Here is a 288,358-nt window from a genome sequence, read left to right on the forward strand (position 1 = left end):
TCCCTTCCTCCCCCACAACAAACACTCTGTGAGGTGAGTGGGGCTGAGAGACTTCAAAGAAGTGTGCCTAGCCCAAGGTCACCCAGCAGCTGCATGTGGCGGAGCGGGGACACGAACCCAGTTCACTAGATTATGAGTGTACCGCTCTTAACCACTACACCACACTGGCTCTCTCTCACATCTTCATCCATTACACCTGGTGGACCACCTCTAAGATTCTTGAAGCAAACGCTTAAAAATGTGGCTGAATGAGACAAAAACTTGTGGGGGAAAACATGCATCATGCAGGGACAACTCAGGAGGCAGCCAAGGATTGAACGTATGGTTTCACACTCAGGGTTGTTGCACGTAATGGCTGCCAACCCCCTGAACACATAAAAGCTCTGGTGAGCAGAAGAAAATAACTGCAGACACCTGTTTCTCCTGCATCCCGCCCCCCGTCCCTACTGGCTAGTTGGAGATTGACCAAATTAAGAGGTGCCCTTGGTTAAATTGTTTGCAAGGGTTTCCAAAAGGGTGGCCTTGTTTGTCCATCTCAGCAAAAAGAACCGACATTCTTGTGGCACATTAGGGAATAACAAAACCCCTTTTGTGCTGGGCTGGTGTGTGTATGTATGTGTGTTCCACTGCCCAGCCCTGCTGGTCTCCTGGCAGCCTCCACCTGCAGAGTGACAACGGTGTGACTCTACAGGTGTGAAGGTCTTGCTCAGGATTCCTGCTGGTGTTGTCGAATTCATCTTAGAATTCCTTTACAGAGCTTTCCAGAGGCAGGGAGGAAGTGGAACTGAGCTGGCCCAGGCTCTGTTTTTGTTTTGTTGTTTACAACAATGTTTTCCACACTAACCTGTTGTCAGGGACATCTGCCCCACTCGCTTGCGCTCTGCAATTAGCTTAAATTAATCCCACCAATTAAGGTTTTCCACAGTCATTTATTGCAACTCTTCGAAAGCAGTTAATTGGCAAAAATGCTGCAATTGGCTGACAGCTCTACTAGAGAGTTCAGTCTGTCTGTCTGTCTGTCTGTCTGTCTGTCTGTCTGTCCGCCCCCCCCGACTAATTCAGCTGTTTGTGGGCATCTGAGATAGTGGGTGAGAACCAGCAGAAACTTATTTTGCCATAACAACATTATAGCATACTAACTCAAAGGTGGGTTATGTCTGCTCACCCAGAACATGCTAGATCAAGTGGGTTTCATATGACTGAGTGGGAATTTGAGCCAGGGTCTGCCAAGTCCAACGTTCAAGAGTGGGGAAAGTGTGATTCTCTGGATGCCACTGAACTACAACTCCCATCAGCCCCTGCAAGCCTGTGTCGAGGGTTGATGGAAGTTGTAGTTCAGCAACATCTGGAAGGCAAAAGGTTCCTCACACCTTTTCTAACTGCTGCACCACATGGCAACCTTTAGGTCCCTGAACCAGCACCCTGCCATTTTGGAAAATGCTTTGGGTGTCTCCCTGGGGACTTTCCAACTTCCTCCCCTACCCTTTGTGATAGCTTTGATGAGGTGGCTCCTGGTCAAGGAGCCTGTCACAGCGCCAAGGGGGACTCTAAACGTTATGTTTAGGCTCCCAGCAGCTCCTCCAATGTACATCTCTGCCATTAAGAAGCCTGCTCAGTGCGAAAACGTTCCATCATTGCCCAGAATGCACCCATTGGCCCCGGGCCACTCAGTATCGTTCCAGCAGGGCTGCTGTTCTTTAAAAAATAATTTCCATGTTTTTATTTCTGTGATGTACCACCATACACGAAGCCCTATTAAATTCTTGGCCCACAGCACAGAACAGCCATCTGGGTTTCATTGAGCAGCGAAATAATATGGTAATTAAGAAACCGTGGTGGAGCCAGGGCTTGGGAGGCTAAAAATAAAACCAATTTCTGCATGAGACATTGTACCTCCGAGCTTCATTCACTTCTCTCCCCCAGCCCCCAATTTGCCAGCCATGTGCCCCCTCCAGCATCTCCCCCACCCACAACAGCCTGCTTTATGCCCTTCCCACAATAATTAATCTCTGCCAAATTAAACAGTTTATTTTTTTTCCATTTCACAGTGTATGGGGAGTAAAATCCGGAGACTGCCCTGGGTCAGAAAGCAGGTACGCTTTTAAAAAGACACAATGGCCACATTCACGCCATGCATTGGAAGTGCTACGCTACCACTTTAACCAGTCATGACTTTTCCCCCAAAGAATGCTGGGAGCTGTAGTTTGTTAAGGCTGCTGGGAGTTGATAGGAGACCTCCCTCCCCCCCACTTCCCCTCACGGATTAACAATTCCCAGGGTTCCCTGGGAAGAGAGGTTGGATGTTCAACCACAGTGGGAAACTTCACCAGTGGTTAGTTAAACCCAGGAGTCCTTGCACTGACTCTCACTTTGCCCCTGAAACCTGGAACCCACCCTGAAAACTTCAGTGTTTTCTGGCCCAGAGTATTCGAGTTTTTCATGGATGCCAAAAGCGGAGAGCTCCTTTCTTGCATCATGCAGATAACATCACATGCAAGCCGAGGGATTTGCATAGGCAGCCTTATCCAGAGGGGTACGATGTGCTTGATTCTCCTCCCTGAAAATGAAAAAGAAAAAGTGGGACAGCTGAAGAAATTTGCCTCCTGCACAGATGAGCCTCTGCATGGAAAAGCAGACACTCTTGAGATGTTATCTGCTCACCAGACCCAGGGAGTGCGGGAACACCACTTAGCTGAAAAAGATGACGGTCTGTTTCTGTCTAAGGCGCTTAGCGTTTGCAGTCTCCTCCTGGAGTCGTGGCCTCTCCTGCAATAGAAAATGAAGAGATGCAATGGCTGGGAGAATAAAGATGTTAATGTTTGGCCTTGCCAAAAGGGAGCCCTGGGGTAGATGCAAGAGCTTCCGCCCTTATCCGGCATGGCTGATCAATGAATGGAATGAAGACCCCCTCAGATTGCCCCCTGGATTAGCTTTTAGACACACAGCTCACAAGAATTTAAGAAATCCAACAGCCACTGCCTGGGCTGTGCTGGATCAGGTATGGGGGGCAACACACAGCTTTTAACACGGCTGGGGTACCTTTTTTGGCTACCCTGTGGATTGACTTTGACAGGAGGGCAGGGCAACCCACCTGTCAATCACATGGCATCACACCCGTCAAAATCCTGTGCATGGAGTTCCCAAGCGCCTGAAAACCAGCTGGCTGGAACTTGGGAACCACAGCACAAGTGGGCGTTGCCAGATCTATGCCCAGTCCTTTAGGAAGAACTGCACACAGAGTTGGCAAAGCGCTTCTTTCTCACCTTCCCATCAGTTGATGGTGCTGATCATCTTGGGGAGGAGGGGTGCAGGGCCCTGGTTTTCCCGTTCTCCCAGTGTGCAATTAGTGCTATCCAAGCTAATAGTGTGACCCTCAGTTCTGGATGAATACATGCTGAGATTTGCTCAAGGATCTGTGGGCTGAAGGAACCGTCTCTTGCAGAAGTTCCTCCAAAGTTTGCCTGTGAATGAATAATGATGATTTCTAATGAGGTATCCACACAATGGTAGTGATACGGATGGATATTTGGCAGCAGACATAGGCTGGAGTTGAATGAGAGGGCTAGTGAGAGGCTCTCCTCTGCATGCCCATATTCATACCCGAATTCTGAATTCTGCTTCTGAATCTGTCAGGCACAGTAGTCTTGGTTGCTACACATGCAAATAGGTGTGAGATGAGAGGGAGGATTGGTACAATGGCTGCAGCTACCACATAGGTTCCGATGGCTTCTTGGAGCAGTAATTTGTACCCACAAGGTGAGGGCTGTTTCATAGATGGAGGGTTGCATGATCTGTAACCGCAGTCTATTACCTTCCTCTTATTCTGTGATAACTGCTGGGTTCCTCTTCTGCTCATGCTGACAAAGCAGTTTGCAAGGAGGGAACAGGCAGGCAGATGTGGGGCATTGATAATCATCTTTGTTATGACTATGGTGATTTTGATATCATAGTGTGTGAAGGCTTGTGATCAAACAATACGGTCAAAATAATCTCCACCTTCCCAAATATGACATATTTCTCTAGTGATCTCATGGCCATTTTAAGTCATGTTTCTCTGTCAACAGTTTTCTGAAAGTCAATGTGTCTACTATGCAGTTAAATATCTTCCCAGACCTAGATCCTAAATGGATAGAAGAAAGCCTTGCACAAGCCGGCAGGAGCCATGCTAAGCTGCTCTCAGCTCTCAGCTTAGTCACCCCTCTGTGCACTGCATCCCTCTCTGATAAGCAATAACCACAAGAAGGGAAAACAGCAATCTGCAAATACGCCATTAGGTTTTGCGGGGGGTTGGTGGTGGTGGTGGGAGACGTCTATGTCTGGACCGATCTTTGTTTTTTAACCACAATGTGCTCACACTCCCCCCCCCCGCAAACTTCTGAGTCATCTCAAACTCTGGAGGCTGGAGTCAGCTCAACCACCAAAAAGGCTTTCGCATGCCAATGTCTGTTTTATTTTCATATCTCAGGAAAGATGCGGAGTCCTGACAACCTAATGAGCTAACCAAAAGGCTTGACAAGCAAACGGAGGAAATTTATGTTAGTGCCCCAACATCTGCAATTCACAGAGCCCTCAATCATTTCTTCACTGAGAGAGAGAGAGAGAGAGAGAGAGAGAGAGAGAGAGAGTGAGTGAGTTTCAGTGATGGATGTTTTCAGATGATATCTCTATCCCATAGTGGTTTTGAGCAACACAAGGTTTCTACAACATCTAGGCAGTACCCCAAGCATTTTTTAAAAAGCAGATTACCATGCATTCAAGGAAGGAAAAATATGAGTGTATCCGGGCCCTGCCCAGTGAAAGAACTCATCTACTTCAGTAAACAGCGCAGCAGCCATGAGAGGCCAAAATGGAGGACAAGAATGGGAGGACAACTCTGAGCTACTTTGTGGAAGCTTCTTTACAGGAAGGGTCATAGCTCAGTGGAAGAGCAAACAATCTGGCTCAATTCCTGGCCTCTCTGGTTAGGGCTAGGAGAGACTCCTTGTCCAACATCCTTGAGAGCAGCTGCCTGCCAGTGTCTACAGTATTGAGCTAGATGGGCCAAGGGGCTGAGTCAGTAGGAGGCTGTATAATGAAGGGGACAGACACGCCTACCTCTGTGGAAAGTTTCACAACTTAGGGGGTGACACCGAGAATGACCTCTCTTGCCCACTCCTGCCTGAGCTTCTGAGGGTGGTGGAACAACCAGGTAGGCACCCTCCACCAATCATAGCACCTGAGAGGGTCTGTAGGAGAGGGCAAGGCCTTTCCCGGATTTGAGACCCGAGTTGTTTGGGGCTTTAAACCTTGAACTAGGCCGGGAAACGAACTGGCAACCAGTACAGCTGCTTTAAAACAGGAGTTCCATGAGATCTGAAAAGAACCCCAGCCAGTAATCTAGCTGCTGCATTTTGAACCAAGTGAGTCATCTTCAAGGACAGCCTCCTGTAGAACACATTATAAAAACCTAATCTGGAAGTTGCCAGAGCATGGAGCACAGGGGCCAAGTCACCTCCGTCCAACAGGGGCTGTAGCTGGAGAACCAGCTGTAACTGGAAAAAAGGCATTGCAAGTCACTTGAACCTCCAGTCAGTGATAGAAGCACTCCAACACTGCAGACCTGCTGCTTCCAGGGGATAGTAATCCTATCCATTGCAGGCCATCTCCCCACCTCTCAGACATGAGGACCTGGGACACATAAAACCTCTGTATTTTATGAGGATCCCGCCCCCCCAGTTTACTGGCCCATATCCAGCCCATCACCACCTAGGCAGCACAGCAAAGATGCAAGAGGGAACTCCCTCTCCTTGGGGTAGCAGCTTGGTCATCTGTTTGGCGCTGTGCTTTCCTATTTGGCAGGACGAAGCTGAAGTGACCTAATGACCTTGGGGTGTTTGCTCTCTCTCTGGGGCCCTGAGTCATCTCTCTCATCCTGCCAAGTGGTAAAGAAGATTTCGCCACATCAGCAGATGGTTATATGCACATGGTAAGTTTGTTGTCAAATGGAAGATGTCGATGGCCATCTGTACCCAGAACATTTTTTTGGAGGTATTCAAATAGATGCGGGAAAGCACTGCTGGAGTCTCATAATGAGGCCTGTTTTGAGGCCACCATTTTGATAAATCAAGGAATTCCCTGCAATTATCGTTATAATTGTTACAAATTGATTGTAGGCTGCTGTGGGCTTCTCCAGACAACCTGTTGAGTGAGATTTGTCTTGAACTGCTTGCTCGAAGCTTAGACTATGCCTGGTCCTTATTTGTTCTGATTTATTTGTGGAATCTTCATAGATCTGTCGAGTTGGAAAGGACCCTGGAGGAAGCTCCTGCAGGAATCTTTTGCCCAACATGGGGCTCAAACACATCACTCTGAGATTAAGAGTCTCCTGTTCTACTGACTGAGCTACCCAATTTAGTGGTCATCACTGCCTCCTACCTGAGTAACTTCCATGGCTTAACTATGTGCTGCATGATAGAAGTGATTTGTGAATGGGTAGCGGGTGGCGCTGTGGGTTAAACCACAGAGCCTAGGGCTTGCCGATCAGAAGGTCGGCGGTTTGAATCCCCATGACGGGGTGAGCTCTTGTTGCTTGGTCCCTGCTCCTGCCAACCTAGCAGTTGGAAAGCACATCAAAGTGCAAGTAGATAAATAGGTACTGCTCCGGCGGGAAGGTAAACGGCGTTTCTGTATGCTGCTCTGGCCACATGAGCCGGAAGCTGTACGCCGGCTCCCTCGGCCAGTAAAGCGAGATGAGCCCCGCAACCCCAGAGTTGGCCACGACTGGACCTAATGGTCAGGGGTACCTTTACTTTACCTTTAGTAACAGCTCCATATTGCTCCCATGTTAGCTGCTACAGGCACATTCCTTACTTCTCCCCTAAGAAATACAGACTTGAATAGGGCTGGTATATAGCACAAAATCCCCAGCTGTTGAAATGTACCAAACACTCTGCTCAACTTTGCAGTGCTGTTAAGTCTTTGTCCCTCGGTTGACCTATGGTTTTAGGAGCTGATGACTCAAGGATGACTCAGCATCCCCATTGCTGCTTTGCTCCTGCTCCTCAGCAACCAACAGCAAAGCGAGCCCAGCTGGAGGTTGGTTCCTGCACCAGGTTTCCACAGAAGTTCATTTACTGGTCCGCTGCTGTTCAATATCCTTATTCATTAGTGTCAAGGAATGTAGACTGGAGATTGGGCTGATCAAATTTGTGGCTGGTACAAACCTAAGAGGGATCTTGGATTCTTGAGAAGATAACAGCAGGATTAAAACCCCTAGCATAAATACCTTTTCATAAATGAGAAAAAGTGGGTCAATATAAATAAATCACGACTCATGTAAGAGGTTCGCATGGGGGCTGAACTGCAAGCAACGGGCACAAATACTGGATTGGTGAGGGGAGCACAGCAGTGGGGCAGGAGAGTCAAAGAGAGAAGGGCAACAGAATAATTTTAGCTCATGATGGGGGATGCATTGGACATGAATCCGTGCTATGAGGCCACAGTCAAAATGCTCCCTGGTCAGGCATAACGCTGGATTTACAAAAAACAAACAAACCAAGGCATGCAATCAGTGAAATCATTATTCTGCCCTGCTTAGTTCTGGTTAATGGTATTACAAATACAGGAAGAAAGAGCACAACCAGAATAGTTCTCCTCCTTCTTTTACAGTAAGGTAAATTGGTTTCAAGCATTCACACTCCTCAGATGACATCGTCAATTGAAATCAAGAACCAGGAGGTCACCGAAGCAGAAAAGCAAAATGGACTCAAAACCACAAACGCAGGTGCCATGATCCAGGAAATGAATTTGTGGAGCTGCGACTCCAAATTGGAATTTTGCTGCCAAGTCAAGTTGCTTACAATCCTAACGCTCTTACTTGGAAGTTTCATTATTTCAGTGTATGCATGCATGGGTTCAGAGGGATTTCACAATGGGCATCGCCATTCTGTATTATATCTGCAATGTTTGGCCTGGAAATGCCTTTTGAGCTTGTAATTCAGGGAGTCAACTCGCCCTTCTCCGAGCTCTGTTGAGATAAGCTATATATCCTTCATCTTGAGACTACCTAAGAATCTTTCAATCCATATTGTCGGGAAAATGGTTTGCTTGACTGTTTAAAAAGGTAGTTGGAATTTCTTACCAAAAGTAGGAGGGGAAATTAATGCAATAACCCTTAAGCAATTGGACCATCACTTATTTCTCAGCAAAAGAAAAGAGCCACAGGATGAGCAAAGTTATTTCTGTAGCAGCAGAATCCTAAGCACGTTTACTTAGTCATAAGTCCCATATTTAATAAGTCTTCTAGATCTTTTCAGCGACATTCAATGCACACTTATTTAGGAGTATGCTCCATTGAACTTAATGAAGTTTACTTCTGAATAAATATGCCTAGCCTCAAGTGATGAGACTGAAAACTAGATAAATCTGTCATGGCTCCATTCCTTTTTCTCTTTGTAATTTGAAATGCTCACCTACCATTGCTGGTTTGTTTAACACAACATGAATTAAAACTTAGAATAAAACCTCTCTGAATTTATTAGTCAGCCTGAGGTTGCCTTGCACGTCGTAATTTAATGGTGTCCTTCCTTCATTTTGAGCTAACTAGAGAGTTGAGGCTTGGTTCGTTTTGTTGTCATCGTTGCTGCTTTTAATTTCCAGCCAAGCCCCACTCCCCAACTCCCACCCTAACTCATTCCCAGTTTTGTTCCCTCTATAATGGGCATGCAACTAGGAGCTCACAGCAAAGTGCGGCCTTTTGCAGATGCTTGCCTTGGTGAATGTTGCGAAGGGTCCTGAGCAAACAAATATAACCAGCAAACTACATGCACGTAGCAGGTAAGAATCAGGGCCTTGCTCAGGTGGACTTTAGCAGCCAAACTCCCTAACAATTCAGAGAGGTTAACGATTCTGAATCCACTTATCTCTGTGAGGTAGCCCTTGATCAACAGGTAACCATGACTTCAATTTGCCTTTCCAGGTTCAAGGGACATAGCCATGAACAAAAACACTTGAAGAGGGACTGGAGCACAAAAGACAGGAGGTCTTCTTGGTGATGTGAGGCATGGGGCATGTAATGCAAGGAAGTGTGGAAACAAACCCTAACTAATCAGAAACTTGGTTGCAGAGGGAGGCATCCTGAAATGAGGTCACTGGGAATTAGACTGATAAGATGGGACGTTTTCCAGGCTCTACTGTAAACAGCTAATGAGAGAGCCTAGGAGTTGTGCAGAGAAGAGGGAGACTTACTTTCCTTCTAGGAACAGATTCACTGGGAAGAAATACAGTGGTACCTCGCAAGATGAATGCCTCGCAAGGCGAAAAACGCACAAGACGAAAGAGTTTTCCATTTTTTTAGTCGTTCCGCAAGACGAATTTCCCTATGGGCTTGCTTCGCAAGACAAAACGTCTTGCGAGTTCTTGTGAGTTTGTTTCCTTTTTCCTAAAGCCGCTAAGCCGTTAATAGCCGCTAAGCCACTGAGCCGCTAATAGCCGTGCTTCGCAAGACGAAAAAACTGCAAGACGAAGAGACTCGCGGAATGGATTAATTTCGTCTTGCGAGGCACCACTGTAGCAAGCTCTTCAGGAAATGCTGACCAGCAAACAAGCCAAATGTTATTTTAGGCGTCACCGTAGCTTCTGAGTCCTCTGAGGAACAATGGAAGGAGCAGGGCTTGCTTAGTCTGCAGGAGAGATGACTGAAGAGGGGCATGAAAGGACTCTTCAAGTCCCCAGAGGGTTGCCACACAGAAGAAGGCAAATATTTGTTTTCCACTTCCCTGGAGGGGAACTATCTCTAATAGGACTTTCTCTAATAGGCTTAAGTTACAAGAGGCCAGAGTTTGGCTGAAGATTCAGAGAAACTTCTTGATGAGAAGAGGAACCTGGTAATGGAATCAGACACTCAGAGAGGTGATGAGTTCTCCCTTGCTGGAGATCTTGAAGCAGAAGCTTTAAAAAGTGCACCGTGCATGCATATAACATTTCCCTAATTTCCATTCCCCCATAGAACCATAGAATAGTCAGAAGAAACCACAAGGACCACCTAGTCCAATATTTCATCCCACATGGTGCTTGAATCCCTGACCCTGAGATTAAGAGTCTCATACTCTACCAACTGAGCTATAACTCAAACTATAAGGCACAGGATTTTTTAAATTCACACCTGCACCTTTGACATGTGAGATAATCGAGTATAGCAATTTTAATCAAAATCTGAGATGCAGTAGCTAATTTTTAAAAAATAATAATTATGGTGATCTGTCATGGAACAAACCCACTGAAGAAGACAACAGTGGTTGCCCAGACCTCATTGCTGGTTGCAAAGGGGGCCCCATATCAGTTCAAGCTTCAGGTTCACCACTGGCCCAAGGTCACCTTCAGCTTCATGGCTGAAGGGGGGATTTGAACCCTGGTCTCCTAGGTCCCTAGTCCAGCACTCTAACTGCTACACCATACTGGCTTTCTGATGTTCCTGATTCTGAACCTCAGGCTGGTGGTTCAGGAACTTGTGGGACCCGAGCCAGGACCTTTGTGGACACCTTCCTCCCAGACCTGATTCCCTTCAGGGGTCAGGTATCTCTTGCACTACTATGCCTGCCCAAACATTGCAAGGAACATGTCAGGTGGGAGGCCGCAGGTAGGAAAGTGCTTGCTTCAGGCCAGATGGATGGTCCATTAAGAATTCATATTCTCCAGCCAGGAAGGAGGAGGTTGGTAAGAGTAGAGGGGGTCATAAGGCCCCAGTCCACCCTGGAGTAAGTGGCTCACTGGGAGCTCTCCATGGTGCTGCCTTGCTGGTATCTTTTATGGACTGATCAGAACAGTCAACCCATTGCCTCATCACAACTTCCCAGGCCTCCCACTGTGGTCACAGTCCCCACCTCCTGCCCATCAGCTGCCCCAGCATAACATCCAACATTGGTGGAAAAAAGTAAAGCCCACAGACACGTAAACTTTATTTAGGTGCACTTTTTTAGGTCCAGGTGACAACTTGTGGATAAAACCGTGTTGCTGTTGCTAAATAGTGGATAAGGTGATGTAACTTTCCCCTTTTTTATAGATGCAGCATTGTGTTTTAGATTATGTTTCTGTCATCTTATATGTCACAGATTGTTTCAATATGTTGAGAACAGCAACCCTGAATACAGAAAATATATAAATGAAGACCTACAATATTTATCGGATGCTTTTCTGGAGTAAAACCCTTCACAAGGCAGCTTTTGTAAGACACTAAAATACAACTGTGAATCAAGTGACATGCAAAATATATTGCAAAAAAAATCCTCATTACATAATAAAGCATATCAACCATAACACGAAAATATATCAACCACAGCGGTACATTATCAACTCAACCCAATGCCATTTAAAACAAGGGAACAGCTTAATCCCTGCTGAATGCCAGTTAAAACCCATATGAACACAGTATTATTATTTTTTATAAAATAGCTTTATGAAATAAAGAAGTATTTGGTGTCTTTTCGGGTCAGCAGCATTTCAGCAACTTGGTTGATGGTCATAACTGGATGAGGCAAGCCAAAAAAGTGTTTTAGCACAGCACTAATTAAAAGTTTGATCAAAAGAAAACAACCTGGATCATAAAACTGTGCCCACTGCTAAGGTTATAAAGATCTGTGATAGGTTCATCTGCTCATTATGCCGCTGACTGCAACTGCTTTTTGATGAAGTGGATATTGAGCAATCATCCTGGCTTATTTTCACAGAATTTGTGTAAAAGTTGTTGTCTTGTGATATCCTCTTTAGTTTTCGGCCACTTTTTTATAGTAAAAGGCCTTACTTTTTTAAAAAAAATTAAGTTATTTTGTTGCCCAAGAGTGCTATGGCGCCATTGCTATTTATCACATTCTTTGCGGTGGGTTAGGAAGGTAAACAGTCATACGCTGACTTGACTGGGCAAGAGATCCGTGCAAAAGTTTGGCAGTCTGGAAGTCCAAACCCTGCCCTTTTTAAAAAACATGGAAGTATAATATCTACACCTGCGGAGATTGTGCTAGGAGGAAAGTCAGACTTTTTTTTTGCCATCTCCAGACTGTCAGTATTTTGCTGGAGGGATTCAATTGCATCCGGAAATTTAGGTTCGTGCAATTAAAGCAGATTAGAGCCTTCTGTTGCTTTGCTGTAACAAATCAACTTTTAAAGGGGAAAAAACCCAGACCTTTTGTGGGACGTGATGGGGAAATGCAGCAAAAATGTGTGGGATAAATGGCCAGTGAAGAGGAGGATATATACAATTTATATATGATTTGTCATTGTCGTATAACCTGCCTGCAAGCAAATCAGAATGAATGAATGAATGAATGAATGAATGAATGAATGAATGCTCAATAAACAAGGAATCTACAGGAGCCCATGGAAAGACTGCAGGGAAAATAATAGGATGACAATGGTTGGTTGATGTGTGGGATCCCTAAAAGGTGAGTGATCAATGCATGGAAATTCCACCCTAAATGACTAGCATGCACTTAATTCCCCCTCCTTTTTTTTTTTTTTTTGCACACATACATTTTTTTATATGGGACCCAGTTGGTGCAGCAGTAAATATTTTCTGTTCTCATATAATCCTAGCTCTGCACGTCTGGGAGATGAGATCATCCCCATTCACGGGGATACTGCTGGCAGCTTCGCTTTAGTCCCTTCGGGAGGGACACGGCACTAGGCTTCAAGGGACCACAAGCACCGGAGAGAGAAATCAGTAAGAGGCAGGGAAGTTGAACGTAACCCCAACAAGCTGGTGCTACCACGCGGATAATTTCCACAAGAGAATTCGACAAGCAAAGATAATCTCCTTACCCATTAGTGTTAAAGCCTCGCCTATTTGCTTTGCACTCATTTTATGGGGTCCAGTTCACTGAGAGGAGGGAATCTGTAATGTGTCTGTAATGGCTGTTGACAAACATACAGGCTGAGCTGGTGGAAGCAAGCATGCAAGCACCTGGATAAGTGATACACAAGTCTTGCAGTTATCAGTTCCTGCCAAAGAAACAGGCACACACTTGCGGCTCCCCAGGGCTGCTTCTTGCTAGCAACCTCCAAAATATCATGCTCTCCTCTTAGCATCATAGAACTGTGGATTTGGAAGGGTCCCCCCTGAGGGCCATCGAGTCCAACCCCCTGAAATGCAAGAAACTCAACTAAAGCACCCGTGACAGATGGCCATCCAAGAATCCACAACCTCCGGAGGGAGACTGTTCCACTGCTGAACACCTCCTACTGCCAGAAAGTTCTTCCTGATGTTTAGTAGGAATCTCCTTTCTTGTAGCTTGAATCCATTGGTTCAAGTGCTACCCTCTGGAGCAGGAGAAAACAAGCTTGCTCCACCTTCCCCATGACAGCCCTTGAGATATTTGAAGATGGCTATTATACCTCCTCTCAGTCTCCTCTGTACCAGACTAAACTTACCCAACTCCTTCAACCGTTCCTCATAAGGATGTAGAAGAGTATGGTCCTTGTCTGCTGGATCTTTTTTGGAACATGTTCCTCTGTCTTAGATTCAATAGTTGTGTTACCTTCAGCAACCATAGCCTCCAAACCTTTTTCATTGCAGATGGGCTGGGACACTTCCTTTGGTACTGTACTGTGGATACCCCACCCTAAATCTTCAGCCAGCCTTAAGATAGCCGCACACACTCCAGCTTTTCAATATCCTTCTTTAATTGTGTTGCCCAGAACTGGACACCATAGGTGTGGTCTAACCAAGGCAGAATAAAGCAGTACTATTACTTCCGTTGATCAGGACAATACACATACCTCTGTTGATGCAGCCTAGAATAGCATTAGCTTTTTGTGCTGCTGCATCACACTGCTGACTCGTGTGCAGCTTGTGGTCTACTAAAACCACTAGATCCTTTTCACATGTGCTACTGGCAATCCATCTTATACTGGTGCAGCTGGTTCTTCTTGCCTAAATGTAGAATCTTACATTTGTCCCTGTTGAAATTCATTTTGCTAGTTTTGGCCCAGTTCTCCAATCTTTTAAGATCATATTGAATCCTGAATATGTTTTCAGCTGCATTGGCTACCCCTCCCAGTTTGGTGTCATCTGCAAATTTGATGAGCATCCCCCCAATTCATTCATCCAAGTCATTTATAACGACATTGAACAACAATGGGACAGAACCCTGTGGCACCTCATTTGCCCCTTTCCCCCCAGGATGTTGAGGAACCACTAGTGAGCACTCTTTGGATTGGAGAGTGTCCCAGGACACCACCTACTTTTTCTAGATGCCCTATCGGCTTCCCTATGCCACTTTGCTTTCTGCCTAAACCCCACACTTCTTAACTGCTCTGTGGCTGCCCCTCTTGTCTTACATCTCTCCCTTTTCCCCAAGCCCTCCATGGACCCTTCAGATTCCTCTTTCTCAGACCATTGGCTGTTATACCTATTTTCAGCTTCCTTGCCACTGGAATTCCTGCCTCGTATCTTCCCTATGTCCCAGAACATTTCCCAACCATCAACCTGCCACTGTATGAGATTTTGATCCCAGCCAAACTGATGTTTCCCCTCCCTCTCAGAAGCTGGACTCCAGTTTACTTCCCTCAACAACTGAGCTTCCTTTGCTGCCACTCCAGCTTCACTAAACAGTATCAGATGCTTGGCTGCCACAAGCTCAATATATAAATTGGACCAAACAGCTAACTAGAGAGGGTTCAGTGTAGAAAAGACGCTGTCAAGGCAAAAGGGAGAAGAGTGTCTGCCATTTTCCACTTCTGTTGGGGCCAATGTAGAGAAATGGGCACAATCTGACATAATTAGGTAGGCTTAAGTGCACTTAAAACCAATGAACTTAAAGCTTGCCTGAGTCTGTGTTGATTGTGACATATCAGTTAGCAGAATTTGATCAACTACAATTAACCCATTTTGTAGTACACAGATAACTTTGTGAGACACACAGCTGTGCTTCAGCAGTTGGGCACCATTATTTTATCATGTTCACCAATGAGAGATTCACAGGTCACACCAGATGGAAGCATGACTTTCCATTTCTCACCTTGGAGGTCTCAATATATTGGCTCATATTCATGAGATGATTCCGGGTCAGAAATCTATTTTTGTCCTTGCTAGAAAGGCTTCTGTAATTCGCTCTTTCAGGCGTGCACAGCCGGTCTTGCAGAGCTTCAAGCTCATGGATTTTACAGATGAGGGTGCTGAAAAAAGCACCAATTAAAATTATTTTAGAACTCTCGCCAACATTTCTGAAATAGGTCTTAGGTTTTTTTGGGTTTTTTAAATGTGGCATGTGCAGAATGCATTACAGCAGACATTTGGGATATGCATTTGTTCAGATGTCCCAATTTCAAGACCTTCCTGCAATGCCGTAACATGTGATCTGTAGAAATTTCGGCGAGAAAGGGCTTAATATTTATAGAACAATATTTCTATAAACAGAGTCAAGGGCTGAGGACAAAAGGCATATGTAAGCCTGGAGAATGGCAGCAGTGCTTAAAACGGGCGTGTACCAAAATATGTGTGGGGAAGTCTGTGTTCTGCAGACAAAGATTCACATTCCGGGACACGCCTGGAAATTCTCTCCAGACTGATCCAAGTGTGTGGAAGGCAACAAGACTTCCACAGCCCCTGTGTGTTTCTGTTTCCTCTCTGCTGGCACAAGAGGAAACAATCTCAGGCTTGCCAGGAACGGCATCTTTCAGCCACCTAATGCCTGGCTGAACAGGAACGTTTAAAAATTTCATCCTCAACATTAGTACTGAGAAAGACACACACACCTCACCATGGAGGGCATTCTGTAAACAGGGAAACACCACCAAGAAGGCCCTGCTGCAGGTCAAAGCCAACTGGGCAGCATTCAGTTGTTACCATGTTGGTTAGTAACACTGTTGTTCTGTAGCTTTCTAGGTGGTCTGGAACAAGATGTGTACAGAATTTCATCTCTCCAGGCCTTGTGGAGCTACCTCAGCCACTTAAAAGTCTTCAGTTTTGAAGGACAGATGCCCTCTGGGTGGGTCAGATATTTCGAGTGCTCAATGAGCCTTATATCAGATCATCCGGGTTCCATATCACTCTCCACCCCCCCTTTTTAGTGTTTCAGTAATCGCTGTGAGATTCCTGCTGTGATTTCAGGGACCCCCCTGGAGATTCCTGTGCAGACAGCTGTTTGCACTTAAGATCATATGGCGGTTGTGCTTTACTGCTCGTGATTCTTATCATGCAGAACAGATGCTGTAAAGTCTCATCACGGTATTGTACATGAAAATGAAGATCTCTGTCATACTGAGGCAGAGGGGAGGGGATTTCCCTTCCTTGCAACTATCCAAACACACAGGGAGAGGGCAAAATGCAGGAAGCCAAGATGCAGCCCAACCGAACATGCATGTGCACTACAGCACAATGCTAAGCTGACTTCAGATTCTCAGACCTTTATTGGCATATGCAAAAGATTCCAGCAGGATTCAATACAAAAAAATTCCTGCATGTAACACTTAAGTTGCCTGTTGAGTTTTGTGGGGTTCTTCCCCTAGTAAGTATGCTTAGGACCCCACCCTCTTGAAATTCCCAGGTTCATGTGCTTGCAGAGGATTGCAACCTTAACTACCATAGTTTTGCAAGCCTGGTTAGCACCTTGAGATACGTTGTAACTTACAAGTACAACAAAGTGCCTCATTCCATATTGGATACAGAATTTTGTGTGGGCATGCATTTGTTTATTTGTTTATCGGCAGCAGATTGATTTCAGCATATAAAAGAAAAAGGATGTTTAAAAGCAATTTTGAGGAAGTTTCTTTTTTAAAAATAAATAAATCCGGGGTTCATTGTGGAAGCCAATGTTGCTCCAGGGCAAGTTTAGAGAAGTGTTTTGATTCCTCTTTCCCAAGTCATAGGAAGTTCAGTGCAGCCTTCAGAAGGGTGAGTTTCCTGCAAACGAAAAGCCACTGGTCTTTTTTTGGTGCTGTCACTCCCTTTGTTCTTATATGTTTCAAACTGAAAATAAATGGCAGGGAAGCAGAAGTCGGCATACATTTTCAGAATCTCAATCTGGACCAGAAGCTGCTGAAAATGGCAACTCTGTGCTTTTAAGCTTCCCTTCTGCAATGTCCAGTAGTAATTCTATCTGTTCTGATGTCGTTGTTAGTTTCAGCTCTCTTCACTGTGCAGCAAAGTGCTTGTCACAAGACAATGTTTACATTCCACAGTCAGAGTACTGTTGGGTTTTCCCACGGGAATGGGAAGCTGGATGTGACGTACACTAGTTTCCTGTTTCTCTCTGTTCTCTTGTTCGTTAGTCCGAGGAGAAGGACGGTTGCTTCTCTGCTCCCGCAGAGGCAAGATGCATGATTGTAATTTCTCTACAATGAACTGTAAATAAAGCAACTTAAAGCATGTGGCACGTACTATTCATCATTCCGTTGTGCAAATGGACTCTGCTATATCAACATTTTGGTTATGGGCCCAGAAAGACGTAAATCAAACTGAGGAATGCCGGCAGAGGAACAGAGGAACGGATCGGCGTTATCTGCTCTGCGCGTCAAGTTTGATTGATGAAGGTATGTGCTCATGCTCCCGGAGCAGCCTGCCAGCTCCTTGTTTATGCTTTATGGCTGGACTTTGAACTTTTAAAGCCGTTTTGCCGCGTAACAGGCAAAGGCTCCAAAAGGCACAAGCTCACAGGCTTGGATGGCTGGGAAAACGAAAGTACTTTTAAAAGTGCTTTTGGCTAAAGCTGCAGGACTGTGACGCAGCTCGTTTTAAGCAGCAGAAATGATGGATAATGCAAAGCTGGTTGATGCTTTTGGGATTCCTAAGCTCAATAAGAATAACTACACAGAGTGGGTGCTATATGCAGAGGCAGTTCTGCGGAAAGAAGGTCTGTTTAATGTTATTACAGACAACCCCCCAGCTCCAATTACAGCTGATTGGAATGCTAAGGATTCCAAAGCACGGGGAACGCTTACGTTGATAGTATCCCCAGAAGAGCTCTGTCTGTTGCGTGGAAAGACCACAGCCAGAGAAATTTGGGACTCTTTAAGACAAGCTCACTTGAGGACAGAGGCTGGTTCCTCAATGTACTATTATGCCAAGCTGCATGATATGGCTCTTGCTGAAGGTGGAGATGTGCGTAAACACCTGATGGAGATGCAGAATCTGAGACATGAGTTGCAACAGAGAGGACTCAACTTTCCAGAGGCTGTGTATTCCTTCATGATACTACATTCTTTGGGACCAAGTTGGGAGTCCGTTGCCACTCAGATTGCTGTTCAACCAACTGCTCAGCTCACAGTAGCCTATGTTACTGCCGTGATCCAGAATGAAGCAGATCGCCGAGGTGCTAGCTGCATGGATAAGGGGGAGTCTTCACAGACGTCATCCCAGAGTGCAGTGGAACCACCAGAGGGCGCCAAAGCTTTGAAGGCAGTGAAATGCTACTCGTGTGGACGTCTAGGCCATATGAAGAGGGAATGCAGATATCCCAGGGCCAAGACAGAGCAGCGCAGCGAAAGTTCATCGCGTGGAAAAGGCCAAAGCAAAGGCAAAGGTCCGGTGTCCAGGACAACGCAGCACAAGGCAATGGTCTCACGCTTCACTCCAAAGGTTGCAAAGGTCCAGAAGACATCTAGATCTTTCTTCGTTGTTGATTCAGCAGCTACACACCACATGTGCAACGATAAGAGACTGTTCGTGTCTTTTACACCGCAGGAAGGTGCGATTCACCAGGCGGATGACCACACGATCCCCAGTCAAGGCTACGGAACTGTTGTTCTTCACAGTTTGGACTTAGAGATACATGATGTACTTTACGTTCCAGATGCCACACACAATCTTCTCAGTGTGATGCAGCTGAATGAACGGAACATTGATGTTTCCTTCAAGAACAAGAAATGCACCATCACAAAGAAAGACGATTATGTATTGCATGCTGAATGTGTTGATCGTTTGTTTGTTTTGTATTATGATGATGTTGTGCAGAATGAGACTTGTTGCATTGCAGGTTCTAACAAAAGTTTGCATGCAGGATGTATTCATGATTTTCACAGGAAATTTGGTCATTTGCATTTTGAGGCAGTATCTAAAATGCCTACCTTGGTTGAAGGTATGACAATTAAACCCTGCAGGTACCACATGAAGTGCAAGGCATGCGCAGCAAACAAGGTGAAAATGGCTGCGAAAGGTAAGGTGTCTAGTAGGCAAGCTACAGAACCATACCAGATTGTTCATGCTGATTTAGTTGGTCCACTATCGCCCTCTTTGGGTGGAAATAGGTTCTTCATGGTTCTCATTGATGCATTTTCCAGGTATATTTACGTATACAATCTCAAACAGAAATCAGAGGCTTTTTCAAGGTTCAAGGAATTCTGTGCTTGGTTGGAAAATGTGCATGGTAAGAAGATAAAAATTCTTTTCACAGATCGCGGGGGAGAATTCACTTCTCAGCAGTTTGAAGCTTTTCTGACTGAGAAAGGAATTCAACACGATTTGTCCAGTCCTCGCTCGCCATGGCAGAATGGGCTTTGCGAAAGGGCAAATCAAACATTGCTTCAAGGGTTAAAAACCTTGCTGCATGATGCCAATCTTCCAGAGAGTTATTGGGCCGAAGCTCTCTCATGTTTTCTTTACAGTTACAATCGCAGGTTATCTTCAGCGATTGGTTGTACCCCCTATGAGAAGATGTTTGGCAAGAAACCATACATCAAACACATGAAAATATTTGGTTCTGATATGTGGATTCATTCACCACAAAGCTCCAAATTAGGCAAACGTGGTTTGCATGGTATCTTTCTAGGTTATCAGAAAGGTTCTTACAGAATAATGATGTCTGACTCTAAGACAATTAGGCTCACAAGAAGTGTTGAGTACAATGCCAAGTGGGGGGAGAACGTGGGAATTTTCCAATGTTATCCTGATGACAGTGATGAAACTGAGGATAAGCAACAGCAACCCACACCCACTGATGAAGGTTCTGATTCTGAGTCTGAAACTGAATCGGATAATTCAGAGGATTTCAAGAGTGCGAAAGCCTCTATGCGACCCTCTGAAAGCTCTGATCAGGAATTGGAAGAACCATTGTTCACAATAGGTCAATTTTCTCCTAAGAAGGAAGAGGAGAGTGTTGAAGACCAAAGGCTGATTCGCAGGTCACAAAGAGCCACAAAAGGCAGACCTCCAAAGAGATTTGCTGATGAATTTGCTAAGACAGCAGTAGCAGCTGTTAAAAGCTCCAAGAAGGTATTTGAACCTTCAAGTTTCCAAGAAATCCAGGATTTGGATTCTAAGGAAGCTGAGCCTTGGTTAAATGCAATGAAGGCTGAGCTTGATTCCTTAGAAAAGAACAAAACTTGGGAGCTAGTTCCAGTAGTTCCAGGAATGAAACTGCTTGGAAGCAAATGGGTCTTCAAAGCGAAGACTGACCAAAATGGCAAGATAGTCAGACACAAAGCCAGATTGGTAGCCAGAGGTTTTGCACAGGTACCAGGTGAAGACTATCACGAGACCTACTCACCCACGGTGAGGTATGAGAGCATAAGGCTTATGCTCAAGCTAGCTGCAGAGGAGAATCTACAGATTAGTCACCACGATGTAAATACAGCGTTTTTGTACGGATCTCTAGGTGAATCACTTTATATGCTTCCACCTGATGGCGTACAAATAAAACAGGGATTTGTTTGTGCTCTGAAGAAGTCCCTTTATGGTCTCAAACAAAGTGCACGGTGTTGGCACACAAAACTCACTGAAGCATTGTTTTCTCTAGGTTTTCAGCAAGGGAAAGCTGATCCATGTGTGTTTGTCAAAGAGGAAGGGCAAAAGAAGCTGTATTGTTTGTTTTATGTTGATGATATTTTATTCTTTTGGAAAGATGTCACAATGTACAATAATGCCCTAGCTCAACTGAAAGAGCACTTTGACATGAAAGATCTTGGTGAGGTAAACAATTACCTATCTCTGGAAATAGAGAAAGATCAAAGTGGTAACATTCTAGTACACCAGTCACGGAAAATTGCTGATGTGTTAAGCAAACTAAACCTGATGGATGCTAACCCTGTAGACACACCGATGACAACAGGTTATCAGGTAGAGGACACTGAAGAAGCATTTTCTGACACTACACTGTACAGAAGTGTGCTAGGTAAGCTAAACTTCATTGCCAGATGTTCAAGACCTGACATTGCTGTTAGCTGTAATTTGCTAAGCAGACAAGTTAACAATCCTACTGTTAAGGATTGGAAAGCTCTGAAACGCATAGCACGCTATTTGAAAGGCACTATGCATTACAGACTAAGATTTAACAATCAGAAGTCTGGTGGTCTTGAAATTTTTGCAGATGCAAGTTTTGGAAGTGACACTACAGACAGGAAAAGTACGTCTGGAGTTTGCTACATGTACAATCAGGGTCTATTTGATTGGTCATGCAAGAAGCAAACAACAATTAGCTTAAGTACTTGTGAAGCTGAACTGAATGCACTGTCTTATTCACTTAAGGATTGTGAATGGTTATTACAATTGTGCAAAGACATGAAAATTCCTGTCAAATGTCCAATCCAGGTTTACCAGGACAACAAAGCATGTTTGGCTTTGCTGAATTCGGAAGGTTGTAAGCAAAGCACGAAACACTTGCAATTGAAGGTGCAACATGCTAGGGAACATATTCAGAAGGGACTCGTAACGGTGTCCTATATGCCAGGTAATGAAATTCCTGCTGATGTATTGTCCAAGATTGTGTCAAGGGATCAACACTGTACCTATGTACAGAAGTTGGGTTTGTACTGATATTGTACGAACACGCTGCCCAGTGATGTTCACAGAAAGGGGGAGGATGTTAGTTTCAGCTCTCTTCACTGTGCAGCAAAGTGCTTGTCACAAGACAATGTTTACATTCCACAGTCAGAGTACTGTTGGGTTTTCCCACGGGAATGGGAAGCTGGATGTGACGTACACTAGTTTCCTGTTTCTCTCTGTTCTCTTGTTCGTTAGTCCGAGGAGAAGGACGGTTGCTTCTCTGCTCCCGCAGAGGCAAGATGCATGATTGTAATTTCTCTACAATGAACTGTAAATAAAGCAACTTAAAGCATGTGGCACGTACTATTCATCATTCCGTTGTGCAAATGGACTCTGCTATATCAACAGTCGTAAGGGTATGCGTTTTCCTGCCTGTGCACACCATTGGCAGTGGCTGCTGCAGGCTGCTGTGTGTGCAATGCCGAGTGCCTGATATCACAGCACAGACCTATCAGAAGGGTTAGAGCTAGAGGCATGGCTGCTGTTTTCAGCAGGAGGCATGCAAGACTGGATGTTAGGGATGCTTTAGCGCTGGGTTTTCTTTTTTCTAATTTTTTTTAATTCAAAGTTATAACAAAACATATTTTCCAAAAAAATATCCTTATTCCCCATTTTTTCCTCCCCCCACCCCACCCCCGACTTCCCTCAGTTCCAGTCTTTGGTTTCTCCAATAAAGCTATTTTATGTGTGTTACTTCTGACGCTACCTTATGTGGACTCATACTAGCTTTTTTTTTAAAAAAAAACAACAACACCAAAGGTTTGTTATATTTTAAGCCACCTGATGGATTTTTTACAAGCAGAAACTGCCATAAACAAATCTTTTCCTGGGGCTCAACGGTGCTTATTTCTGAGTAGCACATGTACAGAAACGCACTGAAGGAACTCAGAGACGGAGATGACTGCAACACCCCTCCCTCTTGAATGGGCTTCGGTAACTTTTGCAGGAAGTCCGAGCATCCCCAGGCTGGTAGAAACTTTGGAACGCCCCGCCCGTTTATGAAAACGGTGACCGATCCCATTTCTGAGGGGCTGCAACCAGCTTGGCTCGGACCAAGGCAGCAGCTTCAAACCTCCCAGGCGGGCAGGTGGGGACCTCGCCCCGCCAGTCTGCCAGGAGACGGGCAAGCGCGTCTCGCGCCCAGGCTGCGTGGCGACGTGCACGCGTGCTGCGCCTCTCTCGGGTGCCATCGGCAAAAGCCCTTGAAGCGGGGATGGGACGACCCTCGCCGAAAGTGGGGGGCGGGGCTTGGCTCCGGGGCCGGCCAATGGCAAGTGGCGCAGCGCTGGAAGCGCCACGTGCAATGGAAAGTCCTCTCTCTCTCTCTTTTTCCCCACTCTGCGAGTGCCTCCCGCGGGAGAGGAGGCGGCGGCGGCGAGCGGGCTGTGTGCAGCCCCCTCCCCTTCGTATCCCATTCCAGCCGGCGGCCCGCCTGTCACTCAGAGGCGTCGCCGTCGTCACGGCCCTCCCCGCCCCCGCCCCCCCCCCGCGGGGTCGGCTCTCCTCAGCTGGCAGCCGCCTCGAGAGCGGGAAGCGCCTCCTCCGCTCCGCCGGCCGCTCGCTGCGGCGCGCCTTGCCCCGTCGCAGTGCATGGAGGGCACTCGTCCCGGGCCGGGCGCAGCGCTGCTGGAGGAGGAGGAGGAGCGGCGCCTGCCCTCGCCCGCTGATAGAGCGCCCTTCTCGGGCCAGCAGGAGGCGGCGGCGGCGGGCAGGTAGGAGAAGGGAGAGCGCGCCAGGCTGGGAGCGCGCGGCTTCCCCGGCAGCAGCCCCTCCGGCGACCCGAAGGAGCCACTTCCCGCCCTCCTCGTCCTCCGCACCACCTCCCGGCTGTGTGGGGCTGGCCGGGCGCTGGAGTCCCCGGGTGGCGCGCCGGGCGAGCGTCCGCAAATGGATTACCCGCCTCTCTATGCGATGCTGTCTTGCTTGGTGCCGCTCAGCTGCTGGCTCGCCGCGGGCAGGGGAGCGAGAGCCCAAGGTAGGAAGGAGCGCGCGGCGCGGGGAAGGGCGCGCCTTTGCATCTCTCCGGGCTCCTTGCTCGCGTCCCGCTGCCTGCGGGCTTCCTGGGTGGGCGAGAAGCAGGAGGCAGGCTCCGGGAGGCGCGCTCTCGGTCCGCGATCCAGCAGCGCTGCCCGCTCCCGGAGAGCAAGGCTCGCTGAATTCAGGGCTTTCTGACTGGCAAAACGTGGAAGGATTCCGCGCCCCCCCCCCCGCCGCCCAGTCTCTGTTATCCTCACCGGCAAGCAAGTTCCACTGGGCGCCGGTGGTTCTTGCTGCCGCGTGAAACGGCGACCAGGAAGGAATGCAAATGCGTCTTCTCGCCAGCCTGACCCAGTGGCCCGAGAGAGATGGAAATGCTGGTTTGGTTATCGCGCGGAAGTGCAGTTCGGCGTTTTGTTTTGTTTTTGGCCGGTCATCTGTCGTCCATCTGATCAAGTACCAAAGTGTTGCACCAAATGCTGCGAAACAGCCAGGTTTCACATTTCCAGGCACCCGCTGCCCTGTACCCTGCCCCTGACTGTACCTTAGAGGTGGGCGGGGGGGGGGGAAATCCAAACAAAAACTACTCTTTGATGTTGACTTTTAGACATTCGAGATCTCTTTCGGCTAATCCTGCTTAGGACAGGATAAGAAAGGCAGATTTTGGGAGCCATTTTCAGGTGCCTCTGATTTCCCCACTCCTGGCTTTTAAAGATTTTGTTTCTTACAACAAAACAAAGCCAACAACCCCCAAAACTCTTTAATAAAAACAATTTTTTTAAAAAAATGGAAGGGGAGATCCAGCATTTCCCATATTACCAGTGACATGTTTTCTTTTCAGGACAGGGAGAATACCAATTAAAAACTCACAGCCCCACCCCTGTTCCTTATTAAGTTGGGATGGAGCCCTGAAACAAATGGCAAGCCCTAAACACAGAATTAAACTTATCACTGTGTTTTGGCTCTATGAGTCAGGTTTTCCAAATCAGCTTTATACCTCTGAACCTAAGCATGTTTCCTCCAAAGGCAGGTTCATGGATTTCAGCTGGATTGATGACATTTGACGGGTAGGCTGAGAGGTCTTTCCATTTACCTTGCTGCTCAAGTATTTTTAAACAGGTTCCATTTTAAAACCTTTGCTGCATTTGAAGGGTGCAGAGATGGGCAGTCAGTAAGGCAAAACAGTTTGCAGGAATAGGAGTGCATCACTCCAGAGATTCTTGTTTTTTTAAGATGGCAATGCTGTTCACCTCCATAGTGCATTTTTTAAAAAAGCTTCATTTTGACAATTGATGCAGTAGCTAAAACAGTGCTGTTTAAGCTCTGATGAGGAATTGGAATACAGAGCTAACACATGGGATTCTTTTGCAAGCCTTGCCAAAGTATGTTACAATGCTGACACACTTTTTTTTTAAGTTCGGTGGGATTCTCTACTTTAGAGGAACAGTGTGACATGGAAACTGCACAATGAATACTTTGGATGCTTGGTGTTAGCTGGGCATGCAAGAAGCATAAGGGCGTGTCAGTGTGAATTTCTTCTGCTGTGTTGAACATGCCCAGTTGACACTTTGTGAGCTACAGTTTATGAGGGGGAAATCATAAAGGTTTTGCAGGTGGAGGAAGAAGAGCAATAGCTTCCCACTTAACAGAACTGCCCCTCTCCAGAAATATCAATGTTTGCAGCCATCATTCTTTTGGCTTACTCTGAAACAAAAGTTTGAAGGTTTGTAGTTAAATTTAAGAACCACTATAAAAAAAAACTGGGTGAAGGATGGATAGAGGTAAAAAGTAAAGTGTCTCTACAAACCTTTGCAGGCCAACACAATTATGTAGTAGCCCACCCAGATATGTAGCCCTCGGCCCATGTGTCTATTCTGTTTGTGTTCCGCAGTTCCACATGAGCACGGGGGAGAGTGCATAAAGCACTTATGAGGAACAGACCTGAATTTCCTGAGATTCTCAGCTTTAATTTATAAAATGAGTTTCTTATAGGGGAGTGTAGTCAGACTTTGAGTAGGCGCACTGAAATTAATGGACGTGACAAACGTTGGCCCCTGAATTTCAGTGGGGCTACTCTTGAGCAAACTTCGTTGGCTACAGCCCCTTTGTGTGTGTGTTATAAACAAATCTCTAACCCTTTGGATTGGTGAGAACACACTTGTAAGTTTAGATTTTAAAAAAGCATGCCTCCTGGAACTTGTGTCTGGTGTGATGGTGGAACTGGGCAGGAGAAGACTTCAGTGCCCTGCATAGTTCCTTGATCCACCCACATGGTTAGCAAAACCAGCATAAGTTATGCAAAACACTTGAAATTGCAGAATAAATTTAAAACAATGAAATAGGTTTTGCAAATGTGTCTTATGTGCATTAATATATTCGGGTGCCAGAATTCGTCTTTTTGGTTGTAGAATTTTTATGTATATATTTGTCCAGACTTCATACAGCTCTGCCTTTGTGTTGCTACTGGATGCCTTGTGTGATAGTTCCTTCAGGTGGCTCACTTGGAAAGTAGTGTGACTTGCCATGGGCCAATGAATGGCTAACTGCAGGACTAAGCCCGTGAGGCTGGAGGTGTGCATATCTTGAGAGGAGCAAAGGCTTTTCAAACACACGCTTACGAAAAAGGGGTTTCCCCGCCCCGCTCTGCTTTGAATGTATTGAAGTATGTCTATCTGTATTTATTTCCACTAGAGCTGCTCCTGTCTGGAAAGCTAAGTGAATATGGTGTGATTGTGCCCTTCAGTGCAGATTGCCAGGGACGGTTCCTCTCGCACGTGGTGTCTGGCTCAGTGGCAGCAAGGAGGGGCAAAGCCACCCACCCTCCCGCTCCTCCACCTCACCCAGGCCGGCGCAGGGTTGCCCGCAGCACCTCCTTTCTGAACCAAGACGTGCCTGGGAATCGCTTGTACTACTTCAATGTTACTGTTTTTGGAAAGGAGCTGCATCTTCGCCTGAAGCCCAACCGGCGGCTGGTGTCACCTGGCGCATTGACTGAGTGGCAAGAGGACTTCCGGGAAGTCTTTCGGGAACCGCTGCAACAGGACTGTGCTTTTACAGGAGGAGTCTCGGGCATGCCAGGTGCCGCAGTGGCCATCAGTAATTGTGATGGACTGGTAAGCAAAAGCGGATTGAGTCTTCTTCTTCTTCTTCTTCTTCTTCTTCTTCTTCTTCTCCGCAGAAGAGATGAATCCCTTTCTCTCTCCTGTTTTCCCAGCCGTAGGACTGTCTTTGCCTTGTTACTTAAGCCCATCTGAGCCTTGCAAATAATTTTTTGCTATGAGTGTGTATTCTGGAATTCACCTTATATTTGTTACGGGTATTGGGGGATAAAGTTGCCAACTTCAGATTTCAAAAATTTCTGTTTCCTGGTTGAAGGTCTGGCAGATCAGGGTAGGGGAGTACCAGCAGGTAAGTGGGTGTGAAGGAAATTCCCATTGTTCTGCTGACATCACGACGTTTTCCTTTTTAAATTCAGCAGCCCTGCTTTTCATCAGCCCCTGTGCTGGCAGGATACAAAGTAAGAACACAACAGTCAGTTTCTCATGCAGCAGTGGGTGAAATAGAGCACGATGGGGCTATCTCACTAGTCTTGTGCCTTAGTGGGGCTCAGGGGAAACACTGCTTTTCACAAAAGAGCTTTACTCAAGAACTGTTGTTCATTTTATCAGACTTCTGGCTCTTACGCAGCACAAAATATTTGCTACTAGACAGGCTGGACTTTATTTTTGGTTGACAGGTAACTTCTCCAACTAGAGTGTCTTGCAGAATGGATAGGATAGGTTCACCTGCAACTATTGGTCTTGATAGATAAATCTCAGGGAACCACATGCTGCCAGCTTTAGGTTATTCCTCTGAGCATCAGCCTAGCTGCTGTTTTAAAGAGAATGGTAGCCTGCATGAACCACTGCTGGACCAGTTGAGGCACCTGCAGGCAATGATGACTTCAAAGATTCTGTGTTGATTTTCAGACTTTGGAAAATGCTTCCAAGTCACCTGCAGAATCCTAAAAATTTAAGTCTGGCAAGGTTTCAAAGACCTGCTTGGCCTCATGGCTTGTGGGACCTTCTTCATTCAACTTCTGATCCTGGGTACCATATCACAAACAGTTCTTGAATCTACTCTCAGTTTCCAGCTTAGTTTGCCATGGGGCAGGGGCTGCTGCTGTTGGGAGTAAAACAGGCTTCCTCAACCTCGGCCCTCCAGATGTTTTTGGCCTACAACTCCCATGATCCCTAGCTAGCAGGACCAGTGGTCAGGGATGATGGGAATTGTAGTCTCATAAAACATCTGGAGGGCCGAGGTTGAGGAAGCCTGGAGTAAAACAACTCTAAAGTTCACTTGCACTCTCAGAGCTAGTTTCAAATGTATTCTGGAGCTTTGTAAATGCATCACACAAGTGCAGAATTCTATATTTGGTACATAATTCAGCATCCTGAAAGTTTCAGCTTTTACGTTAAACAAAGTTTTTTTTAGAGAATATATTCAAGTGTTTAATGGTCTGTTGCCATCTATGCCATTTCCTTCTGTACTGAAACACACAACACACACAGAGTGAATATTAGGGTTCTGAAGGCTTGCCCTGTCCCCTTCTTGGGCTACTACTATCAGATCCACCCAGTGCCTGTACACTGAGTGTCACAGATGAGACCAGTAGGCGTACAGCCCATGAAGCCCTAGTTTGAAGTGTCTGTATACCGCAAAATTGGCAGGTCTCTGTGCAATTTTGATGCTGAACAAACAGATGCAGGGTTGGTTGAGTCAGTGCCATCCTAACATTGCATGTTTGACTGAACATCTGTGGAGGTCTTAAAGTGTACCAAGCGCACTGTGCAATGTACCAAGTCCTGTGGTTTTAGTAACAATATCCTATGTTAATTGAAATCTTTGTCAATAGCAAACCTATTTATGAACATTTACAAATATATGAGAATTTTGAAGGTATTTATTTGTTAGCTGCTTCTTCGTCATCACTGATTTCAAGTTAGACTGTATGGCCTTATGTGCCATACTTACTGGCAATTCAAAGGAGTGGGTACAGAGGCTCGGTTTTGCATGCCAAATACCATCTTGGATTTGAATTGGAAATTGGTATATATATATATATATATATTGTTCCGCTTCTTGTAGTAAGGCTCTTCCCTGTAGGTCCTCTCTACAGCCCAGTACTCCTTACATTTAACCATTTATTGTTATTATTTTTGTTTTCAGAGAAGGGGGGAAATGAGACATCCCCCCTCAATATTCTGCTAGTCCCAATATGAGTTTTGTTGCATCAGAATATAACAAGCAATACAGATAAAGTGGAGTATTAAGGTTATTCCTATGTGTACTAAGTGTTAGGCTATACTTAGGGATCTGATAATATTGCCCCTCCGAAAGCTGAGATGGCATAGTTGAATAGCTCGGTGATAGAAACGCCTGTCCAAGATTGCTATGGGAGAATTGATGAAGTTATATCCCAATGCATGGGTCAGTTTACAATGAAGAGGGTTGTGAGTTCTGGTATATACAGGTGGTGACCATTTTGCATGGGGTTCCGTTCCTGGCCTCAGTGCATGTCAGCAGACCACACATAAATCTGCCCTGCCCTCCTTATACCCCACCCCATTCTGCCCCCCCAGTTACAACCCCATTCTGCCCTCTTGTCAGTCCAAAAGGACCCAAATGCCAGCAGTCATGCACAAAAAAATAGTTGCCCCCTGTGTAATATTTCTGCAGGTCATTTCTGTTTCTGCAGAATAATCCCAAGAATTAAGCCCAAATTCAAAGGCCTTGAAGTTGACACATCTTTACCACAGCCCTGCCCCTTGTTTATCACACTGCAGTAGCCAAGTGTTTTAGTTACAGTTTTCACCCACACAAGAGGGCAGAAGACAAGACAGGTTGAAGGTAAGACTGGAGCAATGAGAAACGTAAGAGAAACTGACGTTGGTGGACTCATCCATGCCTAGCAAGGATCTAGATACAGACTTGGTCTGCTGTGGACTTTCCTAAACCTGCCAATTAGTTTTACTCACCCTGAGCCTGCAGGGGCACGGCGTGTTTAATAAGTAAAAAGACAGAGCAGTGTCCCTTTGAAGATAAAAGATCAGGTGAAAAACCAACAATAATTGCAGGATATGTAGGAATGAACACCTCCAGATGCTTTTAGTCCCTTACATCAGAATGCTTTTGTCCTTCTCAACTGTGTAATTATGAACATGGGATCCGATTTTCCAAAGTGGTTTAGGAAATTAGAAGTTCTAATTACCATGGAGTTGAAAAGCTAAGTCTTGTATCATTTTGCAAACAGCACTACAGCTGTAGCTCATATGCCCCTCAGCCAGCTGCTTGTCATTTTCTAGGCAAGTGAGTAAGCAAACTAAGGAGATGCCCAGGAGTCTTCATCTGGCCAGAGCCCTAAATTTCCCTTGCGGCCCCTATATTTCATTTCAGTGTCCAGATGTCTGCTGAGTTTTCTCCCCCCTGCCCCATGATTTGCAGAAAGGAAAGATGGTGATTTCCTATAGCCTAAGCAAGTGGTATTTGGGGGACGGCGTGGGGAATAGCATTCTTGTTAAATGTTTAGAATTGTAGCCATATTTTAAAGGGGGGACCAAGTCAGACAATTGAGCTCAGTACAAGAATTCTCCAGGGTTTGACTTCCCCATTTGTACCTTGAGATGCCTGTGACTGACATTAAACAGGCTCCCGCATTCTATATATTTTGTCAGATGCAGGAAAAGGTTTTTTTTGTTTTGTTTTCCCAGACATTTCCAGAAGGAGGAGTTTATTTGTGGGCAGTAACTGATATCCTTCGAGAACTGTTTTACCTGTTTTTACTTGCTTAAAACTTTTTTGTTTTGTTTTTTGTATACCTCTGTGGTGGTATTACGAAGCTTAGAGTTCATAAATATTTCTGATGAATAACAATGTTGTATCTAAACTAACTGGAAGGAGTGTAGTGACATTTAAAGTGGGGGAAGCATAACTTGTGAGCAGTAATAATATGCATTATCTGAATTGGGTACATTAACTAAATCAAGTGATTTCAGCCCCAGGTTCTTAATCACCACACTACCCTAGCAATTTCATCCAGGAAGGTTTGATTGCCCTCCCATCTGCTGGTGGGAGGGAAGCTCATCAGTCCCTCACCACTGGGACATAGAAACGTATTATGGTGACCTCACTTATTGGGGCTGTATCCAATTTGTGAGGGAGGCGGGTGGCGCTGTGGTCTAAACCACTGAGCCTCTTGGGCTTGCCGATCAGAAGGTCGGCGGTTCGAATCCCCACGATGGGGTGAGCTCCCGTTGCTCGGTCCCTGCTCCTGCCAACCTAGCAGTTCAAAAGCACGCCAAAAAGTGCAAGTAGATAAATAGGTACCGCTCTGGTGGGAAGGTAAACGGTGTTTCCGTGTGCTGCTCTGGTTTTGCCAGAAGCGGCTTAGTCATGCTGGCCACATGACCTGGAAAAACTCTGTGGAGGAATGCTGGCTCCTCAGCCTGTAAAGCAAATGAGCGCTGCAACCCCAGAGTTGTTCGTGACTGGACTTATGGTAACTGTCAGGGGTCGTTTACCTTTTTTTAGCCAATTTGTGGCCAGCTTTGCCTTCTGTCAGCATGTAGGGCTGGTGCTGAGGGAACTATTGCCAGTTCCCAATATGCCAGCCAGCCAGATTTAAGGTTTTTCTGTTAAGCATATAAAGCCCTAAAAAACTGGGGACCAGGATATCCCTATGTATCTATCTGTCCACTGTAGTTGTCTATGGGGACTGTCTTTGCTGCGCCACTTATACCAGAGATTCATTCTGTAGTGATTTGGACTAGGCCCTTCACTGAAGTGCCCCCTGCTCAGTGGATCATGCTGCCCAATGCAGTTAGACAGGCTCCAACATTGTATGCATTTTGTCTGATGCTGAAAACTTTTATTTTTACAGGCTTTCCCAGATGGGTGGGTTTATTTGCAGGCAGAGTTTGCTGCCATTTGATATTTTTTGTTGCAAACTGCTATGGTTGTTTTTTTTTTTTTTTTGCAGTGCTTAATATAAATTATCTCTCTCTACCTGAAATTGCCTCTCTTCTTGGCTGGTGCCCTTCCAGATCTTTTTAAATCTTAGTGAAATATTAGTTGCAGCGGACTGTTCTTTTGCAGCTGAGATTCCTTGCCTTATGATCTCCAAGTAGCAGTTTTTATCAGTTTTCTCGTATTTCACTGTCAGCATTTCCTGCCCTGTTTGGCGTGTCGTCCTCTTTACCTCCCCTCCTATTGATTTATTGAGGAAACACTAGAGAGGGCAGTAATTTTATCCATGGCACAATGTGTAATGTCTGTGCCAAACTGTCTGACTTTTCATTAAACGACGGGCACGTTTCCAGCTTGGTGGATTCCACTGTCTTGTATCGAAACAGACTATCAATGGAGGTTTGAAACACCCCCATCCACCCATTCAGTTATTTCATTCCATAAAACCTCTCCGTTTTGTTTGGATAAGTTTATTTTAACGTTTTCCAAATGAAGCAGCCGTGTGTGCTGCCTCTTTCTGTTACAAAATTGAGTTCATTCTGGCAGTGCCTGTCTTGTTGAGCGTCTCAGATAGCTGCTTCAAATTATACGAATCACTGAGTTGTATTCCCAAAGTATCCTCAGTCACAGCAACTTTTCTGTGTCACACATTGGCTTAAAAAAACTTCTAAATGAGAGCCATGTTGTTCAAATGAGAAAGATGAAAGAACTGGGCTCTCAAGTGATAGTATCTACAGTATTTGAAGGACTAAACCTCCCGTTCCCTAGGCATGGACAAGGGAAACGTTGGTGTCGATAAGACTACAAACATAAAGGCTTTTGGTTTATTTCCTTCCCTAAGGATAGGAGGGGGGAACAAAAGAAAAATATTGCAGTATTGGCTTTTTAATGGCCCACATGCAAATTATATTAGAAGGGCAAGTGAAAAGTGAGCACAGACAGCCTGGAGAGCATCACAGGCTGCACTGGTCCTTGTTGTCACCTTCTATTTTGGGATTGCATCCAAAGCACACTGGCAATTGAGAACCTCCAGAAACAGACATAATCACTTCAGTGGCATAATAGTTGGCCGTGTGGAAAGTTGTGCCCTGAGATCCACTGGAATAGTGCAAGTGCTTGTGAGGAGAGCACTTTTCAGATTGCACATGGCTTCTGTTAAGTTGTGGGTAGACATAGCAGACGACACAGCGATTCTTCCAAGGCAGCTCTTTATTTGTAAGCTGGAACAGAACTGGCTGAGGGGCTCAGTCAGCCTGCTTATATAGAGCTCCAGAACAATGTAACTGTTGCCATTTTCTAAAGCTACCCAATCACTGAACGTCACTTTCGATCCTTCATTTGCATACAAACTATCCAATCACTGAACGTCACTTTCGATCCTTCATTTGCATAACTATCTACAGTATCCCCCTGCTGGGCCAGGGTGAGAACTTCAGTACATAACAGCTTCATCAGCACCTCTAAAGGGATTTCTGACCCTAAGTGACTGCATGCTTTGCTTCTGGTGTTGGTTCCATTGTAGACGATGTTGGCACAGAAGAGGGCTTTTGCTTCCCACCCCACCCCCTTGTGGGCAAAGTCTCCTCAGCTTCAATTAGAAATGATCTGGCAATTTATGATCAGCATTGGCAAACACTTGGATCTTTTCTTTTTTCAACCCCCCCCCCCCAATTATACATGCACAACTTTTTTCTGATCTATGCATGCTCTCTCAGTGTTGGTGGGGAATGGCAAAACATTGCCTAGGCAAAGGCTGGGATTTTAAAATCCACCAGGCTGCTATATACTGGTGACTTTCCCCCTCTGCATGATTGGTTATTGTAGGTCACCTGCACCAGCAGACCAAACTGGAAGGCACATGCCAATATTTTTACATTGATTGCCTTGTTAGGTTAAGTTTTAAATCGGTTCATTGGTCTGCTGTTCATGATGCAAGGGTTTTGTTTTGTGTTTTTCAAATAGTCAGACTTAGACTTTAATTTAAAAAAAATTTTTTTTTTTGGGTAACAGCCAATTTGGCTTTTGTGAGAGATTGCATGTGTGTGCCTGCACTATATTATTATTTTTTCCTAACAAGGAAATTCCAAGCCAAACTGATAGCTCAAATCACAAATTAGGAGACAGGGTATTATTATTTTTAACTGCATACTCAAAGTCGAACTCTTTGTTTCAGAAATCAACAAATGCTGGGGATGCTTCTGAATATCTCATCCAAATATCCTCTGGAATTTTCTGAGTCACCCAGTCTTGCTTCTAAGGAAAAACCAGCACACTTGGAATTCCCACTTTTTCCTTGAATGAATGAATGAATGAATGTGTATTTTGAACATGGTAGGGTGCTTGTGCAGTATGTGGCGGCTTTTAGTTCCTTGAGTTTCTTTTTCTTCCCCTTGCAATACTTAACTGATGCACAGTGCTTTTTATCAGTCTTTATGTGATGGTATGTGTAATTGCTCCAAGATACTTTTTGTGTGGAGTTTTTATCATTGCTCAGAAGTTCATTGATGTACCAGTGGAAAACCACACGATAATATTTTTTTCAGACAATCATACGATTTCTTGTTTTGCAATGTTTCATCGAAGTATATGTGCACTGTGGTGACAGGGGACTGTGCAAACAAGGTGAAGCAAGTGAAACTGACATCCCTGGTGACGGAAGGATGGAAATAAGAGCTGGGAGGGGACTATGGCTTGGTGCCAAAATGCATGTTTTGTACACAAAAGATCCTGAGTTCAATCCCTAGTATTTCCAGGTGGAGTTGAGAAAGATTCCCGTCTGAGACCCAGACAGTGTAGAGACGAACCATTAGTCTTAGTCTATATGGCAACTTCCTACGTACCTAACTTGCTGAATTCCTGGTGTTGGATCGAGCTTGGAGAAACACTCTGAAGGAATACTGTTGAGTCTCCCGGCCTCGTTTCTTCTTGTTTTCATTTGTGCACAAGCTGGCAAAACATGCAAATAAAGCTAGCGTTCTTTAAAATGGGCATACTTACAAAATGTTAAGTGCCCAACTTCCCTGGCAGGAATTGAATGGGCTGCTCTGAGGTCTTTTTGTTTTTTTAGAATACTCTCATTGTAAGTGAAAAGTGCACACCAGTCATTATTCCATTTACAGTGTAATGGGAACTAGCTGGAGTTTGATTAATGGATGGGGATAGGAGGTTGCAGTTAACTTCCACACGGCCCTTTACAAACATTGCTGTGTCTGCAGCTGGTACAGATGTTGCTTAATAACTGCCTTACACAATGTTCAGTATGTGTGGCTGTTTTAACTCAATCCTATTCGCTCTTGGGATGTGCCAAAATGGGACTCTGGCTTTCAGGAACGCTTTCTGCAATAGGGAGTGACAATGAAGAGCGTAGAAATGTTCACCAATTTTGCAAGACTCCTCTATCAGGAATGGAAGGACAGTGGCAGGTGGAAAAGCATTGGCCTCATTTCCTTGTTCGGTTTCCTAGCCCTGTGACATCTCACGTGCCACGTGAGTCCTGATCGGTTGGAATTGGTTAAGAAGGAAATGTCCCACGTTTTGCTGCTGCTGTGGTGTCAAAGAGGGAGAATGCAATGTGCTGGAGGAGGCTGGGGAATATTTCCATAATATGAAACATACCGAAGCTGCTGAAAGATCATTCAATGAACACATAGGAAAAGCAGTGATATGTACATTGTACATTGTCTTTTGTTGGCCCTGGGGGTGCCAATTCTTGAAATAAATTGTTGGTTCCCGAGGAGGGTCAGGGCCAGTGTGTGTGTGTGTGTGTGTGTGTGTGTGTGGATAGGAATGCTTACCACAAAAGCTGTTTCCACCTAAAGTTGACCTGCCCACATTCTGATGTTTCCTTGGCAGGGTCACACTGACCTGTGATTCAGTATGTACTTATCTAGAGCTGGATCCAATTTGAAAATGAATGCCAGCATTAAAATTAAGTTCTGCTTAGTTGTTGGGGTGGATTAATGAGGCATACAGTGCGAAAGTTATGTAAAGTAGGGTAGTAATGGAAGCTGTCTAAGATGCAAACTTCAGGAAGTAGAGTTTCCTTCCCTTATGCCTATGGACTAATAAAGACACTTGTAATAGAGTGGGTGAAACCGGGGAGGGGGAGGGAGGGCGGATTATCAAGCATGTAATCCAAAATAACAAAGACTAACTGTGCTTAATTTTTGGTCGTACTGGGTGGAATTCAGTGTGGTGCTAAGGAGGTTGTTCCTACAGTGCAAGCATTTCGCCTCCCTCCACACATTGTTCTGGGGGGGGGGCATTCTCACAAGCCCCTAGAGTGGATTTTTTTGGGGGGTGCACAAGGGGGGAAAGCCCTGTTGTGTTAGCAGGGGAGCCCTCATGCTGGCTTCTGCTAGCAGAACAGGGTAGTTTAATACAGCTCAGTGTATTCAAAATAAGACCTACCCTGTCTTGAATGAGTGGGGGAAGATATTTACTTCCATCTGCTGGCCATGCAGATGCTGGATATTTGGTAAGCCAGAGAATAAGGTATGGTTGCCCTGGGCGCAAAATTGCTAGGGGCACAAAATTTCAACATCTGGTGCTTCCTCAATTCAGCTGCATGCTTCCGTCGTTGGGGTCCATTGAAAACGGCTCTCCATGCGAACCAGGAAGTGACCTCTCCATACAACAGAACAACTCTTCATTGCTTATCTCTGCAGCTGCGATCTCCTGGATGACGTGGACGTTATTAGGCAGTTGAATGCACATGTGTAGCTCCCTCCTACCCACTTTGCGCAGCCCTAGGCACTAGCAACCCATGCTAGGCCACTGCCCCCACCCCCTGACCCATCAGACATGCAGTTCTGCACCACATGCTGCTTCTGAACATTTAGACTGGCTTTGTGTGTACAGTGGTCCCTCGGGTTACATATGCTTCAGGTTACATACGCTTCAGGTTACAGACTCCGCTAACCCAGAAATAGTACCTCAGGTTAAGAACTTTGCTTCAGGATGAGAACAGAAATCGTGCACGGCGGCAGGAGGCCCCATTAGCTAAAGTGGTGCTTCAGGTTAATAACAGTTTCAGGTTAAGAACGGACCTCCGGAATGAATTAAGTACCACTATACACAGAACGCTTCAGGGTTTTTATCTTACTGTGTACTGTTGAGAAAACCCGCGTCAGCCTAGAGGCTGGAGTCCAGTCATATGCTCATCCCCTCCAAGCCAACTAAAATGTTTGAGACCCAACTTTACCAAGAAGGCTGGCAGGGAGGTGCTGAGTTTGGCAGGGTCTACTGAAGCATTGCCTACTAGCCTCCCGTGCTGGGGGCTGCCAGGAGCTTCTGCCAAGCCAGTCTCTCTTTGGCTTGGGGCTGGCTCCCAACTCCAGAGCTGCTCAGCTGATGAGATTCCAGCGGAGAAACGTGCTTGGCTGAAAAGGCTGGTGCCAGGCCCATTGGGAGAAGAGAAAATAAGGGGGATTAGGCTCCTGTATGGGATCATTTTGGGACATTTCGTAGCCATGTCTGCACCTTTATCCCTCCTCCGAAAAGGAGGGAGAAATAAGGCAATAGAACAACTTTTAACACCCCCCCCCCAATTTGCTGTTGTTGCTTGTCTTCTGAACAAGCTCTGTTATGTTGACAGTGTGGTGACTTCTTAGGCTTTCTCCCTTTGCCATTGACATATGCAGTAGAAGAAGCTATAGACCAGGGTTTCCCAAACTTGGGTCCCCAGCTGTTGTTGGGCTACAATTCCCATCATCCCAGACCACTGGTCCTGCTAGCTAGGGATGATGGGCGTTGTAGTCCAACAGCAGCTGGAGACCAAGTTTGGGACACTTCACTATAGACACTATAGACCTTGTGATGTGGGAGTAGGCCTCATTGAACTGTGTGATGCTTGTTCCTGAGAAGGCTGCACAGGCAATCACACTGTTAGTGCATCGTCCTGTTTGTTTTAAAATTGCTCTTTTTCTGCCACAACAGCAAAAAAAGAACCTGTGATATACAATTAAAAATGCTAGAACTAAAACCAAACTAACTGAAATGAACATTTGACTAATAAGATAATTGAAAGCACACCAGAATTTCACTATATCCAGTTAAAAATGCTTAACCCCCCTCCCTTTTTAAAAAAGAACTACTGCAAGATGTGTCATTTAAATATGATTTTTGGGAGCCTAATGACATAGGAAGAGCCGCTGCTGCTGCAGACCAAAGGCCCAGCATCCTATTGTCACAGTGAAGAAACTCACAAGCAGAACTGGAGTTCAATAACAATTCTCACTCCTTGCGATTCCCATAAACTAATGTAGAGGCAGGTTGCCTGCTCCAATAGTGGAGGTAAAATAGACTAGAGGCCAATGATTGTCAGTGAATTTTGCCAATCCTCTTTTAAAGCCATGCATGTTCATAGCTCTGTACTGAATTTTCTTTCCTGGACAGCACAGCAGAAAGTGTACACAAGCCCATGACCTCAACACTCCCATTCATTCTTGCAGATACATAATTTTAAAAAGGTTTTGTTTCTCAGGCTGGCTTGAACAGTGGGGTCAGTGTGAGCCCTTTCCCTGGAAGTAATTATTATTCCTAGCCCAGGAGAGGGGAGTGCAAATGAGGCAGGTCTTCACAAGAACACTTTGGTGATTGCAAAGGTTAGAGGTTGTGTCTCTGTGTGTGCTGTTTTCTAAAAGTATGATTCTAGGTTCAGGACCAACATTGCGTTGGTCCACTCATTAGCAGAGGCCCTGTGCCACCTGCAGTTCGGTGACCTTAATCTGTTCAAAGGCAGCGTTATAACATGGAAAAATAGATTGCCCAGTAGGGAGCAGATCATTAGAATCAATTGTCTAGACTGTTTTTTCAGTCATCCCAGGAAGCTGACAAGTGTGTAACATGCAACCTGCGCTTTGCATTCCATGTAAAGGTCATAAGAAAGGGTTGCTTGATGCTTTCTTGCAGAAATGCAAAGGAGCAGGCAATGTCGAGGCAACAAATCATATAAACACTTACTTGGGCTTAAACCCCATTGAGATCAGTAAGGAACTTACTTCCATGTAAGCATGTGTGGGATCAAACTTCATCAGGTCCCAGAAAGTGTTCAACCAGATCAGTACACTGCTCACTATCCTTATGCACTTTTACTTAGAAGTCATTTGTACTGGGACGCGGGTGGGCCTGTGGGTTAAACCACAGAGCCTAGGACTTGCCGATCAGAAGGTCGGCGGTTCGAATCCCCGTGACGTGGTGAGCTCTTGTTGCTCGGTCCCTGCTCCTGCCAACCTAGCAGTTCGAAAGCACGTCAAAGTGCAAGTAGATAAATAGGTACCGCTCCGGCGGGAAGGTAAACGGCGTTTCCATGCGCTGCTCTGGTTCGCCATTAGTTATGCTGGCCACATGACCCGGAAGCTGTACGCCGGCTCCCTCGGCCAATAAAGCGAGATGAGCGCCGCAACTCCAGAGTCGGTCACAACTGGACCTAATGGTCAGGGGTCCCTTTACCTTTTACATTTGTACTAGTCAATGGAGACAGTGTCCAGATGTAGTAAGGAAAACCCAGAAAGAGCCATGTTGAGGCCAAGGCCCATCTGGTCCATCATTCTGTTCTCACAGTGGCCAACCAGATGCCTCTGGAAAGTCTGCAAACAGGGCGTGAGGGTAATGGCAACTCTCTCTATTTGTGATATCCAGCAGCCAGTGTCCGGGGGTGTGCTGCCTTGGAAAGTGGAGGTGGAACACAACCACCGTGGTTAGTAGCCATTGATAGTCTTATCTGATTTGTCTATTCCTCTTTTGTGGCCATCTTGTGAAAGCAGCTTCTGTAGTTTAAGCATGTGATGTGTGAAAGTGAAGCTTTCTTTTGTCTCCTGAATCTTCCCGCATTCATGGGTGTGGAGGTCCTAAAAGAGATCAAGGGAGATCTGGTCTCTCTCTCCCTCCACTCTAGGGTGCACTCCTTTTTGATTTGCAAACAGTGAAGGGAGGGGGAGATCTAGGGTTGCCATATTTTGAAGAGCAAAAAAGAGGATGCTATGATGACTCTTATTTTAAATACCCCTACTATATGTAGGCTATAGAAGCTTTGATATATTGTTGAGAGGGGTCTGGCAGGAGAAGAGAAGAGGAAAGTAAGTCTTCAACCACCAGTTGTGCCTATGTCTCATCCAGAAAGTATAGCCAGAGATATTTTGGCAAGTTTAAAAAATCCACCCAGACAGAAATTTCACCCCTGAAAAAGAGGACATGTCATGGAAAAAGAGGAGACATGGCAACCCTTGGGAGCTATTCCTTGTTCCCACTTACTGCAGTTTGGAGCTCTAGTGCTGCTTTGGATGGGTAAACTATTGAAAGGCGGGGAGGTTTTGGAGGTGGTGGTAGGTGATAGGCCTATATTGAGCTCTCTTCATTGATGCTAGCACAGTATAGAAACGAATTTGCACACGTGTATAACTGTAAAAAATAGAAGAAGGGAAACTGATGGTCATATAAGGTATTCTGAGCTCACCCTAGCTGCGGTACATTTATGGTACCAATATTCCTTCTTGTGTGTATAGTCTAGACTGACTTTTGCCAACCTGTTACCGTGCTGGCTGGGGCTGGTGCAAGCTGCAGCCAAAACATCTGGAAGGTGGCAGATGGGTGAAGGCTGGTTTAATATAATTACATTCCACCTGTACTACATAAACCTCCACTGCCCAGCTGTTTACCCCAGGCAAAGCTCGCTGAGCATTTAATATTCACGTAAGTGATTTTACAGTGCATTCCTATGAACTGCCGCCTGCTTGACGTGCAAAATTAGTTTATTACTGCACAGTCAATGTGAGAGCACTACAGTGACTCTTCCAACTCTCTGGCAGTGCAGGCAAATCACCCATTGTTCTCAGGCCTTATTTCCCAGTGTGGACAGACTGGCACGTATTGGCAGCTCTGCGGCAATGAATTAACCCAGGACTAGAGGCCACCAAATATGGTAACATGGCCAGTGTTAGTTTCGAATTCCCAAAGCGTTTGTTGGCTTAATAGGGACAAAAATGTTTCTTGAAAAAATAGTCTGGATTGTTGCAGAGCTTCAAAGGATACCGCTGATGTGTGTTACAAAAGAGCTTTTTCATAGCCAACAGATGAAGAAAAAAGTGGGTGGTGATTAGGGAAAGTCAGTGACCGCTAAGTCAATATTAACATCCTTGCCAAAATCTTGTCAGTCTGCAGTGTGTGATTTGATTTCCTTTTGATTGTCCAAAGCCTTAATCAGGTGGAGTTTCAGAATAAAACTGATGGGCAGCCTCAATGCTGATTTACTGGAAGCGCAAGGCTTATTTCAGAGTAAAGACATCTGGTATCGCAAGGATTTCGTGCAGCAACTCCTTGGGCTGGGGGTATTCACCAGTGTGATGCTCTGCATTTCTAAGGCAGATTCTTCCTGAAGCATTCAAAATGTAGCATGTGAACTGAAATCAGAACTGTGATTAACCAAAACCCAGGGAGGCATTTGAAAATGGAGGGGTTGACATGGGTTCTCTGCCAAGTTGCACGTTAAGAAGACTAGTTGGAAAGAGTATAGAGGATCCAGCAAAACTTGTAATGGCACAAATGAGGAAAGTTCACACAATCACCAGGAGTTATTAATAGCACCAGAACTACTGTTGTTATGAATGTCACTCTAAAGTGCATAATAGCACCTTTGATGGCACATATTGGTGTCTTGAAACGATGTTTATGTTACCAGCTACGCCCCACATGCCATTTCTACTATTCTGGATATTTGCTTGCATTTACGGACCCCTGATGTCTGGGCTTGTGATTTGTTGTGTTTTGTCTCTAATGGAAATATGCACAAATTCCCAGTGCTATAGTGTTTAATACAGCAAGAAAATCACAACACTGCTACTCCTTTATCAGCAAGAGAAACTATTTGTGGTGTCCAGCCTTGCAAATAGTATAAATTGCATGATCACTGAAGTTCTGCATTTTCACTCCAGAAGTTGGGAGGTTCCAGGATATGTCAATAGTACTGCTGAATACATAGGGGCCAAACATGGCTTTCAAACTGACATCACCAGTACACACTTCCTTATTTTTCTTTTGCCGTTTTCTTCCATGGCTCTCCAGGCAGGCCTGATTCGTACAGACAGCGGCGAGTTTTTTATTGAGCCCTTGGAGCGAGGGCAGTGGGAGAAAGAAAAGAACGGGAGAGCTCATGTGGTCTACCGTAGGTCTACTGTCAAACAGAGAGCAGAAGCATACAAGGACCACCATAATGAAGGTAAGTCTTCCTGTTGAGATGGATGCACATTTCCAGCACCGTGTCCATGGCTCCCACACATCCATTTCCAGATAGATTTGACACGGAGGCACTATCTGCTTCCGTAACAGTTCCAGGACAGAAAAAACATGATGCCTGAAGAGGGACTCTTGCCAAGGTGGTGTTTGAAATGTTGTCCATTTCCCCCCACCATTTCTCCACAGGAAGCAGAGCTGGAATCCTGCTTGCTTGCAAATAAAAACCTAGTGCTCATTAGCTTGCTTTTGTCCCTTACTGGGAAAACACACATTTTCTCTTTCTTATATGGAGACTCTGTTTCTCCCTCTTAAACCTTCCAGATGCTTTGGTAGAACCAGAAAGGCAACCACTAACTCTATGTTCATATTATCTGCTCTTTGCTTTGCATAGTTTCTGTTTTTGTGGGTTGTGAATCGTAGCTCATATACAGTGGAACCTCGGTTTTTGAACGTAATCCATTCCGGAAGTCCGGTTGACTTAGGAAACATTTGAAAACCAAGGATCGAAGGGCGGTCTGCAAATTTACAGAGAAAATTGAGAAAAATACAGTGGTAGCTCAGTGGAAGCCGGTCCATTAAAAACGGAAGCATTTACTTCAGGGTTTCTGGCGTTCGGCTTCCAAAATGTTTGGCAGCTGAGATGTTTGAAAGCCGATGTTTGACTGTTCTGCTGTTGGATTTTTTTAATGATTATAGTCTTGTTTATTGATTGAGGATTTCTATTTTTAACTTTTTTATTGTATGCTATTTCTGTATTGGGGGATGAATCAATCAATCAATCAATCAATCAATCTATATGCTTACATATAGAAAGCAAAAAGGCATAGCTTCTTCTCCTTTTAAGAGCTTCAGGGCCTGGCATCTTTGAGCAGATACAGTTTTCCCCAGGACTGACACACTGTGATGGGAGAAGCTTCCTTCTTTCCTGGAGGACAAAGAGAAACACAGATTGCCTTTGTCAGTCACCAAGAAGTTGTTGCACATACACAGAAGAGATTTATTTGTGTGTGTGACAAAAGTGCTCCAGAATTCTGAAACCATAAAATCTCAACATATGCAACTCGTATTCTTAAGCACTCCCTCTGGGTGGAGAGAGGTCTAGGGAAAGTACTGGTCTAGCGTTCTTTTGCATGAGAGAGTACTGGAGATTTACTTTGTCTAACAACTGGTTTTTATTTACAAATATGCAAGCAGAGCATAGTAAAAGCTGACAGCACAACTGCTAATCCTGCCCCAGGTTTCCCAGCCATCAGCATGGACCTCTGTGCCCCTTCCACCTGCTATACCCAAGCTCAAAGCTCTCAGGTCTTTCCACTTCTTTCTGTGTCCAGATTCAGAATGCAAAACTGCTGTTAGCTGTTTCTCTGCCCTTTCAAAACTGACAATGGTGGAATTCTGTAAGCTAAGGCCATCAAGGAATGTAAATTCCAGTATACATGGCAGGGCAATACCTATTCTTAGGCCAACCAAAAAGGTCACAAAATAGTGTTCAAGATTTGACATTTTGGTTGACCTAATAAATAGTCTGGCCTTACTATGTATTTTGGATTTTTTTTCTTATGGGCCAGCATGGCTACCTTTTCCCTGTTTAAGGCGCATTCAGGCTTTCTGATCCAATTCTTGGTCCCCAGCAGGCAGTACTTTAGACACAGATTATAGTGATAGCTTGACTCACAGCAATTAAGATCGTCCGAACACTACAGTATATATGTTTCAGTGTGAACATAACTTGCATGCTTTGGCTTGTGGTGTATGTGTTTCGAGGTTGTTTTGTTTTTTTGCAGAATAATAAATTTTAGAGACCAGAATAACTACTGAAATTTCACAATTGTACCAGCAATAGTTTTTTAACCCCTTTATCTTTGCTCTCAATTTTCCTAGTTCCAGGCTTTAGCCTAGGTCAGCTCCCAAACACACTGAACCTAATTGAAGAGCAGGTTGGCGAAGCAGATCGGAAGAGGCGCCACGCCAAGAAAGATGACTACAACATAGAGATTCTGCTGGCCGTGGATGATTCCGTTGTGCGATTCCATGGGAAAGAACACGTCCAGAATTACGTCCTCACCCTTATGAACATAGTGAGGCTCTCTGTTGTTTTATTTTAACTGTTACAGATGGGGACTGGAAGGGAGGGCTGCATATCCACTAGTCACATGAGTGTGGATATCTGCTGTTTGCATCGGATGACGTAGTTTCACTGTGTGAGCGCACATATGTATCCTAGAAGTCTGTGAGGCCGTAATGGTGCATATTGTGAAACCTTCATGTCTTATAATGGCATTTGATGTTGTGTTCGAAGGTGAGGGGCCTACCCAAGCGAAGGATAGTTGGATTGGCTCAATGGCCATTTCCCTGTCGGATTCCATGGGCTGGGTGGGTGGGAAAGTGGTTGTCGGAGCAGGGAGTTGCTCAGATTCTCTACAAAGGAAATCATGACTCTTGATCAAAAGGTCTGATCAACAGTTAGTAGTAACCAACTGTCAGATCCTTCTGGCACCTCAGTTACTGTTTTCGTGGGTGAAATCTTTCAGATGATGTGAATCCCCATTTAAAACTCTGGCTATATATAATGAAATTTGTCGGAAGTGACCAGCTAAAAGATGTTTTGCTTGCAGTTTTACCAGAGGTCAGACTTCAGCAAATACCAGAGCAGCTTTGGAGTGATTTCAAAAGAAGTGGTTCCCTTTTTGGAGCAGAGGTTCTATCCTAGCATCAACAATGACAACAGATGTCATCGTGATGCTAGGATGGATGCTTTTAATTAATGTTTGCCAGAGAGATGAACTCCCTGCCATATTAGGGACCCGAGCATTCACCTTGGCTTGCCCCTCAGATTTATACGCCATTTTATACGCCAGCTGTGTTTTAGAACTACTCTGCATAAACGATGTGCTTCTACATGTGCAGAATGGTTTGTTTGCTATTGGTTCATCTATTATTATTATTAGTCAATTTATTAGTTGCTTGCCCTATAAAGGATCCTCCAAGTGACTTACAACCATTTTAAGGGCACAAAGTGCAGCATAAAAAGAACAATACATTGCGTTAAAAATCATTCAGGAACTCGTAAAACAGACCCAGTAAAACAATAGCAAAAAAACAAACAAACAGGAAAAACCATCAAAATATTAAAATCGTAACTTTGTCACATGGCAAAACGTAAATGCAAAGACGTCTCGTCTCCCTATAAACTTGATGTTTTAAATGAGGTGCTTTGGAAACCCTCCCCTTTCAAGTGCACCAATTTGCTCCTTAAACGAACCCAAGTTGTAGAGAAGCGAAGGGGTTTCCGCCACTCCCTGAGCCTGCGCTTGCCCCTCCTGTGCAACTGGGTGTCATGCATGATGTCATTTTCCCCAGCTTCTAGAGGACGGCATGAGAAGCTTGAAATTGTCAGGTTTAATCAAAAGCTTCATTTCCAACCCCATTTCATGGTTTATACTCAGCAGGGAACGCTTTTCACTCTGTGAAATGTTCAGGATGCTGGGTTGCGGGGGGGGGGCGGCGGGGGGCGGGGAGGAGTGGAAGAGAGGCAGCTGCCTTTTCAGATGGAAAAAGGGCCCATTGGAGAGCTTAATGAGATAGAAGAAAAGATCGGTAAAAAAGGAGAAAACATGACCTCTGTGGGTAAGATGCAAAACGAATAGCTTGCTAAAGCATTATTTCCTTCACCAGCCTCCAGGCAGACCTTTTTCTCTCCTTCCTCTTTGTCCCTTCTTTTAGTTCTGACACTTTCTTTTCGCACCCTTGTCAAGTCTCCCGGCACTTGGTGAGCAACACCCACCATTTAAGGGCCTCGTCTGCTAGTTATCCATCATTGCTGCTGACCTTTCAGAGGCTTCTCTTTAGACTGGACTCCCACCGCGCCACTCGGGGGGCCTCTCACTTCAAAAGGTGTTTTGGCCTAGACCGCTTCCCAAGCAGTAGTCCCCCCACCCCACCCCACACGCAATTTGACAAGTCTCGCTCTCTTCTCAGTACTGTTACAATAGTCCCCAAATGTGGCTGAGGTGGAATAAAATTAAATGGATGCAAGCGAACTCCCCAGGGAGTAAGAGAACTATTTGTTTTCAATAAGTCTTGTGGGTTTTTAGCTGCCTTTTGCCTGCAACCTTATGTACATCGCTGGGAGATATTTGTGGTTAAGCAGTCTATAAATCTTTCTGAATAAGTGGGACGCCAACTTCCTTCTATTTTTTAAATGCCACACAACTGAGAACCAGATTCTTTTAGTACGCTAACAGCCAACAACCATCTTAACCTCAAGGGGTTGCTTCTTCCCCCACTTCTCTAGGAGGTCTCCCTGCTCCAAATATTCTCTCAACTCATTCACGGCACAGGAACATAGGAAGATCAGCTGCCTTATACTGAGGCAGGCCATTGGCCCATTTAGCTCAGTATCGTGCATATTGATTGGTAGAAGGGTTCTCATAATAATCTACCCCAGCTCTACTTGGAGATTTTGGGAATAGAACCTAGAATGTTTTGCATGCCCAGCATGTGCTCTTATCTCTGAGCGAAGGCCCTTCCCCAATAATACTTCTGTGTATTCTTTCCCACAGCTTCAAGTTTCTTCCTTTGTTTGATAGGGTTAGATCAGCTGGCAGAGGGGCAGGTTGCTGAGTGGCAACCAGGGTGTGAACCTCCTTATCTGGAGGAGGTAGTCTTTGCTGTGAAAAGAATGCAGGAAACTTATGTTTTAATGGGTGTTTGGAACAGTGAGCCCAAATTAATGGGGTGTTAAACTTCTTACCAACTGCTGACGGTTTGTGACTTGTTTTATTACTGCTTTTAGCTGCTGTGTTGCTGGATATTTTGCATTTTTAGTTGCCAGCAGGGAAGGGGCCTTATCATTTGGTCTTTTACGAGGCATCCCGTTTGTGGGATGGGAAAATTTCGTGTGCTTTGGATACTTTAAATTGTCCTGCAAATGCTGAAGTCTTGTGTGCAGAGGAAGAAACCATTGCAGGAAGGAGACTTCGACATGTGGGAGTGGAAGATGGGAGGACGCCGCAGGTTAGCTCTCCTCAGAAGCAGCTTGTTTCCTTCTTAAATCGGAAATAGGTTAGAGGAATGCACAGCTGAGCAGAATGCCCTTGTGCTTTTGTGGGGTGGGTGACCCGGGGGGAGCAAGGCGGTGTTCAGAGTTCATCAGAAAGGAATACAAAAGGGAGCCATGCCAGCAGCTATAAATCACAGCCTGACCAAGACCACACAAATGAACACTAATCCTGTTAGTTCAAGGCAAGGCTGAAGAGGGAGAGCCTTGGCGAAGCTCTTGTCAGATTGTAAGAAGAAAGGATTTGATGAACTGGTTTCTTGGGTGAGTAGAGAGACCACAGTGTTAATGGAGAGAGAGAGCAAGGCAGGGCTTAAGGGAGAACCAAGTCTGTCTCAAGAAGTCTTTTGACAGGTTTGAGATACAATACACTGTGTATTATTTTAGCCCTCAAGGGCTAAATCCTGCATGGGATATACTCTCATATAGGGCTGCCTTGAATGGAATTGAGCTGTTTTCCTCAACTATAAACGCCCTGAGATTTTAAAGGGCTGAGCTTATTTCAGTTGTTTGTAAGATGTATCCTAATTGCGTTTTCTTAATGGAAAACGGAAGTTCCCTATATTGAAACAGTTCTATCAACATAGGGATGAAGTGTGTCTTTTGCCCATGAGCTGTTTATGTGGAAATGAAGTCTATATTTAGGACAGGATGATGACTGAATACTCGTGTACATCTGTGTTGCCATGGATTCATTTTCCTCTTATTATTGTAAACAATATTTGTTTCTTTAGCAGCTTAGGCTGTCAATGAATCATATAAGTTCAAGCTGTTGTGATGATATAATATAAAAAGCTGGCTTTAAAAATAAAGTGTATTCCTGTTAGCGCAGTTTTAAGACTGCAATACTGTACACACCTACTGTTGAACATAGTAGAGCTTGCTCCTGAGTAAACAAGCGCAGGACTGCACTGTAAGAAATGTAAACCAAGTAAACGTTCAGATATATTGAACTTTATGAAAACCATTTAAAGTGCCTTATGCTGTTTGCAACATAAACATTACACTGGTTGCACAGATTTCCCCAAAAAACATTTTGTTCAGTTTTTGGGATCTCCCTAGAATTCTATCTCTGGTCTGTGACTGCAATAAATTGATCCATTCATTCATCTTTCTAGAATTCTGAAGATCCAAGCGTTCTTTTATAAAGAATAACGACACAAAGGAAGTTTCTAGCCTTCATGAATGCAATGATACACAACAAGACTGAGCACACAAAATATCAAATGGCCAAATATGTGAGACCATGGACAGTATGTGCATATGTGTTAATTGCTTTTAAAAGCCAGCCTTATAAAAAAGTGTGGAGTCTCAAAATTGTATTCATGGGCACCCTATATGGGACATGAATTTGGTGAATGTGCATAGAAGGTAAGGAAAGCCAGAAGACGAGTGAGATTCTCTAGCCACGTGAACATTCAGGTTCTTTTAGATTCTAACTCAAACCTGAAAGCAACTCATATGCACAGCCTTAGCATGTGTTGGAACAGAGTGGGTAGAAATTTGTGGGAGCTCTGCATTCTTTGGCTACAAAGCCCAAGGGGTGGAGTAAGAGCACTTTAGCAGTGCATGCAGAAGACCTACCATATTCTTCAGGTAGCGTTGAGATTGTCCCTTGTCTGAAATCCCGGAAAATCGCTGCCCATTGGTGTAGACAGTACTGAGCTGGCTGGACCCAATGGTCTTACTTGGTGTAAGGTAGATTCCCCATGTTCCCTGGACATTTTTGTTCAGCTATTGTGTTAATGGAGTGGTTCTCAAAGAGAGTGGTGGCAAGTGTGGCAGGAAGATTCAAGGACAACCAAAGAAACATTTAAACATTCTAGTGTAATGTAGTATGGTATAGTGCCAAAGTATTTTTTTATTTTATTTGCAGAATATGGATAGATATCTTCTCAAAATGAGAGCAAGAGGGAATGATTCATGTTCTTATTTGGCTCTGCATTGTTTTACAGTATACTTTCTGGATGTCCCATGACCATATTATAAAGTAGTTGTGTTCATGTGTTAGCAAATGAAGCACTGACAGGAGTTGTTTCTTTTTGTTTTCGAATTTTGTACTCCTTATCGATAAAAGATTAGGTGTGGCACAAGCAAATTTTTATTCTGAAAGTGTGGCCCAGGGGGAAAAGTTTGAGAACCACTGCGTTCATAGAAAGTGCAAAAGATTCCTAATCTGCAATCTTGCAGTGCTGCTTTTGTCATTGATGGTTGCTTCCATGTCCCAATGGTTACTCTTCTCCTTGCTGGTATTAATAATAATAATAATAATAATAATAATAATAATAATAATAATATATTTATACCCCACCCATCTGACTGGGTTTCCCCAGCCACTCTGGGCAGCTCCCAACAGAATATTAAAAACACGATAAAACACAAAACATTAAAAACTTCCCTAAACAGGACTGCCTTCTGATGTCTTCTAAAAGTCAGATAGTTGTTTATTTCCTTGACATCTGATGGGAGGGCGTTCCATTGGGCGGGGCACCACTACCGAGAAGGCCCTCTGCCTGGTTCCCTGTATCCTCACTTCTCGCAGTGAGGGAACTGCCAGAATGGTTAAGAAATATTAAGCTCACAGCACTTAAAAAGAACAAAGCTCTTTCCCCCCAGTGATCCTCTACGTGGGGCTGGAAGGTGGGGGAGGCCCTTGAGGCAGCTGTCTGTGAGCCTGCCGGGTTTTCATGAGGAGGACTCACTAGTTCCTGCCACCTTAATCTGATTAGAGGGAGAAAATCCTTCCCACCACATTCTAACAATGAGCTGGGTTCAGAACTGTAACAGTTACCATTTGGCACTAATGAGGTGGCCTGATTATCTACTGTGGCCCAAACATTGGCTTTGGGGATGCTTGGAGACCTATCCAAGTGCAATGGGAAGAATGTTACACGCAGGCACTTAGAATATATTACGCTGATGTTGGCTTGGTTCTGCTGACATTAGTTAAAATGGCAGTCGCTGTTGGTTTTAAAAAATAAATATGAGAAACATTAAAAACAGCAACCTTGTACTGTAGAGGTGTTCGATCTTTTTGGGTCCACAGCTCCCTTGACCAACTACATTCTTTCTGCGGCACCCCTGTGGGGCTCAGGAGCCCAGTTATGTCACCCCTTGCCTGCAGAGCTGGCAGCTCCTCACCCCTTTTCAAACACTCTCCCTTGTGGAGTGTTCCCTCAGCCTCCTCTCTTCTCTCCCCCTCGTTGAGAGTCCTTTGGGCAGCTGTAGCTGCTGCCTCTGTTTTCTGAGCTGCCCCACCCCTGCCCCAAAGACAGGTTCCTTCTCCCACTGCTCCACAGGGGTCTGGGAAGCAACTTCTGCCCAGGCCCAGACGCACCATTCTCCTGGGGAGCTTGTAGCCAGGGCTGCTGCAACAAACAGCTGTGCAAGCCTTTGGAAGGCAGAGATGCAAGAGGGCATCCAAGAAGGGATGGAAGGAAAGAGGGATCGAGGCCAGTGTTGCCTGCAGCACCCCTGACCATCATTCAAGGCACCCCAGGGTGCCACGATGGACTGGTTGAAAACTATTGCTGCACTGTAAACTTTGTGATACTGGATCTTTGGAGACATCCATTTGTTCCTCTGTTATCATTAATTCTGTGCCCCAGATTAGTGGGTTTATTTTAGCATGCCCAGCTCAGATTCTCTGCAAAGGATGTTTCCCCACTGCAGAGAAGCAATCATGTTCAGGCTCTAGAACAGTGTTCCCCAACCTTGGCCCTCCAGCTGTTTTTGGACTACAATTCCCATCATCCTTGACCACTGGTCTTGCTAGCAAGGGATGATGGGAGTTGTAGTCCAAAAACAGCTGGAGGCCCAAGGTTGGGAAACACTGCTCTAGAACATACACGTAGCCCCACACTTCTGCACATACACCAAGATATCCCTTTCAGTCCATTGTATGGACTGGATATCTTCCTGTGGGGTCTCAAGGGAGCAATGTATGTAAAGCAAGCATAGGCAAACTCCAGCCCTCCAGATGTTTGGGACTACAATTCCCATCATCCCTGACCACTGGTCCTGTTAGCTAGGGATCATGGGAATTGTAGTCCCAAACACCTGGAGGGCCAGAGTTTGCCTATGCCTGTCAAATGCAGTTGTGGCCCGCTTTCCATAAAAACAAGACTTTGACTTTTTCTTGAACCATATGTGAAGAAAAGAGATATCAAACCAGAGTTGGATTTTCCTTCTTCTAAACAGCTGGGTGCACAATTACGTTTTCTGTTCATCAGTTACAGCTGACTCCTTGTTCTTGGGCCTTCATATCAAACAATATCACATCACTTATCACAGAATCCCCTGCAAACATTTGTTGCACTGTTCCTTGTTCTCTGTCCTCATTCTGTAAAATATATGTGCTTCTGTCTTGCGTTATCTCCGCCCCGCTCTGCTATTCATTCTTCTCAGAGATGGATCTTCCTTCCACCACAACCCTTGCTAAAATTCTGGATTGTGTAGGAAAGAGAACCATGATGTGCAGATTGATGGCATCATTTTTCCTCCTAGAAGGCAATGGCTGCTATGTTTTGATATAGATGTTCCTCTGTTATCATTAATTCTGTGCCCCAGATTAGTGGGTTTATTTTAGCATGCCCAGCTCAGATTCTCTGCAAAGGATGTTTCCCCACTGCAGAGAAGCAATCATGTTCAGGCTCTAGAACAGTGTTCCCCAACCTTGGCCCTCCAGCTGTTTTTGGACTACAATTCCCATCATCCTTGACCACTGGTCTTGCTAGCAAGGGATGATGGGAGTTGTAGTCCAAAAACAGCTGGAGGCCCAAGGTTGGGGAACACTGCTCTAGAACATACACGTAGCCCCACACTTCTGCACATACACCAAGATATCCCTTTCAGTCCATTGTATGGACTGGATATCTTCCTGTGGGGTCTCAAGGGAGCAATGTATGTAAAGCAAGCATAGGCAAACTCCAGCCCTCCAGATGTTTGGGACTACAATTCCCATCATCCCTGACCACTGGTCCTGTTAGCTAGGGATCATGGGAATTGTAGTCCCAAACACCTGGAGGGCCAGAGTTTGCCTATGCCTGTCAAATGCAGTTGTGGCCCGCTTTCCATAAAAACAAGACTTTGACTTTTTCTTGAACCATATGTGAAGAAAAGAGATATCAAACCAGAGTTGGATTTTCCTTCTTCTAAACAGCTGGGTGCACAATTACGTTTTCTGTTCATCAGTTACAGCTGACTCCTTGTTCTTGGGCCTTCATATCAAACAATATCACATCACTTATCACAGAATCCCCTGCAAACATTTGTTGCACTGTTCCTTGTTCTCTGTCCTCATTCTGTAAAATATATGTGCTTCTGTCTTGCGTTATCTCCGCCCCGCTCTGCTATTCATTCTTCTCAGAGATGGATCTTCCTTCCACCACAACCCTTGCTAAAATTCTGGATTGTGTAGGAAAGAGAACCATGATGTGCAGATTGATGGCATCATTTTTCCTCCTAGAAGGCAATGGCTGCTATGTTTTGATATAGATGTGCTGACTGCTGGATTGTGGGAGACGGAATGGTAGCTGGCCATCCTGGAAGGACTGTTCTCCCCCACCAAAACAAGTTGAATATATGTTTTTAAAGGCACAGCAGGCAGCAAAAAGAGGCAAACTTTTTGGGGTGTTTCCCACCTCCCCCCCAATTCTGACACCAAATGTGCATTTTTTAGGCAACAAAATGCCTTTACCCGAACCATTTTCGCCCACCGCAAGTGCTGGTAGTTGGGAAGCAGCAAAGAGCTGAATTTAGAACTGGTTTAAGAGGAGACGGGTTAGGTAAAATAAGAAGCTCCTGGATTAAAAGCATACCGCATTATGTTAAAATGCAACTTAATCCCAAAGCTAGCGATATTTTCCAGACGGGGAATGCTCTGCGTGATGTGTGGCACAAGACCTTGTTTGGCAAGGAACAGATATTGGCTGCTACAGTGGAGATGAAATTGCTGCTGCCAAAGGAAGAGGGAGGGGGGAAAAGCCAGAATTGGATTTTTTTTTGGGGGGGGGTTGGTTGGTGCGTGTGTCTTTTATGTAGCAAGCAGAGGGACATTAGAACGATGGATTTAGCAGCTGGGTGGTAAGTTTTGTTTATTTAGCAAATTGTTTCATTGAAACAATTTGCAAGACTCTCCCAAAATTATCTTCATTCTTCCCCAAGGCACATAAGTTTATTGCCTATACAAGAGTGGAATAGAGAGAAGGAAATGGGTCACTGCATGTCAATTGGAGATGAAGAGGTCACTTACTGTAAGTAGGAGCCTCACTTCATCAGGGACACATCACAATGTGCTTCATGAGAACCCCCATAATAGCATCTTGGGGTCAGGAAATGTGCCATGAAGTAAGCTAAGTAGCTTGTATGCCAGGCAACCTTCCTTTTATTAAATCAGCTTAAGGTTGCATAATATTCCAGTACTCTGGCCAATCCAAGTGGCTTTGCTTCCAGGGCTAATTGACAACTGAATGTTTCATTCTGGTTGCATGGAAGCCATCTTTGAAAGTGACCCAGCAGCACAGGGCTACAAGTATCTTCAGGAAAATGGGAAGTACTGTTTTCAATAAGGGAGTAATATCTTGTTAGCATTTCCCAGTCAGTCACTGTTCAGTCATAAGATCTATTGTTTTTTATTATTCCTGTGGCATAAGGTAAGTTCTTCCTCCCCCCCCATCATTCTACCGTGTTCTAGCAAAATGATTTGCCTTTAATTTATTACAGTGGCACCTCGGGTTAAGAATTTAATTCGTTCTGGAGGCCCGTTCTTAACCTGAAACTGAGAGCCAGTGTGGTGTAGTGGTTAAGAGCGGTGGACTTGTAATCTGGTGAACTGGGTTTGATTCCCTGCTCCTCCACATGCAGCTGCTGGGTGACCTTGGGCCAGTCACACTTCTCTGAAGTCTCTCAGCCCCACTCACCTCACAGAGTGTTTGTTGTGGGGGAGGAAGGGAAAGGAGAATGTTAGCTGCTTTGAGACTCCTTAGGGTAGTGATAAAGTGGGATATCAAATCCAAACTCTTCTTCTTAACCTGAGGTACCACTTTAGCTAATGGGGCCTCTCGCCGCTGCGCGATTTCTGTTCTCATCCTGAAACAAAGTTCTTAACCCGAGGTACTATTTCTTAGTTAGTGGAGACTGTAACCTGAAGCGTCTGTAATCTGAAGCGTCTGTAACCTGAAGTACCACTGTAATTTTAAAAAAATTACATCTCATTTTCCCCCCTCCATTTGAAAGAAAATTCTCCTGGTTAGCTATCGAGTGTTGTTGGAGATCTTGATGGCTTTGTGACATTTTTGTTGGTTGGATTCTGCTATTAAAGCTTAAATATCTTTTCTCTCTGTGTGTGAGCTTAATCTGTTCGTTAGAAGGATTTGTGCCAAGTAGATTCATTAGTCAAATCTTTCTCAACTTACTGCAAGTGGGGATTAACGGTTTTGCTGGCTCTGGAGTGCAACTTCCCCTCCAACCTTACTTGTGTGTGACCTCCACTTTACCCCCTTTGTGTAGTGCAAAGTTTTCCCTTACCTTGGAGTGATGAATTGCCCCCGTGAAACAACACGTGAAGCTTTTCACAGGTCTGAATATCTTTGCACAGATGTAATTTGCTCAGGACTAAGCTACACATTACATAAATTGTGTGGCTCATAGCCATACTGTGGGATTTTTTTTTAAAAAAAACATTAACCTAGGTGCAACCCCCTCCAATTTTCATTGGGACCACAGCAAGAGGGCAGCTTTATCTCCTACTCCTCCGGGCACACCCCACCCCACCCCCAGAATCACAGTTCGGAAGGAAAGGGGTAAAGCTCACCTCCACATATGCTACTGTTTCTAGGAAAATTGGGCCCTAAACCGAGCAGCTAGACTGGTGACTGGGAGTGGCTGCCGAGACCATATAACACCGATCCTGAAAGACCTACATTGGCTCCCAGTACGTTTCCAAGCACAATTCAAAGTGTTGGTACTGACCTTTAAAGCCCTAAATGGTCTTGGCCCAGTATACTTGAAGGAGCATCTCCACCCCCATCGTTCAGCCCGGACACTGAGGTCCAGCTCTGAGGGCCTTCTGGTGATTCCCTCACTGCGAGAAGCAAAGTTACAGGGAACCAGGCAGACGGCCTTCTTGGTGGTGGTGCCCACCCTGTGGAATGCCCTCCCACCAGGTGTCAAGGAAAGAAACAACTATCTGGCTTTTAGAAGACATCTGAAGGCAGTCCTGTTCAGGAAGGTTTTTAATGTTTGATGTTTTATCCTCTTTTTAATATTCTGTTGGAAGCCACCCAGGTTGGCTGGGGAAACCCAGCCAGATGGGCGGGGTATAAATAATAAATTATTCTTATTATTTTTACTTGTACCTGGGATTAAATTTCCAAACCTCCTGATGTGGTTGCTAGCCACACAGTTAACGTAATTTGCATTTTGATGCTTGGTTGCACTCTTTTCAGAGGTACTGTTTTCTCCCTTGTTTCAGTTGCTCAATGCTCAGCCCAGACCTGGTGGGACCTGGTGCAGAGGGGGACTTGATGGGACCCACTGCAGCTTCCAGACAGTCCTTGTCAAAATCAAGACCCCAAAGGGCCAGAAACCCCCAGATAATGCTAGATCACATCTGGGGTAGAATTTGGCAGTATCCTCAACCATTTTTTTAAAAAACAAAAAATAACCCTCCATATTTATTCTATGCCATTGCTTTAACCATTTGCCCTTGTCATGGTTCCAAGCAATATCTGGCTTCCAAGTTGCTGTTTTGCAAGAGGAAACTTAAACATGGTTAATAAGAAAGACAGTTCAAACCAAGCTTGTCTTGCTTTGAAGGCAATCTGTAATCATGATTTAATCTATATGTTAAGCGTTGTTTCTTAGTGGAACCTGATTAGAAACATATTTTCAGAACAGATGGACGGTGCCCATGATGATGGTGGAGTTAATAACATTGGTGTGCCCTTCTGATGAATGTCTCTTGGAGACCTTCTAAATTTCCCTCCTTCCGTGTGTCCATTGCACTGATCCTGCTTACCCAACACCTACATGCCACGTGAGGATTTTGACTAATGAAGAGACCCATCAGTGGTATGTCTTCATTCCTTGAGGCCCACCTGCAAGTTCCAGTCCTTGCCTCCGAAACGAAACTTCCTTTTGGTCCTTGGCAGACTACTGTCTTAGGAGACTCGCTGGTGGTTCTCCATCCACCTCTTTGTGTGTAGATCAATTTGTTTCTGTCTCATGTTGTTGAAACCGTGACTCAGAATTAGAATGAGAAAGGGCTTTCCCTTGCTTTTGAGAAACCGCACTTCCGTTCTCAGGAGCTTGGAAGCGTTAGATGCTCAAACGTGTCTCAAAAGCCCCGCGAGTGATGTTTCCACGCCATCTGTTTTCTGCTGTCTGGCCCTTTTAAAAATAAAAGGAGCAGTTCTTTGTTACACACAGATGTTGCCTTGCTACCTGCGTCTACATATAGCAGCAGATATATAAAATCTCCCCTCCTAGCAGTAAAAAAATCTCATCTGGGTGGAATAGGAACAAGTGTACAACTTGCTGCTGCCAGCACAAACAGCTCTGCTCTTCCACTTAGAGCTGGCTTGACCACACTCCAGAACACTTTGCGATCTCTCTCTCTGTGCGTAACTATCTCTCCCATTAACTGGGAGAAGAGTGGGCATAGATTGGTTTCACCCACCCAACTCCGCTTCAGACCGAATTCAGATTGTGTGCATGTACAACAAGTGACTTAACTCCTTGGAGAGGTGAGGAAAGGAATTTGCTTAACAATTCTGAGCAAGACAAAGTTCTTCCACTTGGCAGTTGACTTGTGTTTGCTTTGCTTAATGTTTAAAGGCACATAGTTTTGCGCTCTCTCTCTCCTGTCTTCCCTCTCATTCAGTCCTCATTCTTTCCCCCCTTTCCTTGACTTGGGCTGAGGCCAACCCATTTTCTTGAGGTTTTGTTTGTGAGCTGCCAAAGTCATGCTGAAGGCACTTCAGGTCAGCTCTGCCTGGTTCAGAGACGAGCTGGCATGCTCACTGCTAGTGAAATATTTGGTAGTGACATTCCCTCTCCACATACAGACAGTAAATTTGTATCTCCAAGGCAAGGTTGCTCGTATGCTTTTTATGCTAATAGTTATTACTGATTGTAGCCAGACTCGTTGTGCTAACGCTTTATATTGCTAAGTATCCGATTTTATTCAGCAGCATTCTTAACTCTCTCTATATAACTATGTGCAAGGGGTAGGCAATGCGATGCCCTTCTGATGTTGCTAGACTACCACTCTTCTCTTCCTTGACAATTTGCCATATGGCTGGGGCTGATGGGAACTGAAGTTCGACAACATCTGCTGCAGGGTAGCTACTGAAGGATTCACATGCCTTAGGAACTGCTTCCAGCCTATCTTCTGTTGTAGCCTCCAACCCTAACCCAGAGAGATGTCAGCAGAGCTGTCAACTACCCGCATGCTGCTTTAAGGCGCACCTGTTAGCATCTAGGTACAGAAACAGCAGTTGGCTGCTTAATGCCAGCTTTGCCAGTGCTAGTCCTTTGGAGGAAGAAGAGATGGAGAGTCTAAATTCCGTCCCTGCCTCCAAATCACAATTGGTCCTGTCTCAGCCGATACAGCTGGCCATCTGCTCGGAGTTGCACACACAGTTCCCAATCCAGTGCCAGGAACAGTTTTTGCAGGAACAGTGTGTGCAGTCCCAGTTTCTGATGCAGTGATCCAGCAGTGGGACTCATGCACCTTTTTTGTCCATGCATTTTCCATTCTAGGAAGCAAGGAGTGCATATGCATCATCTTCTCTGGATCTGTGCATCTGTATTATTATTTGTGCATCTGTATCATCATTATTATTATTATTATTATTATTATTATTATTATTATATTTCCCCAGCCACTCTGGACAGCTTACAGAATTGTACTGAGGTAGTGGTTGTTACACCATTTATGTACTCAGAGGCACTTCCTTTGATATGGATGAGTTTGGCTAAGGTAGCATAGGAAATGGAGCCCTTCCTAGGTCTGGAAGACCTTTCAGCAAGAGGACTGCTAGAGCCTGAACTTTATTCTAGATTTTCTTATATTGATACGTACTGAGGGGGTGTGGAAGATTGTGGTTCTGGGTTTCCGCTTTGTGCAAACTTTTTCAACCATCAAAATGCGTCCAGTTCACATATTTATTCATAGTTTGGGAAATTATGATAGTGTACAGGGAAAATATCTCTGTCTCAGATACTTGGAAAATATTTAAATTGTCTTGTTTGCTTGCTGGTTATTAAGCGTGACTCCTTTCCCAAAAATGGAAAACCCCATTTCTGTTTTACATATGATATGGTAGTAAATAATGATATCATGTAGTCTTGGAAGAAAAAACCCCCTACTAAATTGGGCCGGTTTAGAACTCTCTGTTGTCTGTTTGCATTTAGACAGCTAAGGGAACAGACTGGGAGGAGGTCCTACAGGGGATGTGTATCGCCTCAGTGTTGTCTAAGGAGGGCCTGTTCTGTGCTCAGCAACTGGCTTCATTTGCCCAGTGTGTGTTGCTTGCCCCTCAGCCATGGCTATAGACCCCAGAACATTTTTTAAGGCCAGTTGTGGGAAAGGGGGATGGGGGCTTGAGGAGTTCACATGGAAACATTTTATGGGGTGGGTGGGTTAGCCACCATTACCGTAGGAACAACTGATCTGTGCCCCTCCGTGTGGCAAAGAGTAGAGCAATAGGGTAATAATTGATGTAGGGAAATAATTTATATACATGTGTGTGAGAAGAGAGGGAAAGATTTCTCCCCTTTCTCATCCACTCCACCAGTGATGGGGTTGAGGGGTGGTTCGGGAACCTGATTCATGTTCCTTTGGACTTTTCCCTCCAAAATGACTAGTAGACATCCAGTTTCTCTGTGAGGTGCAACTGTGTTCGGATGTAAATATTTTCCTTTTAGCTGGATGAATTCCACCCACTCTTTGGCCATTCGTTGAATCTGCTGAATGTTTGCAGGATGTTTCATGGCTGATGAACTCCTAGTGGGAAATCCAGCTGTTCTCAGTTCCACTTGGTGATATCATCACCACCATCTAGCTTTCTGTCTTTATTTGAACATTTTGTTTATTCAAGATTGGTCTTTTATGGTAAAAGAAGATGTTCCTTCAGCACCTGGCACTGTAGCAGAGGGGCAGAACAGGAAAAGAGGGGAAATTATTAGCCAAGTTTACACATTGCTACTGAGAATATTTCCCCCCCAATGTATTTGTTTATTAAATATTTATCTCCTGCTACATCTCGACTTCCTTTTCTGTAGAAGACAGCAATCCCTCCTGTAATCTTTCAGAAACATTTTCATGGGTGTTTTGAGAGAGGGAAGAAGGGAATGAAGTCTAGCACAGGGAGGGCTAATCTTTATTGCACAAATTCTTAATGCAAGGGTAGTTGGGGCAAGTTCTCTTTCAACTTGGGAGTAGCCAATGTGTTGTCCTCCAGAGAGTGTTGAACTACAACTCCCATCAGCCCTGACCATTGACCATGCTGGATGGGTCTGGTCAGATCTGGAATCCAACAATCTTTGGGGAGGGCACAGCCTTGACTATCTCTGCTCTAATATAACAGGTTTTCCCTCCTCCAGTGATGCTAATGGAAGTTTATTCTCACCTTTCTCCCTTTGCAATTCCCACAGCGCATGCTAGGTTCCTGCATACAAATGGAGGACTCCTATAGAGACATACTAAATGTGTATCAGGTCAGGGAAGAAGAGGCAGGGAGGGCAGTGAAAGAAGCAGAAAGAGGAAAGAGCTTTGGTGAGACGGCATACAAGTCATTCTGTGTTTATTCAGCATTTGATCCAGGATCGATGGCAGGAATTTGTTTGCGTGTGTGTTAGTGTGAAAAGTGGAAATATGTAAACCACCACAGAAATTTCTTTTGGAAGGTGATACAAAAATTTGTGTTTGTGTAAGTAAGTGAATAAAGACTGGGCCCTATTTGTATCTCATATGCATAAAATGTTTCTTGGATAATATTTTCACAATGCGCCCTTTATTTGCATCAGTGTGTCCCAAGCTTGAGTCTCCAGCTGTTTTTGGACTACAATTCCCATCATCCTCAATCACTGGTCTTGCTAGCTAGGGATGATGGGAGCTGTAGGCCAAAAACAGCTGGAAACCCAAGCTTGGGAAACACTGGTCTACATTACCCTTTCTGCTGTGCAAGATGCCACTTTGCGTGACACCATTGGTGGATAAGCCATTATTGTTATTAATAGTAGTAGAAATAAATTTATAACCTGCCCTTCTTCCCACACGAGCCCATTATAGGGTGATTTCTTTATTGGTATTTATGTGCCAAAGCAGCCTTATGTGTCTTTGCGTAGCAAGATCCCAAGTTACCATGTCCTGAGGGGGAAAACCACTTAATATATTTTCAGCCTAGGGGGGCCTCTTTGCTGCTGCTTCATTTGTCCTATTAGTTTCTCTCACAAAGGCCCCAGTCACCCTCCTTACAACTAGATTCAGACCAAGGGAAACCAGGTCAAAACCGCAGCTCCTCTTGAAGTCCTCAGGTAGAAATGGGGGTTGCTTTCTACAAAAGTGGAGCTGAGTTTGTAGGTAATAATCACTGTGCTGCTTTGATGATGAACAAGGTGAGGGTGGAAGCATGATTCATACTCAGAACGTGATGCATACTTTTTAACCTGTGGCTTTTTTTGTATTCCCTCCCCTTCCCCCTGGCTCCCTAGGTAGATGAAATTTACCACGATGAATCATTGGGGGTCCACATCAACATTGTGCTGGTTAGAATGATCATGGTGGGATATAGACAGGTAAGATATTAGTAGCTTTTCTTTCTAATGTGATATATGTGCAGGCTTTAGGCAGAGGAAGTAAGAAGTTTGCAAACCAGTTTGCATGGTTTTTCTGTACTAGCTGTTCTCTAATTGGCCAAGCGTTAACATCCCTCATGCCAGAAATAATGGGGTAAACAGTGGTGCAGAACCTTTGGCCATACAGGTGTTATTGGACTGCAGTACCCATCAGCTTCATCCAGCATGGCCAGTGGTCAAGGATGATGGGAGATGTAGTCCAACAACTTCTGGAGGGCCAAAGTTTCCCTAGTCCTGCTCTGCTGGGTGGATTATAAGAGATTGTGGGCATTGGGGAGGTGGTAGAGAGAGGGCAGTAGAGAGGACAACAACAGATTTAACGGAAATCTGTACTTTCAGAGAACTGGCATGTTGTAGCCTTGGAGGAACAGGCCACATGTAGGGGATCTAATGTGTTGGCTGTTATCCATATTCTTAAAAATAGAAAGTAGAGGAGAGGACTGAGCAAACGTAGGGCTCAGATGCTAGGGAAAGACTTGATAAATGTGGAGATTGCTTGTCAGTCTTTTAACTGATCTCCTTCATTTTCTGTTCATCCATCTAAGTCAAGGTTGGCTAGTCCTTTTTAGGCCAAGGGCTGCATAGATGGCCAGCCCCCTCTTTGAGAATCATATGGGTGTGGTCAATGCATACTTGTATGTGAGTTCATGCATGTGCACATGCGCACTCGTTTACACGCACACACATCTGCTCACTTGTTCACTCATCACACCTACAGGCCACCTACAGCACACGCATCACACATGAAGAACTCAAAACACGCACACACATCATATTTGCAGCTGAGGGCTTTCCTGAGTAAAAAGCAGTTACTGCCCCTCTGCACTGCAGCCCTGGAATGACGATGGTCAGTTGCTTTTTGCTTGTCACAGGCTGAGAGTTTTTATCTCCCCATCTCAGCTTCGAGAGCTATAGCACTGCCGTTGAGAGATAATGCTGTGGCTTCCAGGATTCGGCCCACAGGATAGCTGCCTAAATGTTATAGGGAGTTGTCTCCATGGAACAGCATGTTTTGAGTTGCTTTACGGGGTTTTGTCACTCATGGAAGAATGCCTTTTTAGGTTTCCATTTATTTTTGAGCTGCTGACTCATTATGAGAAGGCAAATTTCCAATCAGCTGCAAGCCTCACGCCGTATTTCTGACACAAGAGTATGATTTTTGAACTAGAGTTTCTGAAACAGACTTTATGAAGCCCCACTTTAAATTCTGGCCAGGCTCACTCATCCTGAATGAATTTCTCATTTCCTCGTTTCCTGTAGTCGATCAGTTTAATAGAGCGAGGGAACCCGTCTCGGAGCCTGGAGCAGGTCTGCCGCTGGGCCCATTCTCAGCAGCGCTCGGACCCAGAACACGCAGAATACCATGACCATGCTGTGTTCCTCACCAGGCAAGACTTTGGTCCCGCAGGTATGCAAGGTACTGTATTTATCTCGATCAGGTATGTGCAGTTTGGTGGACACAGGAGAGAGCCTTCCAGTTCACAAGCATTGTCTGATGACCTTCTGAAGAGCTTTTCCTTTACTGATTGCCCTTAAAGTTTTAAAAAGGCTTATGAAAGTTGGGATTTTAAGAGGAAAGATGGAAGACAGACATAAGTATAGTTTAGCCTTTTGAATTGTTTGTGCATGCTTCCATGCATGTGTAGAGGTGGCGCTAATTCACACTTGCGCCATTCTCTAACCAACCAGGCTAAATACAACCCCTTAGTTATGCAGTGTGACCTCCTGGGTGCTTGATTAACCCCTTGCCACCCAATTTTTGTATTCTTGGTCAGGGATCAAAAGTGGGTTTATTGAGCCTCTATTGCTGCCTTTCTCAACCTGTGGGTCCCCAGATGTTGTTGAACTACAACTCCCATCACCCCTCGCTAGCAAGGCCAGAGCTCAGGGATGATGGGAGTTGTAGTCTAACAACATCTGGGGACCCACAGGTTGAGAACCGCTGCTCTATTGGCTATGGGATTTTACATGACTTGGCTGGTGTCAAGCTGCGCCTGTCTGCACTACATTCAAGAATTTAGAACAACAAGCTCAAACTGCAGTCTTAAGAGAGCACTTAAAGGAAGGGCAGTGCAGCAAACTATATTTGCAAAGAGGTTTCCAAAATCACGTGAATGTAGAGCCTGGAATGGGGGGGGGGCTTGCAGAGGAGGAGCCCCAGAGGGGATGCTTAATCCCTTCCAGAGTTCTTCTCTGGAAGTGCCACTCCCACCAGTTGATCTCCTCTGCATTCTGGTCCTGGAGTCTGTCTTACAGGTGTGGGAGAGGAAATAGTGTTTTTTTAATGGGGGATTTGAAGGAGAAAACTGGTGGTTGAGGAAGAGGATTACTTCCCTTGCAGTTTCTCCTCTACAAATTCAATCTGCCCTGCATTGGCAGGATGAGAGGTTGGTGTATTGGGAAACTCATTTGCCCCCTTCTATCACGTGGCTTTGCCCTAGAGCAGGCCTAGGCAAACTCGGTCATCCAGGTGTTTTTGGCCTACAACTCCCTTGATCCCTAGCTAGCAGGACCAGTGGTCAGGGATGATGGGAATTGTAGTCCCAAAACATCTAGAGGGCCGAGTTTGTCTATGCCTGCCCTGGACAGTGGAGGGAAAGGGGGAAGGATTTTGCACACAAAACACATAATTGGGTTTGATAAGAGTTCAGCGTGTGATTTCCAAATTCTAGGTTCCTGTAAGGCAAGGTAAAACTATAGGCTGCTTTAACTCTATGCCTTTGTATTTGTGATTGTGCAGTCTGAGATATTTTTTTTGTAGAAGAAAAGTCATTTGGAATAGCAAAGCGACTGAAACTTGGCCTAAAAATATGTGTTCATATTTGGCTGGTGTTTTTGCTGTAAGCAAAAGAAGTGAGGTATTTGAAAAGAATCTTAAGTATTAGCCTATGTTGCTGCCTTCCCCGCCCCAAGAACAAAGTTTCTGCAACTGTGACAAGTCAACATTTGTTCCTTGTCTGCAATGCGTTTGAGTCCAGTAAACAACACCTAACTTGGACTTCTAACTCTCCTGTCTTCGGAGGAACTTCTTCTTCCACAGAAGTTCTTACTCATTGAAGGGTTCATTTCAGTTATTCCAGGAAGACTATTAAATTCAGATGGCTCCAATTCTGATGGTTGTTTGAGAAATAGACTTTAAGAAATAGAGCAAATTGCAATTAATTCACTGTGTCCGTTGCAGTCTTTATCTTCATGTTCATTAACATTTAGCATGAGTGAACTCCAAAATATTAGAATGATGAAATTAATGAATCGAGTTATGCTCAGATCGTAAAAAACATTCCGACAAAATAATTTCCAACAACCAACGGTTGCCTTTCAAGTGTTATAAGTGGAATTCACGAATGCGAACGTTTTTTAAAAAAATTCTACAGTGTTACATCTTCTCCTCCAAATTTATATGAAAGCAGGTCTATGTTTCGTCATCATGAAATATAACTGAATAGTGATTAGAAAATGATCCTTTAGATGCACTGCGTTTCAAATCCTTATTTGCAGTGGAAGTGACCTTGGAGTTCTGTGTCCAGGTTGTTGTGATGTCAAACCTGTGCAATTGAAGCTACTGTTCCATGTCAGAAGTACCCAACTGGCAACCAGTACCATCCACATAGAATTATAGGGCTGAAAGGGACCTTAAAAGTCACAAAGTGCAACCCCGTGTTCAGTGCAGGATAGCCAAAGCTGAAGCATTCCTCCTTACTCCTCCTGTACATCTCCCACACAGGATTTTGGGATATTTTGCAAGTTGCTTTCCTAGGGCTACTTCTGCTTTCATAATAAAATAGTTGCCTGCCAAATTGCAGAGAGGGTAGTAACCCCGTTTAGTTCTCCCTCGCCAATCAGCTTAAAAGGCAAATAGTAAAGGTAAAGGGACCCCTGACCATTAGGTCCAGTCGTGACCAACTCTGGGGTTGTGGCGCTCATCTCTCTTTATTGGCCGAGGGAGCTGGCATACAGCTTCTGGGTCATGTGGCCAGCATGATTAAGCCACTTCTGGCAAACCAGAGTAGCGCATGGAAATGCTGTTTACCTTCCCACTGGAGCGGTACCTATTTATCTACTTGCACTTTGATGTGCTTTCAAACTGCTAGGTTGGCAGGAGCTGGGACCGAGCAACGGGAGCTCACCCCATCGCGGGGATAAGAACTGCCGACCTTCTGATCGGCAAGCCCTAGGCACTGTGGTTTAACCCACAGCACCACTTGCGTCCCTTAAAAAGGCAAATAAACCTAGACTAATTGGTCTGTAATCTGACAGGCTTCATTCACTTCTGTCTAACGGGGGGAGGGGAGTTAGAGCTATTTGGGGCTATATGGTAGGACATGCTTTTCGGTGAGAAAGCCCAGGGGATATACGTGGTTTTCAATAAAACGCTTTCCTAAGCATGACAGCTATTGTTGTGATGGAGAGTGTGAGGGATTCTTAAATGAGAGTGTGACTTATATTTTCCTCTTATATTTTCCTCTCGTTTTATTACCCTTAGTACAGTTCCACCCAACCATTTAGTTTATAAATACATTTCAACACGGTCACATTTGCGCTTATAAAGCCCAATGCCTCATTCATTCATTTTAATTCTTCTGCTTTCGCTGGGTGTCTCTGGAATGAACACCATGGGAAGATCTCGCCCAGTGTCCTGAGGTCAGGGCAAGTCTCAAAGCTCCATGGGGGTGGGGTGGACGGGTGGACGCAGCAGCTCCATAATATTTCGGCTCAGCACAGGGATACAAGCCAAGAGAGGTAGTCAGCAAAACTGAAACGGTAATTAAAGTGCGCACGCTGGTGGCCCGCCTTCTCAAAAGGGGTCTAACGTTGATCCTGCTAAAACCATTTGCTTTAATGGAAGCTGCTCTGGGCCTTTAAACCCAATAGCTATGCAGTGCATTGTAAACGAAAGATCAAAGTTACAAAGGTGGCCATTCATGACTTTGGCAGGGGTCCCTGACTTTCCAGTTCCATTTGGCAAGCGTGCCTGCTTTAAAATGCTGAGGCCTCTGTTTGTGCAGAAAGTAGTGCTCGGGGTTGTGTGTGGTAGTTTTTTTTAAAAAAAAATTCATGGGAAAGAGACATTTCTGCCCCCACCCCTCCATAGCTGTTTATGTGAAGTTTCTATGGCAAAAGTAGTTCGATAACAGCCACCCTGTGGAAGCGTTTTGTGCTGGTTTTGTGTTGTTGTTTTTTGCATGCCCCAGTGGAAATCATAGACTCATAGAATATTATAACTGTAGCATTGGAAGGAAACCCAAGGGTCATCTAGTCCAGCCCCCTGCAATGCAGGAAACTTTTTGCCCAACTTGAGGATCAACCCCACAACCCTGAGATTTAAGAGTCTCATGCTTGACCAGCGTTGCTAAATGTTATAATTGGATCATATCAATGGTCTGCATTGCGCCATTTCTATTCCTTTTGTCTCCATTCTGTGTTGAATCCATTTATGGGGATAATAGCCCACTTGACACAGGGTTGGGCAGGAAAAAGGTATAAATTCTCCTCCTGTCTCCAGAAGGAAACAGGACAAAAGTGAATGGCGGTGCTACCTGAAAGCACAATCTGATTGGTCAAGGGGCATTGCCATTAAACCATGGAAAGAGTGAGGAATGTAAAGTGTCACACACACAGAGAGAGATATGTTAAATTCAGTCCTTGGCAATAGAAGCCGAGATGACTTCACTGGAAATGAAGTCTGTACCCTGCTGGCTGCTCTCCAAACACTTGGCCAGCTGAGGTATGTGGCAAAGTCTTTTTGGTTTCTGCTTCTTCCTTGGTAGTGTTTATTTCACCCTCTTTCTGCTGTAGAACAGCCGGCATTTCTGTTGAGTTTTTCCTGTCTCTTGACTATGTGATCCAGTGCAGAATAAGAGGATAATGGCTTGTCACTGATAAGTTTTTTTTTTTAAAAAAGCACAGATTCTGTGAATGTAGCTGTTGCCTCTTGAGAGAAGCTGTAATGTCACTAAATGAGGGTCGAACCATTTTTCTCAGGGCCCAGTAAATTTCAGGATTGTGGGATCTATTCTAAAACAAAACAAAACAAAACAAAACAAAACAAAACAAAACAAAACACCAGAGCCCCCAAATCTACCTGTCCGAGGCATTTGCAAGATTGTTGTTTGGGATGGAGCCAGTCACATAATGGGAAAGAGAATTAAATGCCTGTATTCAACATCTCAAAAGTATCTAAATGGAGAAAAATCTGTATCGAGGGAATAATTTTTATAGCTTTTTTTTTTTTAAAAAATGAACAAATAAACTTAGCAGACCACTGCATGCCATGCCATATACAAATAATGCACAATAAACATCTAAGCCAGAGACAGAGAACCTGTGGCTCTCCATCTGCTGCTGGCCTGATCATTGGGCATGTTGACTAGGGCTGTGAGAGGAGTTTGAAGCCCAGCAACAGCCAGGAGGAGAATCGCAGCCCTCACCACTCCGATCTAACCAGTCACTAGGTGCTAAATGCCAGGAACTGGACCTTATGGCATTTGATGACAGATCTATTGAGAGTTTGACCCTATTTCCCACTAGCCTATTTCCGGGATGGCTGGTGTACAAGCCTAAAGATCCACAGAATCGTCGTACGGCTATGAGGTGCATATCACTTTACCTCCGACTCTGTTCCTTGCTAACAGTCCCCATTGCAAGCCTGCACAACCTGTGGCTCGTCAAACCAAAGGCAGCTCATGGTCATACATTTAAAGTGGCCCACCAGAGAGTCAACCAACGTCCTGCTTTTGCTGCCTGCCTCAGGCTGCAGAAACAGAGGCCTTGTCAAGCACAGGGAAGGCCCCCACAGTATCCTTAGTGGGCTGCATTTGCCTTGGCATTTAGTTTCTGTTAGTTTGTCTGAATGCTTTCCCTGCTGGGTCATTGCCACAATGCCGATCGGGAATGTATGTGGTGGTGGGTAAATTACTGTATGTGTGCTGTATGTGTGCTGAGATTTAAAACCATTTTTGCATTAGTTAATGAATTTTGGAAACAGATTGGTATAGAAATATCGGGAATTGTGGGTAGGAAGGTGGGAATATCTAAATTAATGGTTCTTATTAGTCTAAGTAGCACCGAGTTAAAAACAAAAGAGGAATGTAAACGGGTAAAATTGATGGTAACTGCAGCCAGACAGGTTATAGCGAGTAATTGGAAAAATTCAGAAGAGCTAGGGGTGAACCAATGGAGGAAAAAACTGAATAATATTTTAATTTTAGAAAATCTAACTGTGAAGATACACAGAATGAAAGGGTTTAAGGTTAGTGAGAAAGAGGAGGGTTGGTTTGAGAAGATACTGGATTATTTGTGTGTGTTTGAACAATTTAGGGCGATTAAAATGTTAAAAGTTAAATAAACCTTGTGGATGGAGGAGTGTCAACGTAAATAAAATTGTACATATGGTCGATTTGAATATGTTATTAATGATTATGTACACCCAATGTATCAGCCGCCTGGGGGGTTTCACTGTTTGTGTTTTGGTTGTTGGTAAAAAATAAATTTTTAAAACATTTAAAAACAACAACAATTTTTGATTTTAGGACCTTCCAAGCATATATGCTTTCATAAGGTCTGAGTGGCAGAACATCCTAAAACGATTCATTTGCATTCCCAGTGAAGCTCACCTCCCTCCAGAGAGAGCTGGGTGTGAAATTTGATGGAAACAGCTCTAGTACTTGATCCCCCCCCTGTCCTACATGCCCCCCATCCCTGCCGTGGTTCGTTTTCTCTCCCTTATTCCTCTGCTTTGTTCCAGGATATGCTCCTGTCACAGGCATGTGTCACCCTCTGCGCAGTTGCACCCTCAATCACGAAGATGGCTTCTCGTCGGCATTCGTGGTCGCTCATGAGACTGGACATGTGTAAGTCGTCAGGGCAGGTTTCTCACTGGTATCTCTGCAGTGATTGATGCCTGGGTGCCCTTTGTTTCAGCTGCTCTTAAAAGTTTGCTGGCTTAATGAGAAATTTTAATGCCATGCTCTGGGCAGAAACATCCCCCGCATCTTTTGGTGTTGATTCTCCGACGAGTCTTTCAACCTTCCCTTTTTGGGTAAGGTTGTGGAAGTGCTCGTCATCTTGCAGCCTTGTTAGAGGACATTAGATAGCCTGGGCCTGGGCCAGCCAATTGCTGGCAAGGTAAGGGAAATGGTACACTCCTGATCCCCGGAGACCATTCAGTAGCTTCTAATGCCACTGACACTGATGGCTGATGACTCAGCTATGGAACGTGATAGGCCCTTGTGGAACTCATTCCTGTAAAGGTAATCACAGAGAGAACTCATGAGATGTCATCCACCATATGGTCAGAAGGTCTCTCTATGGACTTCTGCAAATTCTGGTCACAAGTCCAGTTCAGCGCATATATTTGTGCTACTGCAAACATGGTGTTGAGTGAGGTGCTCCCATGTTGTTATTTAATTTCTGTGACCTAGAAAGGTGTGGGTCACTTTGATGAGGGACACTGGCTCCCACCAGGTCTGTTTCTAGCCATGGGAGCAAGGGGGGTGGGTGGGTTGGAAGTGGTAAGTAAGTCGGAGCAGTTTTAACATAGTTAGGATTGCTTTAACGTCAGTTTTGTACATGTGGCAAATAAACAAATAGGAACTGAAGCAGTGGCACTCAAACTTCTGCTGTTCCATTATTCACTATTTCATATACCTTAGTGCTTGGGAACACCACTTACAGACTTTTTAAACAGGTTAGGTATGGAACACGACGGCCAAGGTAACCGATGTGCCGATGAAACCAGCATGGGAAGCATTATGGCGCCACTGGTGCAAGCTGCCTTCCACCGTTACCACTGGTCGCGATGCAGCAAGCAAGAGCTGAACCGATACATACAGTAGGTCTACGTTGTTGTTGTTGTTGTCGTCGTCATGGGCTCTTAAGCTATTCTGAAATTTTGTTTTTGTCTTCTATGGAGAGAATGAATGGGTGAGGAGGGATGCACACTGAATGAATAGATATTGATAATTCCGTGTTGAATTAAGACGGTGAAATCCAATCTAGAATGCCCAGCTGTTTAGGAGAACAAGGACCTGTGGGGTATCTGAAGAAAAATGCTAAAGTGGCAAGGAACCTAATAACTTTGAGCTTTCTTTATTGTCTTGCGTTGCAGTTCTTACGACTGCCTCTTGGACGACCCTTTTGAGCACAACTGGCCTAAGTTGCCTGAGCTGCCAGGAATCAATTACTCCATGGATGAGCAATGCCGCTTCGACTTTGGTGTGGGCTACAAAACATGCACAGCTGTGAGTATAGGAACCCTGTTGGTAGGCGGTCTGCTGCTACTTTCCCCATCCTGCTCTTGTGTAAATGAAAGGGACGTCCCACATACCTGCTTTTGGGCTGCCGTGTGGCCCCTGGAAAGTTGGCCTTGGGTGAATAAAGGGTTAGGCCACCCCTGTGATAAATAAATCATAGTTCATGGTTTACCATGTTTTGCCCCAGCTTCACTTCTCCCCTAACAAGTGAAGAAGCAACACTCTGCAACCTCTGGCTTAGTAGCATTAGCCTCCAAACAAACCACGATTGGTAAGCCAAGAACAAAACCTTGGATTCTCATTGAAAGTTGTTTGGACATAAAGCTAAGCCAGAGATTGTCATTTGTTGCTCCTTCTGCTAGGAAGGAGTGAAGCAGGAGCAGTCTCTGCACTGATGGTAATGGTGTCAGCACAGCTGGTGCTGTTGAAAACTGTCCTGAAATCTAGCAGGGTGGCATAAAAATATTTGAAATAAGATAAAATAAAGGGTGTGTGTGTCTTAGACCCATGTAAGCTTGGATTCCTTCAAAAACGGAGAAAACGCAGCCTTTTTAACGTGGTTTTGAAAGTACTTTGACATACATAATTTAGCAGGTGAAGCTTTTCCTTGTGTAAAAGAATAATGTGATGAGGGGGAAAAAACTTCACTTACCTTAAGTTCTGTATTTTCAGTAGGGGCAGTGCAAAAAGCGGCATGCTAACCTCAACATTTCCTCATTTAAATAGATGGTTCTCTGGGTGTTATAATACAATAATACACGATCTTCACTAGAACATAAGCTGAAGTATTGGTGGGAACAAGCTACTTGTACTTCCTGTTGGATTAAATGTACAAAGTGAGTCCTTTCTTTGTCTGCATTGTATTTTCCTTCTTCACAGTTCAGAACCTTTGACCCGTGCAAACAACTGTGGTGCAGCCATCCTGACAACCCCTATTTCTGTAAGACAAAGAAAGGACCTCCCTTAGATGGAACTGAGTGTGCATCAGGCAAGGTACCCATGCTGTTGAATCTGATATTGGGCGGTTTCATCCTTGGCAGAAGGCTGGTGTGTTCCACCCCTGCCCTAACCCTTTTGCACAATGCATGCGGGCACCCAGACCATGCCTTGTTATAGGAATATGTAGGGACTGTGTGTATCTCTTTGGGCAGCATTACGCAGGCACCTTTTATTCATCTAGAACATTAAAATGCTTTGTGTATGTCCACACCTTTCCCCAAAATTGGCAGTGGTTGAAAACAACAACCAGGCCTAAGATGTCGGTAACATTCTGCACCTTGGAGAATAGCTTCCTAAGATTAGTATAAAAGTACCATATACTTGAAGGGATGTGAGTGGTGCTGTGGTCTAAACCACTGAGCCTAGGGCTTGGCGATCGGAAGGTCGGCGGTACAAATCCCCGCGACGGGGTGAGCGCCCATTGTTTGGTCCCAGCTCCTGCCAACCTAGCAGTTCGAAAGCAGGTCAAAGTGCAAGTAGATAAATAGGTACTACTCTCGCGGGAAGGTAAATGGCATTTCCATGCGCTGCTCTGGTTTCGCCAGAAGCGGCTTAGTCATGCTGGCTACATGACCTGGAAGCTGTACGCCGGCTCCCTCGGTCAGTAAAGTGAGACCCCAGAGTTGTTCGTGACTGGACTTAACTGTCAGGGGTCCTTTACCTTTACCTTTTTACCATGGACTTACAGAAAAAGGTGAATGGAGGCACTGATCAGGAATCTTTCACCTCTCCATCCTCCACTGTGAAAACCATTATGTTTGTACCTACATGATGCTCATTTATTCCCCTGTTAACTTAGCAGAAAAGTACTTCACTTCTGTTATGCTGACGTGGTTGTTTCCATGCAGACTGTGTTGCTGCTCTTTCCACCCGAGAAAAAGACAGCCCAGAACACAGCAGCAAGACTTGCATCCGGAGCTAGCTCCTGGAAGCAGCAGCAACTGTTGTTGCTAGTTTATTTACAGGCTAAATTCTTGGTGCTGCCAAAGCCCTATTTTGACCAGCTTAGAAATAATCTAGAGCAGGGGGAGCCAATGTTGCGCACTCCAGATGTTGCTGGACTGCAGTTCCCATAATCCCAGACCATTGGGCATACTGGCTGTGGCTGATGAGAGCTGCAGTCTTACAGTGTCTGGAGGGCACCATATTGGTTACTGCTGTCTCAGGGAATACCCCACCCTCTGCAACACAGAGACTAGTTGAGATCTCTAAAAGAGATGATGCTCTTGAGTCCACCAACATTGGGCATGAAGTTAAATGCCACCAGAAAGCAATCTATTAACAGTGATGGCTCTTGGATCATGAAACTCCCTCCCCAGGTGATCCCACCCAGACACGTCCCATTGCAGTCATTTGACACCTAGTGCGAAGAAGCATTTGTTCTGCCTGCCCATATGTTTCTAAATCTGGTTCTGTTATCTTCCAGTGCTGTCAACTGCTGGCTTTAAAACGAGACTGTTAAAAATCAAGCAATTTTATAAGTTTCATGATTCTTGCTTTAATTCTGTTGTAAGCTGCTTTGAGCATCTTTTGGTGGAAAAGCAAACTCCTAAATTTAAATAAAGAATAAATGCATACGTCTAAGGGTACTGGTACTAGGTCCAGCGCCGACTGTTACTTAGGTCTGCATTGCTCCACTTGGTAACTTGTGTTTGCAAAGGCTGTGCTGGCCTTACTCTGGTGGTCTCCACAGTAGAGTATGATGGTTAGCTGTGCATCCTTAAATACTCAGAGCCGCACATCAGGAAATCCTCACTACCAGCCGCGCTCTGGTGTATGCCCACTGCATTTTTAGCAACAAGCATTGGGTGTTTGCGCTTTGTGTTCAAGTGCAGTCATGGAAAACAGGAGGTTCGTTCCACCCCTTCCCATTCCGGTCTTTTGAACTGTTCCAGTGTAAATACTGCGAAGTTCTGATGTGGAAAAATCAAGGGCAAGGACAGGACCGCTGACCTCAGTGTGGTTTCAAGTTTTCAATCTGTGCCAGGGGATTAGCTTGGTGCTGCAGAGGTGACAGGCTTTTTTTCGTGAATACACTGTGCCACCCAGGCCCCCTGAGACCTTTCTTTATTACTTTAAGGTTTCGTGACTTCACAGCTGTCACTGTCCGCCTGACCAATGAGAGTGGGAGAAACAGATTCCGAACCCTATTGTAAAGCCGGGTGCTTCCGTGGCTGTAGAACTGATCTCCTCACTAACACTGGACAGTAATGAAGAGGCAGGTGTTCAGGTAACCCCTGTTTCTTCTCCTGTTCCAGTGGTGTTTCAAGGGTCACTGCATCTGGAAGACTTCAGAGCAACCATACAGCCAGGATGGCAGCTGGAGTTCCTGGTCCAAATTTGGTTCCTGCTCCAGGACTTGTGGGGGTGGGGTACGCTCCCGCAGCAGGAACTGCAACAACCCACCGTAAGTTTGGCCCTTCCGCTAGGAGCATCGTTTGGGGAAATCGCATCTGGCAGGGGACAGAAGGGGCCTCTCTTCCTTCTAATGCATCTGGGTCACCGAAAAACAAAAAAAGGCAGGAGGAGAGTTTGTGAAGGAACAGTAGAACAAGTCATAAATGAATCGCAATAAAACTAAGCAGAAATTCATCTAGTAACAACTGAAACATGTGATCTGTATCCTTGAGCGATATTTCAGTTGCTGGGTTTACCATTTTATGCCACAGATATGAGCTATCTCATATGCATGGTTCTATATTTAAAACTAAATGCATTGGTTAGTTGGACTGAGATTCTGGCAGTTTTCAGAGACTGCACTCTGTTTTACCAATCATCATCATCATCATCACCATCTATTATTTATACCCTGCCCATCTGGCTGGGTTTCCCCAGCTACTTTGGGTGGCTCCCAACAGAATATTAAAAATAGAATCAGGCATTAAAAACTTCCCTAAACAGGACTGCCTTCCAATGTCTTCTAAAAGTCAGATAGTTGTTTATTTCCTTGACATCTGATGGTAGGGCGTTCCACAGGGCGGGTGCCGCCACCGAGAAGGCCCTCTGCCTGGTTCCCTGCAACCTCACTTCTCGTAGCAAGGGAACCGCTAGAAGGCCCTCAGCTCAGGCCCCCAGTGTCTGGGCTGAACAATGTGGGTGGAGACGCTCCCTTGGGTTTGCCCGAGCTTCTGATGCAAAAAAATTGGTTCAAAGAAAAGAAAGCGCTAAGATTAGAAAGCATGGAAGTGAATGCAATTTCTCTTTAAGTTTTTTTGGGTGATAAGAATGCAGGGCTCCCTAAACAGCAGCTTGCTTGTTTTCCAGCCCAGCCTACGGAGGGCGCCATTGCCCAGGTGCCACGTATGAGTACCAAGTCTGCAATACAGAAGAGTGCCGTGGTCCCTATGAGGATTTCCGTGCCCAGCAATGCTCCAAGAGGAACTCTTATTACACCCACCAGAACTCCAAGCACACTTGGCTTCCCTATGAACACCATGATGGTAAGGCATTGAGACACTGCTGATCCACCCTGAATCGAGAGCTTACTGAACTGGCCTGACTTCATACGCTGGGAGAGAGATAGACTCACTCTTATCATCACTGTTGTTTCCACACTAGCTGGACATTTTAGATGTGATTCATGCGCAGGCGCCTCCGCCTTATGTGCTCCCTATCCTCCCAAGTGGCTGAGAGGAGCAGTTTGAAAGCTTCTGCTTTTAGCTGGCTACAGTTTACCATATCATTTGAACCTGGAACTGTGGTTATTGCAAACTATGGTTAGCTTCAGCAAGCCAGCTTCAGGAACCACAGTTTGATGTTGCCTCCCCCCCCAATTTTCATGGTCAAGTTTTTATTAAACTTAAGAATCTTAACATATATAATCCAGATTTAAAATTTGTTATACGTTTCTCTTTAAACTTTGGCTTCCTGCCTTTCCATCCATGCTGTTCTTAATCCCATCCCATTTACATACTGCATTCTAATAAACATTTCACCTAAGACATTTTCATCTATTTCATATGTTCTCAATCTTCTACTGATTCTCATATTTCAAATCCTGTTTGCGATTTCACCTGATTATAATATTCTTCTAGTTGTTCCAAAAAGGGCTTCCATTCTTCTGTGAATAGTCTGTCATTTTGGTTTGTTATTTTTGCTGTTAGTTTTACCAGCTCCACAGTTTGATGTTGGCTTTTGAAGTTAACCATAGTTGGGGTTGTTCACCACCATCGGGCAACGCAGTGCATTTCATGGTTAAGGGGAAATCAACGCAAAAGCTTTTGGATTCTTCCTCTTGGCCAAGAGGCAATGGGCAGCATGTGGACCCAAGGCTTGTTCTTGCTTGTGCATGCTATGCTAAACAATGATTCAGCTTGAGGTACTCTTTAAGCTGTCCCTTCTCCTGCTAACCTAGCAGTTTGAAAGCACGTGAAAGTGCAAGTAGATAAATAGGTACCGCTCCGGTGGGAAGGTAAACGGCATTTCTGTGTGCTGCTCTGGTTCACCAGAAGCGGCCGGCTGCCTTGGCCAATAAAACAAGATGAGCGCCCCAACCCCAGAGTCGTCCGCGACTGGACCTAATGGTCAGGGGTCCCTTTACCTTTTTAGTCTTTAAGCCAGAGCCAAGGTCCTCCTATATGTGTATCAAGAAAAGTCTTTAGTGGGGGCATTTTTTAAAATCTCTTTCAAAATGGAGGATATGAAATGCACCCCAAACCTGCTAAGCTCTTTCACAGGCTAAAATATGGTACACATGTGTTCTGTGACCTCCTGTTTTGGATGCCCTACAGAAAAACATTTGGGATAGGATTGTTTGACCAGTACAGAGCAAGAAAGTTCGCATATGGTACTACAGAATGTTGGGCTTCAAGAGGCACTTGAATCCCATTTGGATGGGTGGGAAAAAAAGCTTTCCAGGACCAGAAGGCAAGGTGATCTTCAACTCAAGATTAGTTAATGTGGTGCTATCCAGATGGTGTTGAACTCCAGCTCACACCGCCCCCCTCCAGCAGTTTTTTTTTGGGGGGAGGGGGGCTCACCATTGACAGTGACGGCAGCAGATTTTATCTCCCTCTTCCCTGAAGCGAAGGGTGTTGTGTGTGTTTTGTCACTGTTGCAAGTGACAACGGCAGCAACTGCGTGTGTAGCGTGGCTGCCATTTTGCATTCTCCACAAGGTCTGGACCCAGCCTCATTCTGATATGGGGAAATGGTGGAAAATATCCAGAGAAAAATTCTGCAAATCCTCCATTTTCTAGGAGGGTGAGAAAAATAAAAAAATAAATCTCTTCTGAGAACGTCAGAGCAGCCCTACAAAATACTGTTGTTTCACTTTTGTCTGAAATCCACACACATAGTACCTAACGCCTCTGTGTGTTTGTTTTACTGCAGATGCCCAGAAGTGTGAGCTGATTTGCCAGTCTGAGGAAACTGGAGACGTGGTATTCATGAATCAAGTTGTTCATGATGGCACAAGGTGCAGCTATAGAGACCCATACAGTGTCTGTGTGAGGGGAGAGTGTGTGGTACGTAATTGAACTTGCTGGTTCATCTGTTTTCCTATATGTTTTGTGTCAAAAGGAAGAGCAGAGGACAGCTATTTTTTGTTGGTTGAACTTTCACAGATTTTGGTAGATTTTTCTGGAATGGGATTGAACAGGGCTTTGCCAGATGTCCTGTAGTTTTCATATTTGTTTCCAAAGTAGCACATTTAGTGCACCAAAGGTCCCACCTTACAGCAATTTCAGCATCATTTCAATTCTCCAGCTTCTAGTTGCCATTTTCCTTCTCCTTTGCCCATGTAATCCTGAGATTCATTTACCAACGCAGCTTCGAACCTCGTCACTTGAGTTGACGCACGTGATTTTGTCATGAGTGTCCATAATGGCATTGACAAACCACATGGGCAGTCATAACCCATAGGATAGTTTTATAACCAGAATCATACACAAATGAGACTGGGGACTTTGTGAGGTTGAGAAAAATGGAAAAGGGGGAAACAAGGAAAGCATCAAAACAAGGCAAATGTGTTTGTAACAAGTGCAGAAAACTCGCCAAAAGTGATAGGGTGGTGTTTTTTTGATGCTCACAAAATAGGAAACATGAGTAATTTCAGCTCAGTCTTAGTTTAAAATTCCTTTCATGTTGCCATTTTGGTTTGAAGAGATATTAAGAAGTCTTTGTTGTTTGGGTCTTTAGCCAAATTTCCTCACTGTTATTTAGGTTGCATGGAAGGGAATATCCCCACCCTGGGTGTGTATTTGAACTTTGCACACCCCCCTTTACAATGCATTCATTTAGAGAGTAGTCCGGTGGATGTGTAGGGAGTTTGCTTCTAAGAACATGGGCATAGGATCTCATCCATCCTTCTTTATTCCTACAGCCTGGCAAAGCAGGCCTATGCCTTGCCATTTTGCAGACGGGGAAACGATCCACGAGAGATCGTACTTGCTTGAGGCCACCCAGCAAGTTTGTAACTGAGCAAGTGGCTTGAACTTTGCTCCCACAAACCCAGAACTCCTCACCAGACAACCGCACTGGGTTTTTGTGTGTTGCTGCTATTCATTCACACCACACACAGGGCTGTAATTGTGGTGATTGCAATAAATCCTCTGGCTTACTATTTCAGTATTTATAGCACACTGTTCAGTCGCCGAAGCTGAGCTTGCTAGATATAGAATAAAACACTGGACAATGCTGGTTGCTTCCAGGATAATAGGAAGATTTTGGTTGAGTGTGGTGTTGCAAGATCCAAAGCAATTTGAATACCATTACACCCACACACCCGCACCAAACATTTTCTAAAAACACTTGGGATCATAACTTTGTTTTAATGATACTGGTGATACATAGACTCTATCTATCTAATCTGAAGCAAAACTCTATCTGTGTATATATTTTCTCTGTGTTTGTGTTTTTTTTCTTCTTATGACAGCACGTTGGGTGTGACAAAGAAATCGGCTCCCTCAAACAGGACGACAAGTGTGGTGTTTGTGGGGGTGACAATTCCCACTGCCGGACGGTGAAGGGGACTTTGGTCAAATCCCCAAAGCAGGCAGGTGAGAGTACAAAGACAAACTTCTCTTAAAGGCGGAGAGGCAAGGACCTAGAGTGCTTCTAAGACAGAGTGTCTTTTAAAATTTTCCTTACAAGCTATATAGATTGCCAGAATTAGCAGCAGCCCTTTCCCCGCCTCTATTATTGGAGGGGAAAACTATTTAAATTGGAGTTAATGTGAGCTGCATCTAGTGTTTGCATAAACACTGGTGATGGAGTGTATCTGTATGACGACATGCAGAGTGTGCACCAATGAACACGATCCGCAGGGCATTTCTGGAAGTTGCCTTCCCAGTAGCCATAGTCTCTGAGTGACTGAGGATATGAACTCATCCGAGGGATTCCATCCATTTGTATATATTGACCAGGCAATGCGCAGAACATCCTGTTTGTTCTCTAATTTTGTGTATATTCTCCAATGTCATTTGAAAGCTACATGGGTTGAAATTTCCTGTTTATGCTCTCCATCTGGGCATATTCTGGTGTGTGTGTGTGTGTGTGTGTGTGTTTCTTATACACAAGTACAAATTTCCTTATTCAAAAAAATGATATAATTGGCTTCCTGTACTCAAGATCCGCAGAACTGGATTGGATTACTCAGTCCATGGGGGACATCTCCATTCACTTTGAATGTGGTTTTGTGCCAGAGGTGTCCCTAGGGTGTCAAACACATACTTAAATAAACATAGCTGTAGCAAAAGTCAAAAGAGAAAAATACTTGTGTGTGTTTTTCAAAGCCTGTTATTTCCTGCAGCTTCAGAGAGTCTAAAAGCGAATATTTCATGGAACTTATCTCTGACTGTTGCTCTACCCATTTTAAGAATGGTTTCTTTTCTTCACGATTTTCAGTGGGTGCTTTGAAAATGTTTGAGATTCCAGCCGGCGCCAGGCATGTGCAGATTGAAGAGATGGAGCCAGCAACCCATACAATTGGTAAGAACCGAAAATGGGTTTAGGTAGACGGGGTCGATTTTGCCTGACACTCTTTATACAAAGGTCTTTTTAACAGTTTAGTTCTCAAGAAGAGCTTGTTAAAGAGATTTGCAGGGTTCAGTCCAGTCAGCATTAAAGCACTTTAAAGCCTTGCTCATCTGAACGGGAGAAAACAAACTAAAGATGTTTAACTCTCTCAATGAAATAAGTGGGGTTTTAAATTTTGGCTGGATCTCACTACCCCCCCCATCTCCATCAAGCTAACTTTGGGTATTAGGCCACAGATTGCTAACACCACATGTCAGATGCACATTAGTATTTATAAAGTTGTTTTTCCTCTTTCTCGTCCTGGGCCAGCTTCATTAATCATTGTGTGTGTGTGTGTGTGTGTGTGTGTGTGTATTGTAAATAAGCATCACAGGCTTGTGTTGTGTGTTTGCATATGTTGTGTACTCTGAGAAAAGGACTACATGGGAGTATCTCCTAAGAAACAATTCTTCACCCAACTCAAAATATTGAGGTGCAAAACTTTACAAAGTAAGCCTATTCCAGATCAATTGACATAATACCCACCGTAAGATATAAGGGTTTTGAAGGGCTGTTCCACCAATTACTGCATGTGATAACCACTTAATCTGGAGTAAACGGCAGGCTAGTCCATACCCTGGTCTGAAACTAAACTAAAACAGATTCCCCCATATTTATCTTCGTTTCTCTTGTCCTTCACCTTTCTTCCCTGTTTCCCTCTGTTCTTTCAGCATCATCATTACACAACAATTAAGCCCCTTATTAGGCCATCTGAATCTGACAGCTTTTGTAACACGTTGCAGCATCACAGTAGACATTTTAAATTGCATTCCACCAATGTGCTTAGTAACGTGATATCAAACCTTTTATTATTATTGTTGTTATTATTATTATTATGCAAGGAAGTGTGGGTGGCAGGAATTGATCAATTGGTAGATAATGTAAAGCAGTGGTTTCCCTCCCTCTTGTGCGTCTGTCTGCATCTCACGTCCTGCTGTCTGTAAAATCTGTGAGACTTCTGGTGGAATTGGCTGTGATCCTTTATTGCTGCTCACACAATGCTCCTCTATGCGCTGTACAAACTTGGAGAGGTCCAGACTGGAAGCCAAATCTCTCGTGCTCATAGGGGGAGAGGAAGGGGAAGAGAGAGTGTATCTCCCCCCCCTTTCTGTTTACAAGCTCTGTTAATTCAGAGGACGACTTGGAATGCCAGGCATGATTTAAGTGTGCCAGCTGATTACAAACCAGCCAAGCAAAATGAAAATGAACAATAAAGAAGACGGAGGGGAGATAGATTGGGGTTTTATTTTCTGCCTTTGCCCAAGAAGAGAGGCAAATGTATTGCAGAAGGTCTAGCTTTAAAGAGTACTGTTTTTACATTGCAGCAAAATGTCTGTCATACTGATGGATGAGGAAGTGTGCAGAAGGCGAGCCTTTACATTGCAAGAGGTCTTGGTTTGTGTGTGGATGTTTTGCATGTCTGTATGTATGCATATGTGTGCAGCAGCAGGTTTTGCTTTCATTGTGTCAGTATCCCAAGCACAGCACTGCTCCTCCCTCCATAGGAGCAAACAGGAGAGTCATAGAACTGTAGAGCTGGAAGGGACACCACTGGAATGGGAACAAAGCTTGGTTCATGATTACCCCAGTTGCCTCCCTTTCTCTGCACCCTGGGGCTTGTTTCTTGGTGCAGGATGGAATCTTGGAAGACTTTTCAGCCCCTAGGCACTCAGCGTGATTTAGCAAATGGGTCCAATTTTAAAAGTTATCTTAAACCATCTCAAAAAACGTCATCCGTGCCAAATTATTTTACTGATTAGTAAATTGTATAGCCTGCTTTTCTCCAAATGGTTCCATAACATAATTAAAACACAATATAGTAAAAACGTAAACATAAATCAAGTATGCACACTACAGGGGAACTTGATCCCCTTGGGAAGGGGCGAAGTGTCATGCTTCTTGCCCTGGAACAGAAAGAGATCCTACCCAGCTGACACTGACACAAAAACCCCCATACATACAAGAAAAGAAAAGCCTTGAACGCTCTTGATTGCCTAATGCCCAAATTCTGCTGCATGTAAAAGGACGTTGATGAGCGGAGATGACCCTGAGCACTACTTTCCCCCACAGCTGTTAAGAACCAAGCCTCTGGCAACATCATCCTTAATCCCAAGGGCAAAGATGCCAAGAGCAGCACTTTCCTGGAGATGGGCTTGGAATGGGAGTACGCCGTTGAGAACGGCAAGGAAAGCTTGAAAACCAGCGGGCCTCTGCATGAAGCCATCAGCGTCCTGGTGAGTCCTGGAGAGAGAGGTAGATGCATGTGTATGCTCAGCAACACATGTGCAGTCTCCCCCCACTTTTCTTTTTGCCCTTTAAGCCTTTTGCTCAACTGCACCAGGCAAAACTATTTCAAAGCATAAACTTAATTCAAGAGCACTTCACACAACCAGTGTAGTTTGCAGAATCCATGGAAAAAATAGGAAAGTTGGCATTTTCCTCTTTTGCACATGAGAATGAGAGAGAGAGGCTAAGTTCAGGTTGAAACACAGCTGTCCTTTCCCCTTTCGCTTTCCATTCACTGGGCCACGCCTGCGCCTTTTAAAAATTTCTGCTGGAGTTTCAGAGGGAAAAAATAGCCCTATTATATTTCCCCTTATGAAATTTAGCATCTTATAAAAGACTTTAGTTTGGGCTTTAGCCCTTGGGAGCCTGGATCTGGTGGACTCAGCAGAAAACTGAAGAAGTGTGCACACAACTATACATTTGTGAAGACTTGTGTAGCAAGTGGAGAGGGCATTTTGTCTCTCATTGCTCTCTCTTCCCTTTCCCTGCATCCTAGGTCATCCCGCAAGAAGACGAATCCAAGAGTAGCTTGATGTACAAGTACATCATCCATGAAGATCTCCTTCCTGTCATTGGAAACAACAATGTCCTCCTGGAAGAAATGGACACCTATGAGTGGGCCCTTAAAAGCTGGTCTCAGTGTTCCAAAGCTTGTGGAGGAGGTATTTTCCTTGCCTTGCATTGCTTGGTTCAAGTGTCTCAGATGCACTTCCAGTGTTTGGAATGTTCCTTGCTTGCAGAGGTCTGGTTCATGTATGAATGTCTATCCCAGGACTGCATGCAGGAACCGACTCTTGAAAAGCAGTGTTTTTGAGGTGTTCATTCTATGGTACTTCATCCATCACTTTTGGTTTTGTAGTCAGTCTTTCAAGTAACGAACCTGCATGTGTGAAACTAGCTGTTAGCTGCTTTTGTTTGGAAACCTTGAGAAAAATAAGAGTGCCTTCTTTGTTGCAAGCTTTCGACAGGTTTTATTTAGGTGTTTATTTCAATTGCTTAGTGTTAAACATGAATTCTTTAAAAATGAATGTCTACGCAAGTGGAAATTCTGGTTCCAGTCTAGGAATGGCATGTTGAGTGTCACTTCAGGCAAAGCCTAAATCAGTCCACTTTAAAAGGAGTAATATTTTTTGCATGCTGTTACTGGTGCCGCAGGGTAAATCAGGACATCCCCTGGTGCACATTTAAGTGCTCCCACTTCCTAAATCTTGGCATCAGTCATATACTGGGATTGCACCCTATAGTTTCTTGATGTTACCAATATGAGAAAAGGAAAACCCCTGGCAATATTAATATTCTTGCGTTTTTGAGGCAAGTAAGCTGCTTTTAAGAGAGTGTGAATTCAAACTTTAGATGGGGGTCACAGTTCTTCTCAGTGCCCCTTTTGAAAGGAAGTGAAATAATAAATATTGAGCAGATCAACACAAGCTTCTGTCCAGAGCATTTAAATACACAAAGCAGGCTTTGAAAAGCCAGGTCAGAATTTGCTGACTCAAGCCTGCTAACATTGGAGTGGCATAAACTGCATTTCCAGGGATATGTCCTGGGAACAGCTGACAACGTCCACCCTACACACCCCAAGTTGTGTTGGTGACTAGGGTTTGATACCTGTGTTGTTCTTTACTGGGAAGGTGAGTAGCACATCAAAGCAGCTTCCTCGGTCGTCCCCTATCTATGTTTGTCTCAGCAGATATTACATCAGAAATATTGCCCCACCCACACCAGTCACCCGTGTGTGGAGCTGTTGGATTCTGACCTTGTTCAGTTGTGCTTGAGTCCAGGGTGAGGGTTCAACTCCGCTCCTTATAAGGAGGGGTTGCACTAAGAAAACTGGCTAGGCCAGAAATGCCCTGTGCAAGGCAAGAGTTGCAGCCTTCGTCTGTCCAAATGAATGGAAATACTTGAGAGAAGGTACTCCGATCTGTAGACACTTGTATCATAGACTGGGGTGTTTTACAAGTAATCACTGTGCTGCCTTGGGGTTGCCAAGCAATCACAGTAGGCTGCCTTTTGTGGGCCGTCCTACGAAGTGAAAGCCAAGCCTGAAAGACCGAAGCTGCCGATTACACCAAAACCCAGCGTCCGTTTTGTACTGTGTTTGCGATGCAGAATGCTTCCTGCACCTTTGCTTCCCCAGAGCAGTAAGGAGCTAATGGTGGCAGCAGCTGTGTAGTATCCATTCATTCATTCATGTGATGCAAAGATGTGAATGGGAAGCAGAAGTCACACACACAAATACTGTAGTATATTGAAGTCCGTTTTTCAATGGGCACGTTTTCTGTGTGGCTGTGCTATCTGTGTAATATGGCTGTTCAGTGAAGTGCCCTACTATGCAAATTAGCATGGTGTGAAAGCGGAAACAAAAATGGGGAGGGGAAGGGGGAGGATTTCAGCTGCCTCAATGAGCCTGTGTTAGCCAGAGACAGAGGCGGGAAAAGAGAGAAGTGATTTTATCAGGTGGCATTCATCCAAAAGTAGTTTCTTATGCCGCATGGAAGTTGCCTATCTGCCCCTGCTGGGCACTGTGACACCAGGATTCCAAATAGCTCACTTGCACTATTTTTTAACATATTTGTTGCATCATGACACTTTTTCAGTGTCTTTACATAGGGCTCCCAGGCTATCTCCATATATTGTCTGGACCTATTTTCCACTTAGTTGACAAGAGTACAGTCATACCTCGGGTTACAGATGCTTCAGGTTGCGTTTTTTCGGGTTGCAGACCGCTGAAACCTGGAAGTAACGGAATGGGTTACTTCCGGGTTTCGGCAGTCGCGCATGCGCGGAAGTGCTAAATCGCAGAAGCGCCGAATCGCAACCTGTGCATGTGCAGACACAGAGACGTGGGTTGCGAACGCTGTGGGTTGCAAACGTGCATCCCGCACGGATCACGTTTGCAACCCGAGCGTCCACTGTAGAGTAAGTACATCAGGTGCCTCCAGACCATTTCCTGGACCCCCAAAAGCATTAGTGCCTGTCAGGAGGATGCCCACACATCTGTGTGCCTTGGGCAACCTAGACATATTGGTTCCTTTATAGCTGTAGTTTTGCTTCTGCTGTTTTGCAGGAATACAGTATACCAAGTATGGTTGCCGGAGGAAGAGCGATAACCGGATGGTGCACCGGAACTTCTGCGATAACGGGAAGAAACCAAAACCCATCCGTAGGAGATGCAACATGCAGGAGTGCACGCAGCCTTTGTGAGTCATTTTTTCATTGTCTTAAAGGTCCAGGGGCCAATTCACACAACCATTTTTGAGGTGCAAACTCACCTCAATATTACCATGGTATTGTGGTCTTGTGAAATAGCCGTATGTAATACAATATCAAGTGAGTGAAAAACCATTGAGATCGCTCTATTTATCCAGAATGCGGCAGTTAGACTGGTGACTGGGAGTGGCCGCTGAGACCATATAACACCGGTCCTGAAAGACCTACATTGGCTCCCAGTACGTTTCCAAGCACAATTCAAAGTGTTGGTGCTGACCTTTAACCTAAATGGCCTCAGTCCAGTATACCTGAAGGAGCGTCTCCACCCCCATTGTTCTGCCCAGACAATGAGGTCCACCTCCGAGGGCCTTCTGGCAGTTCCCTTGCTGCGAGAAGTGAGGTTGCAGGGAACCAGGCTGAGGGCCTTCTCAGTGGTGGCACCCGCCCATATCTGTCAACCTTCCCTTTTTTTGCGGGAAATTCCCTTATTTCATTGCTGTTTCCCGCTGCTATCCCAGATTGTTAGATATCCCGTAGACTGTCTCCAGGACAGGTGAGGCTGCTGATCCCTTATTTTCAAATCCGAAAGTTGACAGCTATGCACCCACCCTGTGGAACGCCCTCCCATCAGATGTCAAGGAAATAAACAACTATCTGAGTTTTAGAAGACATCGGAAGGCAGCCCTGTTTAGGGAAGTTTTTAATGTTTGATTTTTTTATTCTGTTTTTAATCTGCTGGGAGCTGCCCAGAGTTGCTAGGGAAACCCAGCCGGATGGGCGGGGTATAAATAAGAAATAATTATTAAATTGTTATTATTATGAACATTGAAAGAAAAAGCCACCACGTGACTATCACTGCATAATAGTCGTGTGAAATCCACTCTGGTGTTCTTGCTTTTGATAGATGCTTATTCTGTGGTTATTTGGCAATGTTTTTTGGTTAAGGATCATGGTATTGTAGTGCGAGAACTTAAGAAGTTCTCTGCAGGATCAGAGCAACTATAGAGTTCAGCCTTTGATTTTGATCTGTGCAGAGCCAGACACCTATAACCTGAAATCTTAACAGCCTTCATATTTTCAACCTAGGTGGCCTAGTTCTCACTGAGATGGTAAATATGCATCTGGGCTAACTACCCTCATCCCTGCCTATAGAAAACTTACATGTCAAGGTTGGAAGCTAGGCTACATTCCTCCCTACCCTTGATATCTTGGTTTTTTCTGCGAAGGGAATTTGTTTTGTGAGCTTGTTCCTGCAGGCTGAAGTGGCTCAGCCCAGATTTATCCCGTTCAGTGGGAACCGAGCTGACGAGTCTTTCTGTTAAGAGTGTCTGGTTTTGCTGTTCTCTTTTCAGCTGGGGGGCTGAGGAGTGGGGGGCCTGCAGCAAGTCCTGCGGCAAGCTGGGAGTCCAGGTCAGAGTGGTGCAGTGCACCCAGCACCTACACAATGGCACAAACAGGACCGTGCACACAAAGTACTGCACAGGAGACAAGCCAGACGCACGCCGGCCCTGCAGTCGCGTCCCGTGCCCTGCCCAGTGGAGGACAGGAGCCTGGTCTCAGGTAAGGGGCTGCCGCCACTTGGCTACTATGCCACAGCCAGCAATTCATTGCCCTAAGCAAAGCAAGGAAAATATTGACCCTTGGCACTTCTGCAGTGCACCACGGAGCACCTTGATTTGACAAGCAGCCCTATGACGTGTCAGAGCACAGTGGGACTTTTTAGGGAAGGAACCTTATGCACCCAAGGCAGAACAGTTGTCCATCTAGCTTGACATTGTCTGCACTGATGAACAGCTGCTCTCCAGGGTTTTGGACAGGAGTCTTTCTAGTTGTTCCTGGATCCTTCTGCATGCAGAGCATATGTTCTACCAGAAAGCCATTGCCCTACCTTAATCCACAGCCTCATATTCCCTTCGCTCGGTGACAGTAAGCTTGGGAGTCAGGATCCCCAATGATGATGCTTGTTGCTAGGAGTTATTTTTTTAAAGATACCAGTAGACAGCTATCCTTCATTTGACCACAGCCCTCTCCTTAACAGAGCCTGGCTTACTAAGTTTGCTGTTAAGGAAGAGCCTAGCCAAATAGCTCAGACTACATGGCAATATTATTTTTCTTCCTTGACTGGATTTGAGAAGCCTTAGCTGTGCCAGGAGGATGCTTCTTTAAGAAAGAAAAAAGAAAAGAAAAGAAAAGCAAGCACAGAGCAGTGCCACTGGTATTATCGGGTGAGGAAAAACATGGCTTGAGAATGGTGTCGGAGCAATTACATTTGCTGCCTGCAAACAAATGAATTGTGGTTATGATGCAGCTTTTTAGACACTTTTGAGCTGCCTGGGAGTTCTTGTCAGAATCCTGAACATCCTAGACCTTGCAGCTACGGAGAAATTCGAAAATATCTCTGGCAAAAACTGCTAAAGGATGTAATTACTGAAGTTGTCCCATTCTTTTTAGTGCTTTTCTAAATCTGTGTATCAAGACACAAACTGGCATTGTTTTGAGGGGGTCCTTTTCTTTCTTTCTTTCTTTCTTTCTTTCTTTCTTTCTTTCTTTCTTTCTCTCTCTCTCTCTCTCTCTTTCTTTCTTTCTCTCTCTTTCTTTCTTTCTTTCTTTCTTTCTTTCTTTCTTTCTTTCTTATAATAGTTTGGGAGCAGCCAAGTTTGTGAAGATAGATGGATTAAGCGAAGTGTTGTAGAATGTAAAATATTGACATCCTCTCTTGCCCTCAAGGTTGAGGGGATAAGTTACACTGCAGTCAAAAGAATCGTTTTATTTGTATTTCTCAAACGCATACCAGTCCTCATCCAGAACCTCTGATGGCAGCTTTGATAGTCAGCCACTTGTTGGAGGGGAGAGGACATTGTGTGTTTGCGGTCGTCCCAATGCAGTGACTGAAATCGCATTTGTTTTGGGCGTATGAATCCAGACAGAGGAACCACCTGCCCTGCTCCAGTGACACACACTTCCTGCAGATCCTCCTTGCTGGCTCAGCCCCTTTTTCATGGGGGTATATTGGGGAAGTGCATTGAAATTGCTCCAGCCCTTCGTTTCCCCTTAGCCTTGATAGATGGGTTTTCCAGTGTGGTGTAGTGGTTAAGAGCAGTGGACTCGTAATCTGGTGAACCAGGTTCGATTCCCTGCTCCTCCACAGGCAGCTGCTGGGTGACCTTGGGCTAGTCACACATCTCTTAGCCTCCCTCACCTCACAGAGTGTTTCTTGTGGGGGAGGAAGGGAAAGGAGATTGTTAGCCGCTTTGAGACTCCTTCGGGTAGTGATAAAGTGGGATATCAAACTCTTCTTCTTCCTTCTTCTTCTTCCTCCTCTGTGGCAGTGCTCTGTCAGCTGTGGAGAAGGCATCCAGCAGCGCCAGGTGGTCTGCAAGTCCAGTGACAACAACCTTGGCCAGTGCGAGAGCGAGAAGCCAGAGACCATCCAGGTTTGCAAAATGGCAGCATGCCCAGGTAAGAGAAGAGCTGCAGTTGCAGAAGGAACGAAAGAAAAAATGCATGCAAAGTGAATGAAATAGATGCAGCATTAAAACACACACACACACAAGCGAAACATGGTGATGCCCATGGGTGTGTGGCATTGTGCTTGTTTACACATAGGGGTTGGGTCATTTGGTGGTGGTGGTTGTTATTTATTGAATTTCTATATCACCTTTCATCCCAAGATCACAGGGTGGTTTGTACCATGTATTGTACATATGTGTAGAATCCTAAGGAGCCATGAGACCTAATGACCCCCCCTCAAGGTACTCTGGCATCCTGTTAGTCTCTAGAATGCCAGAGTGCACTTCGAACCATTTGAATCCATTATTATAGGAAAGTCTCTGGTGTCTCACCTGCCCCAGAAAAACAAAACAAAAACTTGACTCACTGTTGTGATCTAGATACTTTGACCTGCCTTCCTTTTTGTTCCCCCAGGAAACCTACCAAGCGTCACAACAAACTCAGGCACCAGTGATCATGTGACTCCTAAGGTCCAATGGGTGCCTCAGGAGAGTGCCAAAAATCCTGTTACCAAGATATCATCAAGTAAGTGCCCTCCGGCTTCTGAGTTCCGCAGTTTGGATCATCACTTGTTCCCCTCTCGATTTCTTTTTTAAAAATAGAAAATGCTGGATACTGCTCAGAAAAGATGAGTTTTGTAGAATATTAGAACAGTTGTTGAGGCTTTGCCAGGTCAAGCAGCTGACTTCCCGTGACTTTAATGGGTGGGAAGTTGGTGTAGGGGCGTAATCCAAGGAAAAAGAAACCTTCCTTTGCCTGGAATGTTTCTTGGGCGGCTGTTGTGTGGTTGAGAACGAGAAGCCACCATCTGGGACCTCCCCTTACCCTTGGGGAATTGAGAAGAATGAAAACCTTAGATGTTCTCTGTCTAGTTCTGCAAGTGAGTAAATACACTAATTCTGAAGTCAGAGGCCATAGGTGAGGAACCTCAGTCCTGGAGGCCAGATGTCTCCCCACCACTGCCACCAAGTCTCTCCTCCTAGCCTTTGGGATTCTCCCCAGGCTGTAAACCCTCCCTGGCCTTCTTCCACAGCCTCTATAGAGTATTTTTGCCTTGCTGGAACGTGTTGGCTATTTGCAGTATAGTAACGCTGCAGAGAGCTTGCTGGGGAGACCATGCATTAAAAAGGGACTCAAAAAGTACTTAAAGAAGGTTTTAATAAGAAAAACAAAAACTCCATTTACACTAAATACATCAACAACCATGACCCAACCACCAACCCATCCCCCAGGGTAATGGGAGAGCTAGGTGCTGCTCCTTATATATTACACCCAATTGCTGACACAGCTTAATCAATACAACTCAGCAGCACCTGCTATGTTTCACAGCTGTAAAGCTGGGTCTCATTATTTTGCTCTGGCCCCTTAAAGACATACACATCGGGTGGAACAATGATGAACCTTTACATTTAAAGAAACCATTCAACAGAACGTAGCCTTGAAGTCTGATGACTCTTGCTTGCCTGCATTGGATGGGTGAGTATAGAGGTAAAGAGTACCTTCATTGGTCTATGCACTCTGGCCTCTGGCCTCACCCACCTCTGGCCCCTGGAAAGCTGTTCATTAGGGAATGTGGCCCTTGGGCTCCAGTAAGGTTTTCCACCCCTGCCATGGGCCATTACATGGAAGTCGACACATCCCAATTCAGACTTCTGTTGTACTCTGTAGATCAGGTCTACTCAACTGGGGACCCACCAAGCTGAGTGCAGCCCATCTGCCAGGTTTCTGGACCAGCTCCAGCTGGAAGCATATTTATTGAGTTCTCAGTGGGCCACCATGCCACAGTTTGGTTCTCACGTTGTGCAGGCCTGCTGTAACATCACACATGGTGAAACATAAATAATTTGCAGAAAAGGTTAACTACAAGTGGATCTGCTGCTGCTGCTGCCAATGTGGCTATATAGCCTAAGCTGAGAGCACTTATAATTCTAAGCAATCACTGGGAGGAAGAGGCCAACCTAATTTAGCTTAGAGAGCCAGTAGAATCTTCTGCCCCTTAAAATACACCAAATAAAGTGGAAAGGCTTCCCTTTGTATGGATCCCTAGATGCATGATCCCAGTTCAGAATTAATTTTGGATTAATGCTCATCCAAGAGCCTTACAGTGCAAGCTCAACTCAGAAGCAGGTCCCATTGAATTTATTGGGGCTTACTCACAGGTAAGTACCGTATTTTTTGCACCATAACACTCACTTTTTTCCTCCTAGAAAGTAAGGGGAAATGTTTGTGCGTGTTATGGAGGGGATGCCTATGGGTGGCATGCCTACGGATTTTCCTCCTCTAAAAACTACGTGCGTGTTATGGTCGGGTGCGTGTTATAGAGCGAAAAATACGGTAATTGCAGACACTTGAGATCATTGTTTGAAAATGAATCACTGCCCTCTAGCGTTCATCTGCAGGTATTTCTCGCTAGTGTTGACTCTCTGGGATGTTTATACAAATTCCTGTGTAGGTGCTTCTGTCTGCCTGTCTGTTTGTCTGACTGTTTCTCTTTCAGCTGTCTCTACACTTGCATCTCACTGACTTTTACGTTCCTCTCTTTGTCTTCTCCTCTTAGGCTCCCCTGCTGATATTCTGCAGTTGCTGACATATCCATAGGCCTAATGGCGTTTGGGTACATGCGTTTCTGCAACTTGATTCCTGTAAAGAGTAAATAATACAGTGGTTGTCTCTGTATATGTATCATCTTGAATCTTCAGGCAGACCCCACCACCTATGGTTGTCCCCCCCCCCAAGTTCCCTCCCCTCAGCACTGTTTCTCTTTAGAAATATGGTTTGAGTCTAGCAGTTCTTTAGTCTTTGTATCATAGGGGCTGGGATTTTCCCATAGAAGGGAAGGTAGAGTGACACACCCACAACCCCAAATTTCTAACTCTGGATTGAAACCACCATACGCAACCAGGATCATAATATGGATGGAACCCACCCCTCCTGCATCATTGACACCCATTGCCACTTGCCTGAGATTGCGATTGCCCCACAACTCTACTGGGGTCTGTGATTCTTTCTCTTTCTTTTTTGTCTATTCCTATTTCTGTTTCTCTCTTTGCTTGATGCCGCTTCTGGTATCGCTGCTATGTATTGTTTGTGTAACTGATATGGAGCATTCCTTCTATGGCACGGGGTGGGGTGGGGAAGCCCGTGGCTGTCCAGAAGTTGAACTCCCAACCCCAACAAGACCCACCCAGCGTTGCCCAGTCTTCAAGGATGATGGGAGTTGGAGCCCAGGCACATCTGGGCAGCCACAGATGCTATTATATGGCAAGAAGAGTGCTGTAGCCTAGGTCGACATGGCTTAACTACGCACAAGTCTTTTGGGATAATAGTCTTAGACTGCACTGTAGCACTGTTCTCTTGTGTGTGGTCGTCTGAAGTCACGGTCACTTTCACGCCAACTTTCTGTAATTTCCCTTCATTGCAGAGGAGCCGTGCCTTGGAGACAAGTCCATATTCTGCCAGATGGAAGTCCTGGCTCGCTACTGCTCCATCCCTGGCTATAACAAGCTCTGCTGCGAATCCTGCGGCAAAAAAGTCCCTACCAGCCAGCCTCCCGCCGCTGACCAAGGAGCTTCTGAGACTGGCACCCGCGGAGGCGCTGCCCTTCCCGGCCCTCTCCCACAACTGTCTCCCCATCCCACTGCCACCAGCCAACTGCGGAGGATGAAGGGCACTTCTCCGAAAGAGACAGAGGCATCCCGTGGCCTCCTGGCTACTCTCGCCGGCTCTACGGCCATTGGCACCTGCCAGGTTAACGCTGCTTCACAGCCTCAGGGCAGCCCTGACAATAGCACTTCGAAAGTGGGCACGTCAATGCTACTACCTCCTCCTCTTCCTCCTCCTCCTCCTCTTCGGCAGGCTGCAGCAGGGTGGGACCCTGAGGAGCATCGGAGCAGCTTGCTGTCCCAATGGCTCCCTGCCGCCTTGGACAAGCCTTCAGTTGTTTCGCAGAAAGGAGCCCCATCTCCTCCTCAAGATGGAGGAGGGTGGAGAAAGGACAGCGTGGGGCCCAAACAGTCAGCTGCCACTCTCAGGACCTCCTCCCCTGTTGTGACATGAGTGGGGGTGGTGCTTTCTCCCCCCCCGAAACCCCTCTCTTATTTTTTTTTTTGGGGGGGGGGTTCATTACGTCTCTCTACACCGTTTACATGCAGAGGAGCGGAGCGGCAAAGCCACCATGATGTTGTTGTTTTATCTGGGCCCCTTTTCCAGAATGGAAGGAGTGACCATTTCCAACGCAACCACATTCGTTTTAGCAATGGCGGTGATTTCGCCGTTGTTCTGTGGCACTTTTTAGAAATATATATGTGTGTATATATATATATTTAAGAAAAACCCAGTGAAGGAAACAAATTGAAATTGCTGAGGTTGGACACACACACACACACACAGTGCTTCTGTAGCCCAGCTTAGGTCGCCTCGGAGGGCTTTTCCGTCAAGGTTGCTAACGAGATTTCTCAATCAATAAGGCAAGACAGAGCCAAGCCAGCTCAAGGACCTTGTTTCCCCTCCTCAGTTTCCACTCATTGCTGCTGCTATCCCAGCCATCCGATGGAGCCTTGAAATGGTGCTGCAAGGGACATGGTTTCAGTCCGAGTTACTGTGGACAGCGAGCCTGACCTGTCTCTGTAACAGCACACTATGCGGACTGAAATTGATTGTGTCAGGAGAGAGGAGGAGACCTGGGGTGCTTCCAGGTGGAGGGCTTAATACTGCAAACGGGTCTTACAGGTAGCGCAAACGGGTTGTTGGCAACAGGTTATTGTTGTTGTTTTCTACCTTGGCAAGGGCAAGTGTAGATTAAAACTGGCGGTGGGGAGAGAAATGCAGGCTGGCTTTTTTGTTGTTGATGATGATGGCACCGTGTAGATGCTGCAAAAACCTTGCATGCACAAGGAGCACCAATCCCAGGAAAGTGTGTGTGGTTTGGACTAACGGGCTCCTGATCCAGCAAGCCAGCTGCCTCCTTGCAATGCTGAGCTGGTGTGCTGAGAGTCCTGGGACAGGGGTGTTGAACCCCCCCCCCCAAGCTCACTTGGAGTGTCCCTTGAACAGGGTTTGAGCAATGAACACCTTGTCTTTAAAAACCATTCTTATGACCTTTTTGTTCACCATGGCAGGGACAATTCTCAGTCAAACCAGGGAGAATATGAGAACGTGAAGATTGCCTTGCTAACTGGGCCCAATGTCCATTTGTTCAAGCACTTTGCTTGCGCCAGTGGCCAGCTAGATGCCCACAAGCAATTCGTGATTGCTTTTCAGCCATTGTTTGTCTGCCCCCAGCGATCTGGTCGTCAGTGGTGTGCTGCCCTCAGAATGAGTAGATTTTCAGAGCAAACCAGGGAACCAGATACCCAAGCGTGTTACCAAATGCTTTGTGTTTTAAAACAATGTTATTACTGCAAGGATGTTGTGGGCTTCCTGGTTCTCTCTCCCCACACCTCCCCCCCTCTCTCTTCTCCCTCTGAAAAGCCACTTTTCTTCCTCACAACGCAGTTTATGTCACTTCTGAGTTTGAAGATGTTCTCTTGCGTTGGCAGGTTGCTGTTCTGGAACTCTGCTTGTGATGGGAGGTGACGCCAGTTTTAATAAAATATGCCCACCACAGGAATTCTGAATAAGTTAGGTAACAGGTGTGTTTTTAAAAACAACAACTCTGGAGTGACTTTTACCCAAGAACAACAACATGAGCTGCAACAGACAGCTTTGAAACTGTCTGATGCGAGCTGTGTTTTGCCAACGGTGGATGCTAAATAAGATCGAGGTGATGTAAGGTTATGCAAATAATTGAATTGCCTTTTGGGGAGAAAGGCTGGTTTAATATTAAATGGATACCCCATTCCACCCCTACACACAACACACTTGAGTCTCTCTTTTCTGGGATTTTGGTTTGGTGATGGGGTTGTTGTTGTTTTGGATTTTGGTTTGCTGGTGGGTTTGTTTTGGCAACCCCTTTTCTTTTTAATCGTGTTTGCACCATGTTATCTGTCCTTTCTAGAACCTTGCAAATGCCACAAGCGTAGTCTCAGGGATCAGGATGGCTTTGGATGGTGCCCACTGAACCGCATTGATCCCTCGTGCTGCTTTTTGTGACTGGGAGATGTTTCCTGTGTTACTCTGAAAAGACAAAAAAGTCCTATCATTTTAGTATCCAGACCAAAACACACCAGGCCATGGCAAAAAGAGATGAGGGAAAGCAGGGCAAATATCTGGAAAGTATGGGGGACAGATTCAGCAGCCGCATGTTTGCATTTGCAGAAAGAGATTTGCATGTTTTGAAGTTCATTGTTTATAAAAAAAAACCACCCTCAAATTATACTTTCCACGTTGCATGTTTTCATGGGACTGTGTAGAAATGGCTATTGTGAGAAACATATGTATATAGTGTTTGAGAACAGCACTCAAGATGGGCCTTTGGCTTGATCCAGCAGGCAATTCCAGTTGACAGAGGCTGAGCAGAGGCACTGCTAGCTTCCCTCCTTGTTCTAGACACTGATTTACTCATAGGATTTGTGTAGCTCTACTTGGAGATCCTCCACCGAGAGACGTGTTGGAAGGGTGCTCAGCTCTCCAGTCTGTTGAGCAACTTAAATTTCTCCAGTTGAATTCAAGGAAATATAAAAGTGTTGATCAAATGCAAGGGGACTGTACCTTTGGTAATACGATAGCTGCTTTTCTGAAGCCATCACAGTTTTGCAGCATGATAAATATAGCTATCACGTTCTTGTCTCCTGCTGAAAGTTCATTCACAGAGGCTTGCTTCATCTGTCACTAATGTGACAGTCTTTTCTAATAAATTAAGTTACTTCGTTTTTTAAATCACCATTTGCTTTATACTAGAAAGCCATTTTATACAAATCATGTCACTGCAACTAGATTTTTTCTACCAAGAAAAAAACAAAAACAAATCTCACAAACACCACCAGAAGCTGCTTCTGGCTTTGCTGTCTTCCTTCTAATTAAATGCAGCTAAGCTGGAATAAGCACATAAATAATGAAGTCAGAACATTGCAATGATTTGGTGACGGTTAGTTCTTACGGCATAGCTTCCTCTAATGTGTTGATGGACAACCATTTCCCCTATAAGATTGTAAGACCTGCCTAGTTTTTCAATGTATTTGTGCATCAGCTTAACTAATTGTCTACCGGAGGCTTCCTATTTTGTTTCCCACGATACAGAATGGCTCACTTTAATCACTTATATTCCATGCCACTGCTCCTGAAACTGCTCTCCAAATAATCACAATTTGTCCTTAGCACAGGGCCTTCTTCGCCTGCAATGATGAACTCATCACAGAATGCATGTTGGTGTATTACTCTGTCCATCCACCAAGCATCACTGATGTACATCAGAACTGGGGGACCTGTGTCCCTCCAGATGTGGCTAACCTGAAACTCCCATCCTCATTGGCCATGCTGGAAGGGGCTGGTGGGACTGGGAGTCTAAAAACAGCAGGAGGGAGACTAGGTCCTAATCCCTTTAGAACAGGCCTGGTGAACTTCTTGAGTCTGCGGGTCAGAACCTTATCCAATCATGGCCCAAACATATCAAATGTGGCAGGTGGGTCAATCAGCTGATGTCAGAATGACACAAAGTGTTTGGGTGCTTTGAAGTCCTCAAGTTGGGGCTTCAGGGAACTGGGTGGGGCTTGCAAAGTTTCTGAGGCTTCAGCTTTCCTGCTCATCAGCTGCTGGGTGGCAAGCCTGTTTTCCTTTGCCAAGGCATCATCGGCAGCTCAGTTTAAGGCTCCCAATTGTGCATTGGCAGCTGCCTCTACCTGCCCCATACCTGACATCAGATGGGCATGGTTTGGGGAACATGGTGTTGCAAGTCAGCTCAGAAAGGCTACAGAATGGTGCTTCTGAGCATCTGCTCAGCATGGGGGGAGAAATTAATTCAGTTCGCATGTAAAGGCAAATCTGGAAAATGGAACGAGGAAGGAAAGTTAATGGCTCCTCCCTCCCACTCTACTGCTGCCCCCCTCACCAAACTGACCACCCACCATGTGTGACTGTATTTCAGTGAAAAGGTAAAGCAAGGAGATGAATCCATGGATCCGCTGCATAATTATGTACCTTGACCCTCAGGCTGCAGTCCAAAGGACATGTCCCTGGGAACTCGTCCCGCTAAACTCAGTAGGACCTCTGAGCAAACAGAAGTTAGCAAACATTGCTCAGGATTGTGATGCATGACTCCGCTCTGTAGTGATGAATAAGCGGCCATGGACAATGGTGTGAGGGTTGACTGGGCAGCGGTGGTTTTTAGGAAAACAAACAGTCTCGTGGCATCTTAAAAGAAGAACAGAATTGTGTCATCACATGTTGGAAGTAGAACTTCCTCAGATGACTGAAGTGTGTGTGTGGGGGGGGGCGATAAACACTACCCTGGTACATTTCACAGCCATTTGCTAACCCCCCATATTTTTCAGTTTCTTCCCTCTATACCCAGTTATATCTGCCAATGAATGTGCATGTAACTGAGGATCATACATCGTGCATCTGATCTAGGGCTCTAATCTACTAAAGTGTATGTCACAGTAACTATATTGTAACTTGACTAATGGCACAGTCCTGTGTCTGTTCAGAAGCATGTCCTACTGAATTTAATGAGGCTTAATCCCAGGTCAGTGGGACTCGGGCCTCAGCCTAACACCCCCCCCCTGATAATGTTCATAGAAGTAGCACATGCATTCTACATTTTCTCTCTACATTTCCTGCCTCTCTAAATGGTGGTAAAACAGTCACAGGTCATTTTTACTCTGGGCCTTAGTGAATACAGTATTGTACACCTTTGCACACTGAGTCATTTGGGCTGCTTCCTCTGGTGGATGGGAAATATTATGCAATGTATAGCCAGTTCAAGAATTTGAACATATTTTCCCTATCCTTATAATAAAAGGAGCCAGATATTGTTGCATGAGAAAGACCAAAACTTAAGTAGCAGGTTAGATATTAATATGATGCTTCCATCATAGGAGATACTGGAATTTTGCGGACAGGAGTCAGCCATTCTCTAAAGCTGTGTGGTTTATTTTAAAAAGCATTAGGATTCGCTCCTTCACTATTTTTGCTTCCATTGAAAATTGTTGGTGAGTGAGCAGGGGTTTCATGTCCACACGGTTTACTGAGATTTCCCCCTGCTCACCGTTAAAAGAAGTTGGCATCCTTCCTTTGGGTACAAGGGCTTTTGTTTTAGTTCATAGGCACTCGTTCAGTTGCATACACTTTGCAAGCACTAGAGGTCACTGCTGCACTTATTATTTCTGAGTTCAATGTCAGCAGTTTGGAAAGATCTAATGGCCAGGCTCCTTTAGGAATTGAGACACAACGTTGTTTGATGATCATGCAACAGGATACAAACCAGGTCCTGTCAAAGTCAGTGGCAAAGTCTCCCAGTGATTTGAATGGTTGTCGACTGCAGCCTTAGCAATTAAATAGGGCTCTAATATGGAGGTGTCTTCCTAGTGGGCACAGCATTAAATATTGAGATTTTCTCCCCTTCCTTAATTTTTGTTTATACTTCTGCAAACGTCAGAATCACCCCCCATATTATCTGAAAGCTTATTCAGCCCCTTTTATTCAGGAGCAAAAGCAGAGGACCAGCAGTTGTTGCGGAAAGGTGATCCGATAGCAAACAGCAAAGTACAATCTTTTCTCCCCCAATGCCCTACAGCAGAGGCTGGAAAAGAACAAAGGGGAACATTTCAAAGAATGGGCTAGCAGGGTGAGCCAAACTTGAGCTATCCCGTGTAAAGGGGCTGATATGAAAGAAGCTGTGAAATGATAAAAAATGTTGGCGAGAGTTCCTTTCTTGACTCTACCGCCTTAGCAACTCGATAACGGCACAAAACAGCATTCGTTGAGATTGGAAATGTGAGGGATTTGTGACCTGGTTGTCTGTGATGTACTGTTTTGGTCCATCCAAAACTTCTGTCAGAATAAAAATGTAAGGGGAAAAAAGGAATCGGGAATTTATGCACTTTAAACTTTGGCCTAGGTATAAGATGTGAGTGGGAAAAGAGGAACAGCAAGTACAAGGTGACAACATATGGATGCTGCTTTTTATTGTTCCGTTGTCTCTGCAAGCAGGATCCTGCACATTTCAGAGTTGGCTCTGTGAAAGGAAAGCTCACGCCCAGGGAGGGTGGTCCATCTCCCTTTGCGGACAGTGGTGCTGTGGTTTGCAGAGGATTCTGAGACCGAGAAGATTTCTCTGTGAGGAAATAAAACCACAACCAACAAACAGTGAAATCAATCTGACCTAGCATTTAGCATCTGTAGGATGGCTTCTGGGATTGCAATACAGACAAACAAAACCCCCACATTTCTCTAGGACAAGTCATCCATACAACTAACTTTAGATATGTCCCTATGGCCTGAAAATACCACCTTTCCACAATATTATCTAAACCAACTGGTACTGAAGAAAACATATTCAGGTAAACCATTTTCACGTTATATGCCCCCGGAAGACTTTCTTTGGGAGACCTACATTGTATTGTAAAAATGGCTGGTTCTTATCATCTTTACGAAATAGTTTTTGGAGGGATTCTTAAAAATGTACTTTTCCCACCTCAGATGGTGAATGCAGCCTCAATAAGCCTTTAGACAGGGCACACAGCCTTCCCAGTTTCCCTTCCTCCTCTGCAAATATACTAGGAAAAGTAGAATCTTGGAAAACTCTCAATAACTCCCAGTAATTTACAACATATGGGACGTGCAACAAAATGTGCTCTTGTTCGGGATCTTAGCCAACCAGCTAAGGGGTCATAGACACTTCCACTTCCCCTGTGCCTTGAAAGCACATGTTCAAGAGGTGCATGCCCTCTCCCAGGATATTCCATTCCATTTTCTCCTCCCCTTGCATTCTATCCTCCCAGTTAATATTCCATGCCTACTGAGCATGCTCATTCCTTACTGAACAGTTTATGCCCTCCCCTAAGTTTCTGTGCTAAATATTTGTTGTATTTCTGCAAACTTTTGGAGTTCCTCCAGCCCTGCTGATTTTACTCTCTTGTGCATGAATTATTCTGTTTTGGCTACTCCAGGATAGGGCTAGGAGTGTCTGTTTTGGTTCCTTTCAGGTTCTCATTTTCGCAGATGCAAATCTACATGTTTCTACAATTTTGCAAAACTTTCTCCTGAAAATTCATCAGTGCAAATTTCTCTTTTTTTAAATATACCCACATTTTTCTGAAATTTTGCCTTTCATACTCATATTGGCAAGGCACTTGTAAATGTTATTTTCCCTTTAAAAAATTTACACGCACTTTTGTACATATTACTTGGCTGAAGAAGTGCCTTGCGAAATTCACTGAAGTTTTTTTCTTTTTGTATGGGATGCTGTGTTTCAGTTTCTGTATTGTTTTAGAAAACGTGAATTAGGTAAGCTCTCCTCTCAGTGTGGATGGCATCGCATCTACCTTCTCTGCTCAAAGATCCGCAATTGGAGAATGAGCTTGCCATTGGTGTATATACGATTGGAACCTATCTGCACTTTGCCTTTTGCAGGAGCATGTCAGGCAAAGAGGCTGAAGGTTTGGCCCTTGGGGAAGCTCTACAAATAAGTTCTACAATATGAAAACCTGAGAACATGTGACCTCCATGGAAGAGGCGGAAGACATGAAATAGTTCTGATTTCTCCCTAGTGCCAATTCCAAACCTGTTTGTCCCAAAGTTTGTCTCATGTCCCCGAACTAGACGGATATGCCAAGGCCTTTCTCTTCTACACAAGCAAAGGCTCCAAGCTTGGATGAAGCCTGGGAACATTGCCAAGTGCATCAGTTCTGGATGTCATACACAGCACCCGAAACCTGCTCTGGGTCTATTTATGTCAAGAGGCAGCCATGAAAGATTTATCGGCGAGAGCACAAGAGAGCAGTGATGTTATGTCTGGTGGGAAATCAATCTTGGCACAAGATGTGGTAGTTATGGTCCTAAGGAAGGGATTTATCGCCATAACACTGTAAAAGATAAGCCTGCATTCTTTGTATTTGGGCAGCACCTCTTAAAGCTCCTTAGTCTGGCATTGCCCAAGGCTTCCATTAACCTCCCGGTGACCTTCCTAGATGGTGGATTTATTTTAAGAGAACCAGCTTCAGCTCAAACGGTAGGTACGGAACTCATTATCGCTTGTTGCTGAAGACAAGGGCGATAAATATTTGGCTCTCTAAAAGGAGAGGCTATCCCAGCTTCCCTCGGCCTGTTGTTTCTGCATTTTTACAAAACCCGAGTGGCAGCTAAGCTCATGGCGTAGTTGAACCAAAGCGCTGCAGTAGCCAGGGACAGAGGCATACCTAGGGGTTGGTGAAACTAGTCCCTGCCATGGGCACTCTCATGAACTGGCAGGACAATGGGAAGGAGGAAGAGAATCCCGGCAAGGTGTGTAGCCGGGACTGGGGTTCACCAGGGCAAGCAGCAGATGAGGAAGGAAGTACAGGGTGATGGAGAATAGCCAGGGGATGGGGGTCCATGCACAGGAAGGAGAGTAGCAGGAGGGGGCCATCACCAGAGGGGGCCCTGTCCCCATGAACATGGCAGGTTCTGAGGTGTAGGGAGGAGCAGGAGGGACACTCCCAGATGCTGTGGCAGGCAAGGGCCCACAGCTCAGCTCCCTAAGTGGCCAGGTGGGGCTTGCCAGCTCTGGGAGGAGGGGTGTGATTCCTAGGCTGGAGTAGGCTTGGAGCAGGTGAGGGTCACCTGCCTCGTCAAGCCCAGATGCTGCAATCAGCAGGCAAAGTACAAAAGAGAAGCAGAGCTGAGGTGCTGTGTCTGCTCAACTGCTCATGTTGGTTGGGCCCTGGCTTGGAGGCTCCTGGTCCTCCAGGGTTGACTCTGGATGGTATTCTGACTGCTGGGCTTCAGGCTTGGCTTACTTGGACTGTGTTTCCTGACCTTTGGACTCTGCTGGTGTGGACTGGCCCCTGGACTTTGACCTTTGGACTTGACATACTGACGCTGCCAGGTAGGCCAGGGGTTCAGGACAGGTGCCTATCAGACTATGGAGGATATGATATATATGCGTCTGGTGACACGACACCGCATTCACAGCGAGATGCAGCGTGGGAGGAGCTTCCTGTCCTTCTCGCAGCACAGTAAAGTGATTTAGGGGGCAGAGAGGGGATGCCAATACAGCTCCTTTACTGGGGGTGCGAGGGACCCTAGGTATGCCTTTGGCCAGGGATTTGGCAAAGACTCCAGTATTAACCAGCAGCAGTTGTGACCAACAGAATCTAGGCAATATTAACCAACAGCAACAATAACCAACAGAAATGGAGGACTACTGTGCCCAACTCATACTTTATAATTCAGGGATGGGGAACCACAGGCTGAGGGCTAGATGCCCCCCCCCAGACATCTCTGGATTCTTTCCAGCAACACTTCCCCTTGAGTGTTTTTGCCTGGTTGGAATGTCTCCTTGAACCCTGACAATGCCTCTTATGTGTGTAGAAACTAGCCTTAATCAACATTAATTGCTCTGGCCCCATGCACCACTGGCCATGTGGCTCTCCTCAAGGGTACTCCAAAGGGAATGCAGCCTTTGGACTGAAAAGTGTCCCTCGCTCCAAACTGTGGTTGGTGTGTTATATGTTTGGAATCTCAGACTATGAGGTGGACACTGAATAATGGTTAGCACAAAAAGTGTGATATGTGGAGTTGAACTTTTCTCTGTATTTGACCTGTGATGGTGGTTATTATCCATGCAAGCGATTCCTTAATGTTGAGGTCGTTGAGTGTTGCATTCTTGGACAGGGCTATAGTTGTGTGGATGTATGGGAGTCAAGAACAGCACCTGCTCCAATGCCCCTTATGGAGAAGCCATTGTGACTTGGAAGAAAGTTAGGTGTTGTAAAATTGGATAACGTTTGACATTATCCTTGGTTTGGATTCCATAGCTATGGAAGGTGCTTGAGATCTACAGCTCACCTGTAAGCGACTTCCTCTTCTGTAAGCTGCAGACACATGAGCACAGGCATGGCAGAAACTCTTCCAGCTGTATTGAAGTTTGTGGCCATTTCGACTTCTGTTTGGGTTTTGACAGTGGCTTGAAAAAATGGCGCATCCAGTTCTGCTTGGAAATCAATGGTCAGTGCACCCCTGTGATTGGAGAGGGAAAATGAGCACTGCTTTTCAAGGAAGTTGGCTAACTATTGTTGGCAGTGGAAAGCTGGTTTTAACCTTGATTTGCACCAAGTCCTGCCGTCTCTGATCAGTTATTTCAGGTGTACCCTCCACAATGTAACAGCTGATGTCTGCTACTTCTTAGCAAAAGAGTCATCATCTGAAGTGATATGACTCCTGAGTAGCATTGACGCAACTGCTCGGTCCCAGAAAACAAAAGGAGACACATATCTGACTGCTTTGGCTTGAAGACCAGAGGTGCCATTTTGGATATGAAAGTAAACTGGGATGGGTCTGAAACAGTGCGTGTTTAGCATGGTTGATATAAGGGGCAATCCAGACTCTGAATTGTACCTTTGTCCCAGCATAGAAAGCATGTCCAGCAATTTGCATGAGGAGATGGAGATTGAAATGCAGAGAGCAATGCTGGACAATCAAATAGTCATTTTATGGGCTTTATTGAGTTGGGATAACACTAAGAATTTTCCAGAGTGTTTGACAGAGTATTGGGTAAGGGTCCATCACACTTAGGAGATGAATCCACTTCTTACTCACACGTACCTTGTTTCGACGCCTGTTTTGAACTCCTGCTCCCACAAATTCACATTGATGTCAGCTGAAACATCTAACCCAAGTCCTCCTCGGAGAGTGATCACAGTTTGCAAACCAGACTGAAGTGGGATTGCCTATGCAGCACAGTAACATTCACTTACTGGATTGTTCAAGCGCTTATCATGGGCCTACAAATGTTATTAACAGGGCAGTCATACATGTATCTACTCGAAAGTAAACCCCACTGACTTCAATGGGGCTTACTGTTGAGTAAGGTACATCTTGTCTGTGCAGGTGTTCTCTCCCCCCCCCCAGCTAGTCTGTAGGGGACAATCGGTGCTCATTGCTTCAAAATAGTAATAATTGCAATCACATTGCTAGTCTATCTTTCTCTAAATCAAGGATTTAAATGTGGTGCTCTCCAGCAGCGGTTGGGCTGCAGCTTCCATCAGCCCCAGCCAACCTGGCAAATGGTCAAAGATTGGACTGAATAAGAGCTCTTGATCAAGGAGCCCCACTAAATAGCCCTACACAAAGAAGTCCTGCTTCCTGTAGCTCACCAAGCTAGTCTCCAAAGGTGGTGGCACCAGGAGCAATGGGATGTTCTTATGGGTGCAGCTCTACACCTCTTCCCATAAGCAGTACTCTTGATGCACATGGGTGACTGGAAAGCTAATGCAGGTGTACAATGTTGTCAGTTGAAGGGTGGATGTCCTTAGGCTAAGATATCAAACTGCAGGCACTGGGAATGTTTGGTGTTCTACCTGAATGCACCAACTGTCATGGGAGGACCTGTTCTTGGTGCTTTGGTTCCAACATGGCTTAAACAAATGCAGCATGGTGTGTGGGGGTGTGGGGGTGAGTAGGGGGGGGGCTGGTCCCACCATGACAATTCCTTCTATGCCATCAGTGTACACGGGTATGCAGGGGCTGGTACCTGTAGGTGGTCCATCAGCAATACGTTCCCTTTGACCACATTTGTGGGTTCTCCTGAGCTCGTGAAGAACTTTGACATCAGATCTGTGTATCCTTCAAAGAAAGTGATTGGCCGTAACTGGACATCAAGCAGAGCAGCAGACATGCCGGCCATTAATTCGTCTTCTCCGTCGGCTGCGCTGCCTCCCAGGATGCTCTCATATCCTTTTGCTTCTATGGCCACCTAGGATACATGAGATGGGAAAGTCTGTGTGATGTTCAGAACTACTCCTTTTTCTGCAGCACTAGACCACCACTTCAGAACATACTCCTCTTTCTATGTTGTTGTTGTAGTAGTAGTAGTAGTAGTAGTAGTAGTAGTAGTTGTTATTAACGTTGCTACTACTATTATTTTGATTTATTACTTATTGTATGCCCTGAAACCTTAGGGTGAAGAATATCACACTTGAAAAAGGACGGGCCCTGAAAATGCACGTCTCAGGTGTCAAAGACTAGAGTAAAGGCCAGGAGCATCTTTAGCATTCCCCAAAGTCTGTATGGTTAAGTTGCCAGGTGTGCCTCCATGGAGAGGCAGTTCCACAATTTAGGGGCTGTCACAGAGAATACCCTCTCCTGGACCACCACCCACCTGAACCTCTAAGGGTGGTGGAACCACCAAGAGGGTCCCCTCCCCCCGCTTATCTTAGGGAAAGAGTTGGTCTTTCAGATATTTAAAGATGTGTACTCCCCACCCTGCCCTAGTTCCCAAAAAGAGAGCTCCCTTTTCCTAAATAAAGGGAGGAAAAGAGTCACGATGTTTCTATACACCACACAGCAAGGCCTCGGCCCCTCATCCTAAAGCAGGTCTCCTACTATGACATTGAGCCAATTATCACTCAGCAGCTATCTTCAGGATTTGGGCTGGTGTGAGAAAAATACCAAGCACCTGCCTTGGTTTCTAGAGCATTATTGGCCATTGAAACTCCTCCTCCTTTGGCATGGGGCCACTGCCTAAGCAAATTGGGTCGCATCTTTTTGTATAAATTGACAAATAACGCTAATAAAAATTGGGAGAGGGAGAAATCTGTTGAAAATTAAAGGGTACGCTTGGACGACAATTACGCATTGCCCATAAGGCAAGGGTGAGACCTAAAAAACATTCAGAACCGTCTCGAGCAACAACAGAACAATGAAATACGGGCTGGATGTAGACATGTAGAAAGCATTTCATGAAAACGCGTTGTAAACTTCAAAGTGGGAAGCCACATTGGCGAAAGATGGGACTTCACAGTGCCACATGGTGTTGCAGTGTCATAACGCATATACAACGTTGTTTCTTTACTAATGTAGCCAAGTCCACAATGGCGCAATAGGAAGCACCATACCTGAGCTGCTTGGAGCTGGTAGCCATGGCTTAGGATATTGAAACTGGTGGTGCTCTTCCTCAGGATGCCAATGTCTGAGAACAGGAGATCCAGGCCAATGGTAGAGAGAGTGTCATTGGTTGCTGAAAGGGAGATCCGAGAAAGAGACACATAGCTTCACATCACAGTCAAGGAATATTGCATGAAGAGGAGCAGACAGCTTTCCAAAGGTTTTAATAAAAGCGTGGCAACATGGGAAGTATCTGTCTGAACATGTGGTCTGACCCCTTGACCCCAGAATATGCAGGAGACTATGGCTGCCTAGTGCATGGGAGGGAAAAGTTACCTGTCACTGGTCCTGAGAAGGAGATGGAGCTGCCAGCTTCAGAGGAGAGGAAGTAGTAATTATTTATCTGCGGGTCACTCAGAACCTCTTTAGCGACCTTCCTGTGGGGGAAACAAAACAAAAAAACAAGGAAGGGGTGTGTGATATGGACTATATCTGCAAAGGAGAGTAAACTTGTTTTGGCGAACCTGGCTGCCATTTTGGAAGAGGTTAAATTGATTTGTGAAATATATGGTAAATGCAGAGAAGGAGGAGTGCATTCCCTAGAATAATGTAGAAAATCTGTGACCATGGACACCCACAACGTGGGGGGGGGAGGGCAGAGAGGTTAATTTCTCACTTAAAAAACAACCAGTGCTAGTACATTTTGCCTTGTAGTTCAGGTGCTACAAATGCTAGAAACAACCGCATCCTGTCAGACAAGGATTTCCACTTGTGCAATGGGACTTCCTCTTCTGCAGGCGCCAACACTCTCCCAACTTGCTCCAGAGTGTTAGGGGAACCCCTAAAGTATATTTGAGATACACTGGGGAAGAAGAGGGGGAGAAGCAGAAATCCTTTCACTGACAGAAACATTCACTTAGTACTACATTGGATCCTACCCTTACACTTTCCTATAAACGAAATCTGAGAATCTGGGGATCATTGGGATAGGGCTGCCTCCCCTTGCCCCACACCCTGTGAATGCCTATGTCTGCCATGTTCCTAAAAGCCAGTTTGAAAGTGTGGTTGTTCTGATCTCTCCCCAAGCCCAAACTGAATATTATCATACAAGGATATTTTTACCTGGTTGGATGATGACCGGAGTGTACAATGTTTTGGATTTTTGACAGCAGAAATCTTGACATTTCTGGTTCAAGTTCTCTGGTGGCCAACAGGATATTGGTGAAGTCCTCTGGCAAGGGATCGTTGTTCAACAGGATTTCTGCAGCAGCCAGCCTTGAAATTTTTGGATAGCGTCTGTGCACTTCATGGAATATGCGTTTCATTGCCATTTTAACCTGGCAACGCAGAAATTGAACACGGTCTGTTTGTTTTTAGCATGACATTCAGCAACTAGGTTTGTACAGAGGTCATTCATGAAACCAAACCTTTCCAAGCTACAATTTTAACCCTGACATACTAGTTTTCTACATGTAGGGGTCTCCCCCATGCTCTCAGTCATGTAATCCCTTAATTGCATTGTGAAGTGGTATAGTCACAGGAGGATTATACCATATGCTCTATTTTTTTATTTTTTTGACAGGGTGATATATTTATACCCACTGTGGTCACCTCCACACCCATACATTGAGAGCATTCTTATACCACTTTAACAGTCATGGCTTCACCCATAGAATCATGGGAATTGTAGGCCTGTAAGGGGTCTCCTAGCCATAACAAACTACAGTTCCCAGGATTCTTTGGGGGAAGCCAGGACTGCTAAAGTATTATAAGAGTGCTCGCAATGTATGGTATGGAAGTGACCCTTGACTCTCCCTAAATAAGGGGAGTCTGTCTCAAAGTCCAGCCTCAGAATATCTCCAGGTCCCACCAGTAGCGGGAGATGGAGAAGAAGGAGGAATATAACCTTTCAAGCAGAAGTGGAGGAACCTCCAAAAACCACAGAGGGTTGGTGAAATTATTTTCTTTTGGATAAACCGAGCCCTTCTTGGCACAAGAGGACCTAGAATGTTTCACTGATGAAAGCTTACATAGGAAAAAAAAGATATATTTTGGGAAATGCTCTTTAAGTAACGGAGACTGTGCCATACCGTGCTTGAGATGTGCTGTGCAGAATACCTCTGTAGTGCGTTCAGGGCTGTGGCTGAGACCGTGGCAGAGCCCTCTTCTGCATAATGCAGGAAGATAGGGATGGATTCTGGGAGCAGAGCACTTTTCAGGGACAACAGATAAATCACCCTCTCAGAGTCCTTCTTGCTGTTCTTGAGCCTTTGCACGATGGAGTCTACTTCAAGTCTTACTTCCTGTTTGTTTGACACGGGAGACACAAGAAAAGGGAGGTGGGCACTAAATCGACAACATCCGCAACCTGAGCTTTCCTAGGTGTGGGTGGGTGGGAGTAGAACACGGCACTGGAAGGGCGTCAACTCACTTGAAGACCACACAGTTTCATTTGGCACAGCTTGCCAATCAGGCTGCCGATTACAATATTCCCCGTTTCCCAGGTGGCTGCTTCTAGTTTCTTTCCATTCAGCTTATCCTGGAAGAGGAATGAAGACCGGTCATAGCATAGAGTTGCCTGAGAAATTTGATTTGATTTATTTGTTTTTGCAAATTCCAGTCGGGAATGACCTGATCCACACCTCTTGGGAGTGCTGGGAGGATCAGAACACAGCCTTCCTTGGCACTGTACAAGCCTTTTGAGCTGCCGCTTTACGAAAAAAATGTATCGGAAGATGGCTTGAGATGCATATTTTGTGAGAAAACGTGTTCAAAAATACCTATGCGAACACGGACTTCCATGCAGGTTTTTCACACGTGCGTGAGAAACGTTGGTTGGCAAGGCCAGAAGCAAAAGTAGGTAGAGCAACGAATATGATTGTTTTATTTTGTGCACCAGTTTCTACACACTCACACATCTCTCTGTATCCTCCATCCAGACAAGCAAGAGTCCTTATCTAAGTTCAAGGATGCCTTTCAGCTAGGCATAATCACTTAAGGAGGGTGCAAAGCAGGATGCGTGAGGGGGTGTGGCTTAGGGAGAGGGGGTGTGGTCTGGGGAAAGTCCTATGGGCTAGATAGAGAGTCTTGTATTCAGCTCCTGGAACAGAGATGCCCCCACCCCTAGCTTGAGTGTTAACCTGCATATATGAAGAAGCCACCACTGATGAATCACTGCCAATATTTGCTACCAATGGATATCGACTCAAACATCACTTGTTTCAATGGAGCCAGCTTAAACATTCACCTGAGAGTTGTCATGAGCTGAGCACTCAAGTACAGTGCACAGGTGTGCGAACAAGCCCAAGAAAATTACTAGTGAATTCTAGGTTTCCAGAATGTCACATTCATGCATTTCACATTTTCAAATTCCTTCCTTCCTCAGGGCAGCAAAAAAAGGGAGCAGTCTGCCCCCTTTAATTTCACAAAAGCCCTGTGAGATAGGTAGGTCAAACTACGCCCAGATCTAAATCTCTGTCCATCCTACACCACAGGGACATCCATTCATAAATAAAAGAAGTGAAGTAAAGCGCAAGAAAAGGCCCAGAGAAATAAGCCACAGGGCCTTCTACTTACTACCACCAGACGCAAGAGCTCCTTTGAAGGGCGAGGGGAGAAGGCTGCAGCGTAGAAAAACTTCTCCAGCAAGGCGGCGTTCTTTTTGCTCCCCAAACTGAGAAATTCGGACAGGGCCATCAAGGAAGCTGTAGAATGGGCAGCCACTGCAGCTTCAACGTAGAAGGACCTAAAAGGTGGGAAGGGGTGGAGAGAAAGGATCAGGTGTGCTGGAAGAAAAGGAAGAGACCTGCAGAGAACCCAGGATTAACAAGACAGGTGCAAACTATAGATACGGTATATAAATTAGATGGGCATCTGACATCAGGTGACCCAAAATTTAATATCAGCGCCACACACTGTGTGACAGCAAGGGATGGGCAAATCTGTCAATTTTTGTTTTACTCAGTTTCTCATCCTTCCATTCTTCAGTTCTCCATATTTTCTCCATATTCTCCATTCTCCACATTTTCACATCAGTTTGTTGTTGTTGTTGGTTTGTTTGTGAATTTTCTGGGCTTTTTAATTGAAAAAACAATCACTTTCATTCAAATGTCTCCTAACATAAATGTTCTTGCATGCAGTTTTGCCCAGCAATTTATTTTTCTGCAAAGCCATTTTCTCTAATATAATGCAATTGTATATTACCGTATTTTTCGCCCTATAAGACGCACTTTTTCCCCTCCAAAAATGAAGGGGAAATGTGGGTGCGTCTTATGGGGCGAATGCAGACTCCTTGGCTTCAGCGATAGCAACACGAAGCCTCTGAAGCCTGCGCTCCAGAGGCTTCGCGTTGCTTCCGCTGAAGCCAGGAGAGTCTGCTCTTTGAGGCTGGTGGTGGGGGAAAGCAGCGCCAGCCCCAGAGGATGGGGGGCAGCGGGAAGGCGCGCGACGCCTTCCCGCTACTCTCCAACCCGGCTTGGAGGCTGGCGGTGGGAGAAAGCAGGCTTTTCCCCAAGGAGGGAGAAGGGACTGACTGGCAGAGTCCATCCCTTCTCCCTCCTGTGGGCTTTTGCGGGAGATGGGGAAATTCCCCCACCTCCCGCAAAAGCAGGCAAAAGCCGTGCGCTCTTTAAAGGGGCTCCGCGGCTTCTGCTGGCTCCGCGGCTTCTGCTGGCTTTTCTACGAGGGGGGGAATTCCCCCACCTCCTAGAAAAGCCTGCAGGAGCCGTGCACCCTTTAAAGAGCGCACCGCTCTTGGGGGCTTTTCCCCAAGGAGGGAGAAGGGACTGACTGGCCGAATCAGTCCCTTCTCCCTTCTGCGGGCTTTTGCAGGAGATGGGGGAATTCCCCCACCTCCTGCAAAAGCAGGCAAAAGCCGTGCACTTTTTAAAGGGGTTCCCCGGCTTTTCTAGGAGGTGGGGGAATTCCCCCACCTCCTAGAAAAGCCTGCAGGAGCCGCGCACCCTTTAAAGAGCAAGCGGCTCTTGGGGGCTTTTCCCCAAGGAGGGAGAAGGGACTGACTGGCCGAATCAGTCCCTTCTCCCTCCTAGTCGAAAAGCTCACAGGAGTCAAGTGGGGCTCCTGTGGGCTTTTGAGGGAGGTGGGGGAATTCCGCCACCTCCTGCAAAAGCAGGAAGAAGGTCTTGGAGTAGTGCACAGGCTGCATGCAGCCTGTCCGCTGCTCCCAGAGCTGCGGGGGGGGGGGAATCATATTTTTTTCCTTGATTTCCCCCCCTGAAAACTAGGTGCGTCCTATGGGCCGGTGCGTCTTATAGGGCGAAAAATACGGTACTTTCGTTACTATATTCACTTTTATGCACACTTTACCCTAATAAAATGCATTTTTTTGTATCCATTGCTTGGATAGAGAAATGTACCACAAAATTCCTCCTGCAAACTGATCAGAACAAATGCTCAACGAATAGCAGGTGTCCTTGAATCTCCCCACAAACTGTGTGCAAACAAATCAGGAAAGGTGCTTAGCAAACAGGTCATCTGATTTTAATTGTTGCAGACCACCCTGACTCATCCCTTTAGAAGGTTCTGAGTAAAAAAATCATTTTTAAAATAAATACACAAATAATTTCCACAAATAATTACTCTTGAGAAAGAGTAATTCTTCATTTGCCCTGCCATCTCTTTCCTTACGCCATCTCTTCTGGTGCTTTCTTCAACAACAGCAGGATGTCTTTCTTCTTGGCATCACGCAACATCTGGACAACTTTGCAAAAATGCCAAGTGGTTGATGCCTCAGAGAGATCCAGTCTGCGTTTCTTTTTAGCCAGTGTTTTCAAGTAGGTTTTGAGCTAAAAGGGAGAGAGGAGGAGAGAGAGAGAGAGAAAGAAATTAAAGCACACAAACATCCTCCTTCATAACAATATATATCAGCAGTCTATGCTGATATAGATTCCAAAAACGGAAATTTGCAGAACTCCTTCCTGACAAACAGTCTCCACAAGCTATGTGCTATTTTCACACCTTGTGAACCAAGAAACCAAGGGATGAGGTCTCAAAGCTCTAAATAATTCCTGATTGGGCCTCCTCTACACTGAAGTTTAAATAGAAAATGGGTAAATCTAGACAAAAGCAATAGTTTTCTGTTCCACTCACAGATGGGTACTGGGTGTTGGTCCTCTTGACAGGGTCGCTCACTATGTTAATGGGTTGCAGTTTCCTCAGCACAGCCGCCAGGGCTTCCTGAGGACTTTCCCCAGGTAATTCTTTTGATCCAGGCACTTGAGTCACAAGTTCAAGGTGTTGCCTGGGGAGTGAAAAGACACTTGTTGATAAGGGCCTCCATCTTTAAATATCACAAACATAACTTACTGTGTGGCATGGACTCACATTTGAAATTATGACAGCGGGGACCCCTTCTGAACCAAAGTAAGGCACTTTTAAGTTTAGTTAGGTGCAAAGTATTGGTAAAAATGCAACACTCAAGTGTCCACAGTATCCTTGCAAGAGGAGAAAACCAGAACAACTTGGGCACGTCCTCATTAACACTCATTGGCCACACTCCCATGACCTCCTAGCAGCTCCACCAGACACACAGTGGTCTACTGTGGTTGAATGAAACAGATATGAATTCAGGTGAACTCCTTGGTGTTTTTTGCAGGTTGTGCAAATGGGAGAGACAGTGCTGTTAGGGTGCTGGACCCAGGGCCTGAAAGAGTAGGGTTGAAGTCCCACTCAGCCTTGAATAACATTGGGCGATCTTGGGACAATCAGTCTCCCAGCCTCACCTCCCTCACAAGTTTGTGAGGATAAAACAGGGAGGGGGAACTGTGTATGCTCACCTTAAGATCCTTGAAGGAAACATGGAATATAAATAGATGAAGACATTTGAGAAATGGTGAGGAGGCCATTAATACTACGTTGTTGCCACTTCTTTGGGGCTTATAGGTTTCTCCTCATACTCTGGCCTCAACTCCAAGGAAATCAAGATTCCACAGGACTCCATTTTCTAATTCTGACCAAAGAAGGCACCATTTGTCACCCCCAGTGTGCCAGGCCAACTGAATGTAGCAGCGCAGAACCAACCTGGAGGTGATATCGACTCCAACGGAAGATTTCAGGTTTAGAGAGATTGTATGACTTTCTTCGGACAATGCGGACTTGAGGAGCTGTCCTTCCATGGAATAAAGACTTTTACTTACAGGTTGCCACAGGACTCCAAACATCTGTAAAAAGAAGATGAATATTTCCTCACTAGACCCTGGCTTCACCTCTTCAGGTAACTAGATAACTAAAATCAACCAGTTGCTATTAAATATTATAAAGTGTCATTAGCCTCCAATGGTTTTCCTCCAAAGAGAAGTCAGACCCCAGTAAGTGGTTGCCTATGGGAAAATAATGTTGCTGCCTCAGTGCAAATAATAATAATAATAATAATAATAATAATAATAATAATAATAATAATACCCCGCCCATCTGGATGAGTTGCTCCAGCCACTCTGGGTGGCTTCCAACACATATAAAAACCTGATAAAATGTCAAACATGTGGGAGGGAGAGAGAGAACTTAATGTGCACTCTATGTATGGCATTCATCAAATATCGCACAGTGAATCGGCCTAAGAAAAGTAGTTCTACATGGGCTTTGAAATCAAAACCCACTAATTTTCAGGCGCAGGATAGACTGGTATTTTGAAAATGGTTAGAGAAAGCTGGAAAATGGATAGAGATGCAATTATCAAACTTGCCTTGTTAACAGAGCTGAATCCAAACTTTGTTCTTTTGCAGCCATGTAGGTCTTTTGTCTTCAGAACAGAATCCTTGGAGACTGTGTAGGTCACTGGGCAGCTCCCAGAAATGTCATCCTAAACAACATAAATGGGAAAATTAGGAGTAGAATAGTGGATGCTAAATTAGTCCTGTGTTTGGTTCAAATGTCTTTTTTACTATTCCAGTGATGGAGTTGGCTGGATCAGATGTTTTCTGACTATGCTGCAGACTCCATCCAGACAATGCAATAAATGGGATTCTGGTGGGTTGACTTATCTGTAACAATGGTGGGGGGTCTGTGGCCCTCCAGCTCCCATCCACCACTGCAAAAGGGCAAGGAGGATGTTTTCCAAATTCCATGATTCTTACACAAGATGCACAAATGCTCTTTATCGATGCTGAAAGCACTTGGTGTTTGATTTTTTGCAAACGTAAAAAGTGGAGTGGCTACATGAGCAGAACTGGCTGATTATGAAGTTGAGGCACAATGAAATAAACCCTCATGGCGCTTCCTTAATCATTGGCCTTATTTTGTGGTGGGTGAGAGCACTTTTTAGAAGACGTAAAAGGTGCTAGGTACTACAGCTATATAAGAGTACAAGGATATTTGCTGCTGCAGTGGCAAGAAAGAAAGAAAGAAAGAAAGAAAGAAAGAAAGAAAGAAAGAAAGAAAGAAAGAGCGAGCCTTGTTTTACCTCGGTCACTGTCCCAGGGTGGGTCTGAAACTGGAGAAGGCTGACCAGGCCTCTCTTCAGCTCCAAAGTTAAGGGGCTTCCAGCTTGGTCTTCATAGATGCCTTCAACCTGCAAAGTGAAAGCAAGGCCATGGTGAGAGGGAATCTGAGGGGGAAAGTGACCAAGGATAGCAGAAAAAGGTGCATGAACTAAATGGTCATCATTTCTCTTCCTCGTGGGCTATCAGTAGTTTGATAATGAGTAACAGCAGCATGAGGTAGGAAAATCTGCTGCTGCTGCTTCTTTTGGCACCCATAAGAATGGTAGGAAAATCTGGTTCCATGAAACTTGCCCCAAACTCAAAGCAATGACGGGAACCTTTGGAGTATCCCAGACAACGTTTCAGACAACAGAAGGATGAATTGTGACTCTCAGAGGTGAACAGGCCATCCCAGGTCCAACACCACGGATAGAACTTACGCACCTCCTCAAAACAGAATGCTTTTCCAGCAAACTCAATCCACACACTTCAGCTGCTAATTATCAAGCATTTAAGTCAAAGCTGTGTGGAGAGGACCTCTTGAAATTTGTGAGTAGGTGGGCTAAGTACTCCACCAAATTTCTCCAGGGTGAGGAGAAATTCTCCAGTGGTTTCTCAAGAGGGAGGTTTTCTACCTGCAGTGGCAGTAGAACAACTTATTTTTTTCCAATACAGTACATTTATAATGGGCTGGGTGATAGGGCCAATTATTCAATATCTGCAAAAGCAGATCTAGCCAGCTGCATGTCTTCCAGAAAGTGTTGTTCATGCTGCTGAACATTCTAGTTGTATGTACAGTAAGGGTGAAGCTGAGATGTTCTATTAACTTAATTTACGGCATTAAAAGAGCACCATCCTTTACAAGCCTCTAGTCAATATCAATGTGTTGTAGTCACCGTTAGCCCTATCCTATACTTTTAATTTTCTTTTTGTGGGAAAGAAAAATAGGTTTACATTTCATGTTATATTTTATTACCCTTTTACAAAATAAGCTTGCCTCACCTCTGCACCTGGCATTGGCAGAGGATTTAAATTATGTTTGAGCTGCCTTCCAATTCCATGAGTCTCAACAAGCAACACTACGCATAAAATCGTTACATTATGCATAGGTATGGGACACTGTACCCCGGAACACAGAAATTCGGTAAGATTCAGAAAAGGTAGACAAATAGATTAAAAGTTATTTGAGAACTGCAACATTTTAAAATGTACACCGGAATATGAAAGCACAGGCTTCTGTTGTGTCCTTACGCAATATTAGTTCTATCCTATATTTATTGTGAAATATATCTGGCTGAAGCAGGCTGGGTAGTACAGTCACTCTCATCTCCTCCTTGGCTTGCACAAATGCATTATTAGTGGTATTAATACCTGGCATACTACCTGATACTACTTGGGCACTACCACTAGTCCATAGAAAGCTGTGCTTGTGGTTTCTGAAGGGAGCTCCTCTTAGGCAAACGTTGACAATTGTCCGCCACTTAACTGCTTTCTAATGACAATGAAAAGTATAAACATCCTTGTTGGCGATGCTGGCTACCTTGCATGAAGCTGAAACTGGAGAGAAAAGTGAGCAAGCCTTTACCTCAAAAGGTCTGCCTCATATTAACATACCTTCCCATTTTTCCAATGCAGGAAAATGGGCTGCTCCAGTTCTGTAGTGTTCAGTGAAACTTGGGCAGGTTGATTGTTGTTATCCGTCTGACTCTTACTTTGTTCCGGATCATGATGGAGTTGTAGGCCATGCATCTAAGTTCCCAAAATGAGCAGAAGAAAATTAAGACTTTTGCCCACCTCCCCAGTCCTTCAGAGTTACACCTTTGGGCCAGGTGGTCTGAAGGTGGTCTCTTGCTTTCCCATCCCACAAGTTATTTGTAAATGCACCACACCTTGATGTCCCTCTCTTCTCCCAGCTGAAAGCAGTGGGGCTAAGTGTCTATAAACAGAACAGGTCTCCAAGAGAAGTATCCATTGGTTATTCTATGTACTCAGGGCTAGCCTGAGGAAAAAGACCTGCATTTCTCTACTCCCCTTTTAATAACAATGCTAATTATTTGTCCAATCCCTTTCTAAAGCCATCTAAGTTAGTGGAAATGAGCTCCCCTTCTGGCAAAGAATCCCATACTTCAACTATGTGCTTGCAGTGTATAAAATAATATGCAACGTTCTTTTGCTCGACGTCTGTGCAGATAGTGTTGGCAGGGAACGGGGAGGGTTGTTAGCTGACGATGATCATTTCCAGATCAACCTGAGTTATTGGTCAGACTAGGTGAACATTCTAAGTGAGCAATGTCAGTTCTAGTGCCGAATAGAAGCCCAGCAGTAGCAGGAGAAACATACAATCTGAACATGCTTAATGAAATCTCCGGCGTTGGTTAGTAATGGAAAACTAGTGTTTCCCCTCTCAATCGTTTAAAACCCATTGTAGGATGAAGACGTCACCAACTTGGACTTGGAGAAGGTGCTCCCCGGCATTGCTGGGATTTCTCCACACGAGATGCACATCAACCAGAGCTTCAGCCTGCAGCTTGCTTCCTTGCAAAGTTGGCCTTGACAGATATCTTAGCTGGCCACCCAGTGAGTAGCGGTACTGGTATAGGATTCCTGACTTGAAAGATGGTGCCTCCAGGTTCTCTATAAAAGAGTCCTACACTGAAGTCACTTGAACACTTTTAAATAAGATGCTGAGTCTCAGCTGGTCCATGTGAGAAGGAAGGGATGAATTTGTTGGAGGTGCTGGACGCCAAGAATACTGACCAGTTGAGTTTCCCCACCAACCTCACAACCCCCCTTTGCTAAGGCAATGTGGCTTGGTTCTATGTCACCCCAAGGATGGAATATCAAGCTCTTATAATGTGCACTGTAATTCCTTCTCATGCCATGAACAGCTGGACAGAGGTAGGAGAAAGTCACGCTGGATGGCAGAAAATGGAACAGCTAGATCAGCATAGTTCTGTGTGATTATCTGTCATAGGCTTTGATTAGTATCATAATATTCTGGAGGGGCAGTGCAATTATTATGCTCACTCCTATAGAGTGTGGGGAGCCTGTGGCCCTCTGTTTTTATGGACTCCAACTCCTATCAGCCCCAGCCAGCATGGCCAATGGTTAAAGACAATGGCAATTGGAGTCAAGCAGACTCTAGAGGGTCATGGGTTCCCCACCCCTATTTTAAATAGAAGAGGTAACAATCATTGCTGAGATATTACCATGCCTGCAGGAAGATGCTCTTAGACACTATTACAGATATTAATGGACATTTGTTATTCCTGATCCACACCGGGTAAGTAAGTTCCAATGATTTGAATAGGATGAGACTTCCATAAAATATATTTATAATTTCAGCCATAGAGCTTAATGGGGGGTGGGGGAAAATCAGCCCAGTCCAGTTAGAGTTGATCATTTTCAATCCCCCTGTTGCCAATAGCTTTAAAAATGTATTTAATTTTGGTTGAGGTGTGCCACATCTGAATTGTCTTAATACGGATTCTCTCCAATTTAAGCCACCGTAAATTGTAGGGTTTAAAGGTCCTTCTTGTCAAACGCTAGGATGGTCCAATATGTTGTGATATTAAAATGATTGTTGTTTTATATAACACGCCATTTGAATGCTCATAGCAACCAAGTAGTTACATTTCATAACCCATTTTGATTTGGCATCCTTAATTCTGCAAAAAGTCCATAGCAGATCCAAGGATGGGGTTGGGGCATAGCTGTCAACGTTTCCCTTTTTTTAAGAGAAATTCGCTTATTCTGAATAGGATTCCTCACAAGAAAAGGGAAAAGTTGACAGCTATGGGTTGTGGGGGGGGGAGCATAATCAGCTTTCCACTGACCGTTTGGTAGCTATGAAAGCTAAGTCACGTTTAAATACTTTCCGTGCCACTTAATTTTATATTTCCCACGAACATGTGGAAAACAACAGGTGCTCAGGGAAATTTGCAGGCAAGGCTCTGGGATCCGGGAGCCTGAATCTGAGTCACAAAGAGCTGCCCCTCAGGATCCACTAGTTGATAGTTGCCATGCCAATAAATTGTACATGAATGGGACTGAGAAGGGGATCCTTTTCACAGCTTCCCTCCTTTGAGCTTGAGAATCCCAACGAGCAAATAAGTTAACCAGGACTCACCTCAGTGAGATATTTTTCAGATTTCATGCCCTCCCCCCCCGAGCTTCCCAGTGCCTTGTCTCTCTTACCTTTTGCTGCAGAAGGAAAGAAAAAGAGAAGCAGCCAGCAGTATCTTGAAGCTGCCGGCGAGTTCATGGTGCAGATTGTGTGCGCAAATCAAAATGCATGGATGGGCAGCGAATCCAAAAAGGGGGTGGGGAAAGACCCCTTGAGCCGAGATTCACAATATATTGCGGCCAGCCCTGACTTGCTTCCTATCCCCAAATTACACATCACCGGGAAGGCAAATGATTAATCAGCAGCAGCAAAAGGTACAAATACTCAGGGCCTGGAATGTGATGGATCAACATTTAGCAAAGCTCTGAGGATGAATGCTGCAATGGACTTTTGAAGCGGAGCCTTTGGAATCTGCATTCCTGTTTTGCAGTCTTTCTATTCCCTACCCATCAGCCCCCATCTGTAAGAAAGTTCTGCAAAGGGGCCCCCTTCACCTTCCTCCTCCAGAGGGAAACTGGAGGAAGCAGGCATAGCACTAAGAAGCAGCGCCTCTCTCTCTCCTCTTTACCAACTTCAAGGGGCTCAGTGTTCCAGCCTCTAAGATCAAGTTACTTCAAGGGCAGGCTGGGAGGGAGGAAGAAGCTTGGCTTTGTGAATGCGCTTCTGGGGGAATGAGCACACACATGCATATGCATGCGCAAACACAGCCAGACGAGATCCATTCTAGCTTGTATGAAGGCTTCCCTCACGCTGAATTGAATTGTTTGGGAGGAAATCATTCATAGTGAATGAAAGGCAGACCCGATACTGCCTTTGCTTGGATGAAATTTGGCATCACTGATAGGGATCACATGGCGGCACAGAAAGTTTAGGTGTTTCCCTGACACTGGAGGAACAGTCCCTTTGCAGAACAGGCTTTCCATCACAGAGGAATGTGCAAACCGCAAGCACTTTGCATCCTTGTTTCGCCTCAAGAACCGAACAGCTTCTGGAGGCAGGCAGGGACACATGTTGAATGTTTTTGCTCATCGTAGATTTATTGTTAAAGAGAATTCTACAGGCTGCCTTTAGAAACCCAACAGCAACAACAACAAAACAATTCCGTATGATTAAATCCTTGTTTCACTTAATATACATGACTTTCATCAGCAAATTCCTGAGCAGGAGGAATCTTTCTCCCTGTCCTCTCCCCTTCACTCTAGTCGGTTTCACAGCCCAAACAGGTAACTATAGCCTAGCTCTTTAGGAAAAGTTTCAGCTCCTCCACACCCAGGACAATTCAGAGCACTAAGCAGCAGCCTCAAACAACTAGCTTTTTATTTTTTAAAAACAAAGCTACAGAATTTTGTAACATCTTAATTGCACTCCTACTATGGTCATTAAAAAGCAAGCAAGCAAACAGCAGTGTGGGGATGGAATGCAAATAGTTCCAAGAGAGGAAATAATTAATTGACATACTACCAGCTATCAAAGAAGGAATGAAAGGCTCTGAGTCCTTGTCTCAAAGTTCAGAATCGTCCTACAATAGGCACCATGCCATTAAAGGTGCACCTTCCATGTTCATCATTCTGCAACTTCTTGGAGTTCCTCTCTTGAATTATGCTGAATACCAAGCTGGAACACAGGAGGACACAGCGGAATGGGTCTTTCCAACGCTTTCAGAATTGTGCAGAGTCTCATTGAACAATATCTCAAAATGTCATCCCCCTTGAAGACTGCGGTGCCTCAATCCAAGAGGCACGTTCTGAGATGCCGAGTTTTCTAAAGAAGCCCTTTTTCTTGCAGCATTGTTGCCATTGGGTGAGTAGCAGGAGCGGTAACACTACAAGCTGGAGCAGCAAGAGTAGTCACATCAGGAGGAAGGTTTCTTTCTAATTGGTTTGGTCTGATTGGCTTTGCTTTTCATCTGCAGAGGGGTGAAACTGGAGAACCTCTGCAGAGCCAATGTGCACTGAAAATGGAAAGCACAAATGAGATGGATTGTTTAATGTGTTTCCAGTGGATATGAGTGTTACGTACTGAAGTTCTCACCCTGGGCCAGTAGGGGGATACTGTAGATAGTTATGCAAATAAGGGATCAAAAGTGACGTTGAGTGATTGGATAGTTTTAGAAAAGTTGTTACAGTTACAATGTACTGGAGTTCTATATAAGCAGGCTGACTGAACCCTTCAGTTCAGTTCTGTTCTGGCCTGTGAATAAACAAGAGCTGTTTGAAGAATCGCTGTGTCGTCTGATATGTTCACCCACAACTTAACAATGAGAACCAGAGATTATGGCCACATTTTTGTAAACTCCCTGCCCAAATTTGCTACCCTAAACACTATAAAGGCATACCACCAGACTTCCAAACCTCCTTTGGGCAATTAGGTAGCATATTATGAATGATGACTGACTGATTGCTTGCATCCACCGAAGTAAACCAGAATCAGCAGAGAATTCAATAGGGTTATATAAATATGAAGCAGAAAGATAATCCAAGTTAACTTGGTGCCTGAGGTCAAAGATCAAAAAGGCCCACTCAGTTGTGTGTGGGGATGGGGAAGTAGCAATAAGCAACTTTTCACCCCTTTAATGGTATTCAAAAATATATATGAAGTATGAAGGAGTCCCCTCAAACTGTCTAACAGTAAGGCCGGAACTGACTATAACCTAAACTTGAGACCAAAATGCTGGGAAGCGCTCAGGAAAAGTAATCTGCAGGAGAAATTTTGTTAGCAACAGAACAGTAAAGTATCAATCAGTTTCAGTGAAGGATCAGGGAGCCTGGTATTTAAAAACAGGTCACATTCACCAGTAAGGAATGTTAATTACAAATATCTATCAAGTCCCATGGGAAACATACATGGCTAATTTTCTTTCTCCAGTTGCTGGTTACGAAATATCAAGTCGTGTCCTATGTGTAGGAGCATGGCTGATTTTGACTGGGCCCACTGCCACGACATAAAACGCAAACAGAAAAACCTTGCTTAAGTCAAAGATCACTTTGATAAACCTGAAGCTTTTTGAGGAAGTGCCAGCATCTTTTGCTTTTCTGGATGCAGCTCACCAAAGGCTTGGCTTCACATAGGCCCCAGGTGAGAACACCTTCCTTCTTTAGAAATACAGGAAACAATTGTGCCATCCATTTTGTAATTATATAAGTCCTGCTGTAATTATATGTCAGGAGGGCACGATGTTGGCTCTCTGTGTGGTTCAGCATGCACAAACCAGGCATGAAGCATAATTCCACATTAAGTGCTTACACAATACATATGCAGTCCTGCTCCTCCACCTTAGGGTAGTTCACTGAGCCTAAGGAGCAAGCATACCCTGCGCAGATGGCCTCATATGAAATAGTTTGATGGGAACATGTTGGAAGCTGAGCTGTGTAATCGGCTTATTCTGTGCCCTTGGCTTATTCTGAGTCTAGAGTCTGAGTCTCAACGCACCTGAAGCACATCCAGCAGCTAATTTCCTGCTTAAGATCCCTACACAGGACATTTCCACTGGTTGCCGCAGGGACACCTACTTAATGCCTTGCATTTTCCAATGAAAACACAGCATTTTCTACAGGGTGTTTTTGGTTTTTGTTTTTACCTGGCTTTTCTTCTTCTGGGATAGGTTCTTGTTTTTGTCTCATAACAGACAGCCTGCAACAAAATAAACCAGGGCCAACATGATTATAAGAGAAGCTACGCACCTTGACCAACATTTCTGGCATGAAAACTACTTTTGCCATTTTGCGATCATCTTGGACAATCTGTTCATCTTCAGCATTTGCATAGCCCTTTAAATGGTTTCTTTCCAGCAGGAATGATGCTGAGGAGACTTTAGCAGTCTGCTGGCTGTGTCCCTAATGTTCATGCAGTGCCACATTTATGTATAAGCTAAACAAGCTATAGCTTAGGGCCCCACTCTCTTGCCGCCCCCCAATTTCACTATTAATATACTTCTTAATTGTATTTCAGTTCAACCATTACTTTGATAAAATACATATTTTGTTATGTGCAAATGGCTTTAGATACCTATTAGGTCCATAAATTACCATATAGCATATATTCAACATGAAAAACAGTGACAATTTGTTGTTGACAAAGGACAGCTGGACATATAAAGGGCCCCATTACCTTCAGTAGCTTAGGGCCTCATCAAACCTAAATCCAGCCCTGTGTTCATATTAACATATAACCAGTGGGTTTGAAGTTCTACTGGAAGTAGAAGATGATAGCAATAATGAGAATGTATTAATTGTAGTCCATCCTAGCCACTTGTCCCAGCCACTCTGGGTGGCTAGTAGCCATTGGTAGCTTTACCCTGCATGAATTTGTCTAGACTTCTTTTAAAACCATCCAGGTTGCTTGCTACCACTACCTCTTGTGGGCACAAGTTCCATGATTTAAGTCTGTGCTGTGTCAAGAAGTAGTACTTTCCCCCATAACGTGTCTAGTTATCTTCTGTAATATGCAACAGAAATTCATTTTAGCAAACATTCAAAGGACTTGCAAAGAGGGCACCTGGTTACATGATTTCTCCCAAAGCTGCGCGGTTTGGAGGCAAATCCTGAGGCATCTAGGGGCAACTGTGATGGAAGTCTCTCTTCCATGCTTGTGGTCAGCTCCTGGGGATCAAGATGTAAATTGGCAGTTGCCGTCTGCAACAATCCCATGACAAGGTCCTTTTCTGCAGGGAGAGGAGAGGACATGTTTAGGAATCAAAAGATCTCACCTGCACTGCACAGTTTTAAGGTAAAATAAATAGGTTTGTCCCAGCTGCCCTTCTTTTTTTTCTGCATGCAATTTCACATATAAATAAAAATTAGCCCACAAGTTATCATTCCCATATAAAACTATCAGTTTGTAAATAACCACATGAACCTGCCCAGGCCTTGAGATATTTGAGGGGGATCTAGATAGAGCAGGGTTTCCCAAACTTGGGTCTCCAGCTGTTTTTGGACTACAACTCCCATCTTCCCTAGCTAGCAGGACCAGTGATATGCGATGATGGGAATTGTAGTCCAAAAACAGCCGGAGACCAGAGTTTTGGAAACTGAGGGTTGGTGATGAGAGAACAGGCCTTCTCTGTAGTAGCCTCTTGTTGATGGAATGCTCTCCTCAGGGAGGCCTGACTGGCACAAACTTTGTCATCATTTCAGCATCCGGCAAAGACATACTTGTTTCCCCAGGCATTTGGGCAACGCTGGTGATAGGACTGTGCTTAATAACGTTTATGTGATTTTATTATTGCATTTTCACTTTGGCTGTAAAGTCACTTGGGGACTTCCTTAGAGGAAGGCGTTGTACAGGTGTTAACATGCCTGAACCACACTTAGGAATTATTCCTATGTTGCTAATTTAGGTGCATATCTAGGAATCTAATTTATTATGTTTATTCATCATGCAGGTTCATATACTGCTAAGTCACAAAAAGGGTGATGTGCCTAAGACACTAATAAAACAACATAAACTTAATAAAACAAAGAAAACTGTTCATAATATGCAGATTGCACACAGCTGAGTCACAATACTGAATGAATAAAAAAGCTTTAAGTGTCCAATGCTTAATAGTGAGGGTGTCTGCTTAATATCAGTTGGGAGTTCCATGCTTTTGGCACTGCCACTATTAAGGCCCTATTCCTGGTAGTTCCACCATGCACCACTGGCAAAAGTGTCGTTCCTAATGATCTAATGGTCTGGCAAGGCTTTATGGAGTGAGGTGGTCCAGCAGGTAAAGTGTTTGGCCTGATGGCATATTGGCAGCCAGGGCAGATATTTCAGCAGAGATGATGTGTGCGGTCTCGATGACCCAGCCAGGGGTGGAGGAAGGGGAGGGCGGTGAGGGCAGGCTGCCCCGCCCCGGGTGTCGCCACTGAGGGTGTGTGTGTGACAAACTGCCAGGCGGCACTCACCGCGGGGCCTGCAGCATGCCTGAGCTACGCATCTCTCCTGGGAGTGATGCGGTGGCTTGAGTGCCCACAGGCTCCATACTGCCCCAAACAGTCCACCCACTGCCTCCTCCCCAGCTGTAGGGCGGCTGAGTGGGAGGAGGCAGGCAGACTCCTCTGAGGCCCTGTGGAGCATCCTGCCCCAGCTGGCCCCACCCCTGCGGGTGGCTGGCCCAATCCCCAGGCTGCCCCATAATAATAATAAAAATTTATTATTTATACCCCGCCCATCTGGCTGGGCTTCCCCAGCCACTCTGGGCGGCTTCCAAAAGAATATTAAAATACTATAATACATCAAACATTAAAAGCTTCCCGAAACAGGGCTGCCTTCAGATGTCTTCTAAAAGCCTGGTAGTTGTTGTTCTCTTTGACATCTGGTGGGAGGGCGTTCCATAGGGCGGGCGCCACTACCGAGAAGGCCCTCTGCCTGGTTCCCTGTAACTTGGCTTCTCGCAGCGAGGGAACCGCCAGAAGGCCCTCGGTGCTGGACCTCAGTGTCTGGGTAGAATGATGGGGGTGGAGACGCTCCTTCAGATATACTGGACCAAGGCCATTTAGGGCTTTAAAGGTCAGCACCAACACTTTGAATTGTGCTCGGAAACGTACTGGGAGCCAATGTAGGTCTTTCAAGACCGGTGTTATGTGGTCTCTGCGGCCGCTCCCAGTCACCAGTCTAGCTGCCGCGTTCTGGATTAGTTGTAGTTTCCGGGTCACCTTCAAAGGTAGCCCCACGTAGAGCGCATTGCAGTAATCCAAGCGGGAGATAACCAGAGCATGCACCACTCTGGTGAGGCAGTCCGCAGGCAGATAGGGTCTCAGCCTGCATACCAGATGGAGCTGGTAAACAGCTGCCCTGGATACAGATTTGACCTGTGCCTCCATGGACAGCTGTGAGTCCAAAATGACTCCCAGGCTGCGCACCTGGTCCTTCAGGGGCACAGTTACCCCATTCAGGACCAGGGAATCCTCCACACCTGCCCGCCTCCTGTCCCCCAAAAACAGTACTTCTGTCTTGTCAGGATTCAACCTCAATCTGTTAGCCGCCATCCAACCTCCAACCGCCTCCAGGCACTCACACAGGACCTTCACTGCCTTCACTGGTTCTGATTTGAAAAAGAGGTAGAGCTGGGTATCATCCGCATACTGATGAACACTCAGCCCAAATCCCCTGATGATCTCTCCCAGCGGCTTCATGTAGATGTTGAAAAGCATGGGGGAGAGGACAGAACCCTGAGGCACCCCACAAGTGAGGGCCCAGGGGTCTGAACACTCATCCCCCCCACCACTTTCTGAACACGGCCCAGGATTGGGCCCCAGCGCCCAATCGGCTTGCTCCGCCACTGGGCCCAGCCCAGTCAACAGCTGAGCTGCTAGATTCTGCACTAGCTGCAGCTCCCAGGCCAGTTCTAAGGGTGGCACCACACAGAGTGCATTGCAGTAATCCAGGGTACCAATGCATGGACCACATTGGCTGGGCTATTTAATCTGCAAATGAGACATAGCCAGAAACAGTGACCAGAAAATCAGGACTGACTTGTCGGCTGCACATTCTGCTGCAATCCCCCAGGTGCTGATGTGTTGTAATGTGTGGAAAGGCCTATGCTTCAAGGTGGCATTGCAAACGTGCTGCATGCCCTGAGTGTTTCGATGCATTAGACAACAACCCACTGAGCTGCAACGGGTGTTAATAGGGGGAGATAGTTGATAACAAAGTAGAGATAATGCACATTTCCTAAGGCTTTTGCTCCTTGAAGGCTCTGCATGCACCTTACCCCTCTGCGCAGCCATGAGCAGCCATTGCTGGATCGCAGTCAAGGAGTCTGTCTGCAGGATCTGACAGAGCAGCTCTAAAATCTGTTGGCAGAAGAGTACAGTGGGAAAGTGTCAGCACAACCGGGGTCGGAGTGACATTGATACAACAGGGTCAAGAGGGTATACACACAGGCTTATCTCGGTAATTTTTATGCTGGTGAGAACTTTGCCCTACCTTACCATTCGTTGTTCCTATGGTGCAATCTCCCCACGCCTCTCCCCGCAGTCCCAGGCAGGGGTCAGAATGAGGACGCTGGTCAAACCCTTGGTGGGCTTCCATTTATACCTAGTAGCTTGCAGGCAGCAAGGTATGGAGACCTATCTTAGGGTAATTAGGGTTGCCATGTGTCCTCTTTTTCCAAGACACACCCTCTTTTTCAGGGGTATAAGGTAAAGGGACCCCTGACCATTAGGTCCAGTCGTGACTGACTCTGGGGTTGCGGCACTCATCTCGCTTTATTGGCCAAGGGAGCCGGGGTACAGCTTCCGGGTCATGTGGCCAGCATGACTAAGCCGCTTCTGGCGAACCAGAGAAGCGCACGGAAACGGCGTTTACCTTCCCGTCGGAGCGGTACCTATTTATCTACTTGCACTTTGACGTGCTTTCGAACTGCTAGGTTGGCAGGAGCAGGGACTGAGCAACGTGAGCTCACCCCGTCACAGGGATTCGAACCGCCGACCTTCTAATTGGCAAGTCCTAGGCTCTGTGGTTTAACCCACAGCGCCACAGTGTGAGATCTTCCCCGTTGCCACCACACTTTCCTTAGGACCCCTCAATCCTTAGACAGGTGTGCTTTTTTCTGTCCCCTCATAAGTGTTTGTTTTGGACTCTCGGAAAGCACACCTGAGTTACACAGCCTAGCAAAAGTTGTGTCATATGAATCTCCGATCTGTTTGGGCACTCGCTCTATGTAGGGCTCTCAGAAAGTGGCTATTTAGAACCAGGTTTTATTCTTTTCAAAGTGCAAAGAGTTCTGCACTGGTTGCCCATTTGCTGCTGGGCTGGGCCAAGTCCAGTGTGTTATTGTTGGCCCTTAACAGCTTGGGACCAGTTTACCTGAAGTATCACCTTAATCCATATAAGCACATGCAGCTGCTTGAATTTGTGAAACTGGCGCTGTTACTGATGCCATATAATACTCGTTCCACAATTGTAAGAAATCAGTCCTTTAGTTCAGCAGCATCTACACTTTGGACCCCCTCACCTATTGACACCAGGCAGGTTCCTTCGCTGTACTCTTTTCAGAACTTGTTTGAAAGATTGTTGTTTAGGCAAACTACATCTGCTTATCCCTTTTTTGGTTACTGTTCATTTTAATCATCTTTTGAATGTTTTTAAACACCTGTTTTTAACTGGCTTTTTTAAATTAATGTTTTACTTTATAGTTTTGTAATCCACTTAGATTTCTTACAAGCAAATGGTATATAAATTTTGTTTTTGTTTTCTTAAAAAAGATAAGCATTTGCTGCTTTCCTTACTTTCCCCCCAAAGCAAATGAAACATAACATTTGTGTGTCTGTGTGATAATTATCTGCTTTATCAGGTTTAATTTCTAATCCATTCTGAGCAGAAACTGTTCTTATTATTCCATCAAAATCAAATTTAATTTATAATCAGCACTGAGCAGAAACTTTTCTTATTACTCCATCAATAAATTTACAGGAAAATAGTTGTAATTGGTTTGTGGTATAGGTTAAAAAAGAAGAAGAAGGGTCTGTTTGCCCCTTTTCCCCCCATGCATGGCTTACTATAAGTTCTTGGTCCCGGAAGAGCAGGGTCGCATCCTTGCCTTTATTCTTGGCATTGTTCCTGTGCAAACGGCGGGACGAATGGCAAGCTGTAGCTCGAGAGGGAGGTGGGATGAGACGTCCTGTTTCTTCTGAGTATTGCGTTTCCCTCCGAGACTTTTCTGCCTTAAAATACAACAACAAGCTACAGTAGAGGAACTGGACATGGAAGAACAAGTCAGACACAAAATCTTGCAATGTATGGTGCTCCTGTTCAGAGTTGTAGTAAGCCAGCCATACCGTCTTTCAGGATACGCCATTCCATTCCATTCCCCTCCTGCCCATGTTTTCCTTTCCCACCTGCTCTCATCTGTCAATCAGCATTCCATGTCTACTGAACATGCTCTGATCTTGCTGAAGTGAGTTTGCAGTCTACCCCATATTCACTATTAGCATATATTTCAGCAAATTAATTCTCTGATTATGGATCTGATAAGGAACCTTTAATGTGGACATAATCTCAGGAGCTTATTTTTGCTCAAGTAAAGGAAACATTTCTTAAGAAACCATTGTGAATGCATTTTGGCCACGTTTAAAAGGCCCTCATACCACTTTAACAGTCACTGCTTCCCCCAAAGAATCCTGGGAACTGTAGGTTGTTAAGGGTGCTGAGAGTCCTTAAGAGACTTCTATTCCACTTACAGAACTATAGCTCCCAGAGTCTCCTGGGAAGAGAGATGGACTGTTAAATCAGTCTGAGAGGGGAATAGGGGTCCCCCAGGATTCTATGGGGGAAGCCACAACTGTTAAATGTTGTAATAGTGATTTAAAGGTGTGTCCTTTCAGTATTAAGAAAATTTACGTAAGACTCCAAAATATGACATGGGGAAAGTACTAGATGTTGAAATCAAAATAACCCATCCTTATTTATCGCTGAGGCTTGTGAGCCATCTACTGGTGGCCAACAGTGTATATGTGCGTGAAAGGTTTGTAATGACTTTTAGTTAAACAAGATTGATTGAGTGATTGGTTGGTTGGTTGGTTGGTTGATTGATGTGTACGTGAGAGAGAGTGTGTGTGTATAGTTGGATGGATGGATGGATCTAGATAGATCTGTGGTGCTCAATGTTTAGGTTTAATGAAAAGAATGTAATTAGAACTTGTATGTTATAACTGGGATATGTTGCAAGACTGTCTCAATGTGCATTAGAGAGGGGTTATGCAAGAGGTTTAATCAGAGGTTATTTGTAAAGACTGTGTCCAATGTCGAGAATATAATCAAGATGCATGTGTATTGGAATGTGTGTACCTACTTTTGAGCATCAGGAATTAGCATGGAAAGAAGTAAATGTTCTAAGTGTTTACCAATCTTTAATCCTAGTCAATCCACAAGTGTTGATGAAGGCAGGGGAACTCCTTTGTTAGGTGAAACCTAACCATGAGTACTTCAAAGCAACTGAAACTGAATAGAGGAGGATTAGTTTTTAGGAAGGTATAATTAGGAGCGATGCCTTGGACTGAGTGCTGCACTGACCCTCTTGAGATGACCATGCTATAAAATCTGGACTCCATCCATGCAGACTAAATAGGTGGGGGGGGGAATCATATTTCTTAAAGCTACAATGGTCTCCACTGCTTTCGGTTCTCCAAAGGAGCCCAAACCCTGGGCGAGTGCCTGGAACCTTATGGACTTTTGCTACTGCTTGGCAGAGAGATGGGGAGGCACAGAACTTTTGTGTATATATCTATATCTATATCTATATCTACGTGTGTGTGTGTGTGTGTGTGTGTGTGTATGAATCACGGAGCTGTGGCTTTAAACGATTGATATGGAAAGACAGAGCCTTGAATCTTGTGTTTCTAAATATGAGTGGTTTGTAGCACTCAGTGAATTTGAGCTGGGTGAACAAAGTTCCTCCCAGAAAGTGCAGCACTTCATTTTTGAGCTGCCATCCAGGTTAGGTTGGAACAAGCTGCTCCCAGTATTATCTGTATTTGAGGAAAAGCTCAAATTTCGGTTGTGCTAGTCTTCTGCTGCTCCATAATTCTGACCTCCGGTAGAGTTTCAGCACCAACCCTTACAAAACTAGAGATGTTGTGTAGTTGTGTACTTGGTTGGCCTTGTGTAACCGGCCACAAATATTTAATTGAGAATTGGCCCAGGCAGCTGCTCCAGTTGGAGCCAAAGTTTCAACAATGGGAAGGCTAGCAACTGCATGCCATTCTTTGCCTAGGAATCACCCCAGTCTTTCCACAGTGCCCTGCCCTCTGGTATTGGACCTTAGCCTCAGAGTTCAAAGAAGTAAGCTGGATTGGAGTGTTGACATCCCTAAATCTGGAGGTTGCTTAGATCTCGTGGGTTTTCCATGGGCACCTGGTTGGTCACTGTGGGAATGCTGGACTAGAAGGGCCATTGGCCTGATCCAGCAGGCTCTTCTCATCTTCTTGGAGTTTCAGTCTCAGCCCAGCCCATGGTGGAGCTGAGTTTGGGAACCGGTCCACCTCCAGATGATGGCTCCAGCTCCCATCAGTTCTAGCCAACAGAGATGATGGGAGCTGGGAGTCCAATGACATTTAGAAGTTGCAGGTTCATTGCCCTCTGTAGGGGAGTGTTATGCATGCTTATTCATTTCAACAGAAGTCCATCATGTCACTATATCATAAAATCACAGAATTGTAAAGTTGGACGGGACCTCAAGGACCTTCTCATCCAATCCCCTGCACTGCAGGAATCCTGCCCACTGCCATCCCTGGGTGGGCTCAAACCAGCAACCTTCTAGTTAACAGTCAGACACTCCAGTCCACTGTACCCATGGGTTTATCATCCCCTGCCTGTACATTAAGCATCCCACTAACTCGTCTTTGGGTATTCTTTGAATGAGAAATGATTTATTCTGATATCAACAAAATGAGGAGTTGTCATCTTCTGAAAGAATCACTAAAGAAGACAGCCCAAGTCTGAGCAGGGTTACAAAATGGAAAACAGAAGTGCTATTTTTCCTCATTATCCGAACAAATAATTGTACTGGACTGTTTTTGATCCCATCCACTGTACGTGGTTACTTTCATTCCCAGTGTTGGGCTCACCCCCTTCCTTAGCAAATCAGCCCCACGGGATGGGATCACAATGCCACCCCCTTTTTCCTACTCACTGCCTCCTTTTTCTCAGTGGACGAGGCGGCTCTGACTCTTGCAGCAAGTTCCCTCAATTCTTCTCGCCAGGCATTGGACAAAGAACCTGCTTGAGAGAGGGGAGGAATGAGGAAGATGGCAAATTCGAAATAAAAACAAAAGTGGCTGGGATGCGGTCATGCGGGAGCCAGGATCGGCTGCGGATTCCCTCCCTGAGCTTGCCTCTGTGTGTAATGTGTGGAACAGTCTTATAGGCAAAACACATGACTGGCAGTCTTGTGTGATATATTGATAGCAGGCAGTTGGACTGTACCACTTCAGAAGGCAGACTGAACGTTCCACTACACAAAAACCCCTTGTGCATTCAAAACTAGCATGCTCTTTCTATTATTTCTTATATGCTAGTTTTGACAGAGGCATCCTGGCCTCTGGGTTATGACGGAAGATCATTTTTTCAAATGAACATTCAGCAGCAACTTGATGAACATTCGGAAACAGCTTGGAAATGAGGCCACATTCATGCCATACATACAAAGCACTCTTCTACCACTGTAACTGTCATGGATTTCCCCAAATAAACCTTGTCTGTTTATTGTCTGGCCTCGGTCCAGTATATCTGAAGGAGCGTCTCCACCCCCATCATTCTACCCGGACACTGAGGTCCAGCACCGAGGGCCTTCTGGTGGTTCGCTCACTGCGAGAAGCCAAGTTACAGGGAACCAGGCAGAGGGCCTTCTTGGTAGTGGCACCCTCCCTGTGGAATGCCCTCCCACCAGATGTCAAAGAGAACAACAACTACCAGACTTTTAGAAGACATCTGAAGGAGGCCCTGTTTAGAGAGGCTTTTAATGTTTGACGTAGTACAGCATTTTAATATTTTTTTTGGAAGCCGCCCAGAGTGGCTGGGGAAGCCCAGCCAGATGGGCGGGGTATAAATAATAAATTATTATTGTTGTTGTTGTTGTTTGTTAAGGGTGCAGACCTCATGGGCCAACAATTTCCAGCACCCTTAATGAACGGCATTTCCCATGGGGGGGGAGCCATGGCTGTTGAAAGTGGTATAAGAATGCTTTGTATATATTGGTATGGATGTGAACCCAAGTTAAGCCCCTGGCAATAATTTGATGCAGATTCAGAAACAGCTGAGAACCACATTACAGCCTGCTGAGATCACGTGAGGCAGCTCAAGAAACAGGCGCACACACACACCCTGTTTCTGCTTTAATGCGGGTGCTATTAATCACCGTGTCCTCAGGAGGCATATTCATCATGATGATATTTAATGGCACAGTCTGTGATATAATAGCATTGACAACCCTTGTTGATTAGGATAGATTGCAGGTGGTGAAGTGGATCTCGGAAGGAAGCTAAGCTGAGCTTTTTGACAGTAGTGCTCTCTGTGGTATCGTAAGATGGGGCAACAAATCATACACACACCAAAACCTGTTTCATACGACTATCAGGACTGTGCCAAAAGCTCTCTCTCCTTTGGAGACAAGCTTCCTTGTAGTTGTCCAAACAGGCAGGAAAAAGTCTTCACCCGGAGACTCTTATCAGTATCTGATCTAAGCACCAAGCTACAAAATACACCAGCTCCAAATCTGTGCCCTTATGCACAGATATTTGGATGTCGGTCGTGCTGTGGTCTAAACCACTGAGCCTCTTGGGCTTGCCGATCAGAAGGTTGGCAGTTCAAATCCACACAATGGGATGAGCTCCTGTTGCTCTGTCCCAGCTCCTGCCAACCTAGCAGTTTGGAAGCATGCCGTTGCAAGTAGATAAATAGGTACTGCTGTGGTGGGAAGGTAAATGGCATTTCTGTGCGCTCTGGTTTCCGTTGCGCCAGAAGCGGTTTAGTCATGATGGCCACGAGACCTGGCAAGTTGTCTGTGGACAAATGCTGGCTCCCTTGGCTTGAAAGCGAGATGAGCACCGCAACCCCAGTCGCCTTTGGCTGGACTTAACTGTCCAGGGGTCATTTACCTTTAGCTTTATATGTATACCATATTTTTTGCTCTATAAGACTCACTTTTTCCCTCCTAAAAAGTAAGGGGAAATGTGTGTGTGTGTTATGGAGCGAATGCAGGCTGCGCAGCTATCCCAGAAGCCACAAATTTTGAGCATGAGGAACATGATCCAGACTGAGACCCTAGCATGTTTGTGGAATAGTGTGTGTGTGTGTGTGTGTGTGTGTGCGCGTGTGTGTGTGTAGAAGGTTTAACTATTAGCCCCAATCCAGATCAAGGCCCCTGTGGGTTATTTGCATAGTGGAGTAAAAGCTCATTTTGAAGTGAATGGGAGGTGTGTCCCCCAAAATACTCTTGCTTTGCAAATTGCCAGTGTGCACCCCTGGAAAGTTGTGCATGTGTGAGTGTGGCGCTTGCGTTGGAAATATTCCTGTTGCATACTAACCTGTTGATAGCCAGGGGACTGGAACAGGTTGTGGGTCTCCGATGGGTATCTGCGCCCCAGGCGCCCCCAAAATAGAAGCACGAATCTGACTTTTTATCATTGGGTGAGGTGGCAGAATGGTCTGCTGGTACCACTCGTCATTAACGGTGCAAACAGGAGCACCGTTCAAGCCTGCAACAGAAGAAGGCATCCATGGGTAAGTTGCACAGGAAAGAACCACATTATAGAAGAAAACTGGCTTGAACCAGAGCTTGGAGGAGCTACCTGGTTCTGCTTCAGAAAGGATTTCCTAGACTCAGATTCTTCACCTGTGTGCCTGCGGAATCTTCAGAACTTCCTTCTGGAATCCATTTCGGATTTTGAAGGCTCCAATTCTGCCTTCAAACTGTCTGAAAGGTGAGACTCCAGCTATGTACACACCATACATTGAAAGCACCCTCAAAGAACCATGGAAACTGTGTCCAGGACAGCTGTTTACCAGCTCCATCTGGTACGTAGGCTGAGACCCTATCTGCCCGCGGACTGTCTCGCCAGAGTGGTGCATGCTCTGGTTATCTCCTGCTTGGACTACTGCAATGCGCTCTACGTGGGGCTACCTTTGAAGGTGACTCGGAAACTACAACTAATCCAGAATGCGGCAGCTAGACTGGTGACTGGGGGCGGCCGCCGGGACCATATAACACCGGTCTTGAAAGACCTACATTGGCTCCCAGTACGTTTCCGAGCACAATTCAAAGTGTTGGTGCTGACATTTAAAGCCCTAAACGGCTTCGGCCCAGTACATCTGAAGGAGCGTCTCCACCCCCATCGTTCTGCCCGGACGCTGAGGTCCAGTGCCGAGGGCCTTCTGGCGGTTCCCTCAGTGCGAGAAGCCAAGTTACAGGGAACCAGACAGAGGGCCTTCTCGGTAGTGGCGCCCGCCCTGTGGAACGCCCTTCCAGCAGATGTCAAAGCGATAAACAACTACCTGACATTCAGAAGACATCTTAAGGCAGCCCTGTTCAGGGAAGTTTTTAACGTGTGATATTTTACTGTATTTTCGGTTTTTATGGAAGCCGCCCAGAGTGGCTGGGGAGGCCCAGCCAGATGGGCGGGGTATAAATAATATATTATTATTATTATTATTATTATTATTATTATTATTATTATTATTATTACGGAAACTGTAGTTCCCATCACCCTTAGCAAACTACAATTCCCAGTGTTATTTGAGGGAGGCCGTGTGCTTTCTGTGGCGTGGTGAGCCTACATTAGGGTATTAATCACCAGAGGAATTTTTGTTGTTGTTGTATGCCTTAAAAAGCTACCGTATTTTTCACCCTATAAGATGCACTTTTCCCCCTCCAAAAATGAAGGGGAAATGTGTGTGCGTCCTATGGGGCGAATGCAGGCTTTCGCTGAAGCCTGGAGAGCGAGGGGGGTCAGTGCGCACCGACCCCTCTCGCTCTCCAGGCTTCAGGAAGCTATCTGCTAGCCGTGGGAGACCCAGCTCTCCCAGGGCTAGCGGAGAGCTTGCTGGCACCCAGAAGCTTGGGGCGTGCTGAGCTCCGCACGCCCCAAGCTTCAGGATTAGCGCAGCGCTCCGCTAGCCCTGGGAGAGCTGCACGGCTCTCCCACGGCTAGCGGAGACCTTGCCGGCACCCAGAAGCTTGGGGCGAGCTGAGCTCCGCACGCCCCAAGCTTTGGGCTTAGCACAGCGCACCTAGGGGGGGAAATAAATCCCCCCTTTATTTCCCCCCCAAAAAACTAGGTGCGTCCTATGGGCCGGTGCGTCCTATGGGGCGAAAAATACGGTAATTGAATTGTCACACATTGTACTTTTTGCATTCTATTGCATGCAAAGCACATACATATGCCACTGTAATTTACAGCTATAAGCAGCAATTTTGTGCTGCAACATTCGCGCATTTTTATTTATTTATTGAAGCGCTTTCAGATTTTCATTACCTAACAAAAGCATGCCTGAACTTTACTTCTGAACAGACTCGTACAGGATGGCACTGCTGCCTGTTTACCTTGAATATGAGTGACTCTGTGAGGGTGGGGATTGTGCCGTGAGAAGAAAGAGTGATGGCTGAGGCAGCCAAACCGAGCGCTGTTCTTGGAATGGGGTCTCAAGGCCTGAGCGCTGAAACGGAGTGGGGTATTCAGGGCCATGTGTTTAAGCTTCCCTGCCAGAACAGTGATATCTTTGCCTGTGAAGGGGCTGGCAGATGGACTCTTCAGATCCCCCATGTCCTCTTTCGTAGATGGTCCTGAGTAAAAAGAGAAGAGGGAAAGTTTTAAAAAACAATTATACAACTTGCAGAGCAACGGATGCCTAAAGGATGTCTCTCCTAGGAAAACAGTGAAATTTGGTTCCCTTGGCTGCTTACGTAGTACCCAGGCTCCTTGTTCCAAATCCACAAAGGTGTGCAAAAATAGTTTGACAAACAACTTTAAATAATTGCAAATACCCCCGTTTCTAGTGAGACAGGGCACCTCTAGACTGTGGCGAGTTTGCAAGTAGAATTGCAGCAAATTCAGCTTGTGCAATTAAAATTTCTGACTTTCTACAGCAAGGAAGGCAATGTAAAAGCAATGAAAAAGCATGGGATAACAATTGCTTGACATGATGCTGTATAAACAAGCAAATCCGAATAAATTCTGAATAAAAACACATTGTCTGGAAGGCAATACAGTTTAAAACATTTCTATTCCCTCCCACTGTAGTGAATGCCTTTAAAAATACATTGATTTTGCTCTGATCTGGCCTAACTATTACACGTTATCTTTTACACTCCAGGGAATCCAACCAACTTGATCGAATCCAATGTCTAGATGAACGCTGGCGAGTTCTTGTATTTCTCTCTCCATAAAGAAGTCAATAATTCAGAATGTTGTACTAACCTTAAAAGCCAGTCTTAAACAGACTGCCGCAAGTAAGGATGATGTGAAGAACAATCTCGCATAGGTGTGCAGGAAAGGTTTTAATGCCAGAGACTCTATGACAGGGAGCCTGAGTCATGTGATGAACGAGAACTTGAGAAACAGAGTCTGCCACAGGTTTGCTGAAGAACAAAACAACTGGCCATTTAAAGACACCCTCCCTTCTGACAGTTTTGAAAGGTGACCTGGAGTCTTGGCAGTGCCACTGAGATCATATTCTGAAGACCCAGCAAGCTCTTTCTCTCAAAGGATTGTGTGCTGTTCAACACCCACACCCACACGTTGCACCGTCAGCATCAATAAAAGAGATGCAATTGTGAAGAAGCATTGAAGCATCTTATCAAAATAAAAACAGAAACTCAGAAACATAGCTCAATTTAATGATGCTATCTTGAAGCCCCACAGTGCTGCATAAGTTGACTTTGATGATGTTTCCATGTAGACCTGTGTACAGCATGTGCTATATGGAAAGCAGCTAATTAATTACATTAAGATGTTATGGCTTCAAAGTTTTGTTTGCCCAACGGAGGTGAATAGAGCCAACAGCGATTACTGGAGGTGAATGCTGGAATCTTTCTTCATTGAAAGTAATCAGAATTTGTGAAATGGTGATCATGCAACTTGCATTGCAATATTAACTAGCCCCTGCTAGGTCCTGTTTATTCAAACGCTGCTACCATTCCTGGGCAGGGATATTCCTATCTTACATGAACGATGATACATAGCAAGAGTGGGGAACCTGTGGCCCTTTAGATATGGCTGAACTACAACTCCCATTATCCCTACATGTTACTGATGGGAGTTGGGGTCCATCAACATCTGAGCGACTGTAGTTTCCCCACCTCTGGTATACATTTTTCACTCAAGGAAAGGTATTGCATGTACCATATAGGCTCATGGAAATGTGATTGCCAATTAGGGTCTTGATTTGAGCAGCACCAGGCCTGGAATTTATTGTTGAACCCGTTGTTGAGTTTGGGGACCTGGCTCTCCCATATCAAGTGTAACCCAGCACCATTTCCCAGCCAAATGGAAAAAGAGTGTTATCTCTCTGAAGTTTGTCCCCTCTTAAAGTGACTCCCTGCAGCTGCTCTTCCTATTTCTGACTTTGGGTGAAAGGATTCCTCAGTCAGCTTCCAGGTGGGCTTGAACCCTCACACTTTTTGGTTTACAAACAGATGCAATCATCCACTGAAGAGCTTTGAAACCCTCATTTCAATGGAATATTCTTAAGCCAGTGGTTGTCAACCAGTGTGCCATGTCACCCTGGGGTGCCTTGAATGGTGGCCAGGGGTGCCACAAGCAACATTGGCCTCGGCCCTTCTTTCCTTCCCTCCCTCCTCTGCCTTCTCGCATCTCTGCCTCCCAAAGGCTTGTGTGCCTGTTTGTTGCTGCAGCCCTGGGTATAAGCTCCCCAGGTGAATGGTGCCTCTGTGGCTGGCTAGGGGGTGCAGTTGCCAGGAGCTGAGACGGCCTCGGATTAAGCAAGCAAGGAAGTGGGCAAGGAAGTCCAGACAGACAGCCTGCCAGCCTTTGCTGTTGGAAATGGACAGACAAGTCCCAGGCCCCTGTGGGGCAGTGTGAGGAGGCATCTCTCTTTGGCCGGGGTGGGGTGGGGACACAGCGCAGAGACCAGGGGCAGCAGCAGCGGCTGCCTGAAGGACTCTCAAGGAAAGGAGGCTGAGGAAACACTCCACAAGGGAGGTTGTTTGGAAAAGGGTAAGAGGCTGCCAGCTCTGCAGGCAAGCGGTGACATAACTGGGCCCCTGACCCCACAGGGGTGCCTGTGCTGGGCCCGGGGGTTAAACCGAGCAACGTGGTCCAGGTCCAGTCCTGAATCCAAGGATTCCGCGAGGAGTCAGTCCAACAGGGCCAAGGCAGGACACCAGGAAACAAGGCTAGGTCAGGCACAGGGTCTCTGGCAAACAGCAATGTTGGTCCCGCAATCCGGGGTGGGGTCCGGCAGCCTTTTATCTTTGTCGGGGTAACGGCCAGTCCTGATCCCCTGGTTACTCAACTCCCTGTCTCGCCCAAAGGCAAGCACTCAGGTCTCTCCTTCTCTCAGACCTTAGTCTCTGCAGCTCCAGAAATATCGGTGGGTTACTAGACCCAGAGGCCGCCTCAGCCTCTCCTGACCCAACTGGAAGCGGAGCAGCTGTAAGTGGTTGCCCAGCTGAAGGCAACAAGGTAATCCCCGCATCTGGAGCCAGGGCAGGCTCAGGCCCCAGACTTGGCCCAGCTGGTGCTTGTTGCAGGGGAACCTGTGCAGACTGGGGCTCTTCAGAATCAGGCCCCAGACTTGGTTCAGATGCCGCCTGAGGCAAAGGATCCGGTGCGGACTGAGACTCCTCTGGTTCTGAGGCCGAGTCCCAGGCCATCACAGTGCCACAGAAAGAATGTAGTTGGTCAAGGGAGCTGTGGACTCAAAAAGGTTGAAAACCTCTGACTTAAGCACATGCTTAAGTAGATATCAATGATGCTTTGGTTAAATTGTGCCGTTGTTACTGAAACCCTTCAGTTCAAAAACAAATTTCACCATCCTATCATGACAGTGAACTGTCTCAGCAACAAAGATAGTTGCTTTTGTTTTTTATTCTTTGCAAGGATGGGGCAGATGCCTTCACATTTCTTTCATTCTAAATGCTGTGTACAGCTCTGGTTGCCCATCTCAAAGAGGATGTAATAGAATAGGAAAAGAGGCAGAGAAGACATCAGAACATCAGAGTCCTTTTGGCTAGGAAATCTAGGAACTTCCTCTCTGCCCAGAACGTTGGAGGCTATACACCACACCCCTCAACAGTATTTATAGGAACTCAAACACCAGATTCTGCTCTGTTCCAGTAACAAGAAGCCGAAAGCACCAGCCTGAAGATGACGAGTGAGACCTCGTCGAAACGTCGCCCAGACACCCCGACTCTTACACGGGAAGACACCCGAAGACACCAAAACCTGCATTCCTGTACCCGTGAAAATCTACGAAAGCATATATATATATATATATATATATATATATATATATATATATATGACTAAGTGGGGCCGTTATAGAGGTTTATATAATGATGTGTAGATGGAAAAAGTGGAGAAACATATATCCTCTTTTCTCATACTACTAGAATCTGGGAGTCAGTCATAGAAATTGGTTGAGGAGAGGTAGCAGAGACAAAAGACAGGATTTCTCCGTACAAGACACAATTAATAGTATTCGCTACTGCCAGGTTCTGATGACAACCAGCTCAGGTGGCCTTAAAAAGCAATTCGACAAATTCACAGAGAAGTCTGTCGATGGCTCATAGCCATGATGACTACATTCAACATCCTGATTCAAAAGCAGTGTGGTAGCGTGTACCAGCTACTGGGAGTGAGTCATAGTGGTTTGCCTTCACACTCTGTCCGTGGACCTTCCAGAAGATCTAGCTGGCCACTGTGGGAAACACAATGTGGAACCGATCCAGCAGTTCTTCTGATAAGCTTGTACAGATGTAGCACACCTAGTGCTGAGAACAGGCAGGTCTCCTTCTGTGGCATTGCAAAAGTTTTAGTGCAACGCAGTGTAATGTCTCAAGGCCATGCCAAGGACTGACACAATGTCCTATTTCTCATCACTCTCTGCCTGTGCCTCTGACAGAAAAGGCAACCGTGGAGAGGGGTTTATGTTGTGCAGATGGGCCCGTACCTTCCAGGGATGCTTATGTAGTGGTAGAAAGCACAGGTGAGCCTGTGGTGGACCAGGAAAGTCCTTGTAAAAGGGAATGGATTTTGAGGAAGAATTTGCAAGGAGGAAGGGGAGTTGACTGAATGGACACAGTGAAGCTACTTCAGTCACACTCTGGGAGAAGATTCAGACTGTGTTGACAAATGTTGATTGGCCACCATCTCCTGTGGAGGCACTGGTCTTGATCCAGCTTCAGTAGGCTGGTCAATGTATAAATGTAATTTGTGGGAATGGGTTAGGGTTCTCATATTTGGAGTTGCTTCCTCATGTCCCATGGAAGTGAAAAGAATGGAGAAACTGACTCAACCAAATCCTAAGCAGTTTCTGATCTAGTCAATTTCACCCATAATGGAAAGGTTGTACTTCCTTTTCTTTGTTAAGGGTCACATGACTGGCTGGTGTGGGAGACAGAGGAGAAAGGATCTCCAGGGGTGGGAGGCTGGAGTAAGAAACAGAAGTTCTCAGGCGAGAGCTAGGAAGGTCTACTTTTCTGTATATGGATAAAGGCTATGATGCAACTACTTTTAATTTCTTTTCTCTTTCTTCTTTCTCCCTCGCCTTCCTATTTCTTGCTTTTTATTCTCTCTTTTCGCTTCTCTTTCTTTTTCTTTTTTTTAGATTAGATAGGTTTTTAATGTATTTTATGTTGAAAACTTTCTCAATTTTTTTTTTTTTTACAAAAAAAGAGGGGGCTGTTGAAACTGTGGGCACTTCCTTTTTATTCCACATTCATGATGATTTCTGCTCATGGTGTTTTTTGGGCAGTCAGACATGATACCGCTTTGAATACTGTGTTTGAAGCTGCAAAACTTTTGGGGTGCTCAAACTGCTTCAGTTCCCGTCAGGGCATAGCCCGTAAATTCCTGTTGAAATCCCTCAACCACAAACATACATGTTCCCATTTGTTTTTGTCTACTTTTGTTGCACTGTAGCCCCTCCAGACAGCAATAGTGTGGTAGCATTGGGGGAGCATCCCAGAACAGAGAAGAGAAGAGCAGAGCAGAAAAAGTTCACAACTAATGCACTATTGTTGTGTCAAGAAAGCGTTGCAGAATACACCTGTGATAAAACACCTGTCTGGAGGGGCCCCTAACTGGGTCACCATCCAATAGACATATGCAACAAATACATAAAATGTCGTATCTGAGATGGATATGGGACAAGACGTGAAAAGAAATTATAGCAGTCAGTCAAACAGAACAAGAAAAAATATACTTGGAAATCAAGTATATTTGCTTGGAAATCAAGGTGGTCCATAGTCAATAGCCGTCAACAATCATGTATGCAATTACTTTAAATGCCTAGTAAGAAGCAGAAAGAAAGTGCTCTTGTCTCTCAACTGTTTTTAAAGCTGTTGCAGGATACTTATAGAAATTTGATATAGGAGGTAGTATATTTCTTGCTTTCACTCTCTTTCTTCTCTGCCCGCCCCCCCTTGCTGAGTTCTCAGAAAGCAATTGTTTTTTAAAGGATCTGCATAAGCTAATTTGGCCTGCAGCTATGGCATTTGGACAAAGACAACAACAAACCCCAGATGTGCTTCTTATTCAATATTTATAAAGGAGCGACTCACCATTTAAGCTGTTGCCACATCCATGTGGGGAATGGGGTGTCCTTTTGACTTACTGTCTGGCCAAAGGCTGCAAAAATAATCTCACTTCTGTACATAACAAAAGTCTGCCTTCTTTGTCCCTGACTGTGTCCAAGTTGCTAGGTAACACTTTTTCTTGACAACAGCCAACGATTGTCCCTCCTACCCCTTCTCCCCTTTCATCTGCTCTGTTTTCTTTTCGCCTCCCCCCCCCCCATTAACATATAGTCAACTCCTGGTTTTCTTTCCTCCAGAGGCAAATTCCATTTAAGAAAATTCACTTGAGTTTTGTTTTAAATCCAAATTTGTTTCAGCAGTGGGAGGAGACGAGGATTCATCACGATCAAGACAGGAGGATTGAGATATTTTTCTATTTTACTTTTATTCCCTTTCCTTTAACAATCTAACACATACTTGTCTTGCACTCTGTGATGAACCCAGTGCTATGCTCAGCCTGTACATATGTGCCAATAAAGCCATATCACACAGAAATGCCATTGGTCTCCAGTGACTTTCGCTCCAAGGGAAATAGACCGGGTGTGAGCTTGAAGTCCCTGAAAGGTCTCACCGCTCAAGAGACTGGGTTCATGTAACTTGTTTATGACAGACACTCACCTTGTGGATGAGAAGTTGGAGATCATGTATCTCATCAAGCTGCTGCTTGATAAAATCTTTTGACACGCTTGCATTTTCAGGCTTCCATGCTGACATCAGTAATGTCTTTGTAAACAGCACTGGATCACTTCCTAGGGCATGGTATAGTGTTACTTACGCGACTGAGAAGACTCTTGAGATACATTACAGTGGTACCTTGGGTTACATACACTTCAGGTTACAGACTCCGCTGACCCAGAAATATTACCTCGGGTTAAGAACTTTGCTTCAGGATGAGAACAGAAATCGCGCGGCGGCGGCAGGCTGAGGCCCCATTAGCTAAAGTGGTGCTTCAGGTTAAGAACAGTTTCAGGTTAAGAACGGACCTCCAGAATGAATTAAGTACGTAGCCAGAGGTACCACTGTATGTACTACTGGTATTATTTATATTGACTGCATGCAGGTTTGAAGGCCAACGCCATGGTTGTCAGTGAAGTCATGGCTGGAATGTTTTACATGGACCCCAGGCCTATTCAGACTTAAAACTAGTTTGATAATCATTCTTTCTCTATAGGGAACTCTGAGAATTGTTGCTCTCTGAGAAGGCATGGAGATGTCTGAGAACTCTCAGCAATCTCACACCAAACTATTACTCCCAGAATTCCCTGGAGGAAACCTTGAAAGATAAGCTAATACAGGCCATTTAAGTTTGCAAGAAAGACTACACCCTCTGTGTATGTCCCTGTGGCAGTTGTCTGCTGCCTCAGTTTGGTACTTCTGCAACTCAACTGAAATTATTAGGGCTGTCAGCTGGTTAAAGAAATCTTAGTTACTTACTTGCATGGATTTTTAATCAGTTAATTAAATGACCCATTAAGGGTGCAATTCTAACCACAGCTTAAAACCAGCTGAGGAGCCTTAAGGACATTAAGCGTTGCTCTGCTGACGGGGCTGAAAGTTGATTGTGGAGCTACACTTGAGGAACTACAAAGTTCCTCCAGTGTGGATGTTCCTCCAGATTTGTGATGTCCTGCTGGTGGAGCAAGTAAAAATGGGTGGCGTTGTTACACCACATTCAGAACCTCTTAATTCCCCCAGCATGTCCACAGAAATGGCACAACTTTATAGCAGCTCTGGTAGTAAAAGAAATAGCTGCTCATAACATTTCACATCTCGGTGACAGCATCACTGCTGGGCAATGGATTTGGCAGCCGTTCTGAAGCGTCATCTCCTTTTCTCTCCCTCTAAATGTGAGTTAGGAGGACTGTTCTGCCCATCTGCATAAATATAGACAAATAGGCATTTTTTAAAAAGGTAACTTTTAGATGATGTACTCATGTGCTACAACAGGTATCAGCTTAGAATAATACATTTCTCTCTCACACACAGGGAACATCTCTTTGAAGGCAGTGCATGTCACCAGCAGTTTTTATTACTCATTGTAAAAATAATAATTTAAAATAAAATATGTTGGCCTGTTTATCAGGCGCAGCTTTGTAGATCCTGAAGAATTTTTACGCTGATCTTCTGATCACTTAACCAAATAAACATCACAGGACTAGAAATTCTAGTTTTATGTCTTGCTTCTGAATTGTTTCATCTAAACAATGGGCAGATACGGTTACACTTAGCCCTCTATGGCACCTGTAGCATTATTGACAGACAAGCTTAACTCTGTAGGACTCCTTTCAAGTTAGCTTCCTACAACAGAAAAGGAGTTTTGCACATGCAAAACTTATTGATTTACACTGAATGATTGAAGACCTTAAACCATAGCCACTCTTGCATAGGAATAGTGGGAAAAGGCAACATACCGGTAGTTCCTGCAATGTCAATTGCATTAAAACATTTCTCATAAGATTTTGCAGCATGTATTCTTTGTAATAAGAGGACCCTCTGAACAACCAAAGAGTAAGCATATAACACATGGGTAGGCAAATTAAGGGCTGGGGGCCAGATCCGGCCCAATTGCCTTCTAAATCTGGCCCGCAGATGGTCTGAGAATCAGCATGTTTTTACATGAGTATAATGTGTCCTTTTATTTAAAATGCATCTCTGGGTTATTTGTGGAGCATAGGAATTCATTCAATTCCCCCCCCCCCCAAATATAGTCCGGCCTCCCACAAGGTCTGAGGAACAGTGGACCGGCCCCCTACTGAAAGTTTGCTGACCCCTGAGTAACAAATATTGTATAGAACCTCCCGTTCCAGAGAATATTTGTGCATACATCTGGTGTCAAGAAATCGAGTTTTTTCCTTGCGTCACTGCATACGGGGAGAAAAAAATATCTCTGACATGAATCCAAAGCTTTGTGCTTGATCAGCAGGGTGATTTGTGATGTCTTTGATGAAAACAGAATATTTGAGGAGAGAAAAACTTAGGAGGAAAGAGAAGTTTGGTCAGAGACAAGCTGGATTTCAGGTGTCAATGAAACACCTGAACACAAAATGTCAGACACAGATGGAGATCTAAGATTTGGTGGAAAGCTCTAGGTGGTATGGAAAGACACAAACTCTGATGTTGTCCCCCAGGTGTAGTGAGAAGAGAAAGAAGAGGATCAAGAACAGATCCTAAGAGTTCCTAATGGAAAGGATGAAACTACAAAAAGTTTCACCTTGTGGTGACAGTAATCACTGAACGAGCAATTAAAGAGGTAGGAAAACAACCAGCAGGGGACAGTCCAAGTATCCCTGGAGCAGAGACTCCTTACAAAACAAAAAGGAGTTGGAAGTGAGGTGATTGGTAATAGGGCAGTTTCTGTGGGGTGCAGTGGGTGGAAGGCGGATTGCAATGGGTCATAATCATTGGTAGGGCAGTTTCTGGGGAGTTGCATGGGGTGAAAGCTAGTTAGTAACAGGCCAAGAGGATGAAGTTGACAGCAAGGAATAAGTGGCATGCTCCAGGGAGTTTGGAAGTAAAGAACAGAAATGTATTTACTTCATTAGAGTGATGATGGATTTTTCCTCTCTCTTCCTTTTTTTAATGTGGGAAATGGTGGTGAAGTGGGCAAAAGGATAGTACTGTACTGTAGTGGTAATTTTGGAGTCTCTGTGATACTTAAGACAACATTCATGATGGTAGCAGCCAAACCAACAAAGCATCTGCTAACACCTTAAACTCTCTCAGGTTTATTTGAGCATGTCTTCCTGGGTCAGAGAGGCTACTTTGTCAGGTGCATGCAGTGTGGCCTTTAGCATTTTGGGTCATCACCTCTCCCCACTTTCCTAGGCAGAAAATGGAGAAATCAAGGAGGATTAGGTTATGCCAAGCACAACCTCCAGTATCAGAAGAGCATGCTCACGTGGGGGCAAGCGCTGTTGCTCTCAGGTCATGTTTCTTTATTATCCTTTTATTTATTGTATTTAGACCCCACTTTTCCTCCAAGAAGTTCAAGGGAGCATAGTTCCCTTTACTCTCCAAATTACCCTCAAAACAAAACAATTGTATGAGGGGTAGGCTGATAAGAGAGGCAGCCACCGGCCCACGGGCGAGCTTTCGTGGCAGAGTGAGCCTTTGAACCCGGGTCTCCCTCCGACCCACTCTAACCCCTACCCCACCCGCGGTGAGATGTGCCTTCGTCCTGCTCTGCTCCCCTTGCAGCTGCGTCCCCTGCCTGCTTCGCTTTCGCCCGGGCGAGGGGCAAAGCGAGCGTGCGGAGCCGCGGCCTTTGGACCCAGCGGGTCTGCGGCAGAGGGCGCTGTGATTGCCAAGGCCTGTGGCGAGCGAGCGAGCTACTCGAGGCGGAGGCTGCGAGGGCGCCTAGGCCTGCTTCCGGGCCGGCACCCGGAGAGGCGCGCGGTGGCGCTTCTTGCAATCACAGCCGCGCCGGAGCGAAAGAGGGCGGCGGCGGCGGCGGCGGCGGCGACTCCTCTCTCTCTCTCCTGCCCTCCCTCTCCTTCTCCCTCTCTGTCCAGTCACGCGCATAGGAAAAAGAGGCAGGCTGGGCTGGATCTGCGGGCGGCCGCTCTCCGCCTCCTCCTTTTTTTTTGCAAAGCCCAGCTCTCCGCCCGACGCTCAGGCCGATTTAGTTGAGCAACACAAACAACAGCAGTAGCAACAGCAGCGTCCCTCGCTGACCCCGCGCGTGCAAAGGCTGCCCGGAGGAGAGGCTGTGGAGAATCATGGTGAGTGTTTGTGTCGTCCCCGCAGCTCCTCTCTGGCTTTGTTTCACTTATTTGGGGGACCCGCCGGACGAGGGGGGTTGGTGTGTGCGCGCGCGCGGCTCCTTCCTCTCCATCACTTCTCGGGTCCCCTGCTCCAGTTTCGTCAAACTTTCGCTCCGCTTTCCCCGTTCCCCGCGCTCCCCCACTCCAGGGGAAACTTCTCCGGAGCCCCTCTCGCTCCCGGGACTAGTAGACGCGGCACTTTGGCACGCTCTCGTGTGCACACGGGTAGCCCGCGGGGATCGACCCGTGTGGTGGGGCGCCGAGGCGAGCGTCGGGAGAGAAGGCGCCCACCCACTAGGCGCTTGGGCCGTCTCCTGTAGACAACGCGCCGAGGTGGCGGCACTAGGTAGGTAGGTAGGGGAATATAATTAACGCCAAGCCAGGAACCAACTTTTCCAAGGTCAGGTTGGGATGGTGGGGCAAGTGAGCGAGACCTCGTCGGATACCCCCCCCCCAAAATTGAATGGGAACCAGTACGGATTTTCTGCTTGGGGGTCTTTTAGTCTTATCTGTTCATAAGCTCAGCCAGTCTCAGGACCTACCCTCCCCACCCCATCACCATATTTTGCAGATCAGTCTGAGGGACGGTCTACCCCTGGGGTGGGGAACCTGTGGTCCTTTGGTGGGCTGCATGTGCCATCAGTGTTTATGGATGATGGGATTTGTAGTCCTCTCGCATGTGGAAGGCCACAGGTTCACCTATCCTTGGTCTCCTCCCGCCGCCCTTATAAAACAAAGTACTGGACTTCTCCATGGGTCTTATTCATCTCCCTGTTTCCAGATTGCTCTCAAAGCCTGGCGTTAGCTTTTCCTTGCTGAACTCGCTCCCCGTAATGCTTTTGTGCTTTGCTCTCTTAGATCTCTGGATAACTTCCCTGTTTGTCTTTCCTGTTTTCTCTCCACAACTCACTCTCTCACTCTTTCTCTTTCCCTCCCTCCCTCTCCCCACTCCATCTGCTTCCCCCTTACCTAATGGTAAATAGGAAAGTACCCAGACTGGGGAAGTGGTTAGATGGGCACCATGCGTGTGTTTGGTAATAAAACAAAAGCTAGTGAGTGGAGAATGGAATGGAACAGAGATTACTTTCTCAGTAGAGAGTTTACAAAACAGGAAGTGAAGGGGGGGGGGCGGGCAGATAAAAGTGGCCTGCCCTAAAAATCCTTTAAAAAACAGAATACTTTAAATGTATCCTTTTCAAGAGAGTCTTTCTGGGGAATATCTTGAGTTAGCCCACGCTGGTTTCCCTTCTCCATTCTAAAAGCTTAGCTGAAAGGCAGAGATTATTACCCTGAAAAGGCTAAGGGCTTGATGGTTGAAACTGGTGTTTTTGCATGGGCAGAAAACCAACTATTGTGCCCAGCTTGGCACTTGGTAGAAAATAAAAAGGCTGCTTTTCATATTCTTTTTGGGGTTGTTTTCTCCATAGTTGTACAGCAAAGTCTATTGTGTGAACTTGTAGCACGGCAGCTGCGGTTTTGGTGATTCCTGCTTTTGACGTATCAATTGGTCCCCTCCCAGAAAAATCACAGCAGAGTGTACCCATAAATTTCTGCTGTGCACAACACACTGCTCTTTCCTCAGATGACTGAGTGCCCAAAGAGGATTGCATCCATCAGGATTAGGCAACCCCCCCAAAAGAGCCTAGGGGGCTATTGGTCAGGGTTCACATGCTGGCGGTGGGCAGAGCTCATGGCGGGTGGGGCCAGAACTAAAAGTGGGCGTGGCAACATCTTTTCTCTCACCTGTAGGCCCAAAGGTTGTCCAAAGGTGAATATAGAGAATTAACATTGATCATTATGTGATATTATGGCAGTGGACAAAACTGTACTGTAACTTTTTAATAAATGGATTTTTAAAAAACAAACTAACTAACTAACAAACACAACATCGATCCTAAGTCCTGCTGAGTGTTTTATGTTGCCAGCTGTAGCTTCCCACTGCATGTATGCAGGGGGAAATGGTTGCATGCATTTGGTACATGTGACCGTGTACACAGGTTTTCTTGTCCCGAGGTGATACCTGTGCAGGACACCGACCATATGTGAAGCAGTTCTTGAATATGGGCTGAGTTTGGGCATGTGGTAAAAATGATCAAGGCCTTGTCCTATGTTGAAATCCTTCTTTTTAAAATGCAGCCTGACATGTTGTGGCGAAGGATGGTCGAGCAGAGGTGTGATCACATCATTCCACACTGCAAATGTGGCAGTTGCATGCTGTCACTTCTCTGCATGTCCAACTGTTGCATACAATCCAGGGTGGATAAAAATCAGTAATTAAAAAATAATAATCAAAGAAATTGAATTTTTTAAAAATTTAAATCGGATATTTAAAATAAAATGCTTTTGGAGGAAAAAATCTTTCTAAAGATAGTTTTCTGTTTAAGTTACATTATAGTCCAAAGGCTGTTCATCAGGAAATGAGGATTTGTTTTAAGTTTTTCATGTGTGCTAAAACTCAGCCTAAGTTGTTTTGGTTTTTTTAAACAGTTTAACCACATCAGTTAACAAACAAAGATACATATGCTATAATGCTATTGCTTTAGTTAAATAAATTGTTTAAATTGTTATTAAGGAAATTATTATTTTTCTCCTTCCAATAAAGTATAGCAGAAAAGTTGTCCAAATATAAACAGTTAATCTCACAATAATTTCATAATTATCTGTCTATGTATTTCTAATAGTACGTATAACCAAATCAGTAATTTTTGATATAACTGTAAAAACTACTCTGAACATTTATTATTCCAAAAATGAATAATACAACCTTCATCTGGTTGTAAATATTAAGATTATACCAGCAAGAATGAGTCTTTCTGTAAAAAAAATGATTTAAATCAAGTCTTACTGGCTAGTGATTTAAATCAAGTCTTACTGACTAGTGATTTAAATTTAAATTGTGATTTAAATCAAATCCACCCTGATACAATCCATGCTCATGAGACTCACCGTCTGTTTTTAATAGTGCCTAAAAGTTTATGAATGGAGCATGAATTTGCTCCAGTGATGTGAGGTGGAAAATTTGACACCCCCCTCTTTTATAAATTTGTTAGTGACAATTAATTGAAAATATGATATTAGGTTAGCTTGGCCATTTCAGTGCTTTTAGCTTTGATTAATAAAGGCAAGTAGAATAAACATGAGAAATTAGATTACTCTCTAGAGCAGTGGTGTTCAACCAGTGTGCCACGGCACCCTGGGGTGCCTTGAATGATGGCTGGGGTGCTGTGGGCAACCCTGGACTCTATCCCTCTTTCCTTCCTTCCCTCCTGATGCCTTCTTGTGTCTCTCAAAGGCTTGCAGAGCTGTTTGTTGCAGCAGCCCTGGCTACAAGCTCCCCAGATGAATGGTGCCTCTTGGCCATGGGTGCTGGTTGCCAGGAGCTGAGGCAGCCTCAGAGTAAGCAAGCAAGCAAGCAGGCGAGGGATTTAGCCCGCCTGCCTGCCAGCCCTTGCTGTTGGGAATGGACAAAGTCCCAGGCCCCTGTGCGGCAGTGTGAGGAGTCACCTCTCTTTGGAGTAGGGGGGCAGCAGTGGCTGCCTGGAGGACTATCAAGGAGAGGAGGCTGAGGAAGCACTCCACAAGGGAACGTGTTTGAAAAAACTCTGCAGGCAAGGGGTGACATAACTGGGCTCCTGAGCCCCACAGGGGTACTGCAGAAAGAATGTACAGTCGTACCTTGGGTTAAAGACGCTTCAGGTTAAATCTTTTCAGGTTGCGTTCCACGGCGACCCGAAAGTACCGGAAAGGGTTACTTCTGGGTTTCGCCGCTTGCACATGCGCAGTCGCTCAAAATGACGTCATGCGCAGAAGTGGCACACATTACTGATCTTCCCTAAATCAAAATGCCCTCCCTTTCAGGTTCAGGGTAAACCTCAAAAAGAGTGAACACTGAGACATCTTGGAGAAGCAACAGTTGTTTTTCATTATTCTGATTTTTCTAAACACTAGATAAAGAAGTCACTTTAAGCACATTACTGATCTTCCCTAAATCAAAATGCCCTCCCTTTCAGGTTCAGGGTAAACCTCAAAAAGAGTGAACACTGAGACATCTTGGGCAAGCAACAGTTGTTTTTCATTATTCTGATTTTTCTAAACACTAGATAAAGAAATCACTTTAAGTATCTAGTCATGGATGTAGCTGAAGTCCCGCACAGTGAAGGATATGCAACAACTAGTGGATAAGCAGAACATACCTGTATCAAAATACACATCCAGCCAATTTATTGGGACATGGATGAGTGTTGTGGTGTGAATCCAGACATGCATCTGTGTTGGCTGCATGTGGGATCAGGTCCAGAATGACTATATTTTCGGTACTCAGTAGGGATCTTTAACATCTAAGGGAGATAAAACACACAAATTGGCTTTGTAAATCAGTAGGACTGAGTTGTTTCCAAGCATGTGTCCTTCTCCCCCCCCCATCCTATTCTAGATAATCATTTTTGAGATCTCCTCTCTTATTAGTCCTCATTTACAGTTCTTTTCATTTGTAGTGTTCACTGATGTCTGCATACATGGATCTTTCATGTGGTTTGTCTTTATTTCAGACTGTCTCAAAGCTTTCCCACTGCGGTTTGTTGTTAATTTACATAGCTTCTTCATCTATTCAGGAATGTATGAGCTTGCAGTTTAGATCAAGGAGCACCACACAATGTATACACAGAATTGCGGGTCTTCAGCTTACCTTTATATCATTGAAAAACAAAACAAATTATATGTTTGCAACATTCTTTTATCACAGACTCCTACCAGTCTGGGCTGATTTTTCATACTGTAGGTCAAAAATGCAGTAAGGTTCCTTAGGGTATATAGGAATTGAGCAAGAAAGCAGCCATGCCCTGAATTTTATCTACAGTGATCTCGTTGTCACTAAGAAAGCAAACCTGTTTATGGACTGTGTTACTTTAGTCTTCAAGTTGAGGCTCACAGAGCTGAATACAGTGGTGCCTCGCAAGACGAAATTAATTCGTTCCGCAAGTTTTTTCTTCTTGCGAGTTTTTCGTCTTGCGAAGCACGGTTTCCCATAGGAATGCATTGAAAATCAATTAATGCGTTCCTAGGGAAACCGCTTGCCAGGCTGGCGGTGCGGAGAAGGGCTTTTCTCCGCACCGAAAGCCTTCAGGACAGGTACGGGAACAGAGGGGAAGGGGCGCAGCGCTTTCCCTCTGTTCCCGGGGCTTGCGTGGGAGGAGGGTTTTTCCTCCCCACCACCAACATTCAGAACAGCATTCTGAATGTTGGCGGTGGGAAGGAAAACCCTCCTCCCACCCCAAGTCTTCAGGAAAGCCATCCGATGCCGGGCGGCGGGAGGAGATGTTCCCCCCCGGCATCGGACCTTCGTTCTGATGCCCGGCGGCGGGAGGAGGCGTTTCCCCCCCCCCCGCCCGGCATCGGACCTTCGTTCCGATGCCCGGCGGCGGGAGGAGGCGTCCCCCCCGCCCGGCATCGGACCTTCGTTCCGATGCCCGGCGGCGGGAGGAGACGTTCCCCCCCTGCCCGGCATCGGAGCTTCGTTCCGATGCCCGGCGGCGGGAGGAGGTCCGAGGACAGTGGGGAAGACGCGCTGCGCTTCCCCGCTGTCCCGGAGATTTCCCTATGGGCTGTCGTCTTGCGAAGCAAGCCCATAGGGAAATTCGTTTTGCGAAGCGCCTCCAAAACGGAAAACCCTTTCGTCTAGCGGGTTTTCCGTCTTGCGAGGCGTTCGTCTTGCGGGGTACCACTGTATATATTTCCCTGCACAAAGAATGCTAGCATATGAGGGTGAAGAGTTCTAACTTAAATCTTCTCCCTGACAGGTCAGCTTTCTTTGTTTTGAACTTTCTTGTGTGAATATACTTTACAGTGTGATAAAATGGCACAGCCCAGACTGCAGGTTTTCTGTTTTGGTGAGAACTGCATTTCTCTGAAGAATCTGAATTTGAAGAGCAGGGACTTTAATGGCCTCTGGAATTTTGGATCTTCAGAAGCTGTCTTTGTTCTTCAGGGTGTATCTGCATTCTTAAACCACGGGCATTGCTTCTAATTTTTTCCAACTTGCTAATTCCACAAACCAATGAAACACCTCTTGTTAGACAAGTTCTTTTTTTGTTACAAAAGTACAGGCAACTGTTGGAGTTGAGGTTGCTCTTAATAAGAGTTGGAGTGGTATGAGGGGATACAGAAGATGTCCTCAAATTAGAAGACAAGTAAAGAGAGTACATAATCATCAATATTGCTTAGATCATGGGTAGGCAGGCTAAGGCCCAGGGGCCGGATCTGGCCCAATCGCCTTCTAAATCAGGCCTGCGGACGGTCCGGGAAACAGCCTGTTTTTACATGAGTAGAATGTGTCCTTTTATGTAAAAAGCATCTCTGGGTTATTTATGGGGCTTACCTGGGGTTTTTACATAAGTAGAAAGTGTGCTTTTATTTAAAATGCATCTCTGGGTTATTTGTGGGGCATAGGAATTTGTTCATCCCCCCGCAAATAGTCTGGCCCCCCACAAGGTCTGAGGGACAGTGGACCGGCCCCCTGCTGAAAAAGTTTGCTGACCCCTGATCTAGATGATGCCACAGCACTGATAAGCTGATGAAAGGCACTTTACTGTCCCAGAGGCTACCAGGGACTCTGTGACAAAGTTGAGTCAAAGAGTACCCCCAGATTGCAATTTTGATCCTTTCTGGGTATACAAACAAACCCATTTCTGACTCCTGTTTTATCATGCAGACCATTACAGATTTCACATACTTGTTCAACACTCGCGTTGCCTCACCTGAACGCCCTGAAAAAAATAGAGAGAGGGCGTTTAGTGTTATCAGCATACATGGAGACACCTTGTTCTGTGTCTCTGAGTAGCTTATCCCAGCAGTTTCATACAAATGTTAAAGAGGATTAACTTCCGATTGCTAGTTGGAATACCCAGGGAGATGGTTTGGGAGGTTGTCCAGAAACAGGTGGACGTGTGCCCTCGCTTTCTGCCTGCCATCAGCAGTTCTGTTGTGTAATAGTGGTGTAAGGAGCAATAAAAGCTAGGGGGGTCCCGTCAAGGAGCATAGCTGCAAAGTAGAGGCTTGTTATCTCTTGTACTCTGGTAGAAGACACAAGCTTAGCAGGTTCTAATCTTCAGATCTGTATTATATAAGCATCCTGATAAAGAGCAGATAGAACAGTTCATGCTGAACTTCAAACCTCTGTAAAAAAAGGGAACATGAACCTCTCTTGGATAAAAAGCACCTCTGCATAAGACAAAAAAGGGATTGCTTGGCTGGCTTTCTTTGTTCCTCTTTCGAAAGGCTTCGGATAATGAAAAATGCATACGGCTTACTTGCTGCTGCCTAATAAAGCAGGCTTATGTATATATGCATTGATGGAAGTAAAAATTACTTACCGTATATACTCGAGTATAAGCCAACCCAAATATAAGCCGAGGCACCTAATTTTACCACGAAAAACTGGGAAACTTATTGACTCAAGTATAAGCCGGTTCACCATACCACAAACCTCCTGGTGGGCCAGAGTGCGTGTGTGTGCATGCGCATGTGCACATGGCAGAGGGGGCTTCTCTCTCCCCCCCAGCCCCTCACGTCCCCCTGCCTACCTAGGGTGCTGCCGAGAGGCTGGTGGCGGCAGCAGCGGAGGAGGAGGGAGGAACAGTATAAGCCATGGGGGGCTTTTTCAGCATAAAATATGTGCTGAAAAAGTCGGCTTATACTTGAGTATATACGGTAAGTCATTTATGCGCCTGCAAGTAAACAAATGCATAGGGATTGAAGTGGCAGTAAGGGGAAGAGGGGAGTTGTGAAACTTCTGTATTTCGACATGTTAGCAACATAGGAACCTGCCGTCCGCCAAGTCAAGACCATTGTCCCATCTTGCTGAGCACTGTCTACACCAGAGGTGGAGAACCTGTGAGCCTCCAGATACTGGAATACAATTCCCATTCTCCCCGGCCATTGGCCTTGTTGGTGGGGCTGATGGGAGTTGGAGTCCAACAACACCTGGAGGGCCACAGGTTCCCTGACCCTGGTCAACATTGACTACCGGTGGCTCTCCAAAGCTTTGGACAGTCCTTATCTTGCCAGCCGGTGATGTCAGGAACTGGATGTGTTGAGGAGAGAAAGAAGAACAGCTGCTGGAATGTATAATGGCTCATGGTATCGTATTAATGATCCCTGAGGATCATTCTAGTCCAGCCTCCTGCAATGCAGGAATAGGCAGCCGCCCCAAACAGGGATCGAACCTGCAACCTTGGCATTATCAGCACCACGCTCTAACCAACGGAGCTATCCAGGCATATCTGGTTACAATAGTGATTGGTGCGACAGAGTAGTGAGTCTCCCCCCCCCCCACGTGATGTGTCTCATATTAGTTATCCATTGTTGGGTACTCTTCCCACAATTCAAATTATTTCCCCTTTGAATAAAACCGTTCTGTGGCTCTTTGTAGGGCCACTGTGGTGTTGTGGCATCAACTATCAGAAGTTGCTAGTCAATAAATGTGTCAGGCATCTAAGGTGTCAAGGGATCCTTCTTGTCTATAACTTCCCATCTTCTCCGCTTCTGGGGGTGCAAATGTTAGGTAATTGCATTCATGATGTGGATGGCCCTAAAATGTGTAATGTTTTATTATGTTTTATAAATGTTGCAAGCTGCCCAGAATGGCTGGGCCAACCCAGTCAGATGAGCGGGGGTACAAATAATAAAACTATTATAATTAATTAAATAATTAATTAATGCAAAACAAAAGCTCATTTGAATTAGACCAGAGGCATCTCCAGCCTGGCGTTTTGCTTCCCATAGTGGCCTATGCAAATTCGACAAGCAGGATTCCACAGGCTTACTCACTGCATTCTGCTATTGTGCATTTGAATTAAGGCGAAATCGCCACACCTTGGTAGGGACCTTGCTCAGAAGAAGGTTTCAAAAGTTGGATGTGGAAGAACAGGTCTGAGGAGCAGAGTGCAGCCGTAAAAATTTGTATTTTCTGCAGCGTGGCTTTAAGAGATTGGGAGCTGGATATGACCGACATGGTTGACAAAGGACCGCAACTGTGAATTTGAAATATCAAGGGTTGGTTTCTTTAAGGGGTATGGGCTCAAGGTTACACAGTGAGGTGGGAAAGGGGAAATGGTAGGAAGCAACACTCATCAAGTACAGTGGTACCTCTGGTTATGTACTTAATTCGTTCTGGAGGTCCGTTCTTAACCTGAAGCACCACTTTAGCTAATGGGGCCTCCCGCTGTCGCTGCGCCACCGCCGCACGATTTCTGTTCTCATCCTGAAGCAAAGTTCTTAAACCCAGGTACTATTTCTGGGTTAGCGGAGTCTGTAACCTGAAGCGTATGTAACCCGAGGTACCACTGTATTGAGATTGAGACTGGAAAGGTTCCTTTCTTCAGTGCATTTGCTACAGCAGAGGTCTTCCCCCACCTTCTACTTACAACAAAAGATGTTAGGAAAAATAAAGGAAGCTTGTGTTTAAGGAGCTACACATTCCAGAGTTGTCCTTTGTGGGGCTAAAGTTCTGGAACCTCAAGCTGATACGGCAGATCCTGCATTGTCCATTGATGCCATTCAAAAGTTGTGGTGCAAGACAGCCCTGTGGAAATGAATGGGAGGCTAACTTTGATGGAAGATGTTCCGTGTTGCTGTTGAGCTGTAATTTTAAACTTACACAGGGAGAACTTACCCTGAGGAAATCTTGGCTGATGACGAAAGCAGTTACAAAATACACAGTCTCAAGAACAGCAAACACCGGTTAGTTTTAGTGGGAGACACTAAACATGGATTTATCCCTGTGCGCTGGTGGTTCTTATTTTGGATTAACGGGGACTGATGGAGAGGGTTGTTGTTTTCAGATAGGATTCATTCACATGCCAGCAGAGTCAGGCGGCACAATTGAGGTTGGTTTAGTGCTCTTGTGCAACAAACATAGCCCACGGTCAGGGATGATGGGAGTTGTAGTCCAGCAACATCTGGAAGACCACACTTTCCCCAACCCTACGCTAAATGGTTTGGGACACAGTTACCTTCAGAGCTGTCGTCCCATTTGAGCCAAAATTCTCCCTAAGATTTCCCATGGAGGCTCTTTTTTGCATCTCCCTCAATATCTGAGTTGTGCTTGGTTGGGACACTTGATTGGGACACTGAGTTGTGCTTGGTTGGGACCTTCATTGTGGCCACTTCTTGACCTTGGAACCTCCTGCTGAGAAAATCCCACCTCATCCCTCTTTGATGACTCTCCACCTCTGTGCAACATCACTTATCGCTGAGCAAGGATTTTGCCTGTCCATTTTTGGGGTAAATAATTTTTATTAGTTTTTGCGATACACAAATATTGTAGCTGAGAACTTTAGAACAATAGTATTATAGAGTTGGAAGCGACCACGAGGCTCATCTAGTCCAACCCCCGGCAATGTGGGAATCTTTTTGCCCAATGTGGGGCTCGAACTCATGTCCCTGAGATTAAGAGTCTCATGCTCATAGCAAATAAATCAACCTCACTTTATAGCCACATTTGTTCATTCTGCCTTGGTCTTGCCCTTGCCCTCTGCCTCATGGGTGCTTTCTCTTCTTTTCTAGGATGCAGTTGTTCCTTACAAAGAAATCCTTCTGCAATATTTAAACGAAACAAGAAATGCCGTGAATGCAAAGTGTGCTGGGGCTGAGCCCTGGCAACTGGTAACATCCACAATTGGGGCTACCCTCCTGTTTGTTTGGCTATACATGTTCCTCTTCCAACAAGAAAGTAAGTGCTGTGTGCATCTCCAATGTGAGGAATTGGGGGGTCCACTCCATTTGCGTAGCATGATTTCATTTTTAAAAGCCCCTGACCTTCGTGGTAGCAAAGAGGTGAGGTTAGAAAGTCCCAACTAACTCTTCACCTTGTTTTATTTCCACGTCTATGGCTGTGTTTGGCCCTAAGACTAAACTATAATTTATGAGAGCTTGGCTTCTCCTCCAGTGCAGCTTCAAGGAGGAGAGCAGAAGTTTCCATTTCTCTTTAAGACTAACCACAGTTTGCTGTGTTGTCCAAATCCTAAACTGTGTTTAACCTTAATATTAGTGGAAACAAGCCAGCCTGGTTTGGAGTTGGCTTGTGTACATAATCAGAGTTAAGGATAACCACAGTTTGCTCAGGTTTAGATGCATGAGCAAGCTGTAGCTGATCTAAAACAGAAATGAAAGCTTTCAAATTTCCTGTGGCTCAGCCAGGAGAGATGGGAGTGTGTGAGCTTGAGGCTCACTCAGGTCCATTTCTGTAATGCTTTATTCCAGGGATTGGGACCACAGATGCAGGGGCTTCTTCCCTATATAGTCCTTGGGACTCCCACATTGTTTTATTTTTTTATTGTTTTTATTGTTATATTTTGTTATGATGCCCACTGCCTTGATACTTAACGTGACCGGGCCACATATAAATACTTCTAGAAATAAAAGGCTAAACTGTGGTTTCGTTTTGAACAGCTGGCTCCAAAATGTTCAAAGTTGGGTATTGTAGAAGAGGTCCACCAAATAAAGTTATATGTTGATAGGGTTCATGGCAAGAGAGAGAGAGAGTGTGCACAAGTTACGTACTCAAATGCAACAAATTCATAAATTAGCCATCACCTCTGCAGTTCAGGGTTATGGTATTGAAGAAATGTTATACTCTCTGTTGTAGGGTGTGATAGGTCTTGATATCCATGTGTGTGTGTGAGCACGTGTGTCCTTGATGGAGAAAAGAAAGGTAGCATTTTAAATACAGACATGTTGGATAACACAGGCAACAAGTTGGTTCTTAGTTTAACACAAAAGCCTAGTTTTTGGCCTTCATTAGGTTCCACACCCCCTTGTTGGTATTAGTGTTTTTTCCTACAGCACATGTCCAAATGTGATCCGTGCTGCTTTCTGTGTTCATTCCATCCATAAGCTTTTGGATTGGGTTTATCCTTCCACCCCCATTGCTATGCACAGACAGGAATTCAGAAGGCTTCAGAGCATTTCCAGCTTCGCAAAGCAGACATCCATTTCATTTATATCCTTGCCCCTTCTGGTCTAAGAGCATCTGGGGAAGCTTCGCAGCTCAGAAATTTCGTGCATGCCAGCCTTCTCCTGTGTGCATGCAGGGCTTTGCAATTCCCAAAGATGCGCACACGGATGTGCTTGGGATCAGTAGGGGCAGTGCAAAGGTCTTGGCAACAAATTGCTGGGAACTTTGATGGCTAGAGGGCAGTGCAGGTAAGCATGCAAGAGGGGTAGAAGGCAGCTTGCTGAAGCAGGAAGCCTTCTGTACTCAAGAAGCAGGGATTCCTCTCTACCCTGGCAAGTAAAAAAAAAAACATTTGGAAATTTTGGGGCTGAATAATAATATATATTTTTTTAATGTTTTCTTTCTAGGTTTAACATCACGATCTAAAAAGTGGTTCTTCAGAAATTTACGCAAATTGCCCTTTATTGGAACTATTGTAAGTTTTTAAGCATTGAGCTACTTACCTATTTAATTTGCTAGGAGGAAACATATTTATTGCTCTTTATCATTTGATGCTCGGGTAGGTGGAGGGAATTAAAAGCATACCTGTGAAAAGAGGTCACCTTGTTTAAAATTGAACTCAAGGCTTGAACTATTTTTTTTGCAAGGAATTTGCAATTAAATTATCCCCATGATTAGAATCTGTTCATATTATATTTGCATGTGTGTTTGTCTATCCTAACAGATAAAGAAACAGATGAATAAGACTATGGACGATATGGCCAACACCTTAAGTTTCTTGAAAGAAAAAACGGGTTATGTCAAAATCCTGCCGGCAAAAGGTTTGAGCCAACCAGATGTGCTGAAGAAGATGAAAGAATACAGCTCTATGGGTATGAGTCTGAATGCATACTGGCACGTGTCAATCAGTTTCAGCATCTGCTATGCTCTGCTCCAGTGCCAATGTTAATTAATAAGCAGCAGCAAATGGCTGTGTATTACAAATACTCAGCCTTCATTCTCAATTAATGATGGAAGCATAGTTCTTGGAGAAGAGAACAAAATAAAAACCCTGCCACTGTCTCATAAAAGCGAAGTAATGTTGTTAGTTGCATGAATATGAGGAAATACTAACTTGACTTAGAAAGTTTGGAGAGCTCCTGTTTGGAGGGGTGTAAAACCTGATTTTCAAGATTTCTCCTTGCCATGTATTTTTCACAAGTGTTGGACATTTCTCTCTTCCAGAAAGAGATTATTATAAGTTTGGGTCCCATTCTGGAGCATGAATTCCTGCCACCTGCTGTTGTAATAGTAGTAATAATACGGATATTATTATTAATAATAATAATATTGTGAGTTATACACCGCCCATCTGGTTGGGTTGCCCCAGCCGCTCTGAGTGGCTTCCAACACATATAGGTTAAAGGTAAAGGACCCCTGGACAGTTACGTCCAGTCAAAGGTGACTATGGGGTGTGGGGCTCATCTCGCTTCAGGCCGAGGGAGCCAGCGTTTGTCCACAAACAGCTTTCCTGGTCATATAGATCAAGTAAATCAATATTCAGTAATCCATTAGAATCCAATAGTAAACAGTAAAATCAGCAAATAATAACTTTACAGTTCCATGGTTAATCATTGCTTTTTAACAATAGTTAAAGAGGCAGGCTGTTTGCAAGTGCTTAAAAACCCCCTTGCCTATCTGCTGATAGTTGTCTCTGACAAAGGGTGTCTTAAAACCCCACATTGCCTTGTTTTTATCCGCCCAATGCCTGATATGAGGTCAGGCGAGCGGCAGGTGGGTGTGACTTAGAAAAAAACCAGCCTTGTGGGTCAGAAAGGGAGACCTGTTGGGCCTAATTCTGCATGCAGAGTAAATGTTCCCCAGCTCTGTGCTAGACTGTAGTTTTAATGTTGTCTCCATAGACCGTTGTGTGAACAGTCAATCAACTGCAGTTTTGATCGGCAAAGTGCTTTTAAATATGACGGGCGGTTTCTTGTCTCCGTGCTTTCAGGTGAAGTAAACTGGGAAGACGGGAAAGTGTCTGGGACAGTGTACAGCGGGGATAAGAAACTCACGGATCTGCTTGTGAAGGTAATTCAGTGTGGTAAAAGCTATATGTTTATCCTTCTGTTTGTTGAAGAAGAAGAAGAGTTTGGATTTGATATCCCACCTTATCACTACCCGAAGGAGTCTCAAAGCGACTAACATTCTCCTTTCCCTTCCTCCCCCACAACAAACACTCTGTGAGGTGAGTGGGGCTGAGAGACTTCAGAGAAGTGTGACTGGCCCAAGGTCACCCAGCAGCTGCAGGTGGAGGAGGAGGGAAGCGAACCCGGTTCCCCAGATTACGAATCTACCACTCTTGACCACTACACTACACTGAATGCATGTGTGCAATTTTTTATTTTTTTAATGACTTATTTTAAATGAAGCAAGTTCTCATTTTGTATTTTTTATGTTGTGAACTGCCCTGTGCTCTCTTCTGGTGAAGGGCGGTATACAAATTAAATAATAAGGATAAACTAATTCTCCCTGTAATGAGGCGTTCTATTTTGAAGGAACAGGAAGGAATGTGAAGTGGAAAACAAATTGTGACAGGGGAAAAACCCCCCACCCCACTTGTGAGTAAATGAGGTTCAGGCAGGCCAGTGAAGTAGGTGTACTGGTTAGGGATCACACACATTGGAATTGGAAGCAGAAATTCCCCTGAATTTATGCCCTGTGAATCATTTCAAATGTATTAATGTGTCTTGCTCATAATTCTAAGGTGTGATTTGGCTACCACATGCTGTGACTTCCAAGCATTAATTCAGTTAAACCTATCCTTCCCCTTCCCATGCCCAGTGGAGATAGGAATTGTAGGGAAAAGGTGGAAGAATTTGGTAGACTGTCCCTTCCTCTGCCACAGTCAGTTTACAGTGAGTTTACTTAAATCATTTTATCGCGAATCGCTTCCTGTGAAACAAACCTGACGCAATTCTGCAATGAGAGCACGCATAAAAAGAATTTCAAAGCTAGCGTGACATTTTTTCCTTCTGTCACAGAAAATAAGTAGGAAGAAATGTCACACTAGCTTTGTAGAGGCACCTGAGCCTCATGTGATTAGAATTGCAGGAGAAGAGCAGGGCTGTGCTTGCTCCAGGGTTGTGTAGGCCCCCCTCAGAGGTCCAGAGGGACCCTGGGCTGCTTCTGGGTTTCCCCAGAATCCCCAGCCACGATAGGAATGGATGGCGACACCTGAAAATAAAACAAGGCACCAAAAGAAGAGGGAGGCACGAAAATATTACAGTTCTCCACCTTTCAACATGCACTCGATCCAACAACAGCCACTGAGTGGTAGCGCTTTGTTTATATAATCGGCCGATCTGAGTTCACCGCAGCCAAACCATGTGCCATCGGAACGGATATATTTGTCTTAATATTTGTGAACATTTTAAACTCCGAAATTTGGTAAAATCTGTATCAGGTAACAAAACAAAACAGTCTCTTGTCAAATCACACATTTTTTTTGCTTCCATTTGCAGCTCTAAGATGAGCATGTTTGTCACGTTTTGGTCTGATGTGCTCAGGAGCAAGTGGTGAAACTTACCCACAATTCCCCCCAAAATAGCAAGGGCCTACCTTTGAGGCCCCCTTTGAGCTTGAAGCCCAGGTCACGTGGTCTTCCTGGCCCCGCCTCTGATTGCTTCTGCTCCTCTGCTGCATTTTGTCGCCTGGCCCTACCCCTCTCCACGCCTTGGGTGGGAAGCCTCCTCTGTGTGTGCATGTAGGCTTCTCACATGGTTTAGCCTAGGGATCCCTGCTTCAGACTTTGCAGCCAAGGTGTGGATGTTGGCGGATGTGTGGAACAGGTAGGGTCTGTCAGGTTGAGGCCACCGAGCATAGCTCCACACGGCACTTCACACAGCTACCATCACGTGAGACGTAACTCGTATTCAAAGCTTTTGCGGTGTTTGGATGATGAGATTGGTGAGAGTATGCAAAGCATTCTGGGACTAACTTTATAGCAGAGAAAACTCCACAGTGTCCTCCTGTGATTTCTCCGAAACCAGTCACCTTTGGTGGATGGGGAGCGAGGTGACTTTCTCCTGTACATAAGAAAACAGTGCAGCATCACCTTTTCAGGGTTTACTTTGGAGGAGCTATCTCACCTGAGCCAATTTTCTCCCTGAAGGTTTATGAGGAATTTGCATGGAGTAACCCGCTTCATCCAGATATATTTCCGGGCGTGAGGAAGATGGAAGCAGAGGTCGTGAGAATGGCTTGTGCGCTTTTCCATGGAGGGCCCAAATCTTGTGGAACAGTAAGTAACACGACATGAGTCCCGCTAGCTTCAGCTAGTGTATTTGTACTACAGAAAAAAGTGTGTGTCTTTTTTGCCTTGTTTCCAAGGGAAGCTGCATTTGCTTTGGGTCTAGCCAACTCTAATGAAATTGTTATTTTATTTATTAGAATATGTATATAACCTGCTTGATGAAAGAGCTGCCTAAGCAGTGTACAGATGAAATTGTAGACAAACCACAGCTGAAATCCACAAAACAGTTGAGAAACGAAACACCGTTAAATTTTGTTAAAGTTTGAAAACAAATTTTACGTAGCTAAAATACAGGTAGCTAAATTATATGTCTGTGTAGGCAGAACATATATAAGCTATCCTGACAATTAACAGCTGTGCTGGCAAACTGGTGACACAGTGGACACCAAAGGTAATTAAGAAATTGTGGACAGCTTGCCAAATACCTTGGTAGTTATGCAGTCCTATTCATTAACCTCTTTTCCAAGTTGCACGCTGCTTGGCTAGTTTACATAATGTCAATGGTTGACCTGTGCAGGCAGTGAACTTGCTTGCAAATATAAAAAGCCTTGTCATTTCTAAAGAGGACAACACCAAGAATTGTGGGTGTCCAGTTTTTGAAAAAGTCAAAATTGAAAGAGAATTGTGTTCTCCCCCCCACCCGTGTGTGTGTGTGTGTGTGTTATCACAGCAAGTTATATGTAATAAATATGTTGGGTGAAATTGTGGTTGTTATTTCAGCAACTCATATGTTTAGTAGCAGCATCTTCTATATGCTGTAGCCAAGAAGGTGAGTGAATAGGCAGGAGTTCCTTTGGATCTAATGTGGATGGTGTTTGTTGCTGGAACAGTTTAGGGTCAGTAAGATTCATTCATTCATTCACTTTATTTGTATACTGCTTTTCCACACACACTTCTTAAAGCTGCTTACAACAAAGAAACAGAGATGCATTTCAAGCAAACATTGCAAAAACTTTCATAACATAACAAAATAATGCAATAGCAATTTCATAACAACCTAGCAAAACAAAAATAATATACAAAATAACCACATTTCAATGAAACAAGGTTAAATGACATGCAGCATTCAATAGCAAAAAGAACAAGGGAGCGTCACAGTTTCACTTTGGATCTAGAAAAACATCCCCTGTGGTTTGACTCAGTGACCCTCTCCTGCAGCCACTTGCAAGGTTTGCAAGAATAAGGGGTGGGGTGGCAGGAAACACCCCCCCTCCCCAATGTTGCTAATGAAGATATGGGATGAGAGGCCTAAATCCAGCAGAGATTTAGGCACGCTTAATCCCATTAATTTTAACTTTGTGTCGCAGTTAGCCTAGGGTTTATGACCCTAGCAATGCAGCGTCCCATTCTATAAAGAGTGTTTCTCCAACTTGGGTCGCCAGCTGTTATTGGACTACATCTCCCATCATCCCTGACCATTGGTCCTGCTAGCTAGGGGTGATGGGTGTTGTAGTCCAACAACAGTCGAGCTCTGCATACAGTCAGTCTGTTAAATTCAAGAGGCATTGTATGTGGGCCAGGATCTGGGAACCCTGGCTTTCAAAGCTGTGAATCATTGCGTCTCACCTATGCCAAGAGGGTGATGGGGAGCAGATAATGGATGCCATAGATGGACTTGAAACCAACTGGGCAGTTGATTGGCTACAGATCTGTACTAGGTCAAGGGCTTGCCTTTTGATGGCTTTGATGTTTTACTGTGGTTTTATAGTTTGTTGGAAGCTGCTCAAGAGTCACTGCGGCAACCTAGTCAGACAGGCAGCGTATAAAAGATAAATCATCATCTCTTTACCCTGGCTTTTGATACATGAGATGCATGTATTCAGGACCTACCCGGTTCTTGCAATTTGTTTTACATATTTTAAATACTGAATTTTAAATGGTTGTAACTGCCCTGGAGCCTGATGATGAAGGGTAGGTAATAATCGAAATAATAATGATGCACTTTAAGTGAAGTATACTGATTTGCTTTTGTACCAAGAGAGATGAACATCTTTATGTCAATATGTATATTCTCCAGACGTTTCCCCAGAGTAAAACTGTCAGGTTCACAATACCGTTTCCAGTTCCTGGACGTACATGAACTTGCAAGATATAATATTGCCATTCAATATGCTGGATGGTGTTAATCTTCTAACTCCGTGTAAATAAAAGCTATCAGAAAAACTACCAAGAATAAAAAAAATCTGTTTTTCTTTAGCCTTCACTGTGTTCCTTATGAACAATGAAACCAGCCTCTAGAGTTCTACTGCTAGGATGCTCATCTGTGCTATGGACTTAGACTTATGCAATAGTTATCCCCCTTCTCAGGGAACTCTGGGAACTGTAGTTCACGAGGGACAGAGAAGGCTAAGGGTCTCTTGCAACCAGCACCCTCACCATACCACATTTCCCAGGAATCACTGAGGAAGTCACGATGAATAAACTGCAATACATCTTAGTGATTAATGTAGATATGCCCTAAGTTTGCCTTTCACAGTCATCTGCGCTGATCCAAAAATACCTTCTGTACATTGTCTGTATTCGCAGGTGCTTCTGTGCTTCATGTACGTTTTTAGGAATGTGAGTGTGGGGTGAATAATAATAATAATAATAATAATAATAATAATAATAATAATAATTTAATATTTATACTCTGCACATCTGGCTGGGTTTCCCCAGACACTCTGGGCAGCTCCCAACTGAATATTAAAAACACAATACAGCATTAAACATTAAAATCTTCCCTAAACAGGGCTGACTTCAGATGTCTTTTAAAAGTAAGACAGTTGCTTATTGCCTTGACATCTGATTGGAGGGTGTTCCATAGGGCAGGCACCACTACCGAAAAGGCCCTCTGCGTGGTTCCCTGTATCCTCACTTCTTGCAGTGAGGGAACCGCCAGAAGGCCCTCGGCGCTGGACTTCAGGGGGTGGAGACACTTCTTCAGGTATACAGGACCTGAATGGGAGATCAAGGATAAAATTCCAGTTTTAAGTACTGAGGCAGCTGCTCTTGTCCAACAGCAGATGAAAATTGCCAAGTGACTTCTCTGAAAGAGGCTTATTTGTGAGGAGGGCTGGTCCTCTTATGTCTGTGGGGCTGAACCGGAGACTGTTGTTGTGCAGTCTTGCCCATCAGTTGAGGCAGAGTGCTTCCAACTAAGCAGCGGCACACTGAAACCACTGCTCTCGGTGCCCAGTCACCAGCCGTGACCTAGACTGGGTAAGGCATTGTTGCTAAAGAAGCAGCAGGCTCCCAGGCAGTGATGTAAGGAAGCGAGGGTTGTACTTTCGTGTGCTCGGAGACCTTATTAAAATTAATTTCTTGCAAACTCGTCTTGCAGGGTTAGCATCGCCTTGCAATCCTGTAGGGAAGGAGCTGCCCACAGACAGTGAAACTTAGGAAGGAGGTTAACAGTTCATAGGACTCAGAGTTGTATGGCTAGAGGTTAATAGAACTCACTTGGAGCAGAAAATACAACATGGTGTTTTGAGGAGGCTGTGTGGCATAAGAAACAATTCTTCAATGATATGAATAGTTGCTTGAATAGCTGCATATTTGTTGGTGGTTAGCATTTACTTCGCATTTCCTCTCAAGGGTTAAAGGTCTTCACATATATTCTCAATGAATGCTTACAACTACCCTGTAAGACGGGCTAGTAGCCTTCTTCTTGTTACAGGGGTGTGTGTAATGCGGCTGCTTGGTGGGATCATCACAGCTCATTCTCTTAATCACGAAGCCCCATTAGGTCTTAGGAGCCACAGTTCCATTTTGCACAAACGTACTGACACCACACTTTCAAAAGAGCCTAAATACCATTTAACTGAATCCGTGCAGACTTAATTTGCTGGATTCACCAGTGCAGCCTTTATTTGCTTAGTTAATTCTGTTTGACTTTTGGCAACATAAAATGGGTCCTTCTGCACTATAGAGAGAAAAAGGCTTACATACAATTAACAATTCTTTTTTTAAAAGTGGTACAGTCTTTGTTAATTGATTATTGCCATGCCTGTCAATATATCTTCCTCTTTCTTTATTCTTGCTGTAAATTTCTGGAAGCTAAAATGTGTTTTTGGAATTCTGAGTGTCCGTTTTTTGTTTTGTTTTTTACTTGAGAGTAGAGCACGGATATTTCCTTTTCCTAATCTTTTAAAAAAATGTTTTTCTTGATCTATTTTCTCGTAGTATATAATTGTTGAGTTTCAAGGCCCTACCTCAGTGCTTGGGCACGGCAAATGTTTATCCTGAGGCCTAATAACGATGCCTGATTAATGAAAACATAATTAGGGCATTTCCGTGTGCTCTGGTTTCTGTCACAGTGTTTTGTTGCGCCAGAAGCGGTTTAGTCATACTGGCCACATGATCCAGAAAACTGTCTGTGGACAAACACCTGCTCCCCCGACCTGAAAGCGAAATGAGTGCCACAACTCCATAGTCGCCTTTTGTCAGGAGCTCGTCCTACACTCGAGTAGGACCCTGGCAGAGACACATGCCCAACTGGCATGTTCTCTCCCTCCTGGTTGATCGTTCGGGAGCTTCAAAAGCCGGAACATCACAGTGACCAATGCCAACTGACATCAGCACACTTAGGGATCCACAGAATCTTCACAGCTTACGTAACAGACCTCAGCAACTCAGCATTTTGGCTAATCTACTTTATTTACATATAAACACACATGGAACACTGCAACATGGCTCCCTCTCTCTCTAGCATCAAACAGCAATGAGAAAGAACAAAGGACAATAGTCCCACGTCACAGAACACAGTAACACAAACATCCTGTCTCCGTCATTTCCCACTTTGTGGAGTCAAAACGTACACCGTCATGTGATAGACAGCAATCCCATGACTGCAATCATGGAGCAGGAATTCTAACACTTTTGACTGGACTTAATTGTCCAGGGGTCCCTTACCTTTTACCTTTTGACTCGGGTCCTCCTAATACATGCATGCTGTGGAGATCCTTCTTTGCCACTTCCTTTGTAGTTGCTTCACATTTTTTTAAAGCCTACAGAGTTTCACTTCACAGTAAGTTTACATAACAACCTTTGACCGATTCCTCTCCTTGGGAGGTGCACCATAGAAACCTACCTCAGCCAACCCCCGCAAAACCAAACAACTTACCCTTAGATCTCCCCCTGCCACTGCAAGCCAGCTGCAAGCTCCCATACTTCTGTGTCCTTCACTGACTATACTCTAGTTGTTAATCTAAAGAGGTAAGACATGCCAGAGATTTTGCCATGAAATGTTTGTAAGAGGCATGGAATGTTTGCAGAAGTGTGTCAATGCAAGAGCAGGAGGAACAGGGAGAGATGCAATATGATCCTGACCCTTTGTAATTAATTTCCTGAAATTAAAACTTGCAAATCTCTGCTGCCTTTGCAATCTGCTAGCATCCACCACTCATCAAAAGCCACTGAGCCCAAGCATCTTCTACCTTTTACTACCCTTCAAAGAAAGTTCTTGAGCTGTTACGCTAAACAAAGAAACTAAATGTGGTGAAGAACTGTAGTGTCAGGGGATGGTTAGCTGCTTGTGCTTAAAATTGTGCCCCTTCAGAGTTTGTGCGACCCCACAAACCTCTGTGTGTGACAGAGCTCCTCAGACATGTCTGCTCTAGTCACTAGTAGAGTCTGACAGTGGCTGTCTGCGGAAGCGCTTCCAGCAAAGAAGTTCCTTAACGGAAACGCGTCTCCTGGACTCACGACGTGGCAGCTTCCGGCGAAGCATGGGTCTCCCTGCAGTTGCTTCTGACACCTCCCCGCTATTTTCGCTCGAAGTGTCTCTCACCCCTTTCTCTCCCCTGCTGCTTCCTGCCTGGGCTGCTGCGTCTCTCTCAGCATTACTGAGATCCTCCTCCAGAGACCCCGCGCTCCCCCTGCTGGTCCCTGCTTTGGCTGTTGACTCTCTCCCAGTCTCTGGGAGCCTTACCACTTCCCTTTCCTCCGATGTCAGTTCCCTGACATCCACCTCCCCTCCAGGGCCCCCCTCTCCCCCGCCCCTACTCTCTCCTCTGGGCGGTGAGGAGCTGAAACCCCTAAAAGAATCCTCTTCATCTTCAGACGTCTCGAACAATTCCCTCCATCGGTCTTCGTTCCGACTCGCTGAATCCTCCTCCACCTCGGAATCAGCGAACCCCTCCAACTCTTCTTCGTCGTCGGTGGTGGCGAAGTATTCCCTCCGGAACCTCGCCACTGGCTGGGGTTTTCTAGGGAATCTCTGATGAAAAGTTTCAATCAAAACCTCGTCATCTACATCCTCTGCCCTGACCCAGGTGTTTTCCGACTCCGGCTCCCCTTCCCACATTACCAAATACTCTACTTGCTCTCCCCTCCACCTGGAATCGAGAATCTCCGCTACATGGTAGCTGTGTTCTTTTTCCTCCATAGCTGGTCCCCTATTGACCCTCCCCTCTCTGTCCCCTATATACGGTGACAGCAATGATCTGTGGAACACTGGGTGCAACTTCATGTGGTTCGGTAACCGGAGTCTGAAAGCCACTGGGTTGACCTGTTGCGTGACTTCAAATGGGCCCAGTCTTTTGGGTCTTAACTTCTTACAACCTCCTTTAAATGGTAACCCTTGGGTGGACAGCCACACCTGGTCCCCCACCCTAATGCTTTCCCCTTCCCTTCTGGTTTTGTCTGCCTGCCTCTTATATTCCTCCTTCGCCCTGTTTAAATTAAGTTGGAGCTGGCGATGGATCGCTTCCATTTCTTCAACGAACTGTTCTGCGGCAGGAACGCTCCAGTTCTCCCCCTCCCCCCCGGGAAGGCTCGGGGATGACACCCGTGATTGGCCAAAAAAGGGCTCATCCCCGTGGACACGTTCTCTGCATTGTTATAGGCAAATTCTGCCAACGCCAGCTTCTCCACCCAATCATTCTCTCTGTCATTCACATAACACCTCAAATATTGCTGGAGGACACCATTAGCTCTTTCCGCCTGCCCATTGGTTTCTGGATGACGGGCAGTGGAAAAATTCACCTCTACATGCAATAAGCTCATGAGCTTCCTCCAGAACCTGGAAGTAAATTGTTTCCCTCGGTCCGAAACCACCCTCAAGGGGGCACCATGCAACCTAAACACATTTTTCACAAACAATTTAGCGGTTTCTTCTGCTGTGACCGCATGTGAGCAGGCTATAAAGTGGGCCATCTTGGTTAACAGGTCTACCACAACCATAATGGCTGTCTTCCCTTTGGACCTGGGCAGATCAGTCATGAAATCTATTGCCACTGCCTCCCATGGTCTTTCCGGCGTGGGTAGTGGTTCTAATAAACCTGCCGGTGCCCGCCTCTCCCCCTTGGCTCGTTGACATCGGTCACACCCCCTCACATATTCACGCACATCTTCCCTGACCTTGGGCCACCAGAATTCCCTGGTAACCAGCCACATGGTTTTGTGTTGCCCAAAATGCCCTGCTGTGGGGCTATCGTGCAGTTGCTTGAGTACCTTTTCCCTCAATTCCCCTTCAGGTATGTATAACGCTCCCTTGTAGTACAACGCCCCGTTTCTCTCCTCAAAACCCCCGGGTTTGTCTCCCTCCCTCCTGAGACCCCTGAGTTTGTCCTGGGCGTATTCATCCTGCACCGTTCCCTCTACCAGTTCCCTTTGCCCCACCAAAGCCGCCCCACACACCCAGCGGTCCTCGGGAATGACATGGGTCTCTTCGGGTGCACCCTCTCCCTCCAAATATTCAGGTTTGCGTGAGAGAGCGTCCGCCCTAACGTTCTCCGGGCCTGGTACGTAACAAATCTCAAAGTTAAATTTGGAGAACTCCTGGGCCCATCTCAACTGCCTTTGGTTGAGCACTCGCGCAGTTCTCCAATACTCCAGATTCTTATGGTCCGTGCACACTTGCACCTTCTGTTGTGCCCCAATTAGTAGGTGCCTCCATCTCCGGAAGGCCTCATAAATCGCAAGAAGTTCCCGGTCGTACACCGTGTAGTTTCTCTCAGATTTGTTCAGCTTTCGCGAAAAGAAGGCACACGGTCGCCACTCTGACCCCTCCTTCCCCGGCTGCAGAAGAAGCACCGCCCCTATGGCTCTGTCAGAAGCGTCTGTTTCGACCCTCAGCTTTTTTTGTAAATCCACATGTAGAAGTTGTTCGTCAGAGGCGAAGGCCCTTTTCAGTTCCTCAAACGCTCGCTCCGCCTCCCCCGTCCAAACAAACTTCTTTTTGCTGCTGAGACAGTCCGTGATGGGCGCCGTCAGGTGGGCGAAGTTTCGGATGAACTTACGATAAAAGTTTCCAAACCCTAGGAACCTCTGCACATCCTTCTTGGTCTTGGGTGTTTTCCATTCCAGCACCGCTTGAACCTTGCCGGGGTCCATGGCCAACCCCTTGTCTGACAAGCGGTACCCCAGGAATTCCACCTCCTTGGTATGAAACTGACACTTCTCCAGTTTCACCCACAGTCTGTTGGCTTGCAGCCTGCTCAACACTTCTCTGACGTCTCTCACATGTTGCTCCTCATTCTCCGAATACACCAACACGTCATCTAAGAAGGCCACGCAATTCTTGTAGAGCAAAGGCCCCAGTACATGGTTCATAAAGGCTTGAAAACACGCGGAGCCTGTTTGTAATCCAAATGGCATAACGAGGTATTCAAATGCCCCCAAAGGGGTGAACATGGTGGTCTTCCATTCATCCCCTTTCCTTATACGTATCAGGTTGTACGCCCCCCTTAGGTCCAGCTTTGTAAAAATCTTTCCTTTTCGCACCCTGGTCAAAATATCATCAATCCTGGGCATAGGAAAAGCCGCCGGCTCTGTCACTGCATTTAGGGCCCGAAAGTCACATACCAGCCTCGGCTTGTCCGTGTTTTTTTTATCCACAAAAAACACTGGGCTACCCCCCGCTGCCTTGGACTCTCTGATGAAGCCTCTCTTCAGGTTCTTGTCAATGAACGCTCGCAACTCCTGCATCTCCCTGTCTGACATGGCATACAACTTGCCTACAGGAAGCTGTGCTCCAGGGAGTAAATTGATCTGGCAATCAAAGGGCCTATGCGGGGGTAGTTGGTCCGCTTCCTTCTCGCTGAACACGTCGCTGAGATCAGCATACTGTGGTGGCACCTTCCCCTTCTCCATTACTTCCGTCCCTGCTAGGGTGGCTTGGGCCCCTGCTGACCCCTTTTCCGCCCTGCAGTGTTCTAAGCAGTGTGCGGAACCGAAGGAAACCACTCTTTGATGCCAGCCCACCAGCGGATCATGTAGGGCTAGCCAGCTCATTCCCAAAATAATGGGAGCGCCTCCCAAGGTGGCCACATTAAACGCTATCAGTTCTGTGTGCCTTGCCACCCTCATTATCATTGGGACGGTCTGCAAGCTGACGCCTCCTCCCAACAGTTCCCTGCCATCGATCGTGGTCACCTGCAGGGGGTTGCTTAAAGGGATAGTCTGTATCTGGTGCTCAGCAGCAAACTCCTTGCTCATGAAATTGCAGGAGCTGCCTGAGTCCAACAGCGCCTTTAATTTTAGGGGGTGTCCATTTTGCAGCTCCAGCGACACTTCAATCACTAGAGCAGGTCGAGGAGCTTCTGGCACTGGCACTTGGGGAAGGGGCACTTTCACTGCTCTTTGGCCTGGCTGCAGTGCCCTGCTGGCAACCAGGCGTTGGCTTTTACCTGCTCCGTTTCTCCCTGCTCTCCCCCCTCAACAGCTCCCACCATCCCTTGCCATTCCTTCCTCTGGGGGCAGACTCTGGCAAAGTGGCCTGGCTGTTGGCAGAGATAGCATTTCCGGGCTCCCTTTCCCTCCTTCTTCGCCCCCTCACTGGGCTTTGAAACTGCGCGCGCGCGGGCTGTTCCGATTTCCATCGGCTCTGCCGGCGGGAAAGCTGGCTCAGGAATGTCTGGAATGCGTAACTCCTTCCAACGTTCCCCTCTCCCTTCCCGCCTCTCCAAGGCTCTTGCCTCCTGGCGCGCTCCAATGGTCAGCGCAGATTTGGTCAGCTGATCCATAGACACCGCCCTGGGGCTCCTGGCCAGCTCGTCTTTCACAGCTGAAGAAAGACCTTCTTCAAATAGCATCTGAATGGGTGCTGCCGATAAATCCCACCCCAATCTGTGAATCAGCATGGTAAATTCAGTCCAGTACTCACGGACAGATCTGCTTCCCTGCTTGCAAGCCATTAGCTGTCTGCGCACCACCCCTTCCTCAATATCGCTGGAAAACATGATATCCATTGCACGAAAGAATTTCATAGTGTCCTTTAGGATATCGTTGTGCGTTGCCATCAGGGGTCGAACCCAGTCCCGCGCCCCCTTCTCAAGATGCCCAATTACGAACGCAACTCGCGATTCCTCATCAGGGAACTCATCAAACTGCACATTCAGAGCATATTGCATCTCAGTCCTAAAGGCATGGTAATCCTTGGGGTCCCCCCCAAACTTCTGCACCAATCCTGGTACCTTTCTGGGGAACTGAGTGGTTCTCCCCTTTTTGTCAGCATCCTGAGCCCTTCTCTCCTCGAGCCTCGCCGTCTGCAGCGCAAGTTGGACCTCCAGAGCTTGATACCTTTCTTCCAAGCTTGGACCAGCTCCAACCCCTGCGTCTCCGGTTCCGACTGGGTTGCTCATGATGCTTTCTCCTGCACAGGCAGCATACAGAGACTGTCAGACTGCTGTCAGGGGATGGTTAGCTGCTTGTGCTTAAAATTGTGCCCCTTCAGAGTTTGTGCGACCCCACAAACCTCTGTGTGTGACAGAGCTCCTCAGACATGTCTGCTCTAGTCACTAGTAGAGTCTGACAGTGGCTGTCTGCGGAAGCGCTTCCAGCAAAGAAGTTCCTTAACGGAAACGCGTCTCCTGGACTCACGACGTGGCAGCTTCCGGCGAAGCATGGGTCTCCCTGCAGTTGCTTCTGACACCTCCCCGCTATTTTCGCTCGAAGTGTCTCTCACCCCTTTCTCTCCCCTGCTGCTTCCTGCCTGGGCTGCTGCGTCTCTCTCAGCATTACTGAGATCCTCCTCCAGAGACCCCGCGCTCCCCCTGCTGGTCCCTGCTTTGGCTGTTGACTCTCTCCCAGTCTCTGGGAGCCTTACCACTTCCCTTTCCTCCGATGTCAGTTCCCTGACATGTAGCAATAGTCTTATTGCCTGACCCAAGGAATTCCAGGGTGACTTTGCCACATCTACTGCGCCTGGGCATATTTTACATTGAGAAATGGGGAACTTTCATTTTTAGTCTCCTCCCTTGCAACATATGACCTGCCACCTCTGATTTATTTTCAAAGGCCATGCACGTAGGCCTTATTGGCACTTCCAACCTGTAATGGAGCCAGTTTTCCACGTGACTTTCAAATGCAAAATATATTGCAACAGTGAGAAAAAGATTAGGGACAACGCACAGTCTGAACCTCTGGTGAAAGCCTGCCAAGTCATAAGAGCAGTCCCACTGTTCTCACCCATAAAGAATTAATTGCCAGTGGCGGCATTTTGTTTTTACCAGAGGTTCAGGCTATGTGTTGTGTTGCTCCAGTTTTGCTGTGTCTGTGGGCATAGATGTGCTGCCGTCTTGTGGGTTTCCAACCAAACTAAGAGGATTACATGCTTCTGTCGTACTGCTCTACCATTGTAACAAACTTGACATTGCCTCTTGTGCTTGCCAAACCATTCCCACTATTACGAGGAAACTATCCATGATCTTTAATCCCAGAATCAAAGGATATTCCTCTTGGTCTCTCACGCACCCTTTCTGTCTTCTGCAGACTTCAGAAATGTACATCTTAAATGTGCTCTTCCCTGCTCAAACTGGCAACATTCAGAATAATCTTCTCAAGAAACAAAGTGAAAAATGAATAATGCCATTTTTTTGCCCAGCTGTTCTGGGGGGTTTAATAACTAGATATGCACTGGAAGCAGAATTTCCCTCCCTCCCAAATGTTGATTTATGTACTACAGCTTCCATCAGTGGCTGTGCTGGCAGGTGCTGATGGGAGTTATAGTACAACATATGAAGGGGCACCAGGTTGGGGAAGGTTAGTATGAAGATTTCCTGTCAAGTAATTTCCCTACACAGAACAGGATAGAATAAAAGAGGAGTTTATTGTATAGAAAATGCTATCTTTGGTTTTATTTATTTCGGGGCGGGGAGATGACACCCCATGCTTCCCTCACTTGCAAATAAGCCCAGCCTTTTCTTCCCAGACACATGCCATGCTGAAACTAGCCAGTGCTTTACTCAAATCCCACTTGGGAAGAACAACAGCACTGGGATAAGAATCTTGCTGAGCAGCATACAATTCCTTGTTGGTGTTTTCACAGCTGTCCGGCTTCTGCTAAAAACAAACAGTGCATCATCTGTTCTTTCTTTGTTAGAGGGATAGGGTCGGGAGTGACGTATTGACTTGTGCAATGACAGTTTGCTTTCTTGGCATGTGTTTTTTTAAAGGGAGAGGAATCAAAAGATGAGGGCTCTTACATTGACAAATTGTGAGCTGTATATTCCAAGGGGGTTACAGTGATTCTGAGAATTAGTAGGGAATTACAGGTTTCACAGATAAGCCATAGGTGGATAGCTCAGTTGGTTAGAGAGTGGTGCTGATAATGCTAAGGTTGCAGGTTCGATCCCTGCATGGGGCAGCTGCATATTCCTGCATTTCAGGGCGTTGGACTAGATGATCCTCAGGGTCCTTTCCAATTCTACAATTCTATGGCAGGGAGCTGATTTAAATTTGTACTTGTTCAGTTGGACTTTGTGGTTTCATCTTGCAAGTAATTTTTTATAGTGTGAGTTATTACTTCTGGCACACACCCTTTTTTTTCATACGCCCACAATATATGTGCCTTTATTATTTGTCATTTATTTTTTTAAAAAACATATCATTCGCCTTTCCCTATAGTAAATGCACTAAATCTATTACATTGACCTTCAGTACTGGCATTGTGTTCTCATGAGGTTTCCACAGCTGAGGCATAGTTGTGGGTAGTTCAGCTGTAATAACCTCCCCTGAAGAATCTTGGGAAGTGTAGTTTGATGAGGATGTTGAGAATTCCCACACAGAACTACACATCCCAGGATTCCTGGGAGAGGAATATTAATATTAAACTGGTTTGTAGTGTAAATATACCTGCTGTTGCCCAAGTGCCATAAGCGGTGAATTTGAGATTTGCTGCATGAGGCTTTTTCTCCCTCTCCTTTCATAGAAATGGTTCTTGTTTATTCATATGCTATGTAGGAAGTACTCTAGAGGTGCTGAAAAATAATCATAATAGGGTGTTGTTTTGCTGTGGAATGCCAATGTTATATGTAGTGGAACTGACAGATTAGCAAGGAAGAGTTATACCCTCTAAACTTCCTTCAAGAGAGAGTGTGTGTATCTATCTATATTTAAATATATGTGATAAGACATCTCTCCTTTCCCCTTAAAATAGTCAGATTCTTGAGATAATGCATTCAGCTTTTTTTCCCCCCCAGACAGAATTAGAAAGATATCCCCAGACGTCTGCTTCATTTTTTGCTCGTCACGTTCTGAGCTTCCCCCTTGTATTAGAGGAAGTCAGCCAGCTATACATGCTTGAAAAGGCTGTCAGCTGTTGCTGAGTCACCTGGTATTGGCCAGCTGCCCAATATATTGCAAAAACCAGAATAAATGTCGTGTGACAGTGATTCATACAGTCTCAAGGAGATAATAGTCTACACTGGAAGGTAACCAAGACAGTGTTATATAGGCTAAAGTTGACATCAAAGCTTTAAGCAGGGGTCTGAACGTGGCAGTTCTGCAATTGCGCTCACAACCTCACTCAGTAATGGACTAGACTCTCATTTACATTTCTACTGCTTATAAATTTTGGATTGTCCCATGAAGAGTGGTCATAATCTTCAAAATACCACAACTCTGCTCTTTTCTGATATGCACAGTAGCTGGAATGTTTGGAGACGCTTTTGCACAAAGAAGTTAAGAAAGAGTGGCTTGGACGCTGGATCCCACAACACCAGGCCAACAACAACAACAACAACAACAACAACAGAGTCTCTTAAGCAGCTTTCTCATTCAACTGTCCCCCTTTCTCAGATTACTTCAATGTCTTTTTTGGGTTTATGTGTACCAACAAGTCTGGCTGCAGAAAAGTCCTTACCACAACTGCTGTCATCCATTCCTCTTTACTGGAAAGGGTTTCATTGTTGAATATATATATATTGTTGTTGCTATTTAGTCATTTAGTCGTGTCCGACTCTTCGTGACCCCATGGACCAGAGCACGCCAGGCCCTCCTGTCTTCCACTGCCTCCCGCAGTTTGGTCAAACTCATGCTGGTAGCTTCGAGAACACTGTCCAACCATCTCGTCCTCTGTCGTCCCCTTCTCCTTGTGTCCTCCATCTTTCCCAACATCAGAGTCTTTTCCAGGGAGTCTTCTCTTCTCATGAGGTGGCCAAAGTATTGGAGCCTCTGCTTCAGGATCTGTCCTTCCAGTGAGCACTCAGGGCTGATTTCCTTAAGAATGGATAGGTTTGATCTTGCAGTCCATGGGACTCTCAAGAGTGTCCTCCAGCACCATAATTCAAAAGCATCAATTCTTCGGCATATATATATATATATATATATATATATATATATATATATATATATGAATATATATATCCCTATAGTTGGAAAAGACCTGCTGCCTACAGGAGCTTTTGTAGTCCCTTTGTTCTGTTAGTGCAATTTGTGTGTGTGGAATTCTTCCGTTGTTAGGACAGGGCGTTGCATCTCCTTGGCTTGATTTTGGTGTTGCTGTGGCACTTACATCCTCTCCTGTGATGTGTGTGTGTGTGTGTGTGTGTGTGTGTGTATATTTCTGTGTTTGTGTGCGTGTGCACTTCACACTCTTTCAAGGTTTTTAATAACTAGGAACTAAAATTCACTTTCCAGTATAAGACGGTACTTCCATTTGTATGCGGTCATTTAAGTGTGTCTGCTATTTTTAATTCCTTCTTAACAGATGACCTCTGGTGGGACTGAGAGCATCCTGATGGTCTGTAAAGCTTACAGGAATTTGGCTTATGAGAGAGGAATCAAGCACCCAGAAATGTATGTAGCCCATTAGCCCATTATTTCCCCCCCCCACAAAGTAACTAATATAGGAGGTTATTTTCATTAAGCATCTTTTTAGACCAGTCACTACTTTAGCTTTGCATATGCTGGGCCAATACTGTTGATATTTTCACCCCCTCCCATTGCAAGAATCTCCTGATCTGATGTTTTGAGAAAGGAGGGGGCGGAAACTGCTTTTCTACTCTTCCGCTCCTGACTGACTGCCTGTGTGTGGAGACAGTCTTATCTATGTAGTGACTAGATGGCTGACTGGGAGATGTAACACTCATGCAAGCCAGTAGTTCTTTAGTTTGTAGTAGCTATTAGAAATAAAAGGAGTTATGCTTCACAGCTAGCTTCTGCGTGATTTATACTCTGCTGAGTCTGGTGCTCACAATGCACAGTTGTGGGTCCAGTGCACTGGGACCTGCTTTCCAGGACTGGAAGGTCTCTGAAAGTGCTCCAGTTGCCTAGCCCCATCAGGGCAGAACCAGTTATTGAGCCCAGTCTCTGACATCGGTTGAAAGGCGTACTGACAAATACTTTATACCGAAGAAAATGGAATCAAAAAATAAACGGGAGGGGTAACCAAACATGGTTCCTGCAGATGTTTTTCGGACTCCCAACTCCCATCAGTCCCATCCCCTATGGCTGATAGTCGTACTCTGAATTAAACTCTGCATTCACTGCAGAATGGCAAGAATTCAAAAAGCACAACTTTGAAACCTCTTCTAAATGCAACCCCCCAAAAAAGACTTTTGCTTATCTAGGAGCACTTTGGAGTTTGGTGGTGGTTCATGGAAGAATAAACTGTCAGTGGAGGCAGAATAATAGGATCACAAAGTTGGAAGGGACCACGAGGATCATCTAGTCCAGCCCCCCCTGCAATGTGGGAATCTTTTGCCCAATGTAAGGCTTGAATCAGCGACCCCGAGCCCTTCCATTTCAAAAGCTGCCTGCCATGCAGAGGGTAGTGACTCTTGTTTGCGACAAGCCAAATGCCCCACTGGGCATACAGAATAACTTGTGCAGTTTTCCAAACTGTGGTCTTGTGTGGTTGCTGTTTTTTTAATAGCAAAACAACTTATCAGAGGTCCATGCGATGCATGTATTTCTTTAAGTCCCCCACATCTCCCAGGCTTTCAGGTATATATCAGTTTATTTTTGTGCAGACAAGGAGAGGATGAAACAGGAAAGATACAAATCACGGGCAACTACAAACGTTTTCTGAGACATCTTGCTATATCTGTCTTCCCCAGGCTGGTTCCTGTGAGTGTCCATGCAGCATTTGATAAAGCAGCTCATTATTTTGGGATGAAGATTGTGCACATTCCATTGACCAAGACGATGCAAGTGGATGTTAAGGTATTGCTCAGATATTCTCAGACCTCTTATCAATAGTGACTCTGTAAAGTATTGAACATCGTTGGGCTTCCTAGGACAGGGTTCATCAAAAGGCCCTGTATCCCAATCATAGTTGCAGGCCTGATGTGCCATTCTGAAGACTGGTATCTAATAGGGCATCTTGACTGCCTGATCGTTTCCTCTTGATTTTTTTCAGGCAATGAAGAGAGCCATTACCAAGAATACAGCCATGCTGGTCTGCTCAGCACCGCAGTTTCCTCATGGAGTCATGGACCCAATTGAGGAGGTCGCAGAGGTAACTACCTTTGTGCTACTTCAACCTGAGATATACATTGCTTCCTGTAAGGGCGGGGGAGAGTTGTTTTCAACACACAAAGTTTATCCCTCCAGCCCCCGGGTCAATAGCTGATGACTGGAAAACCTAGCTGCAAGTACAGAACTGGTCTCCTGCATGGCACCATGTGTCCATAAATACAAACTCGCATCACTTGCAAAGTGATTGCAATATCCTGATGTAGCTGAGTGCAGCTCCACATCTTTGGAAGATAGCTGCAAACGGTTCTATTACCATACCTTCTGTGGGCTTAGGCCAGTGGTTGGCAACCTAAGGCCCATGGGGATTGTTTAAGCTGCCCATGGACCCCCACCACCCGCTCGGTCGGCTCCTGTGTGCTGCGCTAAACCAGCGCTGAGCAGAGTGGGGACTATTGGCAAAACCTACTGGTGTTCCGCAACTTTCTGACTAGTTGCAGGACCTTAGCCAGACCTAGCAGAGTAAACGCAGAATCCACGGAAGCAATTGGCGACTTGGCTGCAGACAGGATAGACGAAGCAGGAACCAGGAACTTGTAGTTAGGTGTTTATTATATACAGTGGCCTATTTACAGGAACAGAACACGGATCTTTTGCTAGCTCTCTCTGACACTGACACACAGAACCCTAACTCCAAACTCTGAACTAACACATTCCAGTTAGTAGGCCATTAATTATCACTCCCTTGAGATAGCTTGACCAATCAGGGAGCTGTCTCCATGTCTCTGTTATCACCAGGCATACTTACTCCTTCACATGATCTTCTGGCTGTCTGCCAAACCTTAACTGACTCTGTGTGAGTAGCTGCACGTACACAGTTTCCCAAGAGGGACCGCCTTCCGCGATGCTGGCCGGCTTCCCATTGGCTGCAGCCAATGGGAAGCTGCGCACACCTCCTCCGCTCTGGAAGGAGCACTGGAAATAGCGTTTGCACATGCATGCGCGTGCACTCCGGCCCACTGTGGCGTCTGCGGGACCGTGAACCGGCCGAAGCCACAAAAACTTTGCTGGCCCCTGGCTTAGGCATTTCAACTGCTCCCTCCTCCTTGCTTCAATGGAAGTTTTCACCAAGTGTCACCTGCTCTAGCAAAATGTATGACTTGCTGAGCAGATACCTGTGGGGGCTCAGCTCAGGAGAGAGCGAGCTGTATGTTCTGGCATGTGTCAGCTGTGGCTCTTGGTTAGAAGCATACATTTACATTGTACATGCAAATTTATGTAGCCAATTTATGCTCCAAATCCTGCCCTGGGCATTGGGGTGGGAGTCAGGCTGTACCTTAAGAGAGGGGCTTCAGCTCAGTGGTGGTGAACATGTTTTGCATGCCAAATATCCCTGCTTCAACCTCCTGGCATCTCTAGGTAGGAACGGCAATGATTTTTGCTAGATCTGACTTGGTATAAGGCTGTGCCCTACATTTCATACTGCTTAAGTATCCTGTAGTGCGAATACCAAGCACGAGCTGTTCAAGCATTTAGTTGGAAGTCGGAACGACCTTGACTTTGCCAGCAAAAGAAGACATGATCAAAACACGTCCCTCACAAGGTCCGTTCCTTGGGATCAGTTTTGGATTTGAAGCAACCTTGTATTGATACAGATCTCCCCGTTCCTTGACTTCATGAGGATCAAAGGGAGGATAACAGTTTGGAAATTACAAATAGAAGGACTTTTGGTAGACACTACCAGAATCTGAAGCCACTGGTCAGGGCCTCCTTGCTTGTAGAATGGTGAATATTGCATCTTTTTGGGGAAGAATGCTCAGTCGTTTTTTCAAACAATGTAAATAGGTTTGATACTTTTGCGGTTCACACTTGGCAGGAAGTTTCCATCTCGTTGCTTTTGGTTTAGCTGGAGAAACTAAGTTGATTTCCCCCTTTGGCACAGCTTGCATTGAAATACAAGATTCCCTTCCACGTGGACGCTTGCCTGGGAGGCTTTCTCATTGTCTTCATGGAGAAGGCAGGGTACCCTCTGAAGGGGGGCTTTGATTTCCGAGTGAAAGGTGTCACCAGCATTTCTGCAGATACCCACAAGGTGAGTTTAAGCAGGTTTAATGGAGGAAATCTAGCTTGAGTCGATTGTCCACTCTCCAAACTGGATCAGGCATGCTTCCTTTAATTCTGCTTCCGGTTCATTTGTACGGAAAGACTTTTGTGATCATTGCCACTGGACATTTGCCCTAAACTGCAATCCTAAACATTAGTCCTTGCAAATAAATCTCACTGCACATCTGAGTTAAACTTGTTTAGGTTCAGGGTATATAAGCATGATGGCAGATGTGTACAGGGCAGGAGAATTTGCCTTTGCAGGAAAGGAGTGGACTTGAATAGAAGACTAAATGCATTAATTAATACATTAATCTTCAGAATGTTTGGAACTGGGTTCAGATGTGATCCTCTGTCTTTTTAGCAAGTTGACACCTGTCCCCTTGTTATGTCCCATTTTTGAACGAGACACTCTAAATAGCTTGCAGGCTTCCCATAGGCATCTGTTTGGCCTTGGAGAGCGCGAGATCCCAGTGCAGGTGGGTCTTTGGCCTCATCTGGCAGAGCTCTCACCTGCCCATAGACTTTCAGCAGCTGCAATGCTTTATAAGAAAAAAGAAAATCCACACTTAACATTTTAAAAATCACTGAAGCCAGTGTGGAATCATTAAGTTGCCGGTTCTACCTGCAATTCCCTGCAGAAGAGGTTTGAACATGTCTGTGGAATTCAGTCTCCATCAGATTCTTGTGTGGGGGGATTTGTATTAAATGCTTGCTGCTTATTGCCTTGCAACTTGGACTCCCATCTCTTCCTCTGCAGTACGGCTATGCGCCAAAGGGCTCCTCCGTGATCCTGTACAGCAGTGAGAGATATCGGCAGTATCAGTTCTTCATTGCCCCTGACTGGCCAGGAGGTATCTACGCCTCCCCTACCATGTCTGGTTCCAGGCCAGGTGGCCTCATCGCAGCTTGCTGGGCGACCATGATGCACATAGGAGAAGATGGATACGTGGAATACACCAGGAAGATAATTGCAGCTGCGCGCTTCCTCGAAGCAGAGTACGTGCGGGGTTTAAAGGGGACAAAGCCAGATGCTTCAAATAGAGATTTTGAGAGATGGTCGGGGCCACCCATCTGCCATCCGTGACGTCATAATGTTGTTGAAATTTGTCCACCTGTCAAATTTGGCCCATGAGGCTGATCCTGATAAGGACATGGCCCATGAAGCTAAAAGAGCCCCCCATCCTTGGGATAGCAGGTGGTGGCAGCTCCTTGAAGAAGAGAGGCACACAGACTTACTCTATGAAAACTTAAGAAAACATTGGCCTCATTAAGATGTCATGCTGGTCAGGGGATGGGGAAGCTATGGCCTTCCAGATGTTGTTGAACTACAGCTCCCATTATCTCTGACCATGAGCCGCAGGTTCCCCACCACTGAGACAAACCATTGTTTAGTGTGATATGAACAGGCCTGTGCAAGCCTAAAGCTCACATGCTGCCCTCTCCTCCTCCAGCCAGCATGGCTGCAAGGAGTTTGGAAGTGTTGGCTTACATTTTCCTTTAACAGTGGCGTATTTGTCAGCCTTCTGGAAACCGTGGTTAAGAGACAGTGGGGAAGCTTCTGAACTGCTCCTTGCAGCTGTTCTAGAGGGGAAGAAGGGTGACACTGATCAGTAACTGCTTTCTGTGCTCTTTTAGGGAGAGATGGAGGGTTTCACTGAATTTAGAGGTAGGGAAAGCCAGCCTTTGACGATAATAAAAATCTGAACAATATTATCAGAATTAAATATAATTAGGGTGTATGCATCATTCCCCCCCCCCCCCGTCAGTATTAAAAGGCAATAGGAATATTTTGATTTTGTTCTGTGAAGTGCCCCGAGACCTCTGGGTATAGGGCGGTATATAAATTCAATAAATAATAATAGTGTAAACTTTTTAAACTTGTGTCTTTTTAAGGCTGCGGAAAATTGACGACATCTTCATCTTTGGAAATCCCGAGGTGTCTGCACTTGCTTTGGGGTCGGACACATTTGACATATATCGGTTGTCAAACATGTTAATAACAAGAGGATGGAATCTGAACATTCTGCAGTTTCCTCCAAGGTGAGCTTGTCTTGATTGTGGGCTCTGGGCTGAGTGCTTTGATGATCACCTGGGAGGTAGGAGAATGAGCAACAGTCAAGGAGCTGTTTTGGCACCCGCCTCCCCACCCCCGAGTAAAATCTATTTACCGCAATAGCCACATCAGAAATTACTACATTTTATGTGAGCCAAGTACTCTAAAGTGTCTGGAGTGAGAGGGCATGGCGAGGAAGGGCAAAGGAATTCACATGCCATTGTGCCACGATGCGAAGAGGGCGGGAAGCTTCTCCCCCATTTGATCTCGCAAAGGCGCTTTCTTTTTTAACTATTTTTTTAAACCAAAAAAGTGTTGACACAGATGGCTTCTGCATTTCAATAGCAGAGCGAAAAAGGTATTGACTCGTTGGGTGTTCTGTGACTTCACAACGCTCCGAACAAATAGCTTGGTTTCTCAAGAGGAACAGGAAGCACAGAGAAGCAGCGCTTCCTGTTGCATTCATGTAAATTTACAGCCAGCTCCAGTCTATGTTCGAAACCCAAAGCAGCTGCTGTATTCCACACAGGTGAGCATCGTGTATGGATGAAAGATACTCTTTGGATCTACCAGCAGTTTTCTAGAACTAAAAGAAAGGATATGTACAAATGCCTGCAAAACAGAACAGCACTATTGGGAGCAAAGCTAATTTTTTTAAATATCTCCTTCCCTAGTATTCATTTTTGCTTAACCCAAGTGCACACGAAGCCTGGGGTGGTTGAACGGCTGCTGAACGACATCAAAGAATGTGTCCATGATATCATGAAGTTCCCCAAGGGCAAGACTACTGGCCTGGTAAGATGACCCTCAAATTCAAAGGGGATGCTTTGGGTTGAATTTCAGCAGGAGCGTCTTGCGTTTGCAAAAAAATACTTGGACACGTTTACTGACTTTTCTTTTTGTTTTGTCTTTTATAGGGTGCTATCTATGGCATGGCCCAAGCCATCCCCGACAGGAATATGATTTCAGAGATTGCTGGTGCTTACTTGGACTGCCTGTACAGTACAGAAATGTCTCCTTCGTCTGAAGCACATGTGAATGGGTCTCCAGGCCACCACTGATTCTGTGTGCCTTGTCCGCTGATGGATGGTATTCTAAAGAATTCCAGGGGAAGGGAATGTTGGTCCTCCTGCAGATCATATGGCAGCTTGATCTCTGTTCTTGTCCCATCTCTCTTTCTGATAAGCATCGGCTCTGTTCACCATTTTGTTTATGTGAGTTTTCAGAGTCAAGTGGTTTCCCTCCCCCCTTTCTTTTTAATACTAACTCCTTGTGTTTCTTCACACTTGCTCACTGCTGCTACTACTAGTCTTCAACAGAACAGCTATATTTATGGCCACTGCGACTCCATTCTACTCCCCTCATTCTCAGGTGTTCAGAATCTATACATTCCTTTCCTTCCTCCTGCTTGGCTTCTTTGTCTGTTTGTGCTGAATGATGAGCCATGGGAAAAGAACTGAAAGTGTTGGAAGAGGAGAAAGGAGAAACTTGTTTGTTTGTTTTTTTCCAAATCACCAGGTGTGGGATTTGCTCTGAAAGGGAGATACGAGGTACTTAACTCTGTTCGTTTTCCCCATGGTACAGTCTTGCTGCTTTCCTCTTTCTCTGGATTTTTTTACAGTGCCGCCCACAGCCCTATTGAGTTGTGGCGTATCTGTGGAACAGCTTCAAGGGCAACACACTTATTCAGTTATCTGAATGTTTTGCTCCAGCTTAAAATAATGCACTCTCAGCAGCGTTAGAAAGCGATTTTGCGATTCCTAGGTGCCAGAATTGGATTCTGAGAAGTCCAGAGCTCTGCTCTCCTTCCTGCAACTGGTTGTGAGCTTTTATAAAAGTGGAGAGCACTAACATCAACTTTTTGTTTTGTTTTAAATGTAATCTTACAATAGCGGACTCCGTTTGGCTTTGTTTGTGCTGCGTTGACTGTAAGGCACATTTCTAAAAAGAGCACTCACAGGTTTGCCTTAATGTTGATAGCATTCCCCCTGGGAAGCCCAGGAAGGGAGCTGAATACCGTCAGTCAACAGGTGATCAACTCTCTTGTGGTACTACACTGAAAGCAACCTCAGTGGTGAATCAGCCTCAGGTATAATGAAAACATTCCTCTCCCCGTTCCTATTTATAGGTAGAACAGGACTTCACAACTGTGTTTTGGGCTACCTGCTGACTAGGAGGAGTGGTCTTCACTTGTATTCTGATTGTATACAGTTTGCTTTTAGAAAACAGCTATAATTCCTGCGCAAAGCTGAGAAAAGCAGGCACCAGTAGCTTCTTCTTGAAGTGAGGCTGAAAGCAGAGTTTTCAGTTGGGACTTGAGCCATTTTGATAGAGCACTAAGTACTTCACTGGGTCAGTCTCATGAAATATTTCATTACCTCCTACTTGGTAGCAGTGCTTCCTTTGAAGGAAGCACAAATGTGAATTTACAGAATTGTAGATTTGTGAAGCACATTGTTTTCCGCCATTATGACAGAATCCTTTTTGTGGCTTGATTTGTTCCGCGGGACATGTTCCCTTTTGACTATTGGGAATATTGGCTTAGCCCTCCATAGCCATCTTTCTGAATTAGTTTTAAATCTAGCCAGTCCAACCAGAATGCTTTGCATACAACTTGGACTTGTACAGAACTCATGATAACTTACTACTGTGTGCTGTTCACCAAGTTGACAGTTCTGCATTGTTTAAGAAAGGGAAACATTTGACCATCGCATCCTTGTGCATAATTCACCCAGAAATGTGTTTCAAGTAGTTCTGATTATGTTTTAGAGTGGAATGAAACTCTTGTCAGTTTCTGCAAGAAATGAGTTGGGTTTTGCAGTCCAATCAGGAAGTCGAAGATGTGTTTGCATACCACTTTTTAAAAAAAATATCCTGTAGGATACTGTCTCGGTACTATTTTATTTTGAACGCATAATCCATGTTTACTTTATCATGCATCATGTATACAATTCCAGGTTTAAAATAAAAAAATTCTAGGGCAGAAAAAAATAGTTGTTTTTTAATATTGTTGGGATGACTTTTCCATTTAGCAGATAAGATTTTTTAAAATGTAGAGCTGCATTCACCGGTAAACTTTTTTCAAATTAAGACAGTAAGTACTCACCTATTGGGGCCTTTCCTCCCAAAGTATTGTACAGCCTTCCACAAATTAGCAAGTATTATTACAACTGCAGGTCTGCTGCCAAATTTGTTTTTAACTTGGTTTTACAAAAGTATAAAATGTGAGAGTACATTCCATTTTCCTTTTCAGGTACAGTGGTACCTCAGGTTACATATGCTTCAGGTTACAGACTCCGCTAACCCAGAAATATTACCTCGGGATTAAGAACTTTGCTTCAGGATGAGAACAGAAATTGCGCAGCGGTGGCACGGCAGCAGCGGGAGGCCCCATTAGCTTAAGTGGTGCTTCAGGTTAAGAACAGTTTCAGGTTAAGAACGGACCTCCGGAACGAATTAAGTACTTAACCCGAGGTACCACTGTATAGTGGTATCTTGGTTCTCGAACTTGATCCGTTCAGACAGTCCATTCGACTCCCAAAACCATTCAGCAACTAAGCCATGGCTTTTGATAGGCTGCAGAAGCTTCCTGCACCCAATCGGAAGCTGCAGAGGACGTTTGGCTTCCGAAAAATGTTCGCAAACCAAAACACTTCCGGGTTTGAGAGTCAATTTGTTCGACAACTAAGCTGTTTGGGAACCAAGGTACCACTGTATTTGAGACAAACACTCAAAGATGTTGTTTACTAAAGGGTGCAATCCTATGGTCCCAGGGGCCATAGCATGGACTGGATCTGTCCTTCTGACATCACAGCTTGGACCTCTCAAGGGACTTCTCTCCCTTCTCTCATGGGACATTCTAGGAAATGGTTTGGATCCGAAAGTCATCCTAGTTCCCTACCCCACCCACCTCAAACTTTAGAGACATTTTTATTACATTTATATGCCACTTTTCTTCCAAGGATCTCGAGGTAGTGTACTTGGTTCCTCCTCCCCATTTCATCCTCACAACCACCCTGTGAGGTAAGTTAGTCTAAGAGATGGTGACTGGTCCAAGGTCATCCAGTGAGCATCATGGCCGAGTAGAGAGTTGAACCCTGCTCTCCCAGGTCGATACTCAAACCATTTAATTATGCTCATTGAAGTAACTGTAAAGCTGAAAAGAGGACATGGCAATGGAGGGCAGTCCTGTGACTTTCTTCCACCCAATAGGATGCTGGATAAGGTGGCAGGCTTGCCTTAAAATCCCACACATGCACACATCCCTTTCTTTTCTCAAAAAGCATGCAATCATTTATCGTGCCCTGGTAGAGAAAATGCCTGGTTTGAGTTCAGTCTGCTCATTGGTGTTCTAGAATATGTCCTTCAGCAGAAAGAAGGTAAGACTCTGGTAACGGGACAGATGTTAAGTTTATTGTAAACTGCTTAAGTCACAAGCCAGGTTGACTGTAACTAACTGTATGGCAGGTAGGGCTGGGCGATACCTGGTTTTATTGCCAGCTAAAAACATTGCAAAAGACCGATATATCACGATGTCTGAAATAAAGGATAGAGCTATGTAGAGGCACTGGCTGGCTTCACAGTTGTCCCCACAGTGTGATTTTTGCATAGCACAAACATACACCATGATTCACGATATATTGGCAGGTCAAAATTTATGAAACTGATATCACGATATGGACTTCAAACCAGTTTTGGATGGTATCTCGCCTACCTCAAAGGTAGCTTTTTACTGTGCTTGTATAATACTGCTTGAACAGACTACCGAGTAGCAACACTGAATTCTGAGAGGCAATAAACATGCCATGAGAGAGCTTTGACAAAAAAAACAAAATAATGCAATGGCATGGATTTTTAAAATGTCAGGGTACCATCATGTAGTGGGCTAATACTAAGGCTCTGTTAGCAACTGGATAAAAATATTTGTTTGCATCAACATCTCACTCTTCTCCCTTGGCATTGCCTTGGCCAACAGAAGACTGTAGATGGCAAGGATGGCCGATTCTAAGCCATCGTGTTTGCCACTTGCTCTATGAAGCTGGCCAAGTTGATATCCCGCTCCGATAAGCCTCCACACTCATGGGTGCTCAAGGTTATGTGAACCTACAAATACAAAAAACGAAAACAAAAATGTAGTCATCATGCTGAATGGGAATACAGGAAGCACACATCAAGTTTGCAAGCACCCTAGAGCAGTAGAGCACATTTTAAAAGTTCAGTACTGCAGTATGAAGTACCTCTTACTCTCAGCTCCAGAGAGTACACCAGCACAACTTAAGGCTTAATCCAGAACTTTCCATGTTGGTGACATGCTTTTTAGACATGCATCATTTCACAACACTGTATAATTCAGTTTTGCATCATTTTGTGACACAGTAGTTCAGTTTTTACTAGCGAACTAACCCCTTTCCGGCCCCGAGAGGAGTGTGGGGAGCATTGGCGCAACACACCTACACACTGCAGCCAACACAGTGTTTGGAAAACTCTAGCTTCATCTATGCCACATACATTAGAAGGATCCACTTTGGATCTAGGGGAATTCTAAAGAGCTCTATTGCTTCTTAACTGCTGGCGAAACATTGATTTTAAAGTGGAAAAAAGAAATACTGATGCTTGGCCAAGGGACACGATCCTCCTTTTATGCAACCTAAGAGGAAGACTATGAATTACGCTATAGGCATAAATAGCAAAGCCCTAGTGGTTCCTTCCCCTTCTTTTGCATTGGAAAAGGAAGAGTTGTTTACTCAGGCAGAGGACTGTAGTTCAGTAGTAAAGAATCTGACTTGTTTTCAGCATAAGTCCCCAGCATTTGCAGCTGGGGCTGGGAAGACCCCATGCCTGATACATAGACAGCTGCTGCCAGTCAAGGGTAGACTATACTGAGCTAAGTTGCACCCATCTTCTGGCTCTGTCTAAGATAGCTTCCTGGATTTCTAACTGCCCCCTGTCAAGCCGCTGCAGAATACCATACCTTTGAAAGGAAGAGGACAGGCCCAAGTTGGCTGGCAGGGGTAAAATGTAGCTGGTAGGTGACATTTTGGAGGGAGGGTTAACACCCCTCTCCTAGGCTCCTCAATGGTACATGCTTAAGGGGGGAGGGAAACACAATGGGAATTGGGGAGATGGAAAGCACATTTGGTTATCTTGATCTTAAGCCAGTAGCATTTAATCACATGCAGCTCAATCCTACTCATGTCTACTCAAAAAGTTAGCCTCGTTGAGCTCAGCGGGGCTTATTCCCAGGTGAATGGTGTAAATTATAAGATTGCAGCCGCAGACCGCTTTGTCTAAGCTTGGACAGCCAACTGTTCTCTCTTACCTTGTTGTAGACATTGAACCATTCAGGGTGGTGGTCCAGTTTTTCTGCCTGCAGAGCTACTCTGGTCATAAATCCAAAGGCCTGCTCACGAGATGCAAAGGGCGAGTTAGGAAAGCACACACATGGAAGTTCGCACATGATGAACTTCATAAATATCAACCAATACTCATTTCTCTCTGCACAAGCTTGTCATTGACTCTTACAGAGTTTAAAAAATGTAATAATTTGGTAGAGAATGGGAGGCTTAAACTGCATTTAAGTTAAGCTATTACCCTGAGGGGTGGGGACGCAGGTGGCGCTGTGGGTTAAACCACAGAGCCTAGGATTTGCCGATCAGAAGGTTGGCGGTTCGAATCCCCGCGACGGGGTGAGCCCCCGTTATTCGGACCATGCTTCTGCCCACCTAGCAGTTCGAAAGCACATCAAAGTACAAGTAGATAAATAGATACCGCTCCGGCGGGAAGGTAAACCTGCTTGAGCTTCCCTGGAATAAAATGCAGACAAAAGAACTATGATGCGGGGATATTATTATTCTTTGTACCCGATTGAAGTCCTTGAAGTGGAACTCCTTGTAAATGGCATCTCTACCCTCCACCTCATTCCATCCAACAGCTCTGAGATTGGGCAGCAGTTGTTCTCTCTCTTCGCCACTTAGTCTGTGGGCTTTTCCCGCCTAGGAAAAACAACAAGAGAGAGAAAATGGAACTGCCACAAGAGCTTTAAGATCACCTTCAGAACTTCGTAATACAAGCTTCATTTGGAATGCACACACTCAACTGGGGTGGAAAGCAGGACAATCGGTCTTGGAAGAAGAAACAAACTAGTGCGCACATCAGCGAATGACAAAGCAAAACATCTCAACTCCCCATTTCGAAAAAGTAATTCGGACCGAAAGCTCAGAGGGTGGTTTGTTCCATGCATGCGAGTAGACTTTGACTTGCAGCTGAGCAACAGATGAGCAACCAAAGAACGTCCGTTGGAGCAGGTCAGGTGTGGGAAGGGATTTGTCCACGAGCCATTTGATAGGGTAAGGCAGGCAGATGTTTTGGGACTACAATTCCCATCATCCCTGACCACTGGTCCTGTTAGCTAGGGATGATGGGAGTTGTAGTCCTAAAACATCTGGAGGGCCAAGTGTGGCCATGCCTGGGGTAAGGTGTTCATACTTCACTTGTTTCAGAGTTATTTTGGATCAATTGAACCATCTGTGTGAGAACATCTGACAAGATGTTTGCCCCACTTTCAGCTACATTTTTTTCCTTTCTTTGTGGGAAACCCCACAAAAAAATTGTAATATGCCATTAGGAACAGCCCAGTGTATATGTTACCTACAGTAGAGGTGAGGAATGGAGCTCTCCAGATGTTGTTGGACAAAGCTCCCATCACCCCTGGCCAATGGCCATGCTCTCTAGTACTTATAGGAGTTGAAGTCCAGGTGTTTGAACCCATCCTTTGGCCAACAGGCTAAATTGCAAGCCCTTCTGTATCCCCTACTCCCTGGGCTCTGTCTTGGCAGCTACACTAGGCTATACATCTAGGGCTTATGAACAAGAGCACCACCGATTCGAAGACACAACGGTACACACTGCTTGGCAACTTTACCTGGAATCTAGAGAAAAGAGCAACACTAGCAACAGAATCCTGATTTTAGGCGTTTTCACTGTCAACAAGTTGCTATCAATTTGGTTTTTTGCGTCATGCAGTTGGTGTCTTTGATTAGACGCTCTCCTAAATTGCACCACAACGCATGCCTCCAACGTCACATCATGTGCGCTGTTGGGGTGCAGTGCATTTCCTGTCTTTGGGAAAGCTTTTCTTAAAGCATGTGGCTATTCTCTGGGAAATAGGAAGCACCCATGTTTATATGAAGAGAGAAGGCGACGACTTTGGATTTGATATCCTGCTAATTTATCACTACCCTGAGGAGTCTCAAAATGGTTAACATTCTCCTTTCCCTTCCTCCCCCACAACACTCTGTGAGGTGAGTGGGACTGAGAGACTTCAGAGAAGTGTGACTAGCCCAAGGTCACCCAGCAGCTGCATGTGGAGGAGCGGAGAGGCGAACCCAGTTCACCAGATTACAAGTCCACCGCCCTTAACCACTACACCACGCTGGCTCCCAGTGAAGGGGGATGGGGGGAGAGAAACACTGCTACACATTAACCAGCCTGTTTGTGGTTAATGGTTAAAAGCTATTGCATTACTTTGTTCTGCCATTTAAACTACCTGGATATTGGGAGGGACAGAGAGCGGCAAATCGGGAACAGCCAGTACTGTTGTCCATAGCACAGTAACTTATTGGAAGCAGGCTCTCTAATGCAATGAACCCCTCCCCAGTCTGCAGCAGATTTTGTTTGAACCAGAATTTGGATAATAAATTGAACCACTTTGGGTAATATTTTATGTAACTGCTATTACTGCTGGGGTGGAGGGAAGGTGGAGAAAAACCACACCATTATTATGCAAGAACAAGCTTCCCAATCCATGGCGATCCAAGGATAGGCTGGCTTACGTAAGGCAGTGTCGTCAGCAGGAGGCACAACCAGCCTTTGCCAAGCCATGGCCTTGCAAGGTCTTCTATAAGGTCATGAGACTGTGTGTCCCAACACAGCCCATTGCCTACTAGTTGTATCATACTTGCTGCTTGCCAGCTATTCCCATCCTGTGCTAATTGCTGGTGGGACTGTAGATCCACAAGGCACCTACTCAAAAGTAGTCTCAATTTTTTATGTTTTATTTTTGCAGAAGAGGAGGGATGCTAGCTAGGGAACTTTTATTTTTTGCTAGTTCATCTTTATTAGTTTTTTTTTACAACAGAAATGCTTTCTCAACATGAAATCACAATGAAAAATTTCAGTTTTCTTATTGATAAACATGTAATTTTAAATCATAATAAAGAAAAATAAAGATATATTCTTGTTCCTTTGATTCATTGATATTCTAATTACCTCTGACTTCCCCGCCCTTCTTACTTGGGTCTTTTAAAGTTCTTGGTTGAGTGCGTATCATAATAAAGCTAGGTTAGTGGTAACAAACTTTTTCATTACTATTTAATGTTTCCCATTACAAGAGTTAATCTAAACCAGTCAAAATTTTTAGTGCTCCGCAGTGGTCTATCAGGTATTGTTGAAATATATTCCAATCTTTACTATTTTTTTGTTTCACTTGATCCCTTATCTGCCGTGTCAGTTTGTCCATCTCAGCATATTCCATCAGTTTAATCAGCCAATCTTTTTTTTTTACTGGTATGGTTTCACTTTCCCATTCTGTGCAATCAAACGCTCACCGCTGTGGTGGCATACATGAATAGTTTCTTTAAGTCTCTTGGAATCTCCCTCCCAATTATCCCTAAAAGAAATGCCTAAGGTTTTGGGGAAATTGAAATTTTGAACATCTTTTCCAACTCATTATAAATTAAAATTCCCTCGTTCTTTTACAGGTCCCCCAAACATGATACATTGATCCCACCTCCTTGTGTTTCCAACACTGGTCTGAATTATTTTTGTCCATTATTGCTAATTTACTCGGTGTTATGTACCAGTGGTAGAAGATCTTCATATAGTTTTCCTTAATAGTATAACATGTTGTGAACTAGATCTCTTGTCCACTTTACCATGACGGATTTTACCTCCTCATCTTTAACTGACTATTCTAATAAACTTTTATACATTTTGGAACATTTAACAAGGCTGTAGAAGCCTTGCCAACCTGTTTCCTTTTGTAAAGCCTTTTCGTTTTTTTGTCGTCCGTCCCCCCATGCATTGATGGGCTCCGTTCTAGAACAGGGGCTAGCAGAGCACCAAAGGGGGTGGAGGTGGGGCTGGTGCCTAGGACAGGCAGAGTCAACACGTTCTAGCTTGGACCACATCCTCATCTCTGCAGAGTTCTCTAAGGGCAAGACGGAGGCTGAGGTGGAGGAAGCTGGCAGGCAATTTCATCCCTGCAAGTAGGAAGGCAGTTAAGAGGGTGGGGCTGGGGGCTGGCTTTGGACCAACTGAGGTTAGCAGGGCAGTTCCCACTTGCCCTAAAGTACCAGTATCCATGAGTTGACAGCACTATGCTGGTGGGTTGTGCTTTTCAACAACTAAAACACAGCAAAGAATTTGTTTTTGCCAAGCACCAAAGGCTGAATGTGCACAAGTTAAACTTGCGTAAGTTGTGGGCTTACTGTACATTGGTTTTATAACACAACCACAACTTTGCATCACCATGCAATACTTAAGATAAGTTACTGAATATCAAATATTTCTGTAATTAGCCTGCCTTTCCCGTTAGGGCAATTTGCTTGGATTAGATGCCACTGTGGTTTCTTAAAAGGACAACAAAGAAGCTTTTGTAGATAGCTCAGTTGGTTAGAGTGTGGTTCTGATGACGCCAAGGTCACAGGTTTGATCCCCATATGGGGCAGCTGCATATTCCTGAATTGCAGGGGGTTGGATCAGATGAACCTCAGGGTCCCTTCCAACTTTGCAATTCTATGAAAACAGTATTCATATTAGATCAGGGAAGCATCACTAAGGCGATGCCTGGTAGGTTCCTGCTTTGACCATCTTACAAACCAGCTGAAGATGTGGATTGTTCAAGATTCTGGTCATATATAAACACACACACACACATACATGTATATGAGGTTCTTGAGGCTTCTGTTGTGTATGAGGTAACTCACACTGCTAGTGTGTAGAGCAGGCTTCCTCAAACTCGGCCCTCCAAATGTTTTTGGCCTACAACTCCCATGATCCCTAGCTAGCAGGACCAGTGGGGAGATGATGGGAACTGTAGTCTCAAAACATCTGGAGGGCTGAGTTTGAGGAAGAGAAACCTTCACAAGGCTGGAATCCCCAAAAGGAGGGGGCTTTCCTTTGATCCTCCAGATGTTGTTTTATTCCCCTTAGCTCCCATCAAGATGACCAGTGCTTAGGTATGGCTAGAGATGCACTTCAGCCACCCTACTGTAAAACAGCAAGCTCACGGAGGGCTAAAGAACAGCCCCCCCCAAACCGGGCACCCTCCAGATGTTTGGGACTACCAACTCCTGCCAGCCCCATCAGTCAGGTATGATGGGAGTTTCCAGTCCAACAGTATCTGGAGGGTCGCAGGACCCTCACCCCTATACCCCGCAGGGAATATTCAGGGAGTCACTCAAAAGGGGTTTCTTCCCATTTTCATCTCAGCCAATTGTTTTGCTGAAGTGCAGCTGCACTGAGTAAACACCGCTCGGTGCAATAAAGCTCCAGCCTTTGCCCTTTGAGTGAGATCAGTAGATAAGCTGGCACAAGGTATCTTAGCAACAATAAAGGAGAAGGGACAGGAGGAAGGGAGGCTGTCAGAGCCCACAGTTTTTTGCTCTTCTAATAAACCGCCTGCTAGAAGGGAGGAGGCAACTGACCAGAGAAAAGGAAAACGGGTTCACCTCTACCATGGGAATGGATGTTTCAAGAGCTCGCATTCAGTTTTAAGATGGATGTTGGTGCTGTCAAGGCAGCCAGCACACACTGGTGCGGTTCTTCCACTTTATCCTTGAAGTGGCTAGTTCTCCAGCAATTAATGGAAGGTTAAAAGCAAATCCGGATAAGGCAACTGCAAAAAGCAGGCTCTCCACTCCTGAAAGGGTTAAGTCTCTGGGAGTGGGATTGTGCCACAACTCTTGCAAATCCCGGCCCATGACAAAAAAACAAGATAAGGTAGTGATGACTAAGCAGGGATAAATCAATTCTTTCAGTCCTATTGAAAAAACCCACTTCTTTCCATGGGGGGAAAAGAGGGATTGAACCACCCTTTTATAGGTTAAACAAATCAACACTTTAATTATGCAACCTTGCCATACAATGCAAGAATGGGATTTTAAAGTGACACTCCTTGATTTCATCTATTCATTTTGAAGACGACGTTCTCTTCCTGGCACACTTAATTTGGCAGGCTTTGCCCCACTTTCAGATGCTGCCCAGAAATGGAGAGAGATTACATCCATCAAGGATGCATATGGAAGTCATGTAGACAAGCCTAGAGAAGGCCTCACCTGCTAAGGCAGGGATGGAGAACCTGCAGCATCTTGTTGGACCCCATCTCCCATCATCCTTGATCACTGGCCATGTTGACTGGGGCTGATGGGAGCTGGAGTTCAGCAAGTTCCCCATCCCTGTGCAGGGTCTGTGATGTTGTGCTGCTGTTAAAAATGGCAGGCATTCAGGATGAAGACATTCAGAAGACACAAATGATGGGTGGAGAACAGTGTCCTTCAACCTTAAGTCTGCAGATGCTCTTCCCATTATCCCTAGCCAGTTTGGCCAACAGTTAGGAACGGAGAGAGCAGGTGAGGTCCAGAATATCTGGAGAGCACGCATTTGTGGTAAGCCAGAACAAGGTATCCACTAGCAATCTCATTGCTGCTTGTAATTAGGTCCTAAAGTAAACAGTTTCCAATTCATTTGGCAATTGTCTGTTTATAAAGGTCACAAAGGGTTGGATCCAAACTGCATGAGTTGCATTTAGGTCCCACTGCTGTCAGTAGAGCTTAAGTTAGTCATGACTAACTCAAGCCCTATTGATTGCAGTGGAACATCAACACAACTGGTCCCAACCTATGTTGTTTTACTTTAGTTTGCAGGCTTATGAGTAAACCTGTTACTAGGATTCTTCATCCTTGGTGTTGACAGCCACTAGCTTTAACCATTTCCTTACCCACTGAGTCTCATGCCTCTTGTCAGCTTGCTTCCCCTATCTAATGCTTCTGACCATGAGTCCTAGGCTGTGGGTGTGCATGTTTAATGCCTCACAGATCTGATCTGCTTTTCCCCCCTTTCCTCTCCAACATAGGAAACAAAAAACGCTTTCCACATGCTTTCCACAAACCATTAAAGTCCACATGCTTCTCATTACAGCAGACTGCCGAAAGCATTTAAGGGGGAACGTCACACCAGCAAATGCAATTTTCTAACTTCCTGGACCCAGTTATAAACAACAGATGCATGAAAAGCTAATTCAGGCATACAGCAGAAGTTACTTTGTCTACTTACTTGGAACTTAGAAAGGTATAGCAACTCCCTTTCAGGCTTCAGCTGGGGATGGCAAAAGTTGCAAAATGTATTACCCAAAAGGCAACAACATCCTCCACTCCCCCAAAACTCAGACATGAAACATTGACTGCGTATGCACCATCCATTTAAAGCACACGTCCCCCCAAGAATCCTGGGAACTGTAGTTTAAAGATACAGGGAACTGAAGCTCTATAAGGGGCAAACAACAGTTCCCAGAGTCCTTTTTTGGGAGGGTGTGTGTGCCTTAAACCAGATGTTTCCAAGCTTGGGTACCTAGATTTTATTTTACTACAACTCCCATCATCCCAACTAGCTAGCAAGACCAGTGGTCAGGGTTGATGGGAGTTAGAGTCCCACCTCTCCATTCTTAAGGAAATCAGCCCTGAGTGCTCACTGGAAGGACAGATCCTGAAGCTGAGGCTCCAATACTTTGGCCACCTCATGAGAAGAGAAGACTCCCTGGTAAAGACCCTGATGTTGGGAAAGATGGAGGGCACAAGGAGAAGGGGACGACAGAGGACGAGATGGTTGGATAGTGTTCTTGAAGCTACCAGCATGAGTTTGACCAAACTGTGGGAGGCAGTGGAAGACAGGAGGGCCTGGCGTGCTCTGGTCCATGGGGTCACGAAGAGTCGGACACGACTAAATGACTAAACAACAACAGAATCCCACAACATCTGGGGACACAAAGCTGGGAAAGGCTGATTTCAGTGCCTCTTTCACCTGTCTGCTTCAGTCCCTCCCAAAAACAGGAGCAGCAATCTCAAAGCTGAAGGCTCTTAAAGCAATATTTACACCTAGCCAGGAACAAAATTAGGCTTTATTTCACCCATGCATTTGTGCGCACATATACACACATGCTGGGAACCTCAATGGCACCCCTCTGGAGGCTTCACCTGGGGGGGGGGGGAAACCTGGCTAGCCCCTCCTCACCCCCTAGCTAAAAATAGAAAATGCCAGACGGTCTCTCCATCCCTCCCCCCACTGCCCACCCCCTTGCTCTGCTGGGTTCAAAGGTGCCACGGTTCTTATAGGACGCCAAACCACCGTATTTTATGACTGGCCGTGTGCCTAACAAGAGTACAACCGTCGTAGCCGTAGAAATACTACAGCTTTCAGAGAGATCCGTTGAAATGCAAAAGAGAGTATCACCTTAAGACATTGGGATTCTCCCCATCTTCGAGTCTTGAGCCTAAGCACACACACAAAAAACCCTTCCTCCCGCCCCACCCCTCCTTTAAAGAAGGGCAGGGCGTTTAACTTGGCTTACGCATTAACTCGTCCACCTATTTCACCTGAGCGGCTCCACCTCCTTCAGTGCCTCCGCCGCTTTTGCACCAGGAGGGATCTCTTAAGCTAGCTTTGCAAGCCACCGTGCAAGAACCTGCAACAAGAAAGCACCTTCTCTAACTTACCATGCTTGCAGCCGGTTAACTAGCAGCCGGGTTGTGCAAGCAACAGGAGGGCGGGCGGGCGGGCGCTCATAGCACCGCCCGGGCGCTTCGCAGACGTCCTGCTCTCGGCCTTGCGTTGGCGGAAGAGGGCGGGGCCTCTGTCCGCAGGCTGCTCACTGGGAGCGGGGGTAGCTTTTTCAATGATTAACCAGTGACGTATCAGCGGAGGTGGAATCTCGAGGCGCGCAAGGTTCCGAAGCGGCCCTTTGATCTTGAATGGAACAAGGGTTCGCGCGAGGGGGCGGGGCGGGCCAGATTAAGGGTGAGCGAAGTGGGAGAGGGAATACTCCGCCAAGGCAAGAGGATGCTATGTGATTTGCCAGTGATTCTCGAGCGGTGATTCCTGTATTTCTTAGGCGGGTTGGGCTAGATGACCGCGTGGGTCGCTTCGGACTCTACAATTCCATGATTCTAAGATGGGCAGAAATCTCTATGTGGGACAAGAAGTTACAGTTAGAACTGGATATGGAACAACTGATTGGTTCAAAATTGGGAAAGGAGTACAACAAGGCTGTATATTTAACTTATATGCAGAATTTATCATGCGAAAAGCTGGGCTGGATGAATCCCAAACCGGAATTAAGATTGCCGGAAGAAATATCAACAACCGCAGATGACAGAACCTTGATGGCAGAAAGTGAGGAGGAATTAAAGAACCTTTTAATGAGGGTGAAAGAGGAGAGCGCAAAATATGGTCTGAAGCTCAACATCAACATGATCTTAATCATGGCCACTGGTCCCATCACCTCCTGGCAAATAAAAGGGGAAGAAATGGAGGCAGTGAGAGATTTTACTTTCTTGGGCTCCATGATCACTGCAGATGGTGACAGCAGCCACAAAATTAAAAGACGCCTGCTTCTTGGGAGAAAAGCGATGACAGACCTAGACAGCATCTTAAAAAGCAGAGACATCACCTTGCCAACAAAGGTCCGTATAGTTAATGCCATGGTTTTCCCAGTAGTGATGTATGGAAGTCAGAGCTGGACCATAAAGAAGGCTGATCGCCGAAGAATTGATGCTTTTGAATTATGGTGCTGGAGGAGACCCTTGAGAGTCCCATGGACTGCAAGAAGATCAAACCTATCCATTCTTAAGGAAATCAGCCCTGGAAGGACAGATTGTGAAGCTGAAACTCCAATACTTTGGCCACCTCATGAGAAGAGAAGACTCCCTGGAAAAGACCCTGATGTTGGGAAAGATGGAGGGCACAAGGAGAAGGGGATGACAGAGGACGAGATGGTTGGACAGTGTTCTCGAAGCTACCAGCATGAGTTTGACCAAACTGCGGGAGGCAGTGGAAGACAGGAGTGCCCAGCGTGCTCTGGTCCATGGGGTCACAAAGAGTCGGACACGACTAAACGACTAAACAACAACAACAAGATGGGCAGCAACTGCTGATGGGAAGCACAGCTTTGCTCCCATTCCAAGGTTCCATTGCATTCAAATGCACATAGAAGTGAAATCCCAGATAAGTGGGGTCACGATTACAGCCCTGCTTACAATCCATTAAAACAGGATGTGGAGATCTGAAAAAATGACATAGGACAACAAATACCATTTTATTTGTGGTTTGGACTGATGACCTGATTGTTCCCAGCTTGGAGAACAGAACGGAAAAGGTCTGCAGGGTACCAAAAATATTGAGTCAGTGGTAGAGACAGCCTTGAATGAAAGAAACGGTTGCAGCACAGAGTGCCAGTGAGATGTTACCAGAAGGGTCTGGATACTGAGATGCCTGCCTGTGACTGCCTCAAGAGACAGAAGTAATAAGGAAACCTATCAGATGGGTTGTTTTTAGAAAGAAGAAAGGGACGGGAAGGGAGGACTTAGCAGCAGGGAGAGAACAGTGTGCCAGTGTGACCACCTTATCAAAAAAAGATGATGAAATTTACATAAATTTTGCCTGTATCAACATATATCTATCAATAACGTCTTAAGAAGAGCCTGCTTGATCAGACCAGGTCATGTATCCATAGCAGTGGCCAGAGGAGGAATGACCTCTGGGAGGATGGCAGAGAGAAGAAACTCCATGATGCATGCATCTGCAGCAGAACGCCTTCATCTGCCGCAGCTGCAACAAAACATGTGGCTCCTGAATCTGTCTCTACAGCCACAGCAGGCGCTATAACTCTCCAACGGTTTGACTTCACTTCCAAAGGCGTACTCCTCCATTGGCTCCCAAGACAGATGGATGCCATGAATATACATCTCTATGGACTAGTATGACCTGGTGAATTTGTCCTTCTAAAACCACCAGAGGGGGTTCCTCGCATCCTGATAGCTCACATAAGTTGCCAGTGCTTCTTAATTATCCTCTGTATGTTCCTAGATAAAGTAGAAAATTCAAAAGGGCAGGTGAGCCGGTCTGACCTTTGCTTGTCTCTTACCTAAAGGAGAGTTCCTCTGAGTAGTACCTCTTATGCTGGGTGGTGGGCATAATAAACAACATTCTCTGGGTAGCTCCTAGATCATAGAGTTGGAAGGGACCCATCTAGGGTGATCTAGTCCAACCCCCTGCAATGCATGAACCTTGAGCTAAAGCATCCACAGATGGCCATTAGCTTTCTTTGCTGCTGCATCACACACATGTTGACTCATGTTAAGCTTGTGGTCCACCAAGACCCCTAGATCCTTTTCACATGTACTTCTAGTAAACCAGGTGTTTGCCCATCCTATATTTGTGCATCTGGCTCTTCCTGCCTAAGTGCAGAACCTTACATTTGTCCCTATTTAAATTCATTTTGTTCGCTTGCACCCAGTTCTCCAATCTGTTAAGGTCATTTTAAATTCTGATTCTCTCTTCTGCGACATTCACTACCCCTCCCACTGTGGTGTCCTCTGCAAATTTGATGAGCACCCCCTCAATTCCTTCATCCAAGGATAAAAATGTTAAACAACAATGGGCCCAGGACAGAACCCTGCAACACCAGCTTGTCACTTTTTTCCAGGATGACAAGGAACCATTAATGAGTGCTCTTTGGGTTTGGCCAGTTAACCAGCTACAAATCCACCTAACAGTTACCCCATTTAACCTACATTTTACCAGCTTCCTCTCAAGAATATCATGGGGGACTTTGTCAAGATACACTGTATCCACAGCATTTTCCTGATCCCCCAAGTTTGTAATTCCATCAAAAAAGAAATCAGATTGGTCTGGCACAATTTATTTTTCAGAGACCCATGCTGGGTCTTAGTAATCACAGCATCCTTTTGTAAATGCTCACAGACTGACTGTTGAATTATCTGTTCTAGGACCTTCTCTGGTATCGATGTCAAGCTCACCTGTTGGTAGTTACCTGGGTTTCCCTTTAACCCCCTTTGGAAGATAGGGACAACATTTGCCTGCCTCCTAGATTGCAGTTGATTCACTGTGGTTTGTTAAGGATGCTGTGAGATGCTAGAAGACCCTGTACCCCTCATGGAGCTCCAATTCCCAGAGTGGTTTAACAGGCAATCCCTCATCCCAGGGAACTCTGGGAATTGTAACTCTGGAGGGAAAAGTTTGCAAGAGTGCAGCTCTTACAAGAATAAAGAAAATGCTTGTGTGACTCACATAAGTCGATTCATCACAAGCATGAAAGATTTTGGAATGGCTGTCAGAACGCTAAGATCAGGAGTCAGAAGGGGCACAACCGCAATATTTGACCTGACTCCCAGCACGTCCCACACTCCCTGATATTTAACAGCAAGTCTAGCAATTGTCTTCTTCTGGTGAGATTCACTTGTTTATATGAGTCTTTTGGGATCCATAACTCTTGAGTCTCTGGCATCACTTCTGGGGGTCTTCCTTGGCTGTTGTTGCAGTGATTGTCCATGTTTGATTTCCATTTCTTCTGACCACTAACAGCGACGCCTTTGTGAACTAGCACACTGCATATATCTTGGTTCATTAGAATGGTGTTTGGGGTTTTTTTTTGGTCAGAGCAATCATTCCAGGAGTAATGCTGATCCGAGGAAAGCACTTCATTATATTGCCGGATAACTTTTCAATAATATATGGTTCCCTTCAGCTGCCATTTGTCAGCAGTTTGCTAAAATAGATCTTTCACAAATCAAAATTAAATTTGAAAGAAATATGATGGCAGGGACGTGTGTATGCGTGAGTCTGGCAATGGAAATAGGCACATAGGCTACAGAGTTAACAAAAGATTTACTGGACGACTCGTACCATTCTCAAGAGATTAACATTGCCTTGCCACACACTGCTGGAGCACCATTTGGCAAATCTGTTGGTTGCATCAGGCCTAACTTACTTAAGAGCTGTGATAATTGCTTGGATTGCACAAGTTATGGAACAGCCTGTGCTTTGCAAATCTCCATAATGAGAGTTGATTGCTGCCTGCAGAGGTACCATGGCACAAGTGTTTTCCAGCTGATCTAAATATGCCCAACCTGCCACACAAAAGCAATAGGCAGGGATGGGGAGCCTGTGACCTTCCAGATGTTAATTAGACTACAACTCCCATAATGCCTGACCATTGACCAGACTGGCAGCAGCTGATGGGAGCTGGCGTCCCACAAAATCTGGAGGGCCACAGGTTTCCCGTCTTTGCAGTAGGGAATTTAGAGATTCTGCCAGAGAAAGGACAGGCAGGGGCCCTTGTGGGAGTGCTTGCAAAGCTGGAACATTGGCTCCAAAAGTTCCAGCGTTTGCAGGAAGGATTAAGGGCAATTATATTATGTTTCCAAAATTCCAACTGCCTGTTTGCCTCCACCTGTACTTGGCCGGATCTGCTTTAGTCATGCAAAGGTCTTTCTTCCCAACAACTCTGCCAGGTTAAGCTTGTCCTAGGAACACAGGAAGCTGCCTTGCACAGACCACTGGCTTATCTAGCACAGCGTTGTCGACACGACTGGCAGCTCGTCAGGGTTTCAGACGGGACATTTCTGGAGAGGCCAGGGATTGAACCTGAGACCTCAGATACTCTACCACTTCCAAATGGTCTGACCCCTTTAGCAGTCCCCTTTTACGATCAGAATCATAGGACTGGGGAGGGGAAGCATTGAAAGATCACACAACCACCCCTCCCACCAGATTTCATTACAGTATTGTTATAAGTTTGGCGGAGGGTGAAAAGTGGCCTGTATGCAGAGACTCCTTTAATCCCTGGATCCAGCAAAGGTTAAAATTTAACCAAGGCTTCTCATTCTTGAAATAGCCAGGCTAGCAAGGGGAATAGCCAGGAAGCAAGGGGAACAAGGGAAGGATTTTCGATGGGAGACGACAAATGTGTGGGGCTGCTTGCTCAACTTGCAAGTAGTGAGGCGGACAAAAGTCAGCATTGAGAACTGACAGCTTGGACAGTGATAAATAAAGCAGCAAGCTGGAGAGAGAGAGAGTCAGAGCAAAGTTTGATTTCCACTTGAATCCCAGGCTGTAGCTATGGGAGAAACGAGATGCTTTTTGGGTGTTCATGCTGTGCAGGGGTGCCAACAGGAATTAAAATATTGGGGGGGGGGAGCCAAGTAAGCCCCGCCCTGCATAATTGATCACATAATGTGGTGTATACACACCATTTGAATGGCAATGATCATTGACTTTTTTTGGGGGGGTGGCCCCCTCCAATATTTTATTGGGGGGGAGGCGAAGACCCTTTGTCCCCTAGGAGGTGGCTCCTGTGATGCCACGAACGCCTGCATCGGATGCTCTGGTTGTATATTTGTGCAAATAAACCATATATCATAAAGACTCCATGGTCTCCGCTGTGCCTCATTCCTGAAGGAAATGGAAACCTTGGATAAGCTCCTGGAACCCTTGTCATCTCAAACCGCTTGGAGATTGGGGTGGAATGCAACAGTATGACCAGCCATTTCTACACCGGAGGGAAAAGGTTGTACTTTAGATATCCCTTTGAGTTCCATTAGTAAGGAGTGGTTGGTTGCTTGGTTGGGGGTAGGGAGGCATTGGCAAAAGGCGTGCTTACTTAATTATAAGAAAGGCAATTAAAGTGACTTCGTGATTTCAAAGACTGGCATGTACGTGTGTGCATATGCATAATTCCGTGGGAGGACATTTTGAATAATCAGGCTAAGAATAGCTGTTTCAAAGCCAGCAGGATTAAGTTATAGCTTGGGTGGCAAAGGTGCCTGCTTCCCTCCCCCACCCAACTCACCTACCAGAGCTTCCTCTCTCTACTCTGCCAGGCTCTGCTGGCATCACTGCAATCCCTACTGCAGCAGGTTCTTCCAGCTCCGTCAGTATTTATAACATTGCCGCTGTCTCTCACACACAAAAGGTTTAATTAAAAGCCTTGTTTAGTGTTTTGGATTTAGTGGATTTGTGGCAACCTTTACACTGACTAAAGAGCCAGATAAACAGGGATGAATTATTAACAAGTATTAATTATCCCCCGCGCAAGGCTCGGCCTTGTCGTGTTGCCGTGCCAAAGTCATTGAGGAGGACTCATTTACTCATTCGCTTGAGAGGGAGGAGGAAAATGGACTGGGGGGGGGAAAGCAGGTGTGCGGCCAGTTATCTGTCAGGGCAAGCGAAGGTCCCCCCCCCCCACAAATGCAATGGGCAGAACAACTCTCACTGGGTCGTGTGTTGCAGTTAGGGATGGGAGAAAAATTCGATTCAGTTCACATTCAAAGGCTGCAAACCTCCCCGATTCGCACTTTCTGAAACAATACGAGAACAGAAATGCGGCAGAAATGCATTGCTTTACGAAAATGTGTACGTTAGGTAAAACTGCATGAACGTCTGTATTAGGAGAAAGTCACAGATTGATATAGAAGTGCGGAGAAGGGAGCTTAAAACTGGGGGAAACGAGAAACTGAAATTGACAAGATTTTTCCATCCCTTCCTGTTGAGAATGCAAATCAGATGGATTATTTCATGAGCAAGGAGGGGGTGATAGCTCTCCTACAGATCTGCAGAGATCAGCTGAGGTATGTGTGTGTGGGGGGGTCCTGTATGCCTCCCCCTCCTCCTATTTTCCTTATTTATTTATTTTTATCTCCCATTGATGCCAGTGGAGGAAAATTAACTTGGCTACTGGTGTATTTGTTTGGGAGTGAGGGGGCTTTGCATCCTGCAGAGCCAAGGCTGTTCTTGACCCTCTCCCCATCTCACTATCAGTGAGATGGGACATCTATGTCCCAGAGCTTTCTTCTTGTGGACCAGGGACTCACAGGGATGGAGCATTTATTCCTGTGGTAGGGTTGCCATATTTCAAAAAGTGAGAATCCTGACACAAAAGTGGGTGGGTGGGAATTCCAGACGTATGGAAGCCCTGTCCTGGACTCCTCTTACTCATTTTCTTAAGGACCCTTAAGGCAGCCTGACTACCTCTTATATTAAACTGTTTGAATGGCAGAAAATCTTCTGTCCTGGCCCATTGCCATAGGTGGTAATAGCCCAAGTTCACTTCTCTCGACTTATAGGAGTTTGACATTGAAAATACATTCTAGGACATACAGTCTGTTGTAACAGGGTTGGAGAATAGTCATAATCTTTTATGCTCTGTCCAAATTGTTTTTTAAGAGAAAGGGAATAAATCACTGCGGAAAGCGCACATGAATTTAAATACCTTGAGCGGAGGCAGGAACCAAGACAAAGGTTAAGGCCATCATCCTGTGCACACCTACCAGGGCTCGTTGTTTTTAATGGGCAGCCTGACCCCAAATGGGCAGTACAAAAAGAATATTTGGGCAGCTCAAAAATTCAAGCCATGCAAAAAATTGCATTATGTTAGGTGGCGTATAAAGTAAACAACATGAAATGTAAATTCAGTTGTCTGTGTTCCCCTAGAACCCCTGATTCTTAGACCAAACATCCCCTCCCCCAAAGTCCACACTTCATGTGTGGAGCTTGCAACACTTTTGCATTACTGCTGCCAAATTCCCAGTTCTGAGGCTTCTTTCGCACTCTTTGCAGGCGTCTAAATGTCATGGAATGTGACTGTAAGCAGGAAAGTGTGCACACGTGCATGAAGGAAATGCACAGGTGTGTAGTGCTTTGTGCGTGAATTATACATACCACTGGGCAGTTCTACATTTTCTTTCAAAAAAAAATATCCCTGACACCCACCTATGACTAAGGCCTATGAACAGCGAGGGGTTTACTTCCACCCACTTGCATAGAGTCCCTCTCTGTGAATAGGACTCGGAAAAGGAACCGGGTTGTCGCTTGAGTTGAGGTTGATGTGGATGATGACCATGGCAAGTATAAAACAAGGAATGGAGTTGGTAAACAAAGGGGCCTTGCTGAGGAGTGAGAGTGCCACCAATGAAGGCAGTATGCCTTTGGATATCTATCTGCTGCTGGGAATTGCAAGTGGGGAGAAGACGGTTGCATTTGGCTCTGACTTGCCATGGGGACCTGGTTGGCCGCTGTCAGAACAGAAGGCCGGACTAGATGGACCTTAGTAGAAGTGCCCCTACAAGACTGATTGCCTTGTGGCTAGGTTGTTTCTTGAAATAGAAATCAGTATTTGCAACTGTCAGGGTGCTGTTAGCAGCTCCCGGTTCGTTGCCCAGGAAATAAATTTAAGGAAAAGTTTATTACAGTCCTTTTTTTATTTCAATCTTTACAGAGAGAGGCCATAGAACCCAGCCTCTTGGATAACAGCATTATCCCGAGTAAATCTCCACCCCTCATCAGTGGCGTAGCATGGGGGGTGCCAGGGGTGCCGGCCGCACCGGGCGCAACATTTGGGGGGCGCGAGTCCAGAGGGAAGGGACAAGCAATCGAGGCTCGGTTGGGGTGGGGGTCGTCGTCTCCGCCACTGCTTTTGTTTCCCACGCGCCGCGCTGAGGCAAGCTGCGCGCGGCCAGCCATGCAAGCGCGGCGCCTGGCCAAGCGCTCCAGCCTGGGGAGCCGGCGCCTTAGCGCCTCGCCGTCAGCCGCGCAGCCGTTGCCCAAGCTCGACAACTCGTGGAGGCCACCCTGGCGGGAGGGCTCGGCGGCCGCCCTGGAGGAGGAGGACAAAGAGGAAGACGTGGTAGTCCACGTGGAGGAGGACGACGACGCCGACGAGGCGGAGGCGGGCGGCGGAGGAGCGGGAGGCAGCGGTAGCCCGACGCCGCCGGCGGAGCACGCCGGGCCGGGCAAGGGCCACGTGGCCGCCCGGGGGAGCCTCAAGGTGCGTCGGCATCGCTGGGCAGGAAAAGCGCCGTCGAAGCCGCCGCCTGCCTGGGCCGGCGGGTTCGTCGTTCCTTGCTCTAGTCTCCGGGCTGCGTTCCGGAGGGGCTTCGTAGGGCGACCTCTTGGAAGTTTCACGGGAGGCGGGCCTCGCTTGCGCCCCCACACCGGGCACAACATCTGGGGGGGCGCTCCACGGGTTAGGGGGTGCAAAATCCACAGGTTAGGGGGCGCAAATTACTTGCCTTGCCCCGGGTGCTGACAACCCACGCTACGCCACTGCCCCTCATTCCACCCTACTTCCTCATTCGTCATTCTCATCGTCTCCTCTACGGTTGCTGCTACGTGCCCTCTGTCTTTGCGCTCTTTGCTCTCCTACTTTTAATGCTTGCCGGGTTCTGGGCGATGGAGGGTCTGGAATGCTTTCTAATGACAATGTGTCACCTGGGTGTTGTCTGGCTCTCCCATAATTCCCCAGTTTTCCCCTTCACCTGCCTATGAGCTGCAACCTCCCTCAAACCCCTGTTGTAAATCTATACTGTCTTCCTCTTCCTCCTCCTCTGCCCAGCACCTGACAGCAACTTAGAACCAGCGATGTTGCATTGTTTGCTGGTGTGCCTGGGGTTGGGTGCAGAGGATTCACAGCACAGCCCTTGCCACTGGAGCTAAGCGGGGCCACACAGCATCTCCTGTGTGGGCCTGACCAATGCGGCCCTTGGGGAAAAATCCCTGCTCACCATCTGAGCGAGGAGCGAGCAAGCGCTGGCCAGGTGGCCATCCATTGAGGGGCCTGGGGACATGGTGTCAAGGCCGGGCCAGGCTCCAGTGCCCAGAGAAACCCTTGGTTTGTGCCCCCTCTAAACTGTGCGCCCCCTGTATCATGGCTCCCCTGGCTCCCCCCCCCCACTATGTCCCTAATTAGAACTTATTCACACCCTACACGGTGGTTCAGGACGCACAGCCAATCCCTGTGCTTCAATGCATGTAACTTTGCAAATATACATTTTCTGAAATGCATACATGGGCACACAAAACACTTCAGGTGCACTTGTGATGATGATGGTGATGATGATGTATATCCCGCTCATCTGGCTGGGTTTCCCCAGCCACTCTTGTTAAAATAGGATATGTGAAGCAGCCGACAAACCCTTAGTCAAAAAGGGTTCTCTGTCACTGGCCTGCAAGATCGGAGACCTCTAAGCCAAATATAGCATGTTGGTATGCATTGTGGCCTAGCCAGCTCTCAGTCTTCCTGATTTGGCTGCCTGTCTTAGCTGACAGTCTGCATGAGGCTGGTTGAATCCCACTTTGTGCAGACTGGCTGCGCCATTTATGAACATGTTGCAATGCAGTGTTCTCTGCCTGCCACTAGGGGTCAGGGAACAGCTACTGGAGAGGATGTTCTAGTGAGAGTTTCTAAAAGATCAGGCGTATCTTTTGAAAACCCAAGTTTCCCAAATCAGTTTTGTGCATTGTAATCCTCTATGCTTCCATACCAGTGCTGGTTGTTTGCTGTTCTTGCAGTTTGTTCGACCAAAACCACATGTTCTGCCTGATTTGTATTTCACATCTAGGGGCCTATTGATCATGAGCCCCTGCTCATGAACTTTTCATAAGCAGCACATAAAACCCACTGATTTCTGTTTCCGGTGGAAAGAAGAAAGATGCATGTGCTCTGCTTGCTTCTCTTTTACCCCCATGCATTTTTTTGTGGGATTGGGGGGGGCATTGTTATAAGCCCTAATCTCTTGCTCTGGATATTGAAAACCTCATTTCCAAGTTTTGTTGTTGTTGCGTTTTTTATGCTGTGTGAACCAACATAGAGTTGGTTGGATAACAGAGGCTGGATTCAGAGATTATATAAAAGTTGCCTTTGGGGAATGCCAGGTGATCTCAAGTGAGACAAAGACTTTAGAAAACGGGTCTATTTGTGGTTATTGGGGGGGGGGGATGCATGGTAACTCCCCCTCCTGCCCACGACACGCACCCTTTCAGGTAAACCGCTGGATTTGATGAATGGCAGAAATAACACATGGCAAAGTGGAGAGGTGTGTGTAGCCTCAAGCCCTTGATGTTCTGCCAAGTAGGTAAGCATAGGCTGCAAGACGCTCTAATTTGCTCAGCAGTCAGAGTCTCGGAGGCTCTGCCTGCCTGCTGTGAGTAGCCAGGAAACATCATGTTCTGGCTGTTACATCATATTACTCCTGCAGTGGAGTGGCGTGAGCTGCCGGGTTGTTATCAATGCTCTGTACTGGACATTTCTTGCCAATGTTGCGCCAGGCTCGCTCTCCTTCGCTGTGCTAGGGCTTGCAGGCCTGGCATTGCATCCACGTTTTCCCACCCTTCAGTCATGTGGAGAGCAGGGTGTCTGCAGACTGTACCTTTGAAAGAAATCCCCTGCCAAGTACAAAAAGCACAGGGGAGGCAGAAAAGATTCCCAGTTTGTACTAATCTTGCAGATTGCTGTCAGGCACCCTCACAGGGTTTGGACATCATCCGACTCTAGGCAGATAGCAGGTTGTAGGGCAAATTGGATGTGATGCCGGAGATCTGCAATTGGGACTGCTCTAGGTTTAAACTAACGTTCAATTGCAACAGCAGACACACACACACACCACCAGCTGAGAGAGCCGAGGGCACTGGAGGGAGGGGAACAGGTGATTAATTTTCCCTTCCTGTGCCCAATTCCTGATGAAAATAGCCTCCCTGAAACTGTTTGCTCCCACGGCAAAACATAGAGCAAGGATTGAAAAGCTGTGGCCCACCAGACTGGACTACAACTCCCACAATCCATTTCCATTGGCTGAGGAAGATGGGTGTTGGAGTCATTCAGCTTCTGGAAGGTCACATGTTCCCTATCCCTCACACAGAAGTGCCCATATGATACCTGTAAGCGTTGCTCCATAAGGATGCAAATACAGTGGTACCTTGGTACTCAAACAACTTGGAACCCAAACACTGGAAACCCAGAAGTAAGTGTTCCAGTTTGCGAACTTTTTTCAGAAGCCAAATGTGCTCCATTTCGAGTGTTACACTTCCGATTTGAGTGCCGCACTTCCGTTTTGAGAGCCACGCTTCCGTTTTGAGTGTTACACTGACAATTTGAGTGTTATGCTGAGGTCTGTCTGTTTTTGCTATTTATTTTGCGTTTTTGTTTTTGCAGCTCTTTTTCTTTTGTTTTTGCGACTGTGTGGAACCCAGTTCAGCTACTGATTGATTGATTGTGTGACTGCAGTACTTTGTTTATTGCTTTCATTTTATGGATCAGTGGTTTTCTAAGATAGTAAAATTCCTGTTAAATTGCTGTATCAGGGGTTGTTTTTAAAAGTCTGGAACAGATTAATCCATTTTGCGTTTCTTTCTATGGCATAGCGCTCCTTGGTTTTGGAATGCTTTGGTTTTGGAACAGACTTCCGGAACAGATTAAGTCTGAGAACCAAGGTTCCACTGTTGCAGCTTCAGGGTAGCAATGTTAATTAGGGAAAATAGCACGGGAGAAAGTTTAGTCACCATGCCATTATCAAAGACCTGAACAGAATGCAACCCCCCCCCCACTTCTGCATCATACATAAACTTGATCACATTTGCCCACCCCCATCTGTGGCTGCTATTATCTTTACCTCCAACAAAACCAACGTCGTTATGGGATATCTTAATGACAGAACTTGCAACAGATCAGATTTGTCTCTCAGGGACAGAGTGAATCAGGCAATGGCTTTTTCTATTATGAATTCAACAGGTATGATCAGGCAATCTTATACATAGCTACTGAGAAGTAAAAAGGCAAAGGGACCCCTGACCATTAGGTCTAGTCATGGCTGATTCTGGGGTTGCGGCGCTCATCTTGCTTTATTGGCCAAGGGAGCCGGCGTACAGCTTCCAGGTCATGTAGCCAGAATGACTAAGCCGCTTCTGGCAAACCAGAGCAGCACACAGAAATGGCGTACCTATTTATCTACTTGCACTTGACATGCTTTCGCACTGCTAGGTGGGCAGGAGCAGGGACCAAGCAACGGAAGCTCACCCCGTCACGGGGATTCGAACCGCCGACCTTCTGATCGGCAAGTCCTAGGCTCTGTGGTTTAACCCACAGTGCCACCTGCGTCCCTTTACTGAGAAGTAGGTCTCACTGAATTCACTCACAGGTAAGAGTTCACAGGGATTACCGTCTCAGGCAAGTGACTTTTCCTTAGCCCATCTGATAATGGTAGGGCTGTTGTAAGCAAGCATCGCTGAGGTAATGCTGGCGAAGTGCCTCAAACACTTGAAAGCACTTTGCAAGATGCTCAGTAGCATTATAATCTCATTTAAGCAAATAATGCATGACAACACACATCAGGGAATGATTACAAAAATCCACAGGGTTAAGCATCACAACAAATGGATGGGTTGCTCATAATCCAAAGCTTCCAAAGGCCAGCATAGCAAATATTATCTGCAGCTTTCACATTTTTAATGTCAAATGTACCCTGCTTTGAGAACCTTTTAGACTGAAAGGTTGGCTATGAATAATCTTGATAAGGATAAATGAAGAAGTCTTGTGTAAATGCTGAAGATGTTCTTAAGGCACAGGAGACCACCACCTTCTTGAAGCTTAAGGAGATATGAGTCTGGTCTAGTCAGTGTCCAGATTTGAGACCCCTTGGAATCCACATATATGATACTTTGGGATCCATGTTGGAAGAAAGCTGGAAAACAAAAGTAAGAATGATACCACCATCATCAGAACATTGGAGGTTTTTAAGGTTGGATAGCCATCTGTCATGGGTGCTTTAGCTGAGATTCTTGCATTGCACTAGATGACCCTCAGGGTCCCTTTCCAACTCTACAGTTATATGAGTCTATAAGAATCAGGTCAGATGCCCATCTAGTCCAGCATTTTGTTTTCACAATGGCCGACCAGATACCTCTGGGAAGCCTGCAATAAAGATCTAAGCACTCTTTTCCACTTGTGAGTCCTAGCAGCTGGTATTTAGAGGCAATGGAGGGAGAAAAGAGCCATCACCGTCATTTTGCAATGCAAGGATGACTATTATTACTATTACAGTGGTACCTCAGTTTATGAACAGTCGTGTTTGAGAACTATTCAGTTTATGAACTCCGCAAAACCGGAAGTAGTGTTCCGGTTTGCAAATTTACCTCGGTTTACGAATGGAAGCCAAACAGTGGAAGAACACTGGCAGTGGGAAGCCTCATTAGGGAAAGTGTGCCTCAGTTTAAGAATGGATTCAGTTTAAGAACGGTCTTCTGGAACAGATTAAACAGAGTTACCACTGTATTGTTATAGATGTATATTGAAATAAGTCGCTCTATATGACACTGGTTCACCAGAAGCGGCTTAGTCATGTTGGCCACATGACCCGGAAGCTGTATGCCGGCTCCCTTGGCCAATAAAGCGAGATGAGCACTGCAACCCCAGAGTTGGTCACGACTGGACCTAATGGTCAGGGGTCCCTTTAAGCTTATATTACTCCTAAAGGTACAAATGCATTCTGCTCCCTTGCAACCAGTCACCAACTTTTCATCCCATCTGTTGGGGGGGGGGGGTCAGGAGAGGAAACTGCAGGAAGTAGCAGCTGCAGACTGGGTCAGCTGCAATGTATAGCGAAGTCTGCCCTGAATTCTCCACCCTGCATGGAAAGTAGAACCAAGTAATATGTTGAAAGCAGCTCCCCAGGGCTGGAGTAAGACATGCTGAGGCCCTAAGCTTGGCAGGTTTGTATTGCAAAACAAAATGTGCATTATTCTAACAGAGAAGGCAATGAAAATAGAAATAATATACTTTTATATTTGCATTTATACCTGCACATAGGTGGGGATACAACTAAAACATTACAATGTAATTAAAACCTATATATTGCAATAAGCCATGAAATGCCTTTAAACCGTGCTTTTCCCCCTAAAAAAATGTTTAGGGTGCTCTCATTTTCCTACTCATATTGAAATACTGCCCCTCAATGAGGCCAAACTCAGATTCACAAAATGTTTAGGGGTATGCATACCTCTGTGTCCCGCCCCGAAAAAACACTGCCTTTAAATGAAAACACCTTATGATTTCTTAGTTAGCATATATGGGAGCTTTTCACGGCAACAACCTGGGAACAGTTACAGAGAAACACAACTGTGTTTTGCACATGACATAACATTTAAAAGCACATTCTTTTGTGCTTTTTTTTAAAAGAGTGACGTCACTGAAATTTAGTGTGTTTTTTTAAAAGAAAATTGTTGAGACCTTTCATAATCGGAAGCCCTAAACTGTAGTTTACTTAACTTGTGCGTAAATCTGCGCCTGCAGCCACACTGCGTGGTGTGCTCATTAACTGCCGAAATAGGTCAAAATAAAAAATAAATAAAAAATGTGGGAAAATGGCTTTGGAAATAGGTAGTGGAAGGAAATAAAAGAAAAAAAAAACTGTCAGAGGTAATGATTTGTGCTGTGTTTATGACTGCTACCATTCTGCTTTGTCCTCAGGTCCTTTCTTTCTCTCGTTTTAAGAAATCGTACACTTGCTGCTGGAGGGTAACTGTGTTTCTGCAGAATATTGTGCATGTACCTATGGAGCAGCACCCAGCAGGTTGATTGTAGAAAAGGGAAATCGGGCTGAATAGACATGTCCCCCACCACGCAGAGAAAATATTTCAGACCTCTCCTTTTGTCAGCATCAAAAGGTAAGTTTAAGCGAGTGGAACACTAAAGGCTTCGCTATTCCTCTGCTGCGCCTTGGGGGGGGGGGAGAGAGGTAGATCAAATCTCATTTCGTCCCTGAAACTCTAGAATGGTCATTTCCAAGATTTTTTTTGACCCTTCAGGATTCCTTCTAAGTGACATGGCCGGAGTGGGCTGGGGCTGTGGGCAAAAGGGACCTAGCTTATCTTTCTTTGCTCCATTGTGTGCCAGTTTTCCAACTTCTTGTTCTGCTGCCCCTTGACCTGAGTTGGATCTACACTGATTTGTAAAATGCTATGAAAGGCTATTTTTAAAAAAGTTATATAGCTCTCCATGCTGCTCTGCAGCGCCCTCTGGTGTCATATTTTTATAACTCATTTTAAACATTATAACCAACCAGTGTAGATTTGCCACTGGACCCATGGCGGCAAACTACATATGCCAGCAGTTCTAGACAAGACCTGCCCTCATAGGTTTCTTTCATCCTTGGCCTCCTACCATTGGCCATACTAACTGATAGGCTTGGATAAATTGGGGAGGGTCTGAAACTCCCTAGGAGCTGGCACGAATACTCCCTATCCTTGCCTTACTGATGCATTAGCAAGAAAGAAGCATTTATAGCAGTTGCTAAGGATGAATCCTAGCCAGAAATCATGTGCAGGATTTAAAAACCCTTCTTCGCCTGCCCTTCACCCTAAAGTCACTGGGCAGGTTACGGCAATTAAAACACAGTGCTCAAAACAGCTTGAGACAACTGTTCATATGAATTAGCAGCAGGCCTAAAATCCAGAAGTTTCATTAACCAGCTGCTTTTGTGATATTTGAAGGGAGCCTCACATACAATTGGAGAGAGCTATCCCCCGAGTAATCAAGTAAATACAAATAAAATCTGGAATCCATATGGATTAACTGAAAGGTTTACTGCTCTGCTGAACTGATGACTTCTAAAAGCACAGGCGATGCATAGCTTATTAAAAACCTATTTTTAAGTATTTTGAGGCTGCGGTGATGTATTGGTCCCAGCATATCCTAGAAGTGGATGTCATTTTCCTCGGAAGATTTAAACACTTCTCAGCATTGCCACAAAACTCTCCCCACAGTCAACAAGGGTGAAAATGCCTCAATGAAAACAAAAGAAAATACAATATATTTTCCCTTCTTGTCTCTCTCCCCCCCCCGCTTGTTGTGCTTCCATAGTTCTCTGGATCTAGGAAAAGAAAAATGGATGGTTATGAAAGAGGTGAACTGAATGAAAATAAGTCAAAATTTGACTTATTATCTTTATTTTGAGGAATCAAGAAGAAAATCTCAGTTGCATTATTTCAGTAGGCTTAGTGTCATGGACTGATTGGACACAGAGGAATGGTGGGAGGAAGCTGCTGGGGAACCCCCAAGAAGGCTCAGAGCCCGGGGATTGGGGGTGGGACAACAATGAGCGGTCAGAAGGCGAAGACTGGGAAGAGGAGGTGTCGGAAGCTGAAGAGGTAACAGGACTGAGTGAGCTGGGAGAGTCTGTGGCAGAGAGGAGTCCAGAACTAGAGGAAGAAACTGAAGCAGAGGTGGCGAAGAGGCAGAGACTGGTGAAGAGGCATCCAGCTGTAATAAGCTCTCCTCCCCGCTGGTCTCCCAGAACCAGAAGAGGCATGAAAAAAGCAGAGGAGAGATTGGTGACACACAGACACAGTCTCTGATTGCTTGGGAAAAACCCTGCAGAGCAGATTTAGGCAGCTGTGGGGAGACAGGAACCTTCAGTCTCAGCAACTGCTTCATGGGGGGCCAGAACTACCAGAGATGAGTGTTTCTGGTAATAAAGCGTTAACTTCAACTTGTGATTTACTGCTGACTTGCTTGTGCCACTTAAGCACACCTTAACCCTGTATGGGACAAGGGGTGGTGAACCTGTGGCCTGTCAGACGGTGTTCGACTCCATTTCCTATCAACCCCAGGCAGTGTGGTGAAGGGTCAGGGATAGTGGGACTTGTAGTCCAGCAACTTCTGGAGGGCCACAGCTTCCCCATCCCAGCTTCAAGTTATCCAGTTCAAAGCAGACTTTACCAGCAGGCCAATGGGAAGGAGTCTGGGGCTTGCCATGCCTTCATGCCAGCCTGGAAAGTCCCTGAGAATCACAAGAGGGGAAAGGGCTATTGCCTTCATGTCCTGCTTGTGGGCTCTCTAGAGGCGCTTTGATGGCCCTGAGGGGACAGAGTGCTAGACAAGAACAGCCTTTGTCCTGATCCTGCAGGGCTCTCCATATGTTCTTATAAAAGCAGCCTATAAAATTAGAAGCGAGATTCTTGATCTGTTCTCATCTGCTGTTTCATTATTCCAGTTTACCGCTCCTGGTTATATGCAATGTGGACCAACAATCCATTCTGTGGCTTTTCATATTTCCATTGAGATCCATCGTAATACAGCGGTACCTCGGGTTACAGACGCTTCAGGATACAGACTCCGCTAACCCAGAAATAGTACCTCGGGTTAAGAACTTTTCTTCAGGATGAGAACAGAAATCGTGCTCCAGCGGCACGGCAGCAGCGGGAGGCCCCATTAGCTAAAGTGGTACCTCAGGTTAAGAACAGTTTCAGGTTAACAACGGACCTCGAGAACGAATTTAGTTCTTAACCCAAGGTACCACTGTAATGGATTTTAAGCTAGAGAATTTTCGGAAGATCTCACCGCATTTTGGGGATCCTAGAGGTGTCATCCACATTTAAATCCCAATCAAATCCATAGGCTTTGGGCTAGGTTGCATCCTACTGTGAATGCCCAAGAAAAATGGTGCTGTGTTAATGAATCATCCAGATACTGTTTCCTCTCATAGTGATGCTTTTCATAAAATCATCAAGTGTTAAGAGTTGGAAGATCCCATAGAGAACGTCTGGTCCAGTGTCCAGTCCGCTCAATGTAGCACTTGCAATGCAGGGTGCATCCTCAGTATCTGTGGCAGATGGCTACCCACCAGCCTTTACTTTGAAAAAAAATCTCTTGTGAAGGAGAGTGCACCACCTCCCGAAGCAGCCCGTTGTTTTCCATCGGCAAAGGAAACGTGCTGGAGGGACCCACCTGAAACGACAGACTTCCCATGCAGTTGGACCCCATCCAACGCAAAGTCTTCTAGGCACCCTTGCGCCTCTCCCGGCGCTTTCATTCAAGTGCTGAGCCATATGGATTTTTGGATCCAAGGCCAAAGTTAATTGCAGAGAAGACGGCGATTTATCTTGGCCGTGCCCCTCTCATTCGGAGGTCAGAGCTGCTCGCTGGTGGTGACGAGGGCACCTGCTGCCACCGTTGTTCCTGGTGCAGAAGGTGAGCTGCAAAGCTGCGCTGTCCTATCTTCCTCTTTTAACACATAGGCTACCAGACTTGATTGGATCTCTATTATTAGCAGCTGATATGCCATTAGAGCTCCTCTCCTTACTTCCTTTGCTAATTAATCAGCCCTCCCAGTGACAGCGCTTTACCATTAAATAATTTTCATTAGCAACGAGAGGCCAGCAGTGTAGATGGGCTCATCTGTCTTCATTAACTCTCAGAGCCCCATGACTGGCCAATGCCAATTGGGGAGATTCTTCCCTAGGCTCCTCCCCTTTCTATTCATCTTCCTATGAACAACTTGGTTGTTTTTTTAGTGTGTTTTTTTGGTACATAATGTGTCGTTTCTAAATTAATTAGGATTGCCAACAACCCCCTAATCTCCCTTTCCATCAGGTTCTTCAGCTGCATGTATGTAGCAGCTGGTTTAAAGTTTGGGATTCTGTTTTTTTTGTTTTGTTTTTCTAAGAGAAGAAATAAATGAAGAGTAGTGGGGAGGAACAGAATAGAGATTGCGAATCTGACTTTTGGAAAGGAAGGGCTGAAGCTCGGTAGCTGATCATTTGCATGCGGAAGGTCTCTGGTTCAATCCCGAGTTTCTCCAGATATGCAGGTTTGGGACTCTGGCGGAGCCCCTGGTCTGAATTCCTGGAGAGTTACTGCCACTCAGTGTGTGCAGAGAATTCTGAACTAGATGCACCAATTCTTTGACTTGGCATAGGGCATAGTTTCCTATGTCGGTATATGAGAAACATATCCAATATAAATGCAGGAATTTATTATTATTATTATTATTAAAGAGGGAGGTGGAAAGGTCATTATTGTGCCTCCTTCCCTCCCCATCTCCAACGCTCCTTCTGGCCAGATTTCTGTGTGCGGCTTGAGGAAGAGAATGGACAGTGAGCCTTTTAAGAGGCGGATAAATAATGTATAGTTTCCTTCGTTTTGGAAGTAATCTGAGAATGCCTTCCTAGGTCAAGAAGGGAGATCAATATTCATTGATATCTGAATTACTATTCTCCCAGACTAAAAATTGACTTCCCCACTTGCTTAGCAGAACTCGCTTGGGAAATAACCCTGTAGACCTCAGGACTCATGCGCACAAAGTCCCAGAAGGGCAGGGTAGGAACTGCCGCATTTTATGGCCGTGCAGTGAAATAGGCTCTCATTCTGAGACTGGCAGAAATATCTCCCCCCTCTTCCACTCCAAGTTTTACACAGCTCACTGGATGAAGAGCTGTCCTTTCGACCGGGCTCTGGTCTTTGTGCCATCATGTCCCCAGAGCCAGAAGGACAAAGAGACTCGTCGGCGTGGGAGACGCTGCAGCGGCAGAGAATGCCGCCTTCTCATGCGCCTTGAGGATTAAGAGTGGCGAACCATCCCAGAGCGTCTTAAGGAAGTGACCTTGAAACTTGAGGGGTTGTTTTTTTTCTCTCCTGGCTTAGCGCAACCGTAAGAAAGACAAACTAACCACTCCTAGAGGTCCTTTCGGTGGAAGAGGTTTTTCTGGTTGCCACGAACATTAAATTGCTGTCTCTTTGTACAAGCAAAACACAGTGGTGTTCCCAGGGTAACAATTCCTGATTCCTGAGCATGATTGTTCTCCTGCTTAGATATCAAGGCTGTCATCTCTTTTCTGGTGGCCATTAACTGCAGCAGTACAGGCCGAAAGGCAGCTATTGAATTTCTGCCAGGCGCACGCAAGTTGCAAAAGGTGGGGAGGGCTGGGGAGGATATCAGGCCCATTAAGTATTTTGCCAATGGAAAGTTCAGCAGATACAGTCAAAGCACACCCAATGCGTATTTAAAACACATGACTCTTCCCCCAACCCCACCCCAAGTCCCGAGGACTGTAGTTTCCTCACCACAGATCTACAATTCCCAGAGCCCCTAACAAACTACACTTGCCAGGATCCTTTTGGAGGAAGTCAAGTGGTTTAAATACGTGTTGGCTGTGCCTTAAATGTATGTTTATTTTCCTATTTTGCCTCAAAATATTTACCTAGCCTGTTTAGCGCCCAGCTGAAAAATGTTCCTTAAGAGTTACCGGCACGTGTTATTTATAGGGCTTAGACAAAGATTCCAGCTCTTAATGCAAACTCGTAAATCACACTTCCAGATACAGCTATCGGTCACAAACTATAAAGTTTCATTGGGCAGTATACATCACTTACTGTCTTTCTTAATGTTTGTGTATGTTTAATTTCCCACAGACTTTCTCCTGCTGTTATTTCCTTCTGATTAAATAGTAAATCTAGGAGATTTCTGGAGACGTTGCGCTGGGACGGTATAAGTGGAATTCTTTTTAAAGAGACACGCCTGAGGTAAAAATCCATACATTATAACAACAAGAACACCACAGTCCTAAGTTGTGTTACTAACAGTTTGGGTTATCCGGTAAAAAGAATGCACTTAAGTGCATAGGATTGCAGCCCGGCTTAGGAGACATTGCCCTCACTCTGAGTTGACTTCATTTGCTCTCGATTTTTTTTGTAACATACTCAAATCCATTTGGCTATTTACCACCATGATTGGGGTGGACCAGCCCATTTCACCATCCCACTTCTGCCATGCCCCGGGTCTCACCGAACTCAACAGGAGCTGGGGTGCTCCTCAAAGTGTTGCCGCTCGCTCAGACCCCTGCTATGTGATCTCCAGTTGGTTGAGTTTGCCAATGTGATCAATTGAGCAAGAAAATATGCAATAATTGGAAGAGTGAAGGAATAGCACCGACATCGCAGCACATCAGAAACAATGGCAACAGAGAAAAGGTGAACATTCTCAAAGCTTAAAAGTCTCTCCCCAACCCAACCAGGAAATAATCCCATCTCCTTCACAGCTTCACATTCCAAGAACAAAACATTTGGTGAAGTCCTAGCTTGATTATGTTTCTCCTGTTATAAAATATGTTTTAATTTGTTTTAAATGGAGACGTCATTAAGCTACAGACTACAAGCTACCTCGAGCATTATGGACAGGCAGCGGAGAAACTGGGAAAGAAAGAAAGAAAATGTTTTCCCTCGCATGGATATGACATTCATACAGTTTATTCATACCATTTATAGAAATTTAATAAATAATAATATGCCTTGGTTTATGAGGCATATGGTATTCCAAAGGTTATTCTAAATTTTGCAAGGAAGTCACTTGTCCAAGGGGCACGGCTGCTCTAACATGGTCCAAACTTGCCCACGCCACAGCATTTGGCGGCACAGATCACATTTCATTACACTGACAAGGCTGAGCAAATTCTTCCAGTTGTGTTAATTTCGCCCACAAGTCAGCTTGTGTCACATTTACAAAGAAGATTGTGACATTTCCTAGCCGTTGTCATCCCTCCAGGTTTTGAGGTCCATTGCAGCGCATTTCTAAAGTGGAAGAGGATTTGGTGTAAAGGAGTTTGCGGCTCTCTGCCGCGCTGTCACAGTCCAGCAGGGCACCCCCTGCAGTTGCCTGGGAAGTCAGATGTGCTCACCAACAGAGTGGGTGAGAAGTAGACTAGCACATAATGTGTTTGTTTCCTTTCTGGGCCGAGAGTGATGAGTGGCACATTTCTAATTCCTGACATGGAAGGTCACAGCTCAGAAGAACCCTTTGGGAATGGGGGAGTACAGGAAACTGAAGGGCGAGTCTTTGAATGACATTGATTTCCCCCAGCAGACAATGGGTTAGAATACAATTGACACAAAACTTTGTTCCATAGCAGCAAACCATTCAAGCCCTGTTTCTCATTGTTATGGTGCCTCCTTCAGTATTGCTTTGTGACCATAGCTGTTCCTTTTTATAACTTTGTACCTTCTTGTTTCTCTTTGTTGTGTACTTTGTTCATTCCTTATGTTCTCATGACACAGATTACTCTTGATTTGCATCAGCTTGGTTCACACAATGCTAAGTCATGGTTTGTTAAACCAAACCATGGTTGGTTGGAGTGTGTGTACCTAGCCCAGCATACTAACTATGGTTTTCTTTCTGTCAATAAATAATAAAACCATCATGTGAAGGCAAGGTTTGTTGGCAGCTTACAATTTACAGCTTGTTTTAATTATGGTTTCGCGTTGTGTTTGAACACAACTGCCTTTCTTAACCATGGATTGTATGACCATCCCAGACAATCACCATGAGGTAAGAGCAAGCCATGATTTGGTGGAAGAAGGTGGGGCTTATTTGCTGTTCAGCAAGATGACGTGAGCAAATCATAGTTACATGGTTAAAACATGGCTTAGATGACACAAACAAACCATGGTTTATTGTTATGTGCAAATTCAGCTTATGCCACGTAGTGTTACTCAATTAAATTTGCTCAGTCAAAATTTCCCTTCTTTCCCCTTCCTTTCATGTTTTAATTTAGTGCAGAAACATGCAACAGACACGTGACTTTTTATACAAATGTGCCTAAATAGTGGTGATGATAGACAACAGGTTGTGCTGGCCTAACACTTAACCTACTGCTTTGAGGGCTAATATTTTCCCAGTGCTCACAGTGACAATGCGTTCTGAAGTCCCTTTGACCAGCTGATAGTCAGCGCTTGCATAGATCTGTGTGTGGTGCTTTGAAGCCCTGGCAATCATCTGACCAAACGGGCTTCAGAGTGCACTGCTCAGGGGAAAATGGGTCACCTGATGCCATTGTGACATCAGGTGAGTGGACCCACACACCTGTCAAATGTTGCCCATGAGGAATGGGCTTGCCTGCTGGCTGAGTCCACTTTTGCCACCAAACCAGTTTTCTGAAATTGCAGTTGCCACACTGGAATTACAATTGCCAAAGCAGCTCACTTCAGTTCAATAAAAACAGGAAAGGTAGTCCCTGCTCACATCAGGCTTACAAACTAGACAAAACACTGAAGGAAAGACAGAGTAGAGGGGAAAGCAGATCAGTTTTCCAAGGAGTTTAAAGAGGCACACATGGTTCTCCCCATTTCATTTCATCCTCACAACAGTCCTGTGAGGTAGGTTAAGCTGGGAGACTGTGACTGCGGGGTTTTGAACCCTGGTCTCTCAGGCCCTAGTCCAACACCCTAACAACTACACTACACTGGGGTAGTGTGCATATGGCCTAATTAATCTCATACTTCAGCTCCTCATCCATTTGCTTCACCTCCAGCTGCAGTAGAAGCACCCTACTGGAAAAACAAAATGCCCCTCAAAACCAGTGTCAGATTTTTGCAAATCTGGGGATTGCTGTTACTACAAGAATACTTTGCCGAAGATTTCCGCACCCCCACGCTTCTCCCCCAAAGGGAACAACATTGAAATTTGGTAGTGTGAATGTGTCCTGTACCTCATTTATTTTGTTTCGATTCCATTGCCTGCAGAAACTTTCATTTCTTTTCGATCAGCCGCGCCATTCCTTCTCCTGCAAGATTTGCAGCTTAGCTGTTTTTCAGCTCACTGCAGTGTCTCCCTGCCTGCATGATGAGTTGTGCTTAGGGTAGATTTTGGTTAAGTAAGTAGATAGATACAGCTTTGCTTAAAACAAATGAAGTTGATTTAGTGGACCTATACAGCAGCCAGGCACCAGCGTTATTTAAGAATATTGGCTCTTTGGAGTCAAGGCAGTAAAAGCACTTCATTTTCATTTCAACCCTTAACTGAACATCAGTTGCTTCAATCTGTTCATTTACTAATTCCTGTCGTTTCCTTGCCATCTTCTCTGCCCAGCTCACCCTTAGCCAGTAAACCAGCACATAGTATGAAATGCCCCCTGCTTGCAGTTCATGGACTTCGTGCAGTTTTACAAATATTTTCAAAGTTCAGCAGAAATTTATGAAAACAGAAGAAGAGCCTAACGTAATCACATCACGTGGGACAGGAACATAGGAAACTCCCATATACCGAGGCTGTGTATATATTTATAGCATATATTTACAGCATATTTAAAGCTTTTGCCCCATTTCCCAAAGTGATTTCACAATAAAGACATATGTATATACAGACTGGGTTATCCACACCTCCCCGTGTTCTGCTGCTTCCGTCACCCTCCTGGGGGAAAAACTGCTCTTTAGTGCTCAATCGGAGCTAACAGGAATTTGGGTTTTGACCAGATTGCCATTTGTTCTGATATATCACTAAAGAGCGGGTTTTCCCTTGGAAAAGAGTGGGGCAAGGGGAAAACTTGGACCCATGCTTAGAAAGCGTGGGTCAAGCGGGAAATGGCCAGGACTTGTGCTTTCTAAGCACAGCACATGCGAAAGTGTGGATGAGCCCTGATATATATACAAATGATCAGGAATTGCAGTCACCTGTGTATGACAGCTATGTACATTTTACAATTTTTTATGTGCTGTAAGCTGCCCAGAGAGGCTGGGAAAACCCAGCCAGATGCATGGGGTATAAATAGTAAAATCATCATCATCATCAGTCCTTTCCCAATTCTCTAGCTTTCTAAAATAAGCAGGGAGCCTCCACAGACACAAAAGGATCCCTGTTGCAGATGTTTGCCTACCCTGAGAAGGAAGGCAAATGGGAATGGTTGCTGCAGCAGGTTTGAATTTATCATGCTTGCCTCCCCTCCCCCTCCCATGCTTAAATTTACCTTACTGTAACACCTGAAGACAGCTTAAGAGTTAACAATATCAAGATGGGCACAGAGAATCCTTGCATGAAGGAGCTCCAAGATTGCATGCAGGGATGGTGTGGAACTGGGGGCAGGGGTGCAGGGGTGCAGAGGCAGAGACCACATTTATATTTTGCCTCAGAAAGCAACATTCCAAAGTTACGATGCGCAGATACGGTTGGAGGGGAGGAAAGGGGTAAAATCTTCTTAATAAATCCATTCCACGCCTGCAGAAGATGAGACAGGAGTCGCATATTCAACCATGTCATTTTGCTGAGCCGAAAGCAAAAGTGTTTCCAAATCCATTTGTTCTGTTCTGCGGTAACTCTGCTTATTTTGGGCTTTCAGGGAGCTTGGGCTCCCCTCCAGCACCTCGGAGATGCTAGAGAAGCAGAGGGAATAAGAGATGGATCCTGGTCTGAATGTATGCCATTAGGTGGCCTTAGCCCCTTCTGCTATATCAGGAAAAACAGCTAAGTAATCTACCTTTCAGGATTGTTGTATTACAAATAGGTGAAATATGTGAAGTGCTTTAAACACAATAAAGCAATGTATGCTGCTGTAATTGTAATTATTATTATTATTTACTGCTGTTAGTATAGCTGTTGTTCAGCTGAAAGAAGAAGAAGAGTTTGGATTTGATATCCCGCCTTTCACTCCCTTTAAGGAGTCTCAAAGCAGCTAACATTCTCCTTTCCCTTCCTCCCCCACAACAAACACTCTGTGAGGTGAGTGGGGCTGAGAGACTTCAGAGAAGTGTGACTGGCCCAAGGTCACCCAGCAGCTGCATGTGGAGGAGCGGGGAAGCGAACCCGGTTCACCAGATTACGAGTCTACTGCTCTTAACCACTACACCACACTGGCTCTCAAGCACCAGGCAAATCATTCCCAGCAATGTCTGTCAATATCCCTTTTATCCATCAGCAGGGCTGAAGCTTCCTAAATATTGGACCAGATGCGGGTGGCACTGTAGTCTAAAACACTGAGCCACTTGGGTTTGCTGATAAGAAGGTTGGTGGTTCGAATCCCTGCGACGGGGTGAGTTCCCATTGCTCTGTCCCAGCTCCTGCCAACCTAGCAGTTTGAAAGCATTCCAGTGCAGGTAGATAAATAGATACCACTGTGGCGGGAAGGTAGACAGCATTTCTGTGTGCTCTGGTTTCCATCATGGTGTTCCGTTGCACCAGAAGCGGTATAGTCATGCTGCCCACATGACTCGGAAAGCTGTCTGTGGACAAATGCTGCCTGAAAGTGAGATGACTGCCGCAACCTCCTAGTCACCTTTCACTGGACTTAACCGCCCAGCGGTCCTTTACCTTTTTTTTAACCTTACCAAGATTCACAAAGCATGGTACACATGGCAACATTCCCCAGTACGGACTGTGTTCTCTGTGTCTGCTCCTGGAATTTCTGTGACCTGTAATGTGCAGAGACTGGGACGTTCAAGGAGATTCATGCCATGGTTTTCCAGTGGATTGCACAGACTAGGTGATGCTGAATCAGCACCACACATGTCAGAACCATGCTATGCGTTTAAAGCTCATTCACAGCCACAAGAAAAAAACTGAATTTTGGCATGATCCTTCCCCTCTCCCCATTGGTCCACAGCAGGAACAAGCACCCCCTTTAACCCGCAGGATTTGCACTGATTCATGCTTTACACTCCGCTCCATAATGACCAGCTACACCAAGCAGCCATTTCATTGGTTTAAAAGAAACTCACCACTTTTCTGACCAAAATGTTACAGATGTAATCATTCCCCCCGATTATGATTATTTTACACACTGCAGGGTGCCAACAATAATAAAAATGTAAACATCACATTATTTTTTCACCTTAATGTAACTTCAAATTAAAAGGAAGAAGAGGCCAAGGCGAGCCATAATATGTCTTGAAGTCTTTCCAAATGCAAAACAAATAAATAAAGTCCTGCGAGATGCTGACAGCATTTTGAGAAGCCCGCGTCGCTTTCTCACACTGCAGTTTTAATCTGATCCAATTTCTGGGAAGGAAAATACATTTTCCTGAAAAATTTGAAGGGGGGGAAATTAGTAGAGGTTGGCACCAGAAAAATGATAGCGGAACCCTGCTGTTCTGTAGACACTCTTTAAAGAGATTGAAAATAATCAAGGTGACAGTAATTTTGTAAAGTGTCTTTCCAGTTTTGGAATCCAGATTTAAAAGTCTGAACTGGTGGGGGAAATGTAATGGAGGCAAGGATACTGCTAACCTATTCAGTCCCACTGCAGCCTTCCTTCCTTCCTTCCTTCCTTCCTTCCTTCCTTCCTTCCTTCCTTCCTTCCTTCCTTCCTTCCTTCCCATCCCCATTCTATTCATAGGGTTTTACAGTTAGCAGGGATTTTATAGTGGGCATCCATAGCTTATGACCCACCAAATTGAACACTACCCACCACTAGTCATGTATGCAATCCATCAGCAGCTCAATTAACTTCTTGATTTTACAGCTTCTGATGAACCTCAGAAGGTGTAGCCTGGGATATTAATTAACCCCCTGGGTGCAACCGCTGAACATGTTTGGTGTGGTTGGTGGGTCACATCTTGAGCAGGTCTGCTTTATGAGACTTGGGCTTCATGTTGTTGACTTGGCTGTGCTGGTGAAGGTGGACTTACCCTCCCAAATATGGGGAGCATGTCAGGTGACCACGAGGAATAAGAACGTAAGAAGAGTACACGTCAAAAGTCTACGTAGTCCAGTGCTCTCTTTGCAGAACCTAGCCAGATGCCTATGACAAGCACACAAGTGCAACCACGTTCTCCAAGTGCAGTTCCCTCCCAGCAACTGGTGTTCAGAGTCATACACTCCTCTGACAGTGGAGGTGGAACATATTCATCAACGTTAGTAGCCATTCATAGCCTTCTCCTCCTCAAATTTGTTTAATCCTCTTTTAAAGTTGTCCACGTTGTTGGCCACCAGTATGTCTTGAGGGAGCAAATTCCTGACAGGCAACTGTCAGGGATTATTTCTCCCCTGGATAGAGAGACATAAGGCTACATCCAGCACCTCTAACAACCGGGATGAGAAGCCTGTGGAACGACAAATGATGTTGAACTTGAACACCCGTCATCCCGGACCATTTCCAAGCTGGCTGTGGGCGATGAGATTTGGAGTCCAGCAACCCCTGGAAGGCCACATGGTCCCCACCCTTGCTTTACTGGCAGGGCTTGTTATTTGCTACCTGGAATGAAAGACAAGATGTGACTGCTCAATTCTAGAAACAGAGGCCAACTAGGCTGGTGGCTGAGAATTTTATTTCAGCACTGGCGATGGGATACCAACCACCACCACACCTCAGGGGAGTTGAGGGGACGGGGCAAACCAGAGGACACACACAGCTCAGTTACCACCACTTTGAGCTGGCTGCCTCAAATTGCTTAATGGTAGGGCTGGCTGGGGGAGATTGGTCCATTAGGACATATGGGTCACGTCTGCATTGAGCCCTTGGCCAGCCTATCTACATCCTTATACTTACAACCAATCTAAGGAGCGGTAATGGCTGCCAGCTTCCTCCTCTTTGAATTCATTGAGGAAAGGAACAAAACCAGAATTCTTTGGCACTGCCTAACATTTCCTCTTGCTGTTGGACCTGCCTACCTTCCACCCTACCAATCCCAATGAGCTCTAGACTTCACTGAGGCCCGGTGCTGTAGGCTTTCAACCTTGACAAATCTCCACCCTGTCCAGATCTTGGCCTGGTCCAACATGCACCTAAAAACTCACCTAGGCTTACTTTCCTTTGGCTCAAACAATACAAATCCATGGTCAAACACACCTAACAAGAGATGCAACGTCAGCCACAATTTTAACTTTCCAAAAGAGTTTTATCAATCACTGTGACACCGCCGGTCATCTTGCTGCGTAAATCTGCACACACACAAATGCGTCATACGATTGAGCTGGCGTTTAGCTATTTACAGCTGGGTTTGTTTGTTTTTACAGGCATCATGCGATATATATTTTTATGTGGAAAATCTGTTTAGGGCCCTGATGGATAAGGCAAGATGAACTCATGTGACACACACCCTGCCCCCATTTTCCTGCAGAGTTTTGTGCTTTGTCGTAAAGAGCGGGAGTTATAGTTTTCCAGAGTATTAGCTATAAAAATGGAGCCTTGTTAAAGTTACAGTCAGAGGGTGCAATAAATGAGTTATTTCAGCATATATCAGAGTTCAGGGCTCTTCTTTGTTACTTGGAGGTAGTGCCGTTATGTGGTGGAGAGACTCTGCAGCCTGGGACTTTCAGGACAAGTGCTATCTGTGCTGGAGCCTGGAAGTCACGTGGCCTCTCCTTTAAATAATGTATTCCCCTACAGTTCCAGCTCTTGACTTGTTCAAAGACAGTTTCTTTAAAATTTAATCAGTAGCTTTATCATCGCCTGCAGGAAAAAAGTGCCAGAGCAAAAGTGCTTTCAGAGCAAGGAAACCTGACATCTAATGAAATAGCACCTTTACTCATCTCTCTCTTCCCCACCCCCCTCCCCAATCGGCCACATTTTTGTTAATTTCTCCTACAAGGGTTCCCATTAAAAAGAAAAGGTAGGAAGGCTCCGCGCACTGTGGTGACAATCTGAAGCACCATTCAGGTGACCTTGTTAGAGCCACTGCACAGTGACTCAGGTGGGATGCCATCCTTGTAAAGTTAGGCTGCCTGAACAGCTCAGCGTATGGTGCCAAGGACTCACTGGACACAACTGATGATGGGCAGGCCAGTCTCTTCCTGGTTCTTGTTAGTTTCACATGTGTTCATTCCTAAGGGCCAGTGTGGTGTAATGGTTAGAGTGCCAGACTATGACCTGGGAGACCAGGGTTCAAATCCTTACTCAGCCATGAAGCCCACTGGGTGACATTGGGCTTCATGGCTGAATGAGGGCCAGTCAGTATCTCTTGGCCTGACCTTGCTCGCAAGGTTGTTGTTGTGAGGTTAAAATGGAGAGGGAAAGAAATGCGTACACAACCTTCAGTTCCTTGGAGGAAAGGCAGGATATAGAGATAATAAGTAAACTATTTTGCTCATCATTATGCCATTATTATTATTATTATTATTATTATTATTATTATTATTAATAATATTATTTTAAATCATGTATTTTACATTTATTAAGGTGCAGAATTTGAGCTTTAATATATTTATATTGCATAAAATTAGCATTTTTGGATACATCTTTTGCCCTGAAAAACATTTTTCCCCTCATCAGTGTATTAATCCGGAAAGTGTGATTCAGGCTGGTTTGCTTAAAAATGAAGTGCAAATGAAATAGTTGTGCATCTCTACACACTGAGCCAGCACCATAATCTAAACTGGAAAGCATGTCTCACCTCTTGAAAATATTACTTACTCCTCAAGAGGTCCAGGTAGTGCTTGCTGTGATTCAGGATGGGCAAATGAGTCACTTTTGGTTTCTCTCAGTTTCTCTCTCTCTCTCTTTTCCAATCTGAAGTTTGGTTCTGCATATTTTCTCACCAATGCTGGTTTTTTTATTTATTAAAAAAAGTCCAAATGAAAAATTGTCAGCATTTTAGTGTGCATTTTTTGTACCGTACACCTTATTTTTTTGGTATGCTATTTCCCCTAATATATACATTTGCCCCAGTATGGGCATTTTTGTCAACTTTATTTGGCTGGAGAATCACACTGCGAAATTTGGAGATGTTAGAATTTGGAAGGCCAGCTGTGCTTCGGAGGTTGGTGCAGGAGATGATACCATGGTACATTGGTTTACAAACACCTTGGGTTACAAACACTTCAGGTTAGAGACTCCGCTAACCTGGAAGTAGTACCTCGAGTTAAGAACTTTGCCTCAGGATGAGAATAGAAATCGTGTGGCAGTAGCAGTGGGAGGCCCCATTAGAAGTGGTACCTCAGGTTAAGAATGGTTTCAGGTTAAGAACAGACCTCCGGAATGAATTAAGTCCGTAACCAGAGGTACCACTGTAGTTGAAACTCACTTGAGATTGCACTAATCTGTTGCCCATAGAAAATGGCAAATTTGCAGGAATTCGCATAAGTTTTTACAATAGTTCTCTATATCCACGACAGAAGAAAATAATATGGAATGCATACGTTTTTGTTCACATTCTACTCAGTAGAGTATTTTGGTTAGATGAGGAGATATACAACAGCAGGAGGAAGAGCTGGAAAAGGGGGGCAAATGTCAAGCACACATATGAAGGAAGAGTTGTTCTTTAAATTGTTGAGCAGGTGGTTCGATTTGACGGTGAACTTCTATGGCCTGTATCCCAGGGACTTGGAATGGATGAACCAGTCTATTTATTTCTCTGTTTATTCATATATTTGTTCCATCCTATTTCTGCATTAATCTACCAAAAAGGGTGGAAAAACATGCACAAAAATTGTATTTAAATTGATTTTTTTTTGTAGAGTGCTATTTAAATAGGTATGTATGTCTTTTATATACACTGCTTCATATTTCGACAGAAATCTCTCAGCAGAAATCTCTAAGTTTACAAACCCACCCAAAAGCATTCAACATGAGAAACGCAATACAAAACCTTTAACTGAAACACAATAAGGTAGAACTACTATGGCCACTAAACGGCGTTTCCGTGCGCTGCTCTGGTTCGCCAGAAGCAGCTTAGTCATGCTGGCCACATGACCCAGAAGCTGTACGCCGGCTCCCTCGGCCAGTAAAGCGAGATGAGCGCCGCAACCCCAGAGTCGGCCACGACTGGACCTAATGGTCTGGGGTCCCTTTACCTTACTATGGTCACTATTAATCATGACAATCCCACATGTTATCTAACTTCATTAAATACATTCCTCTAAGCAATGTAACCATATGCAAAACTTAACAGTCCAGGGAACATCAACAGTTAACAAAGCACCCTAAACATATCATAAATATATTTTTAAAGCCACAAAGTATGATCACCAAAATCATTCATCTGCATATTCACACCACACCGAATCACACGTCCGCACTGCACAAAACTAAGCACACAACATCCAAGTATGCAATTGCTCACCAATCACCTTAACACTCACCACATCACTCCATTCTCTCTCCGGTAAAACACTTCAAAGTTGAAGGAACGAATAAATACGTTTCAGTGCATGCATTTCTAAATGTGTTTGATCCTAAAATACCCATTTTAAATGCACATTGGCACGTTCTTCTGAATCAAGAGCCTCATTGCACCCTTTGGAGAAGTGTGAAATCCAAAGAATAATTATGTTCCAATCCGCACATTAGTCCAGGAGGCAGAGGTAAGATCCATTTGCAGTGGGATGGACAGGATTCAAATTCCCAAGCATGAGACCTAGGGCAAGAAGGCAAGCGTATGTGTGCCATGCTGGTGACAATAATAGTGGTGGACATCTTCAGAACTACACCCAGCATCTCACCCCTGCATTATCATATATGAAAAGCTACATATCAAGCACTTGCCTTTTAGCTTTCCTTTGCAGTTGCATGTGTCCTTCCACATCACAGCATTTGGCTTAACCCTGCACAGCTGCTGAGAAGATAACTGAAGACTTGTCCTCTGCTGCCTTGTCCAAAACTAAATCTATTAGGAAAGCAACAATGCTTGCACTTAGGTACCTGAGCCAGTAGAGGGTGATAGAGAGACAGGCAACCTGTTGCTCACTGATCCATTCACTTTAGTATGCTTGTTGGTAAAGTAGATCACATCTCTCAGGCTTCCTTCCTTCCTGCTTCTTCTCCAAGGTCGGTTATGAGCAGGCACCCCTAAACTCAGCCCTCCAGCTGTTTTGGGACTACAATTCCCATCATCCCTGACCACTGGTCCTGTTAGCTAGGGATGATGGAAGTTGTAGTCCCAAAACAGCTGGAGGGCCCAGTCTGGGGATGCCTGGTTATGAGTACAGTGGTGCCCCGCAAGACGAATGCCTCGCAAGACGAAAAACTCGCTAGACGAAAGGGTTTTTTGGGTTTTGCGTTGCTTCCGCTAGATGAATTTCCCTATGGGCTTGCTTTGCAAGACGAAAACGTCTTGCGAGTTTGTTCGCTTTTTTCTTAAAGCCGCTTGAAGAGGCGCAGTTGCGACGGACCGTGCTTTGCAAGACGAAAAACATCGCAAGACGAAAAGACTCGCGGAACGAATTAATTTCGTCTTGCGAGGCACCACTGTATGAGCCAGCTTCTGCTTGTGTTAACTACTTGGCTCCATCTTGGCCACATGTAAAACCTATACCCAAGTTTTCTTTATCCTTTCAGCAGTCTCGTCGGACTATTTATTTCTGCACACCATTGCAGTATATTTATCAAAAGCCATAAATATTTTAAAAATTGACTTTTTTATTGCATTGTTTCACTGCTTGTTTGTTTGTTGTCCTAGGCTCTTTTTGGAGCAAAGGCAGGATAGAAATGTGATTGAATAGTGCTGCCTATTCTGGTTGATAGCAGCTCTCCATAGTTTCAGGCATGATTTCAGATGCTGCGGCCAGGTTCCGTTGCCCTTTGAAGCTGCTAATGCCATGGATTGGACCTAATGCCTTCTGCATGCAAGCAGGTGCTGTCCTGTTCAGTGGTGGCCCCTCCTCGTTTTTAAAGGTCAGGTGCATTTCTTTGGATGTGCAGAGATTTGTGGCTAGATGCATCACAAGCCATCTGCAAGCTCCTCGTTTTGCAGGAAGAGTGGAGAACCTCATCCCTTGCTTCGACTGGGACGAAGGCTGAATCTTCTCCTCTTATAAGATTTGCTCGCTTCTGGCTGAAGGGCATTCCCAAAAGACAGGTTAATTTTTAGGGGTCGGTTATAGCTGTAATAACATGGAGACACAAAATTGATTACTGTCTCCTCGACAATTTGTTTTTCGAAAGGATGCTCAAGCGGTGATTTCAGTCACAGAATGATTTGTTTGTCAGCAGAGGGGGGAAAAACATGGCAGGAACTGTGTGCCAGAGCATGGAAACCCCAGAAGGTTAAAGATATCTGCCTATTGCAAAGGACAGTGGAAAACGGCAGAAGGAAGGAGCCACCTCATCAGAACCGAGCAGCCTCATCTGTTGGGAATTTATTTTATATTATTACTAGCAAAAGGACTGCTGTGTTGGTGGTGCTGGTGATGATGATGATGATACAGTGGTACCTCGGGTAAGAACTTAATCCATTCTGGAGGTCCGTTCTTAACCTGAAACTGTTCTTAACCTGAAGCACCACTTTAGCTAATGGGGCCTCCTGCTGCCGCCGCACCGCTGGAGCATGATTTCTGTTCTTATCTTGAAGCAAAGTTCTTAACCCGAGGTACTATTTCTGGGTTAGCGGAGTCTGTAACCTGAAGCGTCTGTAACCTGAAGCGTCTGTAACCCGAGGTACCACTGTATGTGTGTTTCTCTCTATCTGTATTTCAGGCCAGGACCTTGTAGGAGTGCTGGTGAAACTCAGCGGAAGGCAGACCTAACTGCAGGAAATCAGCACCACGGCCAGTTCCTTGTGGAGCAAATGTCAGAAAGTGGACCAGACCAGTGTTTCTCAAGCTTGGGACTACAATCGCCATCATCCCTGACCACTCGTTCTGCCAGCTAGGGATAATGGGAGCTGTAGTCCAAAAACAGCTGGAGACCCAAGTTTGGGAAACACTGCTTTAAGCAATGAGGACAATCTAAGCAGGTCGTCTGCTCAGCCAAGTTTACAATGGAAATCAACACATCATTTCCCTGCTCTTCAGGTTACATAGACAATACAAAATGGAGGTGATGGTAAGCAAAAAGAGAAAGCCTGAGAACAGGACAGGAATTCATTGTTCTTTTGAGCTAATTTGGATTGAAACTGTTGCAGTCGAGAAGAACCATGTTCTAGATGAGCTTCTAGATGAGCCAGGAGGCATTTTCTTCCTCCCTACCACCAAGTCAGCTTCAACCATGCTGGGGGTTGGCTCTAGCAACTGTCTGATGCCAACTTTCTTGCCTCTAGCTCTGCCCACTCTGATGGCAACATCTTAGAAGGGTCATGTGCTCATTTCCAAGGCGCTGGTTCTTGTGGACTGGGGAGCATCCTGCTGCCCTCTGCCAGCTATATAATGTATTCTTCTTAAACAGACCAAAGCAGCAGTAGCCAAATACGTAATAGGCTTGAGAGGACAGGAGCACCTTAACCTTTCGTCATAAAGTGAGGAAAATGTTAAGTGTTGCATAAGGATCTGAAGTGAATACCCATTCATCCTGTTTTATTTAATGAGATGAAGGCGACCTGCTGTTGACCTGGCACATGAGTGGTGTCGAATTTTTTGCCCTGGCTTGGCGAGAACTGAATCCAGGGATTCTCAAGCTCCCTCTTCTCTGCTGAGCGTGTTTTCTCAAGTGAACTGATTCTCACCGCTTCCAAACACAAGAGGCTCCCCACCCCATGCTTTGCACTCTCTGAAAAGCAATTCTTTCAAGAGGTATAGGAGAGAGGGGTTTGCAAATACCTGGAAGAGTGGTTAGAAATGGGAACACACAAAAACAGAGTTCTGGGAAGGTAAAGTGCGTTATGAATTGGCTAGCTGAAACAAATGCTATTATACATGGAAGGGTGAAATATGTGATTGCGCTGAGGAAGGTACCTGAGAGAGCTAGCTGTTTGTTTGTTTTTAATATTGCGGGATCAAGAGCATGGTGTTCTTTGGAAGGAAGGGGAAAAGCCAGCTCACAGTGCTTTGATACAATGGCGCCTGCTTTCTTTGGCACATGCCTACTGATATTTCAATGGAACACCACTTACCTTTCACAAACCAGCTTTGATTTACCTTTCTCTGCTTCCCTGGTGCCATAAAACCATCTGCAATGCTGCCCTGACATTTTCCACAGCTCCTCCTCCAGCTGCAGTGCTTTGTCAATTAATCAGTTGGGTTAATTGAAAGTAATTTTTATTATGTGTTTTTACATACAATTAAAAAGAAAAAGAAAGTAAAGAATAAATGAAGAAAAATGAAAACAAAACCATGAAAAACCAAGGACACAACACAAAACACCTAAGGATTTCCCTTCCTCTCATTCTCTGATATATTTTATTTTCCCTCTCTTCCAAGTTACCAAGTTCTACTCTTCTTACTACTCCTACTTCCACTTATACTGCTGAATTTATTCAAGTCCTGCTAATCTGTTCACTTGCTTATACTGATTTTTAAAATACTCTACAAACATTTTCCATTGCTTTTTGTATTCTTCATCATCTTGTTCTCTTACTCGTCAGACCCACCAGCTCCACATATTCCAACAACTTAAAGTGCCATTCCTTCATGGGCAGCACTACACCTGTTCTCCATTTTTGTGCAAGCAAAATTCAGGCTGCTGTAGTGGCATACATAATTTTTTAAAAAACCAACATATTGGGGGACTTATGTTGTTACTATTTCCATAAGAAAAGCTTCTGGTTTCTTGGGAAATGTTCTCTGAAATATTTTTAATTCATGATGAATCATTTCCCAGAATTCCTTGATTACTTTACTCAACCACCCCGTGTGGTAAAATGATTCTTCTACCTCTTTACACTTCAAGCATTTGCCTGTCCCAGCTTTAAACATTTTTGCTAGTCTACTTGGTGTTAAATACCATCTGTGGATCATTTTCATGTGGCTTTACTTCAATATATAACACACAGTATATTTCAGGTTCATTTCCCACAGCTTCTCCCATAGTGCAAACTCAATATTGTGCCCCACATCCCTTGCCAGATTAATCATACATGATTTCACAGGCTCATCTTTCATTTCCCATTCTAAGGGTTAGAAGATCTAATAAGATTTAATAAATAAGTGAATCTATCATGCCACTTGTCAGGGATGATCCACACTCCAAAGTGGCTCACAACATCAAAAACAAACAATATAATTCATTAACTATTGCAAATCACAACAAATGAAAATATTCCTGTGAACAGTAGATGAATAAAAGCATCACAGCCTCTCAGAAGATCCATGGGGAGGGAGAGAGTAGAATTCATCTCCAAAGGGATGCTTCCAGAGTGTTGGTTTTTTCAGGTGGGACCCAATCACATACAGACAAATTCAGGTCACACAATTATAGTTCATAGGGAGGTCGTGTGCAACAACCCTCCCCTCCAAAGAGCCAGCCTTTTTGCAATAAGGAAAGTGACAGGAAATTGGAAAGTGTGGGATGACACTTGCTTTCAAGCATCATCTAACCTCCCTGAAAACAAATCAGAACAAACAATCAATAAACAGACTTCCTGGAAACACCCTAAGATAGTGCCATCCACCTGCATACTGAAGAGGAAATCTGCCTGCTGATTAATTGGGGTTCTTCCACTTATTTATTAATATTTTTAATCCCACCCTTTCTCCCAAAGGAATGCAGGGCAGCAAACACCAAAGTGGAAAAGCAATACAATCAAGAATAAAGTTGAAAGCACATTTAAAACAACAAAAAACATGATGGAGATTGCTATGTGATGTGCACATGCCATCTCGGTGGAAAGGAAGGGCTTGCATTCAGCTAAGTACTTCCACTCCTGCAATGATGTCTGCTTGCACAAGGAAACTTCCTCTTCTTCCTGTGTTGTCCAAATCGGTTCTGGGTTTGTTTTTTCAAATCCCCCACAACAGATTCCAGGGCTAGGGGGCATGTGGGGCACACAGGGAGAGAAGAAGGAAGGGGAAGTTATTGTTGTTAAATGAAATTTTAGTCACTTTCTCTTGCCTAAGGAAACCCAAAGCGACTTGCAACCAACCCCCCTCCACATAAATACATTAAAACTGGGTGAGAGAAAAGTTAGTGTGCATGCTAACTGTCCCCCAAGTTATGCTGTTTTCTTATTTCAGAAGATTTCCCTTCTGGATTAAAGTTCCCTTTCCTGCATGGCCCAGGACAACATACTACAAGGCACATAAAAAATGTTGGCCCATTACAACAACCCCAAAGCCACAGCATGATAATACCTTGATTAGGACCAGCCAGAATGTCTCAAAGTCATGTGCAACCTTTGGAGTTTGCTAGAACTTTCCACCAGACTGGATGTCAAATACAACAGAAAGTCTGAAGTTCACCAGAGGCAGTGTGTTAATTAATCAACTGCAACAAATTCTTTAGCCAGCCAACAACATTGACACAAATAAAAATAAATAACAGTTTGTGGCGTTTGCCCGTTCTTTTGGAAATGTCTGTACAGGGGGAGAGAAAGGGTTACCAGGTAGACCAATAGAAAGCCCAGAGGTGGAGCCTACCTGTTTCTAAAAGGCTTAGCCAGAGGTTTAGACAGTAGGGGAAAGACAGTTGGGGAAACAGCAGTTGGGAAAGCAGTTGGAAGACAGATGGAAACAGACAGACAGTTAGTGCAGTTGGTTCTTGTGTGAGTGGATGTAGAAGAGTTAGAGACGGGATAAAATAAGACTAAGAGGGTAAAGGGTAACAGCGTTTCGAATGCATTTAAAGTTTATTTGTGTTTGCAATAAACTGCAATCTTCGTTGTTAACTTGAGAACCCGACTGAGACTAAGTGATTTGCCGGGGAGAACCTGGTTGGTTCTCCCCGGATTAGTGGTGTATGGGTCAATAGTCCGTGAGACGACTGGGGGCTCTGTATGAATGCCACACAGTTGAGAAGGAAAGTGAAGGACTATTCTCAAATATCTACTAGTATATAGAAGGTGGCTTGTATATCCCTTGCAGGGAATCAAATGAGCACAGTGGATGATGCACTGAAACTGCTTAGCTAGAGGCCACTGAAAGCCCCTGACAGATCTGTCAGCTGGACATGTCAACTTGTCAATCAAGAGGCTGACCTCGCTAAGAACAAGGAGCGAGATACCCCATCCCATCCCACCCTGACTCTTCTTTCAGGTGCAGCCTGCAGCCATGAAAACAACCAGCCAGAAACTTGTGAAGAACGGTGGTGATGTTGCAGCAGCAGTGGACACAGCAATTTTCAAGGGTTCTTGCATCCCGAGTCTCGCAGGAGGCAAAGATGTGTATCTAATTTGCTATTTTTTTTAAAAAAAAGCAAAACACAGCCACTGTGGTGCCTGGCAGCTGTGAAAAGGTTAATTTAGAACCTAAAGACATGGCTGGAAGCAGTAATGTGCCCTTGGCATCAGCCGGTGATAGTTTGTTCCAATGAAATTTGATGATGCTTGTAGATTCAGCGATTGAGCATGTTGCTTAATAAACCCTTGGCTCATTGAATCTTAATAAACCATAGCCAGGCTTGGAGGGTGGAGTTCTGTGAGACCTTAGGAGGCTTCCTTTCACCCACATGTTGACATTTCTCTCAACCCTTATTAATCTCTACTGTCGTTTCGCTAGGTTGCCTCTGGACTCTCAGCTGCCCTGATTGTTCCAAGTGCAAGCCTGCTCATTGCCTTTTAGAAAAATAATAATAATCTGATTTTTAGAATGTCTCTCTCACCCGGTCTTGATAGCCGTTAAAGACATTGATCTGTCAATTATGACTTGTTCCCTTGGGTGCCAGCCCTTTTTGTCCTATACTGAAGATATGAGTGGTTGAATTATGGATGTATTTACAGGGTTGATGTAAAGATAACAAGATAATATATGGCAAGAGCTTCGAGGGCTTTGGGAAAATGCTATATAAATACTATTTTGGCTTCTGGGACCATTCCTTTGCTTTTTAATGGCCAAGGGTGGCTGGTTGATGTTTCTTCAAAGGAAGCTAATTGTTAGAAGATACAAAATACAAAATTCCTTCCAGTAGCACCTTAGAGACCAACTAAGTTTGTTATTGGTATGAGCTTTCGTGTGCATGTGTTGGTCTCTAAGGTGCTACTGGAAGGATTTTTTAAATTTTTTATTTTGTTTTGACTACGGCAGACCAACACAGCTACCAACCTGTTAGAAGATAGTGTCTTGATATCTAGAGATCTCTCTTTGTCATCACAGGATGTGATCCCAGCTAAGCAAAGCGGTTATAGGAACATAGGTGGCTGTCTACCAGCTCCATCTGGTCTGTTGGCTGAGACCCTACCTGTTTGCACTCTGCCTCACTATAGTGGTACATGCTCTGGTTCTCTCCAGCGTGGACTACCACAATGTTCTCTACATGGGGCTACCTTTGAAGGTGACTTGGAAACTACAATTAATCCAGAATGTGGCTACCAGACTGGTCTCTGGGAGTGGCTGCTGAGACCATATAACACTGGTCCTAAAAGATCTACATTGGCTCCCAGTACATTTCTGAACACAGTTTGAAGTGTTAGTGTTGACCTCTTAAGCCCTAAACAACCTCAGCCCTGGATACCCAACCACAGGATTAAGAGTCTCATGCTCTACCGACTGAGCTATAGGAAGCTGCCTTATGCCAAGTCAGGCCATGGGTCGATCTGGCTCAGTATTGTGAACACCAACTAGCAGTGGGTCTCCAGGCAAGAGTGTTTCTCCACCCCACCTGGAGACACAAGAGATTAAGTGTGCTCCTACCATTGAATTACTGCTTTTCTCATAAGACAATGTAGTTTGTGTGTATATTAAGAATGTAACTGAAATAACAGGAACCCTGCTGGATAAGATCAAAGACCCATCTAGTCCAAAGTCTTCTCACCCTTTGGGTTGACTGAGTGGAAGGAGGTGAGTCAGCCACTGAGGATTGGCTCCTAGAGTCATTCTGGAGAAGGCGTGTGGGAAGAACACAGAAGAGTTGTTCTCTATGCGCCAATGCTAACCACTGAGGAACACTGAAAACACAAGGGACTATTCAGTTTCACAAGAATAGTGTGAGAGTTCTGCTACTTACAAAGCAACTTCGTGGAAAACACAACTTGAGTCACTCTGAAAAGAAGATATTGGAGCACTCCAAATCATTTGCCTGTGCATACCTGCACAGAAAATATTAGATCTAGCTGAAAGGCAACACATGGAGATCTGCATTGATTGTTGCATCCCTAATTATCATTACTGCATAATCTTAGACGGTTGAATAATATTAGAAGGGTGTGTGGCTGTGAGACGGCATGGCTGTGACTGTCATGAAAAGGTCCTGCAGTTCTGCCCGGACACTGAGGTCCAGCGCTGAGGGCCTTCTGGTGATTCCCTCCCTGTGAGAAAGCCAAATCACAGGGAACCAGGCAGAGGGCCTTCTCAGTAGTGGCACCCGCTCTGTGGAACGCCCTCTCACTAGATGTCAAAGAGAAAAACAACTACCAGACTTTTAGAAGACATCTGAAGGCAGCCCTGTTTAGGGAAGCTTTTAATGTTTAATGGACTATTGTATTTTAATATTCTGTTGGAAGCTGCCCAGAGTGGCTGGGGAAACCCAGCCAGATGGGCGGGGTATAAATAATAAATTATTGTTATTATTACTTCTGAACTTGCCACTACTGTACTGACTGTGTTAAACATGTAGAACGGCACCAATCTTTCTTTCTGTCTGCTGAACCTTCCCATTAGATGAGGAATAGGGGCAGAGAGGCTCCTCCTTATTCACGCCAGCCTCCTCATATCACTGGTCCACTAGCTGTAGGTGTTGTGCTGCAGCTTCATGATTTATAATTGGCTTAAAAAAAGGGAGAGAACTGGGTTAAGAAAGAAACACAGAAGCTGGCTCACTGAATTATTCTCAGGGAGTTGTGAAAGCCTTGCAGTCTAATTCCGATGTAAAACAGAGCAGGTCAAAAAGTACTCAGTGAATACATTGGATGAATGATGCTGAGATTTGTCAAATAATTTATCTGAAGGGGAGAGGGGAAAAATGTTTGTAATGTCTCAGGCTGCATGTAAAACTGATCAAACTTTATTCATCCAGCGTGTTCCTTGAGGGGAGGAAATGGCAACTTTTCATTGGTTAATTTATTTAGGGATTATTTTTTCCTCCCCGGTACCCAGTGAGAACTAACACATTACAAATTCCTCCCACTAAAGGGGAAGTCTCTCAAAAGTAATGGAGGCATAGACAGGACTAGCAACATGGGAAGTGTTTGATTATTAATATTTGCAAACAGGAGAATTGGCCCACAAAGCAGACAATTCTGAACAATATGCAATGTGACATGTTTTTCTCAAAGTCAGAACTGATTATATAAATCACACCTCCATGCACCAGATGCTTTTTTGGGGGGTGGGTGGGTGGGGTGGGTAGGAATATGCATTTTTTCCAAAGAGTTTTTTATTTTGGGGGGCAGCAGTAGGAAGAGCATCCTAATCTCTTGAGCACACTCAAGCACAGGAAACAGTCAACACTCAGACAGAAGGGCCAAAGGTGAGGTTTACATAGAGAAGACAGGAAATTAACTGTGGCAGTTATCTCACCGGTCCACATTTTGCCACATCATAATCCATTGTAATGTTCGATGCACCTTTCCACCTGGGGGATTACACGCAAGCTCTATTTAAAGCAGGATTAACAAAATGAGACAGTCACTTTAAAATGCTGTTTGAAAAGCAGTACCATGCCAAACCCCCATCACATAAGCATCCTTACCACCCAAAATGACAAGAGAAAGAAATAGGAACGTGCAGGTATGTATGTGTGTGTCACCGCAAATTCATTTAAATTAAGATTTTAACATTAAAAATATGTGAAGGGTCGGGTAAATGAACTGATGGCAAAATTGAGGCCAGTGGCCAAAGAAATGAGGGCAAGGCTCTTCCTTCCACCCCTTGGATTGATTCCCCCCCCCAATATAAAGCTGTGCACCTTAAGTAAATAGAATATGTTTTGCCCTGGATTCCAGCGGTGCAGTTAGATAATTGCAGATTGAACTTAATCATCTTATGACGTGTGTGTGTGTGTGTGTGTGTGTGTGTGTGTGTGTGTGTACTTTAGATAGTAATATGAAGGGCCATCGCTCAAGTGGTAGAGCATCTGCTTTGTAGGTTCAATACCCAGGATCTCCATTGTCGGAAACCCTGGAGAGCTTCTGCTAGTGAGTGAAACAAGCTGGCTTCAGAAACAATGGTTTGAAGTTGTTTTATTTAGAAACTGGGTTCACATGCCAGAGGGATGTGCCAGGTTGCATGCAAAGTAAAACTAAGCTCTGATAAAGCCTCCCCCCTGGCAAAGTGGGAAGAGGAAGGGTGTGTGTGTGTGTGTGTGTGTGTGTGGGAGAGAGAGAGAGAGAGAGAGAGAGAGAGAGAGAGAGAGAGAGAGAGAACACCAAAGACTGACAGCAGTTTTGTTCTATCTGTGTGCATAGCACTAAACCAGAGTGAGGAGCCTTTTCCTTAAGACTCATGGGAAAAGTCTTCTGAGCTGATGGAGGATGGAGCTAGAACCAAAAGTGAAAGGGTTTTGCATCATTTCAAGAGCTCTCTCACTCCTTCTCTGTCCCTTCACCGCTCTCTGTGCCACCCAGTGCCTCTTTCCATTCTGCGTGAGCATCCGTGACCTTAGTACATCACAGTCTAGGTGGGTATATCAACATCAATATCATGTTTTGTCTACATTATGAATCGACCAATTAGACTATCAGCCCTACTGGTAACAGTTGTGATCTTTGTGAAGAATTATTACAATTGCCACCACCACCCATATATAAGGCGCTTTACAGAGAAAGTGAAGGCTTCTCCCTGCCCTAAGGGGCTCACAATCTAGAAAACAACATATTGAGCCAACTACTAAATAGCACCAATTGACTCTTTCCTGCTAAGTTCTTCTCATCTTGTTAATATTATCCCATTTGTTCTGTTAATTAAGGCAGACTGGTTTCTATATTTATTACCTCTAGGTGGCAGCAGGGATCAAACCAAGGTACACTGTTTTCCCCTGCTGGTAAAATTACCCTGTTCAAATTCAGCGATGGAGATTTGGCAGCAATTTGCAGAGCTGCTTGTAGAAAAGGTCTGTGGCGGATGTATGGACTGCATCCATAGAATCGGATTGCTCCCAGCCGTTGTTTTTATTGCACATAGTGGTACCTTTCTCATCACTCAGCTTACATGGGCATCCAGCAGGAATGAAACAATTTCAGACATTTTGCTTCTAACTAACAGAGCCCGCCATATTGCAATGACAAGATGGCGTGTTAGATTCATTTTGTTATCCAGACTTGCCACTCAAAAGCATGGCTGCAAATGGATTCATGTATTGCAGATGGGTTCCAAGACTGTATGGATTCCGAGAGCTGTTTTACACATTACATTTTCCTATTTGCAGATAATCCTTGAGTAAGTGGTGGGAGAGAGAAAAGAAACTCTTCAGACACCTGTCATGCTCGGATGCTTGAGCATTGACTTTGTCAATGGGTGGTTTGACTCAGGGAATAAATGAGGAAAGTTAAAAAAGTGTACTGGAGAATCTCCAAACTCCGGGTTCTGGTTTCTTCCTCAACCTCTATACAGTGTGTGGAAACTGACTACGTCAGTTCCTGAGCAGCCTCCATTCTTACTGGTTTTATTTCTCAGCGAAACTTTAAAAGAGAGAGGGGGAAATATGCACTTGACTGAAAGGAGCACTTCTGGATTTGGATGAAGAAAAGGGAGACAAAGGGCATGAAGCCGTCAAGTGATTCTAATTGTGAAATGAAATTCAAATCTGTGAAAAAATGCATGGGATTGGGCCACACGTCTGCACACTTAACAGGAAAATCCTATAAATGCCTTTTCAGAAATAAGCCTTTAGCTGAATGGTCTTACTGCTCTGCAATTGTGAACTTAATTTCCTTCTGATTAAACATGCATAGTATTGCGTGGCACAACAAAGAGAAACACAGGTAAAGGTAAAAAAGCAACAACATTTAACTATCACCCACAGTTTAGTCTTCACCAAGCGTGAAAAAAGTAAACAGAGTGAACAAATCTGAGTGAAAAATTCACACTGAATAATTTACCCATCTATTTATGAATTAATTGGTTGCAAGATACCTTGTGATTTATTTATTTTTTGCAGTTTAATTTTACATCACAACGATCAGTGATATGAATCCCTCTGCATATCCTGCCAAGCAGTGACTTATTTGACTGTTGCTATTGTGATCCGCAGGATAATTTTAGAACCCCATTTATCCCATTGGCTTCATTCATCAGATTAGCACACTCAGATACATGCCTACTGGTATAATATCTGAGGGCGAATGATACATGGATGCCTATATCAGGGATTCTTGGCAGAGTGTCTAATGTGCTAGGCAAATTTTGCTCCATTCTTCACCTTCTCATTTACAATTCATAGGAAGCTGCCCTATACAGAGTCAGACCATTGGCCAATTTAGTATTTCCTATATCGACTGGCAGTGGCCCCCACAGGATTTCAGGTGGTGTTTTCTCCCAGGCCTATCTGCAGATGTTAGGGATACAGTGGTACCTTAGGTTAAGTACTTAATTCGTTCTGGAGGTCTGTTCTTAACCTGAAACTGTTCTTAACCTGAAGCACCACTTTAGCTAATGGGGCCTCCTGCTGCCGCCACGCTGCCAGAGCACGATTTCTGTTCTCATCCTGAAGCAAAGTTCTTAACCCGAGGTACTATTTCTGGGTTAGCAGAGTCTGTAACCTGAAGCGTATGTAACCTGAGGTACCACCGTAGAACCTGGGACCTTCTGCAGGCAAACTACCACTGAGCTATGGCTCTTGGCCCTTGAGTGGGAACCACCAGGAACCAAGCAAACCTCTGTGTAGCAATGTCCAGTCATCTAACATGGATGGATCCACTCTAGATTCAGTTTCTTGGTCATGACAGCATGTGACAAAGAGCCCAGGAGCTGGCTTTTATTGAGATATTATCATGTTGATCCTGTGATCAGCAAGGCATGCAGAAATCTTGGATCACCAGATAAGATGGATTTTCAGCACAATCCTAACCATGCAGACATAGAGATAAGCCCTAATGAATTCAGCAGCGCTTAACATCCGAGTAGGCATGGTTGGGAGTGCACTGTTACTATTGAACAATGTGGTGCAGGCTGGCCAAGAAAGAATGGTCCGTCTCGTAGACTTGAATGTAAACAAGGGTCTCTAGGATGACACTTACCCTGTGCCATGATATCTGTTGCCTTCTGGCATTGCAAGAGATTGGGGGGGGGGGAAAGAAAACCCAGGTTCCCTATTCCCACCCATCCTTTTTTTTGCTAGTGTTATATAATCATTTGAACAAAATCACCCTTGCATGAAAGCTGGAAGAACCTGTCTATTTGGGGCCTGCAGAACAGACTTTTGACATACTCCAGACATCCAGCCAAATAGATGTTTAGGAGGGATTTAGTCCAGAGGCATCAGCCTCAAGCTCACGTTCAAAGTTGTGTGAGCTGCATAGTGTGTATATCTGTTCTCAGTTACGCCGGAGTGAACTTGGCTGGCAGAGTGCCACTGCCTTCAGTAATCTCCCCCGTCTCTGAAGCTTTAGATCAGAACACATGCCTTGTCCTCCAACGAATAGCATGTCTTCAATTACCTCTCAGGGCTTTGATGCACCTTGGCCTTGGCATTGCTTTGAAGCATTTTCCTCCTCTCACTGCTCAGGCGTAGCTCCCATTAGTGTTTCCAGGGAGCAGTAAAACTGTAGTGCTTGCAAGAAAATTGCTGGTTTGAAGAATTAAATGAAAGAAGACCACATCTTTGCTTTACTTTTCCTAGCAAGGAGATTCATGAGGCAGACAGGTGAGTAGATGGAAACTCGCAGTCTTTTTATCACATTGATGGCTTGAATGGATTTTGTTTCTTGGAGTATCTTTTAAGACTTTAATTAAATCAGGAGACGCGCTCTCCTCCAACCCGCCGCCCGCTGCTTATCTGCCTCTTAAGGCCTTGATTCATTACGCCGTATTATTTTTCTCTCTCTCCATCCCAGAGTAATCTTTAAAGACCGCAAATGGAAAGACTAAACTTTCAAGGAATAAGCTAAGAAATAAACATAGGCATTGTTGTTTTCGTGCAGATGTCTGCAGGCTCGTGTTGGATGATCCCCCAAACAAGATGTTGCTCAGTGTGAGCCATTGCTGCTTCCGCTCCTTTTCCAAAGCACCCTTTCTAAGAGCACCTCTGACAGTTTTGGTTCTCTGCCACAATCTGGACCACATTCTGCTTTGTAATAAAATCTGACAATGGGAGGGGGAAGGGCTGCTTTAGGTCGTCCTTAGACACTGCAGTTGCTTGAGAGGCAGGAGAAGATATTTTTCTCTGCAAAGTGGCAGAGAACGTGCCATGTAATACTTGTTTTCTGTTCATAATAAATACAAACTTTGGAATTCCCTGCCTATTTACACCATGCAGGTGCCTTCACTGTACAGTGGTACCTCGGGTTACAGACGCTTCAGGTTACAGACTCTGCTAATCCAGAAATCATACCTCGGGTTAAGAACTTTGCTTCAGGATGAGAACAGAAATCGCACGGTGGCAGCAGTGGGAGGCCCCATTAGCTAAAGTGGTACCTCAGGTTAAGAACAGTTTCAGGTTAAGAACGGACCTCCAGAACGAATTAAGTTCTTAACCCAAGGTACCACTGTATTTCCCTCCTGGCACTTGCTAAAAAGCATCTTTGTTTAGGCAAGCCTATCTAGATGCATAAAATCTTGAGATGTGTTGTCATCTGGTTTTTAGCTTATTGTTGATTTTAATTTTTTTAAAAAAGTTTTAAATAGTTACTTTTAGCTATTATGACTGATAATTTTATTGTTTTATTCTTTTTGCAAACTTCTTCGAGGTTTACAATCAAGTGGTATATAAATCTTGTGAAATAGATAGATGATAGATAGATAGATAGATAGATAGATAAATAGGGGGGAGTTTGCTCTGAAATCCAAGTTGGCTCTGGAGTCTGCATGAATCTGTTTATGTATTACATCAACTCCTGAGTTCCACATGTGGCCACAGAGGCATAATATCAGAGATCTTCAGTTTGTAGCTCGTTGCATGCCTCATGGGATATTGCACTGTGGCTCTGCTCCCTTTAATTGCTTCAGGGGAAATTGGCCAAAAACCACCGAGTCCCAACTTGGGTTAAAATAGTTTGTTTAAATACATAGCCAAAATGGCAGTCCACAGAATAAAGTGTTTTGGTGGCTTGAAGCGCTGAAGGCAATGTTAAACGATAATATGATGGTCTGTTGCTGGTTGCCTTCCTGTGCACACGTCCCAGCTTGTCCATATCCTTCTTAAAATTTGGTGCCCTGAACCAGACACAGTGGTCCAGTTGTGGTCTGGCCAAGGCAGAATAAAGTGGTACTATTAATTCCCTGGATCTGGACACTATGATTTCTGTTGATGCAGCCTAGAATTACATTAGTTTCCCTTCTAACTCTGAGTCCTGGACCTCATTTCCTTGAAGAAGGGGGAGCTGACCTCAGGGCATCTTGTCCATGCCCCCTGCTGCCAAAATAATAATAATCAGGATCTGAGAGTGTGCCTGTATGTACTCCCCCTAAATCTCCCCATCCCTTTGCTCATTCCTTCTGTCTCTTCTCACAGCATTCAGCCCATTGCTCCATGTACTTAAACTCCTTCTCCAGTTCGGCACTCATTTATTTATAGGCAGTATATTTGCGATCTATAAAGTGTAAGTACATCCCTAACCCATCCAATCATGCTTCATCACTGCAAAGAAGTCTCTGGTTGGTGCATTGCTGACCCTTGAGAAGTGCCACTCAACTCGAATTCCTTGTTTCTCTGCCTCCCCCCCCAACCCCCTGGTAAGATGCTACCTAATAAATTTCTTGCAGTGGAAAGGAAGAAGTATCTAATCTTTCTGCTCACTAGATTTAGTTACACCATTAGCTGGATCTTTCTCATAAAACTAATTTTTTTAATTTGTAAATGTATCTGAGTGGTTTTTATAGAAGACTGTCAGGAAATGATAAAATGCCATCAACAGATTTATATAAAAGGGATTTAGTGCTGGCTATCCTCCCTCTCCTTTCTGCAATCCCTGCCATTGTGAGCTGGAGCTGTTCGTAGCTAAAACATGTCCAGAGAGCAAGAGTTCCAGGGCCAGCACTCAGGCCTTTAATTTTACTTTTACAAGACAGGTTTACAATGTCAAGAAGGATGGGAGAGCTGGAAGCACTGTCTGCTTCGCTCTGGTCCATGTTCTGCTTCGGATCACACCCAAACAACAAGAGGCAGAAAAACAAGATGAAGGTCCTTTTCGAAAAGCTTCAGGAAACAAACCCATCTTTTAAATTCAGGAGTGGCAGGGAACAAGTGGCCCAGCTGTTCTGTGCTAGCATCATGCAACGTGATCTGGGATAATGAGAGAAGTTTGGTAGAAAATTCTCGAAGATACAGCAGGCTTGGCAGTTGTATGTTTATTAACAAAAAGGGTTTTCTATGTAAGATAAAACAAAAGCCAAGAAGTCTTTGAGATGGTACTGTAGCATCTTCCTCCCTCAAAATCAGCATTCATTTAAGCAGCACAGGACACTTCCCTTGCATAATTTCCCACTGTCTAAAAAAGTTAACCATTGTGCACCAAAAAAGCGCCAATGAACAGAGGCTTCTTTCCAAATTCTCCATGTATATCCATCTAATAAGTATTGTTTCCATCCTCAGTGTGTCACATCCTGGTGTTGGAAGCTGAACTAGTTGTGCCTTATGTCGTGATTTCCTTGCCAGCTTTGCCAGCGTGAATGTCTCAGTGTTATCAGCCTGTCTCAGTAGAAACTGCCTTTGATTATGGATGGTGCTTTTAAATAACTGGCCTTCTCTTTAGTAAAGAAAACAAGCAGCTATCAGGAAAGGAGAATCTGATCACTGCAGAGGTCATATGCACCCTGCGTGCCCATGAGTGTTGCTATTTAAACTTGGGCATTTTTATAGTGAAGTTCAAAAAGTAAGTGTGAGTTGGACTGCAAGTGCAGGCCTCAGGTTCCATACTTTCAACAGGATTATTAATTGCATATCATTGCATATCATAACATTTGCCTTCCATGTAATAGCATCCCTTGGCTAACACTGACCCCAGGAGAAACATTTGTTTCTTTCTCCACAAAACATTTTCTTCTCCAAACCCTTCATTTCAATGTATTTTGTCACTGGGGGACACTTCCTGTTTCAATTTTCCTGATGCAGAAAGTAAATTACACCCGAAACCTGCAGGGGTGATAATTATCTGTAGATTGCTAGGAGGCAGCACAGGAACCATGCATACTTGCAGCAAATCACACATGTATAGGTTAGTCACACGTGATGGTCGCCGGGCCACCTTCACAGATTTACCTTCCTGTGGCAAAACTCCCAACTCACGATCCAGCCTTGATTGCTCTGCATTTCATGGCCTCTTTGTGGGCACACACAGACCACTTTAATTGTGGGAATTGGGATCTATTTTAATGCTTCCAATTTCCACCACCGAGATATGTGGGCTACTCCAGCTTCCACTGATCCCTGCGCCTCAAAGGGTCTGTCATGGGCTGGGTAAGTCTCTACAGCTGGCTTCCCATGCTTACTACAGAGTGTCCTAGAGGGACAGTACGCTGTGAACACCTGACATGCTGTCCATAGACGAGGGTGGAAATAATGTTCTCTGTTGCCTGGTGGGCAGGAGTTGATCCAGTGGGCTTAAGTTATAGGGAGGTAGAGTCTGGCTGAATATTAGGAGGGACTTCTCAATGGTAAGAGAAATTCAACAGTGGAAGTGATGCCCTAGAGGGCTGGTGTGGTCTCCTTCACTGGAGGTCTTCAGGCAAAGGCTGGACAAATTATAATGGAGATACTCCAGCTCTTATCCTGTTCTGCGGGGCTCCCAGGAGAAGGCAACACACAGAATCAGCTAAGGATCTTTAAGCAGATCAGGACCCTGGACAGCTCCTAGTGGCCCCTGCCCACTAAAGTTTGGAAGATGCTGTCTCACCCAGGATAAGAATGTGTGTGGCCTTGGGTACTATGGCTATACACCTTGACTTCAGGTGGGATGGGATGTCATTTGCTGCTCCACCTCAAGAAGCAAAACATCTTGGGTTGGCCCTGAATTTTGCCCTCATTTTGGTCATGACTTGAGCCCAGGATGTGCTGTAGGTTTCTCTGGAATATCCTTGAAGTTTGACACTCTCACAAATGCAGCCTGGAAAGCTTTCTGATAATCAGGGGTGGGAAGGGAGAAAGTCAAGAGGACATCATTTGTAAAAGGGCTCTGGATGAGAAATGAATATCCTATCTCCTGACTTGCTATCTCCTTGGGCTTGTTCAGATTGCTCCCTTGCATTGTGTCTCCCAGTCAACTAGCCGGAATCTCTGCTATTATCTCCAGTCTTCACCATTTGTATAACTGACACTGTTTCCCTATCCCTCCCCACTCATCTGGAATGAGGACACTAAAGCCCTCAGATCCAATTTATTGACAAGAAATCCCTGTATTGTCTGTGGCTGGGAGCTAGTGGAAACACATTCCTGCTAGTTAAGAGGACTTTTGCAGCTTCAGAGTCTGGGGAGAGAAGTTGCCAGTTATTACCTGTTGTCTTAAAAGATGGGCTCCCATTTGGCTAGGTTCCTGAAATATCACTGTTTGTAAGAAAGAGTAAGAAGAAGTGGACCCTGCAACAGAACAAGAGGGCTCCTGTTCAGATTTCCAGAACTATTGAGTATCTTCATGTCTACTGCAGCAGGCAATTTTTGTTTCTTGCTAATGAGATCTTGACATTCCTCCCCCTTGGGGAAAAAATAATCTGCTTACGAAAAAAAGTGCTACTAAGGAAAAAATACCCACATCTTCACACAGCATCAGCACCAGATGTGGGAAACCTTAGGCGATCCAGATGTCACTAAACTACAGTTCCCATCAGCCTCAGCAGGCAAGGGCCAATCAGCAGGGATGGTGGATGTTTCAGGCTAGCAACATCTGGAGGAACGAAGGTTCCTCACATCAAATCTACGCAAACTGGAGGAAAGCTATTTTTTAAAATAGATATTATTTTTACAGCAGCTGAGCAACCATTTCCCCTCCCCTATTCACAATGCTTTATTTGCCACTATTGAAACCATCAGTTAGACAGGCTGTTGTTCATAGCTCCTCCAGGCAACTAACCTATGCACACTTTCGAGGTTTTTAAAGACTTGCAGATGCCAGTCTCAGAAGCAACACCTGTTGAACCCAGCCAGGTGGTCCACCTGGGGTGGGGGAAGCTGGCTCCTTTCTTGCGTGAGCAACATTTTTCTGGGTCCAAAGAGTTAGCGGTGACCTACATACATGCCCAATTATAAAGCACACATCGCTTCACAAGCTAGAAACCGGTGGATTGGGCTTGGAGTGGTAATATGCCAAGATGAAAAATGGCCAACAGAGCATTTTTTCGAGAGAATGTCAGACCCTGGAGAGTTCAACTGATGTGGGAGTACTACTAGGGAGTTCACAGGAGAAATGCTGTCATATTAAGCCAAGTGCCTATTTATTCGCCATCAAAGTGAAGGATGTGGCTGGTTTGGTGGTAAAGCAAAAGCAACCTGCCCTATATATTGAAAGGGCCCAATATTAAGAAATAGGAAAGTGTGAGAGTGGCTCTATGGGGTTTCAAAGCTATTTTACTCTCCTTGTCTAGCAGGGAATTGAAATTACTGTAAAAGATTCATTGGATGCAGATGTTTCACCTTTAACATCTGCCCTCTGACACTTCCATTTCTCATTGATAGACAATGCTCCAGAGAGTGTTTCTGTTGAAATATTTGGTCAATTAGCCTAGGATAACTATATCTATCAATCTACCACACAGAGTTCTAAAAAAAATTCTGGAAGGAGAAAAAGCGATGAGATATTTTTGGGCAATGTGGGTTGTATTCAACAAAACCATCCCATTTGCACAAGGATTTTTGCTTGTGCAACAGAACTTCTTCTCCCCTGTACTTTCCCTGTGTGAACCCCAAATCTATTCTGGGGGTTCCCCCAACCCTCTGGAACTGGATTTTGGCTGTGTGTGGGGTGCATGGGGATCGGAGATGGAGATGAAGTTTTGTTGCATAAGTGGAGTTCCTTGAGCAAACAGGACAGTTTCACTGGATGCAACCAGTCCTTAGTTTGATTTATGAAATGTCATTGGCCTCACCTGTTTTGCATAGGTCTTCTCCCATTGTACCAGCCACTAGGCTATCCAAGATCAAATTCAGAAGTCTTCATAATTCCATAGTTTAACTAAGCACTGACTGAATGAGTGCTTTCTTTTGTCTGCCCCATATCCGTCTGTGCCTCCCTCCTAGCTCTTTGCACATCTGGACAGAAGCAGGAGCATCCATGGGCCTAGCTCTACCACTGAACCAAGGCCAATGGGATTTATTGGTCGAACTCATGTCAACAGAGCTGCTGTAATTCTGAGACTCTGGCAAATAGCACAATTGTTTATTTATTTTAAAAAAATGTCAATTGATCTGCTTTAGAGTTTTACAAACAGAGGAGTGTTGGGCAGCAGCTGTTGCTGCCACCACTGTAGGGTTAGTCTAAAACAGGATCAAATATGTTTCCTGCCATAGCTGCCGCTCACATGCCATTCGTCTTCCTAAACCATAAACCTTCTATTATAGAGAATGAGTGAAGAAAGATGTAACACCAAAGGGAAATCAGAGCAGGTCCCCTCTACCTTCCCAATTCACATGGTAATTGTGGATCCCATCAAGCTGAAATCTGGGTCAGTTACATCACACTTCAGGTGAACTGTCCATCTTTAAACAAAGCATTTAAGTGTCTGACTTATATCTTACTCTTTCAGTGTTTTTAATGGGATGCATTTTCAAAACAGTGGTCAAACTGCTCCAGGTTTTCGAGTGGCGGGTGAAAGGAGGAAAATGGCTTTTGTGATACCAGGGTCGTTGTTGTTTTGCTGCAAATGTGCTGAGCTGGCTTTCGCTATGGTGTGGGAAAAGGCACATTTGGATTGAATGTGGCATGAGCACTTCCCAAAGCCCCAGTTTTGCATGAACGCTAAATTAGAGGGACAAAGGAAGCTGCCTTGGTCCCAGTCAGACCACCAATCTTAGTATCCATTTACTGACTGGCAGCAGGGCTGAGGATCCTTTTTCCACTCGAGTGCCATATTCTCTTCTACGCAACCTCCAGGGGGTCATGTGCCAGTGGTGGGCATGGCCAGAAGCAAAATGGGCGGAGCAACAAATGTTAATTTCCCACCTGGTTCAGTAGGCTTGTTTCCGTACATACTCACATGTCCCCTTTGCCCTCTATCCTGGCAAAAAATAAGCATTGTCAGAATTCAAGGACGCATTGCAGCCAGGCATAAACAATGAAGAAGGATGACGAGCAGAACCAATGAAGTGTGTGGCCTCAGGAGAGTCCTGAGGACTGCATAAAGAGGTCTGAAGGCCCTGAGCTTAGGTTTTCAGACAGGAGGCATTCCCAGACAGTGTGGTGTAGTGGTTAGGAGCAGTAGATTCGTAATCTGGGGAACCGAGTTTGCGTCTCCGCTCCTCCACATGCAGCTGCTGGGTGACCTTGGGCTAGTCACACTTCTCTTAGCTTCCCTCACCTCACAGAGTGTTTGTTGTGGGGGAGGAAGGGAAAGGAGAATGTTAGCCACTTTGAGACTCCTCAGGATAGTGATAAATTAGCGGGATATCAAATCCAAACTCTTCTTCTCCTTGGGGATCCCAGGGATTGAACCTCAGACCCTCCAAGTGTCCCTATTTTCCAGGGACATCCCTGTTTTAGAGAAGCCATCCCGGTTTCTGTCTTGATCCCAGAATGTCCTGCTTTTCCTTAGGATGTCCCTATTTCCACTGGAGAAATGTTGGAGGTTATGGAGTTATCCAACCCCCGAGCTGTCTGAAGGCAATCCTGTATAGGGAAGTTTTAAAAAAATGTTTAATGTTTTATTATGTTTTTATATATGTTGGAAGTTGCCCAGAGTGCTGGGGCAACCCAATAAGATGTGTAAAATAGTAAAATTATCATTATGGAATGGGACGTACCTATTTTTATTGGAGGAATGTTGGAGGGTATGGAACCTGGGACCTTGTGGATGCAAGCATGTGCTGTATCTACCACAGAAGTTACAGCTTAAAAACCCTTGAAAATGGAACTGCTGGGCAAAGAACCAGGCCTACCAGACTCCCCTCTAAATTAGCCTGTGTCGAGGTACAGTTCCGCAGCCATCGTTCCTGTGATAACCAGGGAGGCTTTGGATCGTATTTTAACAAGCTTTTATTGTAAGCTGCTCAGCGAATTATGGGTCAGCCCATAAATGGCAGGAACAGATAAATAATGCAGTAACTGGTCTCTTAACGCCCGCCATGCCTGACCTCCTGACCATTACTGTTGAACAGCAAAGGAGCTTCCTGGTTAACGGAAAGGAGAGTTTAGCGGAGGCAACTGCAAACTCACAAAACACGGCACTCTTTAGCTAAAAGCCAAGAAGTGCTCTTCTTTCTCCCAGCCCCCACCTTCGCCATACCTCCACTCTGTACTCCCCTTAAACACTTGTGCTAATTAGTTAAATCAATCACCCAGGAAATCATCATTCCCTCTCTTAACTTCTCCCCCAGCCACCCACCCCCAAGCCCCAGGCAGGCCATCCATCTTAGCTTCCCTCTTTGCCAACGCTTCCCAGAGCCAGCAGGAGCCTCATGATTGAATTCAGCCTTTATCGCCCAAAGAATGCCCCGAGGGATCGGAGAGACGAAGGGGGCCAAGGGAGCCCTGTTGAATGTCATTGCTGTGCTCCATTCCCATGTAAGCACAGCTGGTTTAATGAGGGTGCTTATGGGCTGGGTCCTTTCCCTTGGTCAGCGGTAAGGGATAATTGCTTGCAATGGCAATGCGCCCACCTCCTGTAATGGGACAAAGCCGAGCAGCTCCTTCTGTACAAGGCTGAAGGCAAATAGGAATCAAATAGAATGACTGTATATATGTGCAAGAACATCAACAGAGGTTCTGTCCCAGGTACAGGTAAAGGTAAAGGGACCTCTGACCATTAGGTCCAGTCATGGCCGACTCTGGGGTTGCGGTGCTCATCTCACTTTATTGGCCGAGGGAGCTGGCGTACAGCTTCTGGGTCATGTGGCGAACCAGAGCAGCACATGGAAATGCCGTTTACCTTCCCGTCAGAGCAGTACCTATTTATCTACTTGCACTTTGACGTGCTTTCGAACTGCTAGGTTGGCAGGAGCAGGGACCGAGCAACAGGAGCTCACCCCGTTGTGGGGATTCGAACCACCAACCTTCTGATCAGCAAGTCCTAGGCTCTGTGGTTTGACCCACAGCACCACCCGCGTCCCTCTGTTCCAGGTACACCTGCATAAAAGGGTGACAGGGATTGCCATCACGGAGAGGGCCTTTTCAGTGACGGTGTCCTGATTATGGAATGCTGGTGCCAGCAAGACTCACTCGATGGTGCCTACATTCAGATCCTTTTGGCACCAGGTATGGACTGTCCTATCCTGCCAGATCCTTTGGGATCATGCTCTAGAGCAATGCTTTCCAAACTTGGGTCTCCAGCTGTTTTCAACCATGACCACTGGTTCTCCTAGCATGGGATGATGGGAGTTGTAGTCCATTAGCAGCTGGAGATCCAAGTTTGGGAACCTTGCTCTAGAACCAGTTGAGGCTGATCTATTAGGGCAAATGGGGCAATGCCCCACCAGTTCCACTCCGCCCTTAGCCAGCCCCCACCTGCCTGCCTTCCTGCTTACAACCAGGCTGGTGGGTAGCACCAGCTATCACCTTCCTTCTCCTCAGTCTCAGTCTTGCCTTTGTAGAATACGATGGGGGCAAAAAGAGTAAACTCTGCCTGTTCCTGGATCCGGCTCCATTTATGGTTAGCCTCTCTGTCTTCTGTCCTACCAGCCCCAGGGCTTGCGCACGCTTCTGCCATTTCCCCTAGGGAAACCCACTGCTTACCACTGAATCTGAACAATCCAGTTTTTCTGCAGATTGACGTTTGTTCGAATTCAGTGGTAGGGAAGCTTTTAGTGTTTAATATATTATTATATTTTAATATTCTGCTGGAAGCCGCCCAGAGTGGCTGTGGAAACCCAGCCAGATGGGCGGGGTATAAATAAATTGTTGTTGTTGTTGTTGTTTTTAAACAGTAGGGAAAGCAGCAGAACCAAAGAAAAACCACTCAGACCCATGCCCAGAAAGCACAGGACAAACAAAAAACTGCTCAGACCGCTGCTTTCAAGGCACGGGAGTAGCAGAAGTGAGGACCAGCCACCACTGTCTAGATCACAATCCTAACCCTAGTGTCTGGGGTGGCAGCGGCAGCTAGAATAGCACCTAGGGGCCTCACTCTGACACCAGAGAGGAGCACCACAAGTGGAGGAGGGTTGTCCCAGTGGAGGGCTATGGCTTTGCCCAGAAAGTGACCAATGACAGTTCTCCCTCTTGCAAGAGCAAGCAAATATGAGCTTTGGGAGGAGGGCAGCAGTGGCTTTGGATTAACTCAGGGGTCAGCAAACTTTTTCAGCAGGGGGCTGGTCCACTGTCCCTCAGACATTGTGGGGGACTGGACTATATTTTTTGGGGGGTGGGGTGGGGTGGGGAATGAACGAATTCCTATGCCGCACAAATAACCCACAGATGCATTTTAAATAAAAGGACGCATTCTACTCATGTAAAAACACTTTGATTCCCAGACTGTCCGTGGGCCATACTGAGAAGGTGATTGGGCCGTATCTGTCCCCCGGGCCTTAGTTTGCCTACCCATGGATTAACTGGATCCAAATCACACACTTTGAGCTCAGTCCTCCAGCCCTGCAGCTGTGGCAGCCAGGAGCTGGAGTAGTGAAACGGGAAAATAATGGAAAAGAGTAAGGCCCTGATCCCTGCCCTGGTTGGTGTGAGCTGGCAGGGTGAAGCTGTGGAGATATTTCTACTTGGTCACTTCCTCTCCCCGAACCCACTTAGAATTGACTGCTTTGTCTATTTTAGTTCATGGAAGACATTTTTTTCTCTTACCTGGTTGCTGTTTTAGAATAATTTTGTGCTGCCTGTGCTTTTATATATATTTAATGTGGATAATTTGATTGATTTTTAAGAGGATTTTACTAAAATAAAACAACAACACAACATGCCGCTGTCGTTTATAACTATTATTTTTTGAATTTTGAGTGAACTGCCCAGCGGATGTTGTTAATGGGTGGTCGATAGGTGTCAAAACTAGATCAACAAGATTTGCCTCTCTCCATCGTCTTTCATTTCATCCACATGAAAGCCCATTGGAACCATCCTTTTAGTTTTCAATAGCTGATGCCTCCGTCCCTCCCTCCCTCCTGCCCTCCCTCCCTCTTACTTTCTCTTTGACACAAATTGCTCACTTTAAAAAGAGTGCCGGGAAAGAAAATTACAAGACATTTGAGTTGCGTTAACGAAAACTTGTCAACCACTTTTTCATTAATGTCCACTCCTTTGCAAATCACAACACAGATTGCTTTGAAATCACATTTGCTGGTACCAAGTCTGTCAAATTCTCTCCTTTTGCCAAACATTGTGTCAAGGCACTTCTAACAGATCGTGTGATTGAACATGGCTTTGTTTTGTGTTCTAACTTGCTGGCAATTTTGCCGGTTGCTGGCAACATTCTATAAAAAGGGTTAGGAGATGGTCAGCTCCTTCTGTGGCTCAGCTTAGATTTCTTTCTTTTGCCTCTTTTTTGTGTGTGGTGGGGAGGGAGGAGGAGTTATTGTCAGTATTGATGGGCAGGCATGAATTCTCCCAGACTGTCATTTACCCTTTCTGTAAAAGTGAAAGACAACAACCACCTTAAGTTTAGTGCCTGCCTACTCTGCCTATAAACCGCATTTGCACAAAAACTAGATTTTTTTAAAAAAATAATTAGAATGGCAAATATGCCACCTGTCTGGTCTGGTCACTACTTGAAATGCATGGCCAGATACGTATCACAGGAGGACTGGGCTAACCATCATGCCAACCACGATCAAGGGCTGCTCCACACATATGTTTGCTGTAGGGACCACAAGTGGTACAATAGCATTTCCAACAGCAAATGTGTGGCTGTTATACACAAGTGCACGCACATCTTTTAGCACCAGCCTTTGTTTCTGGAAACCTGAGTTCAGCCAGGTTTCACATGTACATATTTAAATGTGTTTAAACAGACACATGTACTCATATATGTTGTCTACATGTTGTATGTTTGCTACAGAAAATGCCATAGCAACTGCCCCTGGAGAAGGGGAGATTCAAGCCAACTATGGATTCTTCATCAGTGCAAGTATTTTTTTTTTTGTGTGTGTGTGATCCAGTTTTGTGGATTATAGGTCAGAGCAGGCATCCCCAACCTGCGGCCCTCCATATGTTTTGGCCTACAACTCCCATGATCCCTAGCTAACAGGACCAGTGGTCAGGGATGATGGGAATTGTAGTCCAAAACATCTGGAAGGCCCAAGGATGGTGATGCCTGGGTTAGAGGGATGATTTAGCCTCTTGCCACTGGGGCTTATCCACTTGTGGGGAACCCTCATTGAATGGCACTTCCTACAACATAGCTGTTATCTTTGTATTATTATTTCTCTCTAGGGGAGAAGTTCCAGCTCACCTGAACTCCCAACCTAGTTTTAGTCCCTGGTCCCTATATAGTGACTGGTGGCTCCCAATGGGGATGATCATCTGCATGCACATCAAAAGACACATCCATCCAATTTGGTAGCAGATAGTTCAGGAGAAGGGCCACATGCATTGCATGAAAAAGGTCTCAGGTTCAGTCCTTGGCATTTTCAGGTTGGTTGCAGAGCTACCCTTATCCGAAACCCTGGAAAGTTGTTGCCTTTGTCCTGCTGCTCTGGAAAGCTGTAGTCAACGGAACTAGGTGAACTGATGGCATAAACATGTCCCTACATTCCTGAATGAGCCTTGTGAAATTTTGGACTGAAGAGTATTTCTAGCTAAGGATATGGCCAAATTCAACTTGGGATGGAATGTGAATGTTTAGATGAGGTTCACCCACTGCAGTAACAAACCAGAGTATATTCCCAGTTTATTAGATCATGGTGGGTTTTGGTGAGGGTTCCTGGTGACGTAAGCTGTCCATCTAATGGTGGCACGATGTACCAGTGCTGATGTGGGGACTTCTGCATCCTCTCAACACTGGCCTCAAAGATATAGAAAGGCTCTGGAAATGCTGGACACGCTTATTTCTGAAACATGCCAGATTTTGATAAATTGATCAAAAGAAGTGGGGGAGCCAATATGGTACCCTCAAAATGTTTTCAGACTCCAGCTCCCCTCAGCCCTAGCCATCATGGCCAATGGTCAAAGATGATAGGAGTTGTAGTTCAGTAGCTTCTGAAGGGCACCATGTTCCGTACCCGTACAACAGGCAGAATGTAGAATATAGGGTCGTCAAATCTTTTTGTGATTGGAACCGGTTGGATCTGCCCAGCTTGAGTCCACCACTGTGTGTTTACTGAGTGCCTTTTAAATGCTCTGCCAGTTTGGTGTGGTCCTGCCTCAGAATTGCATCTACATGCAACCTGGTAGGTTCAGAAATAGAATATAGATTTTCCAGTAGCCAAGTTCAAACCTTCAAACTCTGGAAGCTGCTTCGGCATCAATACTTTCCAGTCTACTGCTTTATACCTGAAAGACACAAAGTTAGATCTTCCTAAAAGCAATCTTTTATAGAACTTAGTTAACTTATTTTTCTATCGCTGCAGCTATTTTTCTATCGCTGCAGCTGTTCTTATCGCAGTGAAACGAAGTGGGGGGAAAAGGAGAGAGATATCTGATTGAAGAAGAGAGCGGGAGCTGAGTTAGGGAAAAACTATGCAAAGGTTTTTCATTCTCTTGAAATCTAGGATTGTTACTGAGCTAGAGGTAAAGATGGGCAAATTAGTTCTGTAAGAATAAGAGTGAACATTCCTGATTGTGACCCAGAGCTTGGAAAGTTCATTTTTTAAAAAGGAACTAGTTCTAGTTCAACATGTCCAAATGGGAACTAATACCAGTTAATGTTCATGCCTTTACAAAACAAACTAGTTCAATTCAGATTCAGTTCACAGTTCAACTTCATCCAAATGATCCTTGGCATGTTCGCCTCAGCATTCCGACTCTTTACAAGCAGCTGTGCAGAGGTATAAAATATACTTAAGAAGATGACGAAAACATCAAAACGCTGAGACAGTGAGATGTGAAGTGTTCATTTTCTTCAACAATTACAACCTTTAAGCTTAAATCTCAAGAGCAATTCACATGCAAAGGGATGAACTTGACCAGAAATCATTCCAAGTTCCACCACAAACAAACTTAATTCATATTCAGTTTACTCAGCAATTATGGGAACTGCTTTCAGCTGTAGTACAGCTATTTTAAAGCTAAACCAAAAAAGTTCATTTCAAGCACTGTCCTGACCTGGAATTTTGGCAGAGATTTTTATGCAGTATACTTGTGTTGTTGTTTTTTTTAGCAATACACATTTAGCCATTTTCCCATTTTAAACTTTCATTTTAAACAGCAGTTCATTGTCAATTAAACATGAACATCAGGTCAAAGTGCTCTTCCCTAGCACCTCCCCTCATCTTCCCCTCTTGCCACTTTGGAGCTGAGTTTCACTTGTATTAAGCCAGAATTCCCTAGTACTAGCTAAACCAGGGAACTGCCAGAAAACAAGCCAAGAAAATATGCCAAGGCCAGATGAATGCATTGATGACACAGGCCAGGAGTGGGAAACCTTAGGCCTGGGTGCTGAATGTGGCCCTCAAGCCCTCTCTATGTGGCCCACAGATCTCTCTCTGAAGCCACACCTCCTATTCCCAAGCCACACCTCTTACTGGTCTTGCTTGTAACTCTTTCTGAATGCTTTTGCCTGGTTTGGAAGGTGAAATTGAACTCTGATAAAGTCTCTTGTTGGCCTGGCTAGAGTATGGAGAGGGTCAGGGTGCATTTGTGTAGAAACTCACCTACCACACAAGGGTAGAAATTACCTCAGAGACTTTTGTCTCAGCCGGTTTCTGAGAATGGAGTTCTCTCTCTCTTTTTTTAAAAAATATTTTTTATTAACCAACCAATCAAATCAAATCAAATCACATCACATAAACCGAATTACAAAGCCGAATTTTAAATTTTTGTTGGGGTGACCCATATTTCAAGTTCCAAAGGGGGATTCCGATCATCATCTTGCTGCTGCGTTAATATCCACAAATCTGTCCAAATAATGTTCATAATTCTATCCAGTCTTATCTTGCTGTTTCCACATCTCATCTTGTTCGTATATTTTTCTTTTTTTCTTTATGATCTCTTCTGATAATCTCCTTAAGCAGGTAAACACCAATTATAATCCTGTGTGAATTTTTCCGTTCGTCCAGTCATCATATCAAGATGGTTTCCATATATCATCACTTTCATAAATAACAGCACTCTTTCCATCATTAATCTCTCAAATCTGTCGCACTTTAGTCCCTCTGAGAAGGCTCACCCACAATATGTAAACAGATCTTTCCTCCTCCCAGACATAAATCTTTCGACAGAACTTGCCAAGATGGCGACGATATTTTTTGCTGCGTCATTCCAAAGCTCTTATGCTTTCCATGATCTTCTTGAAACATGCTTTGGTTAGAAAATTAATCTCCACACAGTCTTAAATCCACAGCTTAAGTCTTTTAAATGGCATTTCTGACTTGTGACTTGTGTGGGGGGGGTGATTCTTGGTTAATCACATAGAAAAAAGAAAGGAAAGTTCCCCCCCCTCTCCCATCCATTCCCGTTGCCGAACATACCAAGCTTTAGTGTGTCTTCTCATGATTTATTCTTGTTCCTCCGACCCGTCTTGTTTATCAGAGATCTCTTCAGTTAGCAGTCTTTACTCCCCCTTCTTCCTTGAAATATGTGCATTAGCTTCCTTCTAATTGTTTCTTTTGAAGTTGCTGCAGCTAGGGGCGCGAATCAGAGACAGTGTTCAGGAGTGCCGAGATCCGCACAAGGGCTTTCTGCCTAGTGCCCGCACCCCCACAAATTTGGGGGTGGTATAGGGCACAGCAGGCAAGGGCAGTCCCCTCACAGCCTCTTAATTACCTCGTGTGGGTCGGAGAGATGTTATTGTCAGCCATCTTCCGATGCGCTCCTAGTGGCCACCCAAGAATAGAGTTCTCCGGGGGGGGGGGGAAAGGCACCACCATTGTAATCTCTTATGGCTTTCTCTGCAATTTCCTCCTTTTCCAGCTCACCATCAATAGGGAAAATTATCCATTCTGCTCCCTGGGCACTCCATAATAATGCAAATGGCTGCCAGCACACTGAGGGAATGACAGAGTATGCAAATTCAGAAGTCCTTAGGGCAATCTTTTTTCCCTGTGATTGCACTCAGTTTATTGAAATTAAAGGTAACTGAGCTGAAATGGCCACAAATACTTAGGGGAGAAAAATAAGGAAAGGGAGAATATGCACCATGTGATCCGTGATTACAAAATGTGCACACCTGAAAATAATTTTGAGCTTGAAGTTACAAGACTGCAAATTCAAGGGCCTCTTTGAATTTGATATTGCTCTTGAGTATTCATGGCCAGGTGAGATTTTTGGAAGGCAGCTAGAAGAGGCGCAGAAACCCAAGTTTCTGGTGATCAGAGGGAGGAAGAACATGTGATCCTCTTGAAAGCAGCAGCAGAAAAGAAAACATGGGGGAAATCACATAAAAAGAAATGCAAAAAATAAATAAATAGACAATCCAAAATATTGCAGAATCTACAATACGTGCCACATTATTACTTAGGCCATTTTTCTCTCATTGTACACAGCCCCATGTTCAGTTAAAAAAAAAGGGCATTATCTTAATTGCTACGGGGCACTGTGCCACCTGGCAAACAACTTTGCTGCGCTCGGTTGCCCCAGAATGAGGCTTTCATATTGGGACATTGGGTTATTTTGTTCCTAAATAGTGTGAACGCTGAGAAGCTGGCTCTGGAGCATGCCATGCCAGTTGCTCTCAGTAGATCTGCCCATTTGCTTTGGGAAAGTGGGAGAGAGAAAAAAAAAGATTGTCCAAGTTCCAAATCAACCAGTCATTGGTTAGAGAAATATAAAGCCATGCAACTCGTTATTTCACATTTGAAAATGTCTTGCAATGTATTCTGCTTATGTAAAACCTCCTCGTAAGTTGCGAGGTGCTTTTGAAGCCCATTTAAATGGCACAATTGGCCATGCAAATATGCATGCAGAAGGGTGCAGGATCCTTGCCAGGTTGAGGGGGTGGGGGTGGGAAAGAGAGACTTCCAGGAAGCAGGATGCCTTCTCAGACTGGCAGCCTGAGATATCAAATCTTGCCTTATTCCTGCGCCTTCTGAATTGCACTCTCTCCTCTTTCTGTCACCACTGCCCAATCCATCTTACAAAGTACTTCAAAACATGGCTAAATATAACTGTTACCATGTGGAGGGGAGACAGGCAGGGGAAAAGCCACCATTTAGAGCCCTTTTCCTGTCAGAAAATATTCTGTAAACTCAGCCTTGGGACTCTGAGCCAGGAATCACAAGTCATCCTGTCCCCTCCTATGGGAAAGACACGAGAGGCCATTTCATCAGTAATAAGAGCTGCATAGTAAAAACATTTCCAATCTTTGGGGTAGTAGGGAGGAAGAAAATGCCTCCTGGCTCATCCAAAAGCAAACTTTGTTCTTCTGAACTGCAATGGTTTCAATCCAAATTAGCTCGAAAGAACGATGAATTCCTGTCCTGTTCTCAGGCTTTTTCTTTTTGCTCACTATTACCTCCATTTCCTATTGTGTATGTAACTTGTAGTGCAGGGAAATGATGTGTTGATTTCCATTGTAAACTGGGCTGAACAGCTGCTAATAATAATAATAATAATAATAATAATAATAATAATAATAATAATTTATTATTTGTACCCTGCCCATCTGGCTGGGTTTCCCTGCTTAGATTGTCCTCATTGGTTAAACCAGTGTCTCCCAACCTTGGGTCTCCAGCTGTTTTTGGACTACAACTCCCATCATCCCTAGCTAGCAAGACCAGTGGTCAGGGATGATGGGAATTGTAGTCCAAAAAAGCTGGAGGGCCGATTTTGGAAAACCCTGGCTTAAAGCAAGCTTGGGAGACCTGAGGCCTTCCAGATATTGCTGCGCTCCATAACCCCATCAGCCCCAACCATCATGGTCAACAATCAGGGAAGATGGGAGTTGCAGTCCAAGAATATCCTGGAGGCCCACAGGTTTCCAGTCATCAGCACTTGGGTGATGATGAGGCTAGTATGTTGTTGGTCACATTTCAGAAATGATAATGTCAACCAAATTGGAGACCTCCTGTGTGGCCTGGGCATTGTGTGGCCACCATGTTTTTAACAAAGAAATAAATACTGTGATGTGATAACATACTAACAACAGAGCTGCCTCCAACCCACCTGCCCATTGCACTCCAAACCATTCCCCGTTGCAGAGCAGGGTCTCGTGCGTGCCAGTTCTTTGGAAGCACCAAACGTCCTTCCAGCTGAAATAATGCAAAATTTCAGATTCATCAGACAATTTTCCAGATACAAACAGGAAAGCTGTTTCTAACACAAGCATTTCTACGTCGGGCCTTTGTAAAAATTCATTGGCATTTTAGCATGAATTTCTCTTAAATAAAACAGACATTTTTGCATGCAAAATAGACGCAATAGTGGGAAACAATTTTCCTGAATATAATGCATTTTTGTACGTCATTTTCACCAATTGTTGCAGCACAGTGGCCTTCATCTATACCACCTCAGAGGAACATAGCAAGCTGCCTTCTACAGAGTCAAGCCATTGGTCCAGCTAGCTCAGTATTGTCTACACTGATTGTCTATGCAGAGATGGGATATTCCCACCCCCTACCTGGAGAGGCTGAGGACTGAACCTCCTCTCCTCCAGCTGCTTTTTGACAAAGAAATTAGGAGATTCCACCACGGATTCTCAGCATATATACATTACAATCCATTAGCCAGCGATTCCCCCGCCTTCATCCTTTCCTGATTCATTTGCATGTGGCTATTCTATTAGTTTTAAAATGATCCGAAGCCATAAATCTTAAATTTGTAATTAAAAACCAGGCACTGGATCTGTGCTTTTCTAACAGTGACACCTCAGGGGAAAAAAAAAGAAACCCAAATAATAATAATAAAAAAGTATCTTTCGGTGACATCTTATTCATTGAGCGACTGTAGAAAACGTTCATTCACCTCCTATTTAAACATACAGACAAATGAATATTATTGTACAGGACTCTTCCTCCCCACCCCTCCCCTCTTTCCCAAGCTATTTAATTAAACTAATTTAGTGCATGAAGTGAGATTGTGAGGGGGTTTTCTCTCCCCCCCCCTCGGAAAATAATGAGCGCATCTTTCTTTGGTGACAGCCCTCTGTAGGGAATGTATTGCAGCACCCGGCTGGGGTTATTCATTAATACAGAACACCTTGTTGAAGAAATCTCTGTCTAGAAAACACTCAGCTGAAAGACTTCCTCAGCAGTTGTGACTAGGGCTGACATCTAAAGGGGATTCTTGTATTTTTAAATGACGAGCTTCAAATCTTGTTGGCTCCTGCTCCTTCTAGGTGATAAGAGTCACAAAAGGGAGCATCAAAACCCAAAAGGAAGGGTGGTGAGCTCCACTGTGTAAAATTAAGTAATTTCTCCACGTTTCCTGATTCACAGGAATGTGAGTGGTTGTTGTTGCTGCCGCCGCCACTGCTTTTAATGATGCATTTCTCATACTTTGAAAGAGAACAAAAACAGAATATTCAGAAAAGGGATCTTGGCAGCTTGCTGATGGGCTTACTTCCCACGTCATACTTTTCCTGTCCACCTGCAAGGTGTGCTTTTCGAAGGAGGTTTTTTTTTTGACACACACCCCCACTGATCTTTTTTGGGTCCTGAGCTCTCGCAGGAGCCAGCTAACTCCCATGAGAGCATGAAACCAAAACATGAATGTCATTTGGTTTGGCACTCTGGCATGAGCCAGTTGATTCAAGTCAGAGCGCTAGACCAAAAAATGGGACATTTTGGGACTAATCAAGGGCCAGGGTGGCTTCTGTGATTCAGGGATTTCCCGCTCAAATCGGGAGAGTTGAGGGGAATGTTTTTAGTGTTCCACTTGAACAATTGAGTTGCTCTATTCCTCCTTGCCTCCTTAATTCTTCCACCTTCATCTCCATGTCTCCCACCTTACTCCACGGGTGAAACACCTTAGGGAAGAGTGTTGGGGAAGTGGGAGAAGATGAGAAGGCAGCTTCTCCTGGTCTGAGCAGAGCTACCGTTTGCAGTCAGGGGGTAAATGGGGCCTACAAGCCCCACATTCTCTAGCTGCAGATGGCAGAGAAGGGGAACAAGCCCAAATTCAAGTGTGGGCAAGTGTGAGGTTGGGGGGTGGGCCTTAAACTTGAGGCACTCTACACAAAAACATAAGAGACCTGGGGGATCAGGTCCTCAGGAACCAATTACTTGTGAACACAAGGAGAAACCTATGAGTGACCGTGGACCCTGGTGAAAGGTATTAGCTATCCTTCCACTTTTGCCCTTCTCACTTTTATGACAGAGTTCTTAACTCAAAAAGTCCCAAAATTTGGATTTTAGCTTAAAGTACTTACAAAATGTGCTCAAAATGCAGATTCCGGAGTAAAAATGTATGTTTTGTGCGGCCAAATGTGTTCAAAAAGTAAGGGAGTATTTTACGCTTTGTTTTGTAAATTGCCAATTGATGAGGAATTGATGCCGGTCTTTGGTACTGAGAGAAAAGAAAACACTGAATTAAAATGGCAAGGAAATATATATATATATTCTACAGTTAATGTACCAACATCACTCCCTTGAGTCAAGGAAAATATAAAACTAACCCTTTGAGAGATTTGAGCTGTACATCCGTGACCAACTCCAGAATGGAGGGGAAAATTCCTCCTCAGTAGTCACAATCCAACATTCTCTTTGCTATCTCTCCTCAAGAATGCCAGAGATAAAAGTTAGCTCAGTTCTGAGCTGAGAGTGGGGAAAGCAGCAGAACATATTGCTGAATAGAATTATTTCTGGCTTTTTGGAAGCCTGTTAAATAAATCCCACCTAGCTGCCCTCATTGAAAAGAGGCAGGCAGGCACCAGAGACTCTGAAGGCAGTGTTCTTTTTGCATAACACTTGAAGGAAGGAGAAATAAGACTTCTTTCAAGACTAGAAGCTTTTGGCACCCTCTTGCAGATACTGCTAAAAGATTTTTTTCCCCCATGGGGAAAAAAAGAAAGCCATTTAGCCAGAGATTAGCACTGCAATCTCCCACAGCCGGATGGTCACCTCAGCCTCTGAGTGAACCCAAACTGTCGCTCTGGAGAAATGGTGGTAAAAGAAACAACGAAAGCTTCTGAAAACAAAGGTTTTTCCCCTTCCTTAAGAAAGGGAGAATTCAAAGATGAGTTAGTACACTGATCAATATCCACATACGCTGCTGAAAAGAAAAGTGTTTCCTGCTATGGTTTAGGCTCCTTGTAAATGAAAAAATGCCAATGACTGGAAGAGAATAACTATACTGGTTGGTTTGGTCATGGTTGCCTATGCCCCACCCTGCCACTGCCAGCTGTATTCACTCATCTTTTGGTCTTATGTATGCAAGGCTAGGCCAAGACATTTTGCTGCCCAGGTAGAATGGAAAATGGCACTCTGACAGTGGGCGGGGGGCGGTATCCCTGAGAGCAGCAGACTATTTTAGTGGTCACATGGGAGGCACACACAGCTCCAGATGGGCTATCACTGCTGTCCATCCAACATCTGCCACCAAAGCTGTCTGCCTCACTCCGCCTAATGGTAGGGCCAGCCCTGGGTCTAGGCTCCCTGAGGAACTAACTAAAAAAGCAAAGAATTCAGTGGTGAGTCCTGCCCGATAGAATTCCCTTTTGGGAGAAAGACGCCTGGCTCCATCAGTTCTGATTTTTTTTAGGAATTCCCCCTGCCTTCCCACCCAAGGGTCTGGAAACTAAGTCTTATGAGGAACGGTTGAGGGAGTTGGGTATGTTTAGCATGGTAAAGAAGAGACTGAGAGGAGGTTTAATAGCCATCTTCAAATATCTCAAGGGCTGTCACATGGAAGATGGAGGAACCTCATTTTCTCCTTCTCCAGAGGCTAGGATCTGAACCAATGGGTTCCAGTTACGAGAAATGAGTTTCTAAGTAAACATCAGGAAGAACCTTCTGACGGTGGGACACTCTCTCACAAGATGTGGTGGACTCTAGTTCCTTGGGGTTTTTAAGCAGAGGTTGGATGGCCATCTGTTATGGATGCTTTAGTTGAGATTCCTGAATTGCAGTGGGCTGCTCCTTCCAACTCAAAAATTCTATAATTCTATGTAGAAGATGTGAGCCTGTGTGTCCAGAACTCTAACCACAATGCCATTGAAACTCCCATTACAGTAATTCCCAACATGAATTGGCTGGAAGAAGAAGAAGAAGAAGAAGAAGAAGAGGAGTTTGGATTTGATATCCCGCCTTATCACTACCCTAAGGAGTCTCAAAGCGGCTAACAATCTCCTTTTCCCTTCCTCCCCCACAACAAACACTCTGTGAGGTGAGTGGGGCTGAGAGACTTCAGAGAAGTGTGACTAGCCGAAGGTCACCCAGCAGTTGCATGTGGAGGAGCGGGGAATCGAACCCGGTTCACCAAATTATGAGTCCACTGCTCTTAACCACTACACCACACTGGCTCTGGAGAACTGCATTGCAAAACACAGAGCAGTGCGGATTTCGACGGGTGACTGTTTTTCTGTTTTGCAATATGTTTCAGAATGCGTTTAAATGCAAACTGAATCAAATCCCTCCACTTATCCCTACTTGCTGTCCCTCCGCCCCTGCCTCTGCTTTTGAGGCATTCTCTCTGCTGATTAATATTTGGGCAAGAACAGCGGCACGTCCAAGGCTTTTTCACATGACTGCAGGCTAACAGACTCCTTGTTCTCTGGAGCTTCAGGTCAGTGCATCATGTGAAATGTTTCGCTGACTCTGAGTCAGGAGAGGAGGCCAGTCTTTTGAGTGACCCGCTTCCTCCCTCCTCTGTTGGCAGGAAAACAAAGAAGTAGCCGTAAAAGTGGCTTGGTAGAAATGGTCTCTCTTAGCTGCGCTGCTCTTGGTTTGTTCTCGCAGAGTGGAGCAGATGGCAGCTGCTTACTTTTTTAATTGAACAGTTTGGTACTAAAATTTAACAAGCCAAGTTGGAGGCTTTATTTTGGCTCTCTTTTTTTTTTGGTCTCAGGTTAAAGAAAGGTACATTAATTTAGCACTAATGTATACATTGCCGAGACCGTCTCCACATCTCCCTCCATTAAAATGGGTTGGTAGCTGAAAATATTAATCGTGCCTTGAATTAAGAAAGTGCTGGAATAAAGGGAATGTGGAATCCAACTGACACGGCACCATTTCTACATTCTTGTGAAAAGGCACTGAGAAACCCATTCTCCAAACTGAAACCGAAAAGCAGCAACAATGAAGATCCTCCCCTTTGAATGCACCAAGGCCACCTTGGAATAAACCAGATGGCAGTCAGGGGCCACTTATGAATCACAAAAAAGGAGAGGAAACACATCACCCCCCCACAAAAGATGGGAGTGATTTGCATATCATTTCCATAAGCTAATTTATCTGCATAGATGCAAATATACAAATAACTGTGATTTAAATACATCTCACTTTAGTGGGGAAGACTGTGACCAGGTGTGTCTGGTGTATCTGCTCATTTCGCTGTTCAGGTGCAACTTGGTGGTCCAGGCTGCTCTCTCTTCTTAGGATTCTTCAGCTCGAAACCAGGTTTGGACTGTGCAGCGCCATCCCTCCACCAAAGGCCCCGCCCCTCACTGGCTTGGTATCACACCTTACAAGTCTCTTTCTGGCCTGGCTGGAATGTGACCTTGAACTCTGATCCGGGGTGCTGACTTGAATAGAATAAAATATTTGTGGTGTGTGTGTGTGTAGGTAAGGCCCACCCTGCATAAATGATCACAAGACATTGCATACACAAACCATTTGAATAGCAATGTCCATGAACTTTGGGAAGGGGCTGAAATATTTTATTGGAGGGCCCTTGAAGGGACCTCAACCCCTAGGAATTGGCTGCTATTACTCTGATAATGTCCCTTGCCTGGATGGAGGAAAGAGCTCTCTCTCTCTCTCTCTCTCTCTCTTGTATAGGCGTTGACTCCTAAGGGCTGAGGCTGTTTCAGCCCCCCAACTTTTTTTTTAGGGGGCAGGGCCACCTCAATGTTCAGAGGTGATTCGACTCTGCCCCCTAACCCCCCCCAATCGTCTGGAGGAGCTGGCATCCCTGTTGTGTAGAAACCAACCTACTGCACAACGGTAAATTTTTAATCCACATCTCCACCCACTTTTGCCTCTGGCCCCATGGCACATGGACCTTGAAAGCTTGCAAAGAAGGGATCATGGCCCTCAGGCTCGAAAAGATCCCCTACCCTTGTACCACATAAAGACACCTTCAGAGAAGGTAGATAGATCCAGATGATCAAGAGGCCCGGTCCTATCTTAAACCAGGTGGCCATGGAATTATGGGTCTCCAACGCCATAAAGATCTATGTGACAGGCTTTCATTGTATGGCTGCCACACAAACAGGATGTCTGAGGAACTGGCAGTGGGGGGGGGGGGAGGAAGGAAGAGAGAATTGGAACTATTTCCCACAAACCCTGAGCTTAAATGCCAAACATGCCTTCTCGGCTCTTGGGGAAATCATAATATTGTCAATTGAAATTACCTAAAGAGGGCATGATTCAGCTGCAGTTGAAGCAGCGCTGTGCTCAGCTAACCCAATGCAACCACTGCTTCTATCACGCGCTGAATTTGGGCTGGATTTGTGCCCTCGTTTTCTAGGATGGAAGTCTGGAGGGAGACAAGCAATAATCTTACACTTCCTTAAGGCTGTTCGCAAACAGCAGACCTTGCAGCTACAGACGCTGCCAGCTCTCCATTTATTCCACCCGTCCTCCCGCTCTTCTGCTTAGTAAGGCATGACTCAAGAGAGCAGCTCTTGCTTTTTAAAAAATGAAAAGGAAAAGAAAGGAAAGAATTGATTTGTTTTTAGAGAGGCTTTGATTTCAAATCAATTCCCCAATTAAACAACAACAACAACTTAAGGTTTATGGTTGGCAGAGAATAGAAACTGGGTCCATTTCTTTGTGTCCCCCCCCCCCCGCCCAATGTATGTGTGCTCAAAAGTGCTTTCATTGCCATTATTTTAGATCCATTGCTTTCTGATGGGGCTTCTTTGCATTCTCTCTCTCTATCTCTCCCTCTCATAAGCTAGACCACGGCCTTGAATCTCCCTCTACAGCACTCTAAAGATTATTCCAGTGGAATTTAAGAAGCTACCTGAAGCTTCAGTGAGCTATCTGTGGCGTGACCTCTCCCAATTGCTTTGCTCCATATTTCAAGGTTAATCTTGATATATGAATCCCTTGAAGCCAGTGGCTTCTATGTACGTAGAAAGAATTGTCCATTTCCCCCCTCACATCCTGCTCTAATCAAGGATCAACAGAGATAAGACAATAAAAGGAAATATTCTTGAAGAAAGGGACTTGGAATCACCCAGGTGTGGCTTGCAATCACCTCCTGAGCCCAGAAAAGAGGTTTACTACATCTAGCAAATGTTCAGGATCTTGTTATCTTCAGATATGTGGGTGCTTCATCCCTGCACAGTGATATTGGAGCGCTCTATAGGGAAACTGCTTCTGCACAACTCTCTCTCTCTCTCTCTCTCTCTCTCTCTCTCTCTCTCTCTGTGTGTGTGTGTGTGTTGTTGCTTGTCTGTCTGTCTGTCTGTCTGTGAAGGGAACCTGGATCATTAGTATTAATAAGACTGTCTACAGTTCTGATAAGAAATGCAGATTGAAGAAACTCCCGTATACTCATCTTTCTCTCAAGTTGATGTACTATGAGTCTTATCCCATCATTAAAATTTTTGTCTTATTGTTCTGCACTGGCTTTTAAAATCTCAATACTTTTGATTGTGTGTGTTTAATTATTATGTTGGTTGCCTTAATTGCTGTTGTAGAAAGAAGGTAGTGTAAAAAGAACCTCTTTCAAATAAATAAATAAATGATCTCAAGTGGGGTTTTTTCCCTAGATCAAAAGGCTCTTATCATTTTGCTATATCAGCTAATTATTTAGGGGTGTGTGTGTGTGGAATTAAATTATAACTATACTATATATAACTTTCACTTTCATTGGTCTTTGTCAACTAAAAGCATCTCTCCAAGGTACTATGTAAGAGTCTTTCACAGGTGAGCTCTTTTATCTCCAGACAGAAAGAACTGAACCAAGAGCTTTACACACAGATGCAAGCCTACAGATGTTGCTGGACTACAACTCCCACAAGGCAGAGCCAGCATGGCCAGTGGTCAGGCATGATGGGAGTTGTACTCCAGCGACATTTGGAGAGCCACAGGTTCCCCACCCTGGTCGTCATAGCCTAAGAAGAGCCCTGCTGGACAGAGCAAGGGACCATTTAACTCATCATCTTTTCACAGAAAATGGAAACCCACAAGCAGAGTATGAAAGCAGCAAACCTCCATCAGAAACTTTCTACCTCTGAACATAAAGGTTCAGTTTATCTCCCATAAGTATTTACTAGACAAATCCTTTGTTTAATGCCCATTTAAAGCCACCTGAACTAGTGACCATCACTACATCATTTAACAGCAAATTCCAGAAGTGAATTTGTTGTTGTTTGTAGGACTTTGTGCTGCTGTGTCGAATCTCCTGCTGATCAATTTTCATTGGGTGATCCTGAATCCTACCACTAGAGAGAGGAAGAGACATTTCTCTGTATCCACTTTTCCCATACAATGCACAATTTTATTCACCTCTACTGTGTTTCTCCTCCAGCAGTTGTTTTCCAGTCTTCCAGATGACCTGTTTATCAAGCATTCACCCTGACTTGTCCACACAAAGTTTGTGAGGAGGTTCGACAACCCTGGCTATTTATTGTGCATTCATTGTGACTTGTTTGCAAGGAGGTTAGATGACATTGTGCCAGTCAAACACCACTCCAGTGTAGTTCCCCTTTACTTTCCCTTTTCACAAAAAGTCCAGTGGGTGGGCTTGTTGTGCAAGTGCTCCAAACAAACTCCAATTGTGCAGCTTGAATTCTCTGGTATCTGGTCAAATCCCACCCCCAAAATAATGACAGTATAGATGTGCCACACACCTCAAAACTCCAAACATTTAAACCATTTTTTCCCTGCAAGGAAGCTGCTCCAACACCTGGCTCATTTTGGTTGCCCCGTTCCACACATTTTCCAGCTCTGTTATATTCCCCTTTGAGAAGGATTGACTAAAACTGCACCTAGGATTGCTTGCTTGAAATCCTGGCTGTTAAAGTTACATGTTTGCAAATATGGGTCACAGTTTTCCATGTGGGCAAAAGCCAGAGGCAACTAAAGCCATCACTTCTTTGCGGCTGTGAAAGGTTTAAGTTCTCAGATTTAGGGCAGCTGTTGAGAGACAAGTCCCATGGCCTGGAGGCCGAACCAATGTCTTCTTTCATACACTTGAGAGATAGCTGTGCAATAATATTTCAAATCCTCACAAATTACATGCAATAATGCAGTGCATCTATTTGGACTCTTGTTCAAATGAGAAAGTAGGAAAATGTCTTATGCTGAATCAGACCACTGGACCATCTTGCTTAAGATAGTATCTATATATATGGTCTATTCACTTTTCTTGACTTGTGAACTGCTCAGGGATTTGTGGATGATGACTGTTAAAGGCAGAATGCTGAACTCAATAGCCCATTGTCTAATATAGCATTGGCAAGTCTTACATTCTTATTCACATTTTTTGCAGTTTCATTTAAATTAGCCCATACACCTAATTACAAACTATTATTTATCTCCTTAATATATATCTAATGTCCATGAAGTTACCATTCCACCCACCCCCCTTTTCGGAACCATCTTTCAGGACAAAATGCATCTTATAAATCTTGCTTCTGTCAAGAGAATATCTGCAAGATATCCAGTGTTGCCCCACAGTCTAGACAAGATGCTCTTTTAATATAGTGAGTTTTGCTGTCGCTGGACAAAGAATGCTGTTGACACCTTAAACTCTCTAGAGGTGATGCAATAAAATGAAATAAAAATCAACATATCAGGCGAATCTCTCTCCAGGGTTCCTCAAACGCTGGGAGGAGAAGCATGCAAATAAACAATCCAGAGGATTCATCCGCACTTCCAGCTTTGGCATGTAAACTCTGATTGAAATTCAACAGTGTGACATTGATTGCAGGGGCCTCTTATTAAGCTGTCACAGTGAAAAGTGGAACATCCCTGTTCAGAGCGATGCCCAGGCATACACAGGCGCTGTGGACAAACAGAAGAAAGCTAGTCCTTTCATGTGTTTCCTGGGGACATCTGGCTTGTCCCAGTTGGAGACTCACATGGACAAATCATCAGATGATGATGATGATGATGATGATGATGATGATGATGATGATGATTATTATTATTATTATTAATGTATTGAATTTATATACCACCCTATACCTGGAGGTCTCAGGGCGGGTCACATAAAAAGATCACAATATATAAAATTAAAATAAAAGCAATAACCCAATAATACTCCCCCCAAAAGAGCCACATTTTAAAAGGGTATGGGCTGTTGATCAGGAGAACCAAAGGCCTGGTTAAAAAGGAACATTTTTGCCTGGTGCCTAAAGGTGTATCATGAAGGCGCTTGGCGAGTTTCCCTGAGGTGAGCTTTCTACAGACTGGGAGCCACTGCAGAGAAGGCCCGTTCTCCTGTTGCCACCCTCCAGACCTCTCGAGGAGGAGGCACATGAAGGAGGGCCTCAGAAAATGATCTCAGGGTCCGGGCAGGTTCATATGGGAAGAGACAGTCCTGAGCTGTTTAAGGCTTTATCGGTCAAAACCAGCACTTTGAATTGGGCCCGGAAACTAATCGGTAGCCAGTGCAGTGCGTCTCTTGCTTATGGGGCCATTGATACAGATCGCCTTTCCCCTGCTTTTCAGAGTGGCTCCCAGTTTGTGCCAAGCAGGCTTTTGGAGCGGTTTACCATGAGTAATTCCGCCACACATTGCTCAGCCCCTGTAATTGACATGCAGCCGGGGGGGGGGGGGGAGAGGAAAATAGCAGCCTCCACTCAATGCAGATGATTTGCACAAACTCATATTTAGCACCCGGGAGCTGGGGCTAGGGGAGCTGCTGCCACTGGGCAGATCAATTCAGCACATCAGTCCTATGTTATCAGAAGCTTGCCAAGCAACGCTCCCCCCACCTGCAGACTTAGCAAGAGATGACGACGCTAGCCAAGGCGGAGGAACCTGAAGCCAGACAGGATATTCAGTCACCCTCAAATGGAGAAGATGACATATCAGTTGCATAAAATTAATTTATTTAGTTAAAGGAGGTGTTAATTAAGAGATCTCATTTATTGTGCCTTTGCAGAGAGCTCTCGGGGGCCTTTGAACTGTCAGCTCTGGTGACAGCAGAAGCTAATGGTGTCACAAGTTAATAATAGGATGATTCATGTTGAGGAATAAAGTGGAAGAAGGCACTGCATAAAAGGTGGGAAGGAAAGGGGGAAGGAGGTGAGGGCGTGTGGAGGGGGGGTCACCACGCAGCTACACACGGGCTGATCTCGTGGAATGTGCCGTGCGTTACAAGAAACAAACTTTGCTGCTCCGTTAAAAGGAAAAGGAGAGCCAGGGGTCTGGAATCGGGCAGCTTGGGAACGGCTCCTTTGTAAGGCGAGAGGTGCTCATCAATTATATTTATAAGAGCCAAACCCGTAGGCATAGATAAAGACAAGTGGTCCAATCGTATCTTGCCTCCTCCATCATCCACATCAACTCGGTGAAGTCAATTTGCAGTAGGTTCAGAACAGACAAAAGGAAATGCATCTCTCCACTGAATGCATCTTGTGTCCAGAAGTATAGTGTTTTAGCCCCGACATGGAATGCCATATAGCTGTCGATGTCACCAGGACCGACCCTGAATGAATTTACTGAACCCTTTACAAAAGCTATCCAAGCCAACAGCAGCCACAGCCATGTCTTATGCTGGTGGAGTTCATAGGCTGGTGTTTGTGCCGTGTGTGTGTCTCTGTGTTAAAAAGTCTGTTCATTTTGTCTTTCTTTCCCCAACTTACCGCAAATCAACTTAATTGGATAATGTGGAGCATTCTAAGAGATGCGGAGGATGCAAAAGACTTTCGGTCCACTTCTCCTTATCTGTATGAGTTTTGCTCTTATAAATATAATTAATGGGAGCCTTGTGTCTTCCCAAAGAAAAATGTGGCTCTCCACACCATCCATAATTTTACAAGCTCTTGAGTTGTCTTTCGCTGCCTGAACTATGAAGGCCTCAAAGCATTAGCCTGTCCCCATACGGAAGGTGCTAAAACTCCTTTATCATGTTAACTGCCTATACATAGGAAGCTGCCTTATATCCAGTCAGACCCATCGCTCCATCAAGCTCAAAATTGTCCACACTGATTGGCAGAAGCTCCCCAGGGCTTCAGACTGTGGAGGCAAAGCTTAGCCATTATGGCCAGTGCCTACTGAGAGCCTTCTCATCCATGTGTGGAGTGTGACTTGTTGCCAGCGGCCTCTGTTCAGCTCAAACATTAGCTTTCTGTATTAGAGTAGTAAGAGAAAAAGGGAAGGTATTTGCCAAAGGATGGAATCACAGAATTGTAGGACTTCTGTACATCCGGATTTTCCCAGACATAGACTAGATCCGTCAATTGGAAACAGTGTCTGACCAGAAATTGCTGAAATGGCTGGGGAAATCTGGATGTATGGCAGCCCATGCTAGAAGTCCAGATTTTGACGAATTTCCTTAAAAACGTTTTTTGTAGAGTTGGAAGGGACCCCGAGGGCCATTGAGTCCCTACCTGCTGCAATGCAGGAATCTCAACAGTCAATTTGAAACCATACTGGGCCCTGCTTAGCTTTGCAAACGTGCTAGCAGTTTTATTGCTGCACTGCTAGGTTTAGCTGCTGTGGCCCTACCAGGGACAGCTCTCTAGGCTGATAAGCTGCCTCACTGCTGTTCCTCTAGATGACAGTCAGGCTCCACCTTCACACTTGATGAGCTTGAACTGTACAGAGCAGGAGGGGGAAAGGGGCAGAATGAGGACGGAGGGTTTTGGGGGGGAGAGTCTCTGATAGACATCTAGATGAATACATTGCTCTTCTGGAGACCTGGCATGGTCACATACTTCACACTGGTGCCTGCTCATTTCTTGGCATCCTTGAGATGGTGGATGAATTTCTGGAAATGTGACAGCCACCTAGCTGTGCCGCTCCATTTGCTAACTAGAAAGGGCATTCTGTGTGTGTGTGTGTTGAAGTTGCAGCAAGTTCAGCAAGAGAATAAGAGCCTTGGGGACCCAAGAGGAGAGGTGTTGCATCATCTGCTGTTGCTGTTATTGGGCATGAGGTTTTCAAGCGGTAGAGACACCCCCCCCCCATTTCTCAAAACAGAGTTTTCAGGAGCGCCATGTGTTCGTTGTGTCACTGAGAATTCACCTCTGTGCACACTAGTTCTCTGTACTGGATGCTTGCCCCCAAGAGTGGGATGAAAAGAATCTCCTTCCCTTTGCAAAGCTGGTCCTTGACCAATGTCAGCCTGCCCCTGCCTTTGATGGCACCTGCAGCTTCTCTTTCATCGCTGCTGATTCTTTTCCAGGAGAGGTTTCATTAAAGAGGACATTGTGTGACTCAAGGGAGGATGGGAAAGACAAGGAAGTACAATGACAGCAGAAGCAGCCCCCCAACAAGAATCGATGCTCCAAAGATTGTCTAAACCAGCCTTCTGCAATGCAGTACCCTCCAGATATTGCTGGCCGCCCATCTTTTCTGTTGACCATGCTGGCTGGAGGCTGATGGGAGTTGGAGTCCAGCAACATCTGGAGCAGCTGCTGATTCCCCATCTCTGCTGCTGAGCGTGAATTGGTTTGACAGATGCATTTGCTTCTCCTGCCTCCTCCAATTTGGTGCCACCCAGATGTCTTGGAATGCAATTCCCATATTGCAGGGCTATAGTTCGAAACATCTGGAGGGCAGCAGATTGAGGAAGCCTGTTCTTAGTGCTCTGGGGTTTGCAGCTTCAGGGCAGAGGTGGGAAACCTTTGGTCCTTCAGATGTTGCTGAACATCTGGGGATCAACCCATCACTGACCATGCTGGATTGTGCAGATGTGAGTTGGGAGCCCAACATCTGGAAGGCACCATGTTGAGGAAGGCCGATCTAAATATATGCCTGTCAAAACACCTGTCCCACACTTATAACATATCAGAGCTGCTTGTGTGACGAGGAAATGGCATTGACATGGTTGCATTTTCCTGTGATTCTACCCCATCATGTGTAGTGGATAGTGTGCATAACTTGCATTGGCTAGAGAACATGGGCCGACTGAGATCAGTTTGTGTACTCTAAGGAACAGGTACTTCATTTCAGCTCTTCCCAAATGAAGATGTTCCTTCCTCATGACACCATCTGCCTTTGGTCCCTCTAATGCTCTGCCATGAACCTCCTTGGAGGAGAACAGTCTATCTCAGAGTTGTAGTAGGATGGAATGGGCTGATCACATGCATGGAGCAACCAGGTCCTTGGAGAAACAGAGTGATAAAAAATATGAGATATATAGGTGGGTACGTAGCTAGGTAGATATCTACATATATAGCTAGCAGCATGGGACTGACATGAAGAACAAGAGGAAGGAGAGAGGGAGAATTAAATGACAAATTTCATTAACATATGTAAAATTCTCCACAGGTTTGTTTGTTCCAGAGTTGACATTTCTTTAGCAATAATATTAGGTCAAACCCAGCATGCCATCAGCAGACTCATTTGGAAGATAAGCAAATTCTCAAGTGAATTAAATGATGGATGGCGAATAGAGGAGAGGCAACGTTCGAGGGACAAGCTCTGCTTCCAGAGCACCAGCAGGGGTTGCTCTTGAGTGAAGAATGGGACCGTGTCACGGAGGGGAATGGAATGAATATGTAAGGAAGAGACCAGATCATTTGGGATTCGTTTAAACCACAATGTCAGATCCTATAAATCTGAGGACTTTGCATATTTCCATATTTATATATGAAAATCTCATGAATTGGCTTAAAGGCAATTGAAATAAAAACAGGACTGTCAGAGCTTGAAAAGTGCCAGCAAATCTCTAACAGACCATTTAATATAAATGTATGGATCTGAAGAAGCTCTGAGCAAGCAGAGGAATTCAGCATGCACTAGGGATCTGCAAATGGCTTTCCTGCTCTTGAAATCAACTGTGTGTGTGTGTGTGTGTGTGTGTGTGTGTGTGAGAGAGAGAGAGAGAGAGAGAGAGAGAGAGAGAGAGAGAGAGACTGTTCCACAGGTGGGTAGAGAAATTGGGAGGAACATTCCACTAAATGTCTCCAGGGTAAGGAGAAATTCTCCAAGTTTCTCACCATTAGCTGTGGTGAAGGCTTTACTTCTTCACGCCCCCCTCACAGTAGCAACAACTGAATTGGCAGCCTGGCCACCATTTTGTCTCCTCCAATGCCCTGGGTCTAATTCTTGGATACTGCATGTGCATGTGTGTGTGTGTGTACACATGCATGGTAGGGGTGAGAATGAGGGAGAATACCTGGGGGACATTTAGCAGAGCATCAACAAATTTCTTAGACAAAATGTCTGCTGTGTAATTTTGGTTAAAACCTAGATGGGTGCTATCACTTTTTGCTCCCTCCAAAATTGCAACATGGTCTGGTAATGGGCAACTCACCTCTCATAACAAATTATTGTGTGAATTAGAAACCTGGCAGGTTACTGCTTGGTAGAATGGAATCAGGAATTGGTTGTTTACCTCTCCCGCCAATACACACACTCACAATCTCCAGGATCAAGACCATAAGACCTTAAGAAGAGCTGAGACCATATAACACCAGTCCTGAAAGACCTACATTGGCTCCCAGCGCGTTTCCGAGCACAATTCAAAATGTTGGTGCTGACCTTTAAAGCCCCAAACGGCCTCGGTCCAGTATACCTGAAGGAGCATTTCCACCCCCATTGTTCAGCCTGGACACTGAGATCCAGCACTGAGGGTCTTCTGGCGTTTCCCTCACTGTGAGAAGTGAGGTTACAGGGAACCAGGCAGAGGGCCTTCTAAGTAGTGGCACCCGCCCTGTGGAACACCCTCCCATCAGGGAAATAAACAACTATCTGACTTTTAGAAGACATCTGAAGGCAACCTTGTTTAGGGAAGTTTTTAATGATTGATGTTTTATCGTGTTTTCAATATTCTCTTGGGAGCCACCCAGCCAGATGGGCAGGGTATAAATAATTTTTATCATCATCATCATCATCATCATCATCAAGAAAATGGCCCATATAGCTCAGAGTCCTGTTCTTTCATTGGCCAGCCAGATGTCTATGAAGAACCTACAAGCAGGACCTGAGCATAACAGCACACTCCCCACTTTGGACTGAAGGCAGGATGCCTTCCCCAAAGGCATCTGATTGGCCACTGGGGGAAACGGGATACTGAACTAGACACACCTATGGGCTCATCCATCAGGGCTCTTCTTATTCCTGGAGAAGTCACTGAGTGGTCATCAGCGTAGGGCTATTCTTAACAGCTCTTTGCTTAGGATCATGGAAATGGTGAGTTGGAAGGGACCTCAAGGGGCATCTAGTCCAACCCCTGGGCAATGCACGAATCCTGCCCACAGCCATCCCTGGGTGGCCTTGAACCTTCAGCCTTTTGGTTAACAGCAAGGCGCACCGACCTGTTGTGCCACCGGGAGGAGGATTGCAAAACCCTGTTCCATACTTTTTACCAAACTTTCCTTAGCAGCACTTCAGTCACTGAAGCACAGGTAAGTCCCACTGAAGGTAAACGTGGCACTGTAACTTAAAATAGCGCGTTGGGTGGATTGACGTCACCATCCCCTTAAATTATCTAGCGGAGTTTGCTCAGGAAGAATAGGTTAAAATATGGCAAAGAACCTTTCTTTTCCATGCGCCTGGTAGCTAGAAGGCAGCATCTGCAATGCGGGGGGGGGGGGAATACGATGTGACATTTCCCCCTTAATTGACACCTTTGACTCTGTCTCCATTTGTCACATCAGACTACTTATTATAAGAAATGACACATTATAAATATTACAGAGATTCATTTTACATCTGGGCACCCTGATAATAAAAGATATCAAAATCACTACCTTTAGAGCAATTACAGCCCATTGGCCCTCCTCTCGCCTCCATCACTTGCTGCCACATAAAGGACAAGATATGTGCATAATGAGATGTTCCACTACCGTGGGGGGAGACTTAAAATTAAAAAAAGTGTTTTAAAAAGCACACATTTGTTTAGAAGAAAGCTAAGATGGGCCGGGGTGTAGGCTTGGTTTTTGTAGGTGTCTCTTAAGTCATTTCTTTTTGCCAGTTCAGACTGAAATCGGGCCAACTAACTAATTTGCAAAAGCAGCAAATTGCTGTCCTAATTCATGCAAATTCTTACCACCGGTTCCACTGAAAAAGGAAGTCTGCCTCCTCCCCCTTTTTTGCAAGGAGTGGCAAGGTGCTGATAAAATGCCCCAAAGCAGAGAGTATTTGATGCTATAGCTGCCTGCCCATTTTTGCCTTCCATTAAGTGGCTTGGCTTTAAGTAATGCCAGGTTTGCCAGCTAAGAACTAAGGGCGGAAGGCAAAATAAAATAAATCACTCTAAAGCTGTGTCCGTGCAATGTATTGTGATAAAAAAATAAAATCTTGCAAAGAACACGTGTGTGAATTTCCCACAGAACTGCTTCAAATCTCAATTGTTTCATCCTAAATTGCATTTTTAAATTGCATTTGTACCCTACCTTTTCCTCCAAGGACTCAAAGTGGTGTGCGTGTTTCCTCTTTTAACCCCCACAACAACCCTGTGAGGTACGTTAGGCTGAGAGGCAGGGTCACCCAGCAAGCTTTACTGCCGAGTAGGGATTTGAACCCTGGTCTCCCAGGTCCTAGCCTGAAACTCTAACCAAGGCTTCCTCAACCTCGGCCCTCCAGATGTTTTGAGACTACACTTCCCATCATTCCTGACCACTGGTGCTGCTAGCTAGGGATCATGGGAGTTGTAGGCCAAAAACATCTGGAGGGCCGAGGTTGAGGAAGCCTGCTCTATCCACTACACCACACTGGCTTCCTAAATTTTCTTTAGGAAAATCGAAGCAATGCTGACGTAGTTATTTCCTCTTCCTTTAGTGTAAATGGGAGAAGCGGAAAGGCTGAATGGGGAAAACATCGAAGAGAGAATCCAGCTCTCCTTCCACCTTGGATAGCGTAAGCCAGCAGCGTTGAGGAATTGGCAGGTCCTCTGCCATAGACTCTCAGCAATTTCGGATTGCTCTGCACGTCTGCCAAAAAACCTTAAATGTGACCTGCGGAGCCAAAGGTAAGTCTCGGTCTCCTCTAGGGTTGCCAGGACTGTCTACCTCTGGCACGCTGTGTATTCTTTCTTCCACACTGCTGACAGAATGTCTAATGGAGATTAGGCTCAGGAAGAAGATGCATTTCATACCTTAACGAGATGTGGGGACAATTCAATTAGATGGAAAAGGATCTATAAGATAAGACGGGTCTTTTCTTCTTAACCCTTACTGGAAGGAATAATGAAGCAAAACCCTTGTTGGTTTTTTTATTTCATCACTTCTCCAGGTGTTGGAGGAGTTCCAGAAACCATTTTCATGGCTGTTGTGACAATCTAGATAATGTAAATAAAAAGAGAGTCTCTCTCTCTCTCTTTGGTGTGCTGAAACTGAGCACTCTGCCCCTTTGAGTTCCCCTGGATTATGCTAGGCTTCTTCATACCAGCATTAAGCACTTTTTCAATTAAAGTTCATTTCTGGATGAGTAATTCCTCCAGCCCAGGCATATCCAGACCATCTGGTCCATCTTCGCTTTCGGCTCCATGCTGGGGCTGCATCTATAGGTACAACTTTGATCGAGGCCAGTGACACAAATGTCATGGGGACCTTTGATGAAGTCAAAGGGAAGAGTGTGCCAGAAAAGAGGAGGAAGAAGGGGACAGCTGGCCCTCCGAAGCAGCAAGGAGCGGGCAATAAGAGAATGATGTCAAGGCTCATTTACTTGCGCTTTGTTTGCTCGTTTTGTTTTGCTGCTCAAGTCTGGTTGAGAAACAATCTGCAAAAATTAGTTAGCATTGAAGTTAATAGATGGAGAATGTTTCTGCTTCAAATCTCTGCTTGGCTATGTAGGTAAGCTGCTTCTCAGTGCCCACCCACTATTACTCTGCAATATGGGCATAACAGTAATCTAACATGTAGAATTGGAAGGGGCCATGAGGGTTATCTAGTCCAACCCTCTGCAGTGCAGGAATCTTTTGCCCAATGTGGGGATCAAACCCACAACTCTGAGATTAAGAGTCTCATGCTCTACTGACTGATCTGTCCAATGTGGCGGGGTTTTGTCCTGGGCCTATTGTTGTTAAACATCTTTATATATGACTTGGATGACGGAACGGAAGGGATGCTTGTCAAATATGCAGATGACAGTAAACCAGGAGGGGTAGCTAATGCCACAGAAGACAGAATTGGGATTTAATAGTTTCATTCTATCATAAATTCCTTGACGGGAAGTGTAAGTACCATCACAGCAGAAGCTTTTTCCACACTCCAAACACTGAAACGGTTTCCCCCCGTATGAATTCTTTGGTGGGAAGTGAGGTGTCTACTCTGACAGAAGCCCTTTCCACAATCTAAACATGGATATGTTGTATTTATCCTGTACAGTCGTACCTTGGAAGTTGAACGGAATCCTTTCCTGAAGTCTTTTCAACTTCCAAAATGTTCAGAAACCAAAGCACAGCTTCTGATTGGCTGCAGGAAGCTCCTGCAGCCAATCAGAAGCAGCGGAAGCCCCGTGGGACGTTCGGGTTCCAAAGAATGTTCACAAACTGAAACACTCACTTCCGGGATTGCGGTGTTGGGGAGCCAAAACGTCCAAGTACCAAGGCATTCAGGATCCAAGATACGATTGTACTAATCTCCTCACCTTTTCTATTAATGTCTATTTTGGAAACGTTTTGTATTTCCTTAAGCACTCAATTTGTGCAGCCGCCTCCACAGAGCGACAAAGCTTGAAATACAGCCATGAAGTTGCTGGAGCAGCCTGAAAGAAATGAGCAGATGAAATCATGGGTGGGTGGATCCCATGACACATATTCACCATGGCATTTTAAAAAATAAAATAAAATAAAAATAAAGCCTTGATAGGGAAGAGGAGGAAATGTGTCCACAAATAGAGACAGCATGAGACTTCATGTCAGACCAACCGAAGGATGATTTGCAGTTCTTTTGCAACATCCAGTCTTTCAAAGAAACAATCTGGAAGTGAAGCTCTAAACAGCGAGGAAACGGCGCCTGCTGAAAAGCAATGGCTTCAGCAAATCTAACAAGCCACGTGTGGTATTTAACATGAGGCAAGTCAAAATTCAGGTTTACCCTTGTAGGGCAGGGATTGCTGCTTACTTGAAATGTAAGGAGTGGGGATTGAAATGAAGATATATGGTGCTTTTTTAAAAAAGGTTATGAATATGAGCTTTTGCTAAGATCTGTGTGAAGTCCCCCCCCTTTAAAACCAACTATCTTAGAAGGTTAAATGCTGTCTGCCGTGCTGCTGCTTTGAGGGCCAAAAGAAAACTGCCCAAGCATGCTGGGATATGCAATGATATTTGCTCAATACCAACTCAGCCTCTTTGCAGTTCGGAGTGTGTTAAATTCAGGCTCACTTTAAAGCACATCATGGCATTTACCCAAAGTCTGACATGGACAGGGAAGAAGTAGCAAGTATGAATTGTCCCTGTGGACCTAACTTTTTTGTAAAGGCACCTGCTATATATTATTGCAGCTCACTTGTCTTGCAAACTCTGGTATAGTTTCCCAGGACTCGGATTTCATGGCCTTGTGGGCTGTGCCATGTGAACTATTCTGTGGCTGCAAAGAGATTTTGCTTGAATGTACCACTGGAACCTCTGGTGTTAAGCCAAAACATCTTCTACAAAGCCCATTGCCTGGAGTTGACTACTCAATTAGCAATGCAGTGTGTTAACTAGAAGTGCAACAATCCCAGAGCCATTTCACCTACTGTCTGATTTTTGCATAAGTAGAAAAATGAAGCGTGAAGAAAAGATAACACTTATCCAAACATGCAACAGACACAAGTCATGGTCCTGCAGCCCACTGCATGTCCACTGCTTGTCTGCTTGTCTCCTCTTTGCCACATCAAACACCTTCCCTCTGGTGCGGCACAGAATGTGATCTATTTTGGGCCATACCCAGTTTTGTGATCCAAAAAAATGTGGTTTTGATGCCCCAAGGTTCCCAATCATTCTCTTGCTTTATTTTTTTCTGGGTGCTGTCAAGCAATCCCTGTAGAATCACAGAGCTGGAAGGGATCATGAGGGCAATCTGGTTCAACTCCCTGCCATGCAGAAATATGAAGTTGCATTCACTTTCAATCTCGCTTTTCTTTTTCTTTGAAACACCCTGCTCCAAAATCCCTTATCTGGACAATGTCAACACGATACATTGAGAAAACAAACCAATTCTCATGGAGAAAATATTTGCAGCCAAGAACAAGTAGCACCCTAGAACAGGGAAGAACAACACGTTTCAAGAGGTGCACAGCAAAGATTTATTTTGTAAAACGCTACATCCTCTGTTCTCCCAAGGAGGTCTATGGCTTGAGAAACGCAAAAAATAACTGTTTTACACAGTGAATATTTGCATGCTTCCTGAAATAGGTTGTTCTCTACTGAGTACAAGAATACCATTACGTACTGGTATATTGCATATAATCACAAGAGCTTTGAACCCTGCCCTGTGGTATAGGGACAACCAGGGCATAAGTTTTAGCAGACGTGTGGCGTGCTGTTGGCTATCTGCCCCCATCAGCAATATAGCCTCTCCGTTCTGCACTAGCTGAGTTTCTCTGTGCTCTTTGATGAATACGTGCCTTCCTCTTCCGCTCTCCATCTCATGAACTTGTAGCAATCCACCTTCAAAACCCATTTGGCGCATACCCTTCCTTATCTGTGAGGGTGGGTGGCAAGTGTGGAAGATGTCAGGAAGGTGTGGGGAGCTGCTTATCATCAAGCTCTGCTGGAGTATGGCTGCAGGAGGGGGGAAACGCCTGTAAGAATCAACAGAAAACATCGATGTTTACACTTCATCAGTTAAGAATTGCCTAGAGTTATCCAGCTGTGTCTTTATCATCAGCTGGAGCATTTCTGTCCCACAAAGAAGCATCTGCAAGAATAAACATGTATCTGTTCTGTTTGTTCTGGTTTTTTTGTTCGTTTTGTTGTTGGTCTATTATGGATATAGGGAGCATACGACTCTCTTGTTATAACAGCTCCACTGGCTATTGGTCTGTTTCTGGGCACAAATCAAAGTGCTGGTTAAGCCCTACATGGCTTAGGTCCAAGCTCTCTGAAAGATCAGATTCCCTCATGCAAGCCTGCCCAGGTTTTGAGATCTTCAGGGGATGCCCTTCTCTTGGCATGTTTGGTAGGGATGTGGAACAGGGCCTTCTCAGTGGCTGCTCCCAGACTTTGGAACTCCCTCCCTAGAGGAACTAGACTGGCTCCCTCTTTGTTCCAGCAGGCTTTTGGAACCGATTGCTTTCAACAAAAGGGCTTTTGCCATGCTGTTTTTGTTGTGATTATTGCTATGGTTTTAGTAGATTTTATATATGTAAATATTTTTAATTAAATCCATGTTTAACAGTTTTTAAATGATTTTTGTGGTTCTTATTTCTCTCTCTCTCTCTCTGTGTGTATATTATATATATATAAAATTAAATTTTCTGTTTTACATTTGAAAGTACTCATTTATACATCCTTAAGATATCAATTCCCTTCTTCTCTTTCTCTTTCCATGGTTCATTTTTCATATCATAAATCCCTGCATATTTTACATAAACTATACTATTCAGTATTTCATTATTCCATCCATCATAATTTATTTACGCTGTTGAATTTATTTTAATGCTGCCAGCCTTTTCAGCTGTACACAGTTATTTCCCATATATTCAATAAACATTTTCCAATCTTCTCTAAACACATGTTCTTCTTGTTCTCATTCTATATGTTAAGTCTGCAAGCTGTGCATATTCTGTCAACTTAAGTTGCCACTCTTCTTTAGTTGGGACCTCACTCGTTTTCCATTATCTGTAAGCAATCTTGAGTCCCATCAGGGAAAAAGGTGAAGCCTATAAAAATGCATAATAATCAAAGGTCTATGGCAAATATTTCATTCCTTAATGGAAAACAACCAAAACTGGTTAGATATTTATACTTCCATTTAATTTTCCTTCTCAACAGATGGATATCGGAATTAACTTAATTTTGGGCTGCTTTTGTGTTGCTGTTGCCTGTCCTTCTTCAGAGACAGATACAAATGACTTCAAGAGCAGAGACAGGTGTTTCGGCATGGTCCACCCGGCAGAAGGAAAGCAATGATCTCTCCAGCATCATTGCCTTGTGACGTCTCCACTCATCGTTGCTTTCAGACGAGAAGCGAAGCCAGCCTTGCTGGGAACATCCTATTTAGTATGCACATTTCAGGAAAGCTGTTGGCATGGCAAGTCTTTAGGAAGAAAAGTACAAGCACAGGCTTCTGCTGAGCGACTGAAATGGGTGCAATGTTTTGTTTGTCCATTTGTGGGGTTCTTGGCAAGGCTCTTATATGCAAGAGTCCTGCCATCCACCCACCCAGCCATTGTGCTGGTCCCGGGGGTAAGGTACCGTGAGTGTAGCAGAGTCCACACGAAGAGGGGCGAGGTACGATGCAGAGAGCCGGGCGGGGAACAGGAACGCTGGAACAGAAGGCTGAGTAGGTAGCAGGAACACCGGATGGACGGGAACAGGAGGCCGAGCAGGGAACAGGAGTACTGGATAGTCAGGAACAGGAAGCCGAGCAGGGAACAGGAGTACTGGATAGTCAAGAACAGGAGGCCGAGCGGAGATCAAGAACACAGGAAGGTCCGAAGCCAACAACGACGTTGCTCCCGCAACCTGGGGCCGGCCTGACTGGGCTTTTATCCTCTTCTAAGGTCAGGGGCGGTCCCGACCCCCAGGAGCCCCGCCTCCTCTGGCCTTAAGGCGAGCACTCCTCCTGGGGGCAACCAGTTCCCTTCGCCTCTCTGCCCTAAGCCTCTGCAGATCAGGAGAGGCCGAAGGGTTACTGGGCCCTGGAGGAGGCTCACCTGTGGCCACTGTGTCATCCAGCACCTCTGGGGCCAGAATGGTTTCACCTGGTGCCTGCTCTTGAGTTTCCTCAGCATCTAGGCCTTGCCCCAGTTCAGCCGGCCCTGGAGGCGGGGACTCCTGTGCCGGCTGGGATTCCTCCGGATCGCTCTCAGACTCGGAATCCCAGGCCATCACACCATCCCCCCTCCCAGGCCCCCCCTCACTTGAGGGTCCGGACCCGGCTTGCTGGGGTACGCCGCATGAAACTCTCGGATGCAGGCAGGCGCGTGGATGTTGGCCGCTGGTTCCCAGGAACGGTCCTCTGGCCCATACCCCTTCCAGTCAATGAGATACTGCAGCCTTCCCCTGCGGTATCGGGAGTCCAGAATGCGTTCCACCTCGTACTCAGGCTCTCCCTGCACCAAAACTGGCTGCGGTCGGGGACGGTTCGGGTGGAACTCGTCGGGTGGGGCCACCGGACTCAGAAGGGACCTGTGGAATACCGGGTGAACCTTCAGGTGTGCTGGCAACCGGAGACGGAATGCCACAGGCGAGACCTGGTTCACGATAGGGAACGGGCCGGTGAACCGGGCGTCCAGCTTCCGCGAAGGTCGAGAAGGGTGGAGGTGGCGAGTGGAAAGCCACACCAGGTCACCGACGTGAAGTTCCGGCCCCACCTGGCGGTGGCGGTCGGCCTGGACCTTGTACGCCTCCTTGGCCTGGCGCAGCTGCTCCATCAACAGCTGTTGCTGGGACTGGAGCTCCTGAAGCCACTCTGTCACCGCAGGGACCGCAGATGCCGGCAGCACATCCGGAAACAACCGTGGATGAAAACCATAACTGGCTTGGAACGGGGTCTGCTGGGTGGACGCATTCACCGCGTTGTTATAAGCGAACTCCGCCAATGCTAGGTGGTCGACCCAGTCGTCCTGCTGGTAGCTGCAGTAACACCGGAGGTACTGTTCCAGCACCGCGTTCGCCCATTCCGTCTCGCCATCAGTCTGTGGGTGGTAAGCAGATGAGAGACAGACCTCTGTCCCGAGGGCCTGGTGCAAAGCACGCCAAAACCGGGACGTGAACTGAACGCCACGGTCGGACACTACACGCTCAGGTAGGCCATGCAGGCGGAAGACATGCTGAAGGTACAGCTGCGCGGTTTCCTTAGCTGAGGGTACGGATGGGCAGGGGGCACAGTGCACCATCTTCGTGAAGTGGTCGGAGAAAACTAGAAGGCAGGTGCAGCCACGAGACGGGGGTAACTCCACTACAAAGTCCAAAGAGACTGTGTGCCAA

General features: G+C 45.2%; 4 protein-coding genes and 1 long non-coding RNA gene across 10 annotated transcripts; 2 read left to right on the top strand and 3 right to left on the bottom strand.

Annotated features, from left to right (window-relative positions):
* The first annotated feature begins 23,349 nt into the window (after positions 1-23,349).
* Positions 23,350-93,982, top strand: ADAMTS14 (ADAM metallopeptidase with thrombospondin type 1 motif 14). Of its 4 annotated transcripts, none has more exons than XR_014219590.1 (23): positions 23,350-23,699; positions 26,393-26,814; positions 41,765-41,918; positions 43,817-44,013; positions 60,714-60,797; positions 62,118-62,274; positions 68,602-68,707; positions 69,544-69,687; positions 69,964-70,096; positions 70,988-71,101; positions 73,366-73,514; positions 74,372-74,547; positions 76,438-76,571; positions 77,981-78,104; positions 78,952-79,035; positions 81,193-81,356; positions 81,905-82,070; positions 84,476-84,608; positions 85,971-86,178; positions 87,948-88,077; positions 88,543-88,653; positions 90,686-90,777; positions 91,550-91,684. XR_014219590.1 is itself a non-coding variant. In XM_082222014.1 (23 exons), the coding sequence occupies exons 1-22, from the start codon at positions 23,612-23,614 to the stop codon at positions 90,724-90,726; spliced, it is 3,219 nt and encodes a 1,072-aa protein (XP_082078140.1). In that variant the 5' UTR covers positions 23,350-23,611; the 3' UTR covers positions 90,727-90,742; positions 91,550-91,690. The 4 variants fall into 4 exon arrangements, 3 of the variants coding, with proteins under 3 accessions (XP_082078140.1, XP_082078138.1, XP_082078139.1); XM_082222014.1 differs by having other exon boundaries at positions 90,686-90,742; positions 91,550-91,690; XM_082222012.1 differs by lacking the exon at positions 90,686-90,777 and having other exon boundaries at positions 23,352-23,699; positions 91,550-93,982.
* A 4,192-nt stretch (positions 93,983-98,174) lies between these two features.
* TBATA (thymus, brain and testes associated) lies at positions 98,175-135,754 on the bottom strand. Its single transcript, XM_082222255.1, has 25 exons — positions 135,543-135,754; positions 134,669-134,908; positions 132,654-132,824; positions 130,262-130,347; positions 127,131-127,295; positions 125,342-125,423; positions 122,143-122,308; positions 121,226-121,278; positions 115,969-116,156; positions 115,137-115,271; positions 113,504-113,611; positions 112,787-112,903; positions 112,126-112,265; positions 111,196-111,346; positions 110,734-110,891; positions 108,664-108,832; positions 107,519-107,626; positions 107,178-107,390; positions 106,210-106,424; positions 105,424-105,524; positions 105,099-105,220; positions 103,736-103,957; positions 102,808-102,932; positions 102,052-102,222; positions 98,175-98,338 (listed from the first exon to the last, which is right to left on the bottom strand). Exons 2-25 carry the CDS (start codon positions 134,886-134,888, stop codon positions 98,188-98,190), a joined length of 3,537 nt encoding a protein of 1,178 aa, XP_082078381.1. The 5' UTR covers positions 134,889-134,908; positions 135,543-135,754; the 3' UTR covers positions 98,175-98,187.
* Positions 135,755-145,264: 9,510 nt separating this feature from the next.
* On the top strand, positions 145,265-187,250 carry SGPL1 (sphingosine-1-phosphate lyase 1). Its single transcript, XM_082222084.1, has 14 exons — positions 145,265-145,605; positions 156,208-156,373; positions 158,005-158,072; positions 158,322-158,469; positions 159,588-159,667; positions 161,751-161,879; positions 176,803-176,891; positions 178,154-178,259; positions 178,456-178,554; positions 180,454-180,603; positions 181,375-181,613; positions 182,511-182,657; positions 183,345-183,465; positions 183,588-187,250. Exons 1-14 carry the CDS (start codon positions 145,603-145,605, stop codon positions 183,729-183,731), a joined length of 1,689 nt encoding a protein of 562 aa, XP_082078210.1. The 5' UTR covers positions 145,265-145,602; the 3' UTR covers positions 183,732-187,250.
* On the bottom strand, positions 187,062-197,598 carry PCBD1 (pterin-4 alpha-carbinolamine dehydratase 1). Of its 2 annotated transcripts, none has more exons than XM_082222245.1 (5): positions 197,439-197,598; positions 189,531-189,662; positions 188,990-189,070; positions 187,492-187,773; positions 187,062-187,454 (listed from the first exon to the last, which is right to left on the bottom strand). In XM_082222245.1, exons 1-4 carry the CDS (start codon positions 197,439-197,441, stop codon positions 187,675-187,677), a joined length of 315 nt encoding a protein of 104 aa, XP_082078371.1. In that variant the 5' UTR covers positions 197,442-197,598; the 3' UTR covers positions 187,062-187,454; positions 187,492-187,674. The 2 variants fall into 2 exon arrangements, with proteins under 2 accessions (XP_082078371.1, XP_082078370.1); XM_082222244.1 differs by lacking the exon at positions 197,439-197,598 and adding an exon at positions 196,003-196,134.
* Positions 197,599-224,422: 26,824 nt separating this feature from the next.
* On the bottom strand, positions 224,423-236,858 carry LOC309532206. Of its 2 annotated transcripts, XR_014219649.1 has the most exons (4): positions 233,829-236,858; positions 228,454-228,583; positions 226,839-227,493; positions 224,423-226,296 (listed from the first exon to the last, which is right to left on the bottom strand). It is a non-coding gene; the product is annotated as an uncharacterized lncRNA (long non-coding RNA). The 2 variants fall into 2 exon arrangements; XR_014219650.1 differs by having other exon boundaries at positions 224,423-227,493.
* Positions 236,859-288,358: the final 51,500 nt, after the last annotated feature.

This window comes from Podarcis vaucheri (assembly GCF_965113315.1).
Source record: "Podarcis vaucheri genome assembly, chromosome: 5".
NCBI classification, from domain to species: Eukaryota; Metazoa; Chordata; class Lepidosauria; order Squamata; family Lacertidae; genus Podarcis; species Podarcis vaucheri.

Bases quoted from the DNA above. Each gene is read 5' to 3' on its own strand.
- PCBD1 (XM_082222244.1), bottom strand. From the start codon at position 196,119: ATGTCTGAGTTTTGGGGGAGTGGAGGATGTTGTTGCCTTTTGGGTAAT. The intron at 189,663-196,002 runs GTAAGTAGACAA...TGTTTTTCCTAG, and splicing joins TATACCTTTCTAAGTTCCAA to GCGGGAAAAGCCCACAGACT. The intron at 189,071-189,530 runs GTACAAAGAATA...TCTCGTGAGCAG, and splicing joins ACTTCAAGGACTTCAATCGG to GCCTTTGGATTTATGACCAG.
- SGPL1 (XM_082222084.1), top strand. The intron at 158,470-159,587 runs GTATGAGTCTGA...CCGTGCTTTCAG, and splicing joins GAAAGAATACAGCTCTATGG to GTGAAGTAAACTGGGAAGAC. The intron at 180,604-181,374 runs GTGAGTTTAAGC...CTTCCTCTGCAG, and splicing joins TTTCTGCAGATACCCACAAG to TACGGCTATGCGCCAAAGGG.
- TBATA (XM_082222255.1), bottom strand. From the start codon at position 134,888: ATGGGGGATCTGAAGAGTCCATCTGCCAGCCCCTTCACAGGCAAAGAT. The intron at 116,157-121,225 runs GTAAAAACAAAA...ACTCTTTTATAG, and splicing joins CCCAGAAGAAGAAAAGCCAG to AGAACCTGGAGGCACCATCT. The intron at 107,627-108,663 runs GTAAGTAGAAGG...TTCCTCTTCCAG, and splicing joins AGCTCTTGCGTCTGGTGGTA to GATAAGCTGAATGGAAAGAA.
- ADAMTS14 (XM_082222012.1), top strand. From the start codon at position 23,612: ATGGATTACCCGCCTCTCTATGCGATGCTGTCTTGCTTGGTGCCGCTC. The intron at 70,097-70,987 runs GTGAGTATAGGA...CCTTCTTCACAG, and splicing joins GCTACAAAACATGCACAGCT to TTCAGAACCTTTGACCCGTG. The intron at 82,071-84,475 runs GTATTTTCCTTG...GCTGTTTTGCAG, and splicing joins TTCCAAAGCTTGTGGAGGAG to GAATACAGTATACCAAGTAT.